At 45.4% G+C, this 286836-nt stretch overlaps 9 protein-coding genes, 2 long non-coding RNA genes, 1 other non-coding gene and 3 pseudogenes across 16 annotated transcripts; 6 read left to right on the forward strand and 9 right to left on the reverse strand.

Annotated features, from left to right (window-relative positions):
• Positions 1-2859: 2859 nt before the first annotated feature.
• On the forward strand, positions 2860-5070 carry ORYCUNV1R1635 (vomeronasal 1 receptor oryCunV1R1635). 2 transcript variants are annotated; one of them, XM_089320624.1, is made up of 2 exons: positions 2860-3670; positions 4949-5070. In XM_089320624.1, exons 1-2 carry the CDS (start codon positions 2860-2862, stop codon positions 5068-5070), a joined length of 933 nt encoding a protein of 310 aa, XP_089176750.1. The 2 variants fall into 2 exon arrangements, with proteins under 2 accessions (XP_089176750.1, NP_001160792.1); NM_001167320.1 differs by lacking the exon at positions 4949-5070 and having other exon boundaries at positions 2860-3783.
• A 3629-nt stretch (positions 5071-8699) lies between these two features.
• On the forward strand, positions 8700-11218 carry LOC100349875 (glutamine--fructose-6-phosphate aminotransferase [isomerizing] 1-like; annotated as a pseudogene).
• A 14761-nt stretch (positions 11219-25979) lies between these two features.
• On the reverse strand, positions 25980-32689 carry LOC103345206 (plasma membrane calcium-transporting ATPase 1-like; annotated as a pseudogene).
• Positions 32690-33483: 794 nt separating this feature from the next.
• Positions 33484-34645, reverse strand: LOC127487913 (PHD finger protein 6 pseudogene; annotated as a pseudogene).
• Positions 34610-158072, reverse strand: LOC138842995 (uncharacterized). The gene is given in 18 exon segments (XM_089321135.1): positions 34610-34738; positions 75616-75769; positions 89779-89899; positions 93977-94124; positions 98167-98251; positions 98514-98546; positions 98659-98718; positions 99355-99483; positions 100702-101284; positions 103244-103861; positions 104880-104981; positions 113645-113816; positions 149903-149941; positions 156200-157647; positions 157649-157773; positions 157776-157841; positions 157843-157949; positions 157952-158072. Coding segments are annotated over 5 exon segments (1071 nt in total). The 3' UTR covers positions 34610-34738; positions 75616-75769; positions 89779-89899; positions 93977-94124; positions 98167-98251; positions 98514-98546; positions 98659-98718; positions 99355-99483; positions 100702-101284; positions 103244-103861; positions 104880-104981; positions 113645-113816; positions 149903-149941; positions 156200-156995.
• Positions 44693-45616, reverse strand: ORYCUNV1R1645 (vomeronasal 1 receptor oryCunV1R1645). Its single transcript, NM_001167328.1, has one exon. The coding sequence runs from the start codon at positions 45614-45616 to the stop codon at positions 44693-44695; it is 924 nt and encodes a 307-aa protein (NP_001160800.1).
• Positions 157612-166396, forward strand: ARMC5 (armadillo repeat containing 5). The gene is made up of 6 exons (XM_008248695.5): positions 157612-159162; positions 160740-160847; positions 160948-161734; positions 164064-164572; positions 165093-165225; positions 165328-166396. The coding sequence occupies exons 1-6, from the start codon at positions 158682-158684 to the stop codon at positions 166145-166147; spliced, it is 2838 nt and encodes a 945-aa protein (XP_008246917.4). The 5' UTR covers positions 157612-158681; the 3' UTR covers positions 166148-166396.
• A 104-nt stretch (positions 166397-166500) lies between these two features.
• On the reverse strand, positions 166501-169181 carry LOC138847109 (uncharacterized). Its single transcript, XR_011384716.2, has 2 exons — positions 168037-169181; positions 166501-167314 (listed from the first exon to the last, which is right to left on the reverse strand). It is a non-coding gene; the product is annotated as an uncharacterized LOC138847109 (long non-coding RNA).
• Positions 167871-173158, forward strand: TGFB1I1 (transforming growth factor beta 1 induced transcript 1). Its single transcript, XM_002721726.6, has 11 exons — positions 167871-168040; positions 169188-169303; positions 169419-169471; positions 169589-169731; positions 169873-169960; positions 170065-170170; positions 170276-170473; positions 171547-171720; positions 171948-172029; positions 172188-172336; positions 172473-173158. Exons 1-11 carry the CDS (start codon positions 168028-168030, stop codon positions 172737-172739), a joined length of 1389 nt encoding a protein of 462 aa, XP_002721772.1. The 5' UTR covers positions 167871-168027; the 3' UTR covers positions 172740-173158.
• Positions 173159-179334: 6176 nt separating this feature from the next.
• On the forward strand, positions 179335-184830 carry SLC5A2 (solute carrier family 5 member 2). The gene is given in 14 exon segments (NM_001082669.1): positions 179335-179462; positions 179984-180055; positions 180135-180239; positions 180600-180764; positions 181003-181108; positions 181495-181575; positions 181705-181934; positions 182237-182372; positions 182586-182693; positions 182795-182945; positions 183044-183212; positions 183291-183506; positions 184174-184303; positions 184392-184830. Coding segments are annotated over 14 exon segments (2022 nt in total). The 5' UTR covers positions 179335-179336; the 3' UTR covers positions 184619-184830.
• RUSF1 (RUS family member 1) lies at positions 183657-197641 on the reverse strand. Of its 4 annotated transcripts, none has more exons than XM_008248696.5 (13): positions 196952-197641; positions 196640-196754; positions 192096-192141; positions 191013-191045; positions 190823-190928; positions 189035-189136; positions 187133-187203; positions 186870-187054; positions 186731-186788; positions 186291-186361; positions 185594-185737; positions 185391-185468; positions 183657-185127 (listed from the first exon to the last, which is right to left on the reverse strand). In XM_008248696.5, exons 1-13 carry the CDS (start codon positions 197249-197251, stop codon positions 185063-185065), a joined length of 1374 nt encoding a protein of 457 aa, XP_008246918.3. In that variant the 5' UTR covers positions 197252-197641; the 3' UTR covers positions 183657-185062. The 4 variants fall into 4 exon arrangements, with proteins under 4 accessions (XP_008246918.3, XP_002721793.3, XP_089177258.1 ...); XM_002721747.6 differs by having other exon boundaries at positions 183657-184964; positions 196952-197628; XM_089321132.1 differs by having other exon boundaries at positions 183657-185026; positions 196952-197627.
• Positions 197642-206730: 9089 nt separating this feature from the next.
• AHSP (alpha hemoglobin stabilizing protein) lies at positions 206731-207626 on the forward strand. The gene is made up of 3 exons (XM_017337767.4): positions 206731-206859; positions 207002-207084; positions 207297-207626. Exons 2-3 carry the CDS (start codon positions 207010-207012, stop codon positions 207528-207530), a joined length of 309 nt encoding a protein of 102 aa, XP_017193256.1. The 5' UTR covers positions 206731-206859; positions 207002-207009; the 3' UTR covers positions 207531-207626.
• A 49788-nt stretch (positions 207627-257414) lies between these two features.
• LOC103345192 (uncharacterized) lies at positions 257415-262712 on the reverse strand. Its single transcript, XR_515178.5, has 3 exons — positions 262598-262712; positions 260846-260919; positions 257415-258501 (listed from the first exon to the last, which is right to left on the reverse strand). It is a non-coding gene; the product is annotated as an uncharacterized LOC103345192 (long non-coding RNA).
• Positions 262713-270570: 7858 nt separating this feature from the next.
• On the reverse strand, positions 270571-270677 carry LOC127487916 (U6 spliceosomal RNA). Its single transcript, XR_007915194.1, has one exon. It is a non-coding gene; the product is annotated as a U6 spliceosomal RNA (small nuclear RNA).
• A 9599-nt stretch (positions 270678-280276) lies between these two features.
• On the reverse strand, positions 280277-280848 carry LOC100341219 (cytochrome c oxidase subunit 6A2, mitochondrial). The gene is made up of 3 exons (XM_002721728.6): positions 280761-280848; positions 280504-280640; positions 280277-280400 (listed from the first exon to the last, which is right to left on the reverse strand). Exons 1-3 carry the CDS (start codon positions 280831-280833, stop codon positions 280317-280319), a joined length of 294 nt encoding a protein of 97 aa, XP_002721774.1. The 5' UTR covers positions 280834-280848; the 3' UTR covers positions 280277-280316.
• Between the last annotated feature and the right edge of the window lie 5988 nt (positions 280849-286836).

Raw genomic sequence — 286836 nt, forward strand, 5'->3', positions numbered from 1 at the left:
ATAATCGGAAATGTCTAATTTTAAAGTCGTTATTGAGTCATATTAAATTCCATGGCTATTCATGAATTGTAACCCTTTTTTCTTTCTTTGCACTCCTCTTTGTTTCTGCTCTAAGACCACAGACTTTATGATAGTTCTTTTGTTCCTGGTACATTTAATGGTGTTATTTTCCCTGTCATAACTCACAACTATATCTGTATTTTGAGGCCTACAATATTGAGAATAAAGTGAAAATCAGTACAATGACAATGGCCCTGACCTGCATTATCTGTCTTCTGAGAGTTTTTATAGGATTCACCCTGATCCCAGGACAAAATGGTGGGCACTTCTCTTAGTAAAGGCTACGATGTGTACTCACACATTCATATATTGTGAATAACTTGGAATACACTTTCCTTTATACTCGCTCTGTCTGTATTTGATATAGATGGATTTAACCTCTGTCTTTGCCTTTTATTTCCTTTCCCCTATTTTCTGCACCATGCTATTCCAAACTACATTTTCCAGGATAAGTATGCAACTCAGCAAATTCAAGCAAAGGGCAACCTTTAATTAAATTTAAATTCTGATAGACAATGAATGACATTTTAATAAACACATACAATACTTGTCTCTTTATTGCAATAGTATGAAATTGGAATTTGCTTTTTACAAAAAATTATCTATCTCTATGAAATTTATATTTAATGAGTATGTTTTATTTTGTCTGATAACCTCTACTCTTGGGGAACCATGCTTCTCTGCAGTCCAGAATCACCACCAATTCTCTCAGAGCCTCACTGAAATAGTGTGAGACAACAGTTGAACAGCAACAGTTGAAAGTTGCATTTCTGTCCCAGTTGCTCCTCTTCCAGTCCAGCTCTCTGCTGTGGCCTGGGAAGGCAGTGGAGGATGGCCCAAGAGCTTGGGCCCTGCACCCACATGGGAGACTAGGAGTAAGCACCTGGCTCCTGGCTTCAGATCGGTGCAGCGCGCTGGCCTTAGCGGCCATTTGGGGGGTGAACCAATGGAAGGAAGACCTTTCTCTCTGTCTCTCTCTCTCACTGTCTAACTCTGCCTGTCAAAAAAAGAAAAAAAAGAAAGAAAGTTGCATTTGCTGACAGCCCTATATCAAAGACAATGAATCAGATATTTCTTTGATTCAGACAAAAATACTAAAATTATATCTGCAATATTTTATCTGACAATTTTTATCTCATTTTTTACTCATAATACATGAATTACATTAATAAAATAAACTAAAATAATTTATTAATAAAATATAATAATAAGATAATTCTGAACACATTAGTGATCTCTGTTCTATTTTTTACTTTTCATTATATCCAAAAGAGACTCTTAAAATTTGGAAATGCTGTGTTAATACCGTTAGGTCAATATGATTCTTGTGCTTCTCCTGGGTCCAATCTGAGAGAAAAACCAACACTGCTGAAGGTGTTGAGGTTTTTGATGGCAGCACCAGGTTGTTTGGCTTCACTAGTCTCTTCACTTCAATTCAGATGTAAATAACTCTTTAGTAGATGAAGCTTTGTGAAATAATAATAAGATGTAATCACCTCACAGTCTCTCTATTTTACACACATGCATTTTAATTAGCATTATAAATGTTTCAAACTCAGATATAAACGTCTAAATATGTGTCAGGAATTAAAGCTTCCAACATTTCTGTATTAACTTACATATTTATTTGATGGGACTAGAGTAAGAGGCCTTTATAACATAATCATATAGTTATCAGCCTTGGAAAAAGGAAAGAAATGTGGTAATTTTCTGTTTCTTTCTCATCAATATACAGCTAAAGTGTTCCAATGCTTTGCTATAGCTTAAATGCTTTCTTTGAAATTCATGTTGAACTTTAATTGTAACTTTAGGAAGTGATTAGACTGTGAGAGCTCTAACTTCATGGATGTGATTAGTGCCATTAAAAAATCATGTTAGTCCGTGTTACTCTCTTGCACCTTCATCTTTTACTGTAAGACGATGAATAAAGAAGACACTCATCACATAGCTGTTCTTCAATCTTGGATAGTGAGGAAAATTTCTCTCATTTAAAATTCTATAAATTTGGGCCTGGCACTGTAGCTTGGTGGGTACAGCCAACACCCGCAGTGCCAACATCCCTTGTGGGTCCTGGTTTGAGTTGCTGCTGCTCCACTTCCTATCCAGCTCTTGGCTACAGCCTGGAAAAGCAGTAAAAAAAACTCTAAGTTCTTGGGTCCCTGCACCCATGAGGGAGACCTGGAAGAAGCTCCTGGCTTCAGAATGGTCCACCCCTGGCTGTTGAATCCCTTTGGGGAGTTAACCGGCAGATGAAAGGCCTCTCTGTCTCTCTCTCTCTCTCTGCCTCTGCCTTTCAAATAGTAAATAAATCTCTAAAGAATGAATAAATTAGAGAGGATAGTTATGCCTATATTTGAGGCAATAGTATGCTTAAAAATGGGAGAAAATAACGTTGGATCTATCTTTAATAAGACATGCAGTGAATTATTTAACTAATTAGGATCCAAGAATTCTTTAAAGCATGGGAAATTTTCCCTGCTTTAAACAAATTACAAACAAAAGTGTCATCATGTGATGATTGCTGTGAAACTTCATGTGTATCACAAAAGAGAAGAAATTATGATGTTATCCTTTTGAAGCTTGAAAGCTGGAGTTTGACAATAGTCTCCTGAATAGAAGAGAGTTCACAAAATAAATATCTGGGAAGGAAACTATAACTAAGAGAGATATAGTTTCATTGCGAAGATAAGGAGTTAGAAAGCAAGTTTCTAGTAGGCAGAATAATGCCATCTGATGATATGAGATGTACTGTTTTTGTTTGCATTTCAGACATGCATGTGTTTCTTCCCTGATATTAAGATGAGCTCAATTTCTGCTTACATTGCTGTTTATAAATGCATTCTTTATCAAGCTGGCATTGGAATCTCAGCCAACACCTTCCTCTTCCTCTCTCACATCCCCTCAATCCTGCTGAATCACCGGCCTAAGCCCACTGACCTGACCACCTGTCACCTGGCCTTAGTCCACATTACTTTGCTCACTACTATGCTGTTTTTGCACTCTCCAGACCTGTTTGAGTCATTGAATGTATGGAATGACTTCAAGTGTAAGGCTTTGTTCTACATCAACAGAGTGATGAAGGGCCTGTCCATCTTTACCACCTGCCTCATGAACATCATCCAGGCCATCACCATCAGTCCTAGTAGCTCCTGGTTGGCACAGTTTAAATATAAATGCACACATTTCATCTTCTACTTATTCTTCTTCATATGGTTAGTCTGCTTGTCTTTCAGCACTACCACACTCTTCCACACTGTGGCATCTTCCAATGAGACCCAGACCAATCTGATGGCTATCACTAAATACTGCTCATTTTCCCCCATAATGCCTGGCATCATGGGATTGATGTTCACCCTGACAACATCCAGGGACGTCTTCCTGGTGGGAGTCATGCTGCTCTCAAGTGCATACATGGTGATCCTCTTACTCAGGCATCAGAGGAGGTCCCAGCACCTTCACAGCACCAGCCTCTCCCCAAGATCCTCCCCAGAGAAAAGGGCCACCCAGACCATCCTGCTGCTGGTGAGTTTCTTTGTGGTCATGTACTGGGTGGACTTCATCATCTCATCCACCTCCCTCATAAAGTGGACATATGACTCAGTTATCGTGGGTGTCCAGAGTATTGTGGTCCATGTGTATGCCACTGTCAGTCCGTTGGTGCTTATCAGTTCTGATAAGAGGATATTCATTGTTTTGCACAATATATCATGGAAAATGTTTTGATATTAACGAGTTGAAGACAAATGAATGGTTGTCTTTCAGTGGACATGTTCTTCAGCAGTTAAGGTACCACTTGGGATGCCAACACCCCATATTGGAGTGCCCAGGTTTGAATTCTGCCTCTGCTTCTGCCCAGCTTATTTTTAGTGCACACTGTGATTGGCAGCCTGTGCTTTCTCAAGTACTTGGGTTCCTGTCACCCACATGGGAGTGACATCTGGAGTTCTAAGACCTTGCCTTTGACCTGGCCTAACCCTAGCTGTGCACAGCAGCAATGAACCAGTAAATTTATGATTATGTATCTATTTATCATCTATCTCTCTATCTACCTATCTATCATCTATCTTCTCTATGATATTAAAGAAAATGCAAATAAATAATTTTAAGAATGTCTTACAATAGATGTTTCTGAGAATACATAAATTATTCTATTACATTAGGTATCTATCTGATTAATTCCATTGCATTCCATTATATTTTTCTTTTATCTAAATGCTTTGACACCTATTTTCTCCAGAATTTAAATTTCTTTAATTCAATATCCAGCATGTTTTAAGATTTCCATACCTTTACAAGTTGCTTTTTATTCATTCTGATTTCAGAAAATCAGGCAGGAAAATTTTTCTTTCTTCTTAAAGTAAATTTCTTAGATATATTTGATGGCAATCAAATATTTCATGACCTACTTTGGATAATATTTTTATTTCATTTTTAATTAAAAATACTCAAATATAACCTGGACACCAAGTTTTGTCAGCAATGATAATTTTTGTATCATTCTTTCTTGGATTATACAAGGGTGGTGTAAATTGTTCTGTCAATTTTTTAGGCTGTATTTCTTTTTCTCTATTTTCCAATTTTACTTCTACTTGGTTATGCAGTTCAACATTTATTGCTGTTTGAATACTTCTGTTTATTTATCTCTTTTTAATACAATGAAATGCTGATATCAATACCTTATGTATCATTGCTGTGTTAGTTATTTATGAATTATTTTATTGGGTTAATATATTTCATAATTGTATAAATTTTCTAAATCTAACAATGCAAACAAACATGTCTTATTCATTCTTATTCTATTTGTCATATAAATTTATATTTTCTATTGCATTGTCATTCTGTGATATAATTTAGCAGCTCAATCTTCTACTGTGGTCATATGACTCAGTTATCTTTGGTGTCCAATGTGCTGTGATCAATGTCTATGCCACTGTCAGTCCATTGGTGCTTATCAGTTCTGATAAGAGGATACTCAACATTTTGCACAATGTATCATGGAAAAGCTTTTGATTTTAACAGATTGATGATAAAAATGGTTGTCTTGTACCAAACATGACATTGCTTGTGATTCAAATATTGAATTGCCTGGACTTGAATTTTGGCTCTGATTCTCATCCAGCTTATTGATATGCTCACCATCAGTGTCAGCAAGTGTTGGCTCAAGTACTTAGATTTGTATGATAATGCACACCCTCAGAGTCAGCAGCTGTTGGCACAAGTATTTGCATTCCTATCATCTATGTGGAGTTGTAGGGCCCTGGCTTTGGCCCAACCCTCCACTGGCTGTGGGAATTTGTCATTTAACCAAAGAAATATGACATATCCCTTTCTCTCAGTGTCATCTCTTTCTCTCTCTCTCTCTCTGCCTTTCAAACTCAAAATAAATAATTAAAATAGTTATCTTGCAATATATGTTTCTGTGAACATGTAAATAATTAGTGGAATAGATGCTTATCTTACTAATTCAATTATATGGAATTATGCTTTTCTTATATCTAAATAATTTGATATTTATCTTGTCCAGAACTTACATTCTTTTTAATTTAACATCTGCCATGATTTAAGATTTACATAGGTTTACAAATTTCTTGTTCTTTCATTTTGATTCACAAACTTCACACAGAAGAGCTTTGTTACTATTAACATAAGCACTATAGAAATACACACAGTTAATCAAATCTTTCATTATTTTTACATCTGAAAATTTTATTCTTTTTAAAATAGGTAAATATACAAGTATAGCTTATATAATAATTTCTGTCAGCAATGTTAATGTATTAATTCTCTCTTTTGTGGAATGAAATCTGGTCATTTTAAACAAAATAGATGAATCTGGAAAACTTCATACCTAGTGAAATAAGCCAGTCTCAAAGGGACAAATACCATATGTTCTGATCTGTGACAACTAACAGAGCACCTAAAAGGAAACCTGTAGAAGTGAAGTTGACACTTTGTAAAGCAGTGGCTTGAACAGCCTGTCTGCACTGACAAGTAACAGTTTATTATTTTATTTTATTATTATTTTTATTTTTTCTACTTAATACTTTACTTAGCATAGAATTAATCATGGGTGTAGAAAGTCAATTGAAAATAGACCCCAGTAAAAATAAGAATGGGAATAAGAGAGAGGAGCTGTACAGTTTGGCACACATTCCCAGGAACTTACCCCTAAGGGTAAAACTAAAAAATTGCCGTGGGACTCCAACTCCAATTAAGCTGGGTACTAATAATGCCATCTGACATATTAAAGTAATCATATTAAGTGTGTAAGTGATCATATGGTAGGATTAAGTGTCAAAGGGATCACATAAATAAGACCAAGTGTCTGGTTATAACTACAGATAGAATGAAAAAGGAGGGAATGATCCAACAATGGGAAGCAGGCCACACTGCAGACTCATAGAATGACAAATGCCCTAAACAGAACTCTGACCTCAGAATTAGCCTGTAAGGCATTCGTATATGGCTGAAAAGCCCAGGAGAGCATTTCAGGCATGGAAATCCAAGACACTGAGGGCAATTCTATATGAAGGATCTCTGTGAGTGAGACCCCAGTGGAAAGAAGGGGCCATCAAGGAGGATGTACTTTTCTCTGAAGGGAGGAGAGAACTTCCACTTTGCATACGGCCCTGTCTAAACACTGATGGAGTTTGTTGACTCAAAAGGCTCCCATAGCCTTGGCAGCTCATGTCAAGAGCCTCAGGTGATCACTGCTATCATTAATATGACTGTTAATTGTTAAATCAATAACAGGAGTCACTGTGCACTTACTCCCCATGTATGACCTCTGTCCTTAATGAGTTGTACTATGAGAAATAACTGTCAAACTTATACTCAAACAGTACTTTATTCTATATGTGGGGGGTGCAAATTGTTGAAATTTTTACTTATATAGTTGGTCTTCTGTAATTAAAGTTAATTAAAAATGATTTGTAATGAAGACTGGGATGGGAGAGGGAGTAGAAGGTGGGACAGGAGTGTATGTGGGAGGGTGGGTATTGGTGGAAGAATCACTATATTCCTAAAGGTGCACCTTTGGAATTTGTATTCATTAAATAAAATCTTTCTTAAAAATAGAAATACACACAGCTAATCAAACCTTTCATGATTTTTACATTTGAAAATATATTTTATTCTTATTAATTAAAAATAGGTAAATTTTCAAGTGTAGCTTGGTTACCAATTTCTGCTGGAAATGTTAATTTATTCTTTCTCTCTTGTGGCTTAAGTAAAGGCTGTGTCAATTGTTCTGTCATTGTTTTGAAGCTGGAATTCTCTCAAATTTTCTTTCTGATTGGCCTTACACAGATTTGCACATTTGTATCCACTATTTCTATTTACTTATACATACTTCTTTCCTAACACAATGAAATGCAGACTTGCATAGCTTGGTCTGATATATTATGTAATATATTTATAAATTATTTTAATGATTTAATAACTTTCAATGTTTTTAATTTCTTAAAACTCATGATCCAAATGAATGTGTTTTACTCATTCTCATTCTAGCTGTCATATAACTGTAATAGTAATTTCTATAGCATTATCTCTCTGTAATGCAATTTGAGAGCTCACTCTTCCAGGTCATTAACCTGAGTTTAACTTATTGTTTAAACTTTTATTGTATATTTGTTTATTAAAATTTTCAAAGGTTTATGTTTATTTTGTTTTTCTCAAATATGATCAATTTTACTGTTTCTTGTTCTTATTTCTTGTTATCATTATTTTAATTATTTCATTTTCTGATATTTATTTCAATATTTGAAATATAATTCCATTATCTAATCTGAGAAACTCAATTCTAGTAGCTTAATTCATTGTATGCCTCATTAGTTACAATTTAGTGCACATTTTGGCTATGCCTAACCTTTGGATAATCACTAGCTGGCAAGAACAAAACATATGCTTTATAGTTTTTTCTTATTTCAATATTGTTATCTAAATTTTAACACAAAAGAGAATGTACACGCAGTTTGTCATGTTGATAAAATCCAAAGTCAAATGGCACAATTTATCAATTTACATTATGCAAAATATTTCATTTGTTTTATAAAATAACTGCATAGCACATAGAGCAGTTATTTTCTGCTTGCTACATCAGAGTAAACTGAAGTATAGTGTGGTGATGGATTGCCCAGTGCATTCTTCTTCAACTTTATTTTTCCCACACCAACTTCCATGAAAATTCAGAAACACGGAATATGACCAAAAACTTAAAAGAATAAAAATTATCAAACTTGATGCAAGAAGAATCATAATTAATATTTATATTAATTAAAATCTTTGTGCTAAATAAAATGAATTAGCTTATATGAGGGGGTCCTCAAAAAGTTCCTGGAAAAGAATAGCTCAGGAAGGAAGAAAAACAGAAGGAAAAAAAAAAAAAACACGGCATATTAAGAAAAACCCATTGGCGGGTGGTGGCACTGTGCACACCAAAGGGCGGGCCCGGCTGCGGTTGCTGGCTGAACCCGGGAGGTGAAGCCTGTCGCTGCTTTGGCCATCGCATCCCCCAGGGAGTCCTGTCGCCGTTGCCCCTCCCGGGAGCCCAGGATCACCCCCGAATCTCCTGTCTGTGTCTGTGATGTGTGACCCTGCCAGCAGCTTGTCTCTTGCCTTGCAGTCCCTGCCATTTCATCATGTGCGGTACATTTGCTTACTTAAACTATGATGTTCCTCGCACAAGAGGAGAAATCTTGGAGACTCTAAAGGCTTCCATAGCCTTGGCAACTCATGACAAGAGCCTAGGGGGATTACTGATGCCATAAACAAGAGTGTCAATTTGTTAAGTCAACAACAGGAGTCACTGTGCACTTACTCCTCATGTAGGATCTCTGTCCTTAATGTGCTCTATAGTGTGATTTAATGCTATAACTAGTACTCAAACAGTATTTTTCACTTTGTGTTTCTATGTGGGTGCAAACTGTAGAAATCTTTACTTAATATATGCTAAACTCATCTCCGTATATAAAGAGAATTGAAAATGAATCTTGATGTGAACGGAAGGGGAGAGGGAGAGGGAAAGGGGAGGGTTGCGGGTGGGAGGGAAGTTATGGGGGGGGAAGCCATTGTACTCCATAAGCCGTACTTTGGAAATTTATATTCATTAAATAAAAGTTTAAAAAAAGGTCTTCAGGGACTGGAATATAGAGGATACGATTCTGCTGGTGTGGGAGTTGATGGAGGCAATGACAAAGAACTGGGAAGCCAATGCCTGCAAAATCCAGCTCATTAAGAAGAAAGGAAAAGTTAAGGCACTGGATGAAGAAGTCTACAAACAACAGGCTATGGATTTGGATATAGAATTTGATGTCCACCTTGGAATGGCTCATACCTGTTGGGCAACACATGGAGAACCCAATCCTGTCAATAGCCACCCGCAGCGCTCTGATAAAAATAGCGAATTTATTGTCATTCACAATGGAATCATCACTAACTACAAAGACTTGAAAAAGTTTTTGGAGAGCAAAGGCTATGGCTTTGAAACTGAAACAGACACAGAGACAATCGCCAAGCTTGTTTAGTATATGTATGACAATCGGGAAAGTCAAGATATCAGTTCTACAACCTTGGTGGAGACAGTTATCCAACAACTGGAAGGTTCTTTTGCACTTGTGTTTAAGAGCGTTCATTTCCCTGGTCAAGCAGTTGGCACAAGGTGAGGTAGCCCTCTGCTGACTGGTGTACAGAGTGAACATAAAATTTCTATTGATCACATTCTGATACTGTACAGAAGAGGCAAAGACAAGAAGGGGAGCTGCAATCTCTCATGTGGACAGCACAACTTGCCTTTTCCCTGTTGAAGAAAAAGCAGTGGAATATTACTTTGCTTCTGATGCAAGTGCTGCCATAGAACATACCAACCACGTCATCTTTCTAGAAGATGATGATGTTGCAGCAGTGGTGGATGGCCGTTTTTCTATCCATCGAATTAAATGGACTGCAGGAGATCACCCTGGATGAGCTGTGCAAACCCTGCAGATGGAACTCCTACAGATCATAAAGGGCAATTTCAGTTCATTTATGCAGAAGGAAATTTTTGAGCAGCCAGAGTCCATGATGAACACAATGAAAGGAAGAATCAACTTTAATGACTATGCTGTGAATCTGGGTGGTATGAAGGATCACATTAAGGAGATCCAGAGGTGTCAGTTCTGATCCCTGTTGCCTGTGGAACGAGTTACCATGCTGGAGTAGCAACACATCCAGTTCTGGAGGAGCTGACAGAGTTGCCTGTGATGGTGGAAGTAGCCAGTGACTTCTTGGAGAGAAACACGCCAGTCTTTCAAGATGACATTTGCTTTTTCATCAGTCAGTCAGGTGAGACAGCAGATACCCTGATGGGTCTTCGGTACTGTAAGGAGAGAGGCGCTTTAACTGTGGGGATCACAAATACAGTTGGCAGTTCTATTTCAATGTGTGGAGTTCACATCAACGCTGGTCCTGAAACTGGCGTGGCTAGCACAAAGGCTTATGCCAGCCAGTTTGTGTCGCTTGTGATGTTTGCTCTCATGATGTGCGATGACAAGATCTCCATGCAAGAGAGACCCAAAGAGATCATGCTTGGCCTGAAACGGCTGCCTGATTTGATTAAGGACGTACTCAGCATGGATGATGAGATTCAGAAGCCGGCAACAGAACTGTATCCTCAGAAGTCAGTCCTGATCATGGGGCGAGGCTAACATTACGCCACTTGTCTTGAAGGGGTGCTGAAAATCAAATTGCTTACTTACATGCGCTCTGAGGGCATCCTCGCTGGTGAGTTGAAACACAGCCCCCTGGCTTTGGTGGATAAGCTGATGCCCGTCATCATGATCGTCATGAGAGACCACACTTACGCCAAGTGTCAGAATGCTCTCCAGCAGGTGGTTGCTCTGCAGGGGCGCCCTGCGGTGGTTTGTGATAAGGAGGGCACGGAGACCATTAAGAACACCAAGAGAACAATCAAGGTGCCCCACTCAGTGGACTGCCTGCAGGGCATCCTCAGCGTGATCCCCTTGCAGCTGCTGGCTTTCCACCTTGCTGTGTTGAGAGGCTATGATGTTGATTTCCCATGGAATCTTGCCAAATCTGTAACTGTAGAGTAAGGAACATCGGAACCTCTGGACGATTAAGCAACACAAGACACCTTTTGTATTTAAAACTTTGATTTGAAATATCACTCCTTTCAAGCCTTTTTTAGTAAATCCTTATTTATATATCAGTTATAATTAGTCCACTCAGTTTGTGATTTTTGTGAAATTACTTTCAGTAATTGTTGGGGTGGTTTAAATAATGGAATGTATGCAAAAGACTTCAGCTGTTGTTTTCTGTAAGGAATGCTGGGTGTTGAATTTCTGGGTCCTCTACTTCTATCCGAGATGATTGTATTTTAAAAGTAACTGGTATTTGTTTTACCTTGCTTTGTTCATTCAGACCAATGAAAGAGTAGTGCATTTAGTTGTAGGCTCTAAAGCCCATGGCAAAGTTTGCTGATACTTAGACATTTACTGAAGGCTTTGCTAAGTTACATATAAATAGAAGATGCTATGATTGATTTTGAAGCCTGCTTCTGTTTTGTTTTTAGATCAAACTGTACAACAAAAAGCTGAACACTATTCTTGGTGGAATTTATTTCTAAGTTTGGTTAATCTTAGTTTCTCAAACCTGTTGTCTGTTATCTATAGGAGAAGCTAATTTAGGAGGCAAAGTATTATAGTAGTGCATAAGTGTTCCCCAATCTTTAGCAACATAATTTGCATAATTATGTAGCATAAGCTTTACATTTGAGCTGCTTTGGACAACTGACAGTAAGATTTTAAATTTGAAGTTGGAAATTTGAGACGGAAGTTGTGTTCTGATCTCCTAAAAGTGATTTCTGTTTCTTTGTAGTCTTTTTTATTTCTTAACTGTTGAGCACATCTTTTATCTTGTTCTTTGAAATCACAGCAGAGAGTTGCTGTCATAGGTCTCAAATAAAATCAATCTTGATATGCTCAGTATATGTCAAGGAAGGGAGAATTTCTTGCAGTTAATTCAAGCTTTCCTTCACTGCCTTGTTGCATAAAACTGGTACCCTTACTGCCAGTCTGGAAGTTCTTTGCAGTCGTTGTGAAGATTGGCAAGTCTATGTCTAATTCTATGTCTCCTGATGTGTAAGGCTGTTGCAGAGTGTGTGAAAATCTATGGTGCTGCAAGAATAGCAGCGACTAAGTGCGAAGATGAAAACCAGTCAAACCTGCTGCTGCTCCTGAAAGGGAACTGACGCACGGTGGCATGCCGGTAGGGTTGTTGGTTAAGAGAGCCAGTACAGGCTTTCTCTGTTAGGTTTCTTAGAAGGTTATTTCTAACATGATATTGTCTTATCCTTTTTTAAAAAAAAGTTTTATTTGACACAATATGTACATATTTATGGGGTCCACTGTGACAGTTACAAGTGTACAGTGTGCAATGATCAGATCAGGGTAACTGGGACAAACGTATCACCTCATTTATTGTTTCTTTGTGTTGAGATCATTCAAAATCCTTTCGACTAGTTGTCTTATCTGTTTGAATACAGGTGTTTTGGACGCTAGTTAGGTCTGTGTTGGGAGGAAAGGTGCCAGTTTTTGGCTTCTTGGTACTATGCCTCTGACTTTACTTCTGTTTCTCTTCAAATGAGAAAACCAGCTGAAGTATTTTCTTTAGCAAGCATATTTTTAAAAAGTCTGTTAGGGTCAGTTTTTTTCTCTTACTATTTTTTAAAATTAGGATATATTATAGCAATAAAAGATAAAGACTACTGTTGACTAATGCATGCTACAACTTAAGTGTTTTTCCTAAAAAAGCCCAATGTCATTGAAAATTATTCAATGAAAAAGATTTCATAGCTCACATTGAATTTGTGAAGATCAAAGAAAATTGAAGGAAATGAGGAAGGTATTTTAGTTTAATGATATCCACACATTTAGTAAATTTTGTGCACCTCTTTTCTCAGTCCCTCCGCAGATCCTTTGCTACACATACACCACCTCTCCCTCTTCTTGGCTTCCCGAGCGTGGACCCGAGCAGTCTCTGGTGTAGTCCTTGGCCACTCTGTATGAATTTTTGGCCACTCTGCCACCGGCTTGTATCTGCTCTGCTCACTAACTTTCCATTTTTTCCTGCACAGCTTGGAATCCTGCTGCTATACCACCATCTTCCCAACCCTCTCCTCCCTTTTCTAACTCTGTCACTCTGACTTTCAAATAAACAAACATATGTTTTTAAAAGTACAAGATACTATTCAAAATAGCAAAAAATTAATACATAGAAAGAAAATTAAGAAAAACATGACTCCAATTTTATAATGAACTCTACCAAATAAAAGAACAGAAAAGACCTTTTAAAATCAGTAAAGATTTGAATGGACATTTTGCCAAAAAAATTTCAATAACTATGTAAAATATCCTCAAAATCATTCTTTGAAAATAGTAGATAAAGCCTCCCTTCAAAAAACACACTTCATATGCTGTACAATGGTTCCAATCCAGCAACAGTAAAAAAAATCAAATATTGTCAGAGATATGGGGGATACAGAATTAGCAAACATTTCTGATGGGAAGATAGAATAATGCAGCAACTCTAAAAACTACCTGGTAGCTCTTTAATTGTCATACTATAATTACAGTATTTGGGCTAGTATTTGGTGCAACTAGCAAATTGCTTTGAAAAATCAGCCCCCTATATTGGAATACTTGAGCTACAGTCCTGTAACTGCTCTCAGTTCTAGTTTCCTGCTAATGCAACCCTACAAGATAGTAGATTAGGGCACAAGTTGTTTGGTGCCTACCAAAAAGAAGCGTGGCCTAGATGGAGTTCCAGAGGCTGGCTTCAACCTGGCCCAGTCATGACTATTGCAGATATTTGGGGGAATAAACCAGAGGCTAGGAACACTCTCTGTATGTCTTTGTCTCTGTTTCTCTATCTTCCTTTCACATAAATAAATCAAAATTTTTAAAGTTGAATTATCAAAAAAGTGAATTATCATATGACCAAGTAATTACAATCCCACTCATGTACCCAAAATACAAGAAAACATGGACCCACATAAATTCCCACCACAGCACTAATCACAAAACTAAATGTGTGAAAAGAACTATGTGGCATGTCTTTATGATAGAAAACTCCTTAGTGATCAAATAAATTAAATGGTGCTTTGTGCTACCAAGAGAACTAATCTCAAAATCATTAAGATAACAGACAGAAACTAAACACAAAAAATGCATACCACATCATTTTGATAATAAGAAATATATAGAAGTTGCAAATTTCTGGGGATGTGGTGTAGGTTAGTGGTGTTCCTGGGTGGGGGTGGGGATGAGAGATGATACTCCAAGGGACCTTGAGGAACCTGCTTCACACATAAATGCAAGTAGCATGGAATTTTGCTTGGATTACACAAAATATGCCATTAAATTCATATTAATCTGAAGCTGTTTCCAGACCTTCAGTCCCTACATATGGAACTTCAATCTAACCTACTGCATAAAAAATTAAAACCCAATTTAAGATTTCATTTTGGTAAAAGACAGCTTGGCTTCAGCCAGTCACTTGCAGGAACAATTTAACAATTTTCAGTCTGTGAAAATAAGGTGGATGCTACCCTTAACCCATCTAACCATTTTGGTTCTGAGCTTCCATATCCCATCTATAGACAGCAGAGGCCAGCTCTGTGACCTTCTTGGGCTCTCAGTGCTGCTCAAGTCATGAGTCACTCTCTGTTAAAAAAAAATTGATTTCCCTAAAGTGTCTCTTCTAATAGTTTTTAATTTAGACTGTAATTATATATTCCAATAATATGAAGATGCATGTGATGTCCACTTATTAAGTGACTACTGTTTTGGTCTTCAATGAAGGAGCTACCTTTCTCTGAAGGGAGGAGAGAACCTCCACTTTGACTATGACCTTGTCTAAACAAGATAAGAGTCGGAGAACTCAAAAGGCTTCCATAGCCTTGGAAACTCATGACTGGAGCATAGGGAGATTACTGATGCCATAAACAAGAGTGTCAATTTGTTAAGTCAACAACAGGAGTCACTGTGCACTTACTCCTCATGTAGGATCTCTGTCCTTAATGTGCTGTACATTGAGATTTAATGCTATAACGAGTACTCAAACAGTATATTTCACTTTGTGTTTCTGTGGGGGTGCAAACTGTTGAAATCTTTACTTAATGTATACTAAACTGATCTTCTGTATATAAAGAGAATCAAAAATGAATCTTGATGTGAATGGAAGGGGAGAGGGAGTGGGAAAGGGGAGGGTTGCGGGTAGGAGGGACGTTATGGGGGGGAAGCCATTGTAATTCATAAGCTGTACTTTGGAAATTTATATTTATTAAATAAAAGTTAAAAAAAGTGACTACTGTTTTATGAATAATGTCAAGGTTTTTAAGACAAATAAAATCTATACAATAAAGTGATTCAATGACTAATACATTTAAGAACTAGAAAATAAGTACTCATTTAAAAATTTGTCAATATGATTATTTTTTTTTCATTTTGGAGACAGAGAAATCCTGAACACTGGATCACCACCTCATTACCTGCCATAGCCAGGGACTTGATAAGGCTGAAATCAGGAGCTAGGAACTCAATTCACATCTCCCATGTAGTTGGCAGGGACATAAGTTCCTTTGCCAAAACCTGTCCTCTCCCAGCATGCACATTAACAGAAACTTGAAATCAGGAGCAGAGCAGAACTTGGACTCAAAGCCAGGCACTCTGACATTGGATGAGAGTGTCCCAAGAGGCACCATAATTGCTGCATCAAATCCTTGCCATTTTTAAAAGATGTATTTATTTACTTCATTTAATAGAGTGAGAGGAAAGAGTGGTAGAAAACCACAAACATGCTGTGGATGGATTTTAGAATGATTATGTATGAAAAGAGAGCAGAAGACTGCAAGGAGTATGAGTGCACATGAATCATACGTCTAAATTGACCAACCAATAAAAACTGAAGTAAAAGTTATTAACATAAAAGGAATATAGTGCTGGAACTCACAGCTGCTACTTAAGTGGAGGGACATGCAATGAAGTCATCAAGGTAAGAACATCCCTTCTCAAATAAAGTCCAGAGAAACAAGGCTGCATGAAGATTTTTGACAGAACCACTGTCCCTACGTGTAGAGAACTGATAGTGCTCTCTTCCCAACGCTAATGATGCATTGTCATACACTCATTCTCCAGAAATTGTGCTCCCAAGAGCTGATAATAAATATCAGAAAACACTGCTGCAGTATGTAGGGACATGCTTACAATTTTTTCTTATGGTTTAGGATGTAGTGCCATGCATCACATATTTTTATAAAGCTCTATATGCTTTATTTAAGCATAATTAGACAAAATTTCATAGTAGCAAGCATGATTAAATTATAAAGCATGATTATTACTCATCAAAAGTCTTCAATAAATTCTATTTTTTGCCAAATTTTAAACTACCACTTCCAGTTATCCTAGAGGAATTTTAAAGCAAATATGACATACCATACCATTTATTTTGTAGGAGTTTTGGGATGCTTCTAATGGATGAAAACGCCTAATACAATAATCACACTTTAAAAACAAGTTCCTAATATCTTGTGTAACTCAGTAGTTCCAGGGATAAATGTTTAACCTAGTAGATAAGATCAGTTGCAACACCTACATTCCATATCTGAGTACCTGGGTTTAGGTCCTGCCTCTACTCTTTATGAAAGCATCCTGTTTTGGACACTCTGAACATAGTAGTGATGGCTCAAGTACTTCAGTCATTGGCACATATGTGAGACACCTGGATTAAATTCTCAGCTCTGGGCTCCAGACCTGGTCTAGCTCCAATTATTGTACACATTTGGAAAGTGAACCAGTGAAAGGAAGCTCTCTCTCTCTCTCTCTCTCTCTCTTACTCTTTTCATTAAAATAAAATAATTTCTTAAAGATTACTTCTAGTAATTTTTTATCATTGAAATTATTGTGGACTATAACTTCCAGAGATTTGGGGTGATATACATTTATATTTCACATGTATTACCTATTGTAGAAACTCAAAATTAAAGCATTTAATATACACACTGAAGTTAGAGACACATATACCACAATTAGAATGGAAAGTGTCAGGTGAACAGATGGGTTTTCCAGACAACATTATTCTTTTTTTAAAACTTTTATTTAGTAAATATAATTTCCAAAGTACAGTTTATGGATTACAATGACTTTTTCCCCCCATAACTTCCCTCCCACCCGTACCCCTCCCATCTCCCACTCCCCCTCTCATTCCATTCACATCAAGATTCATTTTCAATTATCTTTATATACAGAAGATCAATTTAGTATATATTAAGTAAAGATTTCATCAGTTTTCACCCACACAGAACATAAAGTATAAAATACTGTTTGAGTACTAGTTATAGCATTAATTCACATTGGACAACACATTAAGGACAGAGATCCCACATGAAGAGTAAGTACACAGTGACTCTTGTTGTTGACTTAACAATTTGACACTCTTGTGTCGGGGAACGGGACAGCCTGGCCAGCTGTGACCCTCCCGACATGTACAAGCACAAGAAGTTTAGTGCTGGGCTTTTTCCACCCTGCCCGTTGCTAATTGCAAGATCCTGTTTTGACTTTAAGCATCCTGTTATTGCATGTTTCCCACACTTAGTTGGTAACATGTTTTCCGTGAATGATATATATAAATAGGTGGACGGTGGGCGGGGGTAGTGAATGAACGCTGGTAAAAGACGGAGGAATGAATGAACGCTGGTAAAAGACGGAGTAATGAATGAACACTGGTAAAAGGCGGAGTGAATGAATGAACGCTAGTAAAAGACGGAGTAATGAATGAACGCCGGTAACAGGCGGAGTTGTGAATGAACTCCGGAAACAGGCGGGAGTTATGAATGAACGCCGGTAACAGGCGGGAGCTGTGAATGAACGCCAGTAGTAAGCGGGAGTGGTGAATGAAGGAGTTGTGAATGAATGCCAGTAACAGGGCGGGCGTTCGCGACATGTAACGCGAGTCTGCTGAAAAATAAAGTGAAAGCTGAAAAGCCGATAAACGCGTCTGGTGTCTCCGAGGTCTCGCCGGCGTTAACCTATCCGGAAAGTGTACGCCTGCAACTGGTGCCGTGACTCGGATCGCTGCGACGCGGAAAGAAGGTAAGAAAAAAAACGTCTATAGACGGGAGTCTAGGGGAAAAAGCCTAGGAATACCGCGGTACAATGGGGAACACACAGTCCACCACGAAAATGCACCTATTGATTAGCCGCCTTTTAAAGGCAACGGGGACGCCCGTAAAGAGTGTAGCTGTGTGCAATTTTACGAGGATACTATATAAAACTTGTCCTTGGTTTGTTGAAGAAGGAGATTTATCACAGGTTCGGTGGAGACGGGTGGGACGTGAATTGCGAAACGCTGGAGTCGAGGAGGGAGTGATCCGCTTGTGGTATCTGATAGATACTGCTTTACGGTCGGAGGATGACCAGATCGGGGAACTCTTAGATGAAGGCTCCGAACTACTGGAGGAGCTCAGCGAAGACTCCCATGATAGTAGCGAAAAAGGAGATAGTATAGAGGAACAAAGGATGGAAGCAAGTGGAGGAGCCCGACCAAAAGCGAAACATCCGCAGACGCTGGGATCGCTTCCACTATACCCGGAGTTGCCCTTAATGCCCTCCGCTCCTCCTTACGAACCACCCTGTCATCCTATGCGCTGTTGCTGTTTTGCCGGCAATGCTTCCAGCGAGATGAGGCCCATAGTTTTAGAGTCTGGGCCAGAGAAACAGACTAGAAGGCAAATGCTTGAAAACGAAAGTGCTCGTAATGACGATGAAGCCGCTTTTTTTATAAATACTGGGGATTCAACTCCCCACCCACCGCGGCACCTGAAACCAAATTGGGCAGAGTTCTTTAACCCCCATCATCTCCACTCATCATGTTAAAACCTTAAATGACTTACAAAAATTGTGTGGAAATTTAAACTGGATTCGGCCTTATTGTAAAATGACTACTGAAGAAATGCACCCTTTGTTCCGACTTCTGGAAGGCGATGCATGCCTAAATTCACCCAGACAACTTACAAAGGAGGCAAAAGCAGTATTAAAAAAATTTGAACAGCGCCTTAAGAGCACCGCTATGCAGCGGTGTGACCCCACTATGCCCTTAAGTATTTTGGTGTTCACACAAAGTCATTATCCCTATGCTTTACTCTGGCAAGAAGGACCATTGTTGTTTATATACCCACATAACCATATGCCCAGATCTATTACCTCCTATGCGGAGGCTATGGGAAATTTAGTTTTACAGGCCATCCACCGAGTCGTAGAAATTGCAGGGAGAAGACCACAGTCCTGCATTCTTCCGTTAGAGTCTGTAGTCATTCAGGAGTGGGCTAAGGAAACTTGGCAATGGTCCCACATCACCATCACCCTTGACATAAGTGTAGATAACCATTATCCCATCAGGTGCATCATGCAGTTACTGCATCTCCCTCACCTCAACATGCAGAGCTAGCTGTAGTGGCTAAGTTATTAAATATGGTTGAGGGTCCTCTTAATATCGTTTCTGATAGCTTATATGTAGTTAATGCTGTTAAGAGGCTAGGCTCCCCTTCATTAATATCCAAAAGTTCTACAGTGTTTCCTTATTTGAGCTTGTTCAGCACGCTTTATTTAGGAGATCAGATCCCATTTTTATCACCCATATTAGAGCACATACCTCCCTGCCAGGTCCTCTCACCGCGGGAAATGCCCTTGCTGATCAACATTCCCGCTTCCTTTTAGCTTGCACTGCCATGGAACAGGCAACAGCATATCACAAACTTTGGCATGTTAATAGTAAGACCTTAAGTATGAGGTTTAATATCCCTATTCGTAAAGCTAAATCTATTGTCCAAAATTGCGAAAAATGTGTTATTCATCAGCCTGTTACTATGCCCACTGGAGCTAATCCCCGGGGCCTTTATCCATGTCACATTTGGCAAATGGATGTAACTCATATCCCTGCCTTTGGCAAGCTATCCTGTGTCCATGTTACGGTGGATACTTACTCAGGAGTAGTTATGGCTACCGCCGCCGCCAAAGAGTCCACTTCCCATGTAATGCAACATATGCTACAATGTTTTGCTTCTTGGGGAATTTCTAATATAATAAAAACTGATAATGGACCTGCTTATACTTCTAAGGTTTTTGCTGAGTTTTTAGCAACTTTTCATATCTCTCATTTAACCGGCATCCCATATAACCCTACTGGACAAGCCGTTGTGGAACGCACTAATCTGTATCTGAAAAACTTTGTATTAAAACAAAAAGGGGGAATAGGGGCACTATCCCGTTCCCCTAAAGACATTCTCAACCTTGCCTTACTTACCATAAATTTTTTAAATAAAAAAGCTGATGGTCTCACCCCGGCAGAACGTCATGTAATCTCAGAACAGACCCCCAATAGTAATAAACCCTATGAACCGACAGAAGTTCAGCCACACGTTAGAAAAATGATTATGTGGAAAGACCCACAAGATAACAAATGGAAAGGCCCATACCCTTTAATAAGAAGGGTACGAGGCGCTGTTTGTTTTCTCCCACAGGAAAAAAAAAATCCAATCTGGACTCCAGAAAGACGGACAAGAACAATAGAGTGGCAAGATGATCGTGATCCTACTCCTACTAATAATGACGCCACTGTCACCAACGATGGCCAAGCTGGATGAGTATTGGGGTCTCTTGAGAGCCCTACCTCTCCCTCTCCAGTTGTGTATTTGCCTGAGAAGGACTTCTCTATGGCTGTTCAACACAGGAGAGACTTTGGAGTCACCGTGGTCGTTGTTGCAGTAATTGCGGCGTTATCAGCTTGTTAGGCCGCTATTGGCATGGCCGTGAGCCAAACCTCCACACTGTCCATACTTGATAGCATCACAAGATTTACCGCCCAGGCACTTGATGATATACTGCTATTCAGCTGTTAATGAACGGATTTATTGCAAGATTAGGCCTGGTTGGCATACCCTGTGTTATTCGATCTACTGCAGTTTGTGTTACAACCACTTTTCATTTGCCGCTAATCAGTCCCGTCTTTTGGGTAGCATGTTAATAACAGGATCAATTATTGTTCGGATCTTGCAAGGGCTGTTAATACGCAAATGGTGGTTAAACAAGCCAGCTAATATTCAATAACCAGTACCCCATGCAAAATGGACAGATTCAGGTGTGGCTGAATCTGCTGGAATGGTAGTCAAAGACGGGTAAGTTCTGAGAGGTCTTCAAGGCAACCTAAGACAGGGCATGAACGCTCCCTCCACACCTCATGTTCATGTGCCAATGACGGGTAAGCCTGATAGATGCTCTTGGTCACCTAAGACAGGCACAGTACCACTCCATTTTGCAAAGAAATAAGGGGGAGATGTCGGGGAACGGGACAGCCTGGCCAGCTGTGACCCTCCCGACATGTACAAGCACAAGAAGTTTAGTGCTGGGCTTTTTCCACCCTGCCCGTTGCTAATTGCAAGATCCTGTTTTGACTTTAAGCATCCTGTTATTGCATGTTTCCCACACTTAGTTGGTAACATGTTTTCCGTGAATGATATATATAAATAGGTGGACGGTGGGCGGGGGTAGTGAATGAACGCTGGTAAAAGACGGGGTAGTGAATGAACGCTGGTAAAAGACGGAGGAATGAATGAACGCTGGTAAAAGACGGAGTAATGAATGAACACTGGTAAAAGGCGGAGTGAATGAATGAACGCTAGTAAAAGACGGAGTAATGAATGAACGCCGGTAACAGGCGGAGTTGTGAATGAACTCCGGAAACAGGCGGGAGTTATGAATGAACACCGGTAACAGGCGGGAGCTGTGAATGAACGCCAGTAGTAAGCGGGAGTGGTGAATGAAGGAGTTGTGAATGAATGCCAGTAACAGGGCGGGCGTTCGCGACATGTAACGCGAGTCTGCTGAAAAATAAAGTGAAAGCTGAAAAGCCGATAAACGCGTCTGGTGTCTCCGAGGTCTCGCCGGCGTTAACCTATCCGGAAGGTGTACGCCTGCACTCTTGTTTATGACAACATTATTCTTAAAACAACCATTACAGAGGAGGAAATAAATAATCAGCCTTGAAAGTATGGGTGTATGAACACATTTCTCAGTTATTACATGAAGAGGATGCAGCATTTAACACAAATTACAGGATCTTGATCTTTGAGCAGATTCTAAAGGAGAAGAAAAATTAGTTACATAAAGAGGAGGTTTCTCTCAGGCAATGAAAACAAATTCAAACCCTAAAATTGTAGCAAGTTGAACACCTTCTTCTTGGAGTTCAAGGTCCATGTAAGTACACCATGTGCTATGGAATCCAAATGTTGATGAAAGGAGGACACTACCTGTTGGAGGAAAACAAAGCATTAGAAAGATGGCCAGTCATTGGGCTCGGCAAATCTCAGAGCAAATTGTAGAAAGACTATTTAAGAGCTATACCTTGCCATATAGCTGCAATTTCAGGAGTAAAGGTTAAACTGTATTGAGACCTCAACAGTGGTCATTTCAGGCAAACTGACTTATACATGACCATGTAACCACATTTCCTTTTTTGCTTGGAAACGTTTTCCTTTCTCTCTCCCACACTCTTACGCTATTGGGACTCAGTGTTTAATCTCAATGTTAAAAAGATTTGTGTTCTTCAACGTTGGACTACTAGTATCACTTAGGTGGAAGTAATATATTGGAGAGGTCTCCACAGCCTATGGAGGAGGATACTGTGGGCATCACAGTGAAAGATGTGGTGAACCAGACCACTGTGATCCCACAGGTATTATTAAAATGTGGTCAAAGTTGTGCTTAGGGTGGTGTATTAGGGAGGGCCATGGTGCACTGGGCTAAGGATAAACAGTGAAGAAAAGTGTAGGAAGTGCACTATTGGCAAAGAGTTGGAGAGAAAACCAGACTGGAAGTCCTACAGGAGTCCTACTTTTTAGTCCTACTAAAAAGCCATGGACCTGTGGGGTAGGGGCACGTATCTCAACATGAGCACAAGCACAGCTGCTGTGACCAAGAGCCAAAGCAGTGTCAGTTTGGAGATGGAGATGAGACCAGACTTCAGCAAACTGTGGTGACTTATACTGAGGGACAGTGTGGTGTGGGTCTGGACTAGAGCCTGAGGGGTGGAGGGGGCTGGCGGTTGCAGTGTTGCCCGCAGACCCAGTGTAAGTGGATGGGGCACATTTGTCTCATCCCAATACCCCCCCAACAGTACCTCTGCCTGCCTGAGAGGGGTTGGGCACCATTTTGGTTTTGGGCGGAAGACTTTGTGCACTAGCACAGCAGCTGAGATAGGACACTTAACCAGCAGTGCCAGCAGCAGTAGAGGGCAGACAGCAATGTTTGGCCAGTGGCTTTTGTGTGCACATGTGATCCAGAGGTTCTAGTAGAAGAAGCAGTCTACAGTCCCCACTGACTTGAGTCTGGCTGAGAGGTATCTGGGGAGCCACGTGGGATGGTTGAACACCCACAGCCTCTCAGGGTCAAGAGACCTAGGTGGAACTATCTCAGGGAACATCTGCCTCTAGTTGGCAGGACAGGCTTGAAGAGAGAGAGAAAACTTTGGACTTGGTGACTGTGGGAACCTTGTGTGCTGAGTCTGTGGGGACTCAGTTGTTACATGAGAAGGTGGAAGGTATTTCCAGGTATTGAAATCTACCATGTTCAACTTGGTTGTTACCCTGGATACTCGCCCCACTGTGGAGCACTGACCAGAGCTCCCAGGCCACACCCACCACACAGCTCTTGGTATTCACTGAAAACACAGACACGCTAATAAGCCACAGAGTCATAACTCAAAGAAAAAAACCATCAGAGGAAGTGGGATTCCTAGAGGAAAAGTAATTTGGCCATTCCCTTCTCTTGTGGGGAGATACTACCTGCCTCCTGCAGCCCGGCCAGCCATGTTTGGCCTAAACACCGACCTGGAGGTCCTCACAGAGCTGCTGAGGATGAAGCTGTGTGTGGCCATGCAGGATGGGCACGGCAGCTGGGGACTTTGCCCCCATCCATGGCTGCTCTGGCTGTTGTTGGCCGCCCTGCCCATGACACTGGACTTGGATCTGGGATTGGTTGGTCAAAGCCAAGTGAGTGCCAAATAGTTAAAATACTATAACAATAAGTATAAGTAATAAGCAAGTTGGTTCCTACTGGTAGAGAGATGTAATGCATTTCAAAAGATGTTTTGGCAAATATATGAACTGTTAAGTAATTCACTAAATGTGAAAATACATTTTGACATTTTCAAATTAATTTCTTAAAAATGGGCAGATATTTATCGCAGTGATTAAGGTACTGCTAGGACACTACCTTACTTGAGTCCTTGGATTCAGGGTCCTCACTATGCTCCTGATTCCAGCTCTGTGGAAATGCACCCAAGGTTGTCAGCAGGTGATGGCTCAAGTACTTGGGTCCCTCTCATGCCTGTGATGGATCCATATTGAGTTCTTGGCTCATGGTCTCTGCCTGGCCCAGTCCTCGTTGTCATGGGGATCTGGATAGTGAACAAATGGATGATCTCTCCTCTCTTGCCCTCTCTGACTTTTTTTTTACTTTCAAATAAAGTAAATAAAATGTGACTGTCCCCAAAATCATCATTCTCCTATTTCTATATCAGTTCTTGGGCATTTTGAAGTTTCCAGTTTTAAAGTTTCAAAAATTAAGCTTGTGGAATACTTTTTGTTTTAAGGGAATTTTATCTGCCCACTGCTAGGTCTGAGCAGAAATGGGAAAATATGTCTTCTTTGAGAAATGAGTACATATTTATTAGTATTTTATTGGATCCATAAAAGTTTATTTTTTTAATGGAAGCATTAGTGCATTTCATATAGGCTTACACACTTAAATTTATGACCACACTTCTAGCCATTTTACTAGAAACATTTGTAGCTCTTATGCATCCATAGTATTTCATAAAAATACAAATTTTCTTCTTTTTTTAATCCTCAAATTATTATATGGCAACATCCTCCAGACAGAATTGCTGGGATTTAGCCCCATTACTGAATTCTGCAGATATAATGAGTTTCCCAGAAGATTTTTGCATTTTTACTTTATTGACTCAGCAAAACTGAATCACTGTGCTTTGTGTGAGCACAGAATGCTCTCAATGACCCACCACTGGATACCAGGGAGATTGAACCTCTGTTGCCAAAGTGATTACCCAAAACCAAGCTTCACCCCACATCTTATTGTGCAGAATTTCCTACAGTCAGTGCACAAGTCCCCCACAGTTATGGGTGCAGATGATCCACTCATTCACACAAGCACATTCCTTCTATGGAGAGACTAGGGTTATTCCCAGAGCCAGCTCCCCATTGGTGATCCACCTTGGCAGTTTGAATCTAGAACCTAGGATATGCGGAGAGGATAACAGCACCTCACAGTTCTAAATGAGTGCCTAGCCCACTGTCAACCCTCTGAGCCAAATTCAAAGTCACTGAGGAATGTGGATTTTTCCCTCTGGTAAAATCCCATGATCACACCTGTGCATGAGAGCCTCCTGCAGCCATTACTGCTGTCAAATGATGACTTCACCCTGCCTACTGCTGTGTGCTGTTGTCAGGCAGGATGGTGAGAAATAAACATGCTTTTCTTTACCTGGATTATGTGGTACCCTCTCCCTGTTAGCATTCCAGACCCGGCAAAGTGTCTGTGTGGTTTGCGATGTTCTCCCTTGGGCAATACCACTGTTGTCAAGGGCTGCCACAGTCTACACTTACCTAGGTCTCAGAAGCTGTTGTGTCCTCCAGCCCCCAGCTGTGGGAGTCTGGTGTGTAGTGCCTCAGCTCGCTGCTGCACTTCTGCACCTTCCACACTGCCACTCATCATCTCTCTTTCCTTCTGTAGAATTCCACTGCACACTTCACTCCAGTTATCCCCTGGGAATTCACTTCCTCTGCTTTTCTTTTGCTATTTGTCCCTGATCAGAAGCAGCTTGTCATTTCTGTTTTGCCTGTCTTCATCTACTGTAATTTCCAGATTATTCGTCTTCCTCTCATTGTGGTACTCTGGGTTGCTCTCATCTTCTGATACATCTTAGAATAGAAAACACTTAACATGGTCCACAGATACAAAGAGGTGTATTCAAGGCTGATGGGAAGCTTTGGGCCAGGACCCTTTCATCCCAGACACAAAGGTCATCTGACTGTCTCAGCATTTGCCTCTGGTGATTTAGTTATCCAAGCAGCAAGCAGCAAGGGCAACAAGGAAGGATGTAGAGAGGCAATGCTGAAGCATCCTTCTTTCTTTTTTTTTTTTAAACTTTTATTTAATGCATATAGATTTCCAAAGTACGACTTATGGATTACAATGGCTTCCCCCCCATACCGTCCCTCCCACCCACAACCCTCCCCTTTCCCACTCCCTCTCCCCTTCCATTCACATCAAGATTCATTTTTGATTATCTTAATATACAGAAGATCAGCTTAGTATACATCAAGTATGGATTTCAACAGTTTGCTCCCACACAGAAACATAAAGTGAAAAATAATAGATGATTTTTTTTAAATGATGATGAAATCAGAGCAGACCTATTGTCATGTTTAATCCCAGTGAGAGACAAGTTGGGAATTGATAATTTCTTTTTTTTTTTTACAGAGGATCAGTATAGTATGCATTAAGTAAGGATTTCAACAGTTTGCACCCCCATAGAAACACAAAGTGAAATATATTGTTTGAGTACTCGTTATAGCATTAAATCTCAATGCACAGCACATTAAGGATAGAGATCCTACATGAGGAGTAAGTGCACAGTGACTCCTGTTGTTGACTTTACCAATTGACACTCCTGTCTATGGCATCAGTAATCTCCCTATGCTCCAGTCATGAGTTTCCAAGGCTATGGAAGCCCTCTGAGTTCTCCGACTCTTATCTTGTTTAGACAAGGTCATAGTCAAAGTGGAGGTTCTCTCCTCCCTTCAGAGAAAGGTACCTCCTTCTTTGAAGACCTGTTCTTTCCACTGGGATCTCACTCGCAGAGATCTTTTGCCAGAGTGTCTTGGCTTTCCATGCCTGAAATACTCTCATGAGCTTTTCAGCCAGATCCGAATGCCTTTAGGGCTGATTCTGAGGCCAGAGTGCTATTTAGGACATCTGCCATTCTATGAGTCTGCTGAGTATCTCACTTCCCATGTTGGATCACTCTCCCCTTTATTTACTCCATCGGTTAGAGTTAGCAGGTACTAGACTTGTCTATGTGCTCCCTTTGACTCCCAGTCCCTCCACCATGACCAACTGTGAACTGAAACTGATCACCTGGAACAGTGAGATGGCATTGGTACATGCCACCTCGATGGGATTGAATTGGAATCCCCTGGTATGCTTCCAACTCCACCACTTGGGGCAAGTCAGCCTGAGCATGTCCCAAATTATACATCTCTTCCCTCTCCCATTCCCACCACCATGTTCAACAGGGATCACATTTCAGTTAATTTTCAACATTTCATCCTCATCTACAGAGAGCGAGCAGGGATCAAACTTCTTGATTCTGTTTCTCTAAATCTTATAAAGAATTAAGAAATGCAGTCACCAATTGCATCTGTGTTTGGATTCTGTTCAGACCTCTAAACCACAAGAGCTGGCCTTGTGGCAAGTCCTTTCAGTATGATCAACCTTGCAACAGTCTCTGTTAACACTTTCTCAGCTATTTCTTTCTTCTTATTTCCATAACCTTTTTGTTTTAGGGATTTTAAATGATCAGTAGGAATTGTTGAAATAAGCTGGCCCCAGAGTGATATTCCTGTAGTGAAAGTCCTGAACATCTGAAAGGTTTCCTACTAAACTGCACAAAGGTGTCTAAAACAATAGTGCCAAAGGTAGCATTATTAAAGATTCCTGGGACCGGTGCTCTGGCATAGTGGGCCAGGCCTCCCCTCAGTGCCTGTATCCCATATGGGCACCAGTTCCGATACTGACTGCTCCTCTTCTCATTCAGCTGTCTGCTATGGCCTGGGAAAGCAGAAGATGGCCCAAGTGCTTGGACCCTATACCCACATGGGAGACCTGGAAGCAGCTCCTGGCTCCTGGGTTAGGATTGGTCCAGTTCCAGCTGATGCAGCCATTTGAGGAGTGAACCAATGGATGAAAGACCTTTCTCTTTATTTCTCTCTATCTCTGTAACTCTCTCTCTCAAATAAATACAAAATTTAAAAAAAAAAACATTTAAAAGACTCTTTAAAACACATTTCACAATGAGCTGTCCAGGAATTCATTTTACTGAAAAATTGCATCAGTACAAATGTATTAAAATTAGGGTATAATGTTCTGAAGGAGGAGCGTGCGCAAAAGATCATTTTTTCTGCTACCAATATCATAATTCTTTGCTTCAGCAAATAAGAATGTAAAGACTGCTACAAGTTCATAGAATGCATGACCGGAGATATTCTACATTACGCCAGGGGAGAGAGGCTTCTTTCAACTACAAGGTTTCTGAAGCATAAGAGACTATGGGTGGTTCTGTTGCCAGAGCCAGGGAAGAGAGTGTATCCATTATGAGGTTTATCCAGAGCAACTGCACAACCTTAAGTGGTAGATCTTGATTAATACAATCACCTGTGAAAGCAGCAATCACTGCTACTGTGATAGTAGCAAGATGGAAATGAAAAAGTTTTGAGATGCTGTCATTTCATCCCACATAACCACTTTCATAATGCTTGTAAAGTTGTCCTGTGTGAAAATAACACCAGATGTTTCTTTAGCTACATCAGTTCCAGCAGTAACCATGTCAAATCCAACATCTGGGCCACCATTTCTAACATCACCAATGACAGCTACTACCTGGCACTGTTTTCAGACAGTTCAGTTTGGTCAGTTATACAATTAGCTAGCATATATTTTACAGTAGAAGATGATCTTGCAAGTTCTCACAATTTGGCAAAATCTTGTCTATCCACACTTTCTCAATCTCTCCTTTATCATTCCATATTCTTGTGTTAAAATCTTTACCTTCTAGGCATAGGAAATTTTCCCCTAGATGTAAAATACCATATTTTGTAGCAATCTCCCAAGCAGGATTATTATAATCACCAGTGAGCATCTGCACAAAATCCCAGCACTATGACATTTCTTCATTGTACTTGGCACCCCAGGTCTCAGAGTTTCTTCAATCTGATGCCTCTACAAGATGTAACTCTAGCCCTCCACCCTCTCCCAACACACACACACACACACACACACACAACAATGCTGTTGACAGCAGAATTCTGCTTACAATAGAAATGAACAAGTCTGCTACTGCTTCACCCCCAGGAAGATCACTACATAGTTTGGAAACCTCACTCTGATTGTAAGCTGAATGTTCATACACTAGCTGCATTATAAAGAACCCAATAAAAATTAGTCATTTCACATGTTGTGAAGGATGAGCTAGTATTCTTGTCTTTGGACTTCAATAGAAGACACGCTTGTACAAATGTAGATTATTTATTTATTTAGATTTGTTTATTCATTTGATAGGCAGAGTTACAGAGAGGGAGAGGCAGAGTTAGAGAGAGAAAGAGAGAGAGAGAGAGAGAGAGAGAAAGTCTTCCATCTGCTGATTCACTTCCCGAATGGCCACAACAGCCAGGGCTGGGTCAGTCTGAACCCAAAGACCAGGAGCTTCATCTTGGTCTCCTGTGTGGGTGCAGGTTGGACTGTCCCCTGCTACTTTCCCAAGTACATTAGTAGAGAGATGGATTGAAAGTACAGAAGCTGGGGTTCAAATCGGTGCCCATATGGGATGCTTGTGCTGCAAGTGGTGGCCTTCACATTATGCTAGTGCCAGCCCTTTATTTATTCAGCAAAGCCTTCTGCCAGACTGAGCGTGCTTCTTGAGAGGTGGAAGAAATGAACTGACGGTTACACAGTAACAGCATAAATGGTGGATCATCAGTACTACCCAAGAATGGTCTTGAACCGTATATTAGCAGGGCTTTGGTTTATCTCAGTGCCTGATGGAAGGGGCGGGGGGGAAGCTGGGCAAGACAAAGGGCCCTGGATCATTGAGTAACATTTTAATTTCTACTCGTGGTGGTTAGTAATTTGGATGATTTATGTTTATAAGTAACACTAATCTGTTCACAAGGTTTGCAGATTTTTTTGGTTTTGTTCATAGATGGGAAGTTTTCTTATAACTGATTCAGAGAAAGTTAGTCCTTCAAATACTGCTGTATTTTCAGGAAAAGGGTGTTTCTACTGAAACTGTATTAAACTTTTGCTTATATTTTACTTTTAAATATTGTAGATAATTTGCTAGTAATAGTAGCCACATAAATAACACTATCATTTTGTTTAACAAAACAAAAAAATGAGCACTGGTGTTCTAATGAAGTTATAGCCTCTGTCTTAATTAGCTTATTTTTTGTGAAAGTGTTAACTCATTTTTTTGAATGAATAGTATATGCAAGAATACCAATAAAAAAAACAGATACTACAAACTACAATCTTGAAAATAAAGCCAATGTAACAAGAACAAAATATACAAACATGAGAGGAATGTTTGATATTTGACCCATGATGCATTCTCATCTTTACAATTAACCTGAATGTCTGTTGGGACAAAACTGTATACCTTGGTCAAATTTTAGAGCTTTTAAAAAAAAGCAACACTCTAGAACACTTTGTCTTTTACTTTGAGATATTTGAGATTCACACATCTGTTCAAGTACACAGAATAAAAATAGCAGACCTATAAAATTTATTGCCCCTTTAATGTCTTGAGTAGCACATATTTCAGAGCAAGTGCTGTCTGAAACTCTAAAATCGCTGTCCTTGAAATAAAATTTATTTCAGTTTTGGGTTTTTAATTAACTGAGATGAAAGTAAAATTCCCCACCAACTCTCCTTCCAGAGACAAAAAGCTCTTATTAAAGAATAGAAACTCAAGTCTACCTTTCTACTGTAAAGAATATTTCTTACTAACATTTCTGGTGAGGCAAAAAGTTCCAGAATAATCTTCAATATACACTTGAAAGATTACACTGTTTAATATCAATAACAAAAAAATTACAAAACAAAAAAGGAAAAAAAGAAGTTCAAATTTCAGGCTAAATTATGCTTAAAAGACATTAATGGCAGTATTTCTGAAATGATATAAATGTTATATACTTATCAAACCTCATGCTTATTAAAACTATAGTTAAGGACTTTAGAGATGTACAGTAAATACACTGCTGAGGTCCATTTTTCTAATTATTAATACCACAATGTACTTACTACCCAGATGATGATGCTACTTGGGAACAGAAGTATTGTACAATTTTTACATTGTAAGGCACTTTTACTCAACTGTGATGAAACCATGGATAGATAATAAATATATTGGAGATTTGTAACCAAAGATTTTTCATGTGACTTCCATTTTACATTTCAATTTTGTAATGAAAGATGGTTTAGCCAATCACACCACAGTGAGAAAAACAGATAGTCAACCACTTGTCTAGCCAACCAAAAGGTAAAGTGCTTTTCTGGTTGCTAGTGGCAGAGAAAGGGCTGAAGAAAACCACACAAAGTCATACATTTACTACATAACAAATCCATCAACTGACAGCTTATCATACTTATAGTCCTTTACATAATTATTGACTGGCACCTTCCATTTTCCCTAAAAAAGTTATTACAGTAGTTGTCCAAAAATGAAGGAGCTTTGTTTCTCCATGGGTAAATTCTACAGCACTCAGTATAAAAAGATGTAGACATAGGTGATCTAAAGATTTAAAAAACAATGGTTTTCAAGCTGTTGTAAGGAAATAAAGTACAGATCCTTTGGGAAGTCACATAGCTTGGTAAACAAACATCTAGATCTGTTCTTGCACTTCCAGTCATGATGAATTTTGAAAATTAATTACATATACATGACAGGATAGTAAGAGCAAAAGGATAAAACATACAGGGAAACCCACTACTAAAAGCTAGTTTCCTTCTAAAAATCATAATATAAGGTGACTAAAATAAAGCAAGCATTGAGTCCCTTGTTTCATTTAAATACACACTTGACAAACACAATTTTAAGGGACTAGCAGTTTAAAAATGCAGTCATTAATCACAGTATAACTTTCCACCTGTTACATTTTAAAAATGCTGTTCTATCACAGCAGACTATTTCAATGTACTGTCTAGTTAACATGGTTATTTATTTGCAAACCTGCTTTATTGTAGAAGGGTAACTAACAATTCATAAATCAAATTCTACCCTTGGCATTGAGGTGCTATGGTACTATCAGGCAGATCATAACTGAAGTTTTTTTGTTTTGTTTTACCATAAAGAAATATATAAATGCACTTCAGCATGTAAGTAGAAGAAAATATCACAACCTAGAAATTCTGGTTTGAAAATCCTTTCTAAAAAGCTGGGTTCTTAGGCTTTCATGAACAATTCTGATGATCAATAAAATACTAAGCCCTACCAGGAGAGAAGCAGGGCACAAAAGCCTGTTTAATAGATAACCAAAGCAATCACTGAAAACATTACAAATATTAAATAAGGTTTCTAAAATAGTGGTCACAAAGTTAAAAAATAAATACTGTTCTATGCGAAGACTGTTTTTCACTCCTACAGCACACAGCACCTCCTTACACACTTTGGGCCAATATGTGAAGTGCTCCACACAACAGGGTAGTTCAGAGGAACAGGTTTCAGACATGGTGTCTTGAGTTCTTAGAGAGTGATAACCCTTTAAATCTTAAAGAAATTTAATTTGCTGATGCCAAACATTACTTTATAGTTGAAAGGATTCAATAATTTTGCCAGAAGCTCTCTACAAGACATGGAAAGAGAGAAGTGTACAGTCAAGAGAATTTTGGCATTAGCACTGGAGCTAATACCTTATAATCAGCAGTTGCCCATGTCCAAGCTGATCAGGGAGAACAACTTTAACAGGAGTCCAATGAAAAGCTTCAGCACACTTCTTGGATGAGATTTTAAGTATGCGCTGGCAAAGCCAAGAGAAAAAGAAAAGTTCTTTTCAGGTTTAGCCTCCATTACTTGAATGTGAAAAAAAATTTCATAAATCACTATGTGTTGCCCCTAATGCATGCCTACATTGCAAAGTAAAATATGCTTATGCTTTCCTTTGAGCATCAATCCACTAAACAACCTCAAACACTCTAAACAGTGAACTTTGTTCAGTCCAGAAATATAGCTTACTTCATTTTGAGCCCTGCTTTAACCATTGACACTATAAACAGAGTTAATAGTGTTTCAATTGTGTCTTACAAACTGCAAGCTACAGCTTTGTATTATCAACACATCAAACTCAGCTGTTTAGCAAAGGCCCATAAAATGAACAAGATGATTTTGGGTAGTTCAATGAAGGATCTAAGAGTTGGGTAGTAAAAACTTACAAACCATTCTTTATTTTAGAAAACAATGAAATAAAAAGAATAGTAGTTATGGGTGTCTTATTCATTCCAAGTTTTCTAACTCTGTCCCATGGATCTAGTTTCCATTAAGTTGCTGCTGAGTTAGTTGTTGCTGACCAATTTCTATTTTTCTCTGGCTTTTATTCTCTCATTTTTCATCTTCTTTATCTCTCTCATCATTTCCACTATGATTTTTACAGTACAGTTTGTAAAATCCTCATGACATATTTTCAATGTATTTAGCTTTGTCTTGTACTCCACAGTGGTAAAGGTAAGTCTTCACACAGGCTTTTATTTCACTTCCAGTAGTAGCACCAGCCTGACTGCAAAGTGTACATTTCATTATTTACCCTCACTTAATCTCTTGAAGAACAGTTTTGATATCAAAAGTCTCCAAATTCTGCTCTTGATGTTGTGAGTTGAACTGTTCCAGAAGAAAATAACATACACTTATAATGTGCAGCTGCCTTCTTAGTGTTAAATATATGCAGTTTTCCTGTTGCTTCATTTTCTTCCTGCCCTACATGACAAAATCCACAATTGGGCCTTGTATCACTAGGACTGCTTCTATTTGAAGATCTATCTCTGTACAAACTACCTTCCATTTCCTCTGTTCCATGGGAGGATATAGACCTTGTATCTTCTGACAGCCCTTTTTTTGTGGCCTTCCTTTGTGACTTTTCATTTTATTTTTAGGTGACGAAGGCTCCAGTTCATGCTCATTAAAACTTTCTTCTAAATCAGCTGCTTCAGAATTATGTGCAGTTCTCTTATGTTTTTGGCAATAAACCATGTAAATTCTTTGTGAAGTGTTCTTTCAGATTTGAGCTTTATCATGCAATGCACAGTACTAGTGGTATGTCATATGACATGTTTCCTCATCACAGCCAATTCTGGCTCCAATGACAGTGGCACAAAGAACACATCAGCTTTGTGCCTCTTTTTTCCTTTTGGACATCTTCAATAGAAAATCCACCAAGACTTTCCTTATCAGAGTGTGATGATACCAAAGCAGATGAAAATAGCATGCACTTATGGTTTGCTTCAACCTTCTGGTTTTCAGATATCAATAACTGTCCACATTCCTTGTCTCTATTTGATTTACAAATGCCACATTTTTGCTGTCTTGTAGGCCCTTTTTTCTGTTCAGTTGAGCTTGACATGATATTTAAATCGCCTTTATACTGCCACTTTAAGCTGTAAGAAATGCGGCGGGGCTTAGAGGCAGAGGGCGGCATTGAAGCGCCAATGAGTCAAAAACGAAGTCGGTATTGGTTCTCCTGCAGCGCCAGAGAGCAGGGCTCTGTCACTGGAGGTTGCTTCCTTTCATTCTAGGAAAGAAGGGCTTCTAATTAGTTTATTAAATACATTTACTACTTAAAGATTTGAAGCAGCTGTTTAATTTTTAAAAATTTTGAAAACTTGCTAATCACTTTTAGTTCAGAATTTAGTAGATTGCAGCACATCAACTACATAATGAGAGATTCTTGGAATGCTTTTGTTATTTCAGAAAATCTAATTAAATATAGGTCTGCTCTGATTTCATCATCATTTAAAAAAAATCATCTATTATTTTTCACTTTATGTTTCTGTGTGGGAGCAAACTGTTGAAATCCATACTTAATGTACACTAAGCTGATCTTCTGTATATTAAGATAATTGAAAATGAATCTTGATGTGAATGGAAGGGGAGAGGGAGTGGGAAAGGGGAGGGTTGTGGGTGGGAAGAACGGTATGGGGGGGAAGCCATTGTAATCCATAAGTCGTACTTTGGAAATTTATATTCATTAAATAAAAGTTTAAAAAAAAAAGTATGAAACTACAAGACAGCCTTAGTCCTTTATGTTTTTATCTAAAGGTTTAGATCAGTAATGTCTTGGTGAACTGTGAGTGAACTGCATTGATATTCCTAATAAATAGAGACCTTCACACAGCAAGTGGGCCCCTTTGTGTTTTGAAAAATTTTAATAGATAAAAATACAAAATGTTAATGAGTAAAACCATGATTGGAATAAATTTCAAGATGGTTACAGCCCCATGATATAATGCTGCAATTCCTTGTTGGAAAATTAATAGAAACAGATTAATTATCTCAATCTTGCCATTTAACATTTTCTTCATAGAATTTAGTTTATGTAAAATAATCTCACAGTTTCAAAAATTAATCTTCACCATTGTTTTTGAAACATTTTTGATGAAGTGGCCAAATAACAGATTAGATAAAATGAGATTATACAAAAAGGTAGAAAACCTACAAAGAATTGGATGTAGTGATTATTCATGTTTGTAGGCCCATTACTAAGCCAATTGGATTCTCAGGCAGAAATAGAGTTTATGAGGACTATTACATGAAAATACTGACCCAGTAGAGAAACATTTAGATGGTGATGCCTGATATTCTTTGGGGTGGGAGAGATCTTTTCTCTCCAACAATTCTCTGCAAGTGTTAGAAACAAATTGTCTCTGTCAGCATGTGTAACTGGACATTATTAATTCTTCAGGTATTTAAAGCAATCATACTGTAAAAAGAGGTTGCCAGGCTGGTGCTCTGGCATAGTGGGATAAGCCTCTGTCTGAGATGTCAGAATCCCATATGGGTACCGGTTCAAGTCCTGGCTACTCCTCTTCTGATCCAGCTCTCTACGATATCCTGGGAAAGCAGTGAAAGATAGCCCAAGTACTTGGGCCCCTTCAGGAGACCCAGAAGAAGCTCATGGCTCCTGTCTTCAGATCTGCTCAGCTCTGGCCTTGCAACCATCTGGAGAGTGAACCAGAAGATGGAAGACATTTCTATCTGTCTCTCTCCCTGTCTGTAATTCTGCTTTCAAATAAATAAATAAATAAATCTTAAAAAACAGAAGTTGCATGATATGATGGAAAAACATATTAGGCTAGGAGTGTAAACCTACTTCTTAGTTTTGGTTTTGCCATTAATGTGCTATATAGTCTTGGTAAAAATGTTTTACCTTGAATGAGGATGGTGGACTAGACTCTATTTTGAAGAATATTTCAACTCTAAAAAATAACCCTGTCATCTGGACAGCCTATTAGGGAATAGTGAAAAGGGAAATGTTTGATTTTTAAGTTTTGATCATGCTTAAATATGAATGTAATTGCCAAAAAATTTAGAAGTTCGCATGTTTGGAGGATTTGCATTGAGATTTACAGTACTCAGTTTTCTTTTTTCTTTTTTTATTTAGTAAATATAAATTTCCAAAGTACAGTTTATGGATTACAATGGTCCCCCCCCCCATAACTTCCCTACCACTCGCACCCATCCCATCTCCCGCTCCCTCTCCCATTCCATTCACATCAAGATTCATTTTCTTTCTCTTTTTTTTTTTTTTGACAGGCAGAGTGGACAGTGAGAGACAGAGAGAAAGGTCTTCCTTTGCCATTGGTTCACCCTCCAATGGCTGCCGCGGCTGGCGCGCTGTGGCCGGCGCACTGCGCTGATCCGATGGCAGGAGCCAGGTACTTATCCTGGTCTCCCATGGGGTGCAGGGCCCAAGAACCTGGGCCATCCTCCACTGCACTCCCTGGCCACAGCAGAGAGCTGGCCTGGAAGAGGGGCAACTGGGACAGAATCCGGCACCCCGACCAGGACTAGAACCCGGTGTGCCAGCGTCACAAGGCGAAGGATTAGCCTAGTGAGCCGCGGTGCCAGCCTAGATTCATTTTCAATTATCTTTATATACAGAAGATTGATTTAGTATATATTAAGTAAAGAGTTCATCAGTTTGCACCCACACAGAAACACAAAGTGTAAAATACTGTTTGAGTGCTAGTTATAGCATTGCTTCACATTGGACAGCACATTAAGGACAGAGATCCTACATGAGGAGTAAGTACACAGTGACTCCTGTTGTTGACTTGACAATTTGACACTCTTATTTATGGCGTCAGTAATCTCCCTAGGAACTAGTCATGAGTTGCCAAAGCTATGGAAGCCTTTTGAGTTTGCCGATTTTGATCTTATTCTGACAGGGTCATAGTCAAAGTGGAAGTTCTCTCCTCCCGTCAGAGAAAGGTACCTCCTTCTTTGATGACCCTCTTCTTTCCACTGTGATATCACTCACAAAGATCTTTCATTTAGGTCTTCTATTTTTTTCCAGAGTGTCTTTGCTTTCCATGCCTAAAATACTCTCCTGGGCTCTTCAGCCATAACCGAATGCCTTAAGGGCTGATTCTGAGGCCAGCATGCTATTTAGGATATCTGCTATTCTATGAGTCTGCTGTGTATCCCGCTTCCCATGATGGATCGTTCTCTCCCTTTTTGATTCTATCAGTTAGTATTAGCAGACACTAGTCTAGTTTATGTGATCCCTTTGACTCTTAAACCTATCAGTGTGATCAATTGTGAACTGAAATTGATCACTTGGACTAGTGAGATGGCATTGGTACATGCCACCTTGATGGGATTGAATTGGAATCTCCTGGTATGTTTCTAACTCCACCATTTGGGGCAAGTCCAATTGAGCATGTCCCAAATTTTACATCTCCTCCCTCTCTTATTTCCACTCTTATATTTAACAGGGATCACTTTTCAGTTAAAATTTAAACACCTAAGATTAATAATGTTCAAGATCACTAGCCATCAGGGAAATGCAAATCAAAACCACAATGAGGTTTCACCTCACCCCGGTTAGAATGGCTCACATTCAGAAATCTACCAACAATAGATGCTGGAGAGGATATGGGGAAAAAGGGACACTAACCCACTGTTGGTGGGAATGCAAACTGGTTAAGCCACTATGGAAGTCAATCTGGAGATTCCTCAGAAACCTGAATATAACCATAGCATACAACCCAGTCATCCCACTCCTTGGAATTTACACAAAGGAAATGAAATTGGCAAACAAAAAAGCTGTCTGCACCTTAATGTTTATTGCAGCTCAATTCACAATAGCTAAGACCTGCAACCAACCCAAATGCCCATCAACAGTAGACTGGATAAAGAAATTATGGGAAATGTACTCTATAGAATACTATACAGCAGTCAAAAACAATGAAACCCAGTCATTTGCAACAAGATGGAGGAATCTGGAAAACATTATGCTGAGTGAATTAAGCCAGTCCCAAAGGGACAAATATTATATGTTCTCCCTGATCAGCGACAACTAACTGAGCACCAAAGGGGAAACATGTTGAAGTGAAATGGACACTATGAGAAACAGTGATTTGATCAGCTCTTGTCCTGACTGTTGATGTACAATGTAATACTTTATCCATTTTAGTATTTTTTTTTATTTTATTTTTTTATTTTATTTTATTTTTTTTTTATCTTTTATTTAATGAATATAAATTTCCAAAGTACGTCTCATGGGTTACAATGGCTTTCCCCCCCATACCGTCCCTCCCACCCACCACCCTCCCCTTTCCCACTCCCTCTCCCCTTCCATTCACATCAAGATTCATTTTCGATTATCTTAATATACAGAAGATCAGCTTAGTATACCTTAAGTAAGGATTTCAACAGTTTGTTCCCACACAGAAACATAAAGTGAAAAATAATAGATGATTTTTTTTTAAATGATGATGAAATCAGATCAGACCTATTGTCATGTTTAATCCCAGTGAGAGTCAAGTTGGGAATTGATAGTTTCTTTTTTTTTTTTTTTTTTTAACAGAAGATCAGTTTAGTGTACATTAAGTAAAGATTTCAATCGTTTGCACCCCCATAGAAACACAAAGTGAAATATACTGTTTGAGTACTCGTTATAGCATTAAGCCTCAGTGTACAGCACATTAAGGACAGAGATCCTACATGAGGAGTAAGTGCACAGTGACTCCTGTTGTTGACTTTACAAATTGACACTCCTGTTTATGGCATCAGTAATCTCCCTATGCACCAGTCATGAGTTTCCAAGGCTATGGAAGCCCCTTGAGTTCTCCGACTCTTATCTTGTTTAGACAAGGTCATAGTCAAAGTGGAGGTTCTCTCCTCCCTTCAGAGAAAGGCACCTCCCTCTTTGAAGACCTGTTCTTTCCACTGGGATCTCACTCACAGAGATCTTTTGCCAGAGTGTCTTGGCTTTCCATGCCTGAAATACTCTCATGGGCTTTTCAGCCAGATCCGAGTGCCTTTAGGGCTGATTCTGAGGCCAGAGTGCTATTTAGGACATCTGCCATTCTATGAGTCTGCTGAGTATCTCACTTCCCATGTTGGATCACTCTCCCCTTTATTTATTCTATCATTTTAGTATTTTTTTGTTTTGTTATACTACTCAGTTTTCTATTTAAAGCAATGGCTTTTTACACCAACTCTAATCCATAAATGTTCTTAGGACACAGTAATAGCGAGATATACATAGTGTGTATTGATCTCTTTGAGAAACTTTAATTTCCACCAGAAATTTTCAAAGCAACATGTAAGTAGAAAAAAATATAAGCAAGCTTTTAAAGATCTTGGATCCCATTATATAGAATGAGTAGCTGAAATCAGCAGCTATAATTCCATCAGTATTTCACTTTTATCCACTAACCAAAAATTGTTTATTCTTGCATCCCACATAATTTTAATCTGTGTATTTAAAAATTATTTTTCCTCATAATCATCTTTTTGTGATTATAAATAGGTTTACATGCACTTTGAAGATGAGTTACTCTTTCTCTTGGTTACAGATATGTGATATGGTAATTTTTATAACAGATGTTAGTTTTGAACCAAGAAATGGTGATTTTTTTCATAAGAAAGAACTCTGGCTTAATTTCTATGAAATTGCTTTTTGAAAATTTCTATCTACATGGTAAGCCAATTGAGATATTGTGATGGTGTTGATTTCTTTCAGTGATGCTTACCATCTATTTTAACCATTGTGCCTTTTATTATTGTATGTAGGGGGGGGGCAAGATGGCAGAATAGTGAGGGCGCGCACCGATAGTCCGGGAAAATTTAGTTTAATAAAAGTGGAGTTACGGTAGCCTCAGAAAAAGGACCAGGAAAAAATTGCAGAGGAAACTCTTCTGGATCTAGTGGCTGTGACTCAGAGGACCTACTGGGAGAACAAGGTCACCCACCGAGCGGAAGCCGAGCCGCGGGAGCCGCAGGGTCTGCGCGCCAGTGCAGGAAGGGGAGTGCATGTCACACAGACACCAGCGGGGAGAGTTGGGATGCCCAGGGCTCCGAGTCCACACTTCGGCGCTGGAAGGGGAGGTGAGCTCAATAACCGGAGACATTGGCGGGGAAACGGCGGTCAGAATCTAGGGGGAGCGGGAAAGTGAACCGGACTCACTACCGTAGAGAAGGAAAAAATGTGGAGGGTTTCTCTCTCCGACAACCTTGCAAAGGTTGCAAGGCTGAGAGGCTTGCAAGAGTTTGCAAGAGTTTGCAAGAGACAAAGAGCAGGCCCCCTCTCTGGATTTACATAACAACAGGGGAGAGCTAAGGAACTGAGTCACTACAATTCAGTAGCCCAAGCAACCCAGTGGGAGTCCAGAGGAGAAACAGAGCCTGCACAGACTCTTTGGGTAGAAGCCAGAGACTGGAAGCTAAACACCATCAATTCTGCACAGCCATGCGGTGCGGTATTATTTACCTCCTGAATAAATAAATGAAATAAAATAAAAAAATAAATAAATAAATAGAGAGAGAGAGAAGAGGATACCAAAAAATGGAAAAATCTTCCATGCTCATGGATTGGAAGAATCAACATCATCAAAATGTCCATTCTCCCAAAAGTAATTTATAGATTCAATGCAATTCCAATCAAGATACCGAAGACATTCTTCACAGATCTAGAAAAAATGATGCTGAAATTCATATGGAGGCACAAGAGACCTCGAATAGCTAAAGCAATCTTGTACAACAAAAACAAAGCCGGAGGCATCACAATACCAGATTTCAGGACATACTACAGGGCAGTTGTAATCAAAACAGCATAGTACTGGTACAGAAACAGATGGATAGACCAATGGAACAGAATTGAAACACCAGAAATCAACCCAAACATCTACAGCCAACTTATATTTGATCAAGGATCTAAAACCAATTCCTGGAGCAAGGACAGTCTATTCAATAAATGGTCCTGGGAAAACTGGATTTCCACGTGCAGAAGCATGAAGCAAGACCCCTACCTTACACCTTACACAAAAATCCACTCAACGTGGATTAAAGACCTAAATCTACGTCCTGACACCATTAAGTTATTAGAGAACATTGGAGAAACCCTTCAAGATATTGGCACAGACAAAGAGTTTCTGGAAAAGACCCGGGAGGCACAGGCAGTCAAAGCCAAAATCAACTATTGGGATTGCATCAAATTGAGAAGTTTCTGTACTGCAAAAGAAACAGTCAGGAGAGTGAAGAGGCAGCCGACAGAATGGGAAAAAATATTTGCAAACTATGCAACAGATAAAGGGTTAATAACCAGAATCTACAAAGAGATCAAGAAACTCCACAAAAACAAAACCAACAACCCACTTAAGAGATGGGCCAAGGACTTCAATAGACATTTTTCAAAAGAGGAAATCCAAATGGCCAACAGGCACATGAAAAAATGTTCAAGGTCACTAGCAATCAGGGAAATGCAAATCAAAACCACAATGAGGTTTCACCTTACCCCAGTTAGAATGGCTCACATACAGAAATCTACCAACAACAGATGCTGGCGAGGATGTGGGGAAAAAGGGACACTAACCCACTGTTGGTGGGAATGCAAACTGGTGAAGCCACTATGGAAATCAGTCTGGAGATGCCTCAGAAACCTGAATATAACCCTACCGTTCGACCCAGCCATCCCACTCCTTGGAATTTACCCAAAGGAGTTTAAATTGATAAACAAAAAAGCGGTCTACACCCTAATGTTTATTGCAGCAAAATTCACAATAGCCAAGACCTGGAACCAACCTAAATGCCCATCAACGGTAGACTGGATAAAGAAATTATGGGATATGTATTCTTTAGAATACTATACCGCAGTAAGAAACAAGGAAATCCAGTCATTTGCAACAAAATGGAGGAATCTGGAACACATCATGCTGAGTGAAGTAAGCCAGTCCCAAAGGGACAAATACCATATGTTCTCCCTGATCGGTGACAACTGACTGAACACCAAAAAGGAAACCTGTTGAAGTGAAATGGACACTATGAGAAATGTTGACTTGATCAGCATAGCCCTGACTGTTAATGGACAACTTAATACATTATCCCTCTTAGTAGATTTTTTTTTGTCTGTTCTACTTAATATGACTGGTTTAATTCTGTAATTATCACACAGTTATTCTTAAGTGTTGCAAATTAACTGAAATGTGATCCCTGTTAAACATAAGAGTGGGAATAAGAGAGGGAAGAGATGTATAATTTGGGGCATGCTCGGGCTGACTTGCCCCAATTGGTAGAGTTGGAAACATACCAGGGATTCCAGTTCAATCCCATCAAGGTGGCATGTGCCAATGCCATCTCACTATTCCAAGTGATCAATTTCAGTTCACAATTGATCATAATGAAAGGACTAAGAGTCAAAGGGAGCACATAAACAAGTCTAGTACCTGCTAACACTAACCGATAGAATAAATAAAGGGGAGAGTGATCCAACATGGGAAGTGAGATACTCAGCAGACTCATAGAATGGCGGATGTCCTAAATAGCACTCTGGCCTCAGAATCAGCCCTAAAGGCACTCGGATCTGGCTGAAAAGCCCATGAGAGTATTTCAGGCATGGAAAGCCAAGACACTCTGGCAAAAAGATCTCTGTGAGTGAGATCCCAGTGGAAAGAACAGGTCTTCAAAGAGGGAGGTGCCTTTCTCTGAAGGGAGGAGAGAACCTCCACCTTGACTATGACCGTGTCTAAACAAGATAAGAGTCGGAGAACTCAGAGGGCTTCCATAGCCTTGGAAACTCATGACTGGTGCATAGGGAGATTACTGATGCCATAAAGAGGAGTGTCAATTTGTAAAGTCAACAACAGGAGTCACTGTGCACTTACTCCTCATGTAGGATCTCTGTCCTTAATGTGCTGTACATTGAGGCTTAATGCTATAACGAGTACTCAAACAGTATATTTCACTTTGTGTTTCTATGGGGGTGCAAACGGTTGAAATCTTTACTTAATGTACACTAAACTGATCTTCTGTAAAAAAAAAAAAAAAAGAAAAAAAAGAAATTATCACTTCCCAACTTGACTCTCACTGGGATTAAACATGACAGTAGGTCTGATCTGATTTCATCATCATTTAAAAAAAATCATCTATTATTTTTCACTTTATGTCTCTGTGTGGGAGCAAACTGTTGAAATCCTTACTTAAGGTATACTAAGCTGATCTTCTGTATATTAAGATAATCGAAAATGAATCTTGATGTGAATGGAAGGGGAGAGGGAGTGGGAAAGGGGAGGGTTGTGGGTGGGAGGGACGGTATGGGGGGGGAAGCCATTGTAATCCATGAGTCGTACTTTGGAAATTTATATTCATTAAATAAAAGATAAAAATAAATAAAAAATAAAAAAAAATAAAAATAGTGACAGTACAATCGACACAGCCTTTATTTAAACAACAATATAGAGAAGAAATATATTAACATTGCTGACAGAAATTAGTATCCAAGCTACACTTGAATATTTACTTCTTTTTAATTAATAAGAATAAAAGTAAAAATATTTTTGAATGTAAAAATCATGAAAGGTTTGATTAGCTGTGTGTATTTCTATAATGTCATGATAATAGTAACTAAAGGTCTCCTGTGTGAAGTTTGTCAAATCAGACTGAAAGAAGAAACTAGTAAACCTATGGACATCTTGAACTATAGTAGATGTTGAATTAAAAGGATTATAAAAGTTCTGCACAAGATAGATATCGAATTATTTAGATATAAGAAAAGTATAATTCCATACAGTTGAATTAATCAGATAGGCATCTATTTTACTAGAATTATTTATATGTTCACAAAAACATCTATTTCAGTACAACTATTTTGATTATGTATTTGAACTTTATTTGAAAGGCAGAAAGAGAGAGAGAGAAAGAGATGACACTGAGAGAAAAAGATATATCATATATCTTTGGTTAAATGCCCAAATTCCCACAGCCAGCAGAGGGCTGTGCCAAAGCCAGGGGCCTATAACTCAATGTGGCACATTGCATTGTACGCAGATGATAGCAATGCAAGTACTTGAGCCAACACCTGATGACACTCAGGGTGTGCATTATCAGTAAGATGGATGAGAATCAGAGCCAAAATCCAAGCCCAGGCACTGCAGTATTGGCTGTGAGCATCTCAAGCAGTGTCTTAACTACTGCACCACATGATCACTACAAGACAACCATTTTTATCACCAACCTGTTAAAATCAAAAGCTTTTCCATAGTACATTATGCAAAATATTAAGTATCCTCTTATCAGAACTGATAAGCACCAACGGACTAACAGTGGCATAGACATTGACCACAATACACTGAGCACCCAAGATAACTGAGTCATATGTCCACAGTACCATGGAGGAAGAGGAGATGATGAAGTCCACCCAGTACATGACCACAAAGAAACTAACCAGCAGCAAGATGGTCTGGGTGGCCCTTTTCTCTGGGGAGGACCTTGGGGAGAGGCTGGTGCTGTGAAGGTGCTGGGACCTCCGCTGATGCCTGGACAGGAGAGTCACCATGTACACACTTGAGAGCAGCATGACACCCACAAGGAAGACGTCCCTGGATGTTAACAGTGTGAACATTAAACCCCTGATATCATGGCTCATGGGGTAAAATGAGCAGTATTTAGTGATAGCCATCAGATTGGTCTGGGTCACATTGGAAGATGCCACAGTGTGGAAGAGTGTGCTAGTACTGAAAGACAAACATATCAGCCATATGAAGAAGAAGAAATATAGGATGAAATGTGTGGATTTATACTTAAACTGTGCCAGCCAGGAGGTGCTGGGGCTGATTGTGATGGCCTGGATGATGCTCAGGAGACAGGTGGTGCAGATGGAGAGGCCCCTCATTACTCTGTTGATGTAGAACAAAGCCTTACACTTGAAGTCATTCCAAAAACTTAGCAACTCAAACAGTTCTGGAGAGAACAAAAACAACACAGTGATGAGCAATGCAATGTGGACAAAAGCCTGGTGACAGATGGTGAGGTCAGTGGGCTTAGGCCTGCGATTCAGCAAGAATGTGAAGGTGTGGAAGAGGAAGAGGAAGGTATTGGCTGAGATTCCAAAGCCAGTTTGTGAAAGAAGATATTTATTAATAGAGACATAAACAGAAGGTATACTCATCTTAATATCAGGATAAAACACATGGGTGTCTGAAAAAGCGAACAAATATTGGAGGTTTCACATTATCAGCAAGCATTATTCTAACTAGTAGATGTTTCCATTCTAATGTCTTATCTTCACAGTGATCTGGGATTTTTTCTTAGTTTCCACTTCAGAAATCCCTTAGGTGAACTTTCTTCTATTCAGGAGAATATTGTCAAAGTCCAACTTCAAGTATCAGAAGGAAAACACATAAATTTTCCACCTTGAGATGTACAAGAATTTGCAAAACAATCATTTCATGGTAATGCTTTTATTGCTAATTAGTACTAAATACTTAATATTTAATTCTTAAATGCTCAATAGTTAAAATAATTCCCTTCAAGTTTTTTTTATTTATTTACTTGAGAGGTAGAATTACAGACAATGAGAAGGAGAGAAAGAGAAAGCCTTCCGTTGGTTCACTCCCCAAATGGCCACAATGGCCAGAGCTGCACCAATCCAAAGCCAGGAACCAGGAGCTTCTTCCTGGTCTCCCATGCAGGTGTAGGAGCTCAAGGACTTGGGCCATCTTATACTGCTTTCTCAGGCCATACCAGAGAGCTGGATCAAAAGAGGAGCAGCTGGGACTAGAACTGGCACTCATATGGGATGCTGGCGCCGCAGGTGGAAGATTAACCTACTGTGCCATAGCGCCCCTTTCAAGTCTTAATTAAGGAAAGTTCACTGCTAAATTTTTGCCATTACTTTAGTATGCTATTGCCTAGATGCAGATATTATGGTCTTTCTATAATTCTTTCAAATAAATAACTCTTATAAGAAGACTTACCATGAAGTGTGCAGCCAGAGATCAGAATCAAAGAGGAGAGCAATGAAGAAGCCTTTTACAGGAACTGAGGGGACATTTTAGATACAATGATTTGTCATTTTAGAGAAACTCTGTAAGATCCTCACCCTTACAGTAATTTATTATATTCAGGGAATTATTACTTCAGGAAGGATATAATTTCCATATAGATTTTTGTATTTTGTTTGGTTTAGATAAAATTACATAATCTATATTACAGAAAACTACATTATGCTTTATTATTAAATCGACAAAATTTTTTTCATCAATTTGAACTTACTTTGTGAACAATTGTGAAACCTAAAACTGGTCATCCACAGCACAAAGATCTTTTGAGAATTTGAGAGGAGATGTACAAAGTATAACTCTCTTTATGTAAAGTCTTCAAAGTTTTTTTTAATTTCCATGACTTTTATTAAATGGTGATAATCAGCACCAAGAAAATGTATCATTGGTTGGTATACTTTTGTGCATGCTGCCCTGAAGTGTATAGATGATGTTTTTATACTAGATTTTTCCCTTGCTGTCTAGTTTGGCATGCATCTGTAGTTAGCAATCCATAACAATTGTATTATCATTTCATGAAAGCCATAAAAGTTAAAAGAGAAAACAATCAATATTCCAAGAAAAATGGTTCAGATTGATAATTTACTTTCTTTTCAAAATTATTTTTTTAAATTATTTAAGGTATACAAATATTATGTATTTCCTATATACAGATTCAGGAACATAATGATATCACTGCCTCCTTGTTTGTCATAATGAGGAGAGAGTGAGTCACAGCAGCAGTGTAAGGTACGGGTTTAGAAGGGACTGGAGAACCTGCTCTTCCTGTGCTGCAGTTCCCTGCCTTGGACAGTGGAGCATCCTGCTCTCAATAGTTCCCCTGACAAATTGTAGAAAATGCATTAAGACTACTAAGATAGACTGAGCCATCTCCAGTGTCTACATAGAGAAGTCAAGGGTGTCTACTGATTGTCTTGAGGCGTTCTGTGCTCATCAGAAAGGGATGAACAATTATGATTATTTTGTACACTATATTTCCAGGAGAAGAGTTACTAATTCTATGTTTGCTTTGTGTCATTTCATTTGTTATATTTTAATTGATAAATAATGTGCACTTTTATTTATGAGGTACAATGCAGTGCTAAGAAACAAATAACATCACAGAATGATTCAATCATATTGCTTAACATCTACCTCACTTTTACTCCTCTTTGTGGTGAGGACATTTCAAACTTATTCCATTAGTAATTTTGGAATACACAGCACATTAGCTGTAACAGAGTCACCAGGCTCTGAAACTAATCTGTAGCACCTGTGTTTTTTCAAACTTAACTGTACATTATGCTGTCATTTAAAACCACCTGATATGTCTGTTGAATTTATGCATTGCTATGAAATTTAGCATTATATTAATGAAGTTAATATTAAGTTGGAATTTCAGATTATGAAAAATAAATAATTGCAACTTTAAAACAGTAAATGTACTAAAATTAGAGGATTCATTTACTAAAAGGAAAACTAAATTATTAAAATTCTTAAAAAAAGTATTAATAACAATTTAAACAGTTTCAAAATACTTAAATATAACATAATAACAAATTTAACATAATCTTAAATTTAAGAAAGCAAAAGCAAGAGTGAAGCATTATAAATTAGACTTGTTTTTCAAAACATAAAATATTATATTATTAATATATTAAGTGAAGCAGAAAAATATTAAAATGTGATAAAAATAATTCAAATAAAAGAAACGTAATAAAAGTGAAAATACCAACAAAATAAAGCATTAAAATTAAATAAACCAATTGAAATGAAATAACTGAAAAATAAAAAAACAGTAAAATAAAATATTAAAGTACTATAAAAAGGGTTGAAATGAACTAAACAAGTTGGAATAAATATACCATCAAAAGGAAACAAAATAAATGTTAAAAGCAATTCCAATTTATATATAAAATCATGTAACTATGAATGTTCTCTCTGGGATCTATGAATTATGGCCTCATAAGACAAAAAATTGAATTGTGTCTGCAAAAATCTATAATGTTTTATTTTTTTGATTTTGTAATAAAGAAGGCTGAAAGTATAAGAACAGTCCTTTAGTCCCATGTCATTGAGATCTTCCCACATCCAGCAACCCACTTTTATGTGGAGCAATCACAAGGCCAGAGCTGAGAAGCATGCACTCACCCACCTCTATAGGGAGTCCATGGATGTGGGTTGAGGCTCCCTGTATGTGGTTATAAGAAAAAAAAAATGCAGTGAGCTCATCTCCCACCTGACCCACAATTCTCATGTCACCCGTGGAACAGGGCAAGCTTGGGCTTTGAGATTGGAACAAGCAAGAGACACTACAGGGGAAAAGTGGAGAAGCAGTAGCAAGAACATCTGGGTTCCAAATTTCCCCACATGGGAACAGATTTTCCTATCCTGTGTTGGCCTGAAGGGACTGCATGATGACAATCCCTGTCAGTTACACAGAAATCTTGTAATTTTCTCAGGTGCAAAATGAGTCATTGCCACAGCAGATTGCCAATGTTTTCTGGTCTCTTTAGAAGATTCCCTGTGACCTCCTCACATCTCTTCCATCAAACATCAGGTTGTACATGATAAAAACATAAAATGTGACATGTGAAATAATTAAACTTTAATTATTCTTGATTATATAATGCTGCATTGTGTCACATTGGAATAAGCTCAGCCTGCAATGCTGGTCTCATTTCTAGGCAATGGTTGGAGTTCTGGCTGCCCCACTTCAAATCCACCTCCCTCCCAATAGCCATTAGGGGCATTTGCAGAATGAATCAGCAGATAGATCTCTTTCTCTCTTCCCATTCCCAGCCTCCCTGCCCACCATGTGTTTCTGTCTTTGTAAACAGAGAAAAAATAAAGTTTCTGCTTCTTTGCAAATTGTTTCCTGGCCTCTTATTTCTATAATAAGCTGAGGAGAAGAATCCACCAAACTCTCTCCGGTAACCACCCTCCCCTCGGTGCCCAGTAACATTCCCTTACACTTTCTTTGCATTTGGAGCCTATGAATTTCTGCATTCCAGTTCTTCATACATACAGAAACATTATTATAAAGTAGATTTTATAACATTCTTATGTTAACTATAATACCTAGTATAATGCAGAAGCCAGTGCTGTGGCGTAGTAGGTAAAGTCGCTTCCTAAAGTGCCAGCATCCCATATGGGCAATGGTGGTCCACTTCTGATCCAGCTCTTTTCTATGGCCTGGGAAAGCAGTAGAAGATGACCCAAGTCCTTGAGCCCCTTCACCCACTTGGGAGACCCAGAGGAGGCTCCTAGCTTCAGATTGGCACAGCCAATTTCAGCCAATTTCAGCCAATTGGGGAGTAAACGAGGAAATGGAAGACCTTTCTCTCTCTCTGCCTCTCCTTCTCTCTGTGTGTAACTCTGACTTTCAAATAAATTTGTGAGAAAAATACCTAGTATAATGTAAAAACTTTGTAAATAGTCCTTGTACTATATTTTGTTGGGAATAATGAAAAGAAAGCCAAGATGTATATCTTGAGTATGTCCACAATATTTTTTGAATATTTTTAATCAGTAGGTAGTTGATTCTGCAGCTATGAAAAGCCTGGATATGAAGAAACAATTTTGTTTTTCTTTTAAATAGTTGTGATTATATTGATGTAAAATTGAAAGGTATATCTTATATTTAAAATATACATGTGTGATCATCATTTAATAATTTAAATTTCTTTGATAATAGCACTCTTAAAATGTATACTCACATACCATCTAATGAACAGATTTACTGGAGTAGCTGTTTATTTTCTCACTAGAACTGTGTAATACCAAACTCTTAAATATTTGCTACTTTGAAATAAAAGCAATAGCTAACTTGGTCACTAACACAAAGGTTGCTGTTTGGAAAGAGATAGATGAACTTGAGGATGAAGAGGGATGAGTGTTTAATTAATGGTATGGTAGAAATTGGAATGCATGCACTAATATATCCTCTGTTCAATTATCTCACAGTGGCCAGTGCAGGCAAGTCAAAGGCAGGAGCCAGGAACACCATCCAGGTCTCCCTCATAGATAGCAGAGGCCCAAGCACTTGAACCATCATCTACTGCCTTCTGGAATGCACTAACAGCAAGCTGCATCAGAAATGGAGTAGCTGGGTCTTGAACCAGCTGTTTGATATGAGTTGCATCCCAAGCAGTGGTTTTACTGGATGTATCAAATAAAACTTTCAAAAATACAAATTAGCAACCATTTCCCTGAGGCAATTCTACAGGCTCCCATTTGGTATGTCCAATCATTACTGGTCAAAGTGTGAGTACATACTCTCTCTCTCATTTTACAGATTTATTTATTTGAAAGTTACAGAGAGGCAGATGCAGAGAGAGAGAGAGAGAGAGAGAGAGAGAGAGATGTTTTCCATCTGCTGGTTCACTCCATAGATGGCAATTGCGCTGATCCGAAGCCAGAATCCAGGAGCTTCTTGTGTGTCTCTCACATGGGTGCAGGGGCCCAAGGACTTGGGCCATCTTTTATTGCATTCCCAGGCCATAGCAGAGAACTGGATTGGAAGTGGGACAGCCTGGACTCAAACCGGACCCCATATGGGATGCTGGCACTGCAGGCAGCAGCTGGACCCACAACACCACAGTGCCAGCCCCACGTATATGCTCTTTAACAAACTAGATAGTAAAGATGTTACACAGTTGGGCTTCAAATACATTTACGTAATACATTTATCTAAAGTAAATGAAGTCACTTACCATAAATTCCATTAAAACATTCCAACATCAATTGAAATTTTCACTCTAATCTCATAAAATGTTTCATTTTCATATTCTCACAGTCAGAATATAGCTACATACAGTTAGAACTTTATCAACAAATTTGTGGTGACAGTGCACAGTAGTCTTTTGGTCAAGGAGTGCCATAAATGTCTCATCTATCTCCAGGGACATCTAACATGGACTTTGCAGTTGACGTTGAGCCCTCAGGTAGGGATGAGGGTGAGACATTCATATCATTCCTGGATATTCATTCTGTTTAATATGTTTAATATTTAATATTAAATATCCTAGATATTTAATGTCTACTTTCTGATTGTCATGTTTCCCTTCTGGGCTGGAAATTCTCTCAAACTACAGGAAATAGAGGTAATGATTTTAGGAACCTTCAATGTTGGTGCACAGAGACTCAAATCAATCCACTAACCTTCCAAGAGCATTGCTTTAAGATCTCCGTTTCAACCATTAATATCCAGTTATTAATCCTATTTCCTGCCAGCGCCGTGGCTCACTAGGCTAATCCTCTGCCTTGCGGCACCAGCACAAGGTTCTAGTCCCGGTCGGGGCGCTGGATTCTGTCCCGGTTGCCCCTCTTCCAGGCCAGCTCTCTGCTGTGGCCCGGGAGTGCAGTGGAGGATGGCCCAAGTGCTTGGGCCCTGCACCCCATGGGACACCAGGAGAAGTACCTGGCTCCTGCCATCGGATCAGCGCAGTGCACTGGCTGCAGCACACCAGCCGCGGCGGCCATTGGAGGGTAAACCAACGGCAAAGGAAGACCTTTCTCTCTGTCTCTCTCTCACTGTCCACTCTGCCTGTCAAAAAAAAATTTTTTTAGATCCTATTTCCTAATAACTTTTTAAATGTTTATGCATTGCCAGAACTAATCACTTGACAACCATCTTTACACTTTTCTCAGCCTCATGTCAATCACTCAAATATATTAGCACCTGTAAGAACCATACGGGTATGTTGAGACAATAAATCCATTACAGCTTTTCAAATGGCTAATTAATATTGCATCAATACAGGTAGATGCTTGTGACACCCATGCAAAAGTGTCCTCTCAACTACAGCATTTAGCATGACTAAGACACCACAAATGAAAGAAGCAGCTTATATTCATAAATAATCTGGCATGCTTGTGTATGCAGCACATAAGCAACTTCAGTCTGGGAGATACACTTTCTGTCAAGATGTAGGAAGGGAATGATGGTTCTCTTTACCACATAAAAGCATCCAGCTGGGCACTGGTTTGTGGCCCAAATTCTCCTTTTATAATCCAGCTCCCAGACAACCCAATGAGAAAGTATCAAAAGATAGCCCAAGTGGTTGGGCCCTGCCACACATGGGTGAGACCCAGGCCCCTGTGTCGCGAGTTCCACATGACATAAGACCCCAGGGACACTGTCCAGGGGGAAGAGTGCTGAGCCAGGCTGATAAACTAATGTAGCAGAGGGGTGGCCCTCTGGCCACAGTCAGCTCCCCCTTAGTGACTCGAACAGGTGGCAAGTGCTCATCATCCAAACAAATGGAGCATTTCTCCCACATCAGCACCCCAGAAGCTGCATCCCCCAAGGCCCTCTCTGGGGCATCTCCCATGTCCTAGGGTCACATCTGCCTGGACTCTGCTGATTTTGTAGAAGCTCAAGGCTCCTGGGACTGCTTTACCTGCCTCTGGTCAGCTCTCCGGAACAACCAGTTCTACTATTCCCTGTTAAGTGGGACTATATTTCCACACTTGTGCATATCTTTGAGAAATGATGCTAGACCCAGGGACAGCATCATAATGGGTTGTTATCAGGAAGGTCAAGTTTCATTTATCTATTTATCTAAAAGGCAGAATTACAAGAGGTGGAAAGACAGAAATATTCCATCTGCTGGTTCACTCCCCAAATGGCGACAACTGCTCTGGTGATCCAGGTAAAAGTCAAGTGCATGGAATTCCATCCTGGTCTCAAATGTGGGTGGCAGGGGCCCAAATAGTTCGGTCATCTTCTAGTTCTTTATCATTAGCAAGGAGCTGGATTGTAAATGAGGCGGCTAGGACTTGTACCAGCATTGCAGGCAGTGCCACAATGCCAGTCCCATGAAATTGCCAACTTAATTTTTTAGAAAACTTTTATTTAATAAATATAAATTTTGAAAATACAACTTTTGATTTATAGCAGTTTTTACCCACATAACCACCCTCCCACCCACAAACCATCCCATCTCCTACTCCCTCTCCCATCCCATTCTTCATTAAGATTCATTTTTAATCATATTTATATACAGAAGATCAACTTAGTATATACTAAGTAAAGATTTCAACTATTTGCACCCACACAGAAACACAAAGTGTAAAGCACTGTTTGAATACTACTTTTACCATCAGTTATCATAGTACAACATATTAAGGATATAGATCCTACATGGTGAGTAAGTGCACAGTGACTCCTGTTGTTGATTTAATAATTTACACTCTTATTTATGATGTCAGTAATCACCTGAAGCTCTTGTCATGAGCTTCCAAGGCTATGGAAGCTTCTGGAGTCACAAACTCTGACCTTTTTTGACAGGGCCATAATCAAAGTGGAAGTTCTCTCCTCCCTTCAGAGAAATGTACCTCCTTCTTTGATGGCCTGTTCTTTCCACTGGGATGTCAAGAATGCCAACTTTCAACACTTGCTCAGGAATGTCGCTTCTGACCAGAATACAAATTATTTCCACATACATTATAAAACAACCCTGCCTCTCACTTGAGACTTATATTTAGCAATTTCTGCTTTTTATGAAAATGACTTAGGCATTAAATATCAGTTTTGGCTAGAGCAGTTGATTAGCAGGATTTTGAAATAAAATTACTTATGGAAAAATAAATAAAAGTGAAAATAATAACTTCCATAATATGAACAAATAATAAGATATCAATTTCCAAAGGATAATTCTGGATTAAAGTGTGTGTCATAATTGTGGAAGGGCTGTGTGTATGTGCATGTAGGGGGTAGAGCATCAAGCCTTTAGCTGGTGACTGCTTCCAGCTTGTTATGTCAATGGAGTAACACTTTTTAATTCAAGTACCTAATGTAAAATTATTCTTTTTATGTTTTAAGAATCAAACAAGTGAATTCTTCAAGGATTTTGTGGTTGTCTTTATATATGTACATTTCATGGTATAAATTTGTATTTGAAAAAAATTTTAAGGAAAATTAAAAAGTAACTAAAATTAGCCATTTACAACTTTATAATAAACAATTGATAGTCATAAAAACATTTTTGGAGGAAGTAGCAATATTGTAATCTCACTGACACTTATATCCTATCTATACTACATATATTTAAGAACAGAAGGCCAACTTGAATCTCTTCATTTCACGTACACCCTATGCTTTGCAAGCCTCACACATCTGCACAGAATTCTGTACCAACACTTACCTTTCACATTTTTCAAGACTGCAACAATTCAGAGGACATGTCCTGGACAGAATATTTACCCAGCAAGGGCTCCTCCAATAAGGAGCTGAGGCTAACTCCAGCTTTGGGTGTCTAATAAGAATGAACTTTGTATCCCACAAACCTGTATAAATTTCTTCCTGTTTACTTTTAAACTTTTGACATGCTTGAATCTCTTTGACTACACCCACAGTTGACTACAACATGGGTATTCCCTTTGCATTGCTCTGCTGTTCCCCAAATAAATCTCATTATTCCTTAGAGATTCTGATTATTATGTTATGCACATCACTGAAGGCTTTTCCAGGTCTTCACTCATTCTCTAAAGTTTAACTGTTATGCACATTCCAGTCCTACATTTGTTGGGCTCAAAAAAATCTGCCCAGAGGCCAAGAGAAGGAGCTTGCAAAGGAAAACAATGCGTGCTCAGATATTTTTCTTAAAGGTATATTCTTAAAAATCTGTCATTTTTACCTCCAAGGATTTGTTTTATATATAAAATAGCATTATATATATAGTTATTTATGATTTTTGAGCTGTAAAAGTCAAGTGATTTGCATTGCCAGATTTGTCAAAATTTTGTAAGAAATATCACCGCATTGGGGGACGGAGCCAAGATGGCAGAATAGTGAGGGCGCACACTGACAGTCCGGGAAAAGATAGTTTAATAAAAGTGGAGTTACGGTAGCCTCAGGAAAAGGATCAGGGAAAAACTGCAGAGGAAACTCCTCCGGATCTAGTGACAGTGACTTGGAGGACCTAAGGGGAGAGCAAGGTCGCCCACCGCATGGAAGCTGAGCCACGGGAGCCACCAGGGCCGCAGGACCCGCCAGACACACCGGAGCTGCAGAGTCTGCGTGCCAGCACTGGAAAGGGAATTGAGCTAAAAACCTCTCAGTAACCTGAGACATTGGCAGGGAAAGGCAGAAAAAGCCTGCAGAGAACGAGGCCTGAAACCCCATTGGGGAAAGTTCACCAGGCTGCCTGGAGGAGAGAAAAAATCGAATAAATAAGGGGAACCGGCACGGACATTTAGCCTCTCTCTCCACTCACCTTACAAAGCCGAGCAAGACAAAGGTCAGGCGCCATTTTACATAAGTAAAGCAGTGTGCGCCATTTTGCATATGTAAAGTGGGTGGCTCTCATTAGCCAAGCAGAAAAACCTGACTCTGGTAAGCAAATGAATACCCACAGGGGCCAGATTTCATACATCAACTACTCTCAATTCCACTCAGTTGTGTGGAATTACTTCCCAACTGAGTCAAAAAAAAGAGAGAGAGAGAGAGAGCAAGAGAACAATCAGGGTGAATCACCTTTGGCACACCCTTAACCCTGTAGAACCAGAGCTCTCTGGCCACACCCATCACAGCCTCTAAGGATCCATCAAAAGCAGACAGTCCTCTTAATCTAGAGTCACAGTATAACAAGAAAAAAAAAAAAAAAAAAAACAAAGAATATCTCCAATATGACGACAAACAAACACAAAAGCCGAGGTAACAAGGACAAGGAAGACATTACGACGCCCCCAAATGAAACAGACACCCCAATTCAAGATTAAAAGACACAGATTGGCTGATTGGGTTAAGGAACAAAACCCATCTATTTGCTGCTTAGAAGAAACACATCTTTCCAACAAAGATCCATACAGACTGAAAGTGAAAGGCTGGAAAAAGATATACCATGCCAACAGAAATGAAAAAAGAGCGGGCGTAGCCATCTTAATATCGGACAACATAAACTTTACCACAAAAACTGTTAAGAGAGACAAAGAGGGACACTATATCATGATTAAGGGATCAATACAACAAGAAGATATAACAATTATCAATGTATATGCACGTAATTATAGGACACCGGTTTATTTAAAAGATTTGTTAAGGGACTTAAAGGGAGACTTAGACCCCAATACAGTAGTACTGGGTACTTCAATACCCCACTCTCAGAAATAGACAGATCAACAGAACAGAAGATCAACAAGGAGACAGTAGATTTAAACGACACTATAGCCCAAATGGATCTAACAGATATATACAGAACTTTCAATCCTACAGCTAAAGATTTTACATTCTTCTCAGCAGTACATGGAACCTTCTCTAGGATTGACCTCATACTAGGCCATAAAGCAAGTCTCAGCAAATTCAAAAGAATTAGAATCATACCATGCAGCTTCTCAGACCATAAAGGAATGAAGTTGGAAATTAGCAACTCAGGAATCCCTAGAGCATATGCAAACACATGGAGATTGAACAACATGCTCCTGAATGAACAATGGGTCATAGAAGAAATCAAAAGAGAAATCAAAAACTTTCTGGAAGTAAATGAGGGTAACTGCACAACATACCAAAACTTATGGGATACAGCAAAAGCAGTATTAAGAGGAAAGTTTCTATCAATAGGTGCCTACATCAAGAAATTGGAAAGGCACCAAATAGATGAGCTTTCAATGCACCTCAAGGATCTAGAAAACCTACAGCAAACCAGACCCAAATCTAGTAGGAGAAGAGAAATAATTAAAATCAGAGAAGAAATCAACAGGATTGAATCCAAAAAAACACTACAAAAAATCAGCCAAGTGAAGAGCTGGTTTTTTGAAAAAATAAACAAAATTGACACCCCATTGGCCCAACTAACTAAAAAAAGAAAAGACCCAAATCAATAAAATCAGAGATGAAAAAGGAAACATAACAACAGACACCACAGAAATAAAAAGAATCATCAGAAATTACTACAAGGACTTAATGCCAGCAAACAGGGAAACCTATCAGAAATGGATACATTCCTGGACACATGCAACCTACCTAAATTGAACCAGGAAGACATGGAAAACCTAAACAGACCCATAACTGAGACAGAAATGGAAACAGTAATAAAGGCCCTCCCAACAAAGAAAAGCCCAGGACCAGATGGATTCACTGCTGAATTCTAACAGACATTTAAAGAAGAACTAACGCCAATTCTTCTCAAACTATTCAGAACAATCGAAGAAGAGGGAATCCTCCCAAATTCTTTTTATGAAGCCAGCATCACCTTAATTCCTAAGCCGGAAAAAGATGCAGCACTGAAAGAGAATTACAGACCAATATCCCTGATGAACATAGATGCCCACTCTCACCACTGCTATTCAATATAGCTCTGGAAGTTTTAGCCAGAGCTATTAGGCAAGAAAAAGAAATTAAAGGCATTCAAATTGGGAAGGAAGAACTCAAACTATCCCTCTTTGCAGATGACATTATTCTTTATTTAGGGGACCCAAAGAACTCTACTAAGAGACTATTGGAACTCATAGAAGAGTTTGGCAAAGTAGCAGGGTATAAAATCAATGCACAAAAATCAACAGCCTTTGTATACACAGACAATGCCATGGCTGAGGAAGAACTTCTAAGATCAATCCCATTCACAATAGCTACAAAAACAATCAAATACCTTGGAATAAACTTAACCAAGGACGTTAAAGATCTCTACGATGAAAATTACAAAACCTTAAAGAAAGAAATAGAAGAGGATACCAAGAAATGGAAAAATCTCCCATGCTCATGGATTGGAAGAATCAATATCATCAAAATGTCCACTCTCCCAAAAGTAATTTATAAATTCAATGCAATACCAATCAAGATACCGAAGACCTTCTTCTCAGATCTGGAAAAATTGGTGCTGAAATTTATATGGAGGCACAAGAGACCTCGAATAGCTAAAGCAATCTTGTACAACAAAAACAAAGCTGGAGGCATCACAATACCAGATTTCAGGACATACTACAGGGCAGTTGTAATCAAAACAGCATGGTACTGGTACAGAAACAGATGGATAGACCAATGGAACAGAATTGAAACACCAGAAATCAACCCAAACATCTACAGCCAACTTATATTCGATCAAGGATCTAAAACTAATTCCTGGAGCAAGGACAGTCTATTCAATAAATGGTGCTGGGAAAATTGGATTTCCACATGCAGAATCATGAAGCAAGACCCCTACCTTACACCTTACACAAAAATCCACTAAACATGGATTAAAGACCTAAATCTACGACCTGACACCATCAAGTTACTAGAGAACATTGGAGAAACCCTTCAAGATATTGGCACAGGCAAAGAGTTTCTGGAAAAGACCCGGGAGGCACAGGCAGTCAAAGCCAAAATCAACTATTGGGATTGCATCAAATTGAGAAGTTTCTGTACTGCAAAAGAAACAGTCAGGAGAGTGAAGAGACAACCGACAGAATGGGAAAAAATATTTGCAAACTATGCAACAGATAAAGGGTTAATAACCAGAATCTACAAAGAGATCAAGAAACTCCACAAAAACAAAACCAACAACCCACTTAAGAGATGGGCCAAGGACCTCAATAGACATTTTTCAAAAGAGGAAATCCAAATGGCCAACAGGCACATGAAAAAATGTTCAAGGTCATTAGCAATCAGGGAAATGCAAATCAAAACCACATTGAGGTTCCACCTCACCCCGGTTAGAATGGCTCACATTCAGAAATCCACCAACAACAGATGCTGGCGAGGATGTGGGGAAAAAGGGACACTAACCCACTGTTGGTGGGAATGCAAGCTGGTCAAGTCACTATGGAAGTCAGTCTGGAGATGCCTCAGAAACCTGAAGATAACCCTACTGTTCGACCCAGCCATCCCACTCCTTGGAATTTACCCAAAGGAATTTAAATTGGCAAACAAAACAGCAGTCTGCAGCCTAATGTTTATTGCAGCACAATTCACAATAGCTAAGACCTGGAACCAACCTAAATGCCCATCAACGGTAGACTGGATAAAGAAATTATGGGATATGTACTCTTTAGAATACTATACCGCAGTAAGAAACAACGAAATCCAGTCATTTGCAACAAAATGGAGGAATCTGGAACACATCATGCTGAGTGAAATAAGCCAGTCCCAAAGGGACAAATACCATATGTTCTCCCTGATCGGTGACAACTGACTGAACACCAAAAAGGAAACCTGTTGAAGTGGAATGGACACTATGGGAAATGGTGACTTGATCAGCATAGCCCTGACTGTTAATGAACAACTTAATACACTATCCCTCTTAGTAGTTTCTTTGTCTGTTCTACTTAATATGACTGGTTTAATTCTGTAATTAATTCACAGTTATTCTTAAGTGTTGAAATTTAACTGAAATGTGATCCCTGTTAAACATAAGAGTGGGAATAAGAGAGGGAAGAGATGTATAATTTGGGACATGCTCAAGCTGACTTGCCCCAAATGGTAGAGTTAGAAACATACCAGGGTACTCCAATTTAATCCCATCAAGGTGGCATGTACCAATGCCATCTCACCACTCCAAGTGATCAATTTCAGTTCACAATTGATCATAATGAAAGGACTAAGAGTCAAAGGGAGCACATAAACAAGTCTAGTACCTGCTAACACTAACCGATAGAATAAATAAAGGGGAGAGTGATCCAACATGGGAAGTGAGATACTCAGCAGACTCATAGAATGGCAGATGTCCTAAATAGCACTCTGGCCTCAGAATAAGCCCTAAAGGCATTCGGATCTGGCTGAAAAGCCCATGAGAGTATTTCAGGCATGGAAAGCCAAGACACTCTGGCAAAAGATCTCTGTGAGTGAGATCTCAGTGGAAAGAACAGGTCTTCAAAGGAGGTACCTTTCTCTGAAGGGAGGAGAGAACCTCCACTTTGACTATGACCGTGTCTAAACAAGATAAGAGTCGGAGAACTCAGAGGGCTTCCATAGCCTTGGAAACTCATGACTGGAGCATAGGGAGATTACTGATGCCATAGACAGGAGTGTCAATTGGTAAAGTCAACAACAGGAGTCACTGTGCACTTACTCCTCATGTAGGATCTCTGTCCTTAATGTGCTGTACACTGAGGCTTGATGCTATAACGAGTACTCAAACAGTATATTTCACTTTGTGTTTCTATGGGGGTGCAAATGATTGAAATCTTTACTTAATGTACACTAAACTGATCTTCTGTTAAAAAAAAAAAAAAGAAACTATCAATTCCCAACTTGACTCTCACTGGGATTAAACATGACAATAGGTCTGATCTGATTTCATCATCATTTAAAAAAAAAATGATCTATTATTTTTCACTTTATGTTTCTGTGTGGGAACAAACTGTTGAAATCCTTACTTAAGGTATACTAAGCTGATCTTCTGTATACTAAGATAATCGAAAATGAATCTTGATGTGGATGGAAGGGGAGAGGGAGTGGGAAAGGGGAGGGTGGTGGATGGGAGGGACGGTATGGGGGGGAAAGCCATTGTAACCCATGAGACGTGCTTTGGAAATTTATATTCATTAAATAAAAGATAAAAAAAAAAGAAATTTAATGCTATAACGAGTACTCAAACAGTATATTTCACTTTGTGTTTCTATGGGGGTGCAAATGATTGAAATCTTTACTTAATGTACACTAAACTGATCTTCTGTTAAAAAAAAAAAAAAGAAACTATCAATTCCCAACTTGACTCTCACTGGGATTAAACATGACAATAGGTCTGATCTGATTTCATCATCATTTAAAAAAAAAATGATCTATTATTTTTCACTTTATGTTTCTGTGTGGGAACAAACTGTTGAAATCCTTACTTAAGGTATACTAAGCTGATCTTCTGTATACTAAGATAATCGAAAATGAATCTTGATGTGGATGGAAGGGGAGAGGGAGTGGGAAAGGGGAGGGTGGTGGATGGGAGGGACGGTATGGGGGGGAAAGCCATTGTAACCCATGAGACGTGCTTTGGAAATTTATATTCATTAAATAAAAGATAAAAAAAAAAGAAATTTAATGCTATAACGAGTACTCAAACAGTATATTTCACTTTGTGTTTCTATGGGGGTGCAAACTGTTGAAATCTTTACTTAATGCATACTAAACTGATCCTTTGTAAAAAAAAGAAAAGAAACTATCAATTCCCAACTTGACTCTCACTGGGATTAAACATGACAATAGGTCTGATCTGATTTCATCATCATTAAAAAAAAAATCATCTATTATTTTTCACTTTATGTTTCTGTGTGGGAGCAAACTGTTGAAATCCTTACTTAATGTATACTAAGCTGATCTTCTGTATATTAAGATAATCGAAAATGAATCTTGATGTGAATGGAAGGGGAGAGGGAGTGGGAAAGGGGAGGGTTGTGGGTGGGAGGGACGGTATGGGGGGGAAGCCATTGTAATCCATTATTCGTACTTTGGAAACTTATATTCATTAAATAAATAAAAATAAATAAATAAATAAATAAAATAAAATAAAAATAAAAATAAATTAAAAAAAATAAAAAATCCAAAAAAAAAAAAAGATCAATCCCATTCACAATAGCTACAAAAACAATCAAATACCTTGGAAGAAACTTAACCAAGGATGTTAAAGATCTCTACGATTAAAATTACAAAACCTTAAAGAAAGAAATAGAAGAGGATACCAAGAAATGGAAAAATCTCCCATGCTCATGGATTGGAAGAATCAACATCATCAAAATGTCCATTCTCCCAAAAGCAATTTATAGATTCAATGCAATTCCAATCAAGATACCAAAGACATTCTTCGCAGATCTGGAAAAAATGATGCTGAAATTCATATGGAGGCAAAAGAGACCTCGAATAGCTAAAGCAATCTTGTACAACAAAAACAAAGCCGGAGGCATCACAATACCAGATTTCAGGACATACTACAGGGCAGTTGTAATCAAAACAGCATAGTACTGGTACAGAAACAGATGGATAGACCAATGGAACAGAATTGAAACACCAGAAATCAACCCAAACATCTACAGCCAACTTATATTTGATCAAGGATCTAAAACCAATTCCTGGAGCAAGGACAGTTTATTCAATAAATGGTGCTGGGAAAACTGGATTTCCACGATCAGAATCATGAAGCAAGACCCCTACCTTACACCTTACACAAAAATCCACTCAACAAGGATTAAAGACCTAAATATATGACCTGACACCATCAAGTTACTAGAGAACATTGGAGAAACCCTTCAAGATATTGGCACAGGCAAAGAATTTCTGGAAAAGACCCGGGAGGCACAGTCAGTCAAAGCCAAAATCAACTATTGGGATTGCATCAAATTGAGAAGTTTCTGTACTGCAAAAGAAACTAGTCAGGAGAGTGAAGAGACAACCGACAGAATGGGAAAAAATATTTGCAAACTATGCAACAGATAAAGGGTTAATAACCAGAATCTACAAAGAGATCAAGAAACTCCACAAAAACAAAACAAACAACCCACTTAAGAGATGGGCCAAGGACCTCAATAGACATTTTTCAAAAGAGGAAATCCAAATGGCCAACAGGCACATGAAAAAATGTTCAAGGTCATTAGCAATCAGGGAAATGCAAATCAAAACCACAATGAGGTTTCACCTCATCCCGGTTAGAATGGCTCACATACAGAAATCTACCAACAACAGATGCTGGCGAGGATGTGGGGAAAAAGGGACACTAACCCACTGTTGGTGGGAATGCAAACTGGTCAAGCCACTATGGAAGTCAGTCTGGAGATGCCTCAGAAACCTGAATATAACCCTACCGTTCGACCCAGCCATCCCACTCCTTGGAATTTACCCAAAGGAATTTAAATTGGCAAACAAAAAAGCGGTCTGCATCCTAATGTTCATTGCAGCTCAATTCACAATAGCTAAGACCTGGAACCAACCTAAATGCCCATCAACGGTAGACTGGATAAAGAAATTATGGGATATGTACTCTTTAGAATACTATACCGCAGTAAGAAACAACGAAATGCAGTCATTTGCAACACAGTGGAGGAATCTGGAACACATCATGCTGAGTGAAATAAGCCAGTCCCAAAGGGACAAATACCATATGTTCTCCCTGATCGGTGACAACTGACTGAACACCAAAAAGGAAACCTGTTGAAGTGAAATGGACACTATGAGAAACGGTGATTGATCAGCATAGCCCTGACTGTTAATGAACAACTTAATACACTATCCCTCTTAGTAGATTTTTTGTCTGTTCTACTTAATATGACTGGTTTAATTCTGTAATTAATACACAGTTATTCTTAAGTGTTGAAATTTAACTGAAATGTGATCCCTGTTAAACATAAGAGTGGGAATAAGAGAGGGAAGAGATGTACAATTTGGGACATGCTCAAGCTGACTTGCCCCAAATGGTAGAGTTAGAAACATACCAGGGGACTCCAATTTAATCCCATCAAGGTGGCATGTACCAATGCCATCTCACCACTCCAAGTGATCAATTTCAGTTCACAATTGATCATAATGAAAGGACTAAGAGTCAAAGGGAGCACATAAACAAGTCTAGTACCTGCTACTACTAACTGATAGAATAAAGGGGAGAGTGATCCAACATGGGAAGTGAGATACTCAGCAGACTCATAGAATGGTGGATGTCCTAAACAGCACTCTGGCCTCAGAATAAGCCCTTAAGGCATGTGGATCTGGCCGAAAAGCCCATGAGAGGATTTCAGGCATGGAAAGCCAAGACACTCTGGGAAAAAAAAAATGACCTAAATGAAAGATCTCTCTGAGTGAGATCCCAGTGGAAAGAACAGGTCTTCAAAGAAGGAGGTACCTTTCTCTGAAGGGAGGAGAGAACCTCCACTTTGACTATGACCTTGTCTAAACAAGATAAGAGTCGGAGAACTCAGAGGGCTTCCATAGACTTGGAATCTCATGACTAGAGCATAGGGTGATTACTGATGCCATAGACATGAGTGTCAATTGGTAAAGTCAACAACAGGAGTCACTGTGCACTTACTCCTCATGTAGGATCTCTGTCCTTAATGTGCTGTGCATTGAGATTTAATGCTATAACAAGTACTCAAAAAATATATTTCACTTTGTGTTTCTATGGGGGTGCAAACTGTTGAAATCTTTACTTAATGCATACTAAACTGATCTTCTGTAAAAAAAAAAAAAAGAAAAAAGAAAAGAAAAGAAAAAGAAATTATCAATTCCCAACTAGACTCTCACTGGTATTAAACATGACAATAGGTCTGTTCTGATTTCATCATCATTTAAAAAAATCATCTATTATTTTTCACTTTATGTTTCTGTGTGGGAGCAAACTGTTGAAATCCTTACTTAATGTATACTAAGCTGATCTTTGTATATTAAGATAATCGAAAATGAATCTTGATGTGAATGGAAGGGGAGAGGGAATGGGAGGGGGGAGGGTTGTGGGTGGGAGGGACGGTATGGGGGGGAAGCCATTGTAATCCATAGGTCGTACTTAGGAAATTAATATTCATTAAATAAAAGTTAAAAAAAGATTATGAAGATGATGAGATAGAAGAAATGCAAGAAGCAGATCTCAAAAAATTGATAAGAACATTAAGAAGTTCTCAAAAACAAATTCTCGAACTACAGAAATCCTTAATGGACAAAATAGAAAATCTCTCTCATGAAAATGAAATATTAAGGAGGAATCAAAATGAAATGAAACAACTAGTAGAAAATGAAACTGTGAAAGTGACGAGAAATCATAATGAAGTGCAGAATTCAATAGATCAAATGACAAACACATTAGAGAGCCTTAAAAACAGAATGGGTGAAGCAGAAGAGAGAATATCAGACTTAGAAGACAGAGCACAGGAAAATATACAATCAAACCAAAGAAAAGAAGAGGAAATTAGAAATCTAAAACATATTGTCAGGAATCTTCAGGATACTATTAAAAAACCCAACATTCAGGTTCTAGGAGTTCCTGAAGGCATGGAGAGAGAGAAAGGATTAGAAGGCCTTTTTAGTGAGATATTAGCAGAAAATTTCCCAGGTTTGGAGGACAGAGACATCCTAGTACAGGAAGCTCATAGAACCCCTAATAAACATGACCAAAAGAGATCCTCACCACGACACGTGGTAATTAAACTCACCACAGTGAAACATAAAGAAAAGATCCTAAACTGTGCAAGAGAGAAACGTCAGATTACTCTCAGAGGATCTCCAATCAGACTCACAGCTGACTTCTCATCAGAAACACTACAAGCTAGGAGGGAATGGCGAGATATAGCTCAGGTACTAAGAGAAAAACTGCCAGCCCAGAATATTATATCCTGCTAAGCTCTCATTTGTGAATGAAGGTGAAATAAAGACCTTTCATAGCAAACAGAAATTGAAAGAATTTTTTCTCCCTGATCAGCGACAACTAACTGAGCACCAAAGGGGAAACTTGTTGAAGTGAAATGGACACTATGAGAAACAGTGACCTGATCAGCTCTTGTCCTGACTGTTGATGTACAATGTAATACTTTATCCATTTTAGTATTTTTTTGTTCTAGTACTATTGGTGGAACTCTGTAATTAACACACAATTATTCTTAGGTGTTTAAATTTTAACTGAAAAGTGATCCCTGTTAGGAATCTGGAAAGCATTATGCTAAGTGAAATAAGCCAGTCCCAAAGGGACAAATACCACTTGTTCTCCCTGATCGGTGACAACTAACTGAGCACCAAAAAGGAAACCTGTTAAAGTGAAATGAACACTATGAGTAACGGTGATTTGATCAGCCCTTGCCCTGATTGTTGATGAACAACTTAATACGTTATCCCTCTTAGTAGTTTTTTTGTTTATTTGTTCTACTTAATACTTTTGGTTGAATACTGTAATCAATACACAGTTATTCTCAAGTGTTGAAACTTAACTGAAAAGTGATCGCTGTTAAATATAAGAGTGGGAGTAAGAGAGGGAAGAGATGTGCAATTCGGGACATGCTCAAGCTGACTTACCTCAAACAGTAGAGTTAGAAACATACCAGGGGATTCCAATTCAATCCCCTCAAGGTGGCATGTACCAATGCCATCTCACTAGTCCCAGTGATCAATTTCTGTTCATAACTGATCATAATGATAGGACTAAGAGCCAAAGAGAGCACATAAACAAGACTAGTGTCTGCAAATACTAGGTGATAGAATAAAAACGGGAGAAAACGATCCAACATGGGAAGCGAGATACACAGCAGACCCATAGAATGGCAGATGTCCTAAACAGCACTCTGGCCTCAGAATCAGCCCTCAAGGCACACGGATCTGGCTGAAAAGCCCATGAGAGTATTACAGGCATGGAAAGCCAAGACACTCTGGCAAAAAAAAAAAAAAAAAAACACCCTACATGAAAGAACTCCGCGAATGAGATCCCAGTGGAAAGAACAGGTCATCAAAGAAGGAGGAACCTTTCTCTGAAGGGAGGAGAGAACTTCCACTTTGACTACGACCTTGTCTAAATATGATCAGAGTCGGTGAACTCAAAAGGCTTCCATAGCCTTGGCGACTCATGACAAGAGTCTAGTGTGATTACTGATGCCATAAACAAGAGTGTCAATTTGTTAAGTCAACAACAGGAGTCACTGTGCACTTACTCCTCATGTAGGATCTCTGTCCTTAATGTGCTGTACATTGAGATTTAATGCTATAACGAGTACTCAAACAGTATTTTTCACTTTGTGTTTCTGTGTGGGTGCAAACTGTTGAAATCTTTACTTAATGTATGCTAAACTGATCTTCTGTATATAAAGAGCATCAAAAATGAATCTTGATGTGAATGGAAGGGGGGAGGGAGAGGGAAATGGGAGGGTTGCAGGTGGGAGGGAAGTTATGGGGGGGAAGCCATTGTAATCCATAAGCTGTACTTTGGAAATTTATATTCATAAATAAAAGTTAAAAAATAAAAAAGAAGTATCACAGCATTATAGGTATATAATTGCATTTAATAAGTACATACTTTTGTTGTTCAAATATCCTTAAAAATGGTTCCAGTAAGGGAAAATATTAGGTAAGGATCAACATAAAATTCGCTGATATAAAAGTGTCAAATATTTTGATGTGATGCAATTTTTAAGACACAACAAAATCCTTCAAAATATTTATATATTATAATTAATTGGTCATCCCTGGGGAATCCTAAAAATATCATCTGGTATAAATTCTTTTTTTTTTGACAGGCAGAGTGGACACTAAGAGAGAGAGAGAGACAGAGAGAAACGTCTTCCTTTTGCCGTTGTTTCACCCTCCAATGGCCACCACAACCAGCGCGCTGCAGCCGGGGCACCACGCTGATCCGAAGGCAGGAGCCAGGTACTTCTCCTGGTGTCCCATGGGGTGCAGGGCCCAAGCACTTGGGCCATCCTCCACTGCACTCCCGGGCCACAGCAGAGAGCTGGCCTGGAAGAGGGGCAACCAGGACAGAATCCGGCGCCCTGACCGGGACTAGAACCCGGTATGCCGGTGCCACAGGCGGAGGATTAGCCTATTAAGCCATTGTGCCGGCCCTGGTGTAACTTCTAAGACAATGTTGAATCATAGATTTAGGCAGCAAGTCTTTTTTTTTTAATTCATTTTTATCTGAGGGGCAGACATAGTATCTCAACAGGGTAAGCCATTGCTTGGGATGCCTACATCTCATATTGGACCACCAGTTTGAGTCCCTACTGCTTGGCTTATGATCCACATTACTACTAATGATCCTGGGGGGCTTCAGCTTATTCAATTTCTTGGGCCTTTGTCACCCATGTGGGACACCCAGGTTGAGTTCTGAGTGCTTGAATTCAGCCTAGGCTACTCTCAGCTGTTGCAAGCAGTTAAGACAGATGGAAGATCTCTTCCTATTTCTCTCTTTCCCTCACTCCCTCCCTATCTCAGTTTTTGAAATATATGCAAGTAAGTATTTTAAACTAATTTTGAGACACACATATACAGATAGATAGAGATATTCATCCTAGGATCATTTTGAGTATACATAAAAAAGTTCGTGGAATTGAAAGATACACTAATTTTTGTGTAAAAACACATTTCAAAATGCAGTATTTTCACAATAGGAATTGTGCACTTTTTGAAGACCTCTCTTTTGTGGAATTCAAACATTTTTGTACTAAAATAAACATATTCTAACTTCATTTTTGACAAATTTTGAAGAACTTTCATACTCTTGATATCATGTGTTGAGGAAGGCAGTTTATGTCTAAGGACTTAACTTCTAAAAATGCACAACCCTGTCCAATTCTTACAAAAAAAATATTTCTACAAAATACCTGATTAGCATCCTCCAATTTCCCAATGTTTTAAAAAAAGGCACACAGAGGATCAGAGCAGATATCACAGCCTGAAGGAACCTAAGCAGTCAGCAGGTGTCTGGTGCTGCAGTCGAGAACATCTTGGGAATTCCACAACCCATATGTGAGTGCCTGGTCTCCTCTCAGCTTTGTTTCTGATTCCATCTTCCTTCCAGTGTACACTTTCGAGACAGCAATGATGGAGCAAGTTCTTGGGTCATTGTGATCTGTATGGGAGACTCAAGGTGAGTTCAGGCTTGTAGCTTCAGCTTGGCTTGCTCTGGATATTCTCTGGATATTGTGGGCATTTGGGGAGTGATCCACCCGAGTGGAAGATATTCATTCTCTCTCTCTCTCTCTCTCTCTCTCTCTCTCTCTCTCTCTCCCCCCAGCAGAATACACATAATTTTAAAAACATAAAAAAATTCTTAGAGTTCTAGCACTAAAAAATTAAAGCATTTCCTTACTCAGTCTTCCATTCCAGTAGTGCTTTATCAGCAAGGACATTCTCTTCTTCCTTTCCCCAAATGTTGTCAGTCTTCACCTTGTTTCTGTGACATTGCTGTGTCAATGTTGTTTTAATGAATTACTTCTCAGAAAGATTGGAAAATTTACATATACATGCTCAGTAGCAATAATAGGAGAGTTTGTGATCCTAAGTTATGCAAACTGTATTTTCAAATTATTTTGCTTACTTAAGGGTGAAAACTACATTTTCCTGCAGATTTAGTATTTCTTTCAATGCTGTAATATGGATCCTTTTGGCACATTTTTTTCTTCACAGGCACCATCCCTATCAGCCACCTCTTGAGGAAAGATACCTGTCTGATAAAAGGCACCCATGTGAGACTCCATGAGCTCATTGACCATTTGTTTGGTATTTCCTTCTTATTTTCAAATTCTTTCTGTATGTAAGAAGTCAATCTTTTTGCTGTGTGCTCTTAATTTCATATATTTGTCAATATAACATTGTCTTTGGGATTTTCTAGTGATGTTTTATGGAGGCACATGGCTTTGAATTCATGTAGTCAAATGTATTAACTTCTTTTATCATCTTCGGATTTTGAGAGAGGTAAAAAGCACTATCACCCACATCAACATCAAGGATATAAAGAAAATTTCTCACATTTTCTCCTGGTCTTTTAATATTTTTATGGAACTTTATTTAGGTATGACTTACATATATCATATGGAATAAACATAAAGGGAGAAATTAGAGTCCTATTCATACTTTCTCTATAAACCTTAAATCATAGTCCATTTGTAATGGATGTTATTTCTTTTATTCTTTGAAGTAAGAGATAGCTTATCTTTCTAGATTTCCAATGACTGCCCAGATGTCTGAATACCTGTACTGAGAGATATCCTTTATCACATTCTGTCTTCTCCTGTAGTTTCTGATACTTCTCTATGTCATGTTCTATTACATTTACCTTCCTATCTGCATATATACTTTTATTCCACTATTTGAGTGCCTGTAGATTTATCATTGTTTGACCTTGAATTGATGCAACTTCTCTGCCATGACCTGAATAAGACTTAGCCCCCCATACTCATGTAGATGCTTAAACTCGGATGTCTATGCTAACAGGTGATGGATTAATGGTGGAAACTGATTCTAATATTGGCCTCTGGGCAGTTGGCCTGGTCAGAGGTCTTATGGGCATTGAGTCTCGCTTTCAGACAGTGGATCTTGCAAGAGGATTGGTTGCATAAGATGAGCCTGCTTCTGGTGTGGGTCTCTGTCTGCTTCCTGGCTCAGCCTGTGATCATTCCTCCACACATGCTCTCCACCAGATGCCAGTCTAATGGAGAAGGCTGAAGTTGAACTGAGGACCTCCAGTTGGAAAACTAAGATGAACCTATTTTTCTTTTCAAATAAAAAGTTATTTTCATGTATTGTCGTAAGGCAATGAAAATCTGGTTAATAAAACCTCCAAAACCAATTATAGCAGAAAGCATAGACATCTTGTATGAAGAATTTGAGAGCAAGGAGGAAACTGCAGGTAATCAGTGAGGAAAATTTTCTTTCCACTTGTCAGCCCTCTGCACTTGGAGACAGGTGCACCAGTTTATAAACCAGAAACCAAAGGGAAGTCAGTGTGGAAAGATCAATTCCCAACTGGGAAAGCTTTGACTTTTATAGTGTTCAGGAACCTTCAGCTGTCAATGTCAATTTCATGCTGGAGAAAGCTGGCTTTGCAGATACAGAGCCAGGAAACTGTTAGTTTGAAGCAATGAAAGTTAATCATGAATGGCCGGCGCCGCGGCTCACTAGGCTAATCCTCCGCCTTGCGGCACCAGCACACCGGGTTCTAGTCCCGGTCGGGGCACCAGATTCTGTCCCAGTTGCCCCTCTTCCAGGCCAGCTCTCTGCTGTGGCCCGGGAGTGCAGTGGAGGATGGCCCAAGTGCTTGGGCCCTGCACCCCATGGGACACCAGGAGAAGTACCTGGCTCCTGCCATCAGATCAGCGCTGTGGGCCGGCTGCAGGGCGCCAGCCGCGGCGGCCATTGGAGGGTGAACCAATGGCAAAGGAAGACCTTTCTCTCTGTCTCTCTCTCTCTCTCTCTCTCTCTCTCACTGTCCACTCTGCCTGTCACAAAAAAATCATGAAGATGCATTTAATTCTTCACTCTTTTAATCACTCAGGCAACAGCATGAATTGACCAACTACTCAGCCTCAGGCAATGAACTTAAGGAGTAGAACTTGGACTAAAGGGTCACGAAAAAAGAGACATGAGGATGCTACCATGGCAGTGATAGAGGACACTCCAAACATCACTGATAGAAAGATGATGGGTTCCCATCATCCCAATAAACATATTGAAGGAGGATTGTGTGGCTGACGGGAATTTTCAAGAAATATCTATTCTGAGACCAGCTTCTCTCTTTTCCAGATGTGCTTTAGTGAGGAACAGCTGGCAGAACCAGGGAATTCCTTGACAAAGCCTGAACGACTGAGATCCTTCTTCCTGGCCTCCCATTGACACTGGTGCAGAGCTGTTGGAAACCATCCCTATCAACCACCTCTTGAGGAAAGATACCTGTCAGATCAAAGGCACCTGTGTGAGACTCCAGGTTCTCAGTGATCATTTCTAGAATGAATTAGCATAATGACCACCATAACTATATTTAAGCTTTTTCCAGGCCCATAAGGCTCTTTCATGTCCCTCATGATCAGTACCCCAAGAAAGGGCATTCATGCTTCTAACTGCAGCACCATGTTCTGCCTATGAACACGAATCACATTGTACAAACCCAGGAAGATCATGTGGTCTCGCACAAAGAAAGCACAGAAATATGCACAGGACATCAAAATTCATTAGCGGAAATTCTAAGGAAGGCAAAATAGAGAGGCAGCATGGAGTGGGGAAATCATACAAAGAAAATGAACATTCAACCTGGCCTCAAGGTATAGAACAGTTAAGCATATTTAGGATGGCTCTGATTTCTATTCCACTTTCAAAGTTGCTCTCCAGAAAGCCAGAATGTTTTAGGGTTCCTTTCACGAGCTCTTACGTGTGTCCAATCTCCTTTTTGTCCTCTGTAAAATATTGGTACTCCTGATTAATACCTGTCATGTGGCTGTATCTGTGTGTTTATTTCACACAAAATGACAGCATATCACAGATGAATCTCTGAGTTTATTGTTGTATACATTCTTATGATTATTTTACTTTAAATTTTAAGATACAATTTTTATGGTATAGAGTTGAACTTTGCCTTATCTTTTAAAGTAGGGATTGCGAGTGTTCCAGTGTGAGTTATTGCACTGAGATTTACTGAATGTACATCAGTGAATAGATTTTGGTGACATTATCCAAGGAAACTTTTCACGTGAGCAGTGAGAAGGGTGAGTGGCCAGTATGTGCAGACACTTGGATCCTTTTCCATGAACTTAGTTTTCTCTCCCTCACTCTGTCCTCAGAAACCAATAGGATCCTTGCTTCACAGGTGACAAAGCTGAGGAACTGAGGAGTTCCCACAAAACAGGAATAGCAGGGGTTGTGACAGCAAGGGCCCAAAAAAAGGCCCCTTATTGTCTGACATAGAGCTATCAGAGGGTATCTTTAGGAGACTGGAGTGCTTACAGAGGTGCTGTAGTAGCATTTGTGTCCTGAGACAAGACACCAAGGCCTCTCAACAGCAAGTAGTCTTTTATGCCAACATAAGGCCCAGGCAGAATTTTATCCAAAATCCTGAACCCCAAACAAAGAGAGATTTTCCTTATGTTTGATTTTAGCCTTTTTATCTCCCTTATATATTTACCTGCATGCATTTGATTGGATATTCTAAAGTTACATGGCACCCACAGGAATCCTACAATAATGCTCACAGAGATCTTTCATTTAGGTCCTTTTGTGTGTGTGTGTGTGTGTGTGTGTGCCAGAGTGCTTTGGCTTCCCATGCCTAAAATACTCTCATGGGCTCTTCAGCCAGATCCAAATGCCTTAAGGGCTGATTCTCAGGCCAGAGTGCAGTCCCCATCTCACTAATTAAAGTGATCAATTTCAGTTCACAATTGATCATACTGTTAGGTCTAAGAGTCAAAGGGATCACATAACCAAGACGAGTGTCTGCTAAAACTAACTGATAGAATAAAAAAGGTAGAGAATGATCCAACATGGAAAGCGGGATACACAGCAAACTCATAGAATGGCCGATGTCCTAAACAGCACTCTGTGAGTGAGATCCCAATGGAAAGAATGGGGCCATCAAAGAAGGAGGTACCTTTCTCTGAAGGGAGGAGAGAACTTCCACTTTGACTATTACCCTGTCAGAATAAGATCGACGTCGGCAAACTCAAAAGGCTTCCATAACCTTGGCAACTCATGACAAGAGCCTAGGGAGATTACTGATGGCATAAACAAGAGTGTCAATTTGTTAAGTCAACAACAGGAGTCACTATGCACTTACTCCTCATGTAGGATCTCTGTCCTTAATGTGTTGTTCAATGTGAATTAATGCTATAACTAGTACTCAAACAGTATTTTACACTTTATGTTCTGTGTGGGTGCAAACTGTTGAAATCTTTACTTAACAGATACTAAATTGATCCTCTATATATAAAGAAAATTAAAAATGAATCTTGATGTGAATGGAATGGGAGGGGGAGCGGGTTGATGGGAGGGTTGCGGGTGGGAGGGAAGTTATGGGGGGGAAAAGCCATTGTAATCCATAAGCTGTACTTTGGAAATTTATATTTACTAAATAAAAGTTTTTTTAAAAAAAAAAGAAAAATGGAGGCTTCCTGTGAGGTCAAATATAATATCACAAAAAAAAAAGAAAGTGGATGATTGATTAGAGCACTGTCTCTTCCATTGAGGAGCGATCTTTTTTTAGTTTTCTTTTGTTTTCTTTTTGTTTTAGTTAAACGTAGTCTAAGTAAAGGAGTTCAGACTATGTTTAACCATATGATCACTAATATAACAATGATAGATCACTGTCAAAATTAAGAATAGGAAACCAAGATGGGGAGGGGGGTTAGAGTGTGAGTGGAATGGAGGGGAAGTCTCACTATGTTCCCACAATAAATCTGTATATAGGAACTATATGAAAATTGTATAACATATATTTCAAAAATAAATGTTTCAAAAACTCTTTGGTTTCTTTGTTGGACACAAAAACAAAATGAAAGTCTTGAATAGAAGATTTATTACATCAAATAAGTTATGTTATAAGCCACTCTGTATTGGCTCACTTTGGTCTACTAGCATAAAACTTGGATATGTAGAATCCACTCTTATTATTTAAATTACACAGCATTACGCTGGAAAGCAATGACATAGACCAGGCATCCATTGAGTGGGCATTCAATCTCAGTGAGTACCAATGCCAAGCACTGTCACAGGGAAACACCATGTTTTTGTTTCACAGGTTGAAATTTATATTTCCTATGTTATGGAAAAATGTGACACTTGGGACAAGATATCTTCCTATCTCAAGAGGCCCTGGCAGGGTCTGTGAAGTATCTGCACTTGTTTTGAGGTGAGACACTTAACCAGCTTTGGAATCTTATCTTTTTTTTTTTTTTTTGAGAGGCAGAGTTAGACAGTGAGAGAGAGACCGAGAGAGAATTATAGACAGTGAGAGAGAGACAGAGAGAATGTTCTTCCTTCCATTGGTTCACTCCCCTAATGGCTGCAACGGCCGGCGCTGAGCCAATCCAAAGCCAGGAGCCTGGTGCTTCCTCCCGGTCTCCCATGGGGGTGCAGGGACCCAAGCACTTGGGCCATCCTCCGCTGCCCTCCTGGACCATAGCAGAGAGCTGGACTGGAAGAGGAGCAACCAGGACTAGAACCTGGGGTGCCAGCACAGGAGGCAGAGGATTAGCCAAGTGAACCACGGTGCCGGCCCTGGAATCTTATCTTATATGTACAGAACAAGTGAATGCTCTCAAAAAGGAGGCTTGTGCACATACGGGACATGAGAAATCACTGCGGCTCACTAGGCTAATCCTCCGCCTTGTGGCACCAGCACACCGGGTTCTAGTCCCGGTCGGGGTGCCGGATTCTGTCCCAGTTGCCCCTCTTCCAGGCCAGCTCTCTGCTGTGGCCAGGGAGTGCAGTGGAGGATGGCCCAAGTGCTTGGGCCCTGCACCCCATGGGACACCAGGATGAGTACCTGGCTCCTGCCATCGGATCAGCACGGTGTGCCGGCCGCAGTGTGCCGGCCGTGGCGGCCATTGAAAGGTGAACCAACGGCAAAGGAAGACCTTTCTCTCTGTCTCTCTCTCTCACTGTCCACTCTGCCTGTCAAAAAAAAAAAAAAGCTTACAGGCAGTTATCTCTGACATTGGAGATCAAATGTGACTGATTTCTTATCAACCTTTTGGTAACTGGTATTTCAAAGGCTGGCATTTGGCACAGTAGTTAAGACATCACTTGAGATGCCCACATTCCATATCAGAGTACCTGGGTTCCACTCGCAGCCTGCTCTCCATTCCAGCTTCCTGCTAATGCACAGTTTGAGTTGCTGGCTCCAGGCGTTAGTCTGGCTGCTGTAGACATCTGTTGTAGGGAGTGAGCCAGTGGATTGATGCTTTTTGAGTCTTCTCCTCACTCCAGCCTTCAAATAAATAAAAATTAAAAAATGTTTGCGAAAAATGGAATTGGTAGAAAAATGTTTTGAAATGTACTCATAATTTTTTCACTATGTGAATATTTTGTGAACTCTCAAGGATTCTTCATATTTGCTTGTATTCTAGTAAGAATATATTAATTTTATCATAAGGAAAAATGAGACATCTATGCAGGAATTCATCTTCAGTTCTTACAAAGAAGCAAGCAATACATGGGTATGGCCACTTGAAATTCTAATCACAAAAAGCAGACAAAACCCTAGAACAGGTTACAATAAGGCAATGTATAGACAACTCTTCTATTCACTCTCACAATGGAGGTTCTAGATAACAAAAAAAGGCAAACAGGCTGGAAAGGAAAAAAACAAACTTTTTGTAAAATTTATTTATATTTTATATGAATGTCAGAGCGAACGAAAAAAAGAGGGGTGATTCCAGGATGGCAGATTAGGAAGGGAGCTTATTGCTCTAGCCCAGGAGAAGACAGTTTTAAAAAAGTTGAGATATCACACACAATTATTCTTAGGCATTTAAATTTAACTGTAGAAGTGAAATGGACACTATGAGAAACAATGACTTGATCAGCCCTTGTTCTGAGTATTGAGGAACAACTTACTATATTATTCTTTTAGTATTTTTGTTCTACTTAATACCATTGGTTGAACTCTTTAATTAACACACAATTATTCTTAGGAATTTAAATTTAACTGAAAAGTGATCCCTGTTAAATATAAGAGTGGGAATAAGAGAGGGAAGAGATGTACAGTTCGGCACAATGGACTTACCCCTAATGGTAGAGTTAGAATCATGCCAGGGGATTCGAATTCAATTCCATCAAGGATGCATGTACAAATGCCGTCTCACTAGTCAAAGTGATTAGTTTCAGTTCATAACTGATCATAATGATAGGATTAAGTGTCAAAGGGATCACATAATCAAGACTACTGTCTGATTACTGACATCATAAATAAGAGTGTCAATTATTAAGTCAACAACAGGAGTCACTGTGCACTTACTCCCCATGTAGGATCTCTGTCCTTAATGTTTTGTACTATGCAAATTAACAGTAAAACTAGTATTCAAACAGTACTTTATACTTTGTGTGTCTGTGGGTGCAATCCATTGAAATCTTTACTTAGTATATACTAAGTTGACCTTCTCTATATAAAGATAATTAAAATGAATCTTAATAAAGAATGGGATGGGTAAGTGAGTAGAAGATGGGATGGTTTGTGGGTGGGAGGCTGGTTATGGGGTGAAAAATTACTATAATCCAAAAGGTGTATTTATAATATTTATTAAATAAAAGTTTTCTAAAAAAAAAGAAATTGTTGCATATGTACTCTATAGAATTCTCCAGAGCGGTAAAAAAGAAATGAAATCCAGTCATTTGCAACAAAATGGAAGTATCAGGAAAACATCATGCTGAGTGAAGTAAGCCAGACCCAAATGGACAAATATTATATGTTCTCCCGGATCTGTGACAACTAACTGAGCACTTAAAAGGAAGCCTGTAGAAGTGAAACTGACACCATGAGAAGCAATGACTTGGTAAGCCCTTGTCCAGAATGTCGAGGAGCAGCTTACTACTTTATTCTTTAAGTATTTTCTCTTTCTACTTAATACCATTGCCTGAACTTTTTAATTAACACACAATTATTCTTAGGTATTTAAATTCAGCTGAAAATTGATCTCTGTTAAAAATAAGATGGGGGGACAGTGCTGTGGCGCAATGGGTTAACACCTTGGCCTGGAGCGCTGGCATCCCATATGGGTGCCAGTTCTAGTCCCAGCTGCTCCTCTTCAGATCCAGCTCTCTGCTGTGACCTGAGATAGCAGTGGAGGATGGCCCAAGTCCTTGGGCCCCTGCACCCGCATGGGGGACCAAGAGGAGGCTCCTGGCTCCTGGCTTCAGATTGGCGCAGCTGCGGCCATTGTGGCCATCTTGGGGGTGAACCACCGGATGAAAGACCACCCTCCTCTCTCTGTGTAACTCTGACTTTTGAATAAATAAATAAATCTTTTAAAAAATAAAGAGTGGGAATAAGAGAGGGAGGAGATGTACAGTTCCACACATGCTCACTTGGACTTATCCCTGAGAGTAAAGCTAGAAAAGTGCCATGGTACTGCAAATCCCATTAAGTTGGCAGGTACCAATGGCATCTTACCAGTTAAAGTGATTAGTTTAAGTTCATAATTGATCATAAAGATAGGATTAAGTGTCAATGGGATCACATAAATAAGACCACTGTCTCCTGATAATAATTGATAGAATTTAAAAGGAAAGAACAGTCCAAAATGGGAAGCAGATACACAGAAGACTCATAAAATAGGAAATGCCCTAAACAGCACTCTGGCATCAGCCCTTAAGGTGTTCAGATCTGGCTAAAAAGCCCATGAAAATTTCTGAAGCATGGAAAGCCAAGACACTATGGCAAAAAAAATGACCTAAATGAAAGATCTCTCTGAGTGAGATCCCAGAGGAAAAAAGGGGCCATTAAAGAAGGAGGTACCTTTCTCTGAAGGGAGGAGAAAACTTCCACTTTGATTATGGCCTGGTCTCAATAAAGTTGGAGTTTGTGAACTCAAGAGGCTTCCATAGCCTTGGCAACTCATGACTAGAGCCTTGGGTGATTACTGATGCCATAGACATGAGTGTCAATTGTTAAATCATAAACAGGAGTCACTGTGCACTTACTCCCCATGTAAGATCTCTGTACTTAATATGTTTTACTACGAGAAATAATGGTAAAACTAGTCTTCAAACATTATTTTATACTTTGTGTGCTTGTGTTGTACAAACTGTTGAAATCTTTACTTAGTATATACTAAGTTGACTTTCTCTATATAAAGATGATTAAAAATGAATCTTACTGAAGAATGGGATGGGAGAGGGAGTAGGAGATGGGATGGTTTTGTGGGTGGGAGGGTGGTTATGTGGGTAAAAACTGCTATAAATCAAAAGTTGTATTTTCAAAATTTATATTTATTAAATAAATGTTTTCTAAAAAAAGTTAAGTAATGTACTAATGTTGCTTTCTTAGCTGTGATATATATTACCATGGTAATCTAGGATATGAACAATTGGGGAAACTGAATGAGGGATATATGAGAACTATCTGCACTATCTTCATGTTTTCTGTAAACGTAGAACTGTCTAAAATAAAACATATATTTAAACATAAAAAAGAAGTAATCTATCTCGTCCTGAGCTTCCTTTTGGATGACTTTTTATTGATGATTAAATTTCTTTACTTCTTCTTGGCCTGTGCAGTTATTCTATCTTTATGGTTGAGTATTGAGAGTTTATATGTTTACATATATTAATCCATTTTTCTAGTTTTTTAAGATTTGTTTATTTATTTGAAAGGCGGAGTTGCAGAGGTGGAGAGAGCGTGAGAGAGGTCTTCTATCCACTGGTTCTCTCACCAGATGGCCTCAGTGGCCAAAGCCTCACTGATTAGAAGCCAGGGGCCAGGAGCTTCTTCCAGATCTCCCACATGCATACAAGGGCCCAAGGACTTGGGCAATATTTTACTGCTTTCCTAGGCTATAGCAGAGAACTGGATCGGAAGTGGAGCAGCCAGGACTTGAACCAGTGGCCATATGAAATGCTGGCACTGCCAGTGGCAGCTTTACCTACTACACCACAGCACAAGCCCCTCTAGGTTTTTTTTTTTTAATTTGTCAGTGTATACTTGTTCATGACAGTTCCCAGTGATCCTGCATATTTCCGTAGTGTGAGTCATAATGTTTCTGTTTTCATCTCTGATTTTATTTATTTAGATCTTCTCAGTAAATAAAGGCTTACTGATTTTTATTAAATTCTTTTATTACAAAGTCAGAGAGATAGACAAACCGAGATCTCCCAAATGCCCACAAGAGCTGGAGACTTGGACAAGCCAGTCAGGAACTGTTGAATTCAATGCAGTGTTTCCTTCATGGGTGGCTGGGACTTGACTACTTGAGCCAACAGCTGCCACCTCCCAGCTCTGCATTAGCAGAGTTGGAATGAAAAATGGAACCAAGACTCAAACCAAGACACTCTGATGTGAAATGCAGGCATCCCAAGTGGCCTCTTAACCACTGAGCCAATTACTTTCGTTTGTGCCTATCAAAAATTTATTTCTATTTTATAATATATTAAAGAAATACATTTTTTAATTTTTTATTTTTTAACTTAGTTGTTTATTTTTGAGGTAACAATTTAAATTTATATTGTCATCAAAGGCTTGTATCTCCCTAGTGGTCTAGTGGCTAGGATTTTAGTCAAAGGGTTAATGGTTCTTAAAAAAAATCTTAAAAAGAAAAATCTGGTCTCAACATAGATGAGGTGTGACCATAACTGAGGTTCCTAATAACCATATTTCTTGTGAGACAAATGATTTATGAACATAAATGAAATTAGTGAAACTACCACTCGACTTTGTAATGTGTGGAGAGGGAAAACCAAGACTACTTCCTACTTTTGTCACTGTTTAGGTAAGAGAATAAAATGTCTTTAATAAAATCAAAAAATAACACTGTATTTGAAGAACAATATGTGAATAAAGATTTTGATTAGAGTGGTTATTACTTAGCAATAAATTATTATTCAAATCATTATTCAAAGCCATTAAACATTTATAGACTCAATAACTAAAATTTAAAATAAATGACTGGGAAAAATGGCACATTTGTTACTTTCATTAGGTGACTAACGATATACTCATATTTGGTAAATTTAATGATCATGTTAGAAGTCAGTTGTTTTCGTATATGACAAATAAGTGAACACAAATTATGTAAACAATTTTATTGGAATGCTTAATAATTAATCATAGAAATAAAATGAGCATCATTTTTGAACAGCAAGCAGAGGGTATTTATTATTTGCAATACTGGACACTAGTGTTTTAAGTGAAAATGTTTAAGACCTCGTATGTGTTGCAGAAGGCAAGATGGCAGAAATCTAGCAGATAATATGTTCTGGATTCTGCAAATTATGGTAGAATCCATGAACTAAAGTTTAACCAACACATCATGTTAGTCACGTGAAAATTTTATTAAAGTTTATTAGATTAATTTCTAAACAAAGTGGAAATCAAAACAGATTATTATTACACATTCAAGGAATTGTTAATGAGGAAGAATGATCATTTAAGCCAAAAACCTGAATTCAGGTAGATAATTCTACCAATGATAATGTAATGCTATACAAAAACATTAACTTCAGATATGGCAATGTAACACAGCGAGTTAAGCCACCACTTGAGATGCCAGTATACCATATGACTGGAGGTTCAAATCCCAGCTGCTCCACTTCTGATCCAGTTCCTTGCTAATGCACCTGAGAAAGCAGTGCAAGATGGCCCAAATATCTGGGCCCCTGCTATCCATGTGGGAGACCAGTTGGGGTTCCAGGCTCCTGGCTTCATCCTAGCCCAGCCCTGGCTGTTGTGCCCATTTGGGAGTGATTCATTGGATGGAAGATTTCTCTCTCTCTCTTTCTCTCTCTCTCTCTCTCACTGTCTCACTCTCTTGCTCTCTCGCTCTCTCCCCTCTTTGTCTGTCACTCTCCCTTTAAAATTAATATATATTTTTCAAAAAAAGAATAATTCTGGCTATATGTACAGTTTATGCTCTTTGTGGGCCTATTTCAGAAAATTGTACAAAATATAAAGCTACCCTTCTGGTATTAAAATAAACACAGCTTAAGATTTATTACTACCTTGTGACACACTGGGGAGAGAAGTGTGCTATATATGAAGAAACCTGAGCTCTCTCATGAGATATTGCCTTTGGTCCCAAAATACCTCTGTGAAATATTTTCCTGTGCACTGTAGATACTTGCAATATTTTGGAAAATAGTATGTATTATAAAAATTCAATGAAGAAAGCTCAAATACTCAGAAAATTACAAAATCTTTAAAATGAAGACTAGAAGTTGAAGGGGAAATATGAAACGTGCCAGGTACAGGGCAAAACTAAGAGAATGACCCAGAGGATTAACCAAAGAAGCAAGCTCTCCCTTCAGAAAGTGAGTGAAAATAGGGCTTCAATTCCCTGTGGTTTGTCCACTTTTCCACAGAGCAAATGGAATAAGAAAGTAGATAACCTGACCACAGGCTCTCAAATATATCTCCCATCTATGAGACCCAAATGATTAGCTATGCTGCACACAAGAAAACAAGCTACCGGGGGCAGGGCCAGAGAAAATTCCACGTCAGATAAACCTTAGATATAGGAATCATATTTAAAAGATTTAATTCAATCCAATGGAGAAAACAGAGAAAATATGTGAAAAGAATAAGAAAGAGGAGACTTAACAAGTTATATATATTATACATTGAACATCAAACTAAACCAAGCTTATGAGAGGACTAAGGAACTGGAATACTGAGTACAGTTAATGCAATCAAATATAAAAGGAGAAAAGGAATATAAATACAAATAGGATTATACATACATGAAAACTATAATGAGAAGGAGTGAAAGACTTCTAAATGTTTCTGTAGAATATATAAAACAGAAAGTTTCTATAATTGAATGGCTGACACGAATCTTTGAATTGAGAAGCGCAGTGTGTCAACACAGAAAATTAATTAAAAGAAACAGCCAAAGTGTACAACTCTAAAAGAGAGACGAACACTTAAAATCAATGAGATAATAAAGACAGGCTACAAAGATAAGGGCAAAATTTCTACAGCTTGTATAAAGTCAAAAATATGGAAATAAATATTACCAGTTCAGAAAGGAATTATAATTAAGGTTAGAATTGAATACTTAGCTAAAATGTCCTACACAAAAAAAGGTATATTAAAATATATTTAAAAATAAAAACACTGGAGTAGGCACTCTGGCAGTGTGGGTAAAGCCACCGAATGCAGCGTCGGCATCCCATATGGGCCCCAGATCAAGTCCCGGCTGCTCCACTTCTGATCCAGCTCTCTGCTCTGGCCTGGGAAAGCAGCAGAAGATGGCTCAAATCCTTGGGCCCCTGCACTTGTGTTGAGACCAGAGGAAGCTCTTGACTCCTGGCTCCTGTGGCCATTTCAGGAGTGAACCAATGGATGGAAGCCATCTCTCACTCTGCCTCTGCCTCTCTGTAACTCTGCCTTTCAAATAAATAAATAAATCTTCTTTTTTAACTTTTATTTAATGAATATAAATTTCCAAAGTATGGCTTATGGATTACAGTGGCTTCCCCCCCATAACGTCCCTCCCACCCGCAACCCTCCCCTTTCCCACTCCCTCTCCCCTTCCATTCACATCAAGATTCATTTTCGATTATCTTTATATACAGAAGATCAGTTTAGCATACATTAAGTAAAGATTTCAACAGTTTGCTCCCAAAGCATAAAGTGAAAAATAATAGATGATTTTTTAAATGATGATGAAATCAAATCAGACGTATTGTCATGTTTAATCCCAGTGAGAGTCAAGTTGGGAATTGATAATTTTTTTTTTACAGAAGATCAGTTTAGTATACATTGAGTAAAGATTTGAACAGTTTGCACCCCCATAGAAACACAAAGTGAAATATACTGTTTGAGTACTCGTTATAGCATTAAATCTCAATGCACAGCACATTAAGGACAGAGATCCTACATGAGGAGTAAGTGCACAGTGACTCCTGTTGTTGACTTTACCAATTGACACTCCTGTCTATGGCATCAGTAATCTCCCTATGCTCCAGTCATGAGTTTCCAAGACTATGGAAGCCCTCAGAGTTCTCCGACTCTTATCTTGTTTAGACAAGGTCATAGTCAAAGTGGAGGTTCTCTCCTCCCTTCAGAGAAAGGTACCTCCTTCTTTGAAGACCTGTTCTTTCCACTGGGATCTCACTCACAGAGATCTTTTTGCCAGAGTGTCTTGGCTTTCCATGCCTGAAATACTCTCATGGGCTTTTCAGCCAGATCCGAATGCCTTTAGGGCTGATTCTGAGTCCTGAGTGCTGTTTAGGACATCCACCATTCTATGAGTCTGCTGTGTATCTCGCTTCCCATGTTGGATCGCTCTCCCCTTTATTTATTCTATCGGTTAGTATTAGCAGGTACTAGACTTGTTTATGTGCTCCCTTTGACTCTTAGTCCTTTCATTATGATCAATTGTGAACTGAAATTGATCACTTGGAGTGGTGAGATGGCATTGGTACATGCCACCTTGATGGGATTGAATTGGAGTACCCTGGTATGTTTCTAACTCTACCATTTGGGGCAAGTCAGCTTGAGCATGTCCCAAATTGTACATCTCTTCCCTCTCTTATTCCCACTCTTATGTTTAACAGGAATCACATTTCAGTTAAATTTCAACACTTAAGAAGAACTGTGTATTAATTACAGAATTAAACCAGTCATATTAAGTAGAACAGACAAAAAAACTACTAAGAGGGATAATGTATTAAGTTGTTCATTAACAGTCAGGGCTATGCTGATCAAGTCAACATTTCTCATAGTGTCCATTTCACTTCAACAGGTTTCCTTTTTGGTGTTCAGTCAGTTGTCACCAATCAGGGAGGACATATGGTATTTGTCCCTTTGGGACTGGCTTATTTCATTCAGCATGATGTGTTCCAGATTCCTCCATTGTGTTGCAAATGACTGCATTTCGTTGTTTCTTACTGCGGTATAGTATTCTAAAGAGTACATATCCCATAATTTCTTTATCCAGGCTACCGTTGATGGGCATTTAGGTTGGTTCCAGGTCAAGGCTATTGTGAATTGTGCTGCGATAAACATTAGGGTGCAGACCGCTTTTTTGTTTGCCAATTTAAATTCCTTTGGGTAAATCCCAAGGAGTGGGAAGGCTGGGTCGAACGGTAGGGTTATATTCAGGTTTCTGAGGAATCTCCAGACTGACTTCCACAGTGGATTGACCAGTTTGCATTCCCACCAACAGTGGGTTAGTGTCCCTTTTTCCCCACATCCTCGCCAGCATCTGTTGTTGGTAGATTTCTGTATGTGAGCCATTCTAACCGGGGTGAGGTGAAACCTCATTGTGGTTTTGATTTGCATTTCCCTGATTGCTAGTGACCTTGAACATTTTTTCATGTGCCTGTTGGCCACTTGGATTTCCTCTTTTGAAAAATGTTTATTGAGGTCCTTGGCCCATCTCTTAAGTGGGTTGTTGGTTTTGTTTTTGTGGAGTTTCTTGATCTCTTTGTAGATTCTGGTTATTAACCCTTTATCTGTTGCATAGTTTGCAAATATTTTTTCCCATTCTGTCGGTTGTCTCTTCACTCTCCTGTTTCTTTTGCAGTACAGAAACTTCTCAATTTGATGCAATCCCAAAAAAATGTTAATTTTGGCTTTGACTGCCTGTGCCTCCCGGGTCTTTTCCAGAAACTCTTTGCCTGTGCCAATATCTTGAAGGGTTTCTCCAATGTTCTCTAGTAACTTGATGGTGTCAGGTCGTAGATTTAGGTCTTTAATCCATGTTGAGTGGATTTTTGTGTAAGGTGTAAGGTAGGGGTCTTGCTTCATGATTCTGCACGTGGAAATCCAATTTTCCCAGCACCATTTATTGAATAGACTGTCCTTGCTCCAGGAATTAGTTTTAGATCCTTGGTCAAATATAAGTTGGCTGTAGATGTTTGGGTTGATTTCTGGTGTTTCAATTCTGTTCCATTGGTCTATCCATCTGTTTCTGTACCAGTACTATGCTGTTTTGATTACAACTGCCCTGTAGTATGTCCTGAAATCTGGTATTTTAATGCCTCCGGCTTTGTTTTTGTTGTACAAGATTGCTTTAGCTATTCGAGGTCTCTTGTGCCTCCATATGAATTTCGGCATCATTTTTTCTAGATCTCAGAAGAATGTCTTTGATATCTTGACTGGGATTGCATTGAATCTATAAATTTCTTTTGGGAGAATGGACATTTTGATGATGTTGATTCTTCCAATCCATGAGCATGGAAGATTTTTCCATTTTTTGGTATCCTCTTCTATTTCTTTCTTTAAGGTTTTGTAATTCTCATCGTAGAGATCTTTAACGTCCTTGGTTAAGTTTATTCCAAGGTATTTGATTGTTTTTGTAGCTATTGTGAATGGGATTGATCTTAGCAGTTCTTTCTCAGCCATGGTTTTGCTTGTGTATACAAAGGCTGTTGATTTTTGTGCATTGATTTTATATCCTGCCACTTTGCCAAACTCCTCTATGAGTTCCAATAGTCTCTTAGTAGAGTTCTTTGGGTCCCCTAAGTAAAGAATCATATCGTCTGCAAAGAGGGATAGTTTGAGTTCTTCCTTCCCAATTTGTATCCCTTTAATTTCTTTTTCTTGCCTAATAGCTCTGGCTAACTTCCAGAACTATATTGAATAGCAGTGGTGAGAGTGGGCATCCCTGTCTGGTACCAGATCTCAGTGGAAATGCTTCCAACTTTTCCCCATTAAATAGGATGCTGGCTGTGGACTTTTCATAAATTGCTTTGATTATATTGAGGAATGTTCCTTCTATACCCAATTTGCTTAGAGTTTTCATCATGAAAGGGTGTTGAATTTTATCGAATGCTTTCTCTGCATCTATTGAGATAATCATATGGTTTTTCTTCTGCAGTCTGTTAATGTGGTGAATCACATTGATTGATTTGCGAATGTTGAACCATCCCTGCATACCAGGGATGAATCCCACTTGGTCTGGGTGGATGATTTTCCTGATGTGTTGTTGTATTCTATTGGCGAGAATTTTATTGAGGATTTTTGCATCTATGTTCATCAGGGATATTGGTCTGTAATTCTCTTTCAGTGCTGCATCTTTCTCTGGCTTAGGGATTAAGGTGATGCTGGCTTCATAGAAAGAATTTGGGAGGATTCCATCTTTTTCAATTGTTCTGAATAGTTTGAGAAGAATAGGAGTCAGTTCTTCTTTAAATGTCTGGTAGAATTCAGCAGTGAATCCATCTGGTCCTGGGCTTTTCTTTGTTGGGAGGGCCTTTATTACTGTTTCAATTTCTGTCTCAGTTATGGGTCTGTTTAGGTTTTCGATGTCTTCCTGGTTCAATTTAGGTAGGTTGCATGTGTCCAGGAATCTATCCATTTCTGATAGGTTTCCCTGTTTGCTGGCATACAAGTCCTTGTAGTAATTTCTGATGATTCTTTTTATTTCTGTGGTGTCTGTTGTTATGTTTCCTTTTTCATCTCTGATTTTGTTGATTTGGGTCTTTTCTCTTCTTTTTTTAGTTAGTTGGGCCAATGGGGTGTCAATTTTGTTTATTTTTTTCAAAAAACCAGCTCTTCGCTTGGCTGATTTTTTGTAATGTTTTTTTGGCTTCAATCCTGTTAATTTCTTCTCTGATTTTAATCATTTCTCTTCTCCTACTAGATTTGGATCTGGTTTGTTGCAGTTTTTCTAGGTCCTTGAGATGCACTGAAAGCTCATTTGTTTGGTGTCTTTCCAATTCTTGATATAGGCCCCTATTGCTATAAACTTGCCTCTCAATACTGCTTTTGCTGTATCCCATAAGTTTTGATATGTTGTGTTGTTATCCTCCTTTACTTCCAGAAAGTTTCTGATTTCTCTTTTGATTTCTTGAATGACCCAGTGTTCATTCAGGAGCATGTTGTTCAGTCTCCATGTGTTTGCATACTTTCTGTGGTTTCCTGGGTTGCTAATTTCCAGCTTCATTCTGCTGTGGTCTGAGAAGCTGCATGGTATGATTCTAATTCTTTTAAATTTGCTGAGACTTGCTTTATGACCTAGTATGTGATCAGTCCTAGAGAAGGTTCCACGCACTGCTGAGGAGAATGTAAAGTCTTTAGATGTAGGACTGAAAGTTCTGTAGATATCTGTTAGATCCATTTGGGCAATAGTGTCGATTAAATCTGCTGTTTCCTTGTTGATCTTCTGTCCAGATGATCTGTCTATTTCTGAGAGTGGAGTATTGAAGTCCCCCAGTACTATTGTATTGGAATCTAAGTCTCCCTTTAAGTCCCTTAACATATCTTTTAAATAGACCGGTGCCCTGTAATTAGGTGCATATACATTTATAATAGTTACATCTTCCTGTTGAATTGAACCCTTAATCACTATATAGTGCCCCTCTTTGTCTCTCTTAATAGTTTTTGTATTAAAGTTTATTTTGTCTGATATTAATATGCTACACCTGCTTTTTTTGGTTTCTGTTGGCATGGAATATCTTTTTCCAACCTTTCACTTTCAGTCTGCATGCATCTTTGTTAGAGAGATGTGTTTATTGTAGGCAACAAATAGTTGGGTGTTGTTCCTTAAGCCAGTCAGCCAGTCTGTGTCTTTTAACTGGACAGTTCAGGCCACTAACGTTCAATGTGACTATTGATAAGTAGTAGCTTTGCCCTGCCATTTGCCAAAGATATTTTCTGATATATGTTTTGAACTTCCTGTGATCTTTTGCTGTGAGATTTCCTTCATTTACCTTCTTTCATATTGATGACCATGTTTCTGTGTTTCTGAGTGTAGCACATCTTTAAGCATCTTTTGCTGGGCTGGACGAGTGGCCACAAAGTCTTTCAATTTCTGTTTGCTATGAAAGGTCTTTATTTCACCTTCATTCACAAATGAGAGCTTAGCAGGATATAATATTCTGGGCTGGCAATTTTTCTCTCTTAGCACCTGTGCTATGTCTCACCATTCCCTCCTAGCCTGTAGTGTTTCTGATGAGAAGTCTGCTGTGAGTCTGATTGGAGATCCTCTGAGAGTAATCTGACGTTTCTCTCTTGCACATTTTAGGATCTTTTCTTTATGTTTCACTGTGGTGAGTTTAATTACAACATGTTGTGATGAGGATCTCTTTTGGTCAGGTTTATTGGGGGTTCTATGAGCTTCCTGTACTAGGATGTCTCTGTCCTTCTCCAAACCCGGAAAGTTCTCTGCTAGTATCTCACTAAAAAGGCCTTCTAATCCTTTCTCTCTCTCCATGCCTTCAGGAACTCCTAGAACCCAAATGTTGGTTTTTTTTTAATAGTATCCTGTAGATTCCCAACAATATTTTTTAGATTTCTAATTTCCTCTTCTTTTCTTTGGTTTGACTGTATCCTTTCCTGTTCTCTATCTTCTAAGTCCGATATTCTCTCTTCTGTTTCACCCATTCTGTTTTTAAGGCTTTCTAATGTGTTTGTCATTTGATCTCTTGAGCTCTTCATTTCATTTTGATTTCTCTTCACTATCACACTTTCCTGCTCTACTAGTTTCTGCGTTTCATTTTGATTCTTCCATAAAATTTCATTTTCACAAGAGAGATTTTCAATCCTGTCCAATAAGGATTTCTGTAGTTCAAGGATTTGCTTTTGAAAACTTCTAAATGTTCTTATCATAAATTTTTTGAAATCCGTATCTTGCATTTCTTCTATCTCATCATCTTCATAATCTTGGCTTGGGGTGTTTTGTTTATTTGGAGGTGTCATAGTGTCATCATTGATCTTGTTCCCTCGATTTCTGTGTTTATTGCTTGGCATGGTTAATTCTTTTTCCCTCACTGTGAGGTTTTTTTTTTATACTATGTCCGTGTTAAGTGGACTGCCTGCTGTTGGGGGAGCCTTGGAGGCTTGAGATGGGTGTGGCCTGAGAGCTCTGCTTGGTTCTTCAGGGTTACAGGTGTGCAAAGTTGACACCCTCAGGTTATGCGTGGTAAATCTCTCTTTATTTATTAATTCATTTATTTATTTCATTTTATTTTTATTCAGGAGGTAAGTAATACTGCAAGGCTGAGCAGAATGGATGGTATTTAGCTTCAGATCTCTGGCTTCTACCCAAAGAGTCTGTGCAGGCTCCGTTTCTCCTGCGGACTCCCACTGGGTTGCCTAGGCTACTGAATTGTAGCCTTAACTCTCCCCTTTTATTATGTATATCCCAGCTCTTTGTCTCTTGCTCGCCTTTGCAAGGTTGGTGGAGAGAGGAACTTGTCTGTACCAGTACGCCCCCACCTTTTTTTTTTTCTTTCTCTCCTGTAGTCAGTCTGTTGAACTTTCCCGCTTCAAAGCCTGCTTCCCTTTAAAATTCTGTCCGCCGTTTCCCCGCCAATGTCTCCGGTTACTGAGCTCACCTCCACTTCCAGCGCCGATGTGTGGACTCGGAGCCCTGGGCGTCTCTCCTCTCCTCGCTGGTGTCTGTGTCACATCGACTCCCCTTCCCGCACTGGCCTCATGTAGCATTTTAGAAGGCACCTGTATGATTTTGTAAAACATGTATCCCTTTTAGGCCTTTGGGTCTTTTTACTAAGTCCAAAAAAAAATTTAGAGTTTTTGAATGTTAAGGATGCCACGGCTTAAAATATCAGGTTGAAACAGGACCTCTTAATATCATGACATGGAGCTGGCACTGTGATGTAGCAGTTAAAGCCACCACCTGTAGTGCCAGCATCTGATATGGGCGCTGGTCCTGACTGCTCCAGTTCTGATCGAGCTCTCTGCTATGGCCTGGGAAATCAGTAGAAGACAGCCCAAGTCCTTGGGCCTGGGCCACTGAACCCTCGTGGGGGATCCAAAGGAATCTCCTGGCTGTTGGCTTTCTATCAGCCAGCTTCCAGCCATTGTGGCCAATTGGGGAGTGATCCAATGGATGGAAGACCTCTGTCTCTCTCTATCTGCTTCTCCTCCTCTGTGTAACTCTTAGAAATAAAATAAATATTCTAAAAAATCATGAAAATATAGATCAGATTTTAATCAGCTAAAAAATGATCATACAAACCTTTAATATAAGTATATATTTATACAAAACCTAACTCTTTTAGCACTCAGCTGTTTTTAAAAAAATTAACTTAATGAGACAGAGAACACAAAGATTATCTCAATAGGTTACAAAATACTGTTTTCAAATATCTACTAACTTACTGGTGTTTTTAAATCACATTGCCTTAACAGAGGATTTTAATTTCATATCAATCAAATAAAATTGATTGATAGCATTTGTATCCAAAAAAATCTTTGTTTTACAGCATTTTATGAGTTTTAACACCTTTTGCAACTTACTTAAACCTTCTTATCTTTCTCATTTTAGTCTAAAGTAGCCATTAATTGTAAGAATTATTCAAAGTAGTTCTTATAAGCCATGTTTTCCTTATTATTTCCTTATTATTATTATTTCCTTATTATTTTCCTTATTATTTCCTTATTATTTTTTAAAAAGTCTCTATCTTAACTTTTTTCACTAAGAAACACATATTTATCTTGGACTACTTTTTTCCATCTGCTGTTTTTCTTGATTTACATTGAAATAATCCTTTTAAAATCTCAAACAAGAAAACATTTTAAAATAAAAGAACATACCCAATTACAACCTTAGTTACATTTAAGCAGTTTTGAATTATTTTTATTTATAAACAGTTTATTAAAACTTATTTGCCAACAAATTCAAATTGTTTCATAAAACATAAAGTTTTACGGATGACTGTGGGCTAAGATTGGGTGTGCTACATGGGCAAGAAGCCCACTGGTGGTTGTTAACTCACATTTAGGAAACTTTTAAGAAACACTGCCCTAGGAAGTTGGCTTTCCTCCTCCACTCCCAGCAAAGGTGTGGAATTAACACACCACAAATCAAAAAGATCAAAACAGTCTAGACAGCCACTCTCTATTTTTTCCCAAGATATTACAGCTAGAAAGGAGAAGAGTAGAGTTTGACCCTTTAGGATCTTATTCAATCAAAAACATCAATTTCATACTACATTTATTATTTGACAGTTTTATGAATCAAACTAAAAGTCCCAAGGTCAGAGACTCAGTTGAGTCAAAATAGTCCTTTTGATATTTTATAGGTAATTTCACTTAATTTACCCCCAGTAAACTCTGTTTTAGAGGAAAGGAAGGAGGAGAAGGAGAAACAATGGGAAGGACTGGACTCCATCTCCTTATAAGCCCCAGTCTGAATACAGACTGTGTGCTGAGCCCTTAGCTTTTTGAGCTGCTTAACTGACATGCCAGGTATATTTTTTCCAGTAAACCATGTAACCTTGTTTACCACAGTTCTCTGTTCTCTGTCTTACATCAGAACTCTTTTTTTTTTGCATAGAGACAAGAACCTATTCCACTATCTCTACTAACAGTATTTTATCACCAAACCTCTTTGGGCATGGGCTTCTTAGCTCTACAAGACCAACCCAACCCCATATGGGAGGCTATGATAATCAATAAAGAGAGTATCTGTGAAAACTCAGCACTAAGATAGACACCCCAGAGAAGCTCCAAGTAGGGAAGACTCTGCCTCCCCCAGATTCCTGAATCTGCCCTCCCACCTGTTGCTGCGTGCCATGCCTATGACCCCAGCACACTCAGTCTGAGTGACTGATGGGAATTTTATCTATGTATCTCATAAATGCAGAGAGCCTGCTGTGCTCATGCCCTGCCCCTCATAGGGCCCTAGCCCCAGTAAGGCCCTCAGGATACCCATGATCTACCTGCTTCCTTGCCAAGCTCTGCCTTGCCAGTCAGAGCTGAAGGACCTAGGGAAAGTCTCTAGGCCACCGCTCAGTATCTGACAGTTGTGGTTTGATCTCAATGCTCCACTCTGATGTCCCACAAGATTACTACAGCAACTCTGGGAGTTGCCATCCATGGCAGGTCCTCCAAACCAATTGAACCTGGGATCCTACCAGTTCTGATGGTCAGTACTCCTAAGACTAGTTCTTTTTTTTTTTTTTTGACAGGGAGAGTGGACAGTGAGAGAGAGAGACAGAGAGAAAGATCTTCTTTTTTCCATTGGTTCACGCCCCCAATGGCCGCTGCAGCCAGTGCACTGCGGCCGGCGCACCGCGCTGATCCGAAGCCAGGAACCAGGTGCTTCTCCTGGTCTCCCATGCAGGTGCAGGGCCCAAGGACTTGGGTCATCCTCCACTGCACTCCCGGGCCACAGCAGAGAGGTGGACTGGAAGAGGAGCAACCTGGACAGAATCCGGTGCCCCAACCGGGACTAGAACCCGTTGTTCTGGTGACGCAGGTGGAGGATTAGCCTAGTGAGCTGTGCTGCTGGCCCCTAAGACTAGTTCTTGTGCTCCACTAGGTTCCGTTGTGCTTTCAGGGTTGGGGTCCTGCACCTCAGAGGAGAGCCACCACCCAAGGAACAGTGGTCCATTGGTGCCAAGGAATTTCACTCTACCAACTGGTGACAGGGAACATGCCCCTGAAGACAAAGGAGGTAGAAAACCCACCTTCTGATCCCAGAAGAGCCCCAGAAAATAGTAGTAGTATTCATCTAACAAGACAAAACACCAAAGTTTCTTCATAGGAAGCAGTTTTTCATTATCAAAAATACTGAGCCCTGAACAAAGAAGGGTTTTCCCTTTGTCTCCCTTATATGGTTACCTTTCTGCATTTGATTGGATATTCTAATGTTACATGGCACCCTCAGGATTGATACAATACTGCACATGCATGCCAATGTAGTTATGGAAATTTTTGTTTTGCACACACACTGAACAGTAAGCTGTCTGGTAAGTACATTGCTCAGTATTAATGATCAGAACTTGAAATGGTTACATATAAGCAGATAGGGACTGCAGTTGAAGCATTCATAGATAAGCAGATAACAACTACATTTCATTCCCAGGACAGATGCCCCCTTTTTTCTTCTTCTGACCTTGGCACATCGTAAACTCCTGAAAGGACCAAGGCAATTTCTTAGACCTTCAGGGAATTCTTCCACACTGACTCTCAAACATGACACCCCCACAGGGTTCTCTCATCCTTCCTTCAGATTGTGCTGGAATGGATTCAAGGTAGGAAAATAATTCCAAGTAGGATGGTGTCCTGGCCTACACTGAGTCATGGGGACACTCCTGCAGAGACTGTGTGGCTTCATGGAATCAGCATGTGCTCTGCTCATGCTGCCTTCCCTGACCAAGCAGAATTTGCCCATATAGGGAGCTCATAAGTCTCCCGTGAGCCCCCGCTTATGTCCACCCCTCTTCTCTACCATCTAGCTGACTTCCCTTTGATTCACTCCTTCTTTTGCATGGACAAGCATAGATCTCACCCATCACACAGGCAAGCACATGCCCTATACTGGTCCATAGGAATCTGTGAATCTGATATTTTGACTTTTAGAAACCACCTTGCCTCATCTAAACAGCCTGTACACAAAGGAAATAATGTATCCATTTACATGGTTGGAAACCTGTGCTGAGGGTCAGGACCCTCTGCAAGCCTCACCACTGAGTTACAATATTCTACAGTATCATCTGGATACTGTTGAATTGACTCACTTTGAAAGAAAAGCTTTGCAAAGCAATTTAATTCTATCCAGATCACCTTACAAAATGCTGGAGCTGCAGGCCCCCTGGGATGGAGGTGGTGACTGATGGTTCATGAAAGATGTAGCAGGGCCATTGTCCATGAATGCTGCAGCAGGGCTGTCCATGAAGTAGGGCATGGAGGTCCATCGAGGAAAGAGGGTGCCCTGTGGCAACCAAGTTGAACTTTAGGGCATATCACAAAGTAATACTGATATAACCAAGCAAAACTCCAATACCAAAACCCAGAGCTGGAGTGCAGTGAAGCAGACCCCACCCCTGCTCTCTTCCATTCAACCAGGTTCACTGCCGCAGCATCACTGCCAGTCACTGCCCCTTTTCACTGGGTCCTGACCACGCATGGGCGTTCTGGAAGCCAGGGCAGAAAAATACTGTCACTACCCTTCACTGCCTGTGTCTGCTAATGTGGGAAAGGAACATTCCAATACTAGGAAACTCACAGTCATAGTGAACTAAATAAGAGAAATCCCAAGACATAGGGTATCCATGTCCAGGACCAACACAGCCCCTCATCACTGAAGCTCCTTATTTTCATATTAAGAGCAGAAAAAGAAGAGAAAAAAGGCACCCTCCACATAGACAGTGCCATCTACTCTAGGGAGAACTTTCTCAAGTGTTTCCTGGTCTGTCTCTAGTTCTTAGAACATTGGGCATGATATATGGTCTCATCTTCCTCACAGAAAAACTGCTTTCAATCTCAGAGAGAAGAGACAGCCAGGGAAACAGAAATCTCATCCACAGTCAGCCAGTTCATGAAGCAGAGCTGCAGTGGGAGGGGAGCCGCAATCTTGATTGTTTACAATCTCCAATGCAGGCGCAGGATGTGCTTCAACACCTACACACAAACATCAGTTGTGGGGGCCACCCCAACAAGGATCAAAAAACACAGTGGTTCAGAGTGACTTCCCCCTCATCGGGCATGAGGCACAGCAATGAGGAAGGCTGAACAATGCAGGCCCAGGCACTTTGGGGTGACAAAGGAACAGAGAAACTGGCCCCAGGGGTATGTCTTAGTATTATATCAACGCCCAGGCAGCTACCTCCCTAAGTACCTGCCTCCTTAAGCTTCCAGAAATAAACAAAGCTCTAGAAGGTGGAGCCATCAGGGAAATGCAAATCAAAACCACAATGAGTTTTCACCTCATGCCAGTTAGAGTGGCCCTCATACAGAAATCAACAAACAACACGTGCTGGAGAGAATGTGTGGAAAAGGGCATTCTAACCCACTGTTGCTGGGAATGTAAACTTTAAAGCCACTGTGGAAAACTGTATGGAGATACCTCAAAAATCTGAATATAGACCTAACCATTTCACTCCTGAGAATTTATCCCAGGGAAATGAAATCAAGAAACAAAAGATCTATCTGCATCTCCATGTTTATTGCAGCTAAATTCACAATAGTTAAGACATGGAAGTAACATAAATGTCCATCAACCAAAGATTGGATAAAGAATTTGTTCAATATGTACACTATGGAATATTACATGGCAGTAAAAATAGGATGAAATACAGTCCTTTGCAACAAAATGGAGCAAGCAGGAAAACCTCATAGTTAGTGAAATAACCCAGTCCCAAAGAGACAAACACCATATGTTCTCCCTGATTTGTGAAAATTAATAGCATATTTAAATGAAAGCTATAGAGACGAAATTGTCACTTTTATAATCAGTGTCTTCAATGGTCCTTGACCTGACTGTTGAGGGACAGACTACCATTGTGACTTTTTACTGTGTATATCCTTTTTGTTTCATTTGGTTTGGTTTTTTTCTCTGTTTTCTTTCTTTCAATCTCATTTCTATTTTTTATACTATATGCTGAACTCTCTATGTAATATAGATTTAATCATATGTATTTTAAGACAATTGGAAAAAGACCTCAGTTAAAAATTAGAGGGGAATAAGAGATGGAGGAGGTAGTCTATAACTGTAAAATAGTAAAGTTCTGCACACAGTCATACAGACTTACCTCTAAGGATACAAAATAAACTTGACATGGGTCTCCAAACCAATGAGAATCAGTGGCATAAATGCCATCTTCACTGTTAAAATTATCATATTAAATGTTAAAACCAACATATAGCCAGCACCGCGGCTCACTAGGCTAATCCTCCACCTTGCGGTGCCAGCACACCGGGTTCTAGTCCCAGTAGGGGTGCCAGATTCTGTCCTGGTTGCCCCTCTTCCACGCCAGCTCTCTGCTGTGGCCCAGGAAGGCAGTGGAGGATGGCCCAAGTGCTTGGGCCCTGCACCCCATGGGAGACCAGGAGAAGTACCCGGCTCCTGCCATCGGATCAGCGCGGTGCGCCAGCCGCAGCACGACGGCCACAGCGGCCATTGCAGGGTGAACCAACGGTAAAAGGAAGACCTTTCTCTCTGTCTCTCTCTCTCACTGTCCACTCTGCCTGTCAAAATAAATAAATAAATAAATAAAATTTAAAAAACAACATATAGATCAGTCCATCATGGAAAGCGGTCCACACAGCAGATGCCTAGAATGACATTCAATGTAAACAACACTCTGACCTTAGAATCAACCCTTAAGGCATCCTGGTTGGGTTGAAAGGCCTGTGAGATCAGTGCAGGCATGGAAAGCCAAGACTTGTGACAAAACTATCCTACATGGAGGATCTCTGTGAGACCTCAGGGGAAAAAAAGGGTCTTCAACGAAAGATACCATAATCTGAAGGGAGAACATCCACTTTGCTTATAGCTGTGTTCAAATACTAATGGAGTCCATGGTCACAGAAGGCTTAAATAGCTTTAGCCAATGGCAAGAGCCTCAGACAATCACTGACATCATAAAAAAAAGTGTCAACTGTTAAAAAAAAAAAGCAACAGTAGTCACTGTGCACTTGCTCCTCATGTAGGAACTCTGTCCCTAATGAATTGTAATATGAGAATCAGCTGCAGACATTCTTCCCAAAACTGAACACTGTATGTTCTATATGTGCCTGAGTGCAAATTGTTCAAACCTATGCTTAGCATGGAGTTAGCCATCTGTATATAAAGACATACTAAATACTAAATATGAACCATAATGAAGAAGGAGATGGGAGACGGAGAGGCAGGTGGGATGGGAGCTGGGATGGGGCTGGTAAATGGAAAAGAACCATTATATTCCTAAAATAGTATCTATGAAAAATGCATTCAAAATAAAAACTAAAAAAAAAAAAAACTTACCCTCAATCCTTCATCAGAACCATTTTACAGAGGCCCAGGCTTTACTGAGTACTACAATTCAGCTTTGGAGCTAATGCGGGAAGGGAACAACCTGTCCCCTGGGAATAAAAGCACCTGAACCCAGCCAGGGGCTTTCCCAGCCAGTTATCCCAATGATGACAGGGCCAGACTCAGTGCAACAGGAAGCCTACATGAAAAAATGGGTACCCAAAACAAAAGGGGATACTACAATTCAAGAACCAATTAAAAACTCCAGTAAGAACAGCCTTGAATAGAAAGAAAATCAATTATCCCAGTGCAGATGAAGGGCCAGGCCTGTGAACCACAGGTGAAATTTGAGAAACTGAATCTACATGAAATCAACTTTCCTATGTGACCTTGTGTTACATAAATATTTATGAACAGAAATGGACTTAAACAAATATTTGGTGTGATGCCCAAATAAAAAGTGCTATGGGAGTTCATGGTAATATTTAAGGGTTACATTTATGTTACAGGAATGAAATTGCAAGAGAAATTTAAGTTACTCATAGAGTTCTGTAGTTGACAATAAAATTCAACAAAACGAGGCAAAAATAGTAAACACCTAATGCATTAAATCATACCTGGAAAAACATTATTTTTGGAAGACAATAAAAATAATTGGATCATTCATCAGAACACACAGCTTTTGTTCTGGAATCCTGTCGGTGTATCCACCATTGACTCAAGGTGGGAAGGAGGTGTTGGCCCACTTCCCCTCTAGGCTTTTCTCTACTGCTAAGAATCACCAAGATGTCTGCTATGTGGGAAATTCCCCTGTCAGACAAGGAGCCTGACACATGGGGATGCAGCCCTGGCTTGGAACCAGGGTACCTGAGGAAAACAGCATTTCGTCACAGGCAGGACAACACTTTATCTTCAGTAAGTGGACAGGACTGTTCTCTGTAAACCTAACATTCACTACAGAACAGGCAGGGGTGTGGATTCTGCCATGGAAGTGAAGCTCAACCCTTCCCGCTCATCCTACCTTCCCAGGGTCCTCTCCTGGTGAGACCCTGCCTTCTGCCTCCTGGATGTCTTGGCCTCCCTCTGTATTTGCATTATTTCCAATCCTGAGGACAGAAAATGAACACATTATGTATCAATTAAAACAGCGAGCAATTTTTTGTTCACTCAATAATTTAGCTTCAGAACTAAAGAAACACCCTTCAAATATCTGCCAAATACAGTACTGGTGGTTCAAGAGAAATTACTCCTTCATTTGTTCCATACATCATTCTCTAAAGAACAAGCCTTCAGCTGTGAGGGGGAGGCCTGTGCAGGTTTACTTGTGGAAGGCTGGGCACAATTAAGGAGGAACAGGAAAATTCTTACCCAACTGCCTTGAGCCTTTTCCCAAACAGCCACCTGAAGAAGCAAACACATCAGAAAATGGAAGTTGATGGATACTAACAGGCACCTAAATCATCTGCATAAGGGGATGAAGGACTCTGCAATGACAGGGCAGGATGCAGATTACCTGGTCTCTGACAATGGACAACTGTTGCTCCAATGTCCCTGCAGATCTTGAGTTTTTCTCCTGTGAATGAAATTCACATTCATCAGAAAAAGAACATTTTCACTATGATTTCTCATCATCTGCCCATGTAACCATTATCCTCACACATGTGCACAATACATGCACACAGATCAAATATATTGATTACAAAGACACAGTGGAATTTATGCCGTGGCTCTACCATTTCCCTTTCCAGAATAGAAACCTCCAAGGGTTCTGAGTTGATGCAGTCTCCCTAACTGTTCTATCTCCCTAATGCATCTTCCCTCATATAGCTTTTCGCATAAAGCCCTGTTCTCCTTTTTCTGATATCTTCCCATATTTCTTGGAGTGCCAACACCTAGATTAACAGAATGACACCTTCGTTTTTCATGGATGTCACCTGACTTACAGAAAACTGCCTTCCTAAGGACAATGGCAGCTTTCACCACCCCCAGCAACATTCACGTGAGCCAAGCCTCCACAGCATTTGGCCAGCATTAGGGATCAGCATGTGCTAAGTAACCAACAACCTTTGTCAATTAGTAATATTTCACTTGCAGTGTTGTTTTTCCTGGTGTGTGTTCTTGCTCTCTGTCTTCAGATCATTTGTATGCATTTCTATGTTTATCAGGCCTATGCATTATACAGAGGTAAAACAGAATCCAATACAGATACCTGTGGTGCTGGGTGTTCAGTCTGAACCCACTTGGATTTTGTCATTTCTTCTTCTGCCAGTTTCAGATTTTCCTTTATCTCACAGCTGCTCTCCTTTCCAGCAGCTCCTGCTGTTCCCTTGCCAGCTCCCTACAATGACAAGAAAGTGTGTACTTCCCAGAAACCCATGTGGTAGTCTGCCACTCTGATCTTCAATTAGTCTGAGGCTTTGATTCCAAGACCCTATCCTTGCATTCCCTAGAAACACACAATCACAAAAACACAGTGCAAGGAAGAATTGAAGCCTTGCTTTGAAGGACAGTGGAAAATCAGAGTGTGGCTTGCTGGCAAATTCTCTGCAATTCAAAACGTTGCCTCAAAACTCTGCACTGCTACTCATGAGTTAAGAAGTCAATGAGTACGCACAGTGTCATCACATGCATGGTAGCTGAGGCCCTCATGCAAGGAACACTCACTCTCCTTCAAGGTGGAAAACAAGGCCTGACTGATTAATCTCATTTGAATGACGGGTCTTTATTCTTTCACTCCTCTTGGGGAGTTCTGGTACTCAAACAGAGGATGGCACAACAACACTGACAACCCAGAACCACAGAGATCCAGCCTGAGACATGGAATGTGACTTCATTGGGCCTACAGGATATCATCTCAGTATGTCACTGGGTGAGGATGATCCCAACTTGCTACTGCCATTGGCCATTCACCTGCACCAAGTACCCATTTTTCTGTATGTAGAGAGAGAACCACAAAAGACTTAGGCTGTTCTATGCTTTTTAGCCAACGATGTGTCTTTTATGAAAGGTAATGTGGCTGGGGAGGACAGTGTGCTAGGATGGAAAGCTAAAGAGAAAGAAACATGCACCCAGTCTCAAAAATCCATAAATAAGTACAACAAGCTTTTATAATTGAAATAGCAAAGCAAGATCCAGAGATCAAAGCAGGAAGATTGCAAAACAGTGTGTTGACCAAAAGTGGCCCTGATTGTGGTAGAAGCTCTTCTCAAGAATGTGATCCACACATTCTTCATAGAAGGCACTTGCACTTCCTTATCCATTTTCTTGCACTCTAAATTTCTCAAAGAGTGTCAGATTCGTCTCAACTACGTAAAATGACCTTCTTGTTAGCCTATTGCAGAACTCATGCAATAAAAATGTACTCTGGATACTGTTTACTTATTGTCAACACATTGAAGCTGTTTGGATTGTGGGTCAACTTGGACCTGACGATTTGCTTAGAATAAGTTGAGGAGAAGGGTGAGGGTCGTGGTGACAGAAAGCTATACTCCACCTTCTCCGTGTCAAAAAACATCATTTTTTCCATCGTGCGCTTTCTTCCCTAAAAACAGCATACCTTCTTGCAGTTTCCGCACACTGCATTTCAGGTTCTCTGCTTCTCTGGCTCCGCTTCGTTTACGTCTCAAGACATTAAGACAAAGGTGAGAAGAGAGGTTCGACAAGTTCTGATTGTACAACATCCTGAGTGTCTCAATTTGCTTTTTCTTAAAGTGGTTGGTTAATCAGACATCACGGATTTCCTACTAGAAAACGAGTCTTTAAGACCCTTGAAAGGGAAGGCATTTTATTCGGTTCTCAGATTTATGTCAACTAGAGGAGGAACATTTGTTAGTTCCTCCCTCTTGATAGTCAGCTGAGATTTTCCTGCTAAACCTCCTCGTCTTCTGACGTCACATTCACTTGCCTGACATGTGAACTGCTAGTGTCAAACATGCACACTCATGACTTAAGGCCCAACAGGAAATCCCATGTACACATCACAGCATTTGGACTTTCTAAGATAGAACCTACTGCCCTGCTTCTAATCTGAAGTGTACAATGGGAATCCTACAGTAAGCTTAGGCAGTTTACCTTTCTGTGTCCTGATGCGTTCCTTGAAATCGCATCCTTCCATTGCTCTGAACATAGTTCTCCACCATCTGATTACAGGAGAGAGAGAGAAAACATGGAATAAAATTTCCTTTGAAACACGTGGTGATAAACAGAAAACGTGAAAGGTCAAGGATCCCTAGCCCTCAGTAGCTTTCTATTTCAGGGGAAAGATCTTGATGCAGGTCAGGGATAGGAGAACTGTCCAGCATGTAAAGAAGTGAGGAACAAAAAGACACCACCTTGAGCCATGACCCTTTAGTGCATCCTCCATGTTTCTGCTTAGGATGGAAAGGGATAGAGGACTCGATGATGGGCAAAGGAAAGAAGGTGGAACATTGTCCAAGTCCAATCACGCAAGTAAACTGTCCGAAAGGTGCAAAAAGGCAAAGAAAAAAAAAAGGCAACCTCTCCGTTCACATCGAGAAGTTCCTATTCTCTATTAGGAGAAGTAGGGGCTGCTCGACTTGGCTTGATCTCCTCTTCCTTCCACATGTAGTTTCACAGTCTCTACATGCAGGCTGCCAGGCAGTGCTGAGTGTTGTGCTGATTACCCAGGTTTTGATAATGACACATACTTCCCGGTTCACTGACTTCAGAAAGGCACTGTAGAATTAGTACGACCGTTGAGCTGTCTCATGGTTAGGGTGTCATTTCCAGGAAACCGGGATCTATGTCTGGAAAACCGTCTCAGTGTCACGACTTTCTTAAGGTAGAGCTCAACAATAGGGCAGGCAGCAAAGATCCACTTTCTAGAAGGTGACATTTGCTAGGTTGCCCTTGAACTCCATTGTCCGTGGTTTGGACTGAAAGGATTCCCAATTTGCTAGCTGCCCCAATAGTGATTTCCTACAAAATTCAAGGAGGCATAGGAGATAGCGAATGCCTTCCCTTCTGGCCACCCTTGCAAGCCCGCCAGCCAGCCATTGTATTCTACTGAGGCCCTGTGTGCAAGGATGTGCTAAAAGGTGCAAAATACAAAGCAGGGGGAGGCACTATCCCTACTCTAACAAGCTCACAGTTGGGCACAAGCTACGATCCTAGACAGGACATAGCAACTCTTGCCTCGGGCTGGAGAAGGAGTAATACGAAACTTGAGTCTTGAATCTGCATAACCAATACAAGTCCATAAATCTTGAATCTCTGTAGAGAGTTGCATAGGTTTTGCTGGGCACCAAGAATACACTAGGAACAAAGGAGAGGAGGAAATGCACTGGACTACATTGGAGCCTGCAGGGGATGATCTCATTTTGTCACTGGGTGAGGAAGATCCCCACTTGCCAGCACCAATGACCATCTACCTGAACCAAGTCCCCATCTTTTCTGTAGGAGGATAGTACCACAGCAGACTTAGGTTGTTCTAGGCATTTTAGCCAATGTTTTGTCTTTCATGAAAGCTAATGTGGCTGGGGGGCACTGTGTGCTGGGATGGAAAGCTAAAGGGAAAATAAACATGCACCCTATCCTATCCAGATAAGGAAGTGAATCACCCTGTCTCAGTCTCCACAATACACCAATAAGTATAAAAAGCTTCTAGCATTGAAGTAGCAAAGCAAGTTACGGGGATCGAAGCAGGAAGGCTATAAAACAGCGTTTGGAACTGCAGTGGCCCTGGCTTTGGTAGAAGCTCTTGGCAAGAATTTGCCTAGTTTGATGCACACATTCTTCATACTATGGCCTGGTATCAATGAAGATAGGAAAAACTTAGGCTTCTCTGGCCATCTTTCTTTCTGTGTAGTTTTCCCAAAGAGTGTCACTCTTGCCTCCACTATGTTGAATACAGCTTCCTGTTTGGCTAGCGCATTATATTTGTACTTTGGCTTCTATTTACTTGTTGTCAACATATTGAAGCTGTTTGGATTGTGGGTCAACTTGGACCTGACGATTTGCATAGAATAAGTTGAGGAGAAGGGTGTGAGTAGTGGTGACAGAAAACTATACTCCACCTTCTCCGTGTCAAAAAACATCATTTTTTCCATCGTGCGCTTTCTTCCCTAAAAACAGCATACCTTCTTGCAGTTTCCGCACACTGCATTTCAGGTTCTCTGCTTCTCTGGCTCCGCTTCGTTTACATCTCAAGACATTAAGACAAAGGTGAGAAGAGAGGTTTGACAAGTTCTGATTGTACAACATCCTGAGTGTCTCAATTTGCTTTTTCTTAAAGTGGTTGGTTAATCAGACATCACGGATTTCCTACTAGAAAACGAGTCTTTAAGACCCTTGAAAGGGAAGGCATTTTATTCGGTTCTCAGATTTATGTCAACTAGAGGAGGAACATTTGTTAGTTCCTCCCTCTTGATAGTCAGCTGAGATTTTCCTGCTAAACCTCCTCGTCTTCTGACGTCACATTCACTTGCCTGACATGTGAACCGCTAGTGTCAAACATGCACACTCATGACTTAAGGCCCAACAGGAAATCCCATGTACACATCACAGCATTTGGACTTTCTAAGATAGAACCTACTGCCCTGCTTCTAATCTGAAGTGTACAATGGGAATCCTACAGTAAGCTTAGGCAGTTTACCTTTCTGTGTCCTGATGCGTTCCTTGAAATCGCATCCTTCCATTGCTCTGAACATAGTTCTCCACTATTTCGTTTTGTCCAAAACCTATCTTTATTTTTGTGACTGAAATACATAAATGAACACAGCAATATGTTATACTTGAGCAGCTTGCTTTGCCGATAGGCTGTTGATAGATCATATACAAATTAACTTGATAGCAAGAAGTGATAGCAAAATAATCAAGTTATAAGTGGTATATATGATTCAGAGGGAAACACAAATGAAATAAAAATTGAAAGGAAAATGATACCATTTTCCAAAATGGGATTTTTACAACTTCTGCATAATACATCATATAATTCTTGATATTTTCAAAATTCTTCCAAAGGTTAACTAGATGGAGATAAAAGCAATCTCTAATACTGATGAGCACTCCACAAATCCAAATTACCCCAATATAGTAGAAACAACTGTACACTAGCTGGCACTATGCACATAAAATAGGTTTCAAAGAAAGTGTCTTTAGTGGGTGGCATTCTAAATCTAACAAAATAGGAAAATAAGTATCTGATTTCAATGAAGTTCCTACTGAATTTTTCCAACATTGTGAAACTATCTTTGCCTAACCTCCCTGCTATCAGTAGGAACTATTTCACATGGAAAATTCTACCATTTCCAATAATTTCATCTTCATCAGAGGTGAAACATACACATATCAAGCATCTAGACTTATTGTTTATCTTCCATTTCCAAGACAAATAAATACATCCCTTCCAAAAAGACCTTTATCCCATTAGGTGTGTCCCACTCCCAGCCACTCTTTGGAATTCCATAAAAGAAATGTTAAACTTGCCAATTGCTTGGCCACTCCAAAAACCTGTGATGACAGCCCTTCTTCAGAGGAACCCTGTTTCACAAGAAGCAGGGAAGAGGCTCTGGAAACACACTTATCAGATCAAGCATGATTGGGTGCATTCCTCAACTTGCCCCTTAGCATCTCGCAGATCTGGGTGACCTCACAATTCATCTGGGATGGGCCTTTTCATCCTTAAGAATATTCCTTAATATGAGAATGTTACCACCTACCATAAACATGAACAACATGCAGGAAGCCTACATCTTTCAGGTGGGTAACACTCACCAGCACCTCAGGCAGTCCAATTGATTTCTCTGACAATCAGTTCTCTCCTCAGACTCCAGAGTGCGTCCAGGTCTTCTACTTGTATTCTACCATCACATGAACCTGTGTGGTGGGAAATAGCGACTTGACCTTTCTCCCCTCTTCCTCCACCCAATGAAAAAGCAAAACAACACTGAAAAGCACAGGTGAAGGTTACAATCCAAGGACACAGGCTCAGTAACACTTGAGATTTAAGACTAGTCACTTCATTCCCCACAACTTACCACTACCACAGAGCTGCTCCATACAAAATGTGGCATCAGCTGAGCCCTGTTTCTAAGGCATGATGTGCTAAAGGATATCAAAGACGTGCATTACATAAAGAGGAGATAAAAGCAAGGACATTGGAGGAAACTTTATCCTCTGCTGCTTACTATTACTGTAAATAGCCATGGCATTGCCTGTGTATACAAATTCTATTGATTTTTGTGCTCTGATTTTATATCCTGCTACTTTTCAAACTCTTCTATGAGTTTCAATAGTCTCTTAGTAGAGTTCTTTGGATCCCCTAAATAATGAATCATATCATCTGCAAAGAGGGATAGTTTCACTTCTTCCTTCACAATCCGAAGCCTGGAGACAGGAGCTTCCTCTAGGTCTTGCACGTGGGTGTACGGGCCCAAGGAGTTGGGCCATCTTCTACTGCTTTCAAGGTGACGGCAGAGAGCTCTACCAGAAGAGGAGCAGCCAGGACTCAAACCAGCACCTGTACTGGATGCTGACACTTCCCGGCCAAGGCGTTAACCCACTTGCCACGGTGCCAGCCCCATCTATCTTTTAATTCTTACAATGACATGCCTAAAATTACTTTATAATCACAAGCTTAAACCTCCACTAAATAAAGAATTCAACAAGTATTAAGTAGAAAAACCACTGTTCCGCAAGAGTATAGAGAAGAGGGATAAACAATCATCAAAGGCCAGAGCTATGGCACAAGGGGTTAAGCCACAGCCTGTAGAGCTGGCAACCCATCTAGGGGAAATTCCTAGCCCGGCTGCCCCACTTCCAATCCAGCTCCCTGCTAATTCTCCTGGAAAAGCAGAAGAAGATGGTTTGAGTTCCTGCACCCACTTCCCATGTAGGTAACATGGAAGAAGCTCCTGGCTCCTGACTTGGGCCTGGCCCAACCCTGATCATTGTGGCCATTGGGGAGTGAACCAGAAGCACTTTCTGAAATGGTGCCATCAATCAACTTAGCATATTAACCACCATACACACTTGGTTATGGTCAGAACACTTAAGTTCTCTCTGAGTAATTTTCAAGTATGCAATATTCTAAATTGTAATTTATTCTTCTAAAGATTTATTTTATTCAGTGGCGCTGGATCAGTAGCATAGCAGATACTGCCTACAGTGAGAGCATCCCATGTGGGCCCCAGTTCAAGTCCCAGCTGCTTCACTTCTGATCCAGCTCTCTGCTACGGCCTGGGAAAATTGTAGAAGATGGCCCAAGTGCATGGAATTTTCTCTAGGATAGACCACATGCTAGGTCATAAAGCAAGTCTCAGTAAATTAAAAAAATCATACCATGCATCACAAGACCACAATGGAAGGAAGCTGGAAATCATCAAATGAAGTACAACTAGAATGCATGCAAATACATGAAGACTGAACAACATTTTCCCGAACGAACAGTGGACCATAAGAGAAATAAAAAGAGAAGTCAAAAACTTCTGGAAAGGACAGCGTGATGGCACAGTAGGTTAATCCTCTGCCTGTGGCGCTGGCATCCCATATGTGTGCCGGTCCTAGTCCCAGCTGCCCCTCTTCCAGTCCAGCTCTCTGCTATAGCCTTGGAAAGAAGTAGAAGATGTCCAAAGTCCTTGCGCCCCTGCATAAAGGTGGGAGACCAGGAGGAAGCGCCTAGCTCCTGGCTGTGGATCTGCACAGCTCCAGCCATTGCAGCCATTTGGGGAGTGAACCAATGGAAGGACCTTTCTCTCTGTCTCGCCCTCTCATTGTCTGTAACTCTAACTCTCAAATAAAATAATCAAACCTTTAAAAAACACTTCTGGAAACCAAAGAAGTCAACATTACATCCTATCCAAACTTATGGTAAACAGCAAAAACAATGTGAAAAGGAAAGTGATTGGCCGGGGCCGGGGCTCACTTGGCTAATCCTCCACCTGAGGTACTGGCGCCCCAGGTTCTAACCTGGTTGGAGTGCTGGGTACTAGTCCCCATTGCTCCCCTTCCAGTCCAGCTCTCTGCTGTGGCCCGGGAAGGCAGCAGAGGATGACCCAAGAGCTTGGGTCCCTGCACCCGTATGGGGGACCGGGAGGAAGTATCCGGCTCCTGGGTTTGGATCGGCAAAGCGCCACCTGAAGCGGACATTAGGGGAGTGAACCAACGGAAGGAAGACCTTTCTCTCTGCCTCTCTCTCACTGCATATAACTCTACCTGTCAAAAAAAAAAAGGAGGGAAGTGATTAGTGATTGCTGCCTACATCAAGAAATTTGAAAGGCACCAAATAAATGAGTTATCAAGGCATTACGAGGACCTAGAAAAACAACAAACCAAACCCCAAATCCATAGGAGAAAAGACATAATTAAAATCAGAGAAGAAACATACAAAATTGAAATGAAAACTACAAAAGATCAGCAAAATGAAGAGATGCCTTTTCAAAAAAATAAACAAAATTGATACACCATTGCCCCAAGTAACCAAAAAAAAAGGCTGGGGGGAAATCCCAAGCTAATAAAACAGAGAAGAAAAAAGAAATGTAACAACATATACCACAGAAGTAATAAGAACCATCTAGAATTACTACAGAGAGCTGTATGCCAAAAAATCAAGATTGTAGAAGAAATGGATAGATTCCTGGACACATACAACCAACCTAATTGAGTCATGAAAACATAGAAAACCTAAACCGAACAATCACCAAGAAGGAAATTGATTCACTAATACAGACGCTCCCAACCAGGAAAAGCTCAGACCAGAGGGCTTTACTGCTACGTCTACCAGGCATTTCAATGAAATGGAGGGGATCCGCCCAAACTCCATCTATGAAGCTAGCATCACCTTAATTCCTACACAAGAAAAAGATACAACAGAATAAAAGAACTGTAGACCAGTTTTCCTAATGAACATTGATGCAAAAATCCTCCACAAACTAATAGCCAATTAAATCCAGCAATACATCAGAAAGATCATTCTACCAGACCAGGTAGGATTTATTCCTGGTACGCAAGGGTGATTAATCATCCACAAGTCAATAAGTGTGATGCATCACATTAATAGATTGAAGAACCAAAACCATGTGGTTATTCAATTTAAGCAGAGAAAGCATGTGATAAAATACAGCCTCCTTTCATGATGAAAACCTTAAGCAAACTGGGTATAGAAGGAACATTCCTCAATACCACCAAGGTAACTTAGGACAAGCACGTAGCCAGCATCTCATTCAATGTGGAAAAGTTGGAAGCATTCCCACTAAGATCCAGAACCAGAAAAGGAGGCACTCTCTCACCATGCCTATTCAATATACTCCTGGAAGTTTTAGCCAGAGCCACTAAAGAAGAAAAAGATGTCCAAGAGGTACAACTTGGGAAGGAAGAAGTTAAACTGTCCCTGATTGCAGATAAGATGGTTCTACAGAGAGTCAACCCAAAAGACTTCACTAAGAGACTACTGGAACTCATGAAAATGTTTCACAACATGTCAGGATAGAAAATGAATGCACACAAATCAATAGCCTTTGTATACACAGGCAAGCCATGGCTGAGAAAGAACTTCTAAGATCATTCCTTTTCAAAATAGGTACAAAAAAATATACCTTGGAATACATTTAACCAAGCATATCAAAGATCTCTATGATGAAAATTACAAAACATTAAAGAAAGAAATAGGAGATGACTCCAAGAAATGGAAATATCTTCCTTGTTCCTGGATTGGAGGAATCAATATCATTAAAATGTCCAACTACCAAAAGCCATTCCTCTCAGATCTAGAAGGACATTCTTCTCAGATCTAGAAAAAATCATGAAATTCATAGGGAAACACAGGAGACCAGAATAGCTAAAACAGTTTGTACAACGGAAACAAAGTTGGAGGCATCACAATACCAGATTTCAAGACATACTAAAGGGCAGTTATAATCAAAACAGCCTGGCACTGGCAAAGAAAACCAGATAGGCTGACCAAGGGAACAGAAGAGCAACTCCAGAAATCAATCCATGCTTCTATACCCAACTTACCTTTAACAAAGGAACTAAAATCAATCCCTGGACCAAGGACAGTCTCTTCAACAAATGCTGCGGTGAGAACTACAAACTCCACTTTCGCCAAGTATGAAGAAAGACCACTACCTTACACCTTACACAAAAATCCACTCAAGATTGATCAAAGACATAAATCTAAGAAGTGAAGCCATCAAATTATTACAGAACATTGGGGAAACCTTGCAAGGCACTGGCATAGGCAAAAGCTTCTTGGAAAAGACCCCAGAATCACAGGCAATCAAAGCCAGATTTGACAAATGGGATTACATCAAATTGAGACACTTCCGCACTGCCAAAGAAACACTCAGCAAAGTGAAGAGGCAACTGACAGAATGAGAGAAAATATCTGCAAACTATACAATTGATAAAGGATTAATATCCAGAATATATAAAGAGCTGAAGACTCAACCACAACAAAACAATCCAGCTAAGAAATGGGCAAAGGATGTGAACAGACTTTCAAAAGAGGACATCCAAATCGCCAACAGACACGTGAAAAAGGCACAGGATCATTAGCCATCTGGGAAATGCAAATCAAAATCACAATGAGGTTCCATCTCATCCCAGTTAGAATGGCTTTCATGCAGAAATCAACAAATGACAAATGCTGGTGAGGATGTGGGGAAAAAATGCCCTAATCCACTGTGGAGGAATGAAAAATCAGCCAGCCATTGTAAAAGAGAAAAAAAAAGGCAGTAAGGAGACACTTCAGAAATCTCCATATAGACCTATCACATGGCCCAGCCATCCCTCTCCTGGGAATTTACCCAATGGAAATGAAATCAGCATATTAAAGAGTTATCTGTACCACTATGTTTATGTTTATTGTTGCTCAATCCGCAGTAGCTAAGATATAGAATCAACACAGATGTCTGTCAACCAAAGACAGGATAAAGAAATTATGGCATAGGTATACCATGGGACACAACACAAAAGGTTTGCATATTGGAGAACACTGTACCAGCGGTACTCTGGAAACCTTATGAGAGAGGTTTCTGGTATTCAGCAAAATACTTTCAGATTCTCCACATTATCGCATGGCCCCAAAGCTTTCTCTGTTCTGCTGCTGAGTGGTATTCAATTGTGTAACCCTTTCAGCTTCTGCCTGCCCCCATTCACCTCTTCAAGAATATTTGGGTATTACATGGGTTTCTGTGTCTAGCAAAAAACACACCATAAAATGAGTGGCCGACTTAGAGAAATATAGCTTCCAGGGGAAGGGTCCTTGCACGATGTTTAGAACACTGCTTTGGATGCCTACATCCCATCGCGGAATGCCTAATGTTTTTTAGATAAAGATTTATCTATTTACTTTGGGCTGATGCCATGGCATAGTGGTACAGGTTTGCATCCATAGTGTGGTGTCAGCATCCAAAATGGGCAGTGGTTTGAGTCCTGGATGTTCTGCTTCCAATGCAGCTCTCTACTAGTGTACTGGAAATGCAGCAGAGGATGGCCCAGTGCTTGGGCCCCAGCACCCATGGGTTCCTGGCCCAGCCCTGATTTTGCAACCATCTTGGGAGGCAACCAATAGATAAAAACCACTCTCTGACTCTCTCTCTAATTCTGCCTTTCAAATAAATAAATCTAAAAAAAGAGAGAGAGACAGCGATAAAGAGGTGGGGGAGGGAGGGAGACTGAGACATAGAGAGAGAGGTCTTTTTCATCTGCAGTTTCACTCTGCAAGTGGCCACAACAGCTTCGACTGGGCCAAGCCAAAATAAGGAACCAGGAGCTTCACCTGGGTCTACCAATTAGGTGCAGGGTCCCAGGGGACCATATTACACTGCTTTCCGAGGTGCAATAGTGGGGAGCTGTGTTGCAAGTGGAGCAGCCAGAACAGGAACAAGCACTCACATGAGATATCACATCCCAAGCAGCAGTTTAAATGGTTATATAAAAAAAAGCCAGCCCCCAGACTCCCTAGATTTCTCACAGCTCATTTCCCATCCAAAGTCTTGTAATTTATAACATGCTAGGCAGCAGGAGACGGTTCAAGAACTGGGATTCCTGTCACTGACATGTGACACCTTGGATTGAGCTCCAAGGTGACTGGCTTAGACCTGGACAAACTCCAGAAGTTGCAGGTAATTGGGGAGTGAACCAAAAGATGGAAGATCTTCTTGATTTCTCTCAGTCACACACACAGACACACACACACCAAAGTGACAAAATAAAAGTTTTTAAGTTTTATTTAATCTCAAGCAGATTTACAAAGAGACAGAGAAAGAAGGAAGAGGGAGGGATGGAGGGATGGAGGGAAAGAGGGAAGGAGAGAGGGAGGGAGGGAGGGAGAGAGGGAGGAGTGGGCAGAGAGAGAGAGATGGAGGGAGACAGAGACAGAGGTAGAGAGAGAGAGAGAGAGAGAGAGAGAGAGAGAGATTCTGTCTGCTGGTACTCTCACAAATGGCCACAAGTATTGGAGCTGCGCCAGTCACACCAAGGAGCCTGGAACTTCAACAGGTCTCCTATAAGGAACCAGAGGCATAAGGACTTGGGTCATCCTCTGCTGCTTTCCCAAGCATGTCAGCAAGGACCTAAATCATATCTGGAGAAAATGGGACTCAAACATGCACTCGGATCAAATGCCATGGTTGCAGGCAGCACCTTAATTTGCTGTGCCACAATATTGGCCACTGTTGATCCCCACTTTCTGGTACCTCCTAATTTTTCTTAAAGGCATATTAATTTGAAAGGCAGGGTGACAGCATCAGACAGAAAGGATGACAAAGACAAAGAAAGGCAGACAGACATTTGGAGAGACAGAGAGGCCTTCCATCCACTGGATCACTCCCCATGTCTGCAATGGCCAGAACTGAACCAGGTTAAAGCCAGGAGCCCTGAACCCCATCCTGGCCTCCCACATGGGTTGCAATTGACCAGGCACTTCAGCCATCACGTTCTTACTCCCAGAGTATACATTAACAAGGAGCTGTATATGAGGCAGTGTAGCTGGGACTCAATATGGCATTCTGATATGGGATGCTGGATTTACCAGCAGCAACGTAAACAGCTGCACTTCCGTGCCAGCCCCATCGTAGTTCATCATTGTGCAGCTCCCTAGCCTTTAGTGTAGTAGACCTGGAATGTGCTCCTAATGTACGTAAGAGAACAAAAGCCCCGAGATGTAGATTATCAAAAGGGGAAACGATGGGGCAAGCTGTTTGGCCCAGCCACTAAGACATCACTTGGGATGCCTGCATCTATATCCAAGTGCCTGGATTCAAGTCCCACCTCTGCTTCTCATTTCAGCTTCCTGCAAAGGCACACCCTGGGAGGTATCAGATAATGACTCAAATGCATAGGTCCCTGCCACCCACATGGGGGAACAGCATGGAGTTATAGGGTCCTGTTTGGCCTGGCCAAGCACTGGCTTTTATCAGCATTTGAGAAGCCAACTACTGGATGGAAGATAGATCAATCTCTCTCTCTCTCTCTCTCTCTCTCTCCCTCTCTCTCTTTCAAATATACAGATCTTATAAACTGAATTGACAACATGGTCTCAATGAGTTATCTGCACACGTTCACAGTACCATTATTTCACAGTAACCCATATGTAGAAAGACTCCAATTGTCCATTAGCAGAATGTGACTAGATAAGCAGTGTCATCCACCTAACCAATGGAGTATTATCCAGCCTTTAAGAGGAAGGACAGTCTAACACTTGCCGATACATGAATAAACTTGAGTTCCTATAGTAAAACTCAGCCACAGCAAGATAAATACTGAGGGCAGATGTTTAGCTTAGCAGTCAGTTAATAGGCCAGTTAGCATACCTGTGCCCTATATCACAAAAACTGGGTTTGACTCCAATCTCCATCTCCTGACCCAACTCTATTCTATTGTAGACTATGAGAGGCAGCAGGCGATGGCTCAAATTTCTGGGCTCCATTCACCTATATGATACATGGGTTGAACTTCAAGCTCCTGACTGCAGCCCAACCCAGTCCTGGCCATTGCAGGCATCTGGGGAATGAAGCTGCAGATGGGCGCTGTCTTTCTCTCTGACTTCCAATAGACAATTAAATAAAATGGGATTGAAAGAGACAAATACAGTCTAATATGTAGAAGGCAAACTTCTCCCATTCATAGAGGCTGGAACTAGGGGTAAGCAAGGTGCTGTGATGGCATGGGGACTGGGTGTTTCATGAAGATAGTTGCAATGTTGTAGGAGGAACAACTTCAGGAGATGGAAAGCAATGGTCACACAACCATATCACTATACTTCAGGCCATTCAACTGTACACTTAAAAAGGGCTAAGGTGGTGAATTCTGTGTTTTGTATGTTAGTGCAAATTTTTATAAAATGAAAAAAATAAACATTTTTCTCAATGCAAGGGAAAAGTTCCTGAGCATGGCTCCTGTGGCTAATATTAGCTTGTGGGGCTTGACAGTGGCTCCCAGACTTCTTGTAGCCACATGGGACACAGGGGACAGCTTGCCCTGTCGGTCATCCCCCGGACAGCCAGTGGCTTGAAAGCAGCTTTATCACTAACACTTACGAGGAGGTGGATGTATCCAAGCACAATTTCTCTGGGCAGGCACACGGTTGGCTTTCATCATCCTGGGAACTCCAGACTCCAACTTGTCACAAAGGCTTTTCAGACTCTTCTTCTAGCTCTCCTCAGGGGAAACAGGATCAGAGGAGGGGAGCTCCTGACAAGAAACACGTATCTGGAAGATGAAAAAGATGAAAAGTCAAGGATTGCAAAGCTCTCAGAAATCCCAGAGCCTGGCCTCATTTTTCCCTTTTTCTTTATCAATTCAAGTCAAACTCAAGCATATACTTCTGTAAGCTTTGAGGAATGTATACAGTTGTGGGCCTGCTATCACAATCCAGATAAAGAACAACCCGTGGGACTGGCATTGTGATACACGAGTTAAGACAGCCTGCAATGTCATCATCCCATGTGAGTGCCTGTGTGTGTCACAGCTGCTCCACTTCTGATCCACCTTCCTGCTAACATATGCAGGAGAGTAGCAAAAGATGGGCCAAGCACTTGTACCCTTGTTGCCTGTGTGGGCCACCTGGATAGAGATCCTAGCTCCTGACTTTGGCCTGACCCACAGGTTACCTGACATTTTGAGAGTGGATGATTGTTTAGAGTGCTGTCTCTTCCATTGAGGAGTGATCTTTGTTTAGTTTCTTTTGTTTTCTTTCTCTTCATACTATTTGCTGAACTCCTATACTTAGACTAGGGTTAACTATATGATCACTAATTATAACAATGATAGATCACTGTCAAAATTAAGAATAGGAAACCAAGATGGGGGAGGAGCCTGGAATGTGAGTCTCACTATGTTCCCACTATAAATCTGTATATAGGAACTATATGAAAATTGTATAACATGCATAACATTTCAAAAATAAATGTTTCAAAAACTCTTTGTTTTCTTTGTTGGTCACAAAAAGCAAAGTGAAAATCTTGAATAGAAGATTTATCACATCAAATAAGTTATGTTTTAAGCCACTCTGTATTAGCTCACTTTGGTCTACTAGCATAAAACTTGGATACGTAGAACCCAGTCCCATTATTTCTATTAAACAGCATTAAGCTGGAGAGCAATGACGTAGACAAGGCATCCATTGAGTGAGCATTCAATCTCAGTGAGTACCAATGCCAAGCACTGTCACAGGGAAACACCATGTTTTTGTTTCACAGGTTGAAACTTACATTTCCTATTTTGTAAAATACAGCTGAAAGGTTATAAAATCTGACTCCAGTCACTCACTGTTGTGTTATCCAAACCAGTTTCACCAAATTGCAAAACAGTTTGGAAACTTACAAAGTAACTTTCTCAAGGCAGTGATATTTAAGCTTCAAAAGGCAGCAATCACTTTAAAGCCGATGTCCAGGTACAGCTGAACTAAATTACTACAAGATACATTAGTCTGGCATCATCATGGCATGAGGTGTTAAACATCCAAATGCCATAGTGAGGGAGGGGAGTCGTCAGGGAGACTCCTTCCTATAGAGGAATACTGTATTGAGAGAGGGAAACACTTTCTCCTCCCATCTCACACTAGAGAAAAGGGTGAAGTTAACAAACCACAAACGAATTTGAAACCAGCCACCACAGTGGAGTGGGACCATTTATAAGGACAACCGAACTTTGGCTCCACAACCTGGTAATGGATTCTTAAGGAATCCTCAGGAGGAAAGATGTGAGATGGGAGCATATTGTAGCAGAAAGTGAGACAGACGCTAGGCAAAATAGGTTCCTTAGGAAACCAATTTTCTTCATCCTTTAGCTTGTATCATGGTACAAACATGGTACAGAAATAGCACAAACTTTTCTTTTTTTAAAATTCTGGCAGTCAAAGGAATCCCAGTGCTTGAGAAGGCAGCCCAAGCACAGCCACTTGTAAGTGACTTGTCTTAGATGTCTGAATTTGGAAATGAGCTTCTACAACGGGGGTCTCAATTAACACCTTCAGTGCCAAAGTTTAGAAGGAGGGCAAGTGGTCCTTGCTGCCAAGACTGCTGAATGTGCAGAGGGGGAAATGGGGTGGTATGATGATAGAAATTTTCTCCAATGTGTTAGCTTTAAGAGCATGGCTCTGGGAAAGATTTATTTCAAACATGTTCTTTGGCAAAGAAAAACCTGGGCAGGAAAATGGAAACTGTGGGCACTGGTTAATGTGCCAGATGACTTCTTGCCATACATGCGGGTCATGAGTACTTTGGGGCAGCCAAGAAGGCAGCTCAATGGGAGAGGACACCTAGGTCTGCAAGGCAGGCTCCTCAGTTCTGATCCAGGAGCCACGAATTGTCTCAGAAGTTTCTCATCCACGGGACTGGGAACTTGGGCTTGCAGAATGAAACTCAGAAACAGGAGAGGTCACAGGGCAGAGAGAGCTACCTGAGCACATAATGCAGACAATAACCCAAGAATAAAGTGGGAGGAAGACAAGGAGTGCCATCCACCTTAGGCCCTGTATCTTAAAATCAGCAGCCCACACAAATTGCTTTTAACCGGATCAAAGAGACCTGGTGTTTTAAAAGAAAATTTGACTATGTAGAAGATTAGAATTTTTCCAAAAACCAGGGAAGCGATCAGTCTGCTTTACTCGCCCTTCCAATGGATTTGAGTCGATCCAAGTCATGGCATCAACGACGCTGCAGGAATTTTCAGTCCTTTCCTTGTCTCACAGCAATAAATAATCACAACATGGATCAAGAGGGTGGGGGAGCAAAAACAAAAGCAGGTATTCTTGAGAAACTGATACTCCTGCTGCTAGCCAGGAGGGGGTCTAAGGAAGGGCTCTAATAAGGCCTGGGTACAGGGAGTTTCATTAGGGAGTGACATTAATGGATTCATTTTCTAAACACACTTGAACACCACGTGTCCGTTTCTTCTCTCTCTTGGGAAATGGCCATCGCGCCTAACAATGAAAACACGTTACCTTGCTGACTATCTGAAAGCTGTGACAGTATATTCTCTCTATGCCTGTCATTTCTCTTACTGCTTTCCTCACCTCCCCACTTCCCAGAAAAGTTTCCATGACTACCTCTTAATTGTTTCACTTCTCATGGAAGAGCTCCTCCTCTTGGGCATCTCCCAAGAGGCTACAGAGATGCCACTTTCCACTCTGGACTCAAGGGCTTTCCTCTGGGGCTGGCAGGATACAACATATCCAGGTGAAGAATCTGACAATCCTCCTGCCAATCCCCTGGCGACTCTTGCTCTTTTTCGCCTGAGTGTCTGAGGTCCCCTCCTCCTGTTGCATTCCTGGGATGCTCTGTTTCTCTGATGCTCCCCGGGAGCAGCTCCTGACTTCGAAATGATCGTCACTGCTGTTGCTGTTCAGCATGGAGAGGGAGGTCAGAGAGTCCTTGCTGGGGGCTGCCCAGGCTGCGAGGATCCTTGGCAACATGGCCATTTGGGGACTGTCTGGCCTGCAGGACACACTGCTAGACATACTGGGAGCACGGTGGCAGGCATTCTGCCCTGATTGTTCCTCTTCAAGCAGCAGTGGTTGGGAGTTGCAAAGGGCACACTCATGGGCTCTGATGTTGCCGTCTGAGTGACCAGGGAGGCACTGGAGAATGGGACAGCTTTGAGCAGCGGGGGTGGCCTGAAGCATGGGCTTCACTTTGGTGTGGCCCTTCTGCAGCACAGCGGGCAAGGAAGTGGCTTGGAGCCTGGGTGGCAGGGAGCCTGCTTTATGGTCCAGCTGGAAGCCAAGGTCCTCAAGGCAGCTTAGAGCTTCGGGACCCTGAGGAGACACCACAGGCTCCACTTCTCTGTGTCCCCATAGTTCCTGCATGCTGTAGCCCTTCTGTGGGGATTTCACACAGTGTGGCACAGAGGACAAGGGGTCATCCCTTTCCTTAAGGCACGATTGAGAGCGTGGGCCCCATGGGAATTCCCATATTTCCTGTTCCTTGGGAGGAAACAGAAACTCTTCACTTGTTTCAGGTGCTTTATGTCCTACACGGAGCCACTGGTGGCCCATGATGTCTGCCACTGTGGGCCTCTCCTCAGGGTTTCGGGTCAGTAACCTGTCCAACAGGTTCTCAAGCTCAATGTTGACATAGCTGGGGATTCTGTAGTATGCGGACAGGATGGTTTCCTTCAGGTGTACAAAATCCTTCCCTTCAAAAGGTAGTGACTTGGTCACCATGGTGTACAGGACCACGCCCAGGCTCCACACATCAGCCTTGTACCCATTGAACGCCTCAGCTCGGAATTCTTCCGGGGCACAATAATGAAGGGTCCCACGCAAACACTTCAGGTGTTCTCCATCAGCCAGTTTGCAGCTGAGCCCAAAATCAGTCAACTTGATATTCAGATTGTCATCTAGAAGGAGATTTTCTAGCTTTAAATCTCTGTGCACGATGCGCTGCTCGTGGCAGTAATGCACAGCTGATAATGTTTGGTAAAATATCGGGCGTATCTCCTCATCCTGTAGGCAGCCTCGCTCTATCAGGTAACATCTAAGGTCTCCCTTGATCGCATACTCCATAAAAATGTAGCCTCTCTGTGCCGTGTGCCTTAGCTGCAACAGTTTTATAATGTGAGGATGATGCAGTCCCTTCATTATTTCTGCTTCTGCACAGAACTGCTGGAACCTGCGGGAGTTCTGGCCACCTGTCGCAATCATCTTCACAGCCACCTGGGTCCCACTTTCCAGATGATGGGCCAGTGCCACCTGCCCAAAACTGCCCTTGCCGGTGATCTTGAGGACCTGGTACCCATCCAGGACCTCCTCCTCACTGTTGAAGGCTGTGAGGCCTTCCATTGTGGGAGGTACCCACCCCTGCAGTGTTACACTAGAAACTCTTAACAGTCACCTTAGGTAACAATGAAAACTGGGAAACAAATGAAAATCAAACAAACAAAACTGACACAATTAAAATTAACAAGATTCAGTATGGTAATATTTGTAACCAAGAATGCTAACTATATGAACTACAGTATATTAATCACTAAACCAATTGTATCAAAATTAAGAATTACAAGTTAGAAAACACACAGAATGCTAAAAATGCTAAAAAGTAAAACAATACCAACTATATTAACTATGGTAACAATTCTAATCAATAAGTCTTATAATGGTCCTATTTAGATCAAAGGATCAAAAATGAGAAAATAATCACAAAATGGGGGAAACACAGCAAAAAGGACAAAATGAAAACAACAAAATGCATTTAGCCTGTGACAATAAAAAAAAATAAGTGAATGAATATTTAAGGAAAATAAATACACAGAATACAAAGTAAAAATGGGAGGGGCAGAGAGATGGAAAAATAGAAAAAAGAACAAAGCAAAATAGAAAATAAGAACCAACGTAGTAGAAAGAACAAATAAACCAGACAGACAAAACAACAAAGCAAACAAAAACAAGACAAGAGAAAACCAGTAATGTCGTCCAAGTCCTTCAGGCTGCCTCCAAAGAGCTTCCTGGGCCAACTGAACAAGAACCTAGGCCAAGCCAGGGAGCTGTTAGGCAGTTGGAATGACATCACAATGGCTCTCCTGATGTCAGGGCAACAGATAGACCAATCACAGCTGGCAACACTCCTTGGTGGTTTTCTGAAGAACTGACCACTGGTTAAAGGGAAAGGACCCCAAAAGCTTTTTGCTTAAAGCGGTGCTAGAGGCTGACATTTAGTTTAGGAGAGATTAATAACTATAGGCTGTTTCAATGGACTTTGCCTTTCTAGTTTAAAAATTTGTAATAACTCTCGGCTTTTATAGACCTCCTAAGTCTATACTCAAAATATCTTACACAAGCGGTCTCAGCATGTTGGTACCACAAGACGGGCATCATGACATTTCAACAAAATGTCACGTTGCCCAAGGCACCATCAGGTGCATTCTTCCTATCATAGAGTTGAGAGGGAAGTGTCTTTCATCATTTACCCTGAAGTTCATCATCACTTTGCTCCTCAGAAACCCTAGAGTGGGCTGATGTAGTCCAGAGTAGAAGGCCAAGAAACAGCAAACTGAAATTCATAGGCCCCAAACCTGTGCTTCAAAACGTAAGGAGAAAGCAAAGTCATTCCATGATTCCTTTTAGGTTAGTGTTACAAGGCCCTGACCTGGGTAACCAAAAAAGAACACATATTGATTCTTCACTGTTTTGAGGGCTGGGAAGTCTAAGGTCAAGGCCCAGCAGATTTACTATCTGAGAAAGTCTCACTTTATGCTTTTAAGGTGGTGCCTTCTCAAAAAAAAAAAAAAAAAAGGATAAGGAAATGAAAAGGCTGATGGCCTAGTGTGGGCAATTCATCCTAGGTGTAGGTGTCAAAAGGTTGCACAAGTATTACAACTTTGTCCAACATCCAGATGTTAATTTCAGAATAAGATGGTGCTTTCTTAAGGTGTTCTCACAAGGAAGGGCCTTCTTAAGACGTCTCAGCATGCCTGGGGCTGCTGTCGTGGGTGGGTTAAGCTACCACCTGCGAGGCCAGCATCCTGTATGAGTGCTGATCTTAGTCCTGGCTACTCCACTTCCAACCAAGCTCCCTGCTAATGTGTCTGAGAAACCAGCAGCAGATGTCTCAACAATGTGAGCATGTGTGAGCATGTGGAACTCAGTGTGCAGGATACAGGAATAGATGTATGGCTGACATTGGCTGTCTTGGATGTGGGGAACGGGATCCCACACACTCTCCTGAGCACATGGTGGGTGAACTGCTTCCACCCACTGCTTGGGAAGCTACCTTTCATCTGCCTGCTGAGGCCTTGGCTAACAGCACAAGTGAGCCATACCCAATGGCTATATGTCAGCCAGGAAGTCATACCCAAGCACCTCAGCTCTGGCTGCAAAGGACTACCTGGCCCATAATGTCAGGTCATCTCCACTTGAGGGGCAGCAACAGCTTCCTACCCTCCTCATCTCATCCCCATTCCACCAAATATAGGTTGGGGAAGTTGTAGAATACCTTTTCTCAGAACACCCAACTCTGTCAGGAACCAGGGGACAGCCTTGTGTGTGCTAGAGAAGGGGTCTTCAGCAGGCCTCCCTCTCTCTCTGGATTTAGTCCAAATTGTCCCTCCCCTCAGCGTAGAAGCTCCCATCCCATACTGCAGTTCCAGGCAGCCCAGCACCTTCAGCCTCCTGATACATACTGAACGGCCTACACTCCTAACACCCAGTGATGTGCCCTCCAGGGCACAGTCCCTAAGCAGGCCCCTACACCACTCACTCACTAAGTCCCCAAGCCAGAGGTCAGCATGCTTATGACTTACAGTGCACAAGAGTCCTACAAATCCATGGCCTAGCCAGGGTCCAGAATGGTCACTCTTGTGAGGATTTTTACTCACTCAGCTACCTGCTAATGTGCCTGGGAAAGCAGCACATGGCCTAAGTCTTTGGGCCCTTGATGTCAACTGGGAAAATAGGATTGAGCTTCTGGTTCATGATTTCAACATGGCCCAGCCCTGGCCATTGTGGCCGTTTGGGGATCAAAACAGTGGGTGCTTGCTCTCTCTTTCTCATAGTATATCACTCTCTGTAACACTGCCTTTCAAATAAATGCATCTGTAAAAAGTGCAAGTTGTATGAAAAGTTCAGGGAAAAAGAAAATAACAAAGTTTGGCGCAACAATTTGAAAACTCAGCATACCTTACTCATCATATGTATTTCCCATTATTTTTTAAAAGATTTATTTATTTAGTTGAAAGGCATAGGTACAAAGAGAAAGGGTGGTACAGAAAGAGATTCCATCTGATGATTCACTCCCCAGAAGGCATGAAATGGCCAGAGCTGGCCCATGCCAAAACCAGCATCCAGGAGCATCATATGGGTCTCCCTCATGGGGGACAGGAGTTCAAGCACTTGGGCCACCCTCTGTTCTTTTTCCTAGGCCATTAATAGGGAGTTGCACTGAAAATGGATCAGGAGGGTCTCAAACCCATGCTCTTAGTGGATGCTGATTTCCTAGGTGGAAGTTTTACCTGCTATGCCAAAACGCCACCCCCCTCCACCATGACACAGGGGTTCCCATTAACTGATTCACTTTTCAAATGCCCTCAATGGCCAAAACAGGACAACACTAAAGCATGGGATTAGGAACTCAATCTGGGTCTCCCTTATGGGTGGCAGGAACCAATTATTTGTGCCACAGACTGTCCCTGAGGTCCTTAAATGATCATCAGAAGCTGGAGTAGACATCACAAACCCCAACTCAGAGATTATTAATCAGGCTCCAAAAGTAACGCTGCCAACCAAGGACCAAAGCACATGTGGACCAACACTGGATGGAAACCCAGACCTCTCGACTCAAAGCCTGAGCTCTTCAGCAAACCACTTGCACTAGAAGCCCTGGCAGCTGTCCCTGATGCGGAAGTCCCGACTACACCACAAGGTCGAGACACAGGGGACCAATGCCGACGTGACTGGATGCAGGGGGCAGGGGTAGGCTTCACAGGGGTGGTGACAAAAACCAATTGTTGGAGTTTTCCAGGCAGTGAAGCCAAGAATGCATGCCAGGAACAACAGATGCAAAGGCCCAGAGGGGTGAACACATGGCAAGCTCAGGGGATTCATGAAATGCTGCTGGGGCTCCTGGTAAACCAAAGGGCAGGCAGGTACTAAGACTGTGGACAATGTGGAGGCTGATATATTGCCTGTTAAGGAAGAGAAAAATCAACTCAGCAGTTTCTCAAGAGCTTGAGAGATTAGGTTCCTCACACACACTGCTGGAACAAAAAAAAAACCACAAACTTCTTATAAACTTTATTTTTATTTGAATAGCAGAGTGAAAGAAAAAGACAGATGGGTGATTCCAGGATGGCAGAATAAGGAGGGAGCTTATTGCTCTAGCGAGGAGAAGAGAGTTTTAAAAAATGGAGATAGTGTAGTCTCAGGGAAGAGTTAGAGAAAAAAATGGCAGAGGAAACACTACTGAAATTAGAGGGACACAGTGGACCTACATGGAGGGTGTGGGCACACACAGCCTGGGACTCTGACAGCCTAGAGCCTATGCACCATTCCTGGAAAGTGAGGTGACATGAGACTGCAGTAGCCAGAGCCACTAGAAAACAAGTGGCAGGAAGGGCCTAGAGCGAATGAGTCAAAAAACACCGTGAGGGAAAGTGTATCAGCCAAACCAGAGCAGAGAGATATAAAAAGGACGGTACAGACACATTTCTCTTTTATCATGTTACAAAGGCGTACAGTTTTAGACATACATAACAGTGCACCATTTTGGACATACATAACAGCTGTGCAAGCTCATGTGTGTGCCTGGAAACAGGACGAGCAGAGACTCCTGACTCTGGAGAGGAGAAATAACAAGGGGCTAGGAGCTTATGACTGTGTGAAGCTTCTGAACCAGACTGTGAAAAAAAAAAAAAAAACAACTAAGGGTGTATGGGAGAACGTATGGTGTGTCTGGGACTTTGAGCAGCCTCAGTGGGATATGACACAAGTTTGCAAGGTCCTGGTTATCTGGTGAGAGACATTGCTAGGGATTCTGAACTTACACTGAGGGCTGCACAGATCCTTTGTGTGTTCCTTGGGACAGAGCAGATGAATAATATACCCACCGGGACTAGCACTCAGCCACTGGTCTCCAGCAAGGAGAAGAGCTCAGCTGAGCAGAATATACTTCCATTCAGTTTAAAAAGAGAGAGAGAGAAGATTTACCACACCAAACCTTGGTGTGTCACCTTAGGCATGCCCTTGACCCTGGAGAACTGAACAGAGCTCTCTGGCCATACCTACAAGCCTCTAAAGATTCACTGAAAACAGATAGACCACTTATCTACAGAGTTGTAGTGAAATGATCAAAGCTGTCACATCAGAAAAAGAAGAGGAGGAGAAGTAGTAGAAGAAGAAAATAAGAAGAAACCAATGGGTATCTCCACAAATGCTGAACAACAAATGCAACAATCCAAGAAACAAGAGGATTGAAGACAACATGACCCTCCCAAAAGAACATGACACTTCAATACAAGTTTATGAAGAGAATGAGATAGAAGAAATTCAGGAAATGGAACTCAAAACATTGATCATAAGATTACATAAAAGGAATCAAAAGCAAATACATGAACTGCTGAAATCCATGCAGGACATAAAAAAACATCTTTCAGAAATTAAAATCTTAAGGAAGAATAAAAAGGAAATGCAGAATTCAGCAGAACATGGAATTGAGATATTGAAGAGCAATCAAAAGGAAATGAAGTATTCAGTAGAACAAATAAAAATGCAGTGAGGTACCTCACTGAATCAGTGAGGTAGAAGAGAGAATATTGGACTTAGAAGACAGAGCACAGGAAAGCACACAGTCAAACCAAAGACAAGAGGAGGAAATTAGAAATCTAAAAAACACTGTTGAGAACCTACAGGAACTATAAAAAAAAAAAAAACCAACACTCGGATTCCAGGAGTTCCCGAAAGCATGGAGAGAGAGAAAGGATTAGAAGGCCTGTTTAGTGAAATATTAGCAGAAAATTTCAATCTCAGAGAGCAGAGGTGTCCAGGGTAACAAGAAACCTCATCCACTGTAGCCAGTTCAGGAAGCAGAGCTGGTGACAACCACTCCTCCTACTAGCCCTTCCCTTCCCTTCTCCTTCAACCCTGACAAATGCTCTTCTTCCTTCCAGCACAGACAGAGATATCTGGCATGACACAGATTCCAGGGCTGGGCAGGGGAACTGCAAAGAGCTTTCAGATAGAAACAATGTAATGCAGGATAGCTTTCTAGTTATTGTAACAGAAAATTAAATTCAAAATAAATGGAAATAATTTATCAGGGGCACTCCCTGAATCTGCATCACAAATTTACCAAGAGAAAGGTGATGCATTGAAACAATTCCTGTACCCAAGACCATTCAGACTTTCACAGGACTCATAAAGCAATGCTGGAGGGATGAGCTTTCACATTTCCCAGGTATAATGCTTACAACAGATTTCTCATTAGTTTAACCATGTAAGTAAAATAGAAAAGGAAGTATTTTATTCCAACAATTAAATGTAACCTGGCCACCTCCCCAAGTATGGGAGCTCACAGAACTAAATCCCAGAATTCAGTGCCACCCAGTTCCTCTGATTTCCAGAATCCAACCTAGATACCCTCAGGCCTTTCTTCCTCTAAGTACTGAGGGCTTTTGGAGGCACCACCAGAGATGCCGAGCTTGGAAGGGATAGACCTGTAGGTTTTGAAAAATGGAAAACACAGCAAAGATAGCATACAATGTGCAAGGCAGAGAAAAGGCCAAGGGAGGCAACTGCATGTAAAGATCAAGAACTGAAATTGTTACCATCAATATGACCTCAGCATGGACTTTGTCCTTCCATGCATCCCTGCCAAGCACCAAGACTCTGCTGCTCATGGGAATGCATGAGGTTGTGCCTCTGGTCAAAGCCAGGAAGGAACTGGCTTTTATTCTGACTTGAATGTTCTGGGCAGAACAACAATCGGGAATATACCACCAAGATGTTTCAAGCCACATAGAGAAAGGTATATGAGTAAGGAAAAGAGGGGATACCAATAAGTGATCAAACCAGGGAAATTTGACACAGAGTGGCCTGGAAGTTCACCAGAGTGTGCCGGGGATCACGCCAGGGAAAACAGAGGGGCGCCCGAACTTCAGAAAGAGAAAGGAGCAGAGAACCAGTGAGGGGGCAACCACCACCACACCCTGGGAGAACCGGGTGAGAGGGTGCAAGCCCATGGAGATGCAGGCACAGATGAGTGGGGAAACATAGTAAACAGTGAGATCCTGGGGGATGAGCAGAGAAGTTGAACGTACCACAATCCCTTGGTGTCTTCCCCCACAACTGGAGCTGAAGCAGGAGAGGTGTGCCCATCTTGAGCGTTTAAAATATCCAGCACAGGCAGGGAATGTGCTTTCACCTCCCCCACACACACATCAGTAGCAAGGGCCATCCCATCTGAGAACATTGATCACAATGGTTTAGAGTGACTTCCCCCTAATTGCACAAGGGGCACAGCGATGGAGAAAGCAGAACAATGGAGGCCCAGGTACTTTTGGGTGAACAAAGGAACAGGGAGACTTGTCCGAGTGAGTGGGTGAGTGGGTCTTTCTACATCAAAGCCCGGGTACCTTAAGCTCTCAGAAATAAACAAAGCTCTAGCACGTGGAGCTGCTGGCTTGCACTGGCAATTGGCACAGACCCATAGCAGCCCACAGCAGAGGAAAATCAATTAAAAATTAAACCAAACAGAAACCAAACACAAATGCCAAAAAACAAAGGAAAAATCCTGGATAAGAAAATGGAAGAACCTATGAACTCACCAATGCAGCAATCTAAACCTTCAAAAACAGAGGCTTAAGAAGAAGAAATTGAAGTCAGGACAGAAAAAGAATTCAGAAAATTAATAATCAGATTATTTAGAAGCAATCAGAAACAGATGCAAGATCGGAATGGAAAGCACACAAAAGAATTAGAGACTCTAAAGAGAAGCCAAAATGAAATACAGGACATGAAAAATTCAATTGAACAAATAAAAAATGCCATGAAATATCTCAGAAATCAGACAACATAGAAGAGCAAATATCAGAACTTGAAGACAAACTCTAGAAATAATACAGCCAGACCACACACAATATGAAGAAATCCAAAAATTAAAAATCACTGTTGGAGACTCACAAGATTCAATCAAGCATTGTAACGTACAGATAATAGGAATCCCTGAAGGAGTGGAAAGAGAGAATGGATTAGAAGGCCTTCTTAATGAAATACTATCAGAAAACTTCCACAATAGGCAGATTGAAAGAGACGTCCAAATAGGAGAAATACACAGAGCTCCCAACAGACAGGACCAGAAAAGAAATTCAACATGACATACTGTGGCAACACTCAGCTCAGTGACACACAAAGAACAAATCTTAAAATGTGCCGGAGAGAAACAAAAAATCACATTCAGAGGTAATCCAATCAGACTCACCCCGAACATCTCATCACAAACGCTAGAGGCAAGCAGATAAGGGCGAGATATATTCCAAGTCCTAAAAGAAAAACACTGTCCAATCAGAACACTGTACCCTGCAAAGCTATCAGTTATGAATGAAGGGGAACTAACGATCTTCCATGACAAGCATAAATGAAAGAATTTGTGTCTTCATGCCCAACCCTACAACACTGGCTCAAGGATGTGCTACCTGCAGAAACACATAAACAAGAATTTCACTACAAAAGAAGACAAATGAGGAAAATGACCCAGCCAAAATACATAAACAGCTCTACTTAAGGAAACATGGCAGGAAAAAGACAGTATTTAACAATAGTCACACTGAATGTGAATGGTCTCAACTCCAGAGTTAAAAGACACAGACTAGCTGAATGAATTAAATAAAGAAAACCATCTATCTGTTGCCTTCAGGAAACACACCACACCAGCAAAGATACGTAGAAAACCTAAACAGACACATAACCATGAAAGAAATTGAATCAGTCATAAATGCACTCCCAATGAAGAAGAGCCCATGACCAAATGGCTTTACTGCTACCAGACATTTAAAGAAGAACTAACCCCAGTTCTTCTCAAATTATTCCAAACAATGGAAAGGGAGGAAATCCTCCCAAATTCTTTCTATGAAGCCAATATCGCCTTAATCCCTAAGCCCAGAAAAGATGCAACAGAGAAAGAAAATGATAGACCTATCTCCCTGATGAACATAGATGCAAAAGTACTCAACAAACTCCTGGCCAATCAAAGTCAACTACACAGCAGAAAGATCATTCACCCGGACCAAGTGGTATTTATCCCTGGTATGCAGGGATGGTTCAATATTCAAAAATAAATCAATGTGATACACCACATTAACAAACTGAGATACAAAATATGTAAGATTATCTCATTAGTGTCAATTTGTTAAGTCAACAACAGGAGTCACTGTGCACTTACTCCTCATGTAGGATCTCTGTCCTTAGTGTGCTGTACATTGAGATTTAATGCTATAACTAGTACTCAAACAGTATTTTTCACTTTATGTTTCTGTGTGGGAGCAAACTGTTGAAATCTTTACTTAATGTATGCTAAACTGATCTTCTGTATATAAAGAGCATCAAAAATGAATCTTGATGTGAATGGAAGGGGAGAGGGAGTGGGAAAGTGGAGGGTTGTGGGTGGGAGGGACATTATTGGGGGGAAGCCATTGTAATCCGTAAGCTGTACTTTGGAAATTTATATTCATTAAATAAAAGTTTAAAAAAAGATTATCTCATTAAATGCAGAGAAAGCATTACATAAAATACAACACCCTTTCATGATGAAAACTCAGCAAATTGGGGTTGGAAGGAACATTCCTCAACACAATTAAGGCAATTTTATGGTCCTTTGCAACAAAATGGAGCAAGCAGGAAAACCTCATACTTAGGGTGAAATAACCCATTCCCAAACGCACACCAGATGTTCTCCCTGGTTTGTGAGAATTGATAGCTTGCTTAAAAAGGAAGCTATAGAAGTGAAATTGTCACTATTAGAATCAATGTCTTCAATAGTCCTTGACCTGACTGTAGACGGACAGTTTACCACTGTGATTTTTTACTTTTTGTTTTGTTTTGCTTGTTTTTTTCTTCTGTTTTCTTTCCTTCTCTCTCATTTCTCTTCCTCATACTATATGCTGAACTCTGTATGGAACATATAGTTAAACATATGTATTTTAAGGCAATTGGAAAAAGATTCCTGTTAAACATAAGAGGGAGAATAAAAGATGGAGGAGGTAGTCATAATTGCAAAACAGCCGAATTCTGAATACACTCATACAGAACTACCTCCAATGGTACAACCTAAGAACTTGTCATGAGAGCCTCCGGTGATCACTGATGTCATAAATAAGAGTGTCAATTGTTAAATCAACAACAGGAGTCACTGTGCACTTACTCCCCATGTAGGATCTCTGTCCTTAATGTGTTGTACTATGATAATTAATGGTAAAACTAGTCTTAAAACAGTACTTTATACTTTGTGTGTCTGTGTAGGTGCAATCAGTAGAAATGTTTACTAAGTATATGCTGGGTTGATCTTCTGTATACAAAGATAATTTAAAATGAATATTAATGAAGAATGGGATGGGAGAGGGAGTAGGAGATGGATGATTTGTGGGTGGGAGGGTGGTTATGGGTCAAAACCACTACAATCCAAAAATTGTACTTTCGAAGTTTATATTTGTGAAATAAATCTTTTCTAAAAAAAAAGCAGCTCATGAAAAAAAAAAGAACTTGTCATGGGGCTCTAAACCCATGAAAATTGGTGATATAAATGCCATCTTTGAATATGCTAGAATCAGAGGGCCTCAAGCTGGTGGTATAGCAGCAAGGTGTGCCAAGCCGCACAGAGAGAAATTGATGAATAGAGGGGACAGTCAGGCAACAGAACCAAAACGGTTGGCACATAGTGACACAGGAGCATGCCAGAGAGTGCTGGGTTCCACACTAGGGCAGGTAGAGGTGCCCAGAACTGCAGAAAGAGAATGCAACAGAGAACCAGTGGGATGACAACTGCCACTGCCTATACCACCACCACCACCACCACTGCCACCACCGCCACCACTGCCACCACCTCTGACCCACCCTGGGATGGACAGGTGAGGCACACGCATGGTTGAATGGGGAAGAAAATCAAAACAAAGTGATAGCGCTCGCAGTTAGAGGGTGCAATCCAGGGGGACAAACAGAGAGATTGAACACACCAGGATCCCTCGGAGTCACCCCCCTAAAACCAGAACTGCAGTGGGCAGAGAGCAGCCATCTTGTTTGCTTACATTCGGGCGTGAAAGAGGGTGGCTCTGCTTCTGCCTCCTTAAAATTCGAACTTCAGTGGTGGGGACCATACCACCCAGGGAACAAGGACCACAGGGGTTCGAAGCAACTCCCTACTCATCGCGTAGGGGGTACAGTGACTTGTCGCACAGGGGGTACAGTGTTGGGGGCCAAACAACGGAGGCCCAGGTGCTTTTGGGTGAACAAAGGAACAGGGAGACCAGCCCCAGGGGCCGGATCTAGGTACCTCAAAGCCCTGGTACCAGCTTACTCAAGTTACCAGAAATAAACAAACACTAGAAGGTGGAGCTGCCTGCTTACACTGGCTATCCGTACAGACCCATAGCAGTCCATAGTAGAGGGAAATCAACCTAAAAATTAAACCAAACAGAAATGCCAAAGAACGAAGGAAAAATCCTGAATAAGAAGATAGAAGAACCTATGAACTCGCCAATGGATCAGGCTAAACCATCCATAAAGAGGCTGAAGAAAGAATCTGAAGTCATGCCAGAAAAAGAATTCAGAAAATTAATAATCAGTTCACTTTGAAATAATGAGAAACAGATTCAAGATCTGAACAAAAAGCATGCCCAAGGATTAGAAATCCTAAAGAGAAGCCAGAATGAAATACGGGAAATGAAATACTCAATTGACCATATAAAAACCACTGTAGAATCCCTCAGAAATTGGGCCGGCGCCGCGGCTCACTAGGCTAATCCTCTGCCTTGCGGCGCCGGCACACCGGGTTCTAGTCCTGGTCGGGGCGCCGGATTCTGTCCTGGTTGCCCCTCTTCCAGGCCAGCTCTCTGCTGTGGCCAGGGAGTGCAGTGGAGGATGGCCCAAGTGCTTGGGCCCTGCACCCCATGGGAGACCAGGAGAAGTACCTGGCTCCTGCCATCGGCTTAGCGCAGTGCGCCGGCCGCAGCACGCCAGCCGCAGCGGCCATCGGAGGGTGAACCAACAGCAAAGGAAGACCTTTCTCTCTGTCTCTCTCTCTCACTATCCACTCTGCCTGTAAAAAAAAAAAAAAAAAAAAAAAAGAAAGAAAGAATCCCTCAGAAATCAAACAGATGAAATAGAAGAGTGAATACTAATCCTAAAATGTGCCAGATAGAAATGACAAATCACATTCAGAGTTGATTCAATCATATTCGCCCCAGACTTCTCATTGCAAACACGACAGGCAAGGAGACAATGGCATGATATATTCCAAATTTTCAAAAATAAACAGTGCCAGCCCAGAATATTGTACCCTGCAAAGCTGTCATTTAGGAATGAAGGGGAAATAAAGATTTTTCCACGACAAACAGAAACTGAAAGAATTTGTACCCTGGCATCCAGCCCTACAACACTGGCTCAAAGACGTGCTGCACACACAGAAATACAAAAACAAAGGGCCGGTGCCGCGGCTCACTAGGCTAATCCTCCGCCTTGCGGCACCAGCACACCAGGTTCTAGTCCAGGTCAGGGCACTGGATTCTGTCCCAGTTGCCCCTCTTCCAGGCCAGCTCTCTGCTGTGGCCAGGAGTGCAGTGGAGGATGGCCCAAGTGCTTGGGCCCTGCACCCCATGGGAGACCAGGAGAAGCACCTGGCTCCTGCCATCGGATCAGTGTGGTGTGCCAGCCACAGCACGCCAGCTGCATGGCCATTGGAGGGTGAACCAACGGCAAAGGAAGACCTTTCTCTCTGTCTCTCTCTCTCACTGACCAGTCTGCCTGTCAAAAAAAAAAAAAAAAAAAAAAAGAAAGAAATACAAAAACAAGAACTTTACTACAACAAAAGACGAATATAGAAAATGACCCAGCTAAACTACAAAGAAATCTCAAAATACATAAACAGCTCTTTTAAGGAAGCATGACTGGAAAAAGACAGTATTTAACAATAGTCACACTGAATGTAAATGGCCTTAACTTCACAACCAAGAGACATAGACTAGCTGATTGGATTAAAAAAGAAAATCTATTTGCTGCCTTCAGGAAATACACCTTATCAGCGAAGATGCATGCAGACTGAAAGTGAAAGGATGGAAAAAGATATTCCAAGCCAACAGAAACCAAAAAAGAGCTGGTATGGCCATCCTAATATCAGACAAAACAGACTCTAACACAAAAACTATTAAAAGAGACAAAGAAGGACATTATATAATGATTAAAGGACCAAGCCAACACGAAGACATTACTATTATAAATGTATATGTACCTAATTACAGGGCACCTGGCTACTTGAAAGAATTACTAAAGGACTTAAAGGGAGATATAGACTCAAATACAATAGTAACAGGGGACTTCAACACCCCACTTTCACCAATGGACAGGTCAACCAGACAGAAAACCAACAAGGAAACAACAGAGCTAATTGATGCTATAGACCAAATATACCTAATAGACATCTTCAGAGCCTTCCACCCCACAGCCACAGAGTTCACATGTTTCTCCCCAGGACATGGAACATACGGTAGGATTGACCATACACTAGGCCATAAAGCAAATTCAAAACAATTGAAATTATACCATGCATCTTCTCAGATCATAATGCAATGAAACTCAAAATCAACACCCCAAGAATCTCTGCATCATATGCAAACACATGGAGAATGAACAACATGATTCTGAATGAACAGTGGGTCATAGAAGAAATCAAAAGAGAAATCAAAAAATTTCTAGAAACAAATGAAAATGACAATACAACTTATCAAAACTTGTGGGATACAACAAAAGCAGTACTAAGAGGCAAGCTTATAGCAAATGGTGCCTACATCAAGAAACAGGAAAAGAACCAAACAAATGACCTCTCCATGCACTTTAAGGATTTAGAAAAATGGCAGCAATCCAAATCCAAACCCAGCAGAAGAAAAGAAATACTAAAGATTAGAGAAGTAATAAACAGAATTGAAACCAAAAAAAAGAATACAAAAGATCAGCAAAGCCAAGAGTTGGTTCTTTGAAAAAATAAACAAAATAGATGCACCATTGGCCCAACACACCAAAAAAGGAGATAGAAGACCCAAATCTGTAAAATCAAAGATGGTAATGGAAATGTAACAACAGACACCACAGAAATAAAAAGAATCATCAGAAACCACTAAAAGAGATGTATACCAACAAATTGGGGAACTTGGAAGAAATGGATAGACTCCTGGACACATGCAACCTTCCTAAACTGAGCCATAAAGATACAGAAAACCTAAGCAGACACATAATGATGAAAGAAATTGAATCAGTCATAAATGCACTACTGAAAAAGAAGAGACCAGGACCGGAAGGCTTCACCGCTGAATTCTATCAGACATTTAAAGAACAACTAATCCAAGTTCTTCTCAAATTATTCAAAACAACTGAAAGGGAGGGAATCCTCCCAAATTCTTTCTATGAAGCCAATATCACCTTAATTCCTAAGCACGGAAAAGATGCAACAGAGAAAGAAAACTATAAACCTATTTCCTTGATGCTGATAGACGCAAAAATACTCAACAAATTCCTGGCCAACCAAACCCAACTACACATCAGAAAGATCATTCACCTGGACCAAGTGGGATTTATCCCTGATATGCAGGATGGTTCAATATTCAAAAATCAATCAATGTGATACATCCCATTAACAAACTGCAGAAGAAAAACCATATGGTTATCTCAACAGATGCAGAGAAAGCATTGGACAAAATACAACACTCTTTCATGATGAAAACTCTAAGCAAATCAGAATTAGAAGGAACATTCCTCAACACAATTGAGGCAATTTATTATAAATCCATTGCCAGCATTATATTGAATGGGGAAAAGTTGGAGGCATTTCCATTGAAAACTGGCACCAGACATTGATGCTCACTTTCACCGTTGCTATTCAATATAGTCCTAGAAGTTTTAGCCAGAACCATCAGGCAAGAAAAAAAAATCAAAGCAATACAAATGGGAAAGGAGGAAGTCAAATTATCCCTATTTGCAGATGACATGATCCTATATAGAAGAGATCCAAACATTTCCTCTAAGAGACTATTTGAACTCATAGAAGAGTTTGGAAAAGTAGCAGGATACAAGGTCAATGCTCAGAAATCAATAGCCTTTGTATACACAGACAATGCCGTGGCCAAGGAAGAACTTCTAAGATCAATCCCATTCACAACAGCCACAAAAACAACGAAGTACCTTGGGATAAATTTAACCAAGGATGTCAAAGATCTCTATGATGAAAATTACAAAAGAAAGAAATAGAAGAAGACACAAAAAATGGAAAAATCTCTCATGTTCATGGATTGGAAGAATTCATATCTTCAAAATGTCCATTCTCGGGGGGCGGAGCCAAGATGGTGGAATAGTGAGGGCGCGCACCAATAGTCCGGGAAAAGATAGTTTAATAAAAGTGGAGTTACGGTAGCCTCAGGAAAAGGATCAAGAAAAAATTGCAGAGGAAACTCTTCTGGATCTAGTGGATGTGACATGGAGGACCTACAGGGAGAGCAAGGTTGCCCACCATGTGGAAGCCGAGCCACTGCGGGAGCCAAGCCGCCGCAGAAGCCGAGCCGCTGCAGAAGCCGAGCCGCTGCAAGAGCCAAGCCACTGCAGGAGCCGAGCCACGGGAGCCGTGGGAGCCAAGCCACAGAGTCTGCGCACCAGCGCTGGAAGGGGAAGTGAGACAAAAACCTCTCGGTAACCCGAGACATTGGCGGGGAAAGGCAGAAAGAGCCTGCAGAGAATGAAGCCTGAAACCCCACTGGGGAAAGTTCACCAGGTTAACTGGAGGAGAGAAAAAATCGAATAAATAAGGGGAACCAGCATGGACATTAGCCTCTCTCTCCACTCACCTTACAAAGCCGAGAAAGACAAAGGACAGGCACCATTTTACGTATGTAGAGTGGCGCGTGCCATTTTGCCTTTGTAAAACGGCTGCCCCTCATTAGCCAAGCAGAAAAACCTGACTCTGATGGGGAGAAATAACAGGAGGTTAACACCTAATGAAAGTGTGGAGTTAACCAACTGAGACTGTGAAAAACTGAGGGAGGGTGAGAGAACTCACCGAGTACACAAACTTGGTAGCCTGGGCAACCTGGTGAGAGACTGCAGAGAAATTTGAGACCACACTGAGGGCTGCATAAACTCTTTGTGTGGTCCCAGTGGTAAGCAGACGAATACCCACAGGGGCCAGATTTCATACATCAATTACTCTCAATTCCACTCAGTTGTGTGGAATTACTTCCCAACTGAGTCAAAAAAGAGAGAGAGATCGAATGAGAGAACAATCTGGGTGAATCACCTTTGGCACACCCTTAACCCTGAAGAACCAAACAGAGCTCTCTAGCCACACCCATCACAGCCTCTAAGGATCCATCAAAAGCAGACAGTCCACTTAATCTAGAGTCACAGTATAACGAGAAAAAACGCCACACCGAAGAAACCAAAGCATATCTCCAATATGCCAAACAACAAACGCAAAAACCGAGGTAACAAGAACAAGGAAGATGCTATGATGCCCCCAAATGAAATAGACACCCCAATTCAAGATTATGAAGATGATGAAATAGAAGAAATGCAAGATACGGATCTCAAAAATTTATGATAAGAACATTAAGAAGTTCTCAAAAACAAATTCTCGAACTACAGAAATCCTTAATGGACAAGATAGAAAATCTCTCTTGTGAAAATGAAATATTAAGGAGGAACCAAAATGAAACACAGAAACTAGTAGAACAGGAAAGTGTGAGAGTGAAGAGAAATCAAAATGAAATGAAGAGCTCAATAGATCAAATGACAAACACATTAGAGAACCTTAAAAACAGAGTCAGTGAAACAGAAGAGAGAATATCGGACTTAGAAGACAGAGCACAGGAAAATATACAGTCAAACCAAAGAAAAGAAGAGGAAATTATAAACCTAAAAAATATTGTCGGGAATCTTCAGGATACTATTAAAAAACCCAACATTCGGGTTCTAGGAGTTCCTGAAGGCATGGAGAGGGAGAAAGGATTAGAAGGCTTTTTTAGTGAGATACTAGCAGAGAACTTTCCGGGTTTGGAGAAGGACAGAGACATCCTAGTTCAGGAAGCCTTCAATATAGTTATGCTAGTAATCTAGTAAGAAAACCATGCATGTACTAAAAAAACTGTACTGAGCCGGCACTGTGGCATAGCACATAAAGCCACCCCTGCAGTGTGGGCATCCCATATGGGCGCTGTTTCAAGAACCTGGCTGCTCCACTTCCGATCCAGCTCTCTGCTATGGCCTGGGAAAGCAGTAAAAGATGGCCCAAGTCCTTGGGCCCCTACACCCACGTGAGAGACCTGGAAAAAGCTCCTGGCTTCAGATGGGCACACTCCGACCATTGAGGCCATCTGGGGAGTGAACTAGCCAATGGAAGACCTCTCTCTCTCTCTCTCTCTCTCTCTGCCTCTGCCTCTGCCTCTCTGTAACTCTGCCCTTCAAATAAATAAATAAATCTTTTAAAAAAAGACCTGTATGAAGATGTTTAGTGGACAAGTATATATTACAGTGAAAATATGGTAACATTCTAAATGATACACAGTAGGGAAATTGTTAAATTATTCTACTTCTAAGAGAAAATGTTCTTTCCTCACAAAGCTTTTGAAATCAAATGTATGTGTTTTGCACACTAAATCATACTCCAGTCCTTCAAGGCACCAACTGGGGGCCCTAAAATCTGATTCATTTCCAACCTTTATTAGTGCAGAGCCCACAAGATGACACGCTGCTTGGGATGCCAGTTCCAAGTGTGGGATGAACATAATTCAGCTCTTCCCACAGAAGCATTTTAGGGCATGACTACGATTTAGGTTCTTTTCAGTATGCTGAGCAGAGTTGGACATCAGCATGTTTGGTTATGGATGTAATGCCTCTGTGATCTAACAAAACTGGAAAGAAGTTATTCTATACAGATGAGGTTTTTTTTAAATATTTTCTTTCAGGTAGTTTACAATTTGTAAAACAAAACTTGTAGTGTTGTACAAAGAGTTCCTATAGACCCTACACCCAGCTTCCTCTGTTATTAGTACTCATATGAGTGCATTTGTCACAATCCATAAACCATACCCAACTTTCCCTAATTTTTTTACTCTGTAGCTCCCATCCCTTCTAGCTTATAGGAATCAATATTCTGTGTTTCATATTTAGGGATTTTTTTTTAGTTACCACATGTAAAGGAAACCATATGGTGTTTGTCTTTCTTTTTTATATTTATTTATGTATTTAAAAGGAAGAGAGAGAGAGAGAGAAAGAGAGAGAGAGAGAGGTCTTCTATCTGCTGGTTCACACCCCAAAATGGCTGCAACAGCCAGAACTAGGCCAACCCAAAGCCAAGAGCCTGGAGCTTCTTCCTGTTCTCTCACGTGGGTACAGGGGCCCAAGGACTTGGGCCATCTTCTACTGCTTTCTCAGGCTATAGCAGAGAGTGGGATCAGAAGTGGAGCAATCAATATTCAAGCTGGTGCCCATATTGGATGCCAGCCCTGCAGGTAGTGGCATTACCCACTAAGCCACAGCACCAGCCCCCTGGTGTTTGTCTTTTGTGTCAAAATTATTTCACTTCACATATGTTCTCTAGTTCAATCCATTTTGCTGTAAATGGCAGGATTTCATTTTATGGTTGGATAATATTCCATTCTGTATATACACCACATTTTCTTTATCCATTCATCTCATGGAACACCTTCCTTGATTCCATGTCTTGGCCACTGCAAACAGTGCTGCAATAAACATGCTAGGGCAGATATCTCTTAAATACAATGACTTCACGACCTTTGGGTACATATACCCAGTAGTGGGATTGCTGGGTCATATAGCAGTTCTATTTGTAGTTTCTTAAGAAATCTCCATAATGTTTTCCACAGTGGCTACACTAATTTACATTCCTACCAACAGTGTATACGTGTTCCCCTTTCTCCATATTCTCACCAGCATTTGTTATTTTCTGTATATTTTATAATAGCCATTGGAATGACCTTGTTGTGGTTTTCATTTGCAGCTCCCTGATAACTGATCATATTGCATTTTTTCTACTTTTGAATACTTTATTCATTCATTCATTCATTCATTTGAAAGGCAGAGTGACAGAGAGCTCTTCCATCCACTGGTTCACTCCTCAATGGCTACAACAGCCAGGACTGGGCCAGACCAAAGCCAGGAGCCTGAAACTCCAGGTGGGTTTCACACACGGGTGGCAGGAGCCCAAGTACTTGGACCGTCTTTGCTGCTTTCCCAAGCATATTGGAAATAGAGCAGCTGGGACTCAAACCACATTCCAATTTGAATGCCAGAGTTGCAGAAGGCTTAACATACTGTGCCACAACACCAGCCCCAAGCATTTTTTTTTCATATATATTTTAGACATTTGTATTTCTTCTCTTAAAAACTATCTGTTCAAGTCCTTTGCCCATTTCTTGACTGGATTAGTGGGTTTTTTGTCATCGAAATTTTTAAGTTCCTAATACATTCTGGATATTAATTCTTTGTCATATTCTTTGCAAATATTTTCTCCCATTCTGTCGGATGTCTCTTCACCCTAGTGACTGTTTCCTTTGCCATAAAGAAACATCTGAGTTTGATATAGTCTAGTTTGTCTAGTTTTGTTTTGTTGTCTGTGCTTTCTGGTCTTATACAAAAAGATCAATGCCTATACCAATGTCTTTCACCTGTTATCTTCTAGCAATTTCATAGTTTCAGGTCTTGTATTTTGGTCTTTAATCCATTTTGAGTTGATTTTTGTATATGATGAGAGGTAAAGATCTAATTTCGTTTTTCTACGTATATGCATCTAGTTTTGCCATCATTCATTAATGACTATCTTTTTTCCAGTATATTTTCTTATCAAAAATTAGTTGAGTGTGTGTGTGTAGACTAATTTCTGTGCTCTCTATTCTGTTCCATTGATCTATGTGCTGGGGTTTTTGCCAGTATCATGCTGCTTTAATTACTATAACTTTGTAGCATGTTTTGAAGTCAGGTATTATGATATCTCCAACTTGATTTTTCCCACTCAGGACCTACTTTGAGCCTTTTGTAATTCCAAATGAATTATAGGATTGTCTTATTTTGATGAGGATTGCATTCAATCTGTAGACTGCTTTAGGTATTATACACATTTTAATGATATTGATTCTTTTTTTTTATTTGACAGCTAGAGTTATAGACAGTGACAGAGAGAGAGAGAGAGAGAGAGAGAGAGAGAGAGAGAGAGATAAAGATCTTCCTTCCATTGGTTCACTCCCCTAATGGCCACCACAGCCAGCGCTGTGCCTATCTGAAGCCAGGAGCCAGGTGCTTCCTCCCGGTCTCCCAAGCGGGTGCAGGGGCCCAAGCACCTGGGTCATCCTCCGCTGCCCTCCTGGGCCACAGCAGAGAGCTGGACTGGAAGAGGAGCAACCAGGACTAGTACCCAGTGCCCCAACCAGGACTAGAACCTGGGGTGCCAGAGCCACAGGCAGAGGATTAACCAAGTGAGCCAAGGTGCCAGCCATGATATTGATTCTTCCAATCCATGAGCAGGGGCTATTTTTCCATTTTTTGTACATTTACAATTTTTTCATTAGTGTCATATTTTCATTGTAGAGATCTTTTTACTTATTTGGTTAAATTTATTCCTAAATATTTAAAATTTTTGTAGCTATCATGAATGAAATTTCCTTCTTGACTTCTCTGTCAGCAAGATTATTACTGGTGTATAAAAATGCTTCTGTATTTTGTATACTGATTTTGTATCCTGCAACTTTACTGAATTGATGTATCAGTTCTAACAGCTTTTTGGCAAAGTGTGCAGGTTTTTCCATTACAAAATCATATCATCTGAAAACATGGATATTTTTATTTCATCTTTTCCAATTCTGATGTCTTTTATTTCTTTCTCCTCCCTAATTTATCCTGCCAGTATTTACAATACTACTTGAGTAAGAGCAGTGAAAGTGGACATCTTTGTTGTTTTCCAGATCTGACAGGAATTTATTTCAGCTTTCCCCCATTCAGTGTGATATTGGCTGTTGGTTTGTCATATCTAGCATTTAAACATTGACATATTTCCCTTCTATACCTAATTTATGGAGGGTTTTTTATCATGAAGTGATGCTGACTCTTACCAAATTCTTTCTGCCCATATATTGAGATTATCATATGGTTGTTGTTCTTCATTCTATAGCTGTGATTTATGACATTTATTGACTTACGCATGTTGAACCAGCCTTGTATCCCAAGGCTAAATCCCATTTGATGATGATATATGATCTTTTTGATATAGTGTTTGATTTGGTTTGCTAGTATTTTATTGAGAATTTTTGCATATATGTTCACCAGGGATATTGATCTGTAGTTTTCTTTTTGTGTTGTGTCTTTGGTTTTGGGGTCAGGGTGATGCTGGCCTTATAAAAGGAGTTTGGCAACACTCCATCCTGTTTAATATTTAAGAATAGTTTGAAAAGTATTGAAGTTAGTTCCTCTTTAATTATTTGTATAATTCAGGTGTAAAACCACCAGGTTCTGGCATTTTCTCTGATGGGATATTTTTAAATTTTGTTTCAGTCCCATTGCTTATTATGAGTCTGTTTAGATTTTCTATCTTAACTCAATCCTGGTAGGTTATATATATCCAAGAATATATTCATTGATTCAAGGTTTTCCAAATTTGTAGCATATAGTTGTTCATAGCAATTTCTTCCGTGTTTTTTTTTTTTTTTTGGTATTGGTTGTAATGTCTCCATGTTCATATCTCATTTTATTTGTTTGAATTTTTTATTTTCTTTGTTAGTTTGACTAAAGTTTGTCTACTTTGTTTATCTTTTTGTTTTGTTAATCTTTTCTAGTTTTGTTTCAATTTTATTTATTTCTACTCTGACTCTTATTATCTCACCTCCTGCTAATTTTGGGTTTGACTCATTCTTATGTTTCTGAGACCTTAAGGTGCATCTTTAGATAATTTAAGATCTCTATGCTTAATGCTATAAACTTCCCTCTTTTTAAAGATTGATTCATTGATTTGATAGGCAGAGCTACAGAGAGAATCTTCTATATTCCAGTTCACTCCTTCAGTGGTCTCAATAGCCAAAGCTGAGCCAATCCAAAGCCAGGAGCTTCTTCTGAGTTTCCCAGGTGAGTTCAAAGGGTAAGTACTTGGGCCATCTTCCACTGCTTTCCAAGGTACATTAGCAGGGATCTGGATCAGAAGTGGAACAGCTGGGATATATACTGGTGCCCATGTTGGATGCCAGGGCCACAGGCAGTGGTTTTACCTGCTATGCCACAGCACTGGTCCTAAACTTCCCTCCTAATGCTATTTTTACTGTATCACACAAATTTTTATATGTTGTATTTTCATTTTAATTTGTTTCAAGAAAGCTTTTGATTTGTTTTTTAATTTCTTCAATGACCTATTGGTCATTCAGTTGCATGCTGTTAAATTTCCATGTTTTTGTAAATGTTGTGTTGCTCTTCTTGTTCTTTCTAGTTTTATTTCTTTGTGGTCTGAGAAGATACATTGTGTGATTTCAGTCTTTCAAAATTTACTGACTTGATTTGTGGCCTAATATATGATCTATCCTAGGAAATTTTCCATGTGCTGTTGAAAAGAATGTGTAATCTGTAGCTGTTGAATGAAATGTTCTGCTAATGTCCTTTAGGTCCATTTTCTTGACAGTATGGTTCAGCTTCTATGTTGATTTCCTTTCTGCATGATCTATCCATCGATAACAGAGGTATATTTAAGTCCTCCACTATTATTTTATTAGAGTTCTATCTTTCCTTTTAGTTCTAATAATATTTGCTGTAATTTCTTGGTAGTCTTCTGTTATGTACATATATATTTATATTTATGATTGTTATATCTTCTTGCTGAATCAATCCTTTTATCAATACATTATGCCTTTTTTGTCTCTTCTTACTTTTTTTAAGATTTATTTATTTATTTGAAAGTCAGAGTTACAGAGAGAGAGACAGACTGGTCTTCTATCCAATGTTTCACTCCCCAGTTGGCTGCAACCGCCACAGGAGCGCCTATCTGAAGCCAGGAGCCAGGAGATTCTTCTGGGTTTCCCACATGGGTGCAGAGGCCCAAGAACTTGTGCCATCTTGTACTGCTTTCCCAGGCCATAGCAGAGAGCTGGAATGGAAGTGGAGCAGCCAGGTCAGGAACTGGCATTCATATGGGATGCCAGTGCTTCAGGCCAGGGTGTTAACCTGTTGTGCCACAGTGCCAGCCCCTCTTCTTACTTTTTTTATTTAAAGACTTTTATTTGATAGGAGTATAGTTACTGCAGCTCACTTTTGGTTTCCGCTTGCCTGATATATCATTTTCTAGTCCTTCACGTTCAGTCTATGTGTATTTTTATTTGTGAAGTGACTTTCTTATAGAGAGCATATAGTGGGGTCTTGGTTTTTTTTATCCATTTAGCCAACCTAAATATTTTGACTGGGGAATTTAATCCACTTATATTCAAGGTGACTGTGGATAGATAAGAATGAACTCTGTCATCTTGTTGGTTGGTTACTGATTGTATCTGCTTTGTTAGTGAATTTGGTAGTATCATGTGTTTTCATAGTGTTTGCTTCTAAAGTTAAATTCTCTTCAGAATTTCTTGTAAGGCTGGTCTGGTGGTGATGAATTCTCTCAGTGTTTGCTTGTCTGGGACATGCTTTATTTCCCATTTATTTCTGAAGGATAGCTTTACCAGGTGAAGCAATATTCTTGGCTCGAAGGGTTTTTTTTTTCTTACTTTCTTTCAAGACCTTAAATATGTCATCTCACTCTCTTCTGGACTGTAGTGTTTCTGCTGAGAAGACTGCTGTTAGTCTAACTGGTTTTCTTTTATATGTAATTTGACACTTCTCTCTTACTGTCTTTAAGATTTTCCCCATGTCTTTAACTGTTAACAACTAAACTATAGCAGTGTCAGAGAATGTCTTTTTGTTTGAATGAGCTTGGGGTCCTTTGAAGTTCCCTTATGTGAATGTCTCTACCTCTTTAAATACCTGAGGAGTTTTCAACCACTATTTCATTTCAGTCTCACAGGGTACGAACTCTTTGTGGTGGAGATTGATAACTGGCAGCCACAAGCCCAAGGCAGAAGAATACAGATAGGTCCACAGATTCTGCAGGTGAATGTGAGTTACTTCAGGAATTGCAGTACCAACAGCAACAGTCAGATCTGCAGGGCACAGATAGATGGACCCGTCCCCCATTCCTACAGGGCATGCAAGGTTGAAGCTGGGGCTTGTGTCCTGGGCACCCACACTGAGTAACAACAAATGCAGAGAGGCTTCCTCAGGTCTGGTCCTCTTGGATTTCTCATGGGCTGCTGCTTGTACTGAGCCCCAAGAAGCTAAGAGGATCTTCCCTGGATTGTGCAGAGCAAGTGTGGCTCTGCAGCTTGTGCCCAGAATTCCTACAGCTGCAGGGTTCAGGGGTCTGTTCTCTGTCTTGGATGATGCCCTGTCTCTGACTTTGGTAGGTTTTTTTTTTTTTTTTGACAGGCAGAGTGGACAGTGAGAGAGAGAGACAGAGAGAAAGGTCTTCCTTTGCCATTGGTTCACCCTCCAATGGCCGCTGCGGCCAGCGCACCGCGCTGATCCGATGGCAGGAGCCAGGAGCCAGGTGCTTTTCCTGGTCTCCCATAGGGTGCAGGGCCCAAGCACCTGGGCCATCCTCCACTGCACTCCCTGGCCACAGCAGAGAGCTGGCCTGGAAGAGGGGCAACCAGGACAGAATCCGGCACCCCGTCCGGGACTAGAACCCGGTGTGCCGGCGCCGCTAGGCGGAGGATTAGCCTAGTAAGCCGCGGCACCGGCAACTTTCTTTTTTTTTTAAGATTTATTTATTTATTTATTTGAAACATAGAGTCACAGAGAAAAAAGGAGAGAGGGAGAGACAGAGAGATCTTCTATCTGCTGGTTCACTCCCCAAATGTTGTCAACAGCCAGAACTGGGCTGGTCCAAAGCCAGGAACCTAGAGCTTCTTCCAGGTCTCCCATGTGGGTGCAGGGGTCCAAGCATTTGAGCAATGTTCCACTGCTTTCCCAGGCACATTAGCAGGAAGTGAATTGAAAGTGAAAAAGCTGGGACTCCAACCAGTGCCCATATGGAATGCCAGTGCCCCAGGCAGTATGCTGCTTTACCTGCTATGCAACAATGCCATCCCCTGAACTTTCTTATTGCTATTGGAGTTTGCAAAAAATGATGTCAAATAAATGATGTAGTAACATTAACTTTAAAAAGTCTGTCATTGCCTTTATTGAAGTTAGGTAGGTTAGTATTCATTTAATAGAATGCAAACATTCTTGGGTTCAAAATTATTATCAGATATGGTTTATGAAGAATTAATATTTTATTGGGAAATTCCTTTTCTTACATCCATTTTAATTTTGTTTCTTCCTCTTCTTGATAAGTCTTGAAATATATAAAGGCAAAGTTTTGGGCTTCTGTTTTCTTTGTTCTGTTTTCTCAGTACAGATGTTTGAAGTGGGTTTTAATTAAACTAAGAGTAAATACAGTGACTTCTGATGTATGGTCAGGTTCTTAACTCATAAAAAATTGAACCTTTTCAGCTGAAATCTTATTAATGTATCAATGGAGAGAGAGTTGTCATCTATTGAGATAGAAGGCCATTGGGAGAAAGAGATTTCTGGATTAGAATAATAGGATAAGTTTAGTTTTGCATAGAAATGATTGGGAAGCAAGTGATGCTAACAGCCTGAAGTCTGAAGGGAAGAACTGAGCATTACCTGGCACTTGGGGGAAACTGAAAGAGGGCTAAGACATGATCGGAGCCTATCAAGAAGCTTAACACTTAGGAGATAACACAGATGCCAGGCAAATTGGGAGTCACAATAGAAGTTCGTGGATGCCACACATAGAGGGTTATTAGGAGTCTTAAGTGGAGAGAGCCATTAACGCCGATGGAGAATGAGTAGAAAAAACTTGACACACAACAAGGATAATGAATTTTTTTTGTGCAGTCTTCATAGGCTGTGATGGGTAAGTGGTTCGCTATTGGTAAACAGAACAGCTACCTAGAACATCGTGGGCCCCTTACAGCGAATGCAACAGTGGTGGTGGGGAAAAGAGGAAACTCAAGGCAGCAGAGCTGTCACATAGGGGCAAGCAGAAAATAAATTTGCACCTTGGGGTGAGATGAGAGAAGAAATACCTATTAGAGGGTTCTGCTTGTGTTCCAAGAGCCTTCCACGTGTTGTCTGTTGAAAGGCAGGTGTGTTGTCATGTAGCTAACCTGTCAGTGGTGATCTCATCTTCTGCCTTACCTTGTTTTTTCTTTGTTTGTTTTGTTGGTTGGTTGTTGGTTTTTAAGATTTATTTATTTATTTGAAAGTCATAGTTATACAGATAAAGAAAGAGAGGCAGAAAGAGAAAGAGGTCTTCCATCCGCTGATTCACTCCCCACTTGGCCACAATGGCCGGAGCTGCACTGATCCAAAGCCAGAAGCCAGGAGCTTCTTCCAGGTCTCCCACATGGATGCAGGGGCCCAAGGACTTGAGGCCATCTTCTATTGCTTTCCCAGGCCATAGCAGAGAGCTGGATTGGAAGTGGAGCATCTGGGACTCAAACCAGAGCCCATATGTGATGCCAGTACAGCAGGCGGTGGCTTTTTCCACTACACCACAGCACCAGTCCCATGCCTTACTTTGTGAGTTGTCCAAGTCCTCTAGCAGCCAAGTAGCAAGGCTAAGGTGTGACCTAAGCACGTCTGGTTTCACAGCTCATATCCTCCAGAGTCCTCAACCCTAACTCTCATGTAGGGAAATCTGCTGGACAGCAGGAAGATATTGGGAGCCTTTCAGTAGCCAATCAATTGGATTTAGTTGGATTTTTCTGGGAAATTTTATAAATGTTTAATTATATAGGTATTACTTTTATTAATATGAAAGAGCAAGAAAGAAAGAGAGAGATGACATCCATCCACTGTTTCACTCCCCAAATGCCTGCAGTAACTGGGGCTGGGCCAGGATAAAACTCAGAGCCTGGAACTCCAACCAGATCTCCCATGTGAGTGGTAGGGTCCCAAGTACTTGAACCATCATTTGCTGTCTCCTAGGAAATGGATCAGAAGCAGAGTAGCAAATACTTGAACCAGGCACTTCACTATGGGATGCAGGCATCCCAAGAGGCAGCTTAACCCATTGCACCATGAAGCCCACCCTCTAGAGCAGGGAAAACCTGGAAGGGCTGAAGTGTTTTGTTTTTATTTTGCTCTTAGCAGTGATTGTAGTAATCTAATTGTTTACCTTGGTAGAGGGCAGAACTAAATGGGACAAACTGGTGCTTCTCTGTATCATCTTTGGTGATGGACAGAGCTGTTCGAACTGCTGGAATTTTCTATGAGTATTGCTTAGTGGTCGGGGAACTATTTGCCTAATAATTTTGGTGATGTTTCCCCCATCAAAGTAGAAAGATCTAGTAGGAAATTAATTGAAATACAGTCCTCATTTTCATGTAGTTTTCTTGGATTTAAAAAAACCAGAGTGTGGTGCAGTGAGTTAAGCCACCACCTGTGACACAGGCATCCCATATGAGTGCTGGCTCAAGTCCTCCTGACTGCTCCACTTCGCCTCCAGCTCCTTGCTATTGCGCCTGGGAAAGCAATGGAAGATGACACAAAAGCTTGAGTCCCTGCCACCCAATTAGGAGACCTGGAAGGAGTTCCAAGCTCCTGGCTTTGGCCTGGGCCAGCCCTGCCTGTTATGGCCATTAGGGGAGTGAGCCAGTTATGGAAGAGATCTCTCTTTCCTTCACTCTCTTCCCCCCCCCCCATTCTCTCTCCCCCTCTTTCTCTATAATTCTTTCAAATAAATAAATCTTAAAATTTATTTATTTATTTGAAAGTCAGAGTTACACAGAGAGAGAAAGAGAGGCAGAGAGAGGTCTTCCATCTGCTGGTTCATTTCCCAGTTGGCCACAACAACCAGAGCTGTGCAGATCCAAAGCCAGAAGCCAGGAACTTCTTCTGGGTCTCCCACATAGGTGCAGGGGCCCAAGGACTTGGACTATCTTCCACTTCTTTCCCAGGCCATAGCAGAGAGCTTGATCAGAAGTGGAGTAGCCAAGACTCGATCTGGTGCCCATATGGGATGCCAGCACTGCAGGCAACAGCTTCACCCGCTACGCCACAGCACTGGCCTCTAAATAAATAAATCTTTAAAAGCCATGAACTAAAGCTTTCTTAAGGCATCGTAGAAATGCTCAGAAGTCATTTACACTGTTAATGCCAGGTCATGTGCCTTTCCTGCAGATACCCTGGAGTAATTCACTTTGGGGGAGGGTGTTGGTAATAATCTTAGAGATTGTTTTCATCTATTTTTGTGAATTTATAGCAATTTCTAAGAAGGAAAAAGTGAAACTAGTAGAAAAAATATCTGATTGGGAACAGAAGACAGAATCATCTTTTCATTTTCTCTCATGGCTTCACTCTCAAGTACTTTGACTTTCTGGTAGTTTACTTACTTTGCTATCTCTTCTTTCATCCCAGTGGTGCATTTCACTGTGATCTATAGGAAACCTAACTCAAAGCAAGCATCATAAATCTAAAGTACTGCTTTCTTTACTTCTGGGAGGATTCACTTGCAGATAGGTCTTGCTAGCACCATAAATAATAGTTTTGTATTTTGAATCCCATATTACATATTCATATGGATCAATGAAAAAAGAAATGTGCTCAGAAAACCAAGAAACAACATAAGTTTCTCTCTGATGGAATGTGTAAATTTAAGGTAAAATTGCCTTCATTTTCTTGGATTGTATTATTGATTGTATTATTTATTTCTAGATTGTGTTCTTAAAAGTAAGATTGGGAGCTGGTATTGTGACACAGCGGGTAAAGCCTGTGACACCAGCATCTCATATGGGAGCCAGTTCAAGTTCTGTTAACTCTGCTTATGAAACAGCTCCCTGCTAATGTGTCTGAGAAAGCAGTGGAGGATGGCCTAGGTGTTCGGGTTCCTGCGCCCACATGGGACACCCAGAAGAAGTTTCTGGCTCCTGGCTTTGGACTGACCCAGCTCTGGCTGCTGAAGCCATTTGGGGAGTGAATCAGTGGGTGGAAGATATCTCTCTCTCTCTCTCTCTCTCTCTCTCTCTCTCTCTGTGTGTGTGTGTGTGTGTGTAACTCTTTCAAATAAATAATTTTTTTATTTTTTTATTTTTTTTTTAATTTTTTGACAGGCAGCGTGGACAGTGAGAGAGAAAAACAGAGAGAGAGGTCTTCCTTTGCCGTTGGTTCACCCTCCAATGGCCGCCGTGGTCGGCGCGCTGCAGCCAGCGCACCGCGCTGATCCGATGGCAGGAGCCAGGTACTTAACCTGGTCTCCCATGGGGTGCAGGGCCCAAGCACTTGGGCCATCCTCCACTGCACTCCCTGGCCACAGCAGAGAGCTGGCCTGGAAGAGGGGCAACCAGGACAGAATCCGGCGCCCCGACCGGGACTAGAACCCGGTGTGCCGGCGCCACAAGGCAGAGGATTAGCCTAGTGAGCCGCAGCGCCGGCCTCAAATAAATAATTTTTTTAAAAAGTAAGATTGCTGATCTCAACATGCTTTGTTGAAGGAAAACTTTTTTTTTTTTGACAGGCAGGGTGGACAGTGAGAGAGAGAGACAGAGAGAAAGGTCTTCCTTTTTCCATTGGTTCACCCCCCAGTGGCCACTGCGGCCATGCGCTGCGGCTGGTGCACCGCGCTGATCCGAAGCCAGGAGCCAGGTGCTTCTCCTGGTCTCCCATGCGGGTGCAGGGCCCAAGCACTTGGGCCATCCTCCACTGCACTCCCAGGCCACAGAGAGAGCTGGAATGGAGGAGGAGCAACTGGGACAGAATCTGGTGCCCTGACCGGGACTAGAACCTGGGGTGCCGGTGCCGCAGGTGGAGGATTAGCCTATTGAGCCACGGCACCACCCCTGAAGGAAAACTAAAATGTTCAAAAAACCTAATAAAATCCCTAACTGAGCTCATGGGAAGTACACATTCTAAGTTACAGCCTGAGAGAGATAAGAAGGTTGAGAATCAGGACTTGGTATGAGCCTGGCCACTGAGTGTTACCATAATTTGGTTTTGAAGTCTTTTTGTACATGAAGTAAACTGAGCACTACATTTTCCCATGCTGTTGGCTATCGTGAGAGTCTTAGAACTGAACCTTCTAAACAATTATCTTGGACATAAAGTATGAATAGCACAATAGCTTTTTCTATTTAAGGACTTGGGAAATATTTTTTCATCCCACAACCTAAGGTGATTTTCACATCCTTCAGTGCTGCCTTCCAAGAAATATAGCAGAACTAGGGAACTGTCCAAGACTGGAATGGAGGTTTCCAACCAAGTTGAGCAGTCCTGTCCCTTTTAATGCAGAACACACAGAGGTTTCCAAATGAACCTTGCAATATTTATCTTCCATTAATAAAATCCACTTATTTAAGCTGAATACTTGAAAGATTTTACACCTTTTTCATTTCAGTCTTGAACCTAGTCATGAATCTCATTGCCTCCTAAGCAGGAAAGTTGGGGGTGCCATGAAATATTTTTGCTTTCAATTATTTTCTTCCTTCCTCATTTCTTAAAAAAAAAATATTTATTTGAAAAACACAGAAAAAGAAAGAGAGATCTACTATCCACTGGTTCACTTCCTAAATGACTGCAGTAGCCAAGGATGGACCAGTTCAAAACCAGGTGCCAAGAACTCAATACAGATCTCTAATGTGTCAGGGACCCAATCACTTGAGCCATAACCTGCTGCCTCCAAGGGTGCAAATTGGTAGCAATGATGGAGTGGAGAGCAGAACTGGTAATCAAACCCAGGGACTCCAATATGGGAGTATTGGAGTATCCAAAGGGGCTTCATTTTGGGGCCATGCCCCTCCCCCACTCCTCATTTCTCTTTGTACTTGACTTTCTCCTAGGTGCAAACCAGATGAACTGGTTTTACATGCCAAAGAGGCTAGCTATGGAATATGTTTTATTGAAGTTCCTTCTTTCTAGCATACTTCTCAATGTTTCTACTGAAATCCTATTACCTGTTTTGCTTCTGATCTACATAGAGAGGCCAGCGCTGTGGCATAGCAGGTAGAGCCACCGCCTACAGTGCTGGCATCCCAGCTGCTCCACTTCTGATCCAGCTCTCTGCTATGGCCTGGGAAAGCAGTGGAAGATGGCCCAAGTCCTTGGGCCCCTGCACCCACGTGGGAGACCCGGAAGAAACTCCTGGCTCCTGGCTTCAGATCGGCACAGCTCCAGCCATTGCAGCCAATTAGGGAGCGAACCAGCAGATAGAAGACCTCCCCCCCACCCCGCCTCTCCTCTCTCTGTGTAACTCTGAATTTCAAATAAATAAATAAATCTTTCTTAAAAATCTACTTAGAGATAGTCAAGAAAAAGAAATATTCTGAAAACATGAGTAGTATTATTTCAGTGAATTCCTGAGATTTGTCAGAGATAAGCTACCTATATTTGCTGCTGGCTTTTAAACTGCACACCTTGATTTTGATGAGGACCAAATGCTACATGTGTTTGGAATATTACCTGATAATCTACATGGAACTTTTGTTCTTGGGTATTAAGTCATTTTTGAGAATGGTTTATATTAGGCTTTACTCACCCTTAATGATGCCAGGGCCAGGGAAGTGAAATTGAAAATCTGTAGACAAACAAGTAGACAAGGAATAGTCAACCAAAGATCAAGGGGGAGCAGGAAACAAAAAGTTAAGAGAACTGAATACAATTACTTCCCTTAAAATTTTTTAATAATAATAAGATATACATAGCATAAAAATAAGCATTTGGGTGCTGGTGCTGTGCTGTAGTAGGCTAAGCCTCTGCCTGCGGCACCAACATCCCATAAGGGTACCAGTTCGCATCAGGGCTGCTCCTCTTCCAATCCAGCTCTCTGCTTATGGCCTGGAGAAGCAGTGGAAAATGGCCCAAATCTTTGGGCCCCTGCACCCATGTGGGAGGCCTGGAAGAAGCTCCTGGCTCCTGGCTTCAGATTGGCCCAGCTATGGCCATTGTGGCCACTTGGGGAGTGAACCAGTTGATAGAAGATCTATCTCTCTATCTCTCTCTAACTCTGCCTTTCAAATAAATAAATCTTTATTTAAAAGGAAAAATAAATAAAAATTTTAGAAAGGTTTTGTTGGAAACATTTTCATCAATGCACATTTTTCTCATAATACACATTTTCCATGAACTTGTTGAAGATTCTATATATGTACAGATTTCAAATTTTGTGACACCAAAATAAAGCTACCTTTCAATTCCATCTTCCATACACTTTTTGAAGTACTGCCATATTAACCATCACAATCTTAGAATGTTGGAATCTTAAATTCATTTGTTAACATTTTGATTTACATGTTACATATGGAGCCAGTCACCTCTGTGTACCTATCCCATTGTGACCATAAGGAAATAGCAAGAAACTTCTAAAAAACTGCAATACTTTCAACACTAATAGAATTCTATTATCTGCTGCCACTTGTATTTGGGACTCTGTAGGCAGTTTAAGAAATAGAGGACGGTTTCAGGGCTGGCGCTGTGGCGTAGTGGACTAAGCCTCCACTTGCCATGCCGGCATCCCATACAGGTGCCAATTCAAGTCCCAGCTGCTCCTCTTCCAATCCAGCTCTCTGCTATAGCCTGGGAAAGAAGTAGAAGGTGGCCCAAGTCCTTGGTCCCCTGCACCTACATGAGAAACCCAGAGGAGGCTCCTGGCTCCTGGCTCCTGGCTCCTGGCTCCTGGCTCCTGGCTTTGGATCGGCGCAGCTCAGACTATTGTGGCCATCTGGGGAGTGTATCAGAAGATGGAAGATCTCTCTCTCTCTCCCTGCCTCTGCCTCTGCCTCTGCCTCTTCCTCTGCCTCTGCCTCTGCCTCTGCCTCTGCCTCTCTCTAACTCTGCCTTTCAAATAAATAAACAAAAATCTTTAAAAAAAAAAAAAAGAAGAAGAAAGAAAGAAATAGAGGAAGGTTTCTTTTGGTTTAAGTCAAATACATTGGTTTTCTATTTTATAGCAGTGATATGGGCTTCCTGTTTTAATAATCAGTCAGATTTTTTTAAGAATTATTTTATTTATTTGAAAGACAGAGTTACAGAGAGAGGTAGAGCAAGAGAAAAGTCTTCCACTCTGCTGGTTCACTCCCCCAAATGACTGCAACAGCCAGAGCTGAGCTGATCTGAAGCCAGGATCTTCTTCTGGCCTTCCATGAGGGTGCAGGGGTCCAAGGACTTGGGCAATCTTCTCCTTTCCCAGGCCATAGCAAAGGAAAGAGGAGCAACCAGGATACGAACCGGTGCCCATATGGGATGCCCTCCTTGGTCAGGCCTTGCTCTCTCGCCCCACCAAGCCATCCTCTTCATGCTGCCAGGACTCACATGCAGCTCTGGCCCACTATGTCCTGCTCCCCACACCCAGCAGGTGCCTGTCTCATTCTGTCTAACCTTAGAGGCTTTCAGATCTAATTGTTCAGAAAGGGAAAGGGGATGAGGAACCAGAAAAGAGGTCTGAAAAAATTTCTTGAAGGTCAATATTATGGTGTAGCAGCTTAAGTTGCCATTCCATATGAGTGCCAGTTCAAGTCCTGGCTGCTCTGCTTCCAATTCAGCTCCCTGTTAATGTACCTGGGAGGCAGCAGAGGATGGTCCTAGTACTTGGGCTCCTGCCACCTATGCGGGAGACTAAATGGAGTTCCTGGTTCCTGGCTTCAGCCTGGCCCAGCCCCAATCATCATGGCCATTTGGGAAGTGACCAACAAATGAAAGACTGACACTCTCTTTCTCTTTCTCTCTCTCCCCCCTTCCCTTCTTTCCTCCCTCCCTCTCTCTATGAGTATAGTCAGTGGGGGGAGGGGGTGTATCTTTCCCTCTCTCCCTTTGTAATTCTGCCTTTAAAATAAATGTCCTTAAAAAATAAAGGTTTTGGCCGGCACCGTGGCTTAATAGGTTAATCCTCCACCTGTGGCACCGGCACACCGGGTTCTAGTCCTGGTCAGGGCACTGGATTCTGTCCCAGTTGCCCCTCTTCCAGGCCAGCTCTCTGCTGTGGCCAGGGAGTGCAGTGGAGGATGGCCCAAGTGCTTGGGCCCTGCACCCCATGGGAGACCAGGAGAAGCACCTGGCTCCTGCCTTCGGATCAGCGCAGTGTGCCGGCTGCAGTGCACCGGCCACGGTGGCCATTGAAGGGTGAACCAACAGCAAAGGAAGACCTTTCTCTCTGTCTCTCTCTCTCACTGTCCACTCTGTCAAAAAAAATAAATAAATAAAAGTTTTTTTTCATTTGCTATTGCCAGTAAGCCATTGGCTTAGAAACCAAATTCACTAATCCATTCATTTATTCTTTCATGATACAAAGGCTTTAACAAGAGCAACATGGCCTGTCCTGGGAGTTGGGTGCACAAGCTTTCATGAGTGCTGCTTTTTTCATGAGATCTGCTTTTGAACCCTTAGTTACTTCATTCCTAGAGTCTGGGTGGGGAAGGTTGTCAAGCCTGGGAGAGGTAACCCTCTCTTATTATCCTATCACTTGGGGGTGCCAGGTTCCCTCTCAGTCTGTGATTGGCCCCAAGAGCTGGCACTGACATGAGGAGAGGGTTAGCTGTGTAGGTGATAGCCTTAGGGTCCAAGAGAGGAAGATTCTGGGATTCTCTGTTGCCAGTTTCCTAAACAACAGATGCTGGAATCCCAGTCCTGGTTTTGTGCAGCCAATCCTTGGGCGGAACACAGTGAGCCTCTAGGTCAAAATATTTGCTCAGAGATGGTGACGGGGTGCTGACTTCTTTCTCTCCTCAAGTACTTCCCAAGTTCTTCACCATCATGGCCCCAAATGGGGCGTCTGTCTCTTTCTTCCTGCCTGCCAACTCTGAGCAGCTGCAGTACAAGGGCTGGAGTGGGTCTAGGATCCAGGGAGCCATGACCTAGAGCCATGTGTAGGAAGAAGCAGTGTAAGCAGGGAAGTTCCATGGGCATTTCCAGAAGTCAGAAGCTCACAAGCCCCTAAGCCAGGACCTACTTTAGACATTCTCAGATATCTGTACATCCATAGGATCAAAATCAGCCAAGGGGTAAAATGGAGAGGGGAGTGTCCTACTAGGTGAGAGAAGGTTGTCATGATCCTGGACTTTTTGCCAAGGATCCCCCCTCCCAGCTCAGATCAAGGAATCACTGAGCTCCCATTTTGCAGGTCTTGGATCTAGCCAGCCATCTCCTTCCCCTCTGCCCTCCTACCCCCTGCCCAGAAGTCCACATACTCCCACTCCTGAAGTTGGTAGCCCCAGGACCTTCAGCTCTGTGGCTTGGCTGGGTCAGGAAGTAGGCAATTCATTGAGCCAGCTCACCCTCCTCATCCTTTCCTGGGACAGCTTCCCCTCTTCTTCCACACTCTTGGGAAATGGACCCAGGAAGGAAGCTGCAAATTACCCAGACAGTACAGGAGCTTCTCCCAAGTTTCTCTGCACCTTCCTTCCCAAGGTGGGATGCTGGGGACATAGCATGGGCCTAGTCCCTGTTCTCCTTAAGAATGCCCATGGTGGCATCCAAGGAAGGGAGGAGAAAATCTGACCTGCAAGGGGGTTGGAGGACACTGCTCCAGCATTCCAAGTACACCTCCAAAAGCACCTGCCACAACAACTGAGTCTGCAGAGACCATGACCCCACAGCACAAGCCTCTGCATGATCCACCAGGCTCAGATAGAGGAACCTGGATTCCAGGACTGGGTATAATCAGAGAGAGAACAGTGGTTGTCTTGGAGTCAATCTCATGTTCAGCCCTGGGGTGACAATGTTCCAGATTCCCACTCCTTCCTCACTCTACCCAGGCTTCGGTATTCACAGAATGCCTCCATACTTGATTCTCATAACAGCACTGTGTGGAGTGCCTTCCTGAGGCCATTTCCTTGTGGCCTGTGGGACCAGGGCCCATACCTCTGATCTTTGACCAGAGCACACAGGAATTTGTCTTTCTATCCGGGCCTCTGCCTCCTCTCAGATAAAGAAAGCAACTTCAAATGAGCTGGGGGTGGCAGGGAAACAGGAAGGCTCAGAGAAGGAGGGCAGGTCTATCATCGCAAGGTGCTGGGGAATGGGAAGGAAAGTGATAGGGTTGGAGGCAGGAAGGGGTGAAGGAAAAGGGACATTTTGGCCTCACTGAATGGAAGGGTCCTTGTCACTCCTAATAATATACAGATTGTAACCCCAAATGCTTTCCTGTAGGGGTCAGGCAAGTAATGCAAATGAAACATGCTGAGTCAGGAAGGCAAGAGGCAGTGCCTCAGTCTGGGGCAATGATTATTCAACAAATTGTTAGTTGGGGCTGACGCTGTGGCATTAGTGGGTTAAGCCTACACCTGCAGTGCCAGCATCCCATATGGACTCTGGTTTGAGTTCCAGCTTCACCACTTCCAATTCACCTCCCTGGGAAAGCAATGGAGGATGGCCCAAGTTCTTGGGTCCCTGCACCCCCGTGAGAGAACTGGAAGAAGCTCCTGGCTCCTGGCTTCAGATCGGCCCAGCTCCAGTCATTACAGCCATTTAGGGAGTGAAGCACTGGATGGAAGATTTCTCTCTCTGTAACTCTGCCTCTCAAATAAATTTTAAAAAGAAAGAAAGAAAGGATCTGTCCTTAAAAAAAAAGTTAGCATAAAGATCCAATGTTGTTGACCCTTCTGACTTAAAAAAAGAAAGAAGGAGCCAGCACCGTGGCTCACTTGGTTACTCCTCTGCCTGCGGCACCAGCATCCCATGTGGGTGCCGGGTTCTAGTTCTGGTTGCTCCTCTTCCAGTCCAGCTCTCTGCTGTGGCTCGGGAAGGCAGTGGAGGATGGCCCAAGTGCTTGGGCCCCTGCACCCACATGGGAGACCAGGAGGAAGCACCTGGCTCCTGGCTTCGGATCGGCGCAGCGCCAGCCATAGTGGCCATTTTGGGGGTGAACCAATGGAAGGAAGACCTTTCTCTCTCTCTCTCTCTCTGTCAAAAAATATATAATAAAATAAAATAAATAGAAATCTAGATTGCGATGTTAACTCTCCTGATTTAAATGTTGGCTTCATTATTTCAACACATACATTGTGAGGGTCAAAGCCATCTCTAGACCAAGGACTGGTCATGTGCTTAGGTCTCAAAGCAGTTTCTACTCCCAGCTCCAAGCACAGCAAACACTGGATTAGCACCTGCTTGGAGAACTCATGCCTCCTGCTTCTGACGTCCATCCTGTTTCCCTGTTTTACCCAGAACCTGTTTTCTGCAACTTGAGGGGAAGACGCCCTCATTTGAGAAATTAGCTTCTGGTTATCTGAAAGGGATTTTGTGAACAAACTCTCTTTCCATGCCCATCTCCAGCACATACCTAACACCCTCATTTATGTGTTACAGTTTTGCACAGATGTTTATAACAATCATCATAGCTATTTACTGGGTGCTTACTGTGTATGGGCAGAGCTCAGGCCTCCAACTCACACCCTGGCTTGTGCTCTTGGAAAGGCCATCAATGTGAATGTCAAGAGCCCAGTGGCACAGTGGGTTAACGCCCTGGCCTGAAGCGCCAGCATCCCATATGGACACTGGTTAGAGACCCGGCTGCTCCACTTCTGATCCAGCTCTCTGCTATGGCCTGGGAAAGCAGTATAAGATGGCCCAAGTCCTTGGGCCCCTACACCCACATGGGAGACCCAGAAGAAGCTTCTGACTCCTAGCTTTGGATTGGCACAGCTTCAGCAGTTGTGGCCAATTGGGGAGTGAACCAGCAGATGTCAAGATAGTTCTCATGTAGTGAGAAGTCTTTCAGAGGGGTCATACATCCTAGAGGTCATATATGGTCCCAAGTTCAAAGTCTTTACTCCCTGTGTCAGAATAGTTCTACTTGTGGTCACCTGAACTCTCTGTCATCATATTCCTCACAGGGGCTTACCTGATTTCTGGTCCCATTTCTCTAAGAAATGGTTGTTACTCTTGGTGTAGTTAATCTCGATCATTCCCTAAGCCTGTGAAGAGATGGGTTCAGCAGCTGCTAGAGATGTCCCACAGCTGGGGGCAACGAGGCCAGTGTAGGATGGCTCTCACATCCAAAAACTCTCCCTTCACCTGGAAGATTGTCTGTCTCTGTAACCTCCCAGAACAAGTCTCTGGCTTCTCTTTTAGAAGAGCTCTTTGAAGTCAGTAATCACAGCTCTTGTGTTCAGATTCTTCCAGCCTAGGGTTCCAGAAGGCCTGAGAAAGGATGTGGAGACCCTCCCAAACCCCACCATCAGCCCTGAAGTCAACAACCTTACAGGAGCAAAAAGAAGTCAGCTTAGAGGCCCTGGTCCATTAAGGCTCCCTGAACATTGGATTAAAATTAGACTAAAGTCTGAGTTAAAACTAAAGCCAGGGATATTTGCAGAGCTTGCCACCCTGGTGTGTCCGCTGGTGCTGGCCTAGGTTAGAGCTGCAGGCAAAGGCCTTGCCACACTACAGGGAGACAAAGGGCTTCTCACTGTTGCTGGTCACCTGGTGGATGAGCAAGTGGGAGCTCTGGCAGAAGCTCTTGCCACACTTGCTACAAACATAAGGCTTCTGGCTCACATGCACATGCTGGTGTCACAGCAAATTTGAACTGTCCATGAAACTCTTGCTGCAGTTAGGGCACTTATAAGGTTTTTCACCTGTGTGTGAGCATTGGAGTTTGGAGCTGTGACAGAAGCTTTTTCCACATTCCAGACAAAGGGTCACTCACTTAAGTGGACACGCTGGTGCTCAGCTAACTGGGTGTGCTCACTAAAGCCACGGCCACACTCAGGACACTTGAAGGGCTGCTCTCCATCGTGGATGCACTGGTGCCACAGGCAGTCTGAGCTGTTGGTGAAATTCTTGCCACACTCATAGCAACTATAGGGCTTCTCACCAGTGTGTGAATGCTAGTGCTGCCCAAAGCGGTCACCGCACCAGAGACAGCAGTAAGGCTTCTCCCCAGTGTGGCAGTACTGATGTTGCAGCAGTTTGGAGCTAAGGCTGAAGCTCTTGCTGCAGTCCCCACAGTAACAGGGCTTGTCACCCGTGTGTGTTCGCTGGTGTTGGATCAGGATGGGGCTAACACTGAAAGTCTTGCCACAGTCAGCACAGCTGCAGGGCTTCTCACCCGTGTGCACTCACTGGTGTTTAACCAGGTCTGAGCTGCGCCCAAAGGCCTCTCCGCAATCCAGACACTTATGAGGCTGCACACCTGAGTGAGAGCGACAGTGTTGGATGAGGCTGGAGGGGAGGTTGAAGCAACCTCTGCATTCGGGACAAGGGTACGGTTTTTCACCAGTGTGATGCTTAACCAGACCTGAGCCGCGTCGGAAGTTTTTGCCACACACTGGACAGCTGTAAGGCTTGTCATCCATGGCTGCTTTGGTGGTGAATGAAATCAGGGAGGCAGACCGTGGTTAGTCCACATTTTCGACCCTCGAAGGCTTTGGGGACTGGAGGACAGTCGGTCCAGGCAGGGACTTCTTTATTCCCAGGGACATGACAGGACCTGACCTACCAAGGAACTGCAGGCCCAAGAGCATTTCCCGGGCGGCTGGCTGCCCCCGGCCACACCAGGAAGGGCCGCTCGGACGGAACAACTTCGCAATCCAGGGGCGATCTGGGGCCTGCCGGGGATCCTGCGTCCCAGCTCCCCTGCAGCTCCGCCCCGTCCGGTTCTCTTTCACCACTTCTGGCGCCGCCAACTCCATTACTAGCGGAAGAGCGAGCGCCCTGCCTCTTGGATGCCAGTTACTAAGCTCCCAGGCACAGCTGAGGCGGGGGTACCTATACATCCAGCACCGGAAACGGAAAGGCCCACGGCCCCTTGTCGCTCTAGGAAGTGGCAGCGAACGTTCTCGGTAGGTTTAACCCTCTCATTCACCTGTCCGAGCAAGAGATCCCCAGGTGCGGCCGCTGTCAGGCACGAGACACCCTGGGCCTGGCTCGGGGTTGCCGGAATCTGTCAGCCCGGACTTCGGGGCCCAGCTGCCGCTTGAGGGCGGCGAAGCGAGTTAAGGAGGAAGGCCAGTGGCTACCAGGGACACGCCGGGGGTGCAGCAGCACGGCACGAAGACTCCACGGTCAAAAGTCTGGTTTCTCTGAGGCGCCGGCGCGCTCTGAGGCTCGGGGGATTCCCATTCGTCTTAAGCTACGGACCAGGCTTGGTACGGACTACATCTCCCAGCATGCACGGCTCGCGCCTCTTCGGCTCGCATGTCGCTTAGACAACCACCACTCCCGATGAGCCTTGTGCGTCCAGAACTACAACTTCCGACTCTCAGTGTGACAGGCGACGCTATTTAAGCCGCGTCGGAAAGGAGGAACTGGCCCCGCCCCTCTTCCAGGGCCGCTCTCTCAGATAAGCGGCGAGGAGCGGGGTGGAGCCTGAGGCCCGAGCCAAGATGGCGGCTGCGAAACCAACCCTCACGGACTCGCTCTCGTTCTGCCTCGCGCAGCTCACGGCGGCGGCCGGGGAGGATCTGGGTGGGGGAAAGGACCCAGCTACCAACGAGACACCCCTGGGCCGTGCGCTCTTAGCCCTCCGCACGCGCCACATCAAGGCAGCAGGGGGAATCGAGCGCTTCCGGGCACGCGGCGGGCTCCGCCCCCTTCTCTCGCTGCTACGGCGAGCGGCGGCAGCAGACCCCGCCCCGCCCCAGGCAGGCCCAGGCTCCGCCCCCTTGTCGGCCGCGTTGGCAGCCTCTGCTGGCCCCGCCCCCTCGCCGGGCCCCGCCCCCTCCGCCGCCTTGTCTTCGTCGACGCCTTCGCCGCCAGTACGCCTGCGCAAGACGCTGGACTTGGCCCTCAGCATCCTAGCCAACTGCTGCACAGAAGGGGCGTGCCGGGCTGAAGTGCGCAGACTCGGAGGCATTCTCTCTTTGGGTAAGGCCCCGCCCCCACTTCCTAGAAAGTCCACCCGCGCCGGGTTCTGTGTCTGGGCTCGGGCGGTGTTGAGCTCTGTGTGTCGTAGCCTGGCATTATGGCGGGACACCCCCTCCCGTTCCCCCGGCATTACTCCCCGGGATGTCCGTGCGCGCTCCAGAAATTGTACCTGAGCCCTCCCAGACCGGATAATCACAGCCGTTATCTGGTCGTGGCCCCTCCCTCGCGTCTGGGCTGAGGGTTATCCCCCATTTAGATAGTCACAGCGCATACTCAGGGCCTGCCGTGTGGCCCTGTGCGAGAATCGGAACCTCATTTGGTGAGCTGGAGGCCAGAGGGTCTGCAGTCAGCCAGACCTAGCCTCCAAGGCTGAAATTCCTTGCTGTAAAATGGGGTAATAATAGCTTCCTTGCAAAACGAGTGGCAAGAAATGGAACTGTACGTGCAGGACGTAGAGACCGGGGACAAACTGGGTGTTTCCAGTTGTTAAAAACTAGCACAGAAAGAGAAAATCCCAACAAGAGATCAAGCTCTACTGTTCGCCAGCTAAGTTAGCGCCTCCTAGCGGCAGTGATGCCGGCACAGCATTCAGGTCCTGTGTGAAACTGGGCGTTTTGACAAAATCTTTATGGGGGGGGGGGGGGTCAAGTGAAGCATTAATAAACATAAAACTTGCATAAAATGCATCTGGCCTGTAACATGTTTCACAAAGGCCTGGCCCATTAATACACCCTCCATAAATGGCAGGTTTTGTTACTGGTTTGTAAGCCCCAGTGTTCCATCACTATTTTGCATTTTCAGTATCCCTGAAGCCACCCAGGTCTTTCTAGCCCTACTTAACACCATGTGCCTAAGACTGCTGGGCCTGATTCAAGCCATTGTCTTTTCTCACCTGAACAATGGTGACAGCCCCTTGCTCGCTGTCTGGTCCATTCTCCCCACGGATGCTAGATTATACCATGTACTCCCCTTCTTCCAACCTTTGGAGAGCTCCTAGAGCCTTCACGTTCAAGTCTAGATCCTTCGGCCTGGCATTCAAGGCCCTTCGTGAAGCCACAGCACAGACTTAACCCTGCACCTTGGGGCCAGCATCCCATATTGAAGTGCCAGGTCAAGTCCCAGCTGCTCCACTTCTGATCCAGTTCCTTGCTGGTGTGCCTGAGAAGGCAGTGGAAGATCCTGCCATCCACGTGCAGAGACCTGGATGGAGTTCCAGGTTCCTAGTTTCAGCCTGGCCTGGTCCCAAACCATTTGGAGACTGAACTAGCAGGTGGAGAGCTCACTTGCTCTCCCTGTCTCTCTGTCTCTTCCTCCCTGTCACTCTGCCTTTGAAGTGAATAAAATCTTTAACAAAAAAAAAAAAAAAAAAAACCTACATCTTTACAAAGACCACTTTCAAGCCTGAAATGCCATGTAATGCCACCATCCACCTCCGCCTCTAGCAAATTCCTACCTATTTAGCTCCTGCTCCGAGCTTCTTCCGAAGCCTTTTTGGTCCTTCTCACACCACCTTCTTGAGCTAATGAGGGCGGTAATAAGAGATAGAACGCTCAAGGAGCCAAAAACTCTTCTTGCAGTGACCATTCTTCAGTGTGTGAAAGCGGACAGCATCCAGAACCGAACGGCCCGTGCCCTGGGGAACTTAGCCGTGGAACCTGAGAGCTGCAGAGCCATCCACTCTGCCGGTGAGAAGGCTGTGAGGGTGGGGCCAGCACTGGCGTGGAGTGGGACAAGGGCTGGGTCCTCGGTCCTTGCTCACCCCTTGTCGTCCCCTGCCCTCTGCAGGCGCTGTTCCCCTGTTGGTGGAGAGCCTGACAGCCTGCCAGGACTCACAGTGCCTGCAGAGTGTGGTGCGTGCCCTCCGCAACCTGGCAGACTCGCCCCAGCACCGGCTGGCGCTGGCCCAGCAGGGGGCAGTACGCCCACTGGCTGAGCTCCTAGCTGCAGCCCCAGATCCTGCACTGACCTCTGCCCTCGTCCGTGCCCTCCTGGAGCTCAGCCGTGGCTGTTCCCGGGCCTGTGCTGAGCAGCTGAGCCTGGGTGGAGCGCTGGGCCCACTTGTCAGCCTGGCCTCCCACCCCAAACGGGTAGTACGTGAGGCAGCCATCCTGATCCTTGCCAACCTGTGTGCCCAGGGCCTGGTACGGCCTGCACTGGGCAATGCAGGTGGTGTGGAAGTGCTGCTTGGTGAGCTCCGGAGGCGCCGGGGCTCCAGTGGGGCCAGCCCAGTCTCCCAGCAGCCTCTAGTGCGAGCCGTGTGCCTCCTGTGCCGGGAGGCCATTAACCGAGCCAGGTTGCGGGATGCTGGCGGCTTAGAGCTGTTGATGGGCCTGCTGCGGGATCCTCGTGCCAGCGCCTGGCACCCACGTGTTGTGGCCGCCCTCGTCGGCTTCCTCTATGATACTGGGGCCCTGGGTCGGCTACAGGCTCTGGGACTTGTACCTCTCCTGGCTGGGCAGCTGTGTGGCGAGGCTGGCGATGATGAAGAAGAGGGAACAGAAGCCGCTTCCTGGGACTTCCCTGAGGAACGGACCCCTGAGCGGGCAGAGGCTGGGAGTCTCCGAAGCCTCAGGTAAGTCCCCACCTCAGGAGCCAGGAGGCTGGCGGCGCTGTGGAGCAGGGGTTGGGTCCCCAATCCCTATCCCATCTCAAGTTTTCATTGACCCCCAACTCCTGATTCCTTGTCCTTTCCTGACCTGACCATGTCCCAGTGTCAAGGACCCAAGTATTAGCAGGAAGCTGGAATCCAAAGCAGAGCCGAGACTCCAACCCAGGTGCTAAGGGACGCAGGGGTCCCAAAGTGGCCTGTACCAACCACCCGCCCCGGGTCTGCTTTCTTCTTTTCCCCCTTGGCTTGAGGTTCAGTCTTCTGGGTCTAGCTTTTGACCTGGGCTCCACCCCCAACAATTCTGAACTGTAGGCCCCAGGCAAGTTCGTTAGGAGGTACTATCCTCTGGAACCCAAGTTTTGGTTATTTTTCTTCTTTTTAAAATTTGTTTATGTATTTGAAAGCAGAGAGATGAAGAAACAAGCCTTCCAACCACCAGCTCACTCCCCAAATGGCCACCACAGCCGGATCTGGGCCGGGTCTCCCACATGGGTGGCAAGGCCCCAAGCGCTTGGGCCATCTGCTACTCTCTTCTCAGGTGCATTAGCACAGAACTGTATTGGAAGTGGAGTAGCCAGGACCCAGACCAGCACTCCAGTGTGGGGTGCTAGCCTTGTAAGTGGCAGCTTAACCCACAGTGGTGCCACTGGAGCCCAAGTCTTATTTTGTAACCATCACTTACTTATAAGCTGAAACATGGAGAAGTTAAGGAACTTCTCTGAGCCTCTGATTCCTGTGTGTAACATGGAGGATAGATTCTGCTACATAAAATGGAGGATACTAATGAACATTGCCCCAGGGGTTGTCGTAAAGATTAACTGAAGGTGGTTGGCCCCTTTCCTGGCCCTAAGCAGTGCTCACTATATATCCGCTGTCTTGTAAATTCTCTGCCTCCACTTCCTCCACCTGTCCTTGGTACTCTTGCACATGGGCCTCCTAGCTAGTGTTTGAATGTCCTAGGTAAGTGCCATCCCAGAGCCGAGATGACCCTTACCCCTGTACACCCTCATCTCACCTCCTTCAGATCTTGTTCCAGTCGTAACCTTCTCAGTGAAGGCTACCATCTCCATCCTACTGACAATTTCATCTCTCCCCACTCTGGCCCTTTCTGTACCCTTGTTTGGTTCTTCTCCCTAGAACATAAACTCCAGGAGGACAGCAACTTTGTTCAGTGCCTTTCCCAAACACCTGACACAGGACTTTCCACATAATCAGTAATTACTGAATAAGTTTTGGGTTTGTCCATCCACTTTTTTGTTTTTTTAAAGATTTATTTATTTACTTGAAAGGCAGAGTTACAGAGAGGGAGAGGCAGAGAGAGATCTTCCATCCACTGGCTCACTTTCCAAATGGTCATAATGGCCACAGCTGGGCCAGACCGAAGCCAGGGGCCAAGAGCTTCACCCAGGTCTCCCACGTGGGTGCAGGGTCCCAAACACTTGGGCCATCTTCTGCTGCTTTCCTGGGTGCATTAGCAGGAAGCTAGATGGGAAGTGGAGCAGCTGGGATTTGAACTGATGCCCATCTGGGGTGCCAGAGCTGCAGGCGGCAGCTTAACCCACTACTCCACAGTGCCAACCCCCCATCCATTCCTGTTTTCACCCCATTCCCCCTTTATCTGCACTATTCCTCTCCCTCAGCTTCACCTGCTTACAAAGGACCACTTGAAAAAAAGTATTTTCTGAGGCTGCTGTTGTGGAACAGCCAGTTAAGCGACACCAGCATCGCTTATCTGAGTGCCATTTGGGTCGCAGCTGCTCCACTTCCCATCCAGCTCCCTGCTAACATGTCTGGAAGGCAGCAGAAGATGGCCCAGGTGCTTGGGCCCCTGCACTCCCCTGGAAGACCAGGATGAATCTCCCAGCTCCTGCCTTCAGTGTGGCCGAGGCCCGGCCATTGTGACCATTTGGGGAGTAAACCAGTGAACAGAAGATCAGTCTGTCTCTTTCGTTCTCCTCTCTGTCTTGCTCTGTAGCTGCCTTTCAAGTAAACAAACAACTCAAAAAAATTTTTTAATTGACAAAATAATATTTTAAAGTAAGTGGATTTTAATTGTTTTTTTATTTATTTGAAAGGCTAGATGCCCAAATATCCAACAGCCAGAGCTGGACCATGTCAAGGACCCAAGTATTAGCAGGAAGCTGGAATCCAAAGCAGAGCCGAGACTCCAACCCAGGCGCTAAGGGACGCAGGGGTCCCAAAGTGGCCTGTACCAACCACCCGCCCCGGGTCTGCTTTCTTCTTTTCCCCCTTGGCTTGAGGTTCAGTCTCCTCTCCTCACTGCCCTCTGCAGGTCGTGGCTGATCTCCGAGGGCTACGCAGCAGACTCCGAAGACATCTCTCCAGACTGGTCTCCCGAGCATTGCCCCCTGCCTGAGTGTGCGGAACCCACCAACCCCAGCCCTAGTCCAGCGTCGCTGCGGCCCCCGCGCACACTGCGCACCCCACGCACGCCGGCGCACAGCCCTGCCGTGGGCGCCACTGAAGAGCCTTGGGGCCGCGAAGGGCCGGCGCTGCTGCTGCTGTCGCGCTTCTCCCAGGCTCCTGACCCCAGTGGGGCACTGGTGACGGGGCCGGCGCTATGTGGCCTGCTGGCCTACGTGACAGGCGCACCGGGCCCGCCCAGCCCGCGTGCGCTGCGCATCCTGGCGCGCCTCACCTGCAACCCTGCCTGCCTCGAGGCCTTCGTGCGCAGCTACGGCGCAGCGCTACTGCGCGCCTGGCTGGTGCTGGGAGTGGCGCCTGACGACTGGCCCTCCGCGCGGGCCCGGCCTACTCGCCGCAGCCAGCACCGAGAGCTGGGTACATGCCCCTGCCTTGCTGCCCACATGCAAGTTCCTATCCTCTTCTGTCGCCTCCCATGGACCCAAAGCCCACCTTCCAGTTAACCTGTTCCACCCCTCCAATGTCCAGATTAACCGGCAGGGCAGCACCACAGCCCCAGCCTGCAGAGTTCTGCTCTGGCTGCTGCCCAGGCCTGAGCCCCAGATCCCCATAACCTAGATCTTGGCCCAGTAAAGGTTGATTCTGCCTTACCCTGACCGCTGCATGCTGGGCACAATGGCTTGTGAACCCAGACCCAGGCCCTGCTTCCCAGACAGTACGGTGCTGCCCAGTCTTCTGTCATGTCTGCAGATTTGTTGCCGTCCATGGCCACCCAGCCTAGCACCCTGTTCTTGCCCCTGGCTTCTGCCTCCTAGCAGCCTGACCCCGTTCCCTCCAGCCTGCAGCCTCCCCCAATGTGCCCTGATTTCTTGCCCGTCCTGTGCCAGCAGTGTCCCCAGCCTCTCAGCCTGAGCTTCCCCGCCCCTTCCGCCTGCAGGTGAAATGCTGCTGCAGAACCTGACTGTGCAAGCCGAGTCGCCCTTCGGGGTCGGCGCCCTCACCCACCTGCTGCTCTCCGGGAGCCCTGAGGACCGTGTGGCCTGCGCGCTGACCTTGCCCTTCATCTGTCGGTGAGGGGAATGTGGGTGCCTGCCGGGGATCCAGGGAGCAGGGTTGCTGGTTCCCAATTGCACCCTGTTCTGCCTCCTGAGTGACTCCCCATCTCCCTGCAGGAAGCCTTCTCTGTGGCGCCGGCTGCTTCTGGACCAGGGCGGCCTCCGTCTCCTCCTCACAGCGTTGACCCGGCCAGCTCCACACCCGCTCTTCCTCTTCTTCGCTGCAGACTCCTTGTCCTGCCTCCGATGCCTGCTGGTTCCCACTGTGAACCCAGCCCTCCCTTCTGCAACTGCCAAGGACTCAGACCCTCCTTCCCCTTGCCTCTACAAACCTCTGCTGGGCCCAGCCCCTGTCCCAGCTCCTGACCTGCATTTCCTGTTGGACTCGGGCCTACAGCTCCCTGCCCAACGAGCTGCCTCGGCCACTGCCTCCCCTTTCTTCCGGGCCCTGCTCTCTGGCAGCTTTGCCGAAGCCCAGATGGACCTAGTGCCACTGCGAGGCCTGTCACCCAGTGCGGCCTGGCCCATCCTGCACCACGTGCATGGCTGCCGGGGCTGCGGGGCTGCCCTGGGGCCCGTGCCCCCACCAGGCCAGCCCCTGCTGGGCTCAGAAGCTGAGGAGGCATTGGAGGCTGCCGGCCGCTTCCTGCTGCCCAGCTTGGAGGAGGAGCTAGAAGAGGCTGTAGGCCGCATCCACCTGGGGCCCCAGGGTGCCCCAGAGTCAGTGGGTGAGGTGTTCCGCCTGGGCCGGCCCCGGCTGGCTGCCCACTGTGCCCGCTGGACCCTGGGGCCAGGTCAGTGCCCACGGAAGCGGGCCCTGGCACTGGTGGGGCTTGTGGAGGCAGCGGGTGAGGAGGCAGGGCCCCTGACGGAGGCGCTGCTGGCCGTGGTGATGGGGATTGAGCCAGGGGCCAGGGGTCCCAGCCCAGACTGTTGATGGCCCCTGGGAAGAGACCCCAGCATGAATTGACTACAGAGGAGGCCTCCCCCAGAGTGGCTGGGAAAGAGGCCAGGCAGAAGGAGACGTCACCAAGGACTGAGGAGAGGATGGAGCCAGACCCCAGGATGATGTTTCTGAAGAGCCAGGAGTGAGAAGTCAAGGCCAGGGTCTGGGCATGGGGCCCAAGAGAATAGCCCAGGGGCCCAGCCTCTGCAGTTGAGATTAAAAAGCTTTAGAGTTGTTTGCCTCTGTCGTGTGCTGTCTCTTCTCACTTTCCTGTAGGAGGACCCCTGCCCCTTCACCGCCAAGCAAGATCTGCCCATGTCTCTGTGAATTGCCGCAGGCCACCCTTGGCACATAAAAGTTTAATAAGCCATTGTCCAGGGATTTCTGGAGCCCTGGGATAGGGTGGAGTTTCCAGGCCTCTCCTTAGGATGTGGTTTTAGACCCCAGGGGAGGCCTGTTTCCTGCTCAGAGGGTCTCCTGGCTCAGCCAGCCACCCAGCCACAGACAGACCTCGGTCAAGGCCGAGAGGGCTGTGGGAGTGCGTAATGTGTGTCCGAGGCCTTGGCATTACTCTCCCCTGACTGTTGTCCACCCATCCCAGGCCCTCAATTCCTGGGATCATTCGCATCTATCAGGCCAAGTGTCTTCATGCTGTCTGCATAGGGAAAAGCCTTCTGCAGTCCTAGATTCTATGAGGCCCAGAGAAAGCCCAAGCCCTGTGCTGACCCCCAGGTGAGGGAGACACTCACACTGCTTTAGTCTGGCCTCCAGACCATGAGTTTGAGGAGAGACCTGGACCAGGCCTGTGGCAGGGTCTGCTTCTGGGAAGCTTGTGGTTGGCACTGGCAGCTCCTGTGCCTCTGTGGGTGGTCTTCCAAGGCTGGTTTCTCAGGCTGTGCATGAGAACCACGCAGGGAGCTCTTGAAGACACACAGATGCCAAAGGCCTTTCTCATTGCATTGAACTGGGCCAGGGAGGTGGTGCCTGGGTGGAGACCCACAGTCTGATGCTCGGGTCCATCCAGTTGTGCCTGCCCATACCCATCTCTGGGGTGATTTGTTTCCACCCTGATTTCTCAGGGTCTCAGTCCCAGGAGGGCGCCCTGTTGCCCTGTATGTGGAGCCTGTCTTCTTTGTCCATCGGTAGCTTGGCACAGAGCTGTTTGGGAACAGGCCAGGGTCAGGCACAATGTTAAGCAATGGTTTTCAGGGACCTATGGGATGGCTGGGGTCTGGCCACCAGAGAGTGCTTTCTCTAAGTCTGCATGGGTCCTGGTCCTGGGTCTGAGTTCACCTGTGTACTCCAGCTCAGTCTGTGTCCCTGTCTGAGTGAGCATGACTCGAGATCTCTGCGTACTCGGTTATCAGAGTCTCACCTTAAGAGGCTCACTCCTGCCCCTAACCCAAAAGATGCTTCCTGGGACCAGGCTCTCAGGAATGGAGCTACAGAGGGCAGGGAAGAAGGGGGACGGCTCTGTCTAGGACTCAGTGCTGGCTGCGGGTGGGAGTATCTGATTGGAAGCCCCAGTCTGCACCCCTAAGTCTCACCAGGCAAGGGCTCTGGAGTTTGGTCTAGAAGAGTCACTTCTCCGACTCCGGCTCTGGCCGCCTGGGGCTCCCTGCCGCTGAGGCCAAGGCTGGGGTGTGGCCGCCTCCGCGGCCGGCCTTGGGTGGGCCGTGGCGCTCTCTCCCGTCCACGCCCCCACCCCGGGTTCCCCCGTTCATTGCCCCCCCATCGCCATCCCAGCGGGTCCTGGCTTCCTTACATGGTCACGGCCGGGCTTCCAGCTCCCGGACGTCCCCCCCGCCCCCCGCCCCCACCGGACACGGCCCCCGCCCTGCTCGCCCCGCGCCGCCCGCCCGCGCCCCGCCATGGAGGACCTGGGTGAGTGGGGCGCCGATCCCCGGGTCGCCAGCCCCTTGCCGCGGTCTGGATCCGCTTCCCCAGCCTCGCGACCGCGCGCCTCCCCATCCCTGGCTTCTTGCGCCGGCTTCTCGCCTCCTGCGCGCGCCTGCTTCCCGACTCCACGTCCCCCTTCCTGCCTCTCCCTTCCTGCCTTTCCTGGGCTGGCCGCTCGCGGCCTCGGGTGGGCGCTGAGTCTCCGGGGCTGCGGGCAGGGAGGAGTTAACGAGGCCCCGGAGTCGGGAACTGGGAAAGTAGACGGGAGGACAGAGTGTGACAGCGAGTTTCGGAGAAGAAAGCGCGGGGCTGTGTCGGGAGTTTCGGGGGGCGGAGTGCGTCAGGGGTCCGGTCCAAGGGGCAGAACAGAGAGTGACGGACAGGGAGTGCGAGAAGGTTGGGGGCGAAGGTCCCACGTTCTGGCAGGGAAGGAGGTCAAAGGACCGGATCCTAGGTTGGGGAGACGGTTGGGGACAGGAGGGAGGACCCAGGTAGCTCGTCCTCCCTGTGGGTCGTGGTGACTAGAAGGGTTGTGCCCGCCATCAGAGCAAAGACGTTCCCGCACCCCTGCAGTAGAGGGTGCTCCTCAGCAGGGGTAACGGACACCGGGACTGTGGGAAACAGGCCAATCAGAAAGCAGGTCCCGCGCAACTCACCAATGAGGAGCCTAGGGCGGGACTCGGTGGGACCTGGAAATGAGCCAGGTGGGGCGGGGCCTCTTCAGGTAGGGAAAGGAATTAGTGAGTGTGGCAGAAAGAGCGTCCAATCAGAAAGCTGGGTGCCAGGCATCGGGCCAATTAAGCAATTTGGAGTGGGGCCCAATTTAGCTTGAGTGAAGAGCCAACGTTGACTGCATCAGGGGAGATGGGGAGAGAATAAAAGAATCAGGTGGTTAGGTCTGCGCTTGACTCCCTGCATGAGCCAATCAGGATGTGCCGGTCTCCTTGCTACAGTTCCACGTCTCTGCCTTGGGCTGGCCCTGTTTCATCCCCTTTCTAGACCTCTGCTCTTAACATTGGCTTCTGTCCTCAAATGCCGCCCACTCAGAACCCTTCTCTGATCTCGCAAGGCCCTGTCTTCTGCCCTGTGACCCCAACCCCCAATCTCTAACCCTGAGGGCCTCTCCCTGCAGATGCCCTGCTTTCTGACCTGGAGACCACCACCTCACACATGCCAAGGTCAGGGGCTACAAAACAGCGCCCCTCAGAGCCACTCACAACTCCCCCACCCTATGGCCACCAGCCACAGGTGAGATCAGATGCTGGGAACCGCGGCAGCCATGAGGGCCAGGTCTGGGGACTCTGGGCCTTAGCCAAGCCAAGTATGGCTGGTCATCTTGCACAATCCTCTCCTCTCTCTGCAGACAGGGTCTGGGGAGTCTTCAGGAGCCTCTGGGGACAAGGACCATCTGTACAGGTGAGGAGATGGGGAACAATGGGGAACTGGGGTATACAGATAGAGGAGCCAACTGAGGCTCAGGTGAGAAGGCTTGGATTCCCCACACTGAATCCAGGCTCCCACTTTGCTCCCCAGTACGGTATGCAAACCCCGGTCCCCGAAGCCTGCAGCCCCTGCGGCCCCTCCATTCTCCTCTTCCAGTGGTGTCTTGGGCACAGGGCTCTGTGAGCTAGACCGGCTGCTTCAGGAACTTAACGCCACCCAGTTCAACATCACAGGTACCAGGGTCATGGGGCCGGACCTTGGTGGGATAGAGCACAGCAAAGAACTCAGAATAACAGTTACAGGGCACAAAATCTTAACTGGGAGAGTGGGTTGCTCATGGCCCCATGCCCAGTGCCTGTCTCTCCTCTCTCCAGATGAAATAATGTCTCAGTTCCCATCCAGCAAGGTGGCTACAGGAGAGCAGAAGGAAGACCAATCTGAAGATAAGAAAAGACCCAGCCTGTGAGTCTGGCATAGGTGGCAAGGCTGGGAGAGAGGTGATATAGGTCCTGGGTGTTTGAGTTATTAGAGGAGACCCAGAGATGACACACCTGTGCTCTTCACAGCCCTCCCAGTCCAACCCCTGTCCTCCCCAAGCCTTCGGCCACGTCGGCCACTCTGGAGCTGGACAGACTGATGGCCTCACTCTCTGACTTCCGTGTCCAGAACCATGTGAGTCAGGCAGAGTGTGGGCTGGCATACTGATTGGTTCCCCAATCCATGTTGGACCCTTCCACCTCTGCTGCTGACTCAATGCTCACCTTCTCCCCACTGCAGCTTCCAGCCCCTGCACCCACCCAGCCGCCGGCACCGGCAAATTCCGTGAGTGAGCCCTCCCCATCCCCGCCGGCACCGACAAGCAAGGGCAGCCTGGACACCATGCTGGGGCTGCTGCAGTCTGACCTCAGCCGCCGGGGGGTTCCCACCCAGGCCAAGGGCCTCTGTGGCTCCTGCAATAAACCAATTGCTGGGCAAGTAAGTGGAATCCTACGAGAGGGGAGGTAGAGAGCCACAGGCCCACCTTTTCTGAGAACCCAGCTTGGTGCTGTCCCCCTTTTAAGTTGTTATTATTATTATTATTATTATTATTTATTGGAGAGAGTTACAGAAAGAGAGAGATATCTCCCATCCACTAGTTCACTCCCCAAGTGGCTGCAATGGCTGGAGCTGGGCCGATCTGAAGCCAGGAGCCAGGAGCTTCTTTCGGGTCTCCCACGCAGATGCAGGCACCCAGGAACTTGGGCCATCTTCCACTGCTTTCCCAGGCCCTAGTAGAGAGCTGGATTGGAAGTGGAGCAGCCAGGACTCAAACCAGCGCCCATATGGGATGCAGGCACTGCAGGCCCAGGCTTAGCCCACCACGCCACAGTACTGGCCCCCAAGTGCTGTTCCCTTTTAATAACTCCATGAAGTGCATATGACTATTTATGTTTTATGTTATGGACAGGGTGATTGAAGTTTGGGTCACTTAGCAAGTAGGCGGTAAAGGCAAGAATTCCATCCTAGTTACCATATATTGTGGTCAGACTGTGCCAGGGCTTCTGTAAAACCTATTTCCAGGCTCCACTCACCCTCTCTCAGGCACCCAACAAGACTGTACCTCCTCTGTCAGAGGAGAGCTGGGAGCTCTGGTTCTTGGATTATTGGTGGAGCAGGTGTGAGTCACAACAGCTGTGCCCAATTACCCCAATTGGCCACGATGGCCGGAGCTGCACCAATCCAAAGCCAGGAGCCAGAAGCTTCTTCCAGGTCTCCCATGTGGGTGCAGGGGCCCAAGGACTTGGGCCATCTTCTACTGCTTTCCCAGGCCATAGCAGAGAGCTGGATCAGAAGTTGAGCAGCCTGGTCTCGAACTGGCGCCCACATGGGATGCTGGCATTGCAAGCGGCGCCTTTACCCGCTATGCTACAGCGCCGGCCCCTACTTACATGATCTTGAACGTGGGAGGATTCATCCTGGTCTGAAAGGGATAGGACTCCAAAAGCGCCAGGTAAAATCGAAACTCACTGGGCCTGTGGCCGCCCGGCGGCCCCACCCCCAACTCGCAGGTGGTGACAGCTTTGGGACGCGCCTGGCACCCAGAGCACTTCATTTGCGGTAGCTGCTCCACGGCGCTGGGAGGCAGCAGCTTCTTCGAGAAGGACGGAGCTCCCTTCTGCCCCGAGTGCTACTTCGAGCGCTTCTCGCCACGATGCGGCTTCTGCAACCAACCCATCCGACACGTGAGCCCTGGCCCGACCGCACCCTCCAAACCCACAGCACCTGGGACAGCGCGCTCCCTCACGAAGTCCCTGTTAGATCTGCCCCACCCCTCCAATCAGACTCAACTCCCCAAGAGTTAAATCTGCAACCTCCCTCAGACTCAAGGCACCCAGGTCCCGGGTGGGAGAGGGAGGGAAGACGGCTGTCGCCCGCCCACCCGCTGAGTGCCCCCTTTGGTTCCATGCAGAAGATGGTGACTGCCCTGGGCACCCATTGGCACCCAGAGCATTTCTGCTGCGTCAGTTGCGGGGAGCCCTTCGGAGAAGAGGGTGAGACCCAGACTTCCCGCCTCCACTCACCCCTCGTCCGGGGGCTCCCATCCCACCTCGCACCAACGTCCCTGGTTCCCTCTGATTGCCCCTCATGGCTCCCGTCCCTGGTCCCGCCCGCACCCCTGGCTCTGAACCCACTCGGTTCCCACCCCTAGGTTTCCACGAGCGCGAGGGCCGCCCCTACTGCCGCCGGGACTTCCTGCAGCTGTTCGCCCCACGCTGCCAGGGCTGCCAGGGTCCCATCCTGGACAACTACATTTCAGCACTCAGCGCGCTCTGGCACCCGGACTGCTTCGTCTGCAGGGTGCGCGCGGTCGCGGGGCGGGCCTGGGTGGGTCTGGGGCGGGGTTAGGAGTCCGGGACGGAGCACTGATTGGGCGTGGGTTCCTTCGGGGCGGGGCTGTGGCCGCTGACTGGTCTTCGACACTGCACTTCCCCAGGAATGTTTCGCGCCCTTCTCGGGAGGCAGCTTTTTTGAGCACGAGGGCCGCCCGCTGTGCGAGAACCACTTCCACGCGAGGCGCGGCTCGCTGTGCGCCACTTGCGGCCTCCCCGTGACCGGTCGCTGCGTGTCGGCGCTGGGCCGCCGCTTCCACCCGGACCACTTCACCTGCACCTTCTGCCTGCGCCCGCTCACCAAGGGCTCCTTCCAGGAGCGCGCGGGCAAACCTTACTGCCAGCCTTGCTTCCTCAAGCTCTTCGGCTGACCGAGTGCGGGGTTCGCTGGTCCGGACGCCTCGCTCCACAGGTCCTCGCTTGCGCAAGAGCCCGGGTCCTCCAGACCCCAAGGCCTGGCTCTTTGAGTTTGGGGTTGCCCCCACCCCACCCCCAGCTCCGTGAGGCTCCGCCCACCGGACAGACCTAACCCCCTGAGGTACTCAACGTCCTTCGCCATGCCATCAAGTTCAGAACCGGCGCCACCGATCCCGAAACCACGTGCCTCCAAAGCGGATCGTGGAGGGACGCGCTAGGCCCTCGCCCTGCTCGTACCTTTAGGCGGACTCTGGAGGAGGAGAGTTCCTGCAATGCCGACTAATCGGAAGCCTGGCCTGCCCTGCTCCACGTTCCCTCACTGTTCTGTGCACTTTTATTTTCTTGCCCGCATAAACACACATTCCACGTGTCACTGGTGCAGTGTCTCTGTGCGCGGGTGGGAGCCTTGCCTGGGATGGCGGGAGGCGCCTGCTGGGTCTGTCCCACTACCCTGGGCCCTGGGACACTGCCCTGTGGCCTCAACCCTCACAAATGGCCACTCCTCGGTTTCCGATGCCAGTTGAGCTGGAAAGGGAGCCCCCTCCCCCACCCCACCCCCACTATTCCAAACCTCACCCCCCACCCTCCCACCCCCGCCTCAGGATTGTGCAGCTACCAAGGGAGCCAGGGCCAGAGGTCAAACCAGGGCCCCAGCGAACCAACCGGTCCCCCATTCTTCTTTTCCACAATTCCCGTTCCCCTGCACTAATATTGACCCATGACATCACCAATCATCTGTGGGTTTCTTTGTTTTTTAAATTGTATTTTATTGTATTCACTTGAAAGGCACAGGGTGGGGGGGTAGGGGAGCACTTCCTTCCACTGGAGCACTCCCTAAATGCCCATAATGGCCAGCACTGGGCCAGGCAAAGCCAGGAGCCTGCAACTGATTCTGGGTTTCCCATGTGTATGGCAGGGACCACAGTCCTTGAACCATCACCTGCTTCTTCCCAGGGTGCACATTAACAGGAAGTTGGAATCAGAAGCAGAGCCAGGATTCTAAATCTGGCAGGTCTCCATGGGATGCAGGCATCCCCAGTGACAGCTTAACCATGCAGCTTAGCCCTTTCTTACGCCCATCCTCAGACAGCCTCGTGGATGTTTAGTCATTCACTTTCCCTGCTGGTTCATCAGTCACTCCCTTTCCTGGGCCAGCCCTGGGCCAGCCTAGGCAGTCACTGCCCTGGAAAGCTCCAGGCTGATGGAGGAGAAAATACTTAACAGAGGCTGACACTTGGAGGCCACAGAAGGCACCAGGGGGAGCACTGGGAGCTGCAGGACTTGGAAGGAGGCTTCTAACACAGACTGAGAGTCAAAGAAGGCTTCCTGGAGGAAGCGGTGCCTGAGCTAAGTCCCAGCAGAGAAAGGCGAGGCCAGGGTGTTCAGATGTGTTTGCAAGTCCCAGGGGCATTTCTTGAGGCCCAGAACCCTCACCTTGGGCCCTTCAATTCCTTAGGGAGGAGGTCTGGACCCTCTGGGTCCAGACTATAGGGGCCTTTGTTGCCAGAGATGATGGAATCACAGAGAGCCCATGTGGGCAAAAGACACCCCTGAGTTCTCCTTTGCTGTGGTCTCTGGCTGCTCCCCTGACCTTTTCCTCTCCAAGGCTTCTCCCCTGGGGTCTTCCCAGGCCTCCTGCTCATCCTCTGTCACATATCCTGTCTGGGAATGCAGTCCATCCCTCAAATTGGATGCTCAAATTGGCCACCTCCAACCTCGACACATTCATTCAACAACTGTTCACTGAGCACTTAACCATGCCTGGCTCTGAGACTACTCCTCACCCCCCTCCCCCAGGGAGGGCAGTCAGGGAGGGGACACAGATGACAAACAAGCACAGGATGACAAGTGTGACGAAGGAATGCACCTTCCCTGACCACCTTGAGAAAACCAGTGCTTTCCCCCAGTCCTCCCCTCAACCCAATCCCAGCACCTCCCCAGTTCCTCATTAGCACTGGTCACTGTGGTAAATAGGCATTGCTTTGTGCATCTCGGGTCTGGAATGGTTTATTGAATGAGGTGGGTGCTTGGTAACAGTTACTGCAGGACAACAGGAAAGGAGGGAAGGTGAAGAGGAAAAACCAGAGAACAAATTACAGAAGGCAACGAGAGAACCAGGCAGTTGGAGAAGCCCCTGTGAGAAGGCAGTGTCTGAGCTTGAAGACAGTGAAGAGCTTTCCAGACAGAAGCGACAGCGAGCACCAAGGCTGGAGTTGGCAAACTGGGAAACAGGGGAGAAGGCCAGTCTGGCTAGATTTTCATCTGGGAGCAGATGAAAGCAGGAAGAAGGGGGCAGGCAGTTGGTGCAGTGCTCAAGACTCCACTTGGAATGCTCACATCCCATATCAGAGTTCCTAGGTTCCTGTCCTGACTCCAGTTTCCTGCTAATGCACACTCTGGTTGGGGGTGGGGAGAGCAGAGGGAGAAGCACCAGCAGTGATGGTTCAAGTGCTTGGGCCCCTGCTACCCATGTGGAAGACCTACCTCGGGGTTCTTGGTTCCTGACTTTGGCCACCTGTGAGCACCAGGGGGAGTGAGTTAGTAGATGGAAGATCTCTGTCCATCTGTCTCCTTCCAAATATAATCAATCAATCATTAGAGTTGGAAGTGCTCAACGCAGAAATGCATATTGTTCATAGAGGGCCTTGTAAGCAATGGTGAGGACATATTTGTTTATTATTTCTTAAATATTTATTTTTTATTTGAAAGGCAGAGTTAGAGAGAAAGAGAGAGAGAGAGAGAGAGAGAGAGAGAGAGAGAGAGAGAATCTGCCAGCTGCCAGTTCACTCCCCAAATGGCCACAATAGCCAGAGCTGGGCCAGACCAAAGCCAGGAGTTCAGAGATTCTTCCAGGTCTCCCACATGGGTATAAAAGCTCAAACTTGTGGGCCATCTTCTGCTGCTTTCCCAGGCCATTATCAGGGAGTTGGATGGGAAATGGTCCAGCTGGGACTAGAGCCACCACCCATATGGGATGCCAGCACTGCAGGTGGCAGCTTAACCTGCTAGGCCACAATGCCAGCCCCTCTATTTTATTTTATCTTTTTTAAGATTTGGTTATCTATTTTAAAGGCAGAGTTACAGAGAGCCAGATGCAAAGAGAGAGAGAGAAAAGTCTTCCACCTGCTGGTTCGCTCCCCAGATAGCCACAATGGCTGGAGCTGAGCCAAACTGAAGCCAGGAGCCAGGAGCCTCTTCCAGGTCTCCCATGTGGGTGCAGGGGCCCAAGGACTTGAGGCCATCTTCTACTGTCTTCCCAGGCCACAGCAGAGAGCTGGATCAGAAGTGGAGCAGCCAGGACTCAAACTGGTGCCCATATGGGATGCTGGCACTGCAGGCAACAGCTTTACCCACTACACCACAGCACTGGCTCCTATTTTATTTTTTAAAAAGATTTATTTATGGGACCAATGTTGTGGCACAGCAGGTTAAGCCATGACTTGGAATGCCAGCATCCCATGTGGACATCAGTTCAAGTCCCGGCTGCTCCACTTCCAATCCAGCTCCCTGCTAATGCACCTGGGAAAGCAGCAGAAGACAGCCCAAGTGCTTGCGCCCCTGCACCCCGTGGGAGACTCAGAAGAAGCTTCTGGCTCCTACCTCCTGGTTTTGGAGTGGCCCAGCTTCAGCCATTTCTACCATTTGAGGACTGAACCAGCATATAAAAGACTCTCTCCATTCTTCCCTCTCTCTAACTCTGCCTTTCAAATAAATAAATAATCTTTGTGGAGCCAGGACTTGCATACAGGCACTCAATATGGGGTTTGGGCATCCCATTTCTTTCCCAACAACTGGTGGTGTCGTAGCTGCTACACCAAACACTGGCTCTAGCTGACCCTTCTCATATCCAACCCTGTACTGGGCAGCCTGGGACTCCATGTCTGAATCCAAGCAGTCCTTGTTCTTGTAGAACTTCTGGCCTACTGGGGAGACAGACCTAGACCCAGACAGGGACCACACCATGTGCTCAGAACTGTGTCAATTGTCATAGAACTCTTTGCTGATGAGGTGACGTAAGCTGAGTAGGAGCTGGTCCATTGGGAGGCATGGGGCACCTTAGGAGAAGACACAGCTTACTCAAAGTTTTTGGGGATATGGAAATATCCAGGGGAAATAAGTAGAAAAAGAAGATGTCTGGGTTGGAAAGGGAAAGGGAGTGAGAGGGTATGGAGAAGCCAGGGTCAGGTTACGTCAGGCCTGGAAAGTCAAGGTAAGGAGCTCACGCAAGGCAGTTGGAACATCTGGGGAGGGGTGGGCGTTTGGCACAGTGCTGCAGCTGCTCCTTGGGATGCTCATATCCCATATCGAAGTGCCTGTGTTCAAGTCCAGGCTGCTCTTCCGTTACCCAAAGCTCTGTCCCTGTCCTTGGTGCCAAAACCAAATACTGAGGACAAGGTTTGAGGGTAAAGGAAAGAGTTTTGTCTGTTAACAGATGAGGACAACAGCAGCTTAGCAATCTCAAGCACTTCTGTCCTGCTTTAGTGAGGGCAGTCTGGGGTTTGCTGAAGCTGCTAAGAAGGCGGTCGGGAGGGCTGGTATCACAGAACATGCAGGAGGAGCAGCACATTTAGGGGAAGGGGTAGCTTTAATAAAAGCCAAAACTGGTCAGCCAGGTGCTGAAGCTTGCCATGACGTTGGGGCTCAGGCCTTTAGATTGTCTGTAAGTGGAGAGATTAACCCTACCTTGGAATGCCATTCCCAGAGCATGGGCAAAAGGACAACAATGTAGCCTTGAAGCATAATGTAACATAGCACTTTGTAACAGCAGCCTGGAAAACATCACTTGGCTAGAATTAGTGAGAGTGGAGCTGTGCACTGGATTATGGCAAGAACCAACTCCTGTAATTTTTACATCACCCTGTACCTGGTTATACTTCCAATTCCAGCTTCTTGTATGTGTACCTTGGGGGTCAGTAGTGATGATTCAAGTACTTGAGTCCCTGCAACCCACGTGAGAGCCCTGGCTTGAGTTCAGGACTCCTGGCTTTGGTTTACTCCAGCTCCAGTTGTTGAGGGTATGTGGGAAACGAGCCAAGCAGATAGAAGATCTCTATCTGTTTCTCTCTCTCTCTCTCTCTCTCTATCTCTCCATCTCTCCATCTCTCTGCCTTTCAAATTAAAAGACAAATAAGGGGCTGTGTGCTGCAGCATAGCAGATAAAGCTGCCACCTGCAGTGCTGGCATCCCATGTAGGTGCCAGTTTGAGTCCTGGCTGCTCCACTTCCCATCCATGGCCTGGGAAAGCAATAGAAAATGATCCAAGTCCCTGGGCCCCTGCACCCACGTGAGAGACCCAGAAGAAGTTCCTAGCTTCAGATTGGCCCAGCTCCAGCCTTTACAGAAATTTGAGGAGTGAATCAGTGGATGGAAGACCCCCACTCTGCCTCTCTGTAACTCTGACTTTCAAAAAAATAATAAATACTTAAAAAAAAAACAAAATTAAAACATGAATTTCATAGAAAACTGAAATGCAAATATAACTTTGTTTTGGTGCAAAATAATTTTGAAATTAATAGCTTTTTTTTTTTTTTGACAGGCAGAGTTAGACAGTGAGACAGAGAGACAGAGAGAAAGGTCTTCCTTCCATTGGTTCACCCCTCCAAATGGCCGCTACAGCCGGCGCTCTGTGCTGATCTGAAGCCAGGAACCAGGTGCTTCCTCCTGGTCCCCCATGCGGGTGCAGGGCCCAAGCACTTGGGCCATCCTCCACTGCCTTCCCAGGCCACAGCAGAGAGCTTGACTGGAAGAGGAGCAACTGGGACAGAATCCAGTGCCCCAACCGGGACTAGAACCCAGGGTGCCGGCGCTGCAGGCAGAGGATTAGCCAAGTGAGCCTCAGTGCCGGAATAGGTGTTTTCTATGGGCTTCATGGAAATGCTACATACCTTATTCACTTGAAAGACAGAGTAACAGAAAGGGAGAGAAAGAGAGAGAGAGAGGTCTTCCACCCACTAATCCACTCTCCAAATGTGTGCAACAGCCAAGCCGGTGCCATGCCCAAGCCAGGAGCCCAGAACTCCACCCAAGTCTCCCACATGGCAGGCAGGGGCCCAAGCACTTGGGCCATCATCTGCTGTCCCCCAGAATGCATCAGCAGGAAGCTGGATAGGAAGCAGAGCATCTGGGCCTGGAGCCTGCACTCTAACATGGGATGCAGCTGTCCCAGGCTGCAGCTTTACCCGCTGTACCACAACTTCTGCCCTTATCGGGAGATCTTGGACAGGAGGGATGACTCAGCACAGATGCTCTCTGGATTGGTCAGAACCTGGGGGCTGACTCACCCAGGTCCCTAGATCGAAGGGTACACAGTTTAAGGCAAAGAAGTGATCCTGAGCTTGAGGCAGTGGAGAGAAGGTGGAGGTTGCGCCGGGAAACAGTGCTCCGGGGAGCAGCCTTCTGCCTTGATAGGGCCTGATTCAGCTAAATAAAGCTGGGGCGGGGGGGGACAAGCCCCTGGGGGACTTATCGGCTCACTGCCCCCGAGGTAACCATTAATCCCTCCCCTGGGGGAGTCCAGGGCCTGGTCCCTCAAGGAGCAGATCCTGGGTAGAATGGAGGAACACATGGAGGCAGGCTCCAGACTGGGGCTGGGGGACCAGCGGGCTCTCATCGACAATCCTGCTGACATCGCGGTCATTGCTGCTTATTTCCTGCTGGTCATTGGTGTCGGCTTGTGGGTGAGAAGTTGAGGGGCTGCTGCGGAAGGCTGAGTTTCTGGGGTTTGGGATAAAAGCCTTAGGGAGACCCAGGTGCCGCTGGGGGGAGGGAGAGACTTGGGGCTGGGGAAGGGCAAGTGCCTCTTCCAAGTCTGGTCTATATTCATCTCTCATCTTGCTCCCCTTGGGTTTTGCTAGTTGAGTGGTCGGTGGGTTTTCTTTAGGGTCAGCATTCTATAGGGAGAGGCCTCTGCCTCCCCGTCCCTAGTACAACCGGCCAGCAGCCTGGGTCCCAGGGCCCCAGGAAAATCAGGCTGACTCCAGCAATGTTTGGGCTGGAGAAGTTGGATAAGAGGCTCAGGGCCTGGATGGCTCTGGGTACCTGGGGGATGGGGTGCAAACAATCCAGGGGAGTTGAGGGCTAGTTAATCTTCAGCCTGAGACAAGGCTGAGGAATGTGTTGAGGAGGCTAATGAGCTAATGAGGTCCAAAGATGTGCCCCAAACCCCAATCTCTCCCTCCCCCAACTTCTACCCCCCAAGTCCATGTGCAGAACCAACAGAGGCACCGTGGGTGGCTACTTCCTGGCAGGACGAAGCATGGTGTGGTGGCCGGTGAGAGGGGCTGGGCCAGGGAAGGGAGGGGGCCCAGGGAACCATTGCCTGGCTCAATTCCCATCTCCCGCCCACCTAGGTTGGGGCCTCTCTCTTTGCTAGCAATATCGGCAGTGGCCACTTTGTGGGCCTGGCGGGGACCGGTGCTGCAAACGGCTTGGCTGTGGCTGGATTTGAGTGGAATGTGAGACCTTTTTTTTTTTTTTTAATTGACAATAACCCCATCCGCAGCTGGCTGTGCTTCGGTTCTTGAGCAGGGAGTGGGAGGAATGCAGGGACCCTCTTGGGAGGGGCTGGCCAGGGATGATGGCTGGGGAGAGAGCAAAGAGGCCCAGGAATGTGTCAAACAAGCATCCCTTGAATGCTCAGGGTCCAGGGCAGTCCTGCGCAGTTGTCCGCTGGGTGGCGCCAAGAGTGACCCTTCTCAGGGTCATCCGTGGCACCTTCCAAAGCAAACATCTCCTGGAGCCTTCGGGATCGAGGGCAGGCTCGGGGCAGGGTCGCAGGCACCGAGACACCCTTGTCTGTCGCGCTGTGCCCGCAGGCGCTGTTCGTGGTGCTGCTCCTGGGTTGGCTGTTCGCGCCGGTGTACCTGACCGCAGGCGTCATTACGATGCCGCAGTACCTGCGCAAGCGCTTCGGCGGCCATCGGATCCGCCTCTACTTGTCCGTGCTCTCGCTTTTTCTGTACATCTTCACCAAGATCTCGGTGCGCACGCGCGGTGGGCAGGGCGGGATCCTAGCAGGCCCGGGGCACCTAGTGGAGGTCGCCGGAGAACCTGGGGAAGAGATGGCTGAGGGTCCGTGGAAGGAGCCACGGCCGTGGTGGGTGGGCCCTGGGAACCTTGGCGGTGCGGTAGAGTCGTGGCCCACACGGGAAGGGGACCTGGGTTAGCGCTCTGGCCAGGGAGTCCTGACCTCTGGGCTCCCTCCTTCCTTCCTCCAAGGTGGACATGTTCTCCGGGGCGGTGTTTATTCAGCAGGCTCTAGGCTGGAATATTTACGCTTCGGTCATCGCGCTCCTGGGCATCACCATGGTTTACACCGTGACAGGTGGCCTGCGGGACGACACCCGCATGGGATGCGCGGGCCGGGAGCTGCGGGCGGGGCTTCGGGGAGCCTGATGCCAAGGCAGGCTTAAGGGCCCAGCCAGGATAGCACGGAGCTGAAGCTTGGACGACAGAAAGTCACTCTCTCCTACTGCTCAGGGAAGCAACTGGGACCTGGTAGAGGCTTGGAGAGGGGTCTCACGGGGGGATGCCTGCCCAAGAGAGCATCAGCAGAGTCTCAAACTCGGCGATTCTCTGCTCACTGAGCCCTGCTTCCTGGTGCCTAAATGCACGACCAGCAGTGACACTGGGCAGGTCATTTTGAAATTCGTTCTCCCAATTTATGAGGTCACCAGCTGGGCTGTCTCCACTGACCCAGACCTGTTGCAGGAGGGCTGGCAGCGCTGATGTACACAGACACAGTGCAGACCTTTGTCATCATCGCAGGGGCCTTCATCCTCACCGGTTACGGTAGGGGGCACAGCCAACAGGGGATGGCACCGGGGTCAAGGGCAGAGAGGGTCTCCACCTCGGGGCAGGGACATCGCGCCTCCCTGGCACGTGGGTCCTAAGCAGGACTCTGGCACGGTGCCCGCACAGCCTTCCACGAGGTGGGCGGGTATTCCGGGCTCTTCGACAAATACATGGGAGCGATGACTTCGCTGACGGTGTCCGAGGACCCGGCTGTGGGCAACATCTCCAGCTCCTGCTACCGACCCCGGCCTGACTCCTATCATCTGCTCCGGGACCCTGTGACGGGGGACCTACCATGGCCCGCGCTGCTCCTGGGGCTCACCATCGTCTCAGGCTGGTACTGGTGCAGTGACCAGGTGTGCCGTCAGGGCTTGGGCAGCGGAGGCTGGGTTGGAGCAGAGCCCTAACTTCTAGGGGGTGGAGCTAAGACAGGTGCAGCCTGAATCCATCCCACCGAGGGGGGCAGGAACCAAGCCAGGGTGGAGCTAAACCAGGTGGAGCTGGATGCCGTTGATTCCTAGGGCAGGATCTGAGAAAGCAGATGAGGCTGGGCCAGACGCTGAATTAGTGGGGTCGGGAGGCTGCGGTAGAGGAAGACCCAGTCGACGGGGTTCAGGGAGCCAAGGCAGGGAGTTGAACTCCCCTTCCCCCGTCACAGGTCATAGTGCAGCGCTGCCTGGCCGGGAGGAACCTGACCCACATCAAGGCAGGCTGCATCTTGTGTGGCTACCTGAAGCTGACGCCCATGTTCCTCATGGTCATGCCAGGCATGATCAGCCGCATCCTTTACCCTGGTAACGTGTGCATCCTCACCCCGCACGCAGCCCTGGGTCCCGTCCAGTCCCCTTTTTGTGCAAAAATCAGGGTGCCCGTCTCCCAGTCTCCCAGCCCTGCCTCCCATGAGGCGCCCCTTCTACCCTCCGCTAGGATTCCCACCTCCCGCTTCAGGGGAGCTCAGATCCCAGCCTAGGCCCGCTCCTAGCCGCGCAGTGGCCTCTTTCCCGCAGACGAGGTGGCGTGCGTGGCGCCTGAGGTGTGTAAGCGCGTGTGTGGCACGGAAGTGGGCTGCTCCAACATCGCCTATCCGCGGCTCGTTGTGAAGCTCATGCCCAACGGTGAGGGCGGGCGCAGACGCTGTGGACGGCCGCCGGGAGGGCACACCCCTAGCCGAGCCCCCCTCCCCGCCCCCGCCTCACGGCTCCTGTCGCCCTCACAGGTCTGCGCGGACTCATGCTGGCGGTCATGTTGGCCGCGCTCATGTCTTCGCTGGCCTCCATCTTCAACAGCAGCAGCACTCTCTTCACCATGGACATCTACACGCGCCTGCGGCCCCGCGCCGGCGAAGGCGAGCTGCTGCTAGTAGGACGGTGCGGCCCGGGCTCCCAACTCCTGCCGCGCAATGCTCAGCCCGGGTGGAAGGCACGAAGCACCCCGGCTACAACCTCCCGCTGGCTTCCCATGGCAGGCTCTGGGTGGTGTTCATCGTGGCGGTGTCGGTGGCCTGGCTACCTGTGGTGCAGGCGGCGCAGGGCGGGCAGCTCTTCGATTACATCCAGTCCGTTTCCAGCTACTTGGCCCCGCCTGTGTCTGCAGTCTTCGTGCTGGCGCTCTTCGTGCCGCGCGTTAATGAGAAGGTGTGCATCGTGCCCGGTTGGCGACCTTGGGACAGGGTTTGGTAGTCCTGAGCCGGCTGATTCCATCTCCCCCCACAGGGCGCCTTCTGGGGACTGATAGGGGGCCTGCTAATGGGCCTGGCACGCCTTATTCCCGAGTTCTCCTTCGGCACGGGCAGCTGCGTGCGACCCTCTGCTTGCCCGGCGTTCCTGTGTCGGGTGCACTACCTCTACTTCGCCATTGTGCTCTTCTTCTGCTCTGGCCTCCTCATCATCATCGTCTCCTTGTGCACTGCACCCATCCCACGCAAGCACGTAAGTGGCAGCCTCTGGGTGGCCTGGGAGCCCCAAATATGCCCCACTGTGAGCCAGAACCATCATCGCCACCCCCATCTGCTTCCAGCCCCACCCATGGGGAGAACCTGACTACTGCCTGTTTGTGGCTGTGAGGTTGGCAGGCTGGGGTCCACAGCAAGCCTGTTTTTATTTCAATGACATTCATTTCAAGTGGTTTGGGAGGAGGGAGCCTGAAGATTTTAGAAGGCTGCTAATTAAAGCTCCACTCCCCTCCCAAGCCAATCCAACACAGCCTTTGGAACCCGACCCACAGGACCTTGCTGGTGGCTGAGCACACAGTGCCCTCCTGAGAGCTCACCAAACACTTCGGTTTTGTGCAGCTGCAGGGCAGGGCTGAGCGAGTGGGGGAGGGGAGGGACAGAAACGGTGGGCCAGGAAGGATGGGTGGGATGCCACAGCAGCAGGAGGAAACCAAACAGACCAGAGTGCTGAGTCCAGTTCTAGGTGCAGACAGCAGGCTTGAGGCGATGAAGGTCTGAGTGAGCTGAGGCTGGGTTGGGGGCGCACTGGATAGAGGGTGGGCAGTCCCAGGGCTGGTGTGACAGCAAGGACAAGAGACCTCAGGACCGGGGCCTGGGCTGGGGGAACAGGACTCCCACTCGGCCCCTGCTCCCACCCTCCCCAGCTCCACCGCCTGGTTTTCAGTCTCCGGCACAGCAAGGAGGAACGGGAAGACCTGGATGCTGACGAGCTGGAAGCCCCGGCCTCTCCCCCTGTCCAGAACGGGCGCCCAGAGCACGCAGTGGAGATGGAAGGTATGGGACTGATCAGGGAGGGGGTGCTGAGGAGGGGGAGCTGGGGCAAGCTCCCTCAAACTCACTGTCAGGCCTCAATTTCCCTCAGAGCCCCAGGCCCCGGGCCCAGGCCTGTTCCGCCAGTGCTTGCTGTGGTTCTGTGGAATGAACAGGGGCAGGGCAGGTGGCCCCGCACCCCCTACCCAGGAGGAGGAGGCTGCAGCGGCCAGGCGGCTGGAGGACATCAACGAGGACCCGCGCTGGTCCCGGGTGGTCAACCTCAATGCCCTGCTCATGATGGCCGTGGCCATGTTTTTCTGGGGCTTTTATGCCTAGGGCCGACTGTGTTGGGCATCACGAGCCACAGGTCAGGACAGGGCTGGCCGCACAATGAGCAGGGATCAGGAGCCTGCAGCGGTCCCCGGAAAGGGGGAAGGGGCAGGAGTGGTATGGGAAGGCCCAGTCCATTTGATTGGCAGTCACTTCCACGAGGCCTCAGCCAAGCTGCCCTAACGGTTTCCCTCAGCAAAAATAAAGCAGCCATTCCCACAAGTTGCCGTGGCCAGTGTCCTTGTCCGGGCTGCTCATGAGACCTTCTTTTCCGGAGTCTGGAGCCACGAGGCCCTCCACTCATCCACCTCAAGCTGGTGCTTCTCGGTCTTCCAGCCAGCAGCCTGCAGCCCTGGGGAGGGGTCAGGGTGCTGCTGAGAATGCTGGGGAGGAGCCTGCGGGCTGGCCCTGGCCCTGGGGAGGCGGGGAAGGAGGACACGGGCCAGGTGCTTAGGCTTCCGGGACGACCTCGGCTGCCTTCCCTTCTGCCATAAAAGAGGTGAAAACTTCACCTGCTGACAGCAAGAATTCACCGAGCTAGCACGAGGAAAATGCTAGAATGGAGGCAGTGCTGCACAAAAGGTCACCATCAGTCAGCGGGAGCCCCTCTCCGCCCCCACCTCCCGAAAGCCAACCAGGAATACCCAGCCTATCAGCGCGACACAGCCCCAGACACCGTCCGATAGACGGGGGACTGGGTCCCTGAACCTCAGAACACCCAGAAAAGCCAGGTAGGTGGGAGAGCAGGCAGCAGAGAGCTGGGGCTCAAGGATGTTACCTTTCAAGAACTTTGGGAACAGCTTGTCCAACACCTTGTGCGTCTCCTTCACGACCACCCAGCTATCTTTCTCAGGACCTGGGGTGCACAACCAGCAATTCTACAGCCCTCCAGGGGCACAGGCGGTACTTCCCCTCCCTCCCCTGCCCCCCCCACACCACTCCACTCCACGTCATGAGTGGTCCAGTTTATGAGGCCCTCACCTGCCCGCACCCATCTCCTCAGCTCCTCCAGCTCTCCTGGAAGGGGTCCGTCTTCCCGCAAGGCTCCCAGCACCAGCCCGTGTGTGGCGGCTCTTAGGACGGTCTCAGGGCCTGCCATCTGGCTCAGAACTACCTGCACCTGGTCTGGAGAGCCAGGGCAGACAGGTAGCAGAGAGGGGCCACTTCCCACCCTCAACCCAACCCCCCTGCTTCACGCCTGTCTGCCCCAGGGGGCTGAGCTAGCCCTGGAAGGCCATCTTCTCACTCTTTCCTACCAACTTCACTTCCTGCGCCCCCCTCCCCCGAGTGTTCTGGCCATACAGAAATTCCCAATTCCCAAATACTACTTCACCGCAGCTCAGTGAGGTGGGCTTATTTTGCACTTCTTTAGTGGCTACTGAGAATAAGCACCTTTAACCCGTAACCAGTAGTATCAGTAAACTCAGGGACTTGTTCCCCCAAGAAGAGTGGCTCCCCAGGGACAATGCACCCAGTGCCTTTCTTTAACCGCCTTATTTGATTCTCAGATTAACACTGTGGGGGATAAGGCAGGCACTGTTGGCGCCACCTTGCTGCACCGGGGCGGCAGCTCTAAGTCCTAGTCTGGAGCAGCCCCCTGGGACACCAGCGGCCTCCAGCTGGTCCAAGGTCTGGGTCCAGACCCCAGTCAAGAGCAGGGAGGATGTGCCCCACTTACTTCGTGACTGGTCCCAGCAGAGGAGGTAGGGCTCCTGGTGCCCGTCAATCAGCTGCTGCAGCTCAGACATACTAGCAGGGAAGAGAGTGCAGGGGGAAGCCAAGAAGGAAGGCCATAGACGGCTGTCAGCGCCACTGGGCGCACTTCCGGCGTCTGTCCGTCACTCACCCCCCTCCACCTAGCCCAGCCTTTCTCTTGTACCCAGCCACCATGCTCCCCATCCACCCATCCTTCCTACCCCCAACAAACACATCCCTGTACCTCCTCTGAGGCACACACCCTGCTGCCCCACCTCACACACACACACACACACACACACACACACACACACGCTGAACCCAGGTCTATTCAGACAGGGGGATACAGCTGGGAAGCCACTGTGTGACCCACTCAGGAGCCTGACGGCAGCTGTGAGGAGTGGGAGGCACTGGGCCGCTCACCTGGAGACCAAACAGTGTAGAGGGACCCCCAGGGATAGAGCCGGAGACGGTGAGAAACCTATGGGAAGCTGGAATCAGGACGCTGGGCAGTGGGGAGAGGCTGGGGAGACACAGGCCTCGGGACGAGCAGTTGAGTCACCTGTCCACAGCGGCTCCATCTGATTGGCTGGCGTGGGGTCAAGTACCTCCCCCTGCTGAAGAAAGTGCTTCAGGACCAGCCGCAGCCGGCTTTCATTCAAGGTCTCCATGACAAGGGCTCGGACGGCCCGGTAGTTGGCATAGATGTGGAGGGCAGTGAGGAGGAAGAAACACCCGAGGCTGACGCTGGGGAAGACAAGGTGAGGTGGCCAGTGGGGGTGGCAGCCCAGCCGGCACCAACTCCGGCCCTTGCTCCCGGCTTACCTAGGGCAACCTGACACCAGGGGAAGCATCAAGAGGCTGACCAGGAGCCCTGCCAGGTTCACCAGTGTCTCCTGGAAAATGGCAGAGGGGTCAGGAGCTAGAGGGCGCCCTCCACACCAAACGCCCCTGAGTGCTTCCAGCACTCTCCTCCCGGCTCCAAGGCCTCCTGGGGCCCCTTCCTCTGAGGGGGCTGCCAAGTACATTCTTAAGATTTTTGGGGAGTGAGCTGTCAGTGGAAAGAAACCAGCCGCTCCTCTGCCGGGGCAGACACACAGCCTCTGGAACACACCTTTGATTGGCAAGACTCATCTGTGTAGCCCACACTCAGAGACTCATTCCCCTGTGAGTGGGTGACAACTCTTATTGGTGGCTTGAAAAGGTCAAACCTGGAGATGCCTTAGTGTGCAGACAAATCCACAGAGGGCTCAAGGAACCACATAGGAAGAGAAAGAACCAGACCAAACCTTTCCCCTCGCCAATCTGTTATCAGACCCCTCTGATGGCTGGACTGAGGTCACCCCAGGGGAAAAGACCCTCAGCTCCCTGCCCTCAGCTCGTCATGAAAGAGGAAACTGGACTGGTGACACTGACCACTGACGCCCCGGGAAGAGTCAGTTTTGGCACAGAGAGGGCCTTGGGTAGACAACTCTTCTCCCCCAGCCCTCGTGGGCTAAGGGCATAAAGGCTGAGGGTGTGGCAGTGAACTGGGGTCAGGGACCTGGGGGGCTCAGGAGCAGAAGGTGGGAACAGTCACTCCCAGCAGCTGTATCGAGGGGCAACAAGGAGACATCAGCAGCAGGTGGGGTGAGGCACCTGTGCCAGGCCGCCCTGTGATGTGATGCTGCTATGGACTGAGACAGCCTGGAGCCTTCGGAAGGAACAGCCTGGGAGTGGGGGTAGTGCTTGGCGCCAGCAAGAGAGCAGGTGAGAGCTGGCATGGAGCCAGGGGACCCTGAAGAGGACAGCCTGGGATGTGCAATTCCTCCCCATCCCCACACCCAACCCCATGGCCTCCAGATCTAGGGCCAGGGGAAGTTAAGGGGAAAAACTGGTTTAGTCATTTCCTGAGAGAAGGGACTTGTCCAAGGGCACTCAGGGGTACTGGACCTCTCTGTGCTCCGTTTCCTCAACTGAAATGGCCACAAGAAGTCCTTTCTTGCACAAGACCATCACAAGGACTTAATGAGTTCATAGACATGAAATACTTGGCACGTGGTTAACGACTAGTTACTATCAGCTTTGTCACTATTAGGTCAGAAAGTGGGACTGGAGAGAACGGAGGTTTCCAAAGTGTTTTAGTGTCAAAAGAAAACTATCTTGGACTTCTGGGATCCCCGGCCTTATGCTCCCCATCTGTTAGCCCCAGGTGGCAACCCAGCCACCTTGCAGGGCTGGAAAGGGTTAAATCGTTCTACACACGCGAGCGCCTAGCACAGGGGCTGGGGGAATCTAGTGCTCGCAGGTTTGGTCTGAGGGGTGTTATCTTGGTCAGGTGGACCGACTTGGTCAGCAGAGCTTGCTAAACTGCTGAGCGCACACTTCCGGCCAGTGACCCTGATGAACCCACATGCTGAGCACCTTCTGACTTGCCCAGAGCTTCACACGGGGGCCCTCACGTGATCAGCACAGTCAGCTCCCAGGTTGGGGCAGTGCCCACAGGGCAAGGGCAGGGGCTCACTCCTGGCCATGCACACAGAGTGGGTAGGGCTGTGAGCATTAGTGGACCTGCCACCACCAGAGCCTAACAACAGATGCTCAGAGTCCAAGCACATTGCACTTAGGTTCCTTCCCCTCCCTCCCACCCAGGGGTGCTCAGGTGCTTCTCTCCTGACCACCCAGTGTCACTTGGCCTGCAGCCCCCACTATCCCAAGCACACACTCCCTCCACTCCTGGCTGCTCACCTGGCTGCTATCCTTGGCGGATACGTCGGCCATGTTGTTCCTGCGGGCCTGGTGCACGGTCAGCGCAGCCCGCGTGGCCCCACCAGCCACGCTCACAATGCACTGGGTGGACAGAGGGAAGGGCATGGGTCAGGGCGGCCACATGGTGCGCACAACACAAGCGTTTCAGTGGGCCAGCCATGTGAGAGGACCAGGCCTCGAGTGACCCTGGGGCAAATTCCTGAATGCTGTCCTTGTCATGTGGTTCTCACCACGCACTTCCTCTGGGCTCACCTGCCATCTCGTTCCAGAAGCAAGCTGAAGTCCTTCCTGCACTATCACCTGTAGACCTGGTCGCAAGGAAACTCAATTTCCTTCCCCAGGGCAGAGGCCCCAAGGTCACTCTTCGCCCAGAAGGTCCCCCTCCTCCAACTCCTACTTTGGCTGCATCCTCTCCACTGACCAGCGACCAGGCCCAGCCTGGCTTCCCACTTCACGTGATGTTCCCCCTAACCTGTAATTCTACTACACTTCCTGGCCCCATGAAGCCCTGGCCAGCCTGGCAAGCCAGTCCAAAACGTACGCTGGTGGCTCTGACTGAACCTCCAGGGCACCCAAAATCTCTTCCTCTGAGATCTCATGGTGGCAAAGGTCACTGGTCACTCTCATTCATCCCACATCTCACTACACCTCTTTCAGATGCCAACACAGACGGAGGTGCTGCAGTACAAGTTAAACGTGGGCCCTGCCCTCACGCAGCAGAGATCAACAGATGACAAACCAGTTACTCCATAGGCAGAGAAAGCTTACACACAGCCAAGAGAAATGCAGGACAAAAAAGAGGCTGGAGCGACTGGCAGGGAGCTGACCACGGCGAGTCCTGTGAGCCTTGCCAAGCGTTTATCCTGAGAGAAACAGGGCAGGGAGCTGCCTTGACCCGACTCCCATTTGTAAAGGATTATTGGGCCCCTCTGACAAGGACAAAGGAGGGATGAGAACGGAAGCAGGGACACCACCCAGGAACTCATCGTGCTGTTTCAGCTGAGGTGACAGGGAGGTGGAGGAGTGAATGGGCTGGAGACAGCAAGGAGGGAAAAGGAACAGAGTCGAGTCAGGGTTTCGCTGAAGGTGAGGGGATGCGCAGAGACCGAGGCCCCAAAGATAGAGGATAACGCAGAATCTGAAGCACACATCCAAAGTCGCAATCCTCAGTCCAACCCCTCGGTCCCCAGGGGTGGGGGGAAGGGGTGCTCAGCACTTGATCCCCAAAGGCTCATGTTCATGGATTATAGCTAACAGCCAAGGGATGAAGAGTGGAAATGTAACCCTGTTGCACAGTCTGAAGGCAGGGCCTTTGGCAAGTGAAGAGACTATAGTAAGTGGTCAGGGTGGTGCCCCCATGAGCCAGTCACGGTGGCTTTATGAGGAGAGGCCACGCAGGCACAGATGAAGGGCCAGGTTCCACATCACTCCTCCACACTGGCTCTGCCATCCCCACCCACCAGGCTCACCAGATAGTAGAACCAGCTTTGGGCTGGGAACCTCCAAAAACATAAGCCAAAAAGAAAGCTCCTCCTTCCTCAGTGGCTTGTCTTAGCCATTTTGTTACAGGGATGAAAAGCTGGTTAACACACTGTGCCCAGGGAGTCCTCTACCACAAAGCACCATTGTACCCAGTATATGGCTGGGTGTGAGAAGAAACATCTGAACTTGCTCACTTTCTAGAAGTACCGGGGCCTAGTGGCACCTCTACACAAAGTACCACCAAGGCAGGTGTCTTGGGCTAGGGGTGCTCCCAAAGATGGGTACCTTGGCCAGGTTGCTGGTGCTGACGGTCATGGTGAAACAGACTGGGAACACAGGAGCCATAATCTCCAAGAACATGGCAATATCGTTGAGGATGTCAGCGAAAAGCCTGGGGGAAGGATCAGAAGCCAGAGGTCAGGGGTCAGAGGTAGGAGACCTTCACCCCCCACCCCCGGGCCCAGCCCCTCCTCACCTCCACTGCTTCGCGTTACAGTCCAGTTTGCTCCTGTCAGGGAGGAGAGGTTGCTGCAATTCAGAGTTAAGGAGGAAACACATCCTGCGGGCAGGGTGGGGAGTCCTAGGCCATAGTAAGGTCTGAGGGGCCCAAGAAAAACCCACACCTCCAGCCGGAGGCCTGTCCCTATACCCTGTCCCTGCTGCCTGAACCGTGGTCATCGGCTGGGACGCCCTGCAGTGACCCCTCAGTGCTGTCCCCCTTACTAGCCCATGATGCACAAGGGAAAACCTGACTGTTCTGTGGCTGCTGCCCACCCTCCAGCCAGCCTGAGGCAGGCTGTTCATGGGCTCCTCTACCTGACACCGCATAGCGTGAGTAACTGGCCACGCTTGGAGTGCCGGCATCCCATATCGAAGTGAATGGGTTCCAGTCCTAGCTCCCCTCCTGCTATGTTCACCCTGGAGGGCAGCAGGTGATAGCTTGAATAACTGGGTCCTTGACACCCCTGTGGGAGACCTGGATTAATCTCCCAGTTCCCACCTTTGGCCTGGTCTAGCCTGGGCTATTGCAGGCCAGTGAGAAAGAGCCTGCAGATGGGCGAAGGATCCATCTCTCTTTCTGCCTTTCAAGTAAAATAAATTTAAAAAGCAAGAATCTGTAGCACAGCCTCGAGTTGTAACTTGTAATCTAGAGGGAAAGGGAGCACTCCTGCATCGGGAGCACACACAGGGCAGCTCTTGAACACTGTGGCCTGGCCCAGGGTTCTGCCCAATAAAGCAGCTTTATGCTGTGGGGACCTCATCTCACTAGCTGCAGGCCATCTGGCTGGCGCAAGCCATTTCCCTCTTCCAGGTGTTCATACCTGTACAACTGCACACACAGTGCTACCCTACAACGTTGTCACAAGGGTTAGAGACAGCACACAGAGGGGCTGGGGACCACAGGGGAAGCTGGTTAGGGCAGCAAATGTTACTACGGGCAGGTAACATGCTGGGCACTTGACACAATTATGTCCCACGAACCCTCACCAGCGCAGCGGCTGACTCCCGCCACTGGCGGGTGCTGTCCTGTGTCCACTGACCAGGAACACCGACTCACCCCTTCCACCAGGCAAAGATGATGCGGCCCAGCATGCCAGTTGAATCTGGGGAGAGAAGACACCATTGGTAAGGAAGGAGGATGAGACTTGGGAGCTGCGGGGTTTGGCAGTCCCTGGCACTGAAGTGATGGATTCACCCAGAGTTGCTGCCTTGGAAACCTGGCTTGGTTTGGTAAATTCTGGAAGGACACAGTTGCATGAGGGCTCAGAAGTGCCTAGACTTAGTTCCTCGGTATGCACTCAAAAGAACTAAGTGTACAAGCATACAGAGAGACATGGACAAGAAATGTTCTTTGCAGCGTTGTTCATAACTGGGATATTACAAATGTTCACTAGCAGGAGACCAAAAAAATGTTCACTCAAACTTCAGCAGTGAAAATCCAATGAACTACAACTATTCACAGCAACACGGATGAATACTAACGTTATAATGTCGTATGAGAGTAACTCAGGGCTGGCGCTGTGACGTAGTAGGCTGCCGGTATCCCATATGCTCACCGGTTCATGTCCCGGCTGCTCCTCTTCTAATGCAGCTCTCTGCTATGGCCTGGGAAAGCAGTAGAAGATAGCCCAAATACTTGGGTCCCTGCATCCACATGAGAGACCCACAAGAAATTCCTAGCTCCTGGCTTCGGATGAGCCCAGCTCCAGCCATTGTGGCCATTTGGGGAGTGAACCAGCAGATGGAAGATTTCTCTCTCCCTCTCTGCTGTAACTCTACCCCTCAAATATAAATAAAATCTTTTTTTTTTTTTAAAGAGTAACTCACAAAGACAACACACAGCACAAAATAGTTTTCATAAAGCTCTAAAACAACTCACACTGTATAATTTCTGGGAACATATCTCTATTTGGTAAAACTATTCCAAAAAGCAGGAAATCTTAAGTGGAAAGTTCAGAGGTTACTGTTGATGTTCTAGCTCTTAGGCTAGCAGTGCAGTCGCAGGTCATTATAGGATAAATAAAGGATTTGGGCTGTGGGTTGGTGATACACTGTGGGTGGAGGGCAGACGGAGGGGCCCGCTCAGGCTGGGGAGAATAACCAAGTACCTAGAACCAGCTGGGTGTTCAGTTGCACAACTGCTTCCTGGCTGCTTACTGTGCACCAGGGACTTCCTGAAGCCAGGGGGATACTGCAGTGGCCCAGGAAGTCACAGCGCCAGCCTCAGAATCCGGCCAACAGCAGACAGCCGTCAATATGAAAAATACTGACGCAGACCAGGGATCGGTAAATCACGTGGCTTCCATCTTGTTTTCGTCAAGTTTTATTGGAACACAGCTATGCTCGTTTGTCTGTGGCTGTTTCTGTGACACAAGAGCTGTGACTGAGACTGGGGCCAGCAAAAGGCAGAATGTTTACCGCCTCACCCTCTACAGAAAACCTTGGCAAATTCCAATCCTCCTTTATACTGAGACAGTACCCATTACCGCCAGCAGGGGGATCATGAGGACGAACTGGCAGGGACTCCCCCAGGGGACACGACAAAGGACACAGAGGAAGCAAGACCACAATGATGATGATATACTGCACTGCAAACTGATGCACTGACCCCCCCCCCCCCCCGCAGAAGCCTCTATCCTTGGACATTGAGACCCATTTATTAATTTATTTTTATCTACTTGAAACGCATTCAGAGAGAGAGAGACTGTCCCATCTGATGGTTCACTGCAACCACTAGGGCTGGGCCAGGCCAAAGCCAGGAGCCCAGAACTCCAGCTGGGACTGCCATGTGGGTAGCAGATGCCCAAGCAGAGTAGTTGGCACTGGAATTGGCATTCTAGTATGGGAGGTGGGAATCCCTAGGGGCAGCTTAACCCGCTGTACCACTGCACCTGCCTCACTGAGGCCTTGTAGCAGGCAGGCTCACCCAGCTGACTGTCTCTGGGTCCGAGACAGGCTGCTAAGCACTCTGCAGACACCGGAACACCGATGCTCCTCTCTCTTCACACAAAAAGCCTCTGAGCTTGGGAGGCATCGTTCCTTCACAGAGGAAGCAACTGAACCTCCAAGAAGACAGGTAAACAACGTGGATTTTTCTTTCGAGGAAATCTGGATTTCCAGTTTTTCTGATCACCCTGAAGACATGCTAATGTCTGGGCCTGCCTTCCTTCCCTGCCACCATCAGCCAGGGCTGGGCAGCGTGTGGACAACACGTTCTCACCCGGCCTGCTCTGCTTCCCGGAGCAACACCCTTCAGGGTGGCTTCCCAGGCCTCCTCTCTGCTGTCAATCACCTTCACCTCTCCCTTTCAAGTACATTCTATTCTCAACAGTTTGCTTTTCCATTTAAGATTCTGGTATTGGATCGGGTTAGTGATTTGGAACATGGCAAGATCACTCTCGCTAACCAAGAGGGAGCCCGCTAGGACAGACTGCATTCTTCTTCCAACCAGATGCATATCTTCCCTAGGACACTCGACACAAAGGGGGCCCTCTCTGCTCCTCTAATGTCAGTTTCCAGGGCCCGTGTCTGAATCAAGAGGGTGGCGCTCCGACACACTGATGACGCACACCCTGCCTGATATCTGAAAGGCAATCTGTCCATCAGAATAGGAAACATAATTCTCACCTGCTCTTGCCTCACTTAGTTAACTGAGCTTTAAGATCTAGAAACTTGGGGCCGGCACTGTGACACAGTGCGTTAACGCCCAGGCCTGCAGTGCCGACATCCCATATGGGTGCCGGTTCGTGTCCTGGCTGCTCCACTTCCAATCCAGCTCTCTGCTGTGGCCCAGGAAAGCAGTAGAAGATGGCACAAGTGCTTGGGCCCCTGCACCCACATGGGAGAACTGGAAAAAGCTCCTGGCTCCTGGCTTCGGATCAGCACAGCTCTGGCAGTTGCGGCCAACTGGGGAGTGAACCAGCAGATGGAAGACCTCTTTCTCTCTCTGCCTCTCCTCTGTGTAACTCTGACTTTCAAATAAATAAATAAATCTTTAAAAAAATATATCTAGAAACTTCTGAGTCTCAAAAAGCAATCAGCTGTCCACAAGTTGCTATTTGGCTCCACTTTGAAATCCTATTAGGCAAAAGAGTTGCGGTAAAGAGTGGGACTCAGGAGTCCTGGGCCCAAATCCTGGCCCTAGGTGATATTGGTACAAGTTATGTCACCTCTCTGTGCCTCAGTTTCTCCATGTGAAAAAAGTTAATAATGGCATCCAACATAGCTGGCTGCAGAGATCAAGACCCATATGCATGCCCTATGGTGGGCTTTGAGGAGTCTTACCACGTGGGTTGTGACAGTCAACACTGTGTTTCATAGAGATCTGTATCTGAAAAGGATCGTATCAAGAAAGTCCAAGGGAGTTTTGCATACGAAGCCAGGCCCACAATTTTTCCATGTTTGATGGTAATAACCCCATGAAATCCTTTCTAATGAAGGCGGCTCCTTTTAGCATCAGTAACATGCTCCAGAGTACCTGGATATTTTTTTTGTATCTTAAAATAGCCTTATTTTTAAACCTAATAACCTGAGCTGAAAATGTATCTAGGCCACCATGTTGGTGGTGAGATGGGGATGCTTAGAAACGACACAGAAATATTAGCTACTGACCCGAGTTCCGACTTCATTCCAAGCACTTAACCCACAGGAGAGCAATGGACAAGATCCAAAGTAATCCCAGTGTGCTGGAATGAAATCGGACTCTGGAGCTTAACCACCCAAATTCAAACCCAAGCCCTACCACCTAATGTCTATGTGACCCTGGACAGGACACCGTGCCTCAGTTTCCTCACCTGTAAACGGAGGAAAATGGCCACTTGCCACAGAATTATTTGGAAGACACGGTTTGGGGAGCAGGCGTTGTGGCAGAGCGGATTAAGCTGCCACCTGGGCCACCTGTATTCCTGATCAGCCTCTGATCGAAATACCCTGAGTACCCTCTGGGAACGGTGCTGAGAGGTGAAGGTCAGCGGACAAAGCCACAGGACCTCTGGGTGTGGAACCCCCTCTACTTCTCTCCCTAGGAGGCAGAGGGCAGACACCATCTTTGTTTCTTAGTGATTGCGCACCACGCCGTACACACCCAGCACACGGTCATTAGGGCTCTCATTCACGGCACGTAAGATCCCAGGGGGGGAGAGCACTTTCCTGCTTTCCAGAATCTCCCTTCTCTTTGGGATCAGCTGTGTCCTTTCTTTCTGAAAATAACCCATTCCCACCATCACGGGCAGCGGGCACTTTTATTGGACAAAGTGCATTCTCGTGCAATCCTCCACAGACAGACGAGGCGTAATAGGGAGAGACTTGGGACCAGGTGATTAGGGGCTCTGAAGTTTGTACGTGGCTGCTAGGTTGCTGTGTGGGATAAGGGTATGCCCTCTTTGAGGGGTAAGGCTGGGGTGCGACAAGGCACTGTGTGAGATACTGGGGACACTTGGCTCCTGCATGCTACCTCATCACGCAGGAGTTCATAATATCACACCCTTCGGGAGCCCAGGATACTGGCAGAGGCACAAAGGAGGGGCTGGGCTTTGCAATGGGAAGACAAAGAGGCCAAGGCGAGAGTGGCAACCGCTGAGGCTTCCAGGGGGTGCAGCTCACCTTTCACGAGCCAGGTGGCCGTGGCAGCTGAGACAGTGGCTTTTGCGTTCCCCACCCCTAGGCCCAGCAAGACTGCCTGGGTGGCCAGGGAGCCGGAGAGACTGGAAGCAAAGGCCTGGAGAAGAAAAGAGGCGGAGTGAGGAGTGGGCACTGGGGCACAGAGGTTTACGTCGTTCCCCGCCATCCTTCTTGGTGTGTGGCCTGGGACACGTCACGGCCCCGCCCCGGGCCTCGATCGCTCGCTTAAATGTGTGGAGACAGCCAGAGCCTGCACAGACCCCTCTCCCATCTCCCTGTGTCCACCGGGCTGACCTGCACAGAATCCCACAGCTGGTAGGGCAGGTAGTCCGGGCTGACGCTCTCAGGGAAGCCCTGCGGCAAGAACACGGCCTGGAGCCCCGCGAGCGTCCGGGAAGCGGTGCCGGGGGAACCCCCTCCACCCCCATCTCGTCCATCTGGTTTCGCCTGGAAGACCCGGGAGAACCCCCGCCAGTGCCACCCTCCCGGCTCCCACTGCAGGCTGCCGTCGGCCGCGACGCGGCAGCCCCGGGCCGTCCCGGAGCCGAACTGCTCGGAGCACACAGCGGTCCCAGGAGCCCCGTCCTCAGCCATCCCGAATCTCCCGGTTCGAGCCCCGCCGGACGTGGCCACGGTCTCAGCTGCCACGACCACCAGGTTCACTTCCGGCTCGGCGACGGCGGCTGCGCAGGGACAATCTTCCTTCGCGAAGGGCGCGCGGCCCCAGCATCCTGTTAACAGCTGTCCCTAGCTTCCCGGCTCGCCTCGCACACCCTAGGAGCTGTCGGGCCTTTTATCTCTGTAAAGTTTAATGTGCCCTCTTCCCGTCCCGGGGTCCCCCTGAATCCCTTGTGACCTGAAAAGTTCCAGTAATGGAGAGAAGGAAAGACGATGTCCGGAGAGACAGTTGTGTGGGAGACTTGCTGCAGCCACATCTTTACGCAAGTCCGCGGCTCTCTCTTCCGCAGTGTTGAGGGCAGGAACCGTATCTTTATTCGTTTATCTCCTCGGTGACTCGCACGAGGTGTTTCAAGGGCATGTGTGTGAGTGAATGCATGGAGAGCTGCCCAGGATCTGTGTTTCGTTGTTCTCTCCTTCTGGGAGCCCCTGGCCTCCACTAGAAATTCTCTCTAGCTCTGAGCCTGGGGGAATTTGATTTCCGAAACCTCATGCAAGGCTGAGAGAATTCAGTAATAGTGTCAGAAAACAAGAGCCCCAGACAAAAAGTTCCTGTTTATTTAATGGGAGAGGGAGCACAGGAAACCGGAAGTTTAAGACAGGTGTTTCTTTCCCTTCCAGATCACCTTTATCTCTTTTTCCCTCTCTCCTTCTCATGCAGTGCAATATATTTACTCAAGTAGAAGTTTGCCAAATGCATTCTTTCTTTAAAAATTTTTATTTATTTATTTGAAAGGTAGAGTCTTCCATCTGGTTCACTCCCCAGATGGCTGCAACAGCCAAAGGTGGGCCAAGTCGAAGCCAGGAGCCAGGAGCTTCTTCCAGGTCTCCCACGTGGATGCAAGGGGCCCAAGCACTTGGGCTATCTGCTGCTGCTTTCCCATACACATTAGCAGGGAGCTGGATCAGAAATGCAGCAGCCGGGACTTGAACCAGCACCCATATGGAATGCCGGCACTGCAGGTGGCAGCTGAGTGCTGGCCCCAAGCATCCTCTTTTTAATCAGAAAATAAAATACCCTGGTTTTTTAGCCAGCCTCCCACCAGTTTGACTTAAGCTGACAACTCCCTATTTGAAGCTTCTGATTGTTCCAAACTATCACCTTCCTCATGGACTTGAACCTGGAACGCCCTTCTACCCAGCCTCACCTTATCTCACAGCAGTGCAGTCTGAGGTGGAGATAACACCAAGCAGTTCATTTGAAAAAAAAAAAAAGAAAGAAAGAAAGAATTAACTTCCTGATAAAATGAAAAGTTGAAAGGCTACAAACATTATGTTACATTTTCTTCCTAAAGTTTTTCTTGTTTACTTACTTGAAAGGCAGAAAGAAAGCCAGCACCGTGGCTCACTAGGCTAATCCTCTGCCTTGCGGCGCCGGCACACCAGGTTCTAGTCCCGGTTGGGGCGCCGGATTCTGTCCCAGTTGCCCCTCTTCCAGGCCAGCTCTCTGCTGTGGCCAGGGAGTGCAGTGGAGGATGGCCCAAGTGCTTGGGCCCTGCACCCCATGGGAGACCAGGAGAAGCACCTGGCTCCTGCCATCGGATCAGCATGGTGCGCCGGCCACAGCGCACCAGCCGCGGCGGCCATTGGAGGGTGAACCAACGGCAAAGGGAGACCTTTCTCTCTGTCTCTCTCTCTCTCTGTCCACTCTGCCTGTCAAAAAATAAAATAAAATAAAGAAAGGCATAAAGAGAGAGAGAGAGATCTCCCATTTGCTGGTTCACTCCCTAAATACCTATAACAACCAGAGCTGGGCCAGGCCAAAGCCAGGAGGAGCCCAGAACTCACTCCAGGTCTCCCACATGGGTGGCAGGGACCCAAGCACTGGAGCCATCACCTGCTGCCTCCCAGGGTGTGATATGGGTCCCCAAGTGGCAGTGTAACCTCTGCACCAAATGCCCACCTCCCTGGTGTTAAATTTTCAGTGGTGCCTCTGTGAATATGCTGACCTCCGAGACCAACATCTGTAAATAAATCCCAAGAGAGTGGCTTACTCTGAGTGTAGCTGTGAGGTCTTGGGTAAGTTGCTTGCTTATCTCTGCCCTTCAGTTTCTTCATCTGCAAAATGGAAATAATACTGGCATGTACCACATACAGTTGGGATGAGGATTAAATGTGTCATGTGAATAAAACTCCTGAACTCTTATTGGAGAGGGTGACAAGTGTTCAAATGGGAGGCCCATTGTTCTGTAGGAGGTGGCTCAAGTGGCTCTGGTAACTAGTGTCACTGTATAATGTATTGTTGGGTATAGAGTTTTTGAGTGTCATTCAAAGAGGCACTATTAGGATGGGCATTTGGCATGGGGTTAAGATGCCACATGAGATGCCCACACCCCATACAGAATTCCTAGATTTGAGTCCCAGCTCTGTCTTTAATTCCAGCTCCCTACTGATGCCCACCCTCGGAGGCAGCAGCTGATGACTCAAGTACCTGGGTCCCTCGGGGCCGGCGCTATGGCGCAGCAGGTTAAAGCCCTGGCCTGCAGTGCCAGTATCCCATATGGGTGCCAGTTCGATGCCCAGCTGCTCCACTTCCAATCCAGCTCTCTGCTATGGCTTGGGAAAGCAGTAGAAGGTGGCCCAAGTCCTTGGGCCCCTGTACCCACGTGGGAGACTGGAAGAAGCTCCTGGCTCCTGGCTTCATTCGGATCGGTGCAGCTCCGACTGCTGTGGCCAACTGGGGAGTGAACCAGCGGATGGAAGATCTTTCTCTCTCTGCCTCTGCTTCTCTCTGTATAACTCTGATCTTCAAATAAATAGATAAATCTTTAAAAAAAAAAAAGTACCTGGGTCCCTGCCACCCATGTGGAAGACCCCAGCTGAGTGCCCTGACTGTTGTGGGCATTTGGGAGTGAACCAGTGAACAGAAATGTGTTTCTTTCTCTCCTCTCCCACTTTCTCCCTCTCTCCCTCTCTCTCTCTCTCTCTCTCTTAAAAATAAATAAATGATTTGGAATTGATTTGGAAAAGGGGGCATTATTGATAATTTTGTTGGGATAACATATCTGAAGTGGAGCTTCTGGGGTGAACTGGAATACACAGTCACACTAGTTCTGAACCCTTGACAGCTTTAGTGGTCACCATATGTGGCCAGCATCACACTGACAGCCCCTGGCCCAGAGACCGTGGCTATTCTGATTTGGCATTTGTTTAGATGCTGGCATAAGCTGCCAGGAGCCAGGCTATATTTGCTTGTGTTAGGTCTTCACATCCAGTCTTCTCATGCAGACTCCTAAGTGTCTGGGGACCAGGACCCATCCTAGATTTGCCTGTGACAGGAGTGAAGGGATCAGCGACTTGACCAAGAGAGGAGTAGCATTTGCCCTTTCCTGACTTCATGAAGACTCTTGGAAGCCTGCCCCTCAGTCCTAGCACACAGCGGTACATCAGGCACCTCGTCTCCTGCACGCTCTGCTCAGGGATCTCCCGACTGCCACTCCTGCCCAGATACTCCACTTTCCATGCAGCTAAAATCCCCCCTGCTGAAAGCCCTTTCAGTGACTTCCTTACTTTCTTTTTGGGTTCGTATTCTTTTTAAATTCTAGAAATAGGAGTTGGCGCTGTGGCATGGTGGGTAAAGCCATTGCCTGCAGTGCAGCATCCATATGGGCGCCAGTTCAAGACCCGGCTGCTCCTCTTCCAATCCAGCTCTCTGCTATGGCCTGGGAAAGCAGTAGGAGGTGGCCCAAGTTCTTGGGCCCCTGCACCCACGTGGGAGACCTGGAAGAAGCTCCTGGCTCCTGGCTTCGGATTGGCGCAGCTCTAGCCGTTGTGGCCAACTGGGGAGTGAACCATCAGATGGAAGAGCTCTCTCTCTCTCTCTCTCTCTCTCTCTCTGCCTCTCCTCTCCCAGTGTAACTCTGACTTTCAAATAAATAAATAAATCTTTAAAAAACAAAATAAATAAATTCTAGAAATAATGGAAACGTTCTTGCTGTAAAATAATTCAAACATTGTAAATGGAAAGATCACATTCTTTGACAATTACTTCCTTTCCATTTCTCAACAAATACCAGTTCCCCCAGAAGTAAACAGCCAATACACACACATTCACATACACACACATTCACAATACATACACTCATTCACAATGCATACACACACATTCACAATACATACACACATACACAGCACATTCACAATACATACACACACAACAATACACATTCAGAATACATATGCATATACACAATACATACACACACAATACATGCACACACACATACTCATAATACACGTACACAGTGACACACATACACACAAAATGTACACTTTTGCATTTAATTCCCACTTCCATCCTCCTGGCCTAGGTCAGCTATTATATCTGTAGCTTGTCTAACATTGTCTTAGAGAGCCTTCATATCAGCACAGGTCTACCTCAGTAATTTTAATAGCTACATATCATGCCATAGTTTCTTTGAAGTGTCTCCATATTTATGGAACTTTAAATTGTTTCTATCTTTTCATTATTACAAACTGGTATGGAAAATTCCTTGTCCAGGCCTTTCTGTATTCGCAATATAAATATTAACAAAGCCAACGTTGTGGTGCAGCAGGTTAAGCCACTGCTTGTGATGCTGGCATCCCATATCAGAGTGCTGGTTCCAGTCCCAGATACTCGGCTTCCAATTTAGCTCCCTGTTAATTCACCTGGGTAGGCAGCTGAGATGGCCCAAGTACTTGAGTCCCTGACACCCATGGGAACTTTTTTTTTTAACTTTTATTTAATGAATATAGATTTCCAAAGTACAGCTTATGGATTACATTGGCTCCCCCCCCCGATGACTTCCCTCCCACCTGCAACCCTCCCCTTTCTCGCTCTCTCTCCCCTTCCATTCTTATCAAGATTCATTTTCAATTTTCTTTATATACAGAAGATCAGTTTAGTATACATTAAGTAAAGATTTCAACAGTTTGCACCCACATAGAAACACAAAGTGAAAAATACTGTTTGAGTACTCGTTATAGCATTAAATTTCAATGTACAGCACATTAAGGACAGAGATCCTACATGAGGAGTAAGTGCACAGTGACTCCTGTTGTTGACTTTACAAACTGACACTCCTGTTTATGGCATCAGTAATCTCCCTATGCTCCAGTCATGAGTTTCCAAGGCTATGGAAGCCTTTTGAGTTCTCCGACTCTTATCTTATTTAGACAAGTGTGGGGAGCAACTCGGACTAGACTGTTACTGGAATTAAAACTTATTCTATGCATCTGCTCTCCCACAATATGGCGCTGAGAAGGGAGAAACAGCTTCTACACAGCTGCCTCCAGTTCAACCAATAAACTGTGGGACCTGCTCCTGATTGGAGGAGAGCAGCGTACTCGGCATGTGGGTAGCAGAGTTGGGATTGGTGGAAGAGGACTATAAAGGAGGAGAGAGACGGCATGCACCAGGAACATCTAAGGGGAACATCTAAGGGGAACACCTGTGCAGCCCCCGAGAGAGCCAGCCGGCGGTGTGCCGCTCCCCTGCGGAAGTGGGGAATGTGGCAGGGGGAACCGCCCTTCCACGGAGGTGGAAGGGTCGGTAGCCCACCCGGGAAGAACCAGCAGCAAACCCGGGGAGGGCCGAGCAGATGAAAGAACAGCGCAGGGTCCTGTGTCGTTCCTCCACGAAGAGGGGGAGCGACATAATGGTGCCGTGACTCGGATATGAAGCCTAGGCAGGGTTTAGTGTCGTTCCTCCATGAAGAGGGGGAGCGACAGACAAGGTCATAGTCAAAGTGGGAGTTCTCTCCTCCCTTCAGAGAAAGGTACCTCCTTCCTTCTTTGAAGACCTGTTCTTTCCACTGGGATCTCACTCACAGAGATCTTTCATTTAGGTGTTTTTTTGTTTTGTTTTTTTGTTGTTGTTGTTTTGTTTTTTTGTCAGAGTGTCTTGGCTTTCCATGCCTGAAATACTCTCAACCCATGGGAACTTTTAATGGAGTTCATGACTCCTGGCTTCTACCTGTCTGCGTTCTGATTGTGTAGGCATTTGAGGAGTGAACCAACAGGTGGAAGATTCTCTTTCTCTACCCCCACCCCCCACCTCTCAAATAAATAACTTTTAAAAATACTATGAATATTTGTTGCTGAACCATTGGGTTGAAGGACATGTGTATTTTAATTCAAAGTATTTTTTAAAGATTTATTTATTTTACTTGAAAGTCACAGTTACACAGAGAGAGAAGGAGAGGCAGAGAGAGAGTGAGAGAGAGAGGTCTTCCTTACGCTGGTTCACTCCCCAAATGGCCGCAACAGCCGGAGCTCAGCCGATCCAAAACCAGGAGCCAGGAGCTTCCTCCGGGTATCTCGCACGGGTGCAGGGGCCCAGGGACTTGGGCCATCTTCTGCTGCTTTCCCAGGCCATAGCAGAGAGCTGGACCAGAAGTGGAGCAGCTGGGACTCGAACCGGCGCCCATATGGGATGCCAGCACTGCAGGCAGCAGCTTTACCCACTATGCCACAGTGTTGGCCCCAATTAAAAGTATTTTTTAAAAGCTCTACCAATTTAGGCTTCTAACAGTGTGTGAAAATGCTTGTCATAATCAAGATACACATATTTTTTATTGTCCAAAAAAGTTTCCTCAGGTACCTTTGCATCTGTGTTAAGGTTTCCTCAGGTGCCTTTGTTAAAGCACCATCTATGTTGCCAGCATCCCTTATAAGTGTCAGTTCAAGTCCTGGCTGCTCCATTCTGATCCAACTCCTTGTTAATGTGCCTAGGAAACCAGCAAAAGATGGCCCAAGTGCTTGGGCTCCTGTTATCAAGTTGGAAGACCCAGATGAACTGGGTCTTTCTGTCTGGTTCACCTCTGGCTGTTGAGGCCATTTAGGGAATAAACCAGTGGATGGACAATCAACCCTCCCCCCAACTCTGCCTTTCAAATAAATAAAATAAATCGTTAAAAAAATCCCAACACTTGCATTCTGATCCCAGGTAACCACTGATCTGCTTTCTTCTATTACAGATTGATTTTACTTTTTCTAGAATTTCACAGAAATGAAATTACTGTGTGCTGTATGTAAGCCTGTATGTCTGTCTTCTTTCGCTCAGAATGTGTCTGAGATCCATCTACATTGTCATGAACAGCACTCATCTGTTGCTTTTTATTGTCAATGAGAATTCCACTGAGTAAATATATCACAATTTGTATACCCACACACTGGTTTTCAGACATTTGGATTTCAGACTGGTTTTCGGACATTTGGATTGTTTCCAGTTTGGCACTATTATAAATGAAGCTCCTGTGAATATTTTCATTTGTATGTGAATGGTTTTACAAAACTATCTCATGGGTAAAGTACCTAGGAGTGGAATTGTTGAGTCATATGGTAAGAGTATGTTAAGCTTCGTAAGAAACAACTAAACTAGGGCTGGTATTGTGTGTGGCACAGTGAATTAAGCTGCCATCCACACTGCAGGAATCCCCACTGCTCCACTTCTCATCCAGCTCCCTGATAAAATGCCTGGGAAAGCAGTGGAAGATGGCCCGAATACTTGGCTCCTGGCTTTGGCCAGGCACAGGCCCAGCCATTGTCGCCATCTGGGGAGAGAACCAGTGGTTGGATTATCTTTCTGTCTCTCCCTCTGACTCTCTGGAACTCTGCCTTTCAAAGAAATAAATCTGGGGCCAGCGCCATGACTCACTTGGTTAATCCTCTGCCTGCAGCGCCGGCATCCCTTTCTCTCTGTCTCTCTCTCTCTCTCTCTCACTGTCTAACTCTATCTGTCAAATAAATTTTTAAAAATAAGAAAGAAGTCTTTTTTTTAATTAAGGAAGAACCCACCAAATTGTTTTTCACAGTAGTAGCTGCATCATTTTATACTCCCACCAGCCATGACAGGGGCCGGCGCTGTGGCATACCAGGTAAAGCCACCTCCTGAAGTACCGGCATCCCATATGGGCACCAGTTTGAGTCCTGGCTGCTCCACTTCTGATCCAGCTCTCTGCTGTGGCCTGGGAAAGCAGTAGAAGATGGCCCAAGTCCTTGGGCCCCTGCACCCATGTGGGAGACCTGGAAGAATCTCTGGCTCCTGGCTAGAGATCAGCGCAGCTCTGGCTGTTGAGGCCAATTGGGGAGTGAACCAGCAGATGGAAGACCTCTCTCTCTCTGCCTTTCCTTCTGTCTCTGTCTAACTCTGACTTTCAAGTAAATAATAAATAAATCTTTAAAAAAAAAAAGAAGAAGGATGGGGAACATGGACAGGAGGGAGGGTAGGGTGAGAAATATCCTGCTCCTAAATCTGTATATATGAATTAGATTTTTTTTATAAAAATATTTATTTATTTGAAAGGTAGATTGCTAGAGAGAGAGAGAGAGAGAGAGCTTCCATATGTTGGTTCACTCCTCAAAAGCCTGCAATAGCCAGGACTATGCCAGGCCAAAGCCAGAAACCTGGAATTCCATCCAGTTCTCCCACATGGGTGGTAGGAACCCACACACTTGGGCCATTAGGTATTGCTTCCCAGGCACATTAACAAGAAGTAGGATGAAGTGCAGAGTAGCTGGGACTCAAACTGGCACTCCAATATGGGATGTGTGCAATAGTGGTGGCTTAACCCACTGTGGCACAAATCCCACTCCATTTCTGCTGTATATGAGTATACAGCATATGTATAGGAGAAAATGCTATATCCAAGGACACACACACACACACAAAACCCACAAGCAACAAACCTCCATGAATATACAGGTGCCTGTGAATGTTGGTTTTTAAATGAAGAAACATTTGACAGGATGAATGAAGAAACATACAACAGGAGACACCCATAACTTTAATGCTGGTTACTTTTGGAGAGGAGTTAACAGCTAGAAACAACATTTTCAGTGTACATTTTTGTACTGTTCAATTAGTATGCAAAATTAGTACTCGGAATAACATCTGCTGAAAATGGAAAACACTGGAAAAATTACTCAAAGTGAAAAACAGTATTTCCACCTTGTTGTGCACCTGATGATGTGGTAGGAAGCAAGACAAATGCATCTCCACTCTCGCAGCACAGCCTGGTGCATACAGCCGAATCCACACATCTTCCGGATGCTTCATCTGCATGCTATGTCTAGAGGGATTTTTTAAATAAGGATAAACCCTCAATACATGTTTGAAACAGAGCCTGGCACCAATGTGATATAAGCTGCTACTGCTATGTCATCTATGAACTGAGAGAATGATTGCCACCACGTTGTCGTGACAATGGCAAAATGTCTTGTCATGTCAAAGTTCATTTCCTTAGCATTTGGCGCCTGGATCCTGGGAGACAGCCATTGAACGTGCCTGGTTTGGTTCTTGCATGTTCAGGGTCTCCTAATTTATCTGGTGTCCTTGGCCTCGCTATCTTTCTGTGTCCAGGGCAGCCCCACCCGCCTTCTCCTCCCCAGGCTGACCTATCTATCACCCCTGCTCAGGACCTAAATTCGGGGCGTCTCCTGAGGCTGCCACTTGACTGCTTGCCTGCATCCAGCTTAGCACAGAGGATACACACACCCTGAGGAGTGTGGGTGAGACAGACACAGCACTGCTGGACTTGAAGGTGAGCCCAGCTCGAAGGAAATGTGACCCCAGAGCAGAGAGTAGGGGTGGGGGTGGAGGGAGCTTCCTTAAGCAGAATGCGAGGATTGGGGGAACTATCCCGGGGCTAAGGCAAAGAAAGCTTAAATTCTCTCTTTCTCTAGACAAGCAGATGGCGCTTCTTCCGACCAATAAGGACCTCATTTCTATGGGCCTGAAGGAATTCAACGTTCTGCTGAATCAGCAGGTAGGCCCAGGCAGTTTGGGTCACACACACAGGCCTGCAGTGTGCTTGGAGTGGGCGCTGAAGGCAGAAAAGGGAGCCTAACTTGCGGCTGGGAGGACAGTGGAGTTAATGGAAACATCTAGAAGGAGAGAGGACAGGAGAGCTCGCAGGGCTCCCGGATCCCATTGCTGACTCTATTCTCGCTTTCCAACCCTCTGCCCCTGCCCGCCCAGGTCTTCAGCGACCCTCTTCTATCCCAGGAGGCCATGCAGACCGTGCTGGATGACTGGGTGAACCTCTACGTCAACTACTACAGGCAGCAGATGACCGGGGAGCAGCAAGAGCTGGACAAGGCTCTGGAGGAGCTTCGGCTAGAGCTGAATGGCCTGGCCAAACCCTTCCTGAACAAATACAGCGTCTTCCTGAAGTCCCGAGAGCACCCAGATCACCAGCTGCCTTCCTCCTAGCCCAAGACCCAGGCCTGCCTGGGGCTCAGAAACCCTTCTGTTCTGGCTCGCGTGCTTCGCGAAGGCGCAATAAAACCCGATACTGGTTTTGCTGGAGTTCCCGGCTCGTCTTTGACCGACCGTCCCGTCCCTAGCTGGTGGAGGCAGTCGGTCCCTTTGCTTTTCAGCCCTCTTTAGATGCCATCTTAGGAGACTTCACTCCTCAGAGCGGAGATCTGCAGCTTTAAGTGTGCACTGGGCGGCCGGCCAGCCAGGGACTAGGGAGAAAGTGCGGGGGCAAGAGGTCGTAGAAAAACTGGGGGGAAATGGGCGGGGGCGGGGGGGGGGGCGCTCGTGGTTGGCTTTCGGAAACTGCGCTCCTGGGGCGCGTCAGCCAACGGAGTTGCTTCCAGCCTCCCAGCCCCGCTCATCCTGCGCCACGCAGGTCCGCCGCACCCTGCCCTCGGCCTGAAGGGCACTGAGTCCTCCCTGGCGTCCTGCGGTCCTTTCGCCCCTCGCACTTCAGACTTAGACGCCCTTCTCCTCAAGGCCAGCGCCCCTCGGCCCAGCTCCCCCGCGCCGGGAAGCACAGCGGCCGGCTCTGCCCGCGGCCCCAAGCTTCCCCTGCCACTTCCCGGCCTACACCCGCAGACTCAGCCTCCTTGTTTTAGGACTTCGGGGGTGGGGGCGTGTGCTGCGGGTGAACGGAAGGCTGGGGAGAAGAGGACGACCCGCGAGACGGGGACGGCAGGAGCGGGCCCGGCAGGCGGAGCGCGGAGGCGGAGGCGGAGGCGGGGGCGGGCCCGGCAGGCGGAGCGCGCGAGGCGAGGCGGGGCGGAGGCGAGGCGGGGCGGTGGCGGGGGGGGCGGGCCCGGCAGGCGGAGCGCGCGAGGGGGGGCGGGGGGAGGGGCGGGCCCGGCAGGCGGAGCGCGCGAGGCGGGGGGCGGGGGGCGGGCCCGGCAGGCGGAGCGCGCGAGGCGGGGGCGGGCCCGGCAAGCGGAGCGCGCGACGCGGGGCGGTGGCGGGGGGGGCGGGCCCGGCAGGCGGAGCGCGCGGGGCGGGGGCGGGGGCGGGGCGGGCCCGGCAAGCGGAGCGCGCGAGGCGGGGCGGGGCGGGGGCGGGGGGGGCGGGCCCGGCAGGCGGAGCGCGCGGGGCGGGGCGGGGCGGGGGCGGGGGTGCGGGCCCGGCAGGCGGAGCGCGCGGGGCGGGGCGGGGCGGGGCGGGGGCGGGGGGGGCGGGGCGGGGGCGGGGGTGCGGGCCCGGCAGGCGGAGCGCGCCAATCACGCGCGGCGTAGGGGGTGTGGCGCGCGCGCGCGCGCGCGCGCGCGCCTGGACACAGTGGGGCGCTATCCGCGCCTTCTTTGGGGTTTTTGCTTTTGTAGGGGAAAAAAGAGGGGGGAGGCTGAGGAGGGTGTTTCCGTCCCTGTAGGCAGCGGTAGGATCTGTGCCCCTCTTTTTTTAAGTCTCCGCGGCCTGGTTCAGGGTAGAAAGGAAACTGGCGTGGGATCCCCTGGCGTCCTTCTCCGTGAGGAAGCACCTTTGTGTGAATTCGGTGCCGGGCTGAGATGGCAATGGCCGCCTCGAGTAATATAAAGCCTGGTTATAACACACGGAGAAGAATACGTAAAATACATAATTTTCACATAAGCATATTAATGTGTGTGTGTGCAAAATGTAAAAAATACTTAGCTGTATCTGGGAACTCCTGTCAGTAACCCTAGGAAACACACTCTGCCCACATAACTGGCATCCATTCCCGAGAGCAGTGGGCTCCTTGGCCGTGCCCTGGAAAAGATGGGACCCAAAAATTGCCCACGGGGTGCCTCACTGCCATTTCCCTGTGGCCCTTGCCGATGGGGAAGCCCTGGATAGTGCACTTTTACACACCTGGCAAAATACAATCGCCCTGCAATGGGTAGCTGGACTTTAAGTACTGTCAATCAGTATGATGACACTTCTTTCCTTGTCTTTTAATATTATTTATTTATTTGAAGGGCAGGGCGAGAGAGAGAGAGAGAGAAACAGCACCTTCATCTTCTGGTTCACTCCCCAGAAGGCCACACCAGTCCAGGCTGAATCACTTTGAACATCGATGTTGGGCTGTTGGGCTCAGAGGGAGAGGCCGGGTGTGTGTGTATGTGTGTGGCCTGTTGGCTCATCCCTTTGCTGTGGAATGGATGTGAGCGTGTGCTGGGGCCAGTGTCCTGGCACAGAGGCTTAAGCTGCCCTTGCAAGGCCCACAGCCCATGTTGGAGCTCTAGTTCCAGTCCCTGCTGCTCTGCTTCCGAGCCAACTTCCTGCTAGTGCTCCTGGGAAGGCAGCAGATGATGGCCCAAACACTCAGGACCCTGTCACCCCTGTGGGAGACCAGGTTGGAGTTCTGGCTCCTGACTTTTGAAACTCTCCCTCCCCCTCTTCTGTCTCTCTGCCTTTCAAAAAATAAACAATGAATAAATAAATATATTTTGTTAATAACCGGTCCATTGGTCTGTTTACTGAAATATTTCCTGGTTTTTTTTTTTTCCTGCTACAATGAATCAATTCCTGCGCTAGGTGAGGTACCATCCACATCAAATAAACACAGAATTGAAGAACTTTAGCAAGTAAAAGTGGCGTACAGCCCTTCCCAAAGAACAAATTACAGGCTTCGGTAAGTATTTCTTTTCCTGAAGTGAGTCTGAACTTTTGTTCTCTTGAGACATTCTGTCTTAAGGTCCAAGGACTAATTTGTGTTTATAAACTGCTTTGTATTCTGTATTACTAGTTGTGTCTTTTCAAAAATGTTTTTCCTGCTCTGTTTTTTTTTTAAAGCAATACATATTTATAATGGAAAATTGGAACACTCAGAAAATGGAATGTAGGAGAAAATATCCTTTTTCTCACCACCTATTCACCTATTGACTTGCTTTATATTTTCTTTCTTCCAGTGTTTCTTACGTTTTTTAAAATGTTATTTATTTGAAACGCAGAGAGATAAAGAGAGAGATCTTCCATCCACTGGTTCCCTCTCTAAATACCACAGCCAGGGCTGGGCCAGGCTGAAGCAAGGAGCCCAGAATGCAATCCAGGTCTCCCATGATCCAAGTACTTGAGTCATCAGCTGCTGCTTCCCAGGGTGCCCCTCGGCAGGAAGCAAATCAGAAATGGACCTAGGGCTTAATCTTAAGACACTCCTACATAGGACAAGCTACATCTTAACTAACTACTGCACCAAATGTCCTACCCTTCCTTAAATTAATATTTTTAACTTAAGTGATTTACATTTTTTAAAGATTTATTTATTTATTTGAAAGGCAGAGTTACAGTAGATTAAGCTGCTGCTTGCAATGCTGGCATTCCTTAGTAGAGTACAGGTTCAAGTCCCAGCTACTCTGCTTCCTGCTAATGTACCCGGGAAGGCAGAGTGTTAGTTCAAGTGCTTGGACCCATGATCCATGTGGGAAACTTGAATGGAATCCCACTCCTGACTTTCTGGCCCAGCCCTGGCTCTTGCAGCCATCTAGGGGGTGAACCAGCAGATGAAAGATCTCTGTTTCTGTCTCTCCCTTTCAGTTACTCTGCCTTTCAAATAAATAAATAAATAAATCATAATTTCTGTGTAGCACTGTATTGTAATTCTACCCCTTTACCCGTCAATGCAGTAAGCCAACTTTCCAACTGTTAGGAAACTGGCGCAGTTGTAGCCAGGTGGCCACATGGCCCAGCTACCTGAGCCAGGCTCCACCCCCATCCTAATGGTATTCGCTGCTCCTGCTTCCCTGCCCGCCCTCAGGCAAAGTTTTAAAAGGGCCTGTTCCTGAACACGTGCTCTCTTGGCTCTTGGCTCTTCTCTCTGGCCCTTCTCTCCTGTTCTCTCTCGGTTCCTCTCTCTAGCCTCCTCCTCTGAGCTCTTGGCCCTTCTCTCCTGCTCTCTCTCGGTCCTTCTCTCCTGCGCTCTCTTGGCCTCTCTTGGCTTCTCTCCTCTCTTTTCTCCCTCCTCTGTCTCTCTCTCTTACAGTCTCCTTCTCTTTTTCCTTCGCCGCCCCTTCACTCCGGTCTGTAGGGTGTTCCCCAATAAACCCTTTCCCTTACTCCGGTGTCCGGTGTGCTTTGCAACGGCTAACATTAAGATATAACACCAGTAATGCACCAGTGTCTAATCCAGGACCAGGAAGGAGGAGACGCCAGGTGGAAATTGAGTTGCACATGAAAGCACCATTGATGTGGCGGAGTAGGGTTTATTGTCTCATTCCAGGTCATTGCCTTGTACCTAGAGAAGCATTCTAAGTACAGGCTCATATAGGCGCACAAAGTGATAAAGTTTACTTAACAGGTGAGAAAGCGTGCACACAACACAAGTACACGGGTTGCCCCACAGAGATACCCACATGAGTAGGAAGAGAGCCCAGAAGAAGAGGGGATGCAGAGAGAAAGCAGCCCAGCACCTGCTCCAGTCATGGTCTCCAGCAGAACAGCCCTCTCCCCAGTTGCCCTTCTCTTGTATGAGGTGGGAAGTGGGAGTGGTAATTTGCATGGTGCCTCCCCTCCAGGTTCCAGATGGAGGGGATATTTCCTGGGAAACAGCATTTTGAATGACAAGGAGGAGGGTACTTGGGGTGGGTGTGGGTGTGGCTTGTGACTTCCTGCTCCCTGGTCCTAACCTAGCTACTTGCCTATCCCATTCTGGGTTCAAGTCCCAGCTCTGTTTCCTATTCCAGCTTCCTGCTAATGGCACCCTGGGAGGCAGCAGGTTGTAAGTGGTTGGGTCCCTGACACTCATGTGGGAGAACTGTATTGGGTTCTGTGCCTTGATTGTTGAAGGTGTTTGGGGAGTGAACCAGCAAGTTGATTTCTCTCTGTGTGTCTCTGCTTCTCAAACAAATAAAATATTTTTTTAAAACCTGTTTTTACAAATGCTAGTAGGAAGGATCTTTAAGATTTTGTTTAATGATTTTTTTTTTCACAAGACGGGGAAGTGCAATTCACGTATTAAAGGCACACAAAGTAGGAGTTTGTTTTTGCCCTGGGGTTGGTGACCACAGGTGGGTGTTGAGAATTTCCCCAGCAGACACACACAGTGGCTTTTTGTTAAAAGCCAAAGGGTTGGTGCGGAGCTGGGGGAGCCGAGGCGCCTGTGGTGGCTGCTGGAGAGAAGTCTTTCCACGCCCCTGCGCTGCCCTCTCCCTGGCTGCCCCGAGAGCTTGCTGCTCATTTCCAGCTGTAGAGGGAGGCCCGTCTTTCTGCTCAATTTTTGTTTGCATTGGCATGAGAAAGACATAAAGGGATCCATTACAGGCACATTTCCTTGTGTCTGCATAAAGGGAGCTCTTTCTTTCTCAGTATATAGTTAATTTCAGCCCAGATGAAAGGCAGAAAGCAAAAAAAAAAAGCAGTCACAGAAAATTCCTGAGGACAGGAAGCGAAGCCCTCCCCCACCCCACAGCTAATTTCCCAGATGTTTACATTTCAAAGCTGCCCGGGAGGCAGCTGACAGGCAAAAGAACAAAGAGCAGAGAGAAAAAGAGACTTTCTGAAGATTTCTCCCCCGTAGCACACAAATAAACCGATTTGGGGATTTTGAAAGTTCCTTCTATTTTTGTCACTGTAATTTAAGAGCTTAAGACTTTCAGAAGGCAGGGGACAGGCATTTAGTCTTCAAGTTAAAGGGCCTGCATCCTAGTATCTAGGTTCAATTCCTGGCTGTGGCTCCTGAATTCAGCATTGCAGTCCATGCAGGCTCTAGTAGGCAACGGTGATGGCCCAAGAAATTGGGTTCTTGCCAGCCAACCGTTGTACCATGCATTTGACGAGTAAGTCAGCATTTTTCCAATAAATTTGCGCAAAGAAGCACCCTAAGTGCTGTAACTAAAGAGGATACATTTTTTCCTCTCTTTTCACATTCTGCTTATCAAAAGCTAGTTGCTGGCCTTATGATTAATCACACTCATGTTTAATCCAACAAATAATATGTGCTGACGAATTCCAGGGACCAACTGCAGGGAAATGGCTAGAATCACACAAGGAAGGAATCTGCAGTCGAATGAATGCCAAAGCATTCATTCCACACCTATCCAGGAACTGTGATCGCCCACTCTAAATTGTCACCTCTTAGATCAAAAGGAGCCCTGCCCATCAAGTTCCAAGTGAACCTTGGGAATCTGCCCGACACTGTGCCTATTATCCTTCTAACTTCCCCCAACTCCACCTCCTCTTTCCAACTTAAAAAATGCGCTTTCTAACTGGCAAGGGGGAGAGAATTGTTTTCTGAGACAAAGATTGCCCATGTTCTCCCTCCCCCTGCTGCTATCCTCTTGAATAAATTTGATTTCCCTGTATCAATTCATCTCTGGGAGATTGGCCTTCCAGCAGCCCAGGTCCAGTTCTGAAACCCTGATTTGAACCCCTGGGAACTTGTTCTATCAAGGATGAAGAATGTGGCCGATGAAGGAGCAGAAGAGAAGGCGATTTTAACACAGTTTATCGGAAAGAATGAAGAGACAGACACTGCTACATCCGATGGATCAGGCGGGCGTCTCAGTAAAGGACTAAGAGCATAGTCTGCATTCAGACTGGGGTCCTCCGTTTTTTCTCCCCACTTCCCTCTTCTGGGAAAGTCTTTGTGGGGGATTTTTAGATGTGGAATTCCCCTAAACAAATGTCTGCGGACAATACTAGCCACTGGGGCTCTTGTCTATTGGAGAAGCAAATATCTCCTGTATGTAGTCCAGTAGGGCCAGAGGTATTGAAGTAGGCAGGCATACAGGTTAAAATCGATTAGATTTGTGAGCTGGAAGACCACGCCTTCACCACACCCCTGTGTGTCCTCATGCCCTACCTGATATCTTCTTCACACCCCTGTGTGACCTCATGCCCCTACCTGGCCACACCTGGGTGCCCACCAGCCAATCGGGTTAATTAACCACTCCCCTTTGGAAGTGGGTTAAAAGCCTGGGAACTGGTGAATGCCATGGCTCACTCACTTGGCTAATCCTCCACCTGCGGTGCCGGCATCCCGGATTCTAGTCCCAGTTGGGGCGCCAGGTACTACTCACGGTTACTCCTCTTCCAGTCCAGCTCTCTGCTGTGGCCCGGGAGGGCAGCAGAGGATGGCCCAACTGTTTGGGTCCCTGCACCCACAAGGGAGACCAGGAGGAAGCACCTGGCTCCTGGCTTTGGATCATCACGGCACCGGCCGTAGCAGCCATTAGGGGAGTGAACCAATGGAAGGAAGACCTTTCTCTCTGTCTTTCACTGTCTATTACTCTACTTGTCAAATTTAAAAAAAAAAAAAAAAAGCCTGGGATACGGTGTGTCCGGCCCTTTTCTTTTTTTGCCCTGGCCTCTGGCCAGGAGAGAGCTGGCTATAGCCCTGTGCCTTCAGGGTAAACTCAGATTTACCCATCTTTCGCACTAAATAAAATCTTAAAATGTACCATGCTGCCTCATTTATTTATTTATAATTCTTCTGTAAATATATTAGGCAAGAACCTTCTCAGGTTTATTAATATTGGGGATTTATTAATATGGTGATATCATATGGTACCCCAAATTCCAGTAACATATGTGGCATCCCAGATAGCGCCTCTGGGGAATTTTAAGGGCCACATTTTGAATATATATTTTAGGGGGTCATCTCCGATATCAGTATCGCTCCCTCAATTCAGTGAATTGCCTTTTTTTTTTTTTTTGGACAGGCAGAGTGGACAGTGAGAGAGAGAGAGAGAGAGACAGAGAGAAAGGTCTTCCTTTGCTGTTGGTTCACCCTCCTGGAAGAGGGGCAACCGGGACAGACTCTGGCGCCCCAACCGGGACTAGAACCTGGTGTGCCGGCGCCGCAAGGCGGAGGATTAGCCAAGTGAGCCACAGCGCCGGCAGTGAATTGCTTTTGACAAAGGACAGCCAAGGACACCTAGGGCCAGAGGAGACAGACAAGAGGCTGGGTCCCATTTTCAGGTTTTTTTTTCCTCATTGCATTGCACATCAATTTATTATCTTTAAAACTTCTCATTTTCTCTCTTTTTTTAAGCTTTATTTATTTTATTTGAAAGGCAGAGTTACAGAGAGGCAGAGAGATTGAGAGAGAGAGAGAGAGTGAAGAGCCTTAAAAATCAAACCAAGATGGAGTGACTTAAGCTAACACTATTAAAAACAAGAAGTCACCTTTGCCCCAAATAAAAAATTAAAGTTTAAAATTACAGCCCTAAACTTTTTTCCCCAAAGCTAAAATTAGGTGCAGCTATAAAAATAAGGGACCCTATGCTTAGCTAGCTGCGACACTTGTGCCTGGCTGTGCTAAGACCTAACCCAGTTTGTATGCCTCCTCATACTCAAATAACGGTGTGGGAAGCGGGACGCTGCTCTCCCTCCAGGGGAACGAAGGGAGTGAGACGTCGCCCCTCCCCGCCCAGGGTGAACAAGATGGCGCTGGCAGGGAAAGGAACTACTAAAGAAGTAAACAACAAAATGGCGACGAGGTGCATGCCTCCCATGTGATCCCATAGCTGATTGGATAGAAGACGCATGCCCTTCACATGAACAACTCGCGGATTGGACTGCTGTGTGCATGGACACTATAGTGCTTTTGATTGATCGCTGCGGGTCTATAAACCGTGTGGCTTGTACTGGGGGCGCTCTCCGGACTCCCACGTTCAGGAGGGCCCTCTGCACAGACGCTGAATAAATCCTCTTGTTTTTGCATCAGCTTGTCTGGAGTCTGAGTCTCTGCAGTGTGCCTCTCGACGTGTTAGCATCCTCACTCCGAGGGTCTAACTAGAGAGAGAGAGAGAGAGAGAGAGAGAATCTTCCATCTGCTGGTTCACTCCCCAGATGGCCACAATGAACAGAGCTGTGCCGATCCAAAGCCAGGAGCCAGGAGCTTCTCCAATGTGGGTGCAGGGGCCCAAGGACTTGGGCCATCCTCTACTGCTTTTCAAGACCATAGCAGAGAACTGGATCAGAAGTGGAGCAGCCGGGACTTGAATGGCGCCCATATGAGATGCTGGCAGTGCAGGCAGTGGCTTTACCCACTGCTCCACAGCGCCAGCCCAAAACTTCTTATTTTCTTGGGTCCCTCTGACCCACATAGGCTAATATCTACCCAGCTGCCTTAATGGTTCTTCTGGTGTCAGTGATATACATAAATCCAGCTGGAGTTGCCACAGAGAGTTGACACCCCCCAAATTTTAAATATTTATTTATTTTAAATGTTTATTTGAAAGGCAGAGAGACAGAGGCAGACAAAGACAGAGTTTCCATCTGCTAGTGCCCAAAACAGGTGATTAGGGAGCCTGGGGGCTAGAAGCAGGCCAGGATAACCGCATCTCCAGCTCTTTTTCAGCAGGTATACACTGAACAAAACAGGAGGGAAGCCCATTGTAACAAATGTTTAAAAACAGAAAACAAGGTTTAGGTTTTTACAACAACAAGTTAGAAAAGGTTCTATTAAGGCTGTTCCTGCCTTCACAACAGCTCATGTTGCTTTCATGTTGCTTTTTTGACGATGTGTGAATGACATACAAATACCCGCCCTAGGCTGCAAGACCTCAGCGGCTTGGTCTTTCTACCAGTCCCTCTGTTTGCTCAAAGCTTCTTTGTTTCTTACTCAAATAAAACTTCCTTTCCTCTTCTCTCACTGTTGTGTCTAGTCTCGTAAACTGTCATCGACACCAGGACACCAACCCGCACTCATCTCACCACTGAGACTAGGCACGGCTGTAGCCAGGAGCTCAGGACTCAGGGTGGGTCTCCCATCAGGGTGGCAGGGTCTTGGTGCCTTACCAGCTGCCTCCCAGGGCACACATCAACAGGAAGCTTTGGCCAGCGCCGCGGTTCACAAGGCTAATCCTTAGCCTGTGGCACCGGTACCTCAGGTTCTAGTCCCTGTTGGGGTGCCAGATTCTGTCCCAGCTGTTCCTCTTCCAGTCAAGTTCTCTGATGTGGCCCAGGAGGGCAGTGGAGGATGGCCCAAGTGCTTGGGCCCTGCACCCGCATGGGAGACCAGGAGAAGCACCTGGCTCCTGGCTTTGGATTGGTGCAGTGCCAGCCATAGCTGTCGCTCCCCCTCTTCGTGGAGGAACGACACTAAGCCCTGCCTAGGCTTCCTATCCGAGTCACGGCACCATTATGTCGCTCCCCCTCTTCGTGGAGGAATGACACAGGACCCTGCGCTGTTCTTTCGTCTGCTCGGCCCTCCCCGGGTTTGCTGCTGGTTCTTCCCGGGTTGGCTACTGTCCCTTCCACCTCCGTGGAAGGGCGGTTCCCCCTGGCCACTTTCCCCACTTCCGCGGGGGAGCGGCACACCACCGGCCGGCTCTCTCGGGGGCTGCTCAGATGTTCCTCAGGCGTTCCCCTTAGATGTTCCTGGTGCATGTTGTCTCTCTCCTCCTTTATAGTCCTCTTCCACCAATCCCAACTCTGCTACCCACACGCCGAGTACGCTGCTCTCCTCCAATCAGGAGCAGGTCCTACAGTTTATTGGTTGAACTGGAGGCAGCTGTGTAGAAGCTGTTTCCCTTCTCAGCGCCATATTGTGGGAAAGCAGATGCATAGAATAAGTCTTAATTCCAGTAACTTAGTCTAGTCCGAGTTGCTCCCCACAATAGCGGCCATTTTGGGGTGAACCAACGGAAGGAAGACCTTTCTCTCTGTCTCTCTCTCTCACTGTCTAACGCTGCCTGTCAAAAAAAAAAAAAAAAAAAAAAAAAAAAAACAAAACAAAAACAAAAAAACACAGGAAGCTTTCATCAGAAGCAGACCTGGGACTCTCTCAGACAACTCTGAGGTGGGATATGGGTGTTGTAAGTAGCATCCTTATCTCTGCAGCTAATGCGCACCACACCCAGAATTTTTTGAACAGGTCTGCTACATGATAAACATTTACATCACTCAGGTTTATATCCTGACTTTCCCAGCTGGGAGGTAGAAAACAGAATTTTACCCAAATGACTCTCTGGGAGTGGGAAAAAATCCTTTGAGCCAAATCTCTCTCTCTCTTGTAAAGGTAAACATAGAATCCCTAAGCTAAGGGAATTATCTCTTAAGTCCCAAATAAAACAGACATCAGCAACAAGGACTGTAAGGTTCCAAATGCAAGAAGACTTCCAACTTGTATCCCAAGAAAAATGGAGCCCAGTGAACATTCCATGCTGGTACTGAACATTGAGTCCAAGAAACGCCAGTGCTGGTGGCGGGATTGTTCTGGATCTTGCTGACTGTATCAAGAATGTTGACATTTAGGGCTGGGCCTTTGGTGTAGAAGCTAAGACACCACTGGGAATGCTTGTATCCCCACATCGGACGGAGTGCCTGGATTCAAGTCCCAGCTCCCCTCCTGATTCCAACTTGCTTCCCCTCCTTGCTAACCTGCACCTTGGGAGGCAGCAGGTGGTAGTTCAAGTACTTGGGTCCCTCCACCACGTCAGAGACCTGGATTGAGTTTCTGGCTTTTGTCTTTGACCTGGCCCAGCCCTGGCTGTTGCAGGCATCTGGTGAAGTGAACCAGTGTATGGCAGATTCTGTGTGTGTGTGTGTGTGTGTGTGTCTGTCTGTCTGTCTGTCTGTCTACTTCTCAAATAAATAAATAAAAATTATCTTTAAATGTACATCAATACTTAAAAGAAATGGAGGCACAAATTTATTAAAAACAGAAGAGTTTATTTGGAATTGTTTCAAGGTACAGCCCAAGAAAACACACACTAAAAAACTCAGTCCTGAATTTGTACTCTGAGGCCTTACAGACTTAAAATAGGTTTTAAAGGCGAGCACTAGAAGTGCATCACGTACATCAAGTATGTGCCAAGAATTTAGATGGGAGCAGGCAGGGTAGCATAGGCACTCTTGTAAGTAAGGACTGGATAAGAAAGGAATGCATGTAAAGCAGGTCTCAATAAGAGAGAGGGAAAACAGACAGGAACACAGCAATCTGTGGGAAAGACTCCGATGGCTAGCCATGGGGTTGGACTGTTCCACTTTAATGAAAACTTCAGTTCTCAGCAGGGAAATAACAGGATGTGGTTTGGGCCTGACAGGGCCTCAGCATATGCGGGAGCAGGAATGCACATCTGTGCAGGGTGAGGAATATCTGATGTGCACACAGCTGGAGGGCTGGAGTCTCAGGCCTCCAGCGTCTTCCTGGCCTGATGTTCCAGAGTGCCCCAGTCTGCTTTACTGTTACGTAAAGAAGAATTCTCATCCAGATAGACATATGGAGGAACTATCCCAGCTTTGGCAGGAGGGCAATGGCACTTGGTCTACTTAGGGGTCTGTCCTGGTGTTGGGATCAGGCACGGGCCGTTTGAATCCCCTTGGCATTTTTGATTCACATTTTGCTGGTAGATGAGAGTGCTCAGGGTTCCCTCCTAATGCAGGTTTCTGGGTACACATGAGATACTGCGGCTTTAAATTATGCCTAACAAATATATATGTTGAAGCAGCCCGTGTTGTGGCACAGAGGATTAAGCCCCTGCCTGCGATGTTAGCATCCCATACACGTGTTGGCTCAAATTCCCCCTGCTTGGCTTCTGATCCAGCTTCCTGCTGAAGTGCTTGGAGAGACATCCCAAGCTATCCCAACTGCTTGGGCCCCTGCCACCAACGTGACCCAGTTGGAGTTCCAGGCTCCTGGCTTCAGCCTGGCCCAGACCTGGTAGTTGTGGTCCTTTGGAGAGTGAAGCAGTGGATAAAAGCTCTCTCTCTCTCTCTCTCTCTCTCAGTCTCTCCCTCCCCCTCTCTAACTCTGCCTTTCAAATAAAATAAATCTTTAAAATACATAGTTCAAATTTATTCATTTTTAATTTATTTGATATATGCATAGAGAGATGGTCAAAGAGAGAGAGAGAGAACTCCCATCTTCTAGTTCACCTCCCAATTGTCCAAAATGGCCAGGGCTGGTCCAGGAGGGAGCCAGAAGCCAGGATCACAATCAAGGTCTTCTGTGTGCATGGCTGAGACTTAACTACTTGAACCATCACTACTGCCTCCCAGCCCCAAGTTAGCAGGAAGTTGGAATCTAAAGCAGAACTAGAACTTGAACTCAGATCCAACACTATAGGATGTAAGCATCCCAGGGGGCATCTTAACTTCTGCACCAAGCGCCCACCTCCATAATTTGATATTACATATACATGCATAAATATCTTATTTTACATGTATACTTATTTTCACATGTAATCTATATTGATTTATAAATATATATTATCTATGTGGTGTTTATAAACATAAATTCACTTGTTCCCTCTTCTACACTGTCTTAAGGACATCATTGTAGCAGATAAAGTTACATGTTTATATCAAGAAATTTCCTTATTTTATAAAATACTTATGTGTATGTTTATGTATATATTAATTTAAATATGTTCCATATCCTCTGAATATATTTGTAAGCATTTTAGGGGGCCAGCATTGTGGCATTGCAAGTTAAGCCACTGCCTGCGATGCTGTCATCCCATATGGAAGCACAGGTTCAAATCCCAGCTATACAAGATATGCAATCATCCCAAATGTCCGTCAACTGAATACTGGATAAAAAAACTATAGGCTATGTACACAATGGAATACTACACAGTGGTAAAAAAAAAATGAAATCCTGTTGTTTGCAACAAAATGAATGAAACTGGATAACATCAAACTTAGTGAAATAGGGGCCGGCACTGTGGCGTAGCGGGTAAAGCCACAGCCTGTAGTGCTAGCATCCCATATGGGCGCCAGTACTAGTCCCGGCTGCTCCACTTCCGATCCAACTCTCTCTTGTGGCCTGGGAAGAAGTAGAAGATGGCCCAAGTCCTTGGGCCCATGCACCTGCATGGGGAGACCCGGAAGAAGCTCCCAGCTCCTGGCTTTGAATTGGCACAGCTCCTGCTGTTGCAGCCAATCGGGGAGTGAACCAGTGGATGGAAGACTCTCTCTCTCTCTCTCTCTCTCTCTCTCTCTCTCTGTCCTTCTCACTCTGTGTTAACTCTGACTTTCGAATGGTTGTGTCCGGTATGAGACCCTCCCCAAAACAACTCACAAAAGGCAGGCTGGATGCAACAGCAAGAGGATTTATTTCCAGCTAGCTGGGGCTCCCACCAGCACATACGACATAGTGCAGTGCTGAGGCGAGAAGCCCCGTCCCTCCCCATCCCAGCATTTTTATGCACTCAGTAAACAAGTACAAATGTCACTACACACATAGGCGAGTTCCTTATTCCTTATATGGTAATTACCTAAATTTATGCATTTTATTGCTACATTTGAGCAACTTAGGGGCTAGGCATCACACAGGAAGGTGGAAGAATCTAAATTCCAGGAATAGTTTCACTCCCATACCCTTAGGCCTGTCTTTTCTGTCTTAAAATAAGGCCTGTCATGGAGGAATGGCAGTTCTTGCAACAGGTTCTCAAAGCTCCTAAGACCAAAAATTTAGCTTGATTTTAATATGTTGCCCCATATTTCCTGTCATTTAATCTTTTTTTTTTTTTTTTTGACAGGCAGAGTGGACAGTGAGAGAGAGAGAGATAGAGAGAAAGGTCTTCCTTTTGCCGTTGGTTCACCCTCCAATGGCCGCTGCGGCCAGCGCACCGTGCTGATCCGATGGCAGGAGCCAGGTACTTATCCTGGTCTCCCATGGGGTGCAGGGCCCAAGCACTTGGGCCATCCTCCACTGCACTCCCTGGCCACAGCAGAGAGCTGGCCTGGAAGAGGGGCAACTGGGACAGAATCCGGCGCCCTGACCGGGACTAGAACCTGGTGTGCCGGTGCCGCCAGGCGGAGGATTAGCCTAGTGAGCCGCGGTGCTGGCCCATGTCATTTAATCTTAACATACCAGATACTATTAAGTCTTAACTCCAAATGTACTTAATCTAAACTAACTTACAGTTTGAACTAATTACACATAACTGAACTCCACAAAATAAATAAATAAATCTTAAAAAAAAACCTTATGAAATAAGCTGGTTCCAAAAGGACAAATACCATATATTCTGCCTGATTTGTGAGAACTAATAGAGCCCATAAAAGGTAATCTACAGGAGTGAAATTGAAACGTAGAGATTCAATGACTTTGAACAGCTCTTGTCTTGACTGTTGAGGAAGCTTTTTTTTATGTTATTTATTAAACTCTACTTGTATAGAGTTAATCATATGTGTATAAAGTTAATTGAAAATAGATCTTAGTAAAAAATAAGAGTGAGAATAAGAGAGGAAGGAGGAAGAGGGGTGGGAGGGTATGGTGGGAAGAATCACTATGTTCCTAAAGTTGCACGTATGAAATGCATGAAGTCTGTATTCCTTAAACAAAAGCTTTCTGGGGAAAAAAAATCCCAGCTATTCTTCCTCCAATCCAGCTCCCTGCTAATGTGCCTGGGAAGGCAGTGGAAGATGGCCCAAGTGCTTGAGTCCCTGCCACCCATGTGGGAGACTCAGATGGAGTTCCTGGCTCCTGGCTTCAGCCTGGCCCAGCTCTCTGGCTGTTGCGGCCATTTGGAGAGTGAACCAGTGGGTAAAGATCTCTCTCTATCTGTCTCTCCCCTTCTCTCTGTCACTCTGCCTTTCAAGTAAATTAAATAAGTCTTTAATAAATAAATGAATATACAAAGGTTTGGGGAAGTATAAATTCATTGTAGTGGACTATTATTGGGTGATACAGACTGGCATTGAGAAGCAAAAGACGTGTGAGAACATCACCAAGCTGCCGGCCTAAGGTCTGGTGCAGGGCCCATGGCCCGGCATCTCCTTGTAGTTCGGTGCCTTGAACCTTCACTGTATATTCCAAACACTGGCTCTGAAGGAGCTGTTTGCTCTGGGATGTGTAGCTTTCAGTTTCTGATGTTAAATTTTGGCCCTAGAGTCCTCCAGCTGCCTAAGGGACACCCCAAACTTAGCTGGCCATCCTTGGAGCCCTGTGCCATCCTACCACAGGCACAGGCTTGATGCCAGAGCACACGGAGGGCTCAGAACAAGATGGGCTCCGTTTCTTGGCAAAGCCTTGCAGCAAACGGAACTCTGTGCTCTGTGCCTCCCTGGGGGTTCTTGAGAACACCTCCTCCCCACACAGTCAGGATATAGTGCAGCTTGCAGGAGGTTGACAGCACCTGGTCGTGTAGGGTCAAAAGGGAACTGCTTCGGGGTGGGCACTGGGCAGAGTGGGTAAGATGCTGCTTGCGATGCCTGCCTCCTGTATGGGAGTGCTTGGGCTCAAGTCCTGACTCCTCTGCTTCTGACCCAGCTTCCTGCTAATGCACGGAGACAGCAGATGATGGCTCAAGTACCTGGATCTCTGCTGACGTGGGAAGACCTAAAGTTCCAGGTTCCCGGTTCAGGTTGACCCAGCCCTGGCTGTTGAGTTTGAGGAGTGGACCGGCAGATGGAAGATCTCTGTCTTCTCCCTCTAGCTCTCGCTCTCTCTCTGGCTCCCTCTCCCTCTCCCTCTCCCTCTCCCTCTCCCTCTCCCTCTCCCTCTCCCTCTCCCTCTCCCTCTCCCTCTCCCTCTCCCTCTCCCTCTCCCTCTCCCTCTCCCTCTCCCTCTCCTTTTACCCCTCCCATATCCCCTCTCCCCCCTCCCCTTACCCCCTCCTCTCTCCCCTCTCCCTCTCTTAAATAAAATGGAAATACACTAACTAGTTAAAAAATTCATAAAGCTGGGGCTGGTGTTGGGGCACAGCACGTTAAACCATCACCTGAGATACCAGCGTTCCTTCCATATGGGTGCCTGTTTGAGTCCCAGCTTCTCTGCTTCTGACCCAGCTCCCTGCTAATGTGCCTGGGAAAGCAGCAGAAGACGGCTCAAGTGCTTGGGCCCCTGCCCACCCACATGGGACACCTGGATGGAGTTCCTGATTCCTGGTTTTGGCCCGGCCTAGTCCCAGCAGTTGCATCTATCTGGGGAGTGGACCGGCAGATGGAAGACCTCTCTCTCTCTATGCACCCCTCCCATCTCTGTCTCTGTCTCCCTCTCTCCTTCAAAGATTAATTAATTGATTAATTTTAAAGGCAGAGTTAGAGAGAGAGAGAGAGAGAGAGATCTTCTATTCATTGGTTCACTCCCCAAAAGCTGCAATGGTTAGGCTGGGCCAGCATGAAGCCAAAAGCGAAGAGCCTCATCCAGGTGTCCCACATGGACGGCAGGGACCCAAGCACTTGGGCCATCTTCCACTGTCTTCCCAGGCACATCAGAAGTGGAGCAGGGATGGGTGCTGTGGCATACTGAGTAAAGTGCTGGCCAGTCCCAACAGCTCCATTTCCAATCCAGCTCTCTGCTATGGCCTGGGAAAGCATAGAAGATGGCCCAAATGCTTGGGCCCCTGCACCCTCGTGGGAGACCAGGAGGAAGGTCCTGGCTCCTAGTTTAGGATCAGCCCAGCTCTAGCTGTTGCGGTCATCTGGGGAGTGAACCAGCAGATGGAAGATCTCTCTCTCTTTCTCTCTCTCTCACTCTCAGCCTCTGCCTCTCTGTAACTCTGCCTTTCAAATATATAAATAAATCTTTTTTTTTTTTTAATAAAAGGATGGCCCAAGTCCTTGGGCCCCTGCACCCGCATGGGAGATCCAGAAGAAGCTCCTGGCTTCTGGCTTTGGATCAGTCCAGCTCCAGCCATTGCAGCCATCTGGGGAGTGAATCGGCAGATGGAAAATATCTATCTCTCTCTGCCTCTGCCTCTCTGTAACTCTACCTTTCAAACAAATAATCTTAAGAAGAAGAAGGAGGAGGAGGGGGAGGGGGAGGGGGAGAGGGGAGGGGGAGGGGAAGAGGAAGAGGAAGAAGAAGAAGAAGAAAAGGAGAAGAAGAAGAAAAGAAGGAGAAGGAGAAGAAGAAAAGAAGAAGAAGAAGAAGAAGAAAAGAAGGAGAAGAAAAAGCAGAAGAAGTAGAAGCAGGGCCGGCGCCACGGCTCACTAGGCTAATCCTCCACCTAGCGGCGCCGGCACACCAGGTTCTAGTCCCGGTCGGGGCGCCGGATTCTGTCCCAGTTGCCCCTCTTCCAGGCCAGCTCTCTGCTGTGGCCAGGGAGTGCAGTGGAGGATGGCCCAAGTGCTTGGGCCCTGCACCCCATGGGAGACCAGGAGAAGCACTTGGCTCCTGCCTTTGGATCAGTGTGGTTCGCTGGCCACAGCGCGCTGGCCGCAGTGGCCATTGGATGGTGAACCAACAGCAAAGGAAGACCTTTCTCTCTGTCTCTCTCTCTCTCACTGTCCACTCTGCCTGTCAAAAAAAATAAATTAAAAAAAAAAAAAGTTAATATGGGTTGCCAGCATTGCAAGCAGTGACTTAACCCACTGCTCACAATGGTGGCCCCTATCCCTCTCTCTTTGCCACTCTGCCTTTCAAATAAATAGCTTTTAAAAGTAAATAATTAAAATTTTTAAAGAAAGGACTGGCCTCATGCTTGAGGCCAGGGAAAGATCACCTAAATGTGGCAACCAGGGATTCCTTTGGCACTTTTGACTCCTGTCCTTGCCAGTAGATGAGAGAGAACGTGTTGCTTCCTGGCAGGGGTGCAAGTTACCATGTGTGTATATTTCTCATTTTTCTCTATTTAAGAAATATATACATTTTGACACTTCCATGTTCATGTATTAAAATTTTCTTTTTATATCTATATATTTTTATTTATAATCTCTCTATATATTTTTTGTATTTGTGTGTGTGTTTAAACAGACTTTTCATTTCCATTTTCTCTTTATTTATACCTACCCATGTGCTTATGTATTTATTTAAAATTGCCCCAGAATTCTCTGAGTATGTTTGTAATTACAAATGTCCTGGTGCAGATTCATGCTATCATTTATCAAATTTGGCTATTATGTGCTGAGGTGAGGATTCCACCCAGACTTGCACTGGGAGCAGAGATGCGTGGAAATCTCAGGAAGCTGATCGCTTCAGTTCCCTGTTTCCTGGGACCTCAGTGTGGTCACATATTCACTGCACATCGTCTAAATGCCAGCTCCGAAATGACAGTCTTTCCACGCAAGCCAAGCAACAAGTTCACTACACTCATCAGTTGTTTACAATCCAGGTCTCATTTTGGCTGGATCTGTGCAGCTCAAAGCGAGGGCCAGACAGAACCTGTTTGTTCTGTGCATATGGTGGGTTTCTGTGTCTGCTGTCAAATCTCGGCCCTGGGGAACACTTACCACCCAGAGGACATAGCAAACTTAGCAGGGCTATTCCTGTGGCCTGGAATCATCCTACCCCAGCCAGCCTGGCATGACGCAGGAGCACCCTGCAGGCTACAGGAAGCAGGTCTTCATTTCCGGAAGAATCCAGGTCACCCACAATAGCTGGGATTCTGCTGCACCTGGCTCCCTTCTGGGTCCTAAACAGCTCTCACCCCAGAGGCACAGACACAGGAAACATTCCAGTCCTCCACAGGAGCTCCTCCACAATTTTCTTCTTTGGTCAAAATGAGACTGCCCTAGTGCTAGAGGTCAGACCAGGGTCAGCTGGAGCTTGGCATCCATGGCTCCCATCTTTGCCACTGGATGATGAGAGTGCTCATGACTGCCTGGCGTGAACACTAGGTCTGGTATGTGTATGATGTACTGTGTCTTTTTCAGTATTTGTTTAATATATCATTTTATATTTACATATTAATATTAATACCCTGCCTTATATACTTATATATTACATATATATCTATATGTATATATAGATCTCTTATGTATATAGAAACATAGGTTCATTCGTTTTTTGTTATTTAAACACTTAACTTTTTTTTTATTTACTTGAAATGTAGGAAGAGAAAGAGAGAGACAGAGAGACACCTCCCATCCACTGGTTCACTCCATGAATGGCTAGGCCAAGGCTAGGCTGAACCAGGAGCCAAGAACTCACTCCAGGTCTCCCACATGGGTGGCAGGGACCCAAGTATTTGATCCACCACCTGCTGCCTCCTGGGATGTGCATTAGCAGGAAGCTGGAATTGGGAACAGAGCCAAGAACTAGAACACAGGGATTCCAGTGCGAGATGCAGGCCTCCCAAAAGGCTTCTGAACCATTAAGCTGAACTCCTGCCCTTAGGCTTTCTCTTCCACCCACCCTGGTGCAACAATACCTTGTGCAGCACATTGTCTGAGACTCCTCTGTAGTCTGGTTCATGTAAATGCTCACTGCACCCTTCATGGCTCTAAAAGAAGTCTTTCTCACAAGCTGAGCCTTGATTTGACTGCACTCATTATCTCCCCAGTTCAGGAGGAAGAGCTCGGAGGGCACTCAGCACTTTTGGCCCAGTCTCTAAACTGACCTCCCTTGGTGGCCAAAGATGATTGGCAACCTGACCCTCTCTGTTCAAAGCTCCTCAACTAATTGAGTTTTTCCTGATAGATGGCCCCATGTGTATCTATCCAATCTAGGTCTCACCCAGGAGTCATCTGTGGAATTCTGGATCCATCTAGAATTAGACAGAACAGGACTGCTGTCCAGTGTGGAGCGTTCAGTGTCTGATCCAATCAGACACAAGGAATTCACCGACATGCAAGAGGCCACTTTAGCCTTGGCAGGTCCATTCCTGTAGCTCAGCGCCTGTATGCACTCACTGATGCCAGAGCACCCCAAAGGTTCATACAAACTCATCTTTGTTTCCTGGGAGATCCCTAAATCAATCTCGTGAACCAGGACTCTACTGCACGTTGGGTTCTAAAGAAAGGCTGTCATTTGGATGGAGAGATGGAGGAAATAGTCTCATAGTCCTGCTCCTCAAAGGTGGGTGATGGAACCTGGTCTTGGTAGGTTCAAAGGGGACCTCCCCGGTGCCAGAAGTCAGGCAAGGGCCACATAAAACTGGGCCACCAGGGACTCGTTTGGCGTCATCACCTCCCATTTCCTCCAGTAGACCAGCTGAATGCCCACTGGTCCCTGGCATGCAAGGACATTCTTGTGTATGAATGAGATTGTGTGGTGTTTTTTTTTTTTTTGCAGTTTTACATATAAGAATAAACTTTTATATTTGTGTAGATACTTGAAAATAAGAATATTCTCCCATAACATCTAATGTTCCAGTCCTGGCTGCTCTGCTTTTGATCCAGCTTCCTGCTAATGCACCTGGGAAGGCAGTGGAAGATGGCTCAAATGTTTGGGTCCCTGCCACCAATGTGGAAGATCCAGATGGAGTTCTTGGTTCCTGGCTTCAGCCTGGCCCAGCTCTGGCTGTTGTGGACATTTGGGAAGTGAACCAGCAGGTGGAAGATCTCTGTCTCTCTCTCTCAAGCTCTCTCTCTCTCTTAAACTCTCCTCTGCTGGCCTGCTTTTCAAATAAATAAATAAATAAATCTTTCAAAAGAAATTAAAATTGATACAATAAATATTACCTAATCTACAGCCCATATTCAAATTTCCCCAATTGCCTCAAGATGGCTTCCCTAGCTATTGTTTGTTTGTTTCATATAGTATCTGGTCAAGAACATCACATTGCCCTTAGTTGTCACAGCTCTTTTATTCATTTTCTTTAAAGATTTTTTTTTATTTATTTGAAAGTCAGAGTTACACACACACAGAGAAGGAGAGGCAGAGAGGGAGAGAGAGAGGTCTTCCATCTGCTGATTCACTCCCCAGATGGCCACAACGGCCGGAGCTGTGCTGTTCCGTAGCCAGGAGCCAGGAGCTTCCTCCGGGTCTCCCACGCGGGTGCAGGGCCCCAAGGACTTGGGCCATCTTCTGCTGCTTTCCTAGGCCACAGCAGAGAGCTGGATTGGAAGTGGAGCAGCTGGAACTTGAACCAGCGCCCATATGGGATGCCAGCACTGCAGGTGATGGCTTTACCTGTTATGCCACAGCGCCGGCCCCTGTCATATCTCTTTATAAAGTCTCCCTTCACTCTGAATATTCATGTATTACTTTTCTGCCTTATGAGAGACCTACATATTTTTATAACTAATAGATATTTATCTATATGTAAATAAACAGACTTGCTGTTTGTGCCATTATTGTGTGAAGTTACTGTTCCTGACTCAGACTAGCACTGACAGCCAAGAGATGTGTGGACATATCACCAAGCTGCGGGCCTGAAATTCCTTGGGAAGCCCGTGGCCTGGGACTTCTGTGGGGTCTGGTGCTTCCTGCATCTTCACGGCACTTTCCTTAAACACCAGCTGTGAAAAAACTGCCTCCCCCATCTGCCTGAGCCTAGTTTGGCCACAGTGCCCCTACATCCACTGCAGGAGCCATAGCCCAGCTCTCCCCATGTGGCCTACTTTCCATGGTGCACCTCCCGTCTTGGTGGCTGGAAGGTGTCAGCACATTGTTCCCCTGTGTTGAAGCTTCTCAGATAGTTGTGTCTCCCTCATATACTGGCCCCCAGGTGTTTCCAATGCAGGTCTCATTCAGGGTTGTTCTGTGTGGCTCTATCTAGATCCTGTTACAGCCAGACACAACTGGTTTGCTTTGAAAGGTGTAGGTGTCAATGTCTGATGCCAGATCTTGGCCTTGGATATCGGCCCAGCACACAGATAACCTTACGGAGTTGGCAGGGCCATCCCTGTAGTCAGGTGCAACCTCACCCTATGCCGATTCACCTGATGCCAGAGCACCCTGAGGATCCAGACAAAGCTGGGGTTCACTTTCTGGGATGCACCCGGCATGACCCACGTAAACCAGGGCTCTATGGTATGTGCCCCCCTCAAGTTCTAGAGAAGGGCTCTCATCTGGATTCACAGATTTAAGCCATATTCTTGTTCGATTAGAAGGGGACCTCCCTGGTGCTTGAGGTCAGGCAGGGGCCACCTGAAACTGGCAGCCAGGGACTCACTGTGAGATTTTGGCTCTGATCATTACCAGTAGGTAAAGAGTGCCCATTTGTCCCTCGCATGAATGCCAGTTACCCCATATATACAGGATAGTGTGTGTTTCTCAGTACTGTTTTATACATGTTTTCAAAGTTATGTATTCTTATATTAATATTTCCCTTACGTGCCTATACATTTTATACATAATATTTATTCATATAATAAATATGTGAGCTCATTTATGTTTTCTACACAGGTGAAGCACTACCTAGACTGGTAGATAAAGTTATATGCTTGTATTAATTCATGTCTTTGTTTAATATTTATACATATCCATATGTTTATTTATTTAAATCTTTCTATATTTCTTGGTCTATATTTGTAAAAAAGTCTTTTGATGCATAAATATTTATATCAATATTCTTTAACATTTATTTATTTATTTGAAAGAATTACAGAGAGAGAGAGAGAGAGAAAGAGAGAGTGAGATCTTCCATCCACTGGTTCAGTCCCCAAATGACCACAACCACTGGAGTTGGGCCCATCTGAAGCCAGGAGCTTATTTCAGGTCTCCCACGTGGGTGCAGGGGCCCAAGCACTTGGGCCATCTTTTGCTGCTTTCCCAGGCCACAGCAGAGAGTTGGATCGGAAGTGGAGCAGATGGGACACGAACTGGCGCCCATATGGGATGCCATTTCCGCAGGTGGTGGCTTTACCAGCTATGTCATAGCGTCAGCCCCTATATCAATATTTTTTCTGTTTAGGCTGTCACTGGGTGAGCTGACTATTCATGACTCGTATTAGTGCTAAAAAACAAGAAGTGTGTGGAAGTGTCACCAACTGCTGGCCTCATAAAGATTCCGGGCAGCATACATGGCCTGGGCCTTCTCTGTGGTCTGGTGTCCCTCGAGCATATTCACTGCACGTCTCCCAAACACCAGCTTGGAGAGAATGATTTCAGCCCTAGTTTGGTTTCCCTGATCAAGCATTAGATCTTGCAGTGAGAGCCCTGAGCTTGACCTTTGACCTGATTTTCTTCCGGGCCTTGGTGCCCAGAAATGTTTGTTGGGCAGGCCGCTGATGGACTTGACTTCCAGTTGTTTCCATGTAGGTCTCATTCAGGCTTAACCTCCGGGCTACCAGATCTGGCTACAATCATCCAGAACCAGTTTGCCCACTTTTTCTTCTTTTGTAGAGAATTGTGGCCTAAATATATGATAGGGTTTGAAAAGATTGAGTGAGAGGCATATTTAACCCCAACAACTTTGATTATTTTGTACTCTGAGGGAGGGTCTACTGGATGTGTGTAGGATTAAAGGAGAGAGAAGCACCAGGAAAGAGGTCCAGTTTGAATAAATGTTTCTCTCAAATAATTTAAAGAAGGGACAGAAGGCAGGCCCTCTGTTCCCTGGAGTCCCATCGGATTTTATCTTTGAGAATTTTAGAGTCAATGGATTTTAAATCAAAACAAAAAGTCACAGAAATTCATAACAGTTTTTATTGGTTTATTTAGTCTCATGTTAATTTTCGTGTTGTCTGATTTTGGTTAGCAGTATTATGAGCCCAGCCGTCATTTTAGAAATTTATTTCTTTATTTGAAAGGCAAAGAGAGATCTTCCATCTACTGGTTCACTCCCCAAATGCCTACAAGAACTGGAGCTGAGCTAAATCAAAGCCAGGACCCCAGAATTCTATCCATACGTCCTATGTGGGTAGCAGGGACCCAACTACTTGAGCCTGCTGCCTCCTGGGGTTACATCGGAATGGATCTAGCTGGATCAGAACAGGGCTGGAACTCGTACCCAGGATTCTAAGCAATGTGGGCATCCAAAGTGACTTTTTTTTTTTTTTTTTTTTTTTTAGATTTGCTTACTTATGTATTCATTTGAAAGGCAGAGTAACAGGATGGGGGTGGGGTAGGTCAAAGAGAGAGAAAGAGAGAGAGAAGGAGAGAGAGAGATCATTTTTCCACTGGTACACTCCTCAAATGCAGGCAATGGCCAAAGCTAGGCCAGGCAGAAGCCAAGAGCCTGAAACTCCATCCAGGTCTCCCAGGTGAGTGGCAGGGGTCCAAGCACTTGGCCCATCATCTGCTGTTTTCCCAGGCGCATTAGCAGGAAGCTGGATTGGAAGCAGAGCAGCCAGGATTCAAACCGGCGCTCCGAAATGGAATGTCAGGGTTGCAGGTGAGAAGGGGGTGCTTAACCCACTATGCCACAGTGCTGCCCTCCCCCCAAATGGCATTTTAACTGCTATGTCAAATGTCTGCCCCCATCAGTTCCTTTTTCAAAGTTTTGAAAAACTCTTGCCCAGTTGGATTTAGTGGAACCAACCACACATTCTCAGAGATCTTTTTACCCTTCCCATGGAACTCTTTGATGACAACACTTTGGAATTATAATAGCTTATAAAAAATTTTTTTTTGGAAAAAAGTCAGAATAAAACAATTTAACCATGGATGAGACTTTAAAAATAAGCATGATTAAACATCTGATGACAGTTTACCAGTGGTTATCTCTATGGTATATAACAACTCAATGCCAGGATTACTGCTGACAACATAGACCAAGCCATCAGATTTTTAGAAATCTCACACAGTTTGGAACATCCATGAATAATATATTTATACAAGCATAACTAGAGGAAGGCTAAACATTATTTATTATCTGACAGTGTTTCCCATATAATTTTTCTTTTTTAAAAAAATATTTATTTGGCTGGCGCCGCGGCCCACTAGGCTAATCCTCCGCCTTGCGGCACCAGCACACCGGGTTCTAGTCCCGGTCGGGGCGCCAGATTCTGTCCCAGTTGCCCCTCTTCCAGGCCAGCTCTCTGCTGTGGCCAGGGAGTGCAGTGGAGGATGGCCCAAGTACTTGGGCCCTGCACCCCATGAGAGACCAGGATAAGTACCTGGCTCCTGCCATCGGATCAGCGCGGTGCGCCGGCCGCAGCGCGCCAGACGCAGCGCGCCAGCTGCGGTGGCCATTGGATGGTGAACCAACGGCAAAGGAAGACCTTTCTCTCTGTCTCTCTCACTGTCCACTCTGCCTGTCAAAAAAAAAAAATTATTTATTTATTTGATAGAGTTACACACAAAGAGAGAAGGAGAGGCAGAGAGAGAGAGAGAGAGAGAGAGAGAGAGAGGTCTTCCATCTGCTGGTTCACTCCCCAATCCGCCTGAAGGGCTGGAGCTATGCCAATCTGAAGCCAGGAGCCTCCTCTGGATCTCCCATGCAGGTGCACAGGCCCAAGCACTGGGGCCATCCTCCAAAGCTTTCCCAGGCCATAGCAGAGAGCTGGATCAGAAGTGGAGCCCGGAACTTGAATCGGTGCCCATATGGATGCTGGCACTGCAGGCGGGGGCCCTACCTGCCACGGCACATATGCCGGCCCTGTTTCTCATGTAATTTTAACATATCGAGTTAGCTTAGGTTTATTAGTCTCTCTTGGATTTCCAGGGCTTTCTGGAATGTTCAGAGTTAGTCTGAGATCAAAAGACTTAATTTAAAAATTAATTTTTGGGAAGTTTGTCAAATCCTGAAAGTTTAAAACACTTGATCAAAATAGGATCACAGGTCATTGTAAAAATAATGGTCATTCAGGCCAGGGCCACGGCTCACTAGGCTAATCCTCCGCCTTGCGGCACTGGCACACCTGGTTCTAGTCCCGGTCTGGGAGCCAGATTCTGTCCTGGTCGCTCCTCTTCCAGGCCAGCTCTCTGCTGTGGCCAGGGAGTGCAGTGGAGGATGGCCCAAGTGCTTGGGCCCTGCACCCGCATGGGAGACCAGGAGAAGCACCTGGCTCCTGGTTTCAGATCGGCGCGGTGCGCCGGCCGTGGCGGCCATTGGAGGGTGAACCAATGGAAAGGAAGACCTTTCTCTCTGTCTCTCTCTCACTGTCCACTCTGCCTGTCCAAAAAAAAAAAAAAAAAAAAAAAAGTACAACTCTTTTAAGAGAAATTCAAAATATCTGGTAAAGACAACATGAGGCACAGCATACAGAATCTGGCTCTCCACACACACCCCCCACCCGTTGTTTTTTACAGTTTACTCAAAAGGTACCTCATACTATTACCACATAAAAATCTTGCTTGGGGCCAGCCTGTGGTGTAGCAGGTTAAGCCACTGCCACCCTGCTGGGAGACCTGGATGAAGCTCCTGGCTCCTGGCTTCGACCTGGCCCAGCCCTGGCCATGAGGCCACTTGGGGAGTGAACCAGAGGATGAAAGATCTCTCTGTCTCCCTCAATCTGTCTTTCTCTCTCAGTCTCTGCCAGTCTCTCTCTGTAACTCTGCCTTTCAAATAAAATAAATAAATCTAGAAAATTAACTTGCTTAAATGAGTCAAATTCTAGTTTTGAATCATTATATGTTTAATTTTTAAAAGACTTTTTAAAATAATTTTAGCCAACTTGATCACACATAGAATTTCTCTTAGAAGACTTATCTTTTATAAAGTTTACACAACTTTTTATTTTTTCTTTGAAACAAAATTTAAATAACCTCTAAGTTAGACAAAATTACTTTTCCCTTAACAAAACCAAATTCTTATAACTTTTTAAATTAAAATATCTTATTTTTCTTGTATATTCCTAACAGACCTGTTTCCCTTATTTTTAATAGTTTTTTTTTAATATTTATTTTTATTTATTTGAAAAGCAGTTACAAGAGAAAGGGAGAGAGAGAGAGAGAGAGAGAGAGAGGGAAGTCTTCCATCTGCTGGTTCACTCCCCAAATGGCCACAATGGCCCAGACTGGGCCAGGCCCGGAGCCAGGAGCCTAGCGCTTCTTCCAGGTCTCCCAGGTGGATGCAGGGGCCCTGGCACTTGGATATCTGCTGCTGCTTTCCCAGGCCATTAGCAGGGAGCTGGCTCAGAAGTGCATTAGCTGGGACATTAACGGCTGCACATCGGGAATGCTGCCATTGCAGGCAGTGGCTTAACTTGCTAAGCCACCACATCATCCCTTTATTTTTAATAGATTTAATCACATATTCTTAGTAATTGTGAACCAGAATTTTATAGATTAACATCATTTTAAAATCTTTTTTTAGTAGCATGTGTTGGGGCCAGCATTGTGACATGGCAGGTAAAGCCGCTGCCTGTGATGCCAGCATCCCATATGGATGGCAGTTCATGTCCCGGCGGTGCCATTTCTGGTCCAGCTCCCTGTAATAGCCTGGGAAAAGCAGCAAAAGATGGCTTGGGCTCTGGCCACCTACACTGGAGACCAGGTGGAGATCCTGGCTCCTGGCTTCAGCCTGACCTAGCCCTGACTGTTTCAGCCATGTGGGGAGTGAAACAGCAGATGGAACATCCCTCTCACTCTTGCTCTCACTGAGACTCTGACTTCCTTCCTTCCTTCCTTCCTTCCTTCCTTCCTTCCTTCCTTCCTTCCTTCCTTCCTTCCTTCCTTTCTTTTTGGACAGGCAGAGTGGACAGTGAGAGAGAGACAGAGAGAAAGATCTTCCTTTTTCATTGGTTCACACCCCAATGGCTGCTGCGGCCAGCGCGCTGCTGCCAGCGCACTGCGCTGATCCGAAGCCAGGAGCCAGGTGCCTCTCCTGGTCTCCCATGGGTTGCAGGGCCCAAGCACTTGGGCCATCCTCCACTGCACTCCCGGGTCACAGCAGAGAGCTGGCCTGGAAGAGGAGCGACCGGGACAGAATCTGGCTCCCAGACCGGGACTAGAACCTGGGGTGCCGGCGCTGCAGGTGGAGGATTAGCCATTTGAGCTGTGGCACCGGCCAACTCTGACTTTCAAAATAAATAAATCTTTACAACGGAAGAAAGGAAGGAAGGGAGGGAGGGAGGGAGGAGGAAAGAGAAAGAAAAGAAAGAAAGAGAGAAAAAGAGAGAGAGAGAGAAAGAAAGAAATTAAGAAAGAAAGACAGACAGACATGTTACTGGAATAGGCACTTAACCTAGTGGTTAAGCTGTGGGTTAAATGCCTTCGTCCTACATAGGAATACCGTGGTTCAAGACCCAGCTTCTTAATGCAGACTTTATGAGGCAGTGGCAATGGTTCAAGTCACTGGGTTCCTGCCACCCGTCTGGGAGACTTGGACCGAGTTTCCAGCTCCCAGCTTTGCCCCCACAACCCCATCCCAGCCGATTCAGGTATCTGGGGAGTGAGTCGATGGATAGGTTCGTTCTCTCTTTCTATCTGTCTCTCTTTCTTTCTGCCTCTCAATTAAAAAAAAAGCTTGTGAAAGAAAGGAATTGAAAGATACATTTACTTTATAAAAAGTGTTTCCTCAAAGTATAATTTTTTATGTTTATTAACAGACCCAAATACATTTGGTTCATTTGTAATAAGAAGTCAAAAGTAGATAAACTAAATTTTAGTAATTCTTGTTTAATATTTATCTGGAAATGACCTGGATATTTAATGAATATCCATCATATATATTTAGCTCAGCAAAACTCTAAGGATGTAGAGATTTGGGAAGCCTGTTTAAACAAACATATTATAAAGCACATTTGTTGTTAAAAGGTATATCCACTAACTTATCCCATTGATATCTACTAAATAATTTTTGTTCAAATTCACATCTTTTATAATCTTAAACAAATAACAGAGGTAAAAGTGTTTTGTATTACATTCAATTTGGTGGATATGTATTTTTAAAATTATTTTATTTTTAAATTTATTTGAAAGGCATATATATATGGAAAGAGAGAGAGAGAGAAAGGGGAGAAAAATCGCTCTTCCATCTGCTGGCTCATTCTTCAAGTATCTATAACAGCCAGGGCTGTGCTAGGCCAAAGCTAGAAACCTGGAACTCAATCCAGGTCTCCCAGGTGGGTGGCAAGGACTCAACTATTTGAACCATTGCTGCTGCTTTCCAGGGTGTGCATTAGTGGGAAGCTGGAATCATAAGTGGAGCTGGGACTCAAACTCAGTTACTCTGATAGGGCATGCAGGTATCCCAACGCTAAGCCAAACACTGGTCGCTACTTCTACATATTTTTATATGTAATCTATATTCATTAATTTATATATTTGAAGTGTATTTTATATATGAGGATGTTTCAAAAAATTCACAGTAATGTTAAAAATATGAGTTTATTTTGGTGCCAAAAAATTTCAGGTGCAAGAAACATTTTTTTAAAGATTTATTTTTATTTATTTGAAAGGCACAGTTACAGAGAAAGGGAGAGACAGAGAGGTCTTCCATTCACTAATTCACTAGTTCACCCCCAAATGGTCACAACAGCCAGGACTGGGCCAGGACAAGCCAGGAACTTCTTCTGGGTCTCCCATGTAGGTGCAGGGACCCACAGACTTGAGCCATCTTCTGCTGCTCTCCCAGGAACATTAGCAGGGAGCTGGATGGAAAGTGGAGCAGCTGGGACTCCAACTGGCATCCAACTAGGATGCCAGCATCACAGGTGGCAGCTTTACCCGCTGTGCCACAACCCCAGCTCCAGATGTGGATGTCTTTTTTTTTTAAAAGATTTTATTTATTTATTTGAGAGGTAAAGTTACAGACAATGAGAGGGAGGGAGAGAGAGAGAGAAAGATCTTCCATCTGTTGGCTCACTCTCCACATGGCCTCAATGGCCGGAGCTGTGCTGATCTGAAGCCAGGAGCCAGGTGCCTTTCCCAGTGTCGCACATGGGTGCAGGGGCCCAAGTGCTTGGGCCATTGTCCACTGATTTCCCAGGCCACAAGCAGAAAGCGGGACCGGAAGAGGAGCAGCTGGGACTCAAACCAGCACCACATGGGATGCCGGCACTGCAGGTGGCAGCTTTACCGGTTACACTACAGTGCCAGCCCCAGTATTAATAACTTTTGACATTTTTAATTTAAGATATTCATATGTTGGGGGCCGGTGCTGTGGCACAGTAGGTTAAAGCCCTGGCCTGAAGCACTGGCATCCCATATGGGCACTGGTTCTAGTCCCAGCTGCTCCTCTTCTGATCCACATCTCTGCTATGGCCTGAGATAGCAGTGGAAGATGGCCCAAGTCCTTGGGCCTCTGCACCCACTTGGGAGACCCAGAAGAAGCTCCTGGCTCCTGCCTTTGGATTGGCGCAGCTCCGGCCGTTGCGGCCATCTGGGGAGTGAACCAGCGGATGGAAGACCTCTCTCTGTCTCTACCTCTCTCTGTAGCTCTTTCAAATAAATAAAAATAAATCTTAAAAAATAAAAATAGAAAAGATATTCATGTTTATTTCATTTGTCTCATATGTCTCCACATATTTGTAAATATATATTTTAATATATGCATATTCATATTACCTCTTATGAAACCAGGTTATTAATTATCGTGTTACTCATGACTCAGACAAGCACTCAGACACAAGACATCAGAGTAAGATCTCCAGGCTGCTGGTAGGAACCCTACCCAGTCTATGGCCTGGGTCCTCTCTGTGGTCTGGTGCCTTGCACATCCTCACTGCCCATTCTCCAAACACCAGCTCTGAAAGGACTGTCTTCCTCCACACGCTGGGCCCTTGCGTGACTACAGTCATCATTCACCTGAGTCTAGAGACAGAAGGCAACACTTGAACTCTAACCTAGTTTTCCCAGTGGACAGGTTGGCCAGCCCGTCTTGTCTCCTTGGTTGGAGCATCTCAGGTAATGGAGTGTCACTACTGCACTTGGTCTCCAGGTTTTTCCAATCCAGGTCTCTTTCAGGCTTAATCTTGGCGGGGGAGAGAACCTCTAGATGCAACCTGAAGCAAACAGAACTGGTTTTCTCAGGACTATGTGGCTTTCAGTGTCTGATGCCAAATCTTAGCTCTGGAATCCTCCAGCCACCCGGAGGCCACTCCAGACTTGGCAGGGCCATCAATACAGCCCAGCATCATCTTATTAGATGCAGATGCAGACTCCTTTGACACCTGAGCACCTTCAGGTGTCAGAGCAACTGGCCTTCATTTCCTGTGAGGACTCCACAGCACCCACACTGAGCAGGTGTCCACCGTATGTGCTGATCTTGGAGGTTCTAAAAGAAACTGCTCTCATCCAGATGGACAGGTTGAGTGTGTATTTGATACTTACATATGCATGTATTAATCTTTATAAAGCTACATATATGATAAGAAATACAAATTTATTTATGAAAACATGTATTGGTGCACATAGTTATATCTATTTATATTTTATTTTGGGAAGCAACCAGTCTGACCAAAAACAACACATTCATATTCATTTGTGTATTTTATATGTCTACATATTCAGGTGTTTATGCATTTACTTGCTTCACATGTTTCTGTATATAGTTCTAAATAGGTATTTTCTGGAGTGTATATTTACATTGATAACTATCAAACTTGACCAGTACTGGCTGAGGTTTATTTGTGACTCAATTTGCATTGAGGACCAAGGGATGTATGCAAAAATCACCAAGCTACTAGCCTAGGATCCCTGCTGGCCTCAGAGGCCCTCACAGCCCAGGGCCTCTATTGCCAGGAGCCTGGGGCATACTCACTTTACATTGTCCTACCTCAGCTATGGAAGACCTGTCTTTACCCATAAGCTGACCCTCAGTTTTGCTGTCCTCATCACCCATCCCGCTGGGGAGACAGGGACCCCAACACAATTTCCCTGGTGAACCACATACTTTGGTGTCATGAAAGGATTGACAGGCCAATCTCCTGTTCTAGAAGCTTCTCAAATAATTCAGTATCTCTCATGTACTTGGCCTCCAAATGTTTCCAACTGAAATCTCATTTACACATTTGTGGGGCTCTAGATTCCACCAGAACCAGATAGAAAAACTGGTTTGCTTTTAGTGTTTAATGCCAAATTGTGGGCCCGGGAGTCCTCCAGCTGCCCTGCAGATGCTCTGATCTTGGCAGGGCCATCCCTGCAACCTGCTGCCATCTTACCCAGCATGCTCCCTTGATGCCAAAGCACACCGAGGCTCAGCACAGGCTGGTCTTCCATTTCCCGGCAGAGCCCCACGGGATCCACACTCCAGGATTCTGCTGTATGTGCCTCCGTTGGGGGTTCTAAAGAAGGGATCCTAACCATGACTGACAAATGGAGGACATTTTCCAGCTTTGCACAAGGGGGTGATGGCACCTGCTCTTATTTGGTTAAAAGGGGACTGCCCTGTTGCATGAGGTTCCACAAGGGCCACCCAAAACAGGCAACCAGGAACACTGGTTGGAATTTTTAGCTCCCATCCTTGCCAGCAGATGACAAAAATGCCCACTGGGTCCTGGCACAAATCAAGTTTCTATGTGTATAGGAGTTAGTGTGTACTTTATTCAGTTTTCTTAATTTAATAAACATATTTTGATATATACGTATCATATATTAATATTATGCTTTTTATATCTATGAATTTTATGTAACATACATTTAAAATACTTATTTCTTGTATTTGTTCATTTATGTTTTCTTCTTCTACACTGTCTGGTGAAGCATCAGAATCCTTAAGATAAAACTACATGTTTAGGTTAGTAAATTTTTCTGCTTTTATATATACATACCCATAGTTTATGTATTTACTTAAATAGTCCCATATATCTCTGTAAAATATGTATTTTCTGGCGTGTGTGTATATATATAAATTTATCTTTTAAAGATTCATTTATTTATTTGAAAGAGTTACACAGAGAGAGAAGGAGAGGCAGAGACAGAGAGAGAGGTCTTCTATCTGCTGGTTCACTCCCCAACTGGCCACAATGGCAGGAGCTGGGCTGATCAGAAGCCAGGAACCAGGAGCTTCTTCTGAGTCTCCCACATGGGTGCAGGGGCCCAAGGATTTGGGCCATATTCTACTGCTTTCCCAGGCCATAGCAGAGAGCTGGATCAGAAGTGGAGCAGCTGGGACTCAAACTGGCAGCTTTACCTGCTACACCACAGCGCCAGCCCCTATATATATATTTATTAAACTGGGCTACTATTGGTTGAGGTGACTCAAACCAGCACTGAGAATCAAAAGCTATGTAAAAATATTGTCAAGATGCCAGCCCAAGTTCCCTGGGAGGCTGAAGTCTGTCTGCAGTCTGGTGTCATGCATATCCACTGCATAGTCCCCAAACACAAGCTATAAAAAATCTTCCCTCGCAAGTTCAGTCCTTGCTTGGCCACCCTCATTATCCGTCCCACTGGGCAGACAGAGCCCAGCACTGGACATGTGGTCCTGGTTCCACAGTGGATCACTTGCTTTGGTGAGCAGAGGGGTTTGGAATGCAATGCTGGATTTTCAGCTTCTCAGACAGTTGAGTGTGTCTCGACTACTTGACCCGCTGGCGTTGCCAATCCAAGCCTCATTCACGGTTAATCTGTGGGGCTCTAGGTCTAGTTAACACCATTTGGAACCAGTTTGTTCTAGAACGTGTAGCTTTCAACATCTGATGCCAGCTGACACTCCATACTTGGCAAAGGCACCCTTGTAATCCATGCACACTTGCTTATCCTCAGAGCAGCCTGAAGACAGAACAAGCTGTTCTTCACATACTTGGAGATCCCTAAAACACCTACACAAACATGGACTTCAGTGTTTGTGCTTCCCGGAGGAATCTAAAAAAAATCTCTCAAGGCTGACGTTGTTGTGCAACAGGTTAAGCTGCCACCTGTGATGCCAGCATCCCACATGAGCACAGGTCCAAGTTCCAAATGCTCCACTTCTGATCCAGCTTCCTGCCATTGCACCTGAGAAGGAAGTGGATGGTGGTCCAAGTGCTTGGGGCGCTGCCACCCACATGGGAGACCCAGATGGAGTTCCAGGCTTGGGAACTGGTCATGGTGGACATTTGGGGAGTGAACCAACAAATAGACAATCTCTCTCTTTCTCTCTCTGCCTCTGCCTCTCTGTAACTCTCTTTCAAATAAATAAATAAATCTCAAATAAAAAATATAAATAAACCTTTTTTTTGAAAAGTCTCTCCTCCAGTTTGACAGATTTAGGAACTGTTTCAGCTCTTTACAGGATGGTAGTGGCACCTGGTTTTTATAGGTTAAAGGGATCGTCCCAGTGCTTGAGGTTAGGGACCATTTGAAACTGGCAACTAGCAAATCCGTTAGAGGTTTTTGAATGCCCACCGGTCTCTGGCATGAAAACCACTGACTGTGCGTGTATGATATACTAGGTGGTTTCTTTCCATTTCATTTAAGAAATATGTATTTTGATGTTTACATATTCATGTTTTAATATTCTACTTTACATGCCTATGCATTTATAATCTACATTATTCATTCATAAGTATTTATTATACTCTGTGTATGTGTATATATATATGTAGAACACATAGATATATAAAGTTTTCTCTTCTACACTGTCTGGCAAAGCACCCAAATTTGTCAGATAAAGCTATACATTTATTTTATTAAGTTTCTCTATTTTACATTCATACATATTATATGTGCCTGCATGTATTGAAACAGGACCACGCGCACTCTGAGCAAAGCTGAATCTACAAGATGGATCCTCAGTGGTTATTGGGGCCCAGATTCAAAATGGAGTCAAGCAGCGGTTTGCTGACTGCTGGCTGCCCAAGTTCTCTGCTGTGCTCTGCATTCCTGGATAAACCACAAGCTGGACTTGGCAGCTTTTGCCTGGACATGTTTCTGTTTCAACTGCCAAGATGGAAAAATGTCTCTAATATGCTGCAGGAGCTCAGCCAAGACAGTCAAACTCAGAGTTTCCTTTGAGTGTCGACCAATCAGGACGAGGTACTCTCGGCCTGCTCTGTTTTGCCTTTAGGAGGCAGCCCCCTCCTTTGTTCCCAGGAGTGAACTTAGGTTTTGTAGAAAGCTGTTTGCTGAAATAAAACCTGTTCCCCCCACCCCAACCCTCCAAATTCTTTTCTAATGGATTTCTACTGACATTCTTGGCTAGGAATGAAAGCAAACTTCCCAGTTTTTCACTGCACACTCTCGACCCCCGAAGCAGTGCCTGCAAGAGCCCCTTGACCTCAGCTTTTCCAGCCGTGCCAGGGCCTATGGGCTACATCCTCCCTGATCCCCACCTCCATGCTTCAGGTGGAGGTCTCAGAGAATTTATTTCAAGTCAGAAGGGGGCATATTAATATGCCCTCATTCAGATCACCTGACTTGGTCCACAACAAAGAAGCCCAGGAAGGGTAACCCATGTTCTAAATTTGTTTAATCAGCCACCTCCTGTTTCATGATTAAAAAATACTGTCCAGAGAGAGTCAACAGAAATAAAATGCAAGTAAAATGGTTCAGGTCTTACCAATCTATGTCCTGGACACCATCCTAGGCTCTAGCTCCTGCTGCCATTGAGAAGCCAGGTGACCAGATGGCCCAAGCACAGGTGTCAGATCCACCCTGATTCTAATGGGATTCACTGCTCTTATTTCCCTGCCCCTGCCAAGGTATAACAGGACCTGTTTCTCAAACACGTGCCCCCTCTCCTGATCCCTCTCTCTCTTGCTGTCTCACCCACCCCTCGGGGCTCGTCGGGCTTCCCCTACCCGACAATAAACCTTTCCCTTAACTCCAGTGTTTGGTGTGTTTTGTAGCAGCCTTACATAAAACAAGCTTTGTAAAAAAAGTTAACATAAAGTTAATATAAGGCTCATTCACACAGGCCCAGGAGAAACAAGGCCAATGACTTTTAATGATTCTTGGGCAGTATTCCAAAGTGGTCAAATTCTAGTCAGAATTTCTGTATTCTGTGATGGTAAATTTTCATTGTCATCACACAGTGAGCACACATTGGCTTTTCCCAAAAATGCAAGATTGAGGTGAGCAGGGGCAAACTTCTCACAGGTTAGGACATGAGTCATTACAAACATCTTTAGAGACATGGAGAGTACTTTCTCTGAAAACAGGCTGCGGAAATGAAAGCTACTGATAAATTTTAAGACAGACATTTCTGGGAATAGAAAATGATTGCATGAAGATCAAAGGACCGCTTAAGGTTGAGCAAGATGGCCAAGATTAGACAGCTATGTGTTCTGTGTACAGCTCCCATGTCAAATTGACCTGATAGATAAGTAGCTTTGTTCAAATACTTTTTAAAAAAGATTTATTATTTATTTATTTGAAGGCAGAGTTACAGAGAGAGGGAGAGACAGCGAGAGAGGTCTTCTACCTGCTGTTTCACTCCCCAAATGGCCACAACATCTGGGCAGATCCAAAGCCAGGAGCCCAGACCTTCTTCCATGTCTCCCATGTGGGTGTAGGGGCCCAAGCACTTGGGCCATTTTCCACTGTTTTCCCAGGGAGCTGAATCAGAAGTGGAGCAACTGGGACTCAAACTAGCCACCCATATAGGATGCCGGCACTGCAGGCAGAGGCTTAACCTGCTACCCCACGGTGTCAGCCTCTGTCCAGCTACCCCATGGTGCCGGCTCCCATCCAACTACCCCACAGTGCTGGCCCCTTTCCAAACACTTCAAACAGGTATCTCAGTAGTTCAAGAGAACTTGAACTGTTTGCAGGATTTCAGGGGCAATTTGTTCTCAAGAGTTACAATTGGCTGTCTCTGGACCAAAATAACCTGGGATGACGCTCAACTTTGCTGGCCAAAATGGAGTTATTTTGAAATTTCAAAATTTGTCTATTGAAGCCCACAGTTAGAACAAAGGAAATGCAGAGCCTCTCAAAGATGAGGAGAAGCATTCTTTCAAAAATTTTTAAGTTAATTTTCAACTACTGATCTCTGTAGCACCTTTTCCAGTAGACCAGTATACCCTCAAAGCCAGAACCTCTGTGACTGCACCTGGAAAAGACAATCCTTCCCCAAGGATATACAGAAAGCCCCATCTACTTCTCTCAAATCCTTTTGTCTGACTTAGTTAATGTTTCTGTCAAATATGGCTCAAATTTACTTCTACAGATGATCTGATGCTTTCCCCCAAACTAGAACTAAGTCACCCTGGTTATTAATCATTGTGACCAAACATTATTATTTCAAACCATCTGACTAACTTATCCATATTTTTGTCTTTACAAACTCTCCTTTGCTTAAACCTCCTTGGATATACTCATGCTTTATACTTTGTGCATGCATAATCTGACTGCAACTCTCTGCTTATCCACAAATAAATATCATTATTCTTTAAATCTCTCTTTAATTGGTATTTTGGAATGTCATGTTAAAGAGGGGAATGCCCTGGGGCTTGAGGTCAGTCAAGGGCTATCTGAAAGTGGCGAGCAAGGACTGAGTTGGAGTTTTTGGCTCTCATCAATGCCAGCAGATGAGAACTGTCACTAGTCCCTGGCATGAATACAACTCCTGTGTATACAATAAGGTGCTTTATGCATTTTTAAGTTTTATTTTAGAAATATTTTGGCTGGCACTGTGGTCAAGCAGGTAAAGCCACTGCCTGCAGTACCAGCATCCCTTTTGGGTGCCAGTTTGAGTCTCTGTTGCTCCACTTCTGATCCAGCTCCCTGCTTATGCACCTGGGAAAGCAGTGAAGGATGACAAAAATCCTTAGGCCTCTGCACACATGTTAGAGATCCAGAAGAAGCTCCTGGCTCCTGATTTCAGATCGGCCCAGCTCCAGCTGATGGGGAGTAAACCAACAGATAGAAGGTCTCTCTCTCTCTTTTTCTCTCTCTCTATATAATTGCCTTTCAAATAAATAATCTTTAAAAAGGATAAATATTTCATACTTATGTATTAATATTCCACTTTATATATCATTTATATGTAATCTATATCTACTTTTTAAAAATACATGTTTTGTGCCGGCGCCTGGCTCACTAGGCTAATCCTCCACCTTGCGGCGCCGGCACACCAGGTTCTAGTCCCGGTTGGGGCGCCGGATTCTGTCCCGGTTGCCCCTCTTCCAGGCCAGCTCTCTGCTGTGGCCAGGGAGTGCAGTGGAGGATGGCCCAAGTACTTGGGCCCTGCACCCCATGGGAGACCAGGAGAAGTACCTGGCTCCTGCCATCGGATCAGCGCGGTGTGCTGGCTGCAGCGCGCCAGCCGCGGCGGCTATTGGAGGGTGAACCAACAGCAAAAGGAAGACCTTTCTCTCTGTCTCTCTCACTCACTGTCCACTCTGCCTGTCCAAAAAAAAAAAATAACCAAAAACATGTTTTGTATAATTTTGTTTTCTCATCTGTACTGTCTGGTGAAGCATCCATATAAAGCAACTTGTTTATATGAATAAATTTCTACATTCTATACACATACTCATATGTTTTTGTATTTATTTGAATTTGTTCCATATTTATTTCTAGATATTTATAAACATGTTTTCAGGTGTGTATATTTGTATTAATATTTATCAGATTGGGCTATCATTGAATGAGGTGACTTTTCTTTTTTTTTTTTTGACAGGCAGAGTTAGACAGCGAGAGAGAGACAGAGAGAAAGGTCTTCCTTTTTCCATTGGTTCACCCCCAAAATGGCCGCCACGGCCAGCGCGCTGCACCGATCAGAAGCCAGGAGCCAGGTGCTTCCTCCTGGTCTCCCATGTGAGTGCAAGGCCCAAGCCCTTGGGCCATCCTCCACTGCCTTCCCGGGCCACAGCAGAGAGCTGGACTGGAAGAGGAGCAACTGGGACAGAATCCAGTGCCCAACTGGGACTAGAACCTGGCGTGCCGGTGCCTCAGGTGGAGGATTAGCCAAGTGAGCCGCGGTGCTGGCCGAATGAGGTGAGCTTTCATGACTCAAACTAACAATGAGATGTGTTGATCTATCACCACAATGTTGGTCTAGGACCCCTTGCATGGAATGTGGCCCATGGCCTGAGCCCTTTCTATAGACTGGTGGCTTGCACACATTCACTGCACATTAACCAAACACCAGCTATGAATAAACTGATTCCCCCACAAGCTGAATCCTAGTTACGTTATACTCATCAAAGATACTGTTGGAAAAACAAAGCCCAAACCTGGAAATCTGATCTAGTTTCCATATGGATGCCTGCTTTGTTTGGTAGCCAGAAATGGTTAGCTGGCCCATCTTGTATATCAGGAGCTACTCAAAACAATTGACTGTGCTTCAGTATTTGTTCCTAAGGTGTTTCCAATCCAACTCTCATTCAGGCTCAATCTGAACGGAGGCTCTAGAACTAGCTAGAATCAAACAGAAATGGTTACTTCTGGAATGTGTAGGTTTCAGTGTCTGATGCCAAATTTTGGCCCTGTGAATTCCCAGAGGACAGTGCAGACACATGGTAGAGCCATCGCTGATCCTGATGCCATCTTACCCCACGGACGATGACTTGATGCCAGAGCAGACTGAAACTCAAACAAGCTGGGCTTCATTTCCGGGGAGAATCCCATGACTCCCAGTCAAACCAGAATTGTACTGCATGGCCCTCCATTGGGAGTTTTTTTTTTTTTTTTTTTTTTTTTTTTTTTTTTTTTAAGATTTATTCATTTATTTGAAAGGCAAAGTTACAAAGAGGTAGAGAAGTCTTCTACCTGCTGATTCACTCCCCCAAATGGCCTCAACAGCCAAGGCTGGGTCAGATCAAAGCCAGGAGCCAGGAGCTTCATTCAGGTCTCCCATGTGGATGCAGGGGCCCAAGCACTTGAGGCATCTTCCACTGCTTTCCCAGCCACTTTAGCAGGGATCTGAATGGAAAGTGGAGTAGCTGGGACTTGAACCAATACCCATGAGGGATGACAGAACTCTAGGTGGCACTTAACCCACTGTCTGGGAGTTCCAAAAGAGGGCTCTCACCTAGACTGTTAGATTTAGGAAACATTTTAGTTTTTCACAGTCAGGTGATGGGATATGGTTTTGCTAAGTCATAAGGTGACTACCCTGGTGACCGAGGTCAGGCAAGGTCCACAGGAAACATGGAGCCCTTGGCTCCCTGGTGTTATTAGGTCCCAATGTTCCAGTAAATGATAAGAGTGCTGATTGGTCCCTGGTAAGAATACAAGTTCCAGTGTATAGAAGAGATACTATTTCTTTAAGTTTTAATATATTCACATTTTGATATTTATGAATTCACATAATCATATTCTGCTTGCTATCTACACATTTTTATATATAATCTACATTTATCTATGTACATATTTTGTGCATATGTTGTAAGATATGTTTCCCAGTTTTAATGCCAGATTCTTGCCTCCATATGAGCCAGGAATTAAAAGCAGAGCATATGTAAAATGTGGTAATGACAGCAGGGTTTATTTAAAGTGAGTGAATATGTATTCGGGCATGAATGTGGACAAACCCACAAGAAGAGATACTTACCATGACAGAGTCAGAGAGCAAGAGAGGGCTGTCCACAAGGAGAGAGCATGAGGGAAGGTCAAAAAAGGCTACCCCCACACTCGGTGGTCCCCTTTATGGGGTAGGGGATGGTACCCTAAGCAAATATATAAACAGGGTAGAGTTGGGGGAGAGTTAGTGCACGTGAGGTCTTCTGGGAGTGTCATGGCTTCTTTACATTGAGCTGTATGGACATGTGCTCATCAGGGCACCTTCTTCCTGGTGCAGGAGACTGGTGCATCATGGGAAATTGGGCACGCTGCATTGGTATGTAAGGAGGTAGAGTTCTGGTATAGGGCTAGAGAAAGAAATTGTGGAAAAGTCTTCCAGATCATTTTCCCTAACTCTTTGCCTATTCTGGGCATATTTCATAAACACACACATATAGACGCATTTATAGGTTCATTTATGTTGTCTCCTCTACATTGTCTGCTAAAGTACCCAGCCTGGCAGGTAGAGACACATGTTTCTATTAGTGAATTTCTACATTTTATATGTATATGTTCCATTTATGTATTTATTTAAATTATCCCAATTTCTCTGTGTATAAATATACATTTTCATCTGTGTATATTAATATTTATAAAATAGTCTTTTGTTGGCTGAGATGAATATTCATGATTCAGAAAAGCATTAAGAATCAAGAGTGTACAGAAATTTGACTAAGCACTGGCTTAAGATCCCTGGCAGGTCCTTGGCCTCTCTGTAGACTGGTACCTTCTGCATATTCACTGCACATTCCTTACCATCTTCCCCAACAAGTAGAACCCTGGTTTTGCTATACTCATTATCCATCTAATTGGGAGAAAATGGCCCAATACTCAAACTTTTACTTAATTTTCCTAGAGGACCACCTGCTTTTGGGTGCTTTAAGTATGGGCCAGATGCTTGGCTTTCAGGTGTTGTCAAAGCCAGGTTTAATCTGAGGGTTCTAGGTCCAGCTGAGTCAGACAGAATGGATTTGTTAAGGAATGTATGTCTTTCAGTGTCTGACACCAATTCCTCAACTATCCAAAGGAAACTCCACTCACTGCTGGGCTATCCCTGTGGCATGGTCCGATTTTGCCCCATACATATTCACTTTTATTTTTAAAGATGTATTTATTTATTTATTTATTTGAAAGTCAGAGTTACGTAGAGGCAGAGGCAGAGAGAGGTCGGTCTTGCCTCTGATGGTTCACTCCTCATTTGGCCACAATGGCCAGAACTGCAACAATCTGAAGCCAGGAGCCAGGAGCTTCTTCTGGGTCTCCCATGTGGGTGCAGGGGTCCAAGGCCTTGGGCCATCTTCTACTGCTACCGCAGTAGAGCTGGATCAGAAGAGGAGCAGCTGGGACTAGAACCAGCATCCACATGGGACGCTGGCACTTCAGGCCAGGGTGTTAAACTGCTGTGCCACAGCACCTGCCCCCATACATATTCACTTGATGCCAGACCAACCTCCGGACAAGCTCGTATTCATTTCCTGTGTGAACCATATAACATATACACAAACAGCACCCTATTGTATGTGCCTTCCAGTGGGATTATTTTTTAAGGATTTAGTTGAAAGAGTGAAGAAAAGTTGCATCAGCTGGTTCACTTCCCAAATGGCCACAATGGCTGGGATTGGCCAGGACAAAGCCAGTAGCCTGGAACTCTACCTGGGTCTCCCACATGAGTAGCAGGGGCCCAAGGACTTGGGCCATCTTCCACTGCTTTCCCGGGTGCATTAGCAGGGGACTGCGTTAGAAATGGAGCAGCCGGGACTGCGACCAGCACTTCAATATGAGATGCTGGGGTCGCAGGCCAGGGCTTAACCCACTGTATCACAATGCTAGCCCCTCTAGTGGGATTCTAAAGAAAGGCTCTCATACAGATCACCAGAATTAAGAATTATAATGGCTCCTTACTGGAAGCTGATGATGCTTGCTCTTGTTAGGTTACAAGGAAATTACCCTCACATTTGAGGTCATACAAAGGCCACTTGAAAGGCAGAGTTATAGAGAGGCAGAGGCAGAGAGAGAGAGAAAGAGAATCTTTCACCCACTGGTTCACTCTCCAAATGGCTGTTATGGTTGGAGCTGGGCCAATCCAGAGCCAGGAGCCAGGAGACTCCTTTGAGTCTCCCATGCAGGTGCAGAGGCCCAAGGACTTGGGCTATCCTCCACCATTTTCCCAGGCCATAAGCAGAGAGCTGGATTGGAAGTGAAGCAGTTGGGACTCGAATGGGTGCTCATACGGGAAGCCAGCACTGCAGGAGGAAGCTTTACATGATATGCCACAGTGCCAGCCCCATGTGTTTGCTTTTTTTAAAAAAAATATATTTATGGGGCTGGCACTGTGGCACAGTGGGTTAATGCCCTGACCTGAAGTGCCGGTATCCCATATGGGTGCCGATTTGAGTCCCAGCTGCTCCACTTCCGATCCAGCTCTCTGCTGTGGCCTGGGAAAGCAGTAGAAGGTGGCCCAAGTCCTTGGGCCCCTGCACTGCATGGGAGACCTGGAAGAAGCTCCTGGCTCTTGCCTTCAGATCAGCTCAGTTCCGGGCCATTGCGGCCATTTGGGGAGTGAACGTGCGGATGGAAGACTTCTCTCTCTCTGCCTCTCTTCTCTCTGCGTAACTCTGACCTTCAAATAAATAAATCTTTAAAAATATATGTATTCACTTATTTGAGGGTGGGATGGGGGGAAGGGAGAGGGAAGGAAGAGGAGAGAGGAAGAAAGAGAAGACAGCACTTTCATCCATGGATTCACTCCTCAAATGCCCACAACAGCTGGGGTTGGGCTGGGGCCAAGGCGAGGAGCCAGGAACTCAATCTGGGTATACCATGTGGGTGAAGGAACCCAATTTCTTGAGCCATCACTGCTGCCTTCCAGGGTTTGCAATAGCAGGAAGATGGAATCAGGAGCCAGAAGTGGGGCACTGAACCCAGGCATTCCCATTTGGGATGCAAGCATCCCAATCTGTGTCTTATCTGCTTAAGCCAAATGCCCACCCCAGGAATGTTTTCTTTAGTTTTTTAAACAAATATACTGATAGGTGTATATTTACTTATTAATATTCTTTTTTATGTCTGCATATTTTTCTTGTCATCTGTATTTATTAACATGTATATTTTTGTATGTGTGCATATATGTATATAAACTATGCTTTTTGTATTACACTGTCTAGTGAGGTACCCCAGTGTGGCAAATAAAGTTGCATGTTCACATTAATATAGTTCTAATTTTGTTTATGCATTTCATTTTATGTATTTAAATTTGTTCCATATTACCCTGTATGTACTTGTAAGTACATATCTATAGACATGAATATTTATACTAATATTTATCAAACTGAGCAATTATACACTGAGGTGGCTATTCATAACTCAGATTCACACTGAAATCCAAAGATTGTGTGGAAATATCACCAAGTTGCTGGCCTAAGATCCTTGCAAGGCCATGTGGGGCTTATTTCTATAGTCGTGTGCCTTGGGTATATTTATCACACATTTTGGAAACACCAGCTCCAAAAGAACTCTCACCCCACCAGCTGAGCCCTAGTTTCTCTACACTCATCCATGCAGTAGCGGACCACCTGCTTGGGTGGTCAGACAGGGTTACAGGTCAATCTCCCGTGTTAGGACTTTCTCAAGCAAAAGTACTTGGCCCCTTAGAATTTCCAATGCAGGTCAAATTCAGGTTTAATCCGTGGTACTCTAGATACATCTAGAACCTGACATAACTGGTTTGTTCTGGAATGTGTAGTTTTAAGTGTCTGATGCAGAATATATTGTATATATTTGAAAGCCAAAGTTACAAAGAGAGACAGAAATCTTCCATCCACTGACTCACTTCCCAAATGGCCAAGGCTGGGACAGGCCAAAGCCAGGAGCTTGGAGCCGCACCCAGGACTCCCACATGAGTGCAAGGGGCCCAAGCACTTGGGCCACCTTCTGTGGCTTTCCCAGGTGCATTAGCAGGGAACTGGACCGGAAGCAGAACAGCCAGGACTAGAACCAGCACTTATAAGGGGTGCACGCATCGTAGGTGGCAACTTAACATGCTACACCACAACACTGGCCCCATGACGCCAAATATTGTTCCTGGGAATCTCTCATCTATCTGGAGGATATTCCAAATATGGAAGGGTTATCCCCAAAGCCCAGGGCCACCTTATTTCATGCATACCTGCTTCATGCCAGAGCACCAAGAGGGCTCTAAACAAGCTGGTGTTTCCCTGCTAGCAGAACCCTACACGGCACACACAAGCCAGGATTCTACTGTGTGCACCTCTCTTGGGAATTCCAAAGTGCTCTCATCCAGGTGGAAAGACTTAGAAAAATTTTACCTGCTCAGGAGCATGAAGGCACTGGGTCTTCTTATAATCAGAGAGGAATAACCTGGTGCGTCAGATCCAGAAAAGGAAACCTGAAATGGGACTACCCTAGTTTCAGCTCTTATCATTCTTTGTAAGTAGCTGCGGAGAGTCCTCACTGGTCCCTGCATGACAATTCCTGTGTATACAAAAAAGCATGCTTTTTCGGGGGGGGGGTCTTGTTTAAGAAATAAATATTTTGATATCTACATATTTATATATTAATACTTTCATTTATATATATCTTATGGGTAATTTCTATTTAGCAATCACATACACACAATTTTTTTATACTCTTTAGTGAAGCACCCCAGTCTGGCAGATAAAGATACATGTTTATATTAATAAACTTCTATATTTATGCATATTCATGTTTTAAAATTTGCTTCATATTTCTGTATACATATTTGTACATATATAATTTGGTGGGGGTTATATTTAATTATTCATCAAACTGGGTTATCACTGACTGAAGTGACTATTCATGACTCAGACCGGCATTAAGAACCAGGAGATGTATGAAACTATCACCAAGCTGCCAGTTTGATCTCTTGAAAGATCTATTCCTAATTCCCCTCAATTAGCTGCACTGAACATCTTCACTGGCCAGTTCTCAAACACCAACTCTGCAAGAAATGTCTGTCCCCACAAGCTGCGCCCTAATTTGGCTACAGCCATCATCTATCCAACTGGGGAGATGGAGCCCAGTACTGGACTTTTGCCCTGGTTTCCTTTGAATCACTTATGTTGGTGGCCAGACAGGGTTGGCACCTGTTCTGTGAGAAATTCCCCAAAACACAGAGTATGTTTCAGATATTTGACCTGCAGATTTTTCAAATCTCGGGTCCCATTCAGAACAGAGAACTGGTACGTCATGGAATGTGTTACTTTCAAATCTGGGCCCTGGGAATCTCCCAACTGCCAAGAGGAGAGGATACTCCAATATTAGCAACGCCATCCACGTGGTTTTATGCCATCTTACCCACAAATGTTTACTGCCAGAGCGCTGGAAAAACTCTGAACAAGCTGGTTTTCATTTCCAGAGAGATCCCCACACCACTCACACAAACCAGGCCTCCACTATATGTGACTCCTTTGGCAGTTCTAAAGAAGGGTTCTAATCCAGAGAGATATTCTAAGTATCCCAGCTCCTCACAAGAGGGCTAAGGCACTTGGTCTTGTTGGTTAAATGGGCATTGTGCTGGTGCTTGAGGCAAGGGTCCCTAGAAACTGGCTCTGAGGAACTCCCTGGAACTCTGGAAACTCCTGCTATGCCCCCTCTTCCCTCGTGTTGCATGATTCTGCTAGCATGAATGCCCTTGCGGGGTCAGCACTGTGGCACAGCAGGTAAAGCCACTGCCTGCAGTGCCAGCATCCCATATGGGCGCTGGTTTGAGACCCAGCTGCTCTACTTCCAATCCAGCTCTCTGCTTCTGGCCTGGGAAAGTGGTAGAAGATGGCCTAAGTCCTTAGGCCCCTGCCCCCGTGTGGGAGACCTGGAAGAAGCTCCTAGCTCCTGGATTCGGATTGGCACAGTTCCAGCCATTGCGGCCAACTGAGGACTCTCTCTGCTTCTCCTTCTGTTTAACTCTTTCAAATAAATAAGTAAAAATAAATAAATAAAAAAAGCTCTTGCCTCTCTTTCAAATAATATAGTATTTTAATTAAAAAATAACAAAAAATTTTATGGAAAAACTATGTGTATATGAAAGTGTGCTCTTTTCAGCTTTATGCCAGAAATATGTATTTTGATATTTATGTTAATATTCTGCTTTATATACCTACACGTTTTGTGGGTATGTTTATACTGTACGTAAGCCTAGTGATATTTTCCTCTACAATGGTAGATGAAGCAAAACATAATAAATTTCTGTGTATTTATGCATATCAAAATGTTTAATTTCTATTTTTTCCTGCATGCATTTGTGAATATTTTCCAGTGTACATACTTTATTATTGATCCAGGCAATTGGCTGAGGTAACTGTTCATGACATAGACTAGCACTGAGAACCAAGAGATGAGGGTAAATATTACCAAGCTGGTAGCCTCAGAGCTTCTGTAGGGCCCATTGTCTGAGGCACCTCTGTAACTGTGGTGTTGTGGGAACACTCACTACACATTTCCCAATACTTCTTCTGAATGATCTGTCTCTCCCAGCATGCTGAGCCCTAACATGACTCCAATAATCTACCCATTGAGTAGTTACAGCCCAGCAGTCAAGCTCTGATCCAGTTTAATTAGTGGTCCACCCACTTTGATGGCCAGAATGGGTAGGCAGTCCCATCCCTGCCTTGGAAGCCTCTCAATGACATATGCTTCAGGAACCTGGCCCTCAAATTTTCTTAATCCAGGCCTCATCTGGCTTCATCTACAACCACCTAGAACTAGGGGGAAAAAAAAGCTTGGTGTGGAATGTGTCGTTTTCAGCATCTGATACAAATCCTTGAACTTGAGAATCATCCAACCACCCACAAGAAACTCCAAAGGAGGGCTATCCCTGTAGCCTGTTATCATCTCACCCCATGCAGACTCCCATCAGCAACCTGAGAGTTCAGAACAATCTGGACTTTAAGCACAGTATATTCCTATTATATCCCATTTTATACTCCTAATGCTTTTGCTTATTTATTGGGTACTTATTTTTCTGTGTACATACTTATAAATCTGTATTTTGGATGTGTGTGATTCTATTAACATTCTTCAAACCAGGCTAGTGTTGGCTGAAGGGACTATCCAGGACTCACACCAGCATTGAGAACCAAGAGGTGGATAGAAATATCACCAAATTTCTGTCTTAATATCCCTTTCAAGGACTATAGCCTGGGGTCTTTCCCTTCAGGTGCCCTGAGGATATTTCAATGCATATAACTCAAACACCAGCTGTTTCCCCATACAAGTTGAATCCTACTTTGGTCATATTCACCATCTACTCAATTAGGGAAAACAGCCCAACACTTGATTTTTGACTTACTTCCCTTAGTGGGCCAGTTGCTTTGGTGGTCAGAAGGGTTGGCAAGCCAATCCTATCTTCTCAATGGAAGCTTCTCAATTAAACATGCAGTACTTATTCCCAGGTGCTTCCAATCCAGGACTATCAGTCTTAATTTGCAAGGCTCCATTCTAGTCAGAATCCAGAACTGGTTGGTTCTGCAATGCGTAGCTTTCATTGTCTAACGCCACTATCCCTGTATCCCTGTATCCCAGTGCCATCTTTTTTTTTTTTTTTTAAGATTGTTATTTATTTGAGCGAGAGTTACAGACAGTAAGAGGAAGAGACAGAGAGAAAGGTCTTCCTCCTGTTGGCTCACTCTCCAAATGGCTGCAATGGCTGGAGCTGCACCAATCCAAAGCCAGGAGCCAGGTGCTTCTTCCTGGTCTCCTATGTGTGTGCACGGGCCCAAGCACTTGGGCCATCTTCTACTGCTTTCCCACTCCACAGCAGAAAGCTGGACTGCAAGAGGAGCAGCCAGGACTAGAACCAGCACCCATACAGGATGCCAGGGCCGCAGGCGGAGGATTCACCTACTTTGCCAAAGCGCCGGCCCCGCCTAGTGCCATCTTACCCTACAAGCACTTGCTTGTTCCTAAAGCACAGGGAGGACTCAGAACAAGATCTTCTGCATGTACTGGGAGAACCCAGAACCCCACACACAAACCAGGATCCCACACTTTGTGTCTCTCTTGGGGTCCATTCACACTGTTAGTTTAAGGCAACATTCCAGCTCCCGACAGGAGGATTAGAGCCCATGGTCTTATTCTGCTCAAAGGGCATTTCCCCTGTGTTTGGGATAAGGGAAAGGCCACCTCACAGTAGCAACCATGGACCCTGCTAGGTTTTTTGGCTCCCATTCTTGCCATTCAATGAGTGGCCACTGGTCTCTGGTAAGAGAGCACATTCCTGTGTACATATGTAAGATAGAAGATAGTATGTTATTCTTTTGTTTTATATTTTGGTATTTATGTATTAACATTCTGCTTTGCTTATCTATGTTTACATATAATCTACACTGTTTCAGGTCACCTAAATCTCAATCTTGATGAGATCTCCTCATTGAAACTCCCAACGGAGGCACGTAAACTAGAGTTCTGGCTTGGACGGGTGGTATGTGTTATTCACAGGAAACGAAGACCAGCTTTTCCTAAGCCTTTGGAGTCCTACAGTGTCATTGAATCTGCATGGAGGAAAATGGAAATGGGCTACAGGAATGACCCACTACATTTGGAATGTCCTTTGGGGATTGCAAAGGTCAGCATTTGAGATTGGACACTGAAAGCTACATATTTCACAGCAAATTGGAAGTGTTTTGTTCTGGCTAGAGCTGGAGCCCCACAGACTAGGCCTGAATGAGACGTGGATTAGCTACATCTGTAGGCTTGAACATATCCAATAGTTTGAGAATCACCTAGTGCAGGAAACTGGCCTGCAAATCCTTCTGCCACCAAGGAAACTAGATCAAAAGCTGAGTTTGTATCCCCAGGTGAATGGTTAAGTGTGGGCTCACCTTCTGTGGGGAGAATTTCCCACAGTTGTTGTTAGGGGACTCTGTGGTCAATATGATAGGCCCCAGGCCACGGACCCTATTAGGAATGTTAGGGCAGTAGCTTGCTGACATTTTTACACATCTCTTGGTTCTCATGTTAAGAGTCATGAATAGACACCTCAGCCAGTAACACCCCAGTTTCACAAATACAAATTCAAAAATATATACCTATATATATATATATGTGTGTGTGTGGGAGCTCAAAAATGTTTGTAAAAAAGTTGAACGACAGAATAAAATATATAAGCTTTATTTTTCAACATAAGCTCCATCAACATCAAGATACAGCTGCAAGGGATAATAGCAGTCATCTAGACAATTCCTAAAGAACTGAGGATACTAGGCATTTAACTATGTGAATACAGTCTGTTTTTACATTTTTAAGTGAAGAAAAAATGGGCTTTTTAAGCCTTACTAACATTAGGAAACAAACAGAAGTCAAAGGAATCAAATCCAGACTAGCAAAGCTGCATGTTTGGTCAGAGGAATAAGCAGGAGCACTGTTATGGTGCAGAAGGGCTCTCTGATGTGGCTTTCCTGGCCAATTTTCCACTAAAGCTTTGAGTAATAGTTTCAAAATACTCTCACAACTCACAAATATCATTATTTGGCCCTCAAAGTCAACAAGTAAAATGCACTGAGTATTCAAAAAAAAAAAAAAAAAAAAAAAAGGTTGCTATGACCTTTTGACCTTTTTTCTTGACTGGACCACTTCCACCTCTTGGTAGCCATTGCTCTGATTGTGCTTTGTCTTCAGGACAGCACGGGTAAAGCCGTTTCATCTCCTGTTACAATTCTTCTAAGAAATGCTTCAGGATCTTGATCCCACTCATTTAAAATTTCCTTTGCAAGCTCCGCTCTTGTGTGCAGCTGATCTGGGCCCAACAATCTCGGGACCCATCGAGCAGACAGCTTGCTCAACTTTAACTTTTCAGTCAGAATCTTGTAAGCTGAACCAATCGAGATGTCTATGGTGTTGGCAATTGCTTTTGCTGTTAATGGTCGGTCCTCTTCAATGAGGGCACGGACAAGATTAATCTTTTCCTCGCAAATTGATGTAGATGGCCTGCCACTGCGAGCTTCATCTTCGACATCCTCTCGACCCTCCTTAAAACGAGTTATCCATTTGTAAACTGCTGACTTCTTTGGTGCACTGTCCCCATAAACTTTTCGTAAAGCATCAATGATTTCACCATTCTTCCACCCAAGCTTCATCATAAATTTGATGTTTGTTCTTGCTTCAATCTTAGCTGAATTCATGTTGCTCTGATAAGGGCTCTTCTCAAACTGATGTCTTATCCTTCTTTTGTCAAACTAGGTTCTGTTCAGACATGTTATAGTAAGTTAGTACAAATTTATTTTTATGCAAAATAATTTTGAAGTCCATGCATGGTTTTTCTCATAATACACATTTTCCATTAATACAATACAGTTTACTAGTCACTAAATTTGTAAGACACAAATTATTTCACAAGGTTATGTTAATCTTTTAAGTCCCAAGTTTCAATTGTATGAATATTTCAATGACATATTATTTATTTCAAAGTTAACCTAAGTGGTATATTTATTGCTCCCTTTAAGTCTTTATAGGTGTCCTACATACACAACAATGGGACATAATGGGTTAAAATTCACAAAATGACGCCAGCACACCGGGTTCTAGTCCCGGTCGGGGCGCCGGATTCTGTCCCGGTTGCCCCTCTTCCAGGCCAGCTCTCTGCTATGGCCAGGGAGTGCAGTGGAGGATGGCCCAGGTGCTTGGGCCCTGCACCCCATGGGAGACCAGGAAAAGCACCTGGCTCCTGGCTCCTGCCATCGGATCAGCGCGGTGCGCCGGCTGCAGCGGCGGCCATTGGAGGGTGAACCAACGGCAAAGGAAGACCTTTCTCTCTCTGTCTCTCTCTCTCACTGTCCACTCTGCCTATCAAAAAAAAAAAAAAAATTTCACAAAATGGGATTTAAAATATTTAAAGTCAGAATCACAGTGTGGAAGGTAAGAGAAGGTATTATAACCTTATGATAAAATAATGAAGCTTTAACGAAAGGAGTTAGAAACAGGTCATGTCCATCTTGGGGTTCCTACATGTGGTATCTGGTTCCACTCCTGACTACAGTTTCTTGTTAACACAGACGCTGGGAGGCAATAGCTATGGCTCAAGTGACTGGGTTCTTGCCACCCATGTGAGAGACCCGGATTGAATTCCTGACTCCTGGGTCCAGGCTAAGCCATTCCACTGTGGGTATTTGGTGAATTAACTAGCAGATGGGAGTTTGTTCTGTCTTTCAAATATATAAATCTATTTTTAAAAATAAGTCACTTTGTGTTCTATGGCACTGCCTAAATAAAGTGGCCTGCTCTCAATGCCTGGAATAAACACTATTCATTAGAAACATTGTAGGGTCTGCACTGTGACACAGTGGGTTAAACCACTGCCTGTGATGCCAGCATCCCATGTAAGGGCCAGTTCGAGTGCTAGCTGCTCCTCTTCTGATCCAGCTCCTTGCTGATGTGTCTGGGAATGCAGTGCAGGATGACCTAAGTACTTAGGCCCCTGCTACTTGTGTGGGAGACCCGGGTGGAGTTCTAGCCTCTTGGCTTTGGCTTGGCCCAGCCCCAGCTGCTTAGCCATGTGGGGAGTGAACCAGTGGATGGAAGATCACTCTCTCCCTCTCTCTGTTTACTCTGTCAAATAAATCAATCAATCTAAAAAACAAGAACCAAAAAAGCCTGTCACAGCTTGATCTGGGCTAAACTGAGGCCAGTAGCTCCACCCTCATTTCCCACATGGGCGGCAGGGGCTCAAGGACTTGGGCCGTCTTCTGCTGCCTTCCCAAGCACATTAGCAGGAAGCTGGGTGAGAAGCAGAGCAGCCAGGACTCAAATTAGCACTCAGATATGGGATGCCGGTGCTGAAGCAGCAGCTTAACCCATTGCAGCATAACACCAGCCCCTACAACAGCACCTCTAAAACGGTAAAAACGTCTTTCGACATCTGAAAAGTAAATTTTGGTAACTCCCATGGCCTTCAGAATAAAAACAAAAATTTAATTATCAGGAAGTTTAAGTCAAACTCCACAAACTACTAAGTGACTAGATAAGCAATATTTCAGCGGGCCATCCAACTGTGATGCTGTAATAAACAGTAAGAGACTACACTGTTATGACATCTGGGCATCAAGACATTTGATTAAGTCTGTTTGTGTTTTTATTTTTTTGAGTGAAGCTGTTGACAAAGGCAAGTTACTTAACAGTGCACCATTCTCCCTTCTGTAAAACGGTTAAAATTCTTAGCTACCTAATCAGTAAATAAAAGTAATACAATACTCTGTAACCTGCTATGCATATATTAAGATATCTACTTAGAGAAACCAGGGGAAATTGGGATTTTTGCATCCATTTGTTTAGTACTGGGCAGCGGAGGATGATGCTATGCTACTAGGTTGAAAAGCTAAATTATGAACTAGAACACTCATATATGCCAGCTTTTGGCTCATTTATATGATTATGTGCCATTTTTTACATCTGGTCAACTCAAGAAATAAGGGCTCTGAAAGTTTCTGAACAGTTCAAATTTCTAAGAAAATGTTTTACATTTATTCAGATACATCTTGGAACATCATATGCCAGGCACTATGTTGGGCCTTGAAGGAATCAGCAGTATTACCTGGAAACTCCTGGAAAGTGTTCTTTGCAGTGTAGAAGAGGAATAGAGACAGTTGGTGTAAGAGTTGAGCCAATCTGTGGGGAAGAACAAGCAGTTCTGATTGGTCTGAAAACAGCAAGCAAAGGAAGGGATATGAATGTCTTAACAGGCAGGCTTCACCCCGTCATTTGAATCAGTTCATTTCACAGCGAGCTCACCTGAATGAACCCCAGATTTTTTTCAAGTATACAGAAAGAACCAGTAAGGCTGTGAGGGGCTAAATGGCACTCTGCCCAACCAAGTACCTCCAACAGTGCTTGGGAAGCACTGAGTAGGCAACAAATACCAAATTCTTGGGTCTTCCTTTGTATATGGACACACAGCATACGGTCAAGAGTGAGTGATGAACTACGTACATAAACCTGCAGCTTCACTGGACCCTGGACAAGCCCTGCTCTTCACGTCTCAGAGAGGACAGGAATAGTAATCACCTCTCAGATTTGCTGTGAGACTCAAAGACACAAATCTTAGTCACTGCCTGGCACACAGCAAAACCTCAACAATCAGCTTTTACAACAGGTCTATAAACTCCTTTAGCTGCCACTCTCACGCGGGAATCTCTGAAAATGAAAAGAAGCATCCCCAGGTTTAGCACAAAACCCACCTGATGGCAAAATCTGACCTGAAGCTATTTATACTTTCTGCTAATCCCCACTTGGAGTGAATATTCACTTCGGGCGGCTGCATAAATAGCAATATGGGATAACAGCGCCCCCTCCACTCCGTGTACCCAGGGGTGTCACATCTCCTCTTTGTCTAACACATAAAGATGAAACCTCAATGGTTCTGAATTCCAAAATACAATGGGCCCCAAAGGCTGCAGTTAAGACACAGGAGGAAGGGACAAGGCGTGCCCAACATATGCAACGCAAATCAGTTTCAGAAGCAAATTAGTTTTTCAGGCTCAGACACCAGCCTTAAGAAAAAAATGCTATTCTTCCTGCCCAAAGAGCACTCTGCAGCAGAGAACTTCTGAACTATTCTGAAGGCTACCTCTGCCTTCTAAACATGCCTTTACAACTAGCAGGTGCACGAACGGTGTAGGAAAGCCATATTAATTCTTTTTTTTTTTTTTTTTTGGCGACTCTCGTTTGATGCTTCAACATTAAAATCTCGTTAAAAGCACTACTCTCGGTTCTCAGGCTAAAGAGGAAGACTGTGCAGCTATTTATTAGCTACGTGCTCCGAAACCCTAAAAGAAAAGCATAGAGACAATAGTACAGAACACGGCACGCATCAGTCGGTCGCGGGTGTTCCGCTAGTGTTAATATGTGGAGCCTCGTCAAATGGCAGACTGCCCCAAAGCAGCCTCCGAGATTCCCGAGCTGTTCCGATCGAACGATCCCTTTTCATCGGAAGCTCACGGGAGGCCGCGGCGCCCGAGCAGCCGCCCTTTCAAGGGGCCGCAGAACAAAGGGAGGCTGGGATCCAAGGCGGCGGCCCCGCCCCGCGCCCCGCCAGGCTGACGTCAGCGCCGGGGCCCGGGCGGCCGCCCCGCGCTGGCCCCCGCTGTCTTCTCCCCGCGAGGCGAACCGAGGGGCAGCCCCGCGGCGCTGGAGGGAAGCGAGCGAGGCCACGCGCGGGGCCGCGGGGAGGCGGCCATGGCCCTGGCGTGGAGGTGACGCGAGGCACCGCGCGCCCGCGCCCGCCAGCCCGGCCACCTCGGCCGCCCCGCTCCTCCCCGCGACGCCCCTAGCTCTGAAACAGCCTCACCGGACGAAAGCCGAGCTCGCGGCAGGGTCCGCAGGCGGCGGCGGCGCTTCCGAGAGGATGGAGCCGGAGACACCGGGAGCAGCCCACTGCCTGCAGCAGCGTCCACTGCGCCAGCGGCTGAGCTCCTCCCAGCGCCGGAACTGGAAGCGCCCAGCGCCACGCCCCGCCCCCTCCCCTGGGGCCGGGCGGCGCGCGCCCCCTGCTGGTCCCTGCGAGCACTGCGGCCCTCCCGGGCTGGCTCGGGTGTGGCTGGTATTCGTTGTCTCAGCGGTCAGCGGCCACACTCCTGGCTCTCTAGGCATTCGGAGGAAATGCCCCGGGCAGGTGCGGTGCAGGGCATCCCGGCAGAAACTGCGAACTCGTTGCCTCAAGAATAGATTTTGGATTCCCTATGCTCAGTTCAGAATTTTACAGTCAAGCCTCGATTCCCACTGTGTGTGTGACTGCAGACAAATTGCAGCCGGATCTGGGATTCCTGACTCAGAAATGTGTGAACTGAGACGGAACCCATTAAAATCCGTTTTGCAAAGGCATTTCTCTAATATCTGTAACTCTAGTTTGTAAGAGGCTAAACCAGAGAGCTTCTTTAGGAAGGGCTTATAATTCATGGAATAATAGCAATCACAGTAAATAGCAAAATATGGCGCAGTGATTAATTACGGATTTTGAGCAGAGTAACTAGGTTTGAAATTAACCTGCTACATCCTGGCTATGTTATCTTAGGACAGTTACTGAACCTCCTTAATTGTCGTAGTGCACTTTCTGCTTCTCTAATAGAATAATAAAAGTAAGTAAATAAAAACAATAAGTAATAATAACAATCAGTAAAAGAGACATTTTCATTTGGAGTTCTGGAGCCTGAAAGCCCAAGATTGGATGGCTTCATGTGGTCAGCTTCTGGTAAATGCTTCAGGGTTGAAGAACAGGGGCTTAACTTTCAGGGTGGCTAACCCATTTCTGGGAGACGGCACTAATCCATCCAGGAGGGCCCCGCCCACATGAATACCTGCCCTAGGTCTAACCTCCCAAGACTGCTGTATTAAGGAATTAAGCCTCAAAAGCGTTCTGGGGGGGGAAACCCCAGCACTTATCACCACTTTTCCTGTTAGAAAGTGAGAGCAATCATGGTATCTAATGCAGCTTGTGTTGTGAGCACTAAATAAAATAACACACGTAAAGTAATTGACTTAGAGTTGGCATATGGTAAGGGTGCATTCAACTTAAATGTGGTTTCCACTTTTTGTTGTGGTGTTCTGGTACAAGTGCAGGTTGTATTTTGATTTAGAATCATGGGGTACTTCTAAATATCTGTTTGCTAACACAGAAAGTATCCCCCCCTCTCAAACACACACACACACACACACACACATTATTCAGTAAAGTTAAATAAAAATTCCCTTATTTTTTTTTCCAAAATCTGGGGCTGTTTTTTCGCATGGCAAAAAATATTTTCCTATTCCAAATCAAACATGAAGAGATACATGGGCACCCAGATTAACAGGCCACATTCCTGGTGAATTTCAGCCACAATTCGGAGACATTTAAAGATCAGAACCCAGGGAAGCTGCCAGGAAGTCTCGTTCCTTATATATCCTGTACATCAACACTTCAGTGTCAGTCAGCGCTCACGCTGACCAACATGGGGTAAGCGTTCTAATCATCACAGATGAGGAAACAGAAAAGATTGAGCAGCTTGCCCGAGGTCAAAGAGCTAAAAGCTAAAACCAAATGCTTAAGCAGGCATTCAACTGACCCTAACAGCAATATTCTTGATCATTCTACAAAACTAAACATCAAATCATACATGCATACATTTTTATAAATTTTTTTTATTTTCTTGTCCCTGAGCTGGGTTGCCTCACAGGGAATATTCCACCACAGACACATTTCCAAAATTTAGAACTTGGCTTTTCATAAAAAGACCATTTGGTAAATGCCACAGGAGAACTGACTTTTGCAATGAAAATTGTATTTACCTTGTAAATTTAGATTCTGGGATATTATGCTTGTTCAAAATATAGTATACATCCTCATGACCAGTTATGGAAACTCTTTTGAGTTCTTAGTGTATCAGATTGGGCTAAGGTCTCAAATCCCAATAGGAAGCAGACTGGAATCCTAAAAATATGCATGGCTTTGAGTCCTAAATTCATCACTGTGACATTAACTTTAAATGTCTCACCACGTTTTACCTTTAAGAAAGTACTTTGAGAAACTGCATTTTGTGAGTGATGAAAATGAGGCTTCAAAAAATTCATCTATGTTGGCTGAGGTCACACAAGGCTAGCTATCAGATTCCAGAGGCAAGGCAAGCATTCTCTATAGCCGTGTTTGTGACCACGAATGCTCTCCCTGCTGCTTCTACCCTCTCCTGATCCCAGTGGTTTGCAGCAACTCTCTAGGCCTCCATTTGCATTGGAGCCAGTGTTGTGGCACTGTGGGTAGTGCCACTGGTTGCAACACTGGCATCCCATATGGGTGCCAGTTCGTGTCCTGGCTGTTCCACTTCCAATCCGGCTTCCTGCTGGTGACTTAAGAAAAGCAGCTGAAGATGACCCAAGTACTGGGCTCCTGCACCCACGTTGGGAGACCCAGGTGAAGCTCCTGGCTCCTGGCTTGGGCCTGGACCAGCCCTAGTCATTGTGGCCATCTGGGGGAATGAACCAGCAGATGGAAGATTCTCTCTCTCTCTCTCTCTCTCTCTCTCTCTCTCTCTCTCCTCTATAACTCTGACTCTCAAATAAATAAATGAATCTTTAAAAGATTAAATGAAGAAAAAAAAAAAAAAAAAAAAAGGCCGGCGCCACAGCTCAACAGGCTAATCCTCCGCCTAGCGGCGCCGGCACACCAGAGTCTGTCCCGGTTGCCCCTCTTCCAGGCCAGCTCACTGCTATGGCCCGGGAGTGCAGTGGAGGATGACCCAAGTGCTTGGGCCCTGCACCCACATGGGAGACCAGGAGAAGCACCTGGCTCCTGGCTTTGGATCAGTGCGGTGTGCCAGCTGCAGCGCGCCGGCCGCGGTGGCCATTGGAGGGTGAACCAACGGCAAAGGAAGACCTTTCTCTCCGTCTCTCTCACTGTCCACTCTGCCTGTTGGAAAAAAAAATTAAATGAAGGGAGAATTATGAGATAAATAATGTAAATCATCTTATAAAGAGACACATTATCTTCCTACCTCCCATAACTGCCACCATAATTACCAAAAATGCCTAACAATAGAGAAATATGAACTAATGAATTGATTCTAAATACACTAAAAAATAGAAGCACGAGTAAAACACAGTCCTCCTGGGATTGCTAGAATGGAAATCCAGAGACATGTTCTCCCTGGCTTACACAGCAGTGGCTGTTTCTGGGTCCACTTCTGCTCCCACAGATACAACTTACGCCAGATAACTTTGAATTTGGGCATCTGTGCACTCCTCCGCTTCCTCACTTCAGCAGCGCTTGCTGTTGCCTTAGCTAATCTCTGCGCCTGAAAGTTCCAAGGAGATTTTGTTGCAGTTCCCTTTTCGTGCAAGGAAGCATTCACTCTGGCCACAAGGTCATCACCTGGCCACAAACGCTCTCATGAATCTGTGTACTGTTCTAACACATACACTCCCTCCCTGCAAACAAGGAACAGTCAGGCAATTCTGGCCCCAACCAGGGACACTACGCGACATGGAATGTAGGGGGCACGCAGGTTTGCAGGCACTGATTAACATAGAGAGAAGGAAACGTCTGTCTTGACAGTGAGTGCTAAGGATGAGAGTGAGCAGATGTGTCTCCTTATCGCTTGGGAAGCTGTCATCTGGTTCCTCACTGCTTCCCAATCAGACCAAGCCCAGGTGCTCAGGTCTTTTCCTCCTGTTTTATCTCAGAATTCTCTATGCTTTGGCAGTCTTTTTTTTTTTTTTTTTTTTTTTTTTTTTTTTTTTTTTTTTTTTTTTTTATAGGCAGAGTGGACAGCAAGGCAGTGATCTTAAATACAGCTGCACGTTTGCTGAACTGAAAAACAGTTCGGACAAATCAGGTCTTCATGTTTCCAGACCACAGAAAGAGAGGAGGCTGATGTCAGAATAAGATCAGGCGGCAGAGAAGGCACCAGCACCAAAGACAGAGCAGCTAACTCAGGAGAGGGCACACAGTGCTTCCCAAGCCCGAGTCCGCCCCGACTCCACCCAGAAGTGCGGCTCCACAGCGTGTAGTCAGGTGCTCATTTTAAGCCATGGAAAGACACATGTGCTGGCCTCCCAGAACAGAGGGCCCCCCTCAAAAGCTGTACATGGTGATCAGACGCCGAGAGCAGCCAAAACCCTTGCCAAATGGCAGGGGTAACCAGAGCATCCAGAGACCGCTTGTTCCAATGTCGTCACAGGAAATCCCAGCCTGGAAGGGCAAAGAGGACGTCGGGCTGTTCCTTTCACTGTGCACCCAGCAGAGGAAAGAGCAGTGTCCCTGCCCCTTGTCCCCATCCCTGAGGGTGGGCAAATAGGAAGAGCAAGGAGCTCACCAAGATTTAAGGTTTACTTTAGCTGTGTGAAGGGACGTTCTTGTCATGCGGGTGTATCACTGAGACTAGAGAGTTGTCTTGCTGAGATTCTCACTAAAACGAGTGGAGTGTTCTCAGGAGTAGCTTCCATCCCCACCATTAATTGCGTTCATGCAGGGAATCTAAGAGTCACAAGGCAGCCGTACTCTGGACTTTGATCAGACTTGTAAGGAGCTTGGAAATGGTCATTCCTGTCTACATCAAGAAAAAAAATGAACAAACTAGAAATCAAAAGCCCCCTTAGATCCATCAGGGAGTGGATGCTACAGTGCAAACTATTGCTTGAAAAATTAGAGTGACAGCCGGATACAGTGACTGAGCACACCCCAGAGTGGAATCCTCAGAGGGGTCAGCACGCGGTGCTAGGACAACCTGGGATGTACCTGCTGAGGCCCTGGAGGCCCATGGGGACACACATGACCTTTCACAATGCCACGAGTGCCCGGTCACACCAGGGCTGCCACACTTTGTGTGTTTTCTCTCAGTGAGTTTCAACAGTCTCCCAGTATATATTGGAGAAACAACATCTCCTTAAAGAACCATGGTATGGTAAAGCCAGCTAAGCCTCCACCTGTGGCACCAGCATCCCATACGGGTGCTGGTTTGTGTCCCGGCTGCTCCACTTCTGGTCCATCTCTCTGCTATGCCCTGGGAAAGCAGTGGAAGATGGCCCAAGTGCTTGGGCCCCTGAGCACACGTGGGAGACCTGGAAGAAGCTCCTGAATCCTGGCTTCAGATTGGTTCACCTCCGGTCGTTGTGGCCATTTGAGAAGTGAACCAGTGGATAAAGACCTCTCTGTCTGTCTCTGTATCTATTTCTCTCTCTGTCTCTCTAACTCTACATCTCAGATAGATAGATAGATAGATAATCTTTTAAGAAATCAGTATCATCAATATGAAGCACATGAATTAATGCAAGCCCCTGAGGGTCGGCACTGTTGCATGGCAGGTACAGCAGCTACAGTGGGCTAAATGGGGCTGTGAAGCTCTCACCAAGCAAGCTAATGGGACAGTCGTGATAGGGAATTCCTCTCTGATCACAGACTTCACATAGGAATCCACAGTGAAGGAAGCTGGGAAGCTACAAAGTACTCGGAGATTACACAACAGCATTCTAGAGAGCACCTGAGCCAGAGAAGCAGTGTTGAGACAAACAAAACACTTCTACGTAACGACTGTGCAAGGGGACTTGTTCAAATTGGCAGGAGGCGGTCCACGTGGAGCTCTGAGGGCAGCTTCGAGTGCTGAGTGCAGCTGCAGGGTGCCGGGATGCCCCCATCACGCTCTGTATGACTCCACGGACACCCATGTGCTACTGCTGGATTCTCCCAGCAAGGCCAGTTCTCCAGAAGAAAATGGCAAATTCAGAGATTCGCAAGGAGCCAGCAACACTGAGCAACTTCCAAGAAATTCCCAAGCAATCACGCATACAATGAAAATGGCCAGGCCAGAGAGGGAATATGTGCGATGATGACATTTGTGCAATTGTGAGAGGTCTCCAACCACTTACAGTATTTCAGTCCAAAGAATCAGCAAGCTTCCCCAAGGTGATCCTACCTCTCAGTGAGGCAGGGCGGCCCACTGCTTCAGGTCTCACAGTTCCTGCGTGGTAGCAGCCTGGTGGGTGCTGTGGCATGGGCATCACAGAGCGAGGGTCCCACGGGCCCCACCCTTGCCAGCGCCCAGTGCCGTGCAGGAGTCCTTCTTCATCACACTCCTCCCTGGGATTAGGCAGTTCCTTCATTTACAGATCAGTATTATGGCTTCATATCCACATTTTTGCAAAGCAAACTTACCTTTAATATTTACATGTCTTCCTATATATAACTATATATAATATTTAAGTCTTCTTATAACTTTTAATGAAGAAACGTATAAAGAAACATGGACTACTAGTTCATGACAGTTATGTTGATATTTTGGAGCAGCATACTGAAGTCTGAAACTGAACCTGTAACAGCCACAATAAGGTGGGCTGATGCCCAGAGGGGTGGATGCACAGATGGCTGGATAAAGATACACCCAGTTTGGTAAAATGTCAGTCTTTCAGGTGTTCCATGCTTTAGTGGTCTCATAGGAAGTTGGTGGCATTTAGCTAAACTCAAATGTCTCCCATCAGTGACTTTTCTTCTGAAGAGTCCCCAAAATGCTTAGAATTCTACATATTTGGAAAAGTGTAGGCATACTCCCAATTTGAGTTTTCCCCAGTGAATTCGGCATGGAGTTGGAAAATGCAAGGACATACTGAGAAGTTTTATGGAGATTTTACGTTTCGGGTGTTTTGTTTGTTTTTTAGGGAGAGGATCAATGGGAAAAACAAGTCCCATGTCCCTTCCCAAGGTAAACGATAGAGAAATTGTGGTGTGTCCAACAATTCTACACAGGCAAGAAGGGGAGCAAATTACTAATACATAAAACAATATGGGTCTGTTTCTGGCCATGCTGACTTAAGTGACCCAGAATAATAATAACCAGCAGCCGATCACAATGAGTCCCTTCTGTGACATGTGGCTGACTGGGACCAGTGGTGCAGAGGAGCATGGGAGGACAGGAGGAAGGGGGGAGCGGCTCAGATGGATGCACAAGGGGCAGAATTCCATCTTGAATGCGGTGATGGAGTCATTGCTTCCACAATGTTAAAAATGAATCATTCCAGGGCTGGCGCTGTTGCATAGTGGGTAGAGCCACCACCAGCAACTCCCCAATCCCATATGACATTAGGGAGCGGCTGCTCCACCACTACTACTACTACTTCTTCTTCTTCTTCTTCTTCTTCTTCTTCTTCTTCTTCTTCTTCTTCTTCTTTTTATTTTTTTGTTAGTTTTAATTTTTACTGTGGACGCTTTATATAGTTATTCAATATTTTAAAAAGCACGAAATATTGAAATTTGCTTTATTAACATAGTGTGAAATTTTCAGTAACAAAATTTCTCATCACAAAAGATGTTTAAGTACAACAGAAATACTGTCACTGACAATTCAATGAGATAACTTTAAAAAAATGCCCTATGTCATGCTTTTTCTAGCCTGTCTAAATTCACTTTTGTGAGACAGGTACTCTCTCCTATCTTATTCTTCTGAATAGATCCTGCAAGATGCTGTGAAGACCACTTGCACCATCCCCCATCCATCCAGAAACAGCAGGCTTGCAGGATTTCTTTAATTCTCTTGAAATCAATAATCCTCAATGACAATAGTTCTTGAAGGATAAGATTCAGCTTCTACAAATATATATCAAAAATCACATTCGCCACTCTTTGGGTTCTCTTTCACTTCCATGTGCACTGTTCCTTGCTTCCCTGGCTCAGAGCCCTCAGTGTAGAATTTCACATGCATGTATTTCAACCCATCTTTTACATATTCAATAAAACTGTCAAGAAAAGTTAGTAACAGAAGTCTAATTTCCTTTCATTTAAAAATTATCCCTAAGCCTCCTGAAAAAAAATATGAATGCTTCATGAATTTGCATGCCATCCTTGCACAGGGGCCATGCTAATCTTCTCTGTATCATTCCAATTTTAGTATATGTGCTGCCGAAGTGAGCACTGCTCCACTTCTAATCCAGTCCCTGATAATGTGCCTGGGAAAGCAGGGGAAGATGGCCCAAGTGCTTGGGGCCCTCCATCCAGGTGAGAGTACTAGAAGAAGCTCCTTGTTCCTGGTTTTTGGCCTGGCCCAGCCCCAGCCATTGCTTGAGGAGTGAACCAGCAGATGGAAACTCTCTCTCTCTCTCTCTCTCTCTCTCAAGCTCTCCAGTTCTGCTTTTCAAGTAAATAAATAAATCTCATAAAAATAAATCATTCTATTATTTAAAGAAATACTGTCTAATATAAGTAACTTTACTGAATTTGATTTGTAGAAAAAAACCTAATATATAAGATGAGAGCTTTATTTTTCTGCCAAAGACGTGGAAAATACTAAAAAATAATTGACAGGATTTCACCTCTGAATTAATGTCAATGTATAATTGACTAATAAATATATACAAGCTGACTGTGGGTGAGAAGCCAAGATCATTTTTTTTTTTTTTGACAGGCAGAGTGGACAGTGAGAGAGAGAGACAGAGAGAAAGGTCTTCCGTTGGTTCACCCTCCAATGGCCGCTGCGGACTGCGCACCGCGCTGATCCGATAGCAGGAGCCAGGTACTTCTCCTGGTCTCCCATGGGGTGCAGGGCCCAAGCACTTGGGCCATCCTCCACTGCACTCCCTGGCCACAGCAGAGAGCTGGCCTGGAAGAGGGGCAAGCGGGACAGAATCCGGCACCCCGACCGGGACTAGAACCCGGTGTGCTGGCGCCGCAAGGCGGAGGATTAGCCTAGTGAGCCGCAGTGCAAGCCCAAGATCATCTTTTAAATATTCAGGAACTACCTGTTAAAAATTTTGCAGGACATAATAAAAATAGTAACTGTATGAAAAATGAAAAAAATACATAAATGTGCTCAACATATCGGTAAGAATCTTATTTGGATACATGTTTATAGAAACGGACTTTACAGAGAGAGGCAGCTGCCATAGCAATAATACTGGAGTCCTTTTTGCAGCAGAAATTAAGTGCAGATTCTTGTTTAGCCAACTTTCTAAAAAGATTAACATTTTCTCTCACTGTTCAATATTTTTTAAACTAATTTAACAATAACCAAATTAACTTCAACAGAAAATGACTGAAGAAAACACACAGGTCAAATACACCAGCTGTGAGCTTCTTAGGCTAATTCTGACAAAGACAATCCCACTGTTTGAGTGCTTATCAGAGCCTGCTTGTCATTTCTCATGACGCAATGCATGTCCTCCTGAAAGCCACTGTGTTGGAGCCGGTGTCGGGGCACAGCAGGTAAAGACACTGCCTGCAGCACCAGCATCAGCTATGGGCACCAGTTCCTGTCCTGGCTGCCCCACTTCCAATCAGTTCCCTGCATATGGCCTGAGAACGCAGGGGGAGATGGCCCAAGTGCCTGGGCCCCTGCACCCACATGGGAGACCTGGGTGAAGCTCCTGGCTCCAGGCTTCAGCCTGATCTGGTCCAGGCTGCTGGGGCCATCTAGGAGTGAACCAGTAGGGGGCAGATCTCTCTCTCTCCCTCTCTCTCCCCCTCTCTCTCCCTCTCTTTCACCCTCTTTCTCTCCCTCTCCCTCTCCCTCTCCCTCTCCCTCTCCCTCTCCCTCTCCCTCTCCCTCTCTCTCTCCCCATCTCTCCCTCTCTCTCACAACAAAACCACTGTACTGTGCACAATCAGCAGCATCACAGGTCTTAGAGGGAAACGGTTCAGCAGCACAACACTGAAATCCCCATCAGTGCCACAGGAAACACACGCACTGCCCAAGGAACCTCACACATGGCAGCTACAGTCATCACAGGGCTTGCCTGGCAGGGGTCCACTCCTGAGCTCCCTCTCTGGACTGACGATAGTCTCAGCGCCCCCCCACCCCGCCCCGGCTGCCATCCAGACCTTTGCTTTCTGAGCCTCTACTTAGGGAAGTGTCCAATGTGGCAGGCGGCTTCCCCAGACCAAGAAGAGTGAGGAAGGTCACCCAAGTGGAAGCCACGGTCAACTACAGGGTGTCGTCCATTCCCACTGGACATTCCCCAAGGAAGGAGGGGCCCAAAAGTTGAGATCACATAATCTCATTCGTTTCTGGAAGCTGAAAAATGGACCTCCCAGAAGAAGGGCATGGGAGAGAGGTCACAGGAGCAAGGGACGGGGGAGCAAGGGCACAGAGCATAGAATTACACAGGGAGACAGGGTGGGGGGCAGTCAGGTATGGTCATCCTCGTACGGGGGGCTAACTGTCTACACCACCGGCTTAAATGGATCTCAGACTCACTACTGCAAGTGAGTTCATAGGGTCCCAGCACATGTCTGAGGGGCTGAAAGTGCTCTTGACCCTGATCTGATCCTGACATGGTTGGTGCATGTTCATGTGTTGAAATATCACACTAGGCCCTAAACAGACACAAAGGTTAGATGTCACCAAGACACAAACACCACATGGTGATGACAATGAAGAACAGGAGCAACCCCCCGCCCCCATCCTCAACTCGGGGAGCTGTGGGCAGCACTCTCCCTGGGCGAGGAGGGCGGGGCTCACTGGGGGAGAGGTTGGAACAATGCCCACCTCCCCGTTATTTTGAAAAGGTTAGGAAACCGGCTCTTTGCTATTTTTTCTATTATATGGACATGATGATTTTTTTAAAAGATTTATTTATTTATTTGAAAGGGAGAGAAAAATGGAGAATGTGAGAGATCTTCCATCTGCTTTTTCACTCCCCACATGGCTGCAATGGCCAGACTGAAGCCAGGAGTCTGGAACTCCATCCAGGTCCCCCATACAGGTAACAGGGACCCAAGCACTTGGTCCATAACCTGCTGTCTCTCCCAGGTGCATTAGCAGGGAGCTGGATCAGAAGTAGAGTATCCGGGTCTTGACCTAGCATTCGCATGGGATGCCTACATCACAAGTGGTGGCTTAACCCTCTGTGCCACAATGCTGACAACTGATCGAAATTATACATGCTTTAAATAATTGCCACATCTATACCAAAATAATTTATGCCAGAGGTAGAGATTTTGTCACACATTTTAACCTTCAGAGTCCATTCCTGGGTTTTTAAAAATAGATAATTTAGGTTGGCACCACGGCTCACTAGGCTCATCCTCCACCTGCAGTGCCGGCACTCCGGGTTCTAGTCCCGGCTGGGGCGCCGGTTCTGTCCCAGTTGCTCCTCTCCCAGGCCAGCTCTCTGCTGTGGCCTGGGAAGGCAGTGGAGGATGGCCCAAGTGCTTGGGCCCTGCACCAGCATGGGAGACCTGGAGGAAGTACCTGGCTCTTGACTTCAAATCAAAGCAGCGCACCTGCCGCAGCGCTGACTATAGTGGCCATTTGGGGGGTGAACCAACGGAAGGAAGACCTTTCTGTCTGTCTGTCTCTCTCTCTCACTGTCTAACTCTGCCTGTCAAAAAAAAAAAAAAGATAATTTAGGGGTTACCATTGTGGCATAGCAAGGAAAGCCACCAACTGGGATGCAACATCCCATATGAGTGCCCATTTGTGTCCCGGCTGCTCTACTTCCAATCCAGCTCCCTGCTAATGGCCTGGAAAAGCATCATAAGATGACCAACGTCCTTGTACCCCTGCATCCACATGGGAGACCTGGAAGAAGCTCGTAGCTCTTGGCTTTGGATTGGCCCAGGTCCAGACATTGTAGCCATTTTGGAGTGAACCAGTGGATGCAAGACTTTCTCTTTCTCTGTCTCTCTCTGTCTCTCTGTAACTGTGACTTTTAAATAAAAAAATCTTAAAAAAGGCCAGCGCCCGTGGCTCAATAGGCTAATCCTCCGCCTGCGGCGCCAGCACACCGAGTTCTAGTCCCGGTCTGGGTGCCGGATTCTGTCCCGGTTGCCCCTCTTCCAGGCCAGCTCTCTGCTGTGGCCAGGGAGTGCAGTGGAGGATGGCCCAAGTGCTTGGGCCCTGCACCCGCATGGGATACCAGGAGAAGCACCTGGCTCCTGGCTTCAGATCAGAGTGGTGCGCCGGCTGCAGTGCACCAGCCGCGGCAGCCATTGGAGGGTGAACCAACGGTAGAAGAAGACCTTTCTCTCTCTCTCTCTCTCTCTCTCTCTCTCACTGTCCACTCTGCCTGTCAAAAAAATCTTAAAAAAAGATATGTAAAATTTTAAAAATTATTTATTTTAATTATTTGAAAGAGAGAGAGAGATCGCCCCCTGCTGGTCCACTTGCCAAATGCTCACAACAGCCAGGGGCTGCGAAGTCAATCCTGGTCTCCATTGTGGGTGGCAGGAACCCAACTATTTGGCTCACAATCTACTGCATCTCAGTGTGCACAGCCGCCGGAAGCTGGAATCTGAAACAGAGCTGAGACTTTAACCCGGGTACTCTGGTATGGTATATGGATGTCTCACGTGGCATCTTAACCACTGCTCCAATCATCCATCATTCCTTGCAATTTTAATTTGGATTTTTCTAATGACATTAAGCAACTTTTTCCTGTTTTTCCTGTTTTCCTGGGTCATTTAGATATTTCCATTTGAGAAGTGATTTTCCACATTTGTTTTTTCATTGTTCAGTAGAAGGTCTGTATTTTTCGAGAGTTCTTTACGTATTCTGGGTTATCGATCCTTTTTTTTTTTTTTTTTTTTGAAAGATTTATCCTTATTTATTTGAAAGATAGAGTTACAGACAGAGATAGAGCCAGGGAGAGTAAAAGGTCTTCTATCTGCTGGATCACTCCCCAAATGACCACAATGGCCAGAGTTGAGCTGATCTGAAGGCAGGAGCCAGGAGCTTCTTTGGGTCTTCCACGTGGCTGCAAGGGTCCATGGACTTACGCTATTTTCTACTGCTTTCCCAGGCCACAGCAGAGAGCTGGATTGGAAGTGGAGCAGCCAGGACTCAAACCAGCGCCCATTGGGATGCCAGCACTGCAGGCTGTGCCACTCCACCAGCCCCAAGGTTACTAATCCTTTACTAGTTACATGTGTCTAAATATTTTTCCAAACTGGCTGTTTGTCATGTCAGTCTCTTTATAGTGTCTCTTAATAAGCAAGATGTTTTAATTTGATTGCAGATTATTTTATTAATCTTTTATTTGTATTTAGTGTCTTTGTCCTGATTAAGAAATACTTCTGGGGTGGGCATGGTAGCTGGAGCAGAAGCAGAGCAGCCAGGACTTGAACCTGTGCTCTGCTACAGGACACTGGCACAAGCCATGGCTTCACTGAGACACAACACTGGCCCCACATGCGTGAGGCTTCATCACAAGGCGTAATCCTCCCATCAGCATCTCTTTTAAAGAGGGAGAAATGCAGGCAGGGCTCCAGCAAGGTTCAGTAGCTTGCCTCAGGTTACTCAGGCCTGAGACGTGGAGCCAGGTGGTCCTACCCCAGTGCCCGTGTGTTCTGAGTCGCCAGGAAGGCTGGGAGAAGACTGCTGGGCCTGCAGGGCTTCTGGGTGCTGGGGGCTGTGCAGAGGAAGGCTCCTCTGGTGGGCCCCTTGATTCTGCTGAGACTTGAGAAGTTCAGCTCCAAGAGGGCAGGGGTTGTGGCTTAGCTGCTGACTAGAGGGCCAGCACACACAAAACACTGATAGAGGCCATGGGTGGATGGACGAGTGGACCGACAGGGTGATGGATGGGTGGATGAGTGGATGGATGGGTGGGTGAGTGGATGGATGGGTGGATGAGTGGGTGGAAAATGAAGAGAGGGAGGGATGATGAGTGGGCTGACAAGAGTGATGGATGGGTAGTTTGGATGGATAGATGGATGGATGGGTGGGTGGGAGGACCAACAGAGAGGGAGGGATGATGAGTGGACTGACAGAGTGATGGATGAGTGGGTTGGATGGAGGGAGGGAGGGAGAGAAGAGGGAAATCCTCCTGCAGCCTGGTGCCCATGTGCCGTAGTGCCTCATGCTTACTTAGACACCTGTCTTTCCTGCACTCCGCCATGGAGGCTCCCACTGCCACGTCTCCCAGGTGGCCCAGCTGTTGTCCCTGCAGGCCCCTTGCAGCCTCCCCAAGCTTAGCCCCAGGCTCACATGCACCTGCCCCAGATGCAACGTGAACGCCTTTTCCCACCGGGAGATGTTGTGATGCTGAGTGGGGTGAAGGTTCGGGTGGGACATTAGGTGGAAATTTGCAGAGTGGGAGTAAGGACACTCAGGCAGAACAAGAGCTTGGGCGACGTCATGGAGGACCCAGGGCTGGCAGAGGACCAGTGCATAGTCCCAGTGACAGAGGCAAAAGGCATGGAGGTGGTGGAGACCCCGTTCTGCCCCTGGGTTCTCGGCTGGGCCCCTCCGAGTCCCTACGCCTGACCCGGCACAGCCCAGCACAGCCTCGAGCAGGCCGTCACCAGGTGGCCTCTCTGTCCAGGCACGAAGGCTCCACCAGGTTCTTCAACTTTTCCACTTCCGCTGAGAAGAGCAGCAAAGAGGCCGAGCACCGCTATCGGGTGAGCGCCCGGGGAGCCCCCACGTCCACGCATCCACGGGGCAGACAGAGCAGGAAGTTGGTGGGGGAAGATGGAGAGGAGCTGAGGGCCCCGCTAGCGAAGAGGTGGGAGTGGGCCGCGCCAGGGACCACCGTCACGTCCTGCCTCGGTTTCCCGCAGGTGAACAACCTGAGTCTGCGAGATGTGGCCGTCAGCGTGGACTTCTGGGCCCCCGTGCAGCTGAACGGAGCGGCTGTGTGGGACGTGGCGGTGGAGGCCCCAGGCCAGGTGCCCACCACGCCTCGCTGGCCAGGGCCCGGTCCCACAGCCCGCACACCCTGGCAGGGGCACCGTCCACGCTTGGGTGGCTGAGGATTCACGTCTCTCTCCAGAGCCTGCCCTGTGCGCGGGAGAGGGAACCTCCGAGGACCTCTGACCTGAGCCGGGTCCCGGGGAGTCCCGTGCTGGTGAGAAAGGCCCTGAGCCCCCAGTCAGTGCGGGCGTGGCCGCGCTGAGGGGCAGAGGTGCAGCGCTGGGCTGAGGGCAGGACCGCGTCCTGGGCTTGCTCAGCGCTGCCCCGCCCACACAGCCTCGGTTCTCTGCCTCGGCCCCTCCCTAAGTGAAGCCCCCGCAGCCTCGCGCTCCTCTGGTCCCTAGGACTGCGGCGTTGCGCACTGCCTGAGGTTCCGCTGCCACATCCCCTCCTTCGGCGCCAAGGAGGAGCTCCACTTCACCCTGAAGGGCAACCTCAGCTTCGCCTGGTCAGCCAGGTTCGGAGGCCCCAGCGGCAGCGCCCGTCCCCCACCCGCGGGCGGCACCTGCTGTGGCTGCGCCATGCTCCAGCCTGGACAGTTCTGGAACTCGGAGCACCCCCAGAGCCAACCGCCCGGCTCCTCTCGCCCTTGCAGATGCCGCAAAAGAAGGTGTCGGTGGTGAGCGTGGCCGAGATCACCTTCAACAGGGCCGTGTACTCCCAAGTTCCGGGTGAGGAGCCCTTCATGAGAGCCCAGGTAGGGTCTGCGAGGGAGGCTGGGCCAGGTCCCCAGGGCTCCTGGTGCTGCATAGCTAATGCTGGGTGGGGGTTGCCAGGGTGCAGGGAGGAGGAGGAGGGGTGAAGGTCTCTGGGCAGGACGGTTGTCCCTGAGCTCAGGGGTCTCTGCCTGGCAGCCCTTGGAGCAGGGGCAGGAGAGAGAGGAGGCAGGAGCTGGGAGGTGGGGACAGAAGGCCTGATGCCCCTGCAGGTGGAGACGGTGCTGGAGGAGTATGAGGAGCACGACCCCGTCCCCCGGTGGTGGGCAGCTGCGTGGGCGGCCTGCTGCTGCTGGCTCTCATCTCAGCCAGGCTGTACAAGGTGAGCGCGTGGCCCTCTCTCCACACCACCTGCATCCACCAGCCTTCTCCAGACAGGCGGCAGAGGGATTGCTCAGAGCACCGGCCCGCAGCCTGGCTCATTGTTGGCTCTGTTCCCGATGGCTGTTTAAGGTCAGAGGAGTCGCTTGACCTGCAGTGTCAGTGTGTCCCTTCTAAATGCTCACAGCATCCACAGTGCAGAGCGGCTGAAGTGAGACAGCCATGCGCCCGGCGCCTGCTTTCCCCCAGACACAGCGTCGCAGCCGCGGGGCACATTCGTGGTCTGGCCCAGAATCTCAATCCCGCGCAGCCCCCCTCCCTTCTCCCCACTCAGCTCCTTCCTGCCCCCACCTTTGCCCCTGCCCTCTCACCCTGATTCTGCGGTTTCTTTCCCCTCCAAGCTTGGCTTCTTCAAGCGCCGGTACAAGGAGATGCTGGGCGAGAAGCCGCGAGACGCGGCCACCTTCCCCGGGGAGGATGCCAGCTGCGGGGCTTCAGATTTGCCTTTGTCCCAGTGATCCCCTCTCCTGCCCGTCTCCTCCCGGGGCTGGTCCTGCCTCCCACTGGAAAGCTGTCTCCGTGGGTGCAACCTCTGCAAGGGTCGACTGGTCTGAGCATCCCCTGGGTGCTGAGCCCCATCCCAACGGTGGAAAGGTTCTTCTACTTCTGCACCTCTGCCAGGCTGCTCCAGTGACAGCACTGCTGACGCAGGAGGCAGGGTGTGCACGTGTAGAAGAATGGCCACATGGAATGAGGATGTCGGTGATGCATTTGCCTTGTATGGAAAATGCCCTAATGCAGGCATTGGCATGCTACCAGAGGTAGAGTTGAGAGAACCTACTTATGTGTACAGAAAAAGTTCTCTCACTTTTCTCTGGTGCCTGGGCCGGAGGTCGTCTTTGCCTGATGTTCCATGAGGAATACAAGGGGTGTGGGACAAGGATGTGTCTGTGCACATGTGTGTGAGTATGTGTGTGTGCTAGTGTCATCTGTGAATGTACATGTGTGTGCATGAACATGTGCACCTGCATATGTATGTGCTAATGAACACGTGTGAGTATACATGCGTGTGCATGCATGCCTATACACCTGTGTGTACCTGTGTATGTGTGTGCTAGTGTACATGTGTGTGCTCATGTGTGTACTGGCACATGTGTGCACCTGTGTGACTGTGTGTGTGAGTGTGCATGTATGTGCGTGTGTGTCCTGGGTCTCAGTAGCGGCTTCTGTCCGGTCAGTGGGCAGGCTGTCCTAGGAGGTGAATGAGACATGTAGCTCATATGCACCAGTGCCGCCCTGAATTAGGTCTCCAAAAGCCAGGAAGTCCAGGCTTCCAGGAAGGAGCTGATTTCCCAGACTACCCCGAAAGAGCATGACTAGAATATTCCGTGTAAAGATTTAGGACCCGAGGCCGCACGCATTGGCTCAGAGCCCACGATTGAGATGGGGTTTCCTCCAGATGGCCGGAGTTCAGAGGCTGTTACTCTGGGCTGTGGGCATCAAGGGACAGTGGGGATGCAAGGTCTGCAGCCCTGGGTTCACTCGGGACATCGAGTCCCAGCTGCCTGAGCCGAGACCAGCCATTGAATCTGCTGGCACCTCAGCGAGTCTATCTTGTCCCCTCTCCCCGTTCCTGTGACAATTCCGTGTAAGGGAAAGCCCTCTGCTGCCTAGAGCCCCAGTTAACCACCGGAGGCAGAGGCGCGAGGTCTCCCACTTGCTCATGAAGGCCACGGCCTCGGACACCCCCGAGTCAGCGACGGGGACAAGGGGGAGGAAGCACATGGCGCGCCAAGGGCACTGCACCTGCGCGCGGTCCCGCCCATCCCGCCGTCCCGCAAGCCGGACTCGGGGCTTCTACACCTTTATTGGCCTGGGCCGCCCGGGTTCAGGGGTCCTCGTAGCCCGTGGGCAGGGCGTTGAAGTGCGGGTTGTGGAAAAGCGTGTGGTTGCCGTCCCCCCAGGAGTAGGGCTGCGGAGAGAGGGAGGGGAGCACAGGTCAGCAACGCCCGCCTGGGGTCCCGCACCCCGTCCTGCCCCACGTCCCGCCCCACGGCAGGGCCTCGGCCGCCTACCTTGGTGCGGATGCGCAGGTGGTGGTAGGGGATGAACTCGGGGCGCTCGCGGTGACCTGCGTGGAGCCAGCAGTTGAGGGTGCACAGGGCCACGCTGGGCAGCGCCAGCACGAAGGTCAGGAGGCGCCAGGTGTTGGCTGCGGGCGGCCAGGGGAAGGCATGTGAGTCTGGGCTGAGGAGGCCTGGTGGCTGGGGGAGGGCGGTCTCCGGGACCCCTGGTGGACCAGGTGGGCAGGGGTAGGCCGCACCCTACTCACCTCCGGCGCCTCCGTGGTCGCCCTTGGCTGCGGTGGCCAAGCCCCGGCTCAAGGCCCTCAGCGGCAGGGCCATGGCGTTGAGGACTTTGGGCAGGACTCTGTGCTGCAGGCTCCTTCCCCCAGGCCGCTCTCTCCTCCCCTCTCTCTGGCCAATCACCTGTCCAGCCTGGGACGTGCGGGCCTATTTTTAGGGCGATTCTATCTTTAAAATGGGCCCTGACTGGCAGGAGGGCTCTGCGGACAGCTGCCCTCAGCTGCCTTTTATCTTAGCAAGCAGGCAGGCATCTGGAGTCTGAAATGCCAGTGTTACTGTAGCCTGTACCTAGGCTAATTGGCTGACACAGGGTATGCTTTTAATAAATATTTGTGGCATTCGTTGTGTCTTCTGCTTGTTCATTTTTTTTTTTTAAAAGATTTATTCATTCATTTGAAAGGGAAAGTTACAGAAAGGGAGAGGCAGAGGCAGAGACAAAGACAGATTTCTTCCATCTGCTGATTCACTCCCCAGATGTTTGCCACGGGCAGGGCTGGGTATACCAAAGCCAGGAGCCAGGAGCTTCATCCAGGTCTCCCACAGGGGTGCAGGGCCCAAGCACTTGGGCCATCTTCTGCTACTTTCTCAGGTACATTAGCAGAGAGCTGGATTTATTCAATTTTACTTAGAAAGGCAGAGGGAGACAGAGGAGAAGGGTGGGGGGGGGAGAGAGGGAGAGAGATCTGCATACCCTGGTTCATTTCCCAAATTCCTAAAACAGAGAGGGCATTGGACGGAAGCCATGAGCTCAGAACTCAACCCCTGTCTCCACTACATGGGCTGCCTTCTGCTGCCCCAGGATGCACCTGCAGGAAGCTGGTTTTGGAGGTGGAGCTGGGATCAGACCCAGGCCCTGCTCTGCAGGATGCAGGCATCCCAAGCTGCGTCTGCCCTGCTGACCCCACACCTGCCCTTCATGCCCTTTGACCTGGAAGTGCACCGGTCAAGTCACAGTTCTTTGCAAGGAGCAGGGCTCACTCTCAGCATGGTATAAGGTCAGTATGTGAGAACCACGGGTAGCCCACAGTGTCTCTGCTATGGCCACTGCAAACCGCACATCCAGAAGCCTCCGTGTGGGCCAGCTGCCCCAAGAGCCCACCAGGGCCCCCACTGCTGCACCCCGGCTGCCAGAACCTTCGTCAGCGCTGCCTGGAGAGCCACACGCTCACACCACACTCCCTTTTGCACCCAAAGGAGCGCTGCACCAAGCCTGTGCCCTCGGGTCTCTCTCCGCTGAGTCAGCAGGCCACACAGGTGCACCCATCAGCTGTGCCTGCGTCACTGCTGTGCCCTTGCTCTGTGAAAGGCTGGGAAGGTGAGTTCTGCCTTCAGCTGCGTGGAGTGGGAGCTGCATTGCAGAGAAAATCCCCAAACACAGGAAGAACATTGAAAAGATCCGGGGTAGCCACGAACCTGACCGTGCCTACTGCAAATGAAGTTCTTGCAGTCTGAAACTCGGACTGCCTGGAGGAGAGAGAAAGCCTGGGCAGGACCACAGCAACCCTAGACCCCAGCAGCTCTCGGGAAAGCCACAGGGTTGGGCGCGCTCACCGTTTCATCCTCAGCACCCGGCACAGAGTGGCTGTCCTGAAACCCGTATTTGATAAATGGGTGAGCATTGCTGCATTGTGCCCCTGCAGAAATGGCGTCTCAGAGCAGCCGTCCAGCAGGATGCCTCAGCTGTGAGCAAAGGCCGAGGAACCCAACGGAGGAACAGTGAGGAAGGTGCATTTCCTGAAGGGGCTGTGCACCTGCTCCTCCTCGGATTCTCAGCTGAACAGTAGCTCCCAAGAGGCTGCTGCTGTTTTATTTTAGGGACCTTGTCGAGCTGTCAAATGTTGCTAAAGTACCCCTGAGCCCTGAGATGAAACTGAGCTTTGCCTACTGTTGCTTTTCCCACCTTGGCCTCTGGCATGGCTGCAGACATGGGGCCTTAGTCCGGGTAAAGTGACCTGGCGTCTCCCTCCACACAGGCCCCTCGGATCCCCGCCTGCTCAAGTAAGAAAATGGCTCTGGAGATATGAAACCAGGAGGGGAATTTTAGCTTGAGAAAGTTCCGCCCTCCATTTTCCGCCACTATATAGCCTCTTCCTCTGACACCACGTCTTGATGGACACTGTCTAACAGCGTTCTGGGGGCTTCCTATCCCACGTTCTCATCATGGGAGCTCCCACCTTGAGAATTCAACGAATGCCTCCAAGGCTGCTCCCACCCTTTGCACCTGGCGCCCTCGTGTTGTGCATGGTCGCTTGCGCCCTCGTGCGGTGCTTGGCCGCAGTGCCCAGAGACTTTGGCTCTGCACGAGTATCTGGGTTTTTTCTCCAATGCCTTTGAATGTAGGCGAGCAGAGTTGTCTCTGCAATCCTTGCTACCCCCTTTGTGTCCTACGTTCTTCCTAACACGAGTGGGTAACTGGGTGCCTGCCGCAGTTGCTGGCCTCTAGAGGTTCAGCTCTTCTTGGTTGTAGATGAGGGAGGAGCACACTCAGTCCGCAGCATCCCAGCCCTGTGCCACACACACCTCTGCTGTGGGCGGTGAGGGTGTGGTCCACAGCTCAGTGTATTTCTCTAGGCTTCTTCTGGGACGCTCTGTACCCTGGCCATACCTTGCGAAGATTAGGGGTGGGCATTGTGGCATGGTGGGTTAAGCCGCACCACTCGAAATGCTGGCATCCCGTATCTGAGTGCCTATGCAAATCCCGGCTACTCTGCCTCCAGTCCAGCTCCTTTCCAACGTGCCTGGGAACCAGATGATGGCTCCGCTCCTTTTGCTCCTGCCACTCACTTGGGAGGCTGAAATGGTCTTGGCTCCTGGCTTTGGCCTTGCCCAGCCCTGGATACTGCAGCCATTGGGGGGAGTGAACCAATGGATGGAAGATCTCTCTCTCTCTCTCTCTCTCTCTCTCTCTCTCTCTCTGTCTTGTCTTTCAAATAAAACAAATGAACCTTAAAAAAAGTTCAATCACAGCATGCAATCTATTACGTCAAAATTTGTTCATGGTGCCCTAGGACAGAATACTCAAAGTCGGAATTATCTCTCAAGGGCAACCGTGTAATGCTATAGGATCTGCACTAGCCAGGCTGAATGGCAGAGGGAGCTGTAGATACGGCAGAGCCAAGGGTGGAGCCCACCTGTGGGCTGATGGCAGTAGGGTGGGAGCCTCAGAAGAGGGGCTCTTGTCTCCCTCAGTCCTTGGGAGAGGCTTGGGAGCCTGTTCTAGTGAACATCCATTGCTTTGTGTCATCTTCCCAACTTCTCTTAACAGAAAAAATAAAGACATTAAATTCAGGCTGGCGACGTGGCTCAATAGGCTAATCCTCCACCTTGCGGCGCCGGCACACCAGGTTCTAGTCCCAGTCGGGGTGCCAGATTCTGTCCCGGTTGCTCCTCTTCCAGGCCAGCTCTCTGCTGCGGCCAGGGAGTGCAGTGGAGAATGGCCCAAGTACTTGGGCCCTGAACCCCATGGGAGACCAGGAGAAGCACCTGGCTCCTGCTTTCGGATCAGCGTGGTGCACCAGCAGCAGTGCGCCGGCCGTGGCGGCCATTGGAGGGTGAACCAATGGCAAAGGAAGACCTTTCTCTCCATCTCTTTCACTGTCCACTCTGCCTGTCCAAAAAAAAAAAAAAAAAAAGGAAAGAAAGAAAAAAAGAAAAGAAAAAGAAAAGAAAAGAAAGAAATTAAATTCAGCGGTTTATTTGAGCAAAGAATGATGTACAGTTTGGGCAGGGCCCTAAGCTGAAACATGTCAGAGTGTTCCCCTTGTAGGAATCTTTTAAGGGGGGGGGGCAGCGCTGTGGCGTAGCAGTAAAACCACAGCCTGCAGTGCCAGTATCCCATGTGGGCGCCGGTTCGAGTCCAGAATGATCCACTTCCAATCCAGCTCTCTGCTATGGCCTGGGAAAGCAGTAGAAGATGGACCAAGTCCTTGGGCCCCTGCACCTGCATGGGAGACCCGGAAGAAGCTCCTGGCTCCTAGCTTCGGATCAGTGCAGCTACAGCTGTTGCAGCCAATTGGGGAGTGAACCAGCAGATAGAAGACCTCTGCCTTTCCTCTCTCTGTGTAACTTTTTCAAATAAATAAACAAATCTTTTTAAAGTCATTCATTTTTCATTGATTTACTTAAGACAAAGAGCTATTCAATGCACTGCTTCATTCCCCAAATGCTAACAGCATTTAGGTCTGGGCCAGGCTGAAACCAGAAACCCAATCCAGGTTTTCCATGTGGATGCAGGGGAGCAAGTACTTGAGCCCCAACCTGCTGGCTCCTAGGCTGCCCATCAGCAGGGAGCTGGAGTCAGGAGCAGAGCTGGGACTTCATCCAGGCTTTCTGAGATGTGCTGTAGGCATCTCAGGCAGTGTCTGAACCCTGCCAACAGCCAACACCAGAGAGCTTCATGCTCTTGAGCCATGGCCGGTCGCCTCTGGATGCAGTAGCAGGACGCTAGCTGGGACATGACTGTGCACTCTGATGTGTGATGCAGGCTTCCCCAGCAGTGATTTAACCTGTTGTGGCATAAAGCCCGCTCCAGGTGGGCCTTCTTTGGACCCACCCCTTTCATTCTTTCCCTAGAAGTGAGTTACCACTTGAAAGTGACCCAGTGGGGCAGGCATTTGGCACAGTGCTTAAGCTGCCTCTTTGGATGCCTGCATCCCATCCACTGAAGTCCCTGGGTTCAAGTCCCAACTCTAACACACACCCTGGGAGGTACCAGAAGATAGTTCAAGTACCGTCATCCATGTGGGAGACCTGTGTTTAGTTCCTGATTCCTGGTTTTGCCCTGGCCCAGCCCCAGCTGTTGTGTGGACATCTGGTGAGTTGGTCGGTGGATGGAAGCTCTCTCTGCCTGTCTCTCTTTCTGCCTTTGAAACAAAAAGTTATAGAAAAATAAAAGTTATGTGCTATCATCATTCACCAGGGAAATGCAAGTTCGATGAGTAGGAGGCACCTGTTAAACTGCAAAAATCAAGTAAACAAAGAGGCATGGCAGAACTTTAAGGGGTGATGGAAAGATTCTACAGCGGCTGGCGCCGCGGCTCACTAGGCTAATCCTCCGCCTTGCGGCGCCGGCACACCGGGTTCTAGTCCCGGTCGGGGCGCCGGATCCTGTCCCGGTTGCCCCTCTTCCAGGCCAGCTCTCTGCTGTGGCCAGGGAGTGCAGTGGAGGATGGCCCAAGTGCTTGGGCCCTGCACCCCATGGGAGACCAGGAGAAGTACCTGGCTCCTGCCATCGGATCAGCGTGGTGCGCCGGCTGCAGCGCGCTGGCCGCGGTGGCCATTGGAGGGTGAACCAACGGCAAAGGAAGACCTTTCTCTCTGTCTCTCTCTCTCTCACTATCCACTCTGCCTGTCAAAAAAAAAAAAAAAAAAAAAGATTCTACAGCATGAGGGTGAAGGTGGTCACACCAGTATTGACATTCATCAAGGATCATCAAACTGTGCACTTCTAACGGGTGCATTTTATGTGTAACTTACACTTCAATAACACTATCAGTACAGACATGCTAAGCCTTTACTCAGATACCGAGGGTGGATAAAGCATTGGTGCTGACTGGCCAATTATTCTGAAAACCTTTTATTAAATTATAAATAAACTGGTTAATTAGCTAGCACTTATACTGACTACATGCCAGGTACGGGTCTAAGTTTCCACAAAAAGTTTGAGGCAGGGGCTGCCGCTGTGGCATAGTGGGTTGGCCATCTGCCCACAGTGCCGGCATATCATATGGGTGCCAGTTCAAGCCCTGGCTGCTCCACTTCCAATCCAGCTCCCTGGATTTATTTATTTATTTGAGAGGTGGGGGGGGCAGAGAGAGGTGTCTTTCATTTGCTGGTTCACTCCCCAGATGGCCGCAACAACCAGAGCTGGGCCAATCCAAAGCCAGGAGTCAGGAGCTTCTTCCGGGTCTCCCACGCAGGTGCAGGGGCCCAAGCACTTGGGCCATCTCTTACTGCCATAGCAGAGAGCTGGATCGGAAGTAGAATGGCCGGGGCTCAAACTGGTGCCCATATGGGATGCTGGCACCGCAGGCAGCAGCTTTA

This window comes from Oryctolagus cuniculus, chromosome 19 (genome assembly GCF_051225735.1).
Source record: "Oryctolagus cuniculus isolate XC-2025 breed Fujian yellow rabbit chromosome 19, ASM5122573v1, whole genome shotgun sequence".
NCBI lineage: Eukaryota > Metazoa > Chordata > Mammalia > Lagomorpha > Leporidae > Oryctolagus > Oryctolagus cuniculus.

What these genes read in the sequence shown, in the direction of transcription:
- ORYCUNV1R1635 (XM_089320624.1), top strand. Translation starts at nt 2,860, where the DNA reads ATGAGCTCAATTTCTGCTTACATTGCTGTTTATAAATGCATTCTTTAT. An exon ending in ATATGACTCAGTTATCGTGG is followed by an intron (nt 3,671 to 4,948) that starts GTGTCCAGAGTA and finishes CATATGACTCAG; the next exon opens with TTATCTTTGGTGTCCAATGT.
- ORYCUNV1R1645 (NM_001167328.1), bottom strand. Translation starts at nt 45,616, where the DNA reads ATGAGTATACCTTCTGTTTATGTCTCTATTAATAAATATCTTCTTTCA.
- ARMC5 (XM_008248695.5), top strand. Translation starts at nt 158,682, where the DNA reads ATGGCGGCTGCGAAACCAACCCTCACGGACTCGCTCTCGTTCTGCCTC. An exon ending in CAGCCAGCACCGAGAGCTGG is followed by an intron (nt 164,573 to 165,092) that starts GTACATGCCCCT and finishes TTCCGCCTGCAG; the next exon opens with GTGAAATGCTGCTGCAGAAC. An exon ending in ACCTTGCCCTTCATCTGTCG is followed by an intron (nt 165,226 to 165,327) that starts GTGAGGGGAATG and finishes ATCTCCCTGCAG; the next exon opens with GAAGCCTTCTCTGTGGCGCC.
- TGFB1I1 (XM_002721726.6), top strand. An exon ending in CACCCAGTTCAACATCACAG is followed by an intron (nt 169,732 to 169,872) that starts GTACCAGGGTCA and finishes TCCTCTCTCCAG; the next exon opens with ATGAAATAATGTCTCAGTTC. An exon ending in GCAACCAACCCATCCGACAC is followed by an intron (nt 171,721 to 171,947) that starts GTGAGCCCTGGC and finishes GGTTCCATGCAG; the next exon opens with AAGATGGTGACTGCCCTGGG.
- RUSF1 (XM_089321132.1), bottom strand. Translation starts at nt 197,251, where the DNA reads ATGGCTGAGGACGGGGCTCCTGGGACCGCTGTGTGCTCCGAGCAGTTC. An exon ending in CTGGTGTCAGGTTGCCCTAG is followed by an intron (nt 187,055 to 187,132) that starts GTAAGCCGGGAG and finishes TGTCTTCCCCAG; the next exon opens with CGTCAGCCTCGGGTGTTTCT. An exon ending in GAGGAGATGGGTGCGGGCAG is followed by an intron (nt 185,469 to 185,593) that starts GTGAGGGCCTCA and finishes TGTGCACCCCAG; the next exon opens with GTCCTGAGAAAGATAGCTGG.
- AHSP (XM_017337767.4), top strand. Translation starts at nt 207,010, where the DNA reads ATGGCGCTTCTTCCGACCAATAAGGACCTCATTTCTATGGGCCTGAAG. An exon ending in ACGTTCTGCTGAATCAGCAG is followed by an intron (nt 207,085 to 207,296) that starts GTAGGCCCAGGC and finishes CTGCCCGCCCAG; the next exon opens with GTCTTCAGCGACCCTCTTCT.
- LOC100341219 (XM_002721728.6), bottom strand. Translation starts at nt 280,833, where the DNA reads ATGGCCCTGCCGCTGAGGGCCTTGAGCCGGGGCTTGGCCACCGCAGCC. An exon ending in CGACCACGGAGGCGCCGGAG is followed by an intron (nt 280,641 to 280,760) that starts GTGAGTAGGGTG and finishes GGCCGCCCGCAG; the next exon opens with CCAACACCTGGCGCCTCCTG. An exon ending in ACCTGCGCATCCGCACCAAG is followed by an intron (nt 280,401 to 280,503) that starts GTAGGCGGCCGA and finishes CTCTCTCCGCAG; the next exon opens with CCCTACTCCTGGGGGGACGG.